The 243,793-nt window shown below is 39.1% G+C and overlaps 2 protein-coding genes and 1 pseudogene across 12 annotated transcripts; 1 reads left to right on the forward strand and 2 right to left on the reverse strand.

The window, feature by feature from the left end:
• Window positions 1-16,580: 16,580 nt before the first annotated feature.
• LOC121477926 (translation initiation factor IF-2-like) lies at window positions 16,581-25,205 on the reverse strand. Its single transcript, XM_041732494.1, has 4 exons — window positions 25,120-25,205; window positions 18,358-18,514; window positions 17,333-18,130; window positions 16,581-17,297 (listed from the first exon to the last, which is right to left on the reverse strand). Exons 1-4 carry the CDS (start codon window positions 25,203-25,205, stop codon window positions 16,800-16,802), a joined length of 1,539 nt encoding a protein of 512 aa, XP_041588428.1. The 3' UTR covers window positions 16,581-16,799.
• SCAF8 (SR-related CTD associated factor 8) lies at window positions 17,488-241,363 on the forward strand. 11 transcript variants are annotated; one of them, XR_005985682.1, is made up of 26 exons: window positions 17,900-17,995; window positions 24,053-24,115; window positions 50,454-50,537; window positions 54,535-54,579; window positions 63,438-63,599; window positions 64,648-64,801; window positions 66,257-66,387; window positions 69,239-69,415; window positions 70,552-70,631; window positions 72,344-72,461; window positions 78,167-78,298; window positions 78,563-78,675; window positions 80,113-80,306; window positions 83,584-83,684; window positions 86,198-86,311; window positions 87,728-87,884; window positions 89,752-89,885; window positions 91,485-91,629; window positions 94,237-94,305; window positions 96,915-97,133; window positions 97,863-99,330; window positions 205,081-205,172; window positions 205,396-205,436; window positions 222,466-223,157; window positions 229,368-229,613; window positions 240,982-241,363. XR_005985682.1 is itself a non-coding variant. In XM_041741299.1 (22 exons), exons 1-22 carry the CDS (start codon window positions 17,488-17,490, stop codon window positions 99,314-99,316), a joined length of 4,011 nt encoding a protein of 1,336 aa, XP_041597233.1. In that variant the 3' UTR covers window positions 99,317-101,357. The 11 variants fall into 11 exon arrangements, 5 of the variants coding, with proteins under 5 accessions (XP_041597233.1, XP_041597222.1, XP_041597190.1 ...); XR_005985684.1 differs by lacking the exon at window positions 229,368-229,613 and having other exon boundaries at window positions 240,982-241,362; XR_005985680.1 differs by lacking the exons at window positions 229,368-229,613; window positions 240,982-241,363 and having other exon boundaries at window positions 222,466-223,723.
• On the reverse strand, window positions 36,123-39,791 carry LOC121484646 (annotated as a pseudogene).
• Window positions 241,364-243,793: the final 2,430 nt, after the last annotated feature.

A 243,793-nucleotide genomic window follows, 5' to 3' on the forward strand; every position in this document is an offset into this window, starting at 1 on the left:
TATGAGCACAAATGTGATGTGATATAGATGTTAAAAATAGCAAATGGAATTTTAAGTCATCCAAATAGACACAGAATTGTGCTCTTTGTAGGTCTGGTCCTCTCTGCATCAGGCAGTCTTTATTCGTAGGTTTATTTTATTTTATTTTTTTTTAATTAATTTTTATTGGTGTTCAATTTACCAACATACAGAAAAACACCCAGTGCTCATCCCGTCAAGTGTCCACCTCAGTGCCTGTCACCCCTTCCCCTCCAACACCCGCCCTCCTCCCCTTCCACCACCCCTAGTTCGTTTCCCCGAGTTAGGAGTCTTTATGTTCTGTCTCCCTTCCTGATATTTCCCAACATTTCTTCTCCCTTCCTTTATATTCCCTTTCACCATTATTCATATTCCCCAAATGAATGAGAACATACACTGTTTGTCCCTCTCCGATTGACTTATTTCACTCAGCATAATACCCTCCAGTTCCATCCACGTTGAAGCAAATGGTGGGTATTTGTCGTTTCTAATGGCTGAGTAATATTCCATTGTATACATAAACCACATCTTCTTTATCCATTCATCTTTCGATGGACACCGAGGCTCCTTCCACAGTTTGGCTATTGTGGCCATTGCTGATAGAAACATCGGGGTGCAGGTGTCCCGACGTTTCATTGCATCTGAATCTTTGGGGTAAATCCCCAACAGTGCAATTGCTGGGTCGTAGGGCAGGTCTATTTTTAACTCTTTGAGGAACCTCCACACAGTTTTCCAGAGTGGCTGCACCAGTTCACATTCCCACCAACAGTGTAAGAGGGTTCCCTTTTCTCTGCATCCTCTCCAACATTTGTGGTTTCCTGCCTTGTTAATTTTCCCCATTCTCACTGGTGTGAGGTGGTATCTCATTGTGGTTTTGATATTCGTAGGTTTATATTCAGTTTGGGGCACCACTATTTAGGAGGAAAATTTTCCTGTGAAGCAGATCTGAAGAGAGTGGCTTAGCTGGTGAGATGATCATAGGAAGGAAAACTAAAAGAAGTGGAGAAACATATGGTTGTTTATGTTGAGAAAAAAATATGACCATTTTTTAAAAATGTTCTTTGAAAGATTATCCTGTGGAAGAGAAGTCAAACCTACACGGAGTGACTCTGGGCTACAGGACTGGGATAAGCAGGCAAAAGTAATAGAGAAACAGATTAGGGCTCATTTTGAGACGGAACTTAATGGCAAACAGCTGAAATAAATTGAATGATAAATTGCACTTTCCTGTCACTGGCACCCCAAAAAGCAGAAAACTAACTGACCCCTTGTCAATATAAGCTTTGGCATATGCTTATATTCCTTTCAACCTTGAGATTTTATGAAATATGAGTGAAGAGGAAGGAAATATGGGTTTGATGCTTTATTAAGCTATAAACGAAAAAAAGCCAACTTGTTATTACCAGAGAATTAATCAGTGCTCTGCAAATTGTGGCTTTGATTTCAGCAAGGCCTAGGATATGTCCTGTAGCATACCATTCTACTTCTTATATCCTTTGCAAGGGAAGAAAGAGAACATAAATGGTGATTAATCAGATTTGCTATTCTGGGATAACAAAAACCAAAGAGGCTTGGGCTTCTGATAGAACAATTATCTTAGCTATTAGCTAAACTTTCTCCATTTTCTGTGAATTTAAATTATTCATGCCATTCCTGTCTTTAATATCATAGATTATCAAGAATTACATGAATTCTACAAGGGTTGAACTTCTTTTATGATTGATGTTGAAATTTAATGAGAGTCTTTAACCATTGCTGCATTCATGGCATTCAGTATCCCTGATAACTTCTAGGGATATAAAAATGTTCAGGTTTGTAAGAATACTAGTAATTAGTTTTTTTAATTAATTAAAATAATTAAGTGGTTTCTTTACTGATTGATAGTTTGAGGAATAATCTCTAAAAAGCTGGTTTTATATAAATTTTACAAAATAATTTTGGTATTCGAGTTTAAAAGACCCAAGGAGACATTCCACAAGAAATGTTAAATGTGGGGCACCTGGGTAATTCAATGGTTGACTGCCTTCAGCTCAGGTCATAATCCCAGGGTCCTGGGACTGAGTCCCACATTGCTTCTCCCTCTGCCTATGTCTCTGCCTCTCTCTGTGTGTCTTTCATGAATAAATAAATAAAATCTTTTTTTAAAAAAGAAATGTTAAATGTTTATCTTTTTTGTTAAATATTAACTTTTTTGTTACTACTTTTACATTTATTTCTTTTGATATACTCAAGATAGAGACATTTCATCCTTTACAGAGTCAAGTGACTTGTGCATGTTTTATGGAAGCTGTAGGTGCAACCAGCCCTCTTCTGTCCTCATTTCTCTCCATATCCAGCTGAAATTCATAGGCACCATCGTCATCCCCAAATATATCATCCTCAACTGCCTTGTCCTTCTCTTTCTTTGTGGTTCCTGCTTGGTTAAATCACAGCACAAGTAAGTCCAGCTCTTGTTTCTACTGTGCCTCTACCCATATGGCTGAATTGGCTAGGGAAAGATGCACAATCATGTTGCTGGTTCTCACTTAGAATTCAGTGACTACCCTTGAGTAGTCCCTTAATGCTTTCTGTCCTTAATACCATAGTCCCCTTCTCCTCTTACACTGCCTTCCAAGTCCTCACTCCACACAGCTTCCTATTTCACTGAGAGAACAGGAGCCTTTCTGCACCAGCCAACCACTACATCTACCCATCAAACTGCATCCCAGCTTGGAGGCCCAGCATATTCTCCTATTGCTGTGGATGAGCTATTTGTGCTTCTAGCAAAGGTCAACACTTGAGGGCCTCTGAACTTGCCACTCCCTCTGTCTAAAGCATGACTCTTCCTTCAACCTTTTGGGGTCTCTACTAAAATATCAATGAGTCTCTCTGTTCGAAATAGCAAGCTCTACTCCCACCTTCCAGTCTCCTTTCCTGCTTTATTTAGAACTTAACATCAAATAACATATCATATGTTTAGCTTGTTTATTTTTAATATTGTCTACCTCTTCACAGAAGACTCAACTTCAAAGAGATGTCAGTTCTCCCTGATTTATCTATAAATTAGTAGGATCCCAATAAAAATACCTATATATGGTAGTAGGCAAATGAATTCTTAAGTTTCATATGGGAAAAGAATCAAGGAATGATAGGAAATCTCTGAAATAAAAGAGCAATAAAGAGGAACCAACCATACCATGTCATAAAATATATTATAAAAGGCTAAAGTATTTAAAAAGTATGAGATAGGCATATTAATGAACAAAATATAGAATAGGACAGTATATGGAAATTTCACATATGAGAAACATTCAAATCATTGGGAAAAATATGAACTTTTCAGTAAATGATTTGGGACAATTTAGTAGCCATCTGGGAAAAAATAAAGTCGAATCCAAAGCAATATGTAAATTAATAAGAATCCCTAAAAGCAATTTTGTTGATTACCACTATGTAGTACGTTTCTAAATTCCAAATAGGAAATTATATGAGTTAGAATAGTCAAGAAAGGGGGTGGCTCAGTCGGTTAAGCATCTGCCTTTGGCTCAGGTCACAATCCTGGGGTCCTGGAATCGAGTCCCACAACGGGCTCTCTAGTCAGCAGGGAGTCTGCTTCTCCCTCTCCCTCTGCCTGCTGCTCTGTCTGCTTATACTCTTTCTCTCTCTCTCTGTGGGTCATATAAGTAAATAAAATCTTATAAAAAATAAAATTGTCAAGAAATTCAGAAAAGTAAGAATATTAGCTAGAGGAACTGGCATTATCAGATATTAAAACAATATAAACTATGGTAACTAAAAACCATGGACTTGACACACGAACAGACAAGTGTATCTACATTCATGTTCATCCCTTCCAAGAAAGTAATGGATTCTCTACAGGTGTCTGTTGAAGATAAAATACAATGCTCAATTGAGTAAAGTAATACCTTTAAATTACCTCTCCCTGATAACTTAATCACCCATTACTTTATTAATGGAATTTGAATTTCCATTAATATAAATAATGCATCAATAAGCAAATTTCAAAGTAATGCCTTATCAAGCTGAAAATTGTATTGTACCTTCAACAGATGTGTGTATACATATATATATATATATACACAAACACACTACATGCATGCATTCATATAATAAAGTTTAAATATGTATGCACACACTAGATACACAAGGGTCAACATGGATGAACCTCACAAGTATTATATTAATGAAAAGTGTATTATTCCATTTCTATGAAGTTCAAAACATTGCAAGATCAAAAACAAATTGTATAGTATATATACATATTTAACAAATCTGTAGGAAAAAAGCAAGAGAATAAATACACATTTAATGTGGTGGTCACTTGGTGAATGAGGGTGAAGTGTTTGGGATGAACGGTGACTGGATTTGGGATGAGGATAAACAGGAAGTGGGTGGAGAATACACTGACAGCACATCTGAGACTGCTATCCTTAGAAAAACCTCCTTACAAGTTTAGACCTTGGCTGGTGTCTGGGAGCTTGGATTTCATTTGGAAGAGTTCCCACCATTGCCTGATAAGAGTGGCTCCCTGTGCCGAACAATGTGATGATTTATACCAAGCACCTGCTTTTCTTTCAGAAGTCTTGGAGCCTATGTGTCCAGCCTCCAGTAGAAATCCTGGGCACGGAGTATCTAATGAGCTTTCCTGATGGGCAATATTTCATGATAGGCAGCAACACATGTCACACTCTTTGCTAGAAGAATTAAACACATCTCATTGATACCCCTTGGAAAGGACTCTTAGAAGCTTCCACCTGGTTTCCTTGTGTGTAAGCTTCTTTGCTAGAAGAATTAAACACATCTCATTGATACCCCTCGGAAAGGACTCTTAGAAGCTTACACCTGGTTTCCTTGTGTCTTTTCCCTTTACTGATTTTGCTTTGTATCCTTTCATTGTAATAAATCATACTGTGAATTTTACTAGATTCTGAGTCTGTGAGTACTCCTAGCTAATATTGAACCTTGAGTTCATTGGCCTTAGGAATCCCTTCCAGAGTGGGTTATATAGGTGTTCATTTTAAAATTTTTATATCTTTCATGTATTACATATATTGTATTTACCAGTTAATCAAAAGGAAAAGGAAAGGAAAAATGAATAGAACTTACCCAAATAAAGAGGAGATGCAACTATGTAAAAGGCATTTCAGTAAAATGAAATAGCAGAGTGATGTCTAGCATCAGACCATAGAATATTGCATTCAAGGACCTGCAAGTATGGACAGGGGAATCAGAGGAAACAGTGAAACCAGAGAATTAATCAGAAGTAGCCACGGTATGATCCCCATGATCTTCATTATCCCCAATCCCATCTGCCTCCATGTACCGCTCCTCCTCCTCTTAATTTTCCTCTAGAGAGTGATGCGAAGGTTGAGGCACATGCTTATTTTTCTGTATGGATTGCCTTTTTATTACCATTTATTGAAAAGACTATGAATTACCTTGGTGCCTTTGTTGAAAATTAATAAACTATATCTGTGTGGAAATAGATATGTATGTATAATGTATGTATAGATGGATGGATGGATGAATTTGTAGATTTTCTATTCTTATTTTTTCATATATGAGTTTGTTGCTAATCCACTACCACATTGTCCTCAAGATGGAGTTTTATAACACTTTTTTAGGTTAGGCAGTGTAAATCCTCTTAATTCTGTTTAAAATTGTTTTAGGTATTCTAAATCTTTTTCATTTTCATAGAAAAATGGAACCAGTCTGTAGATTTCTAGGGAAATCTACTTTTTAAAAATTGCATTTTGAGAAGAATTGTCATCTTATCATGACATATTGAATCTTCATTCCATGAATGGTTTTATCACCCTTGTTTGGATTATAATTCAATACTACTTTATTTTCTTCTTGTGTTGCTTTGACATACAAATCAGCATGTGTGTATCTGTGTGAATGTGTAGCACTTTCCAGGTGATCAGTAAAGTTTCTCCACTTTGGCTGATGAGAATTCAAATATCCCTGGGTTCTGGGAACTGTTAGCTCTCAGCTCCTAAGTGCTTTTCTTTGCTTGGCCCTGTGTTTTACTCTGCGCATGTGCTGCTTTGTGATTAGTAAAACTTAAGGTGACCTCTCTGCCAATTTCTGGAGTCCTTTCAGCATATAGATTACTCCTCTCTGCATAGTACCCTGTTCTGCAAATTCCACCATCTTTCCAAAATCTGATCTCTGTCTCTTCAACTCAGCAAGATTTGCACATTCTTTTTTTTTTTTTTATTTTTTATTTTTTAAATTTTTTTTTTAAATTTTATTTATTTATGATAGGCACACAGTGAGAGAGAGAGAGAGGCAGAGACACAGGCAGAGGGAGAAGCAGGCTCCATGCACCGGGAGCCCAACGTGGGATTCGATCCCGGGTCTCCAGGATCGCGCCCTGGGCCAAAGGCAGGCGCCAAACCGCTGCGCCACCCAGGGATCCCAAGATTTGCACATTCTGTTTGAGAGGTACCATTGAGAACATTTTTTAAAGGTCTACTTATACATATATATATATATATATATATATATATATATATATATATATTTTATTGAAGTTAGATTTACCAACTTATAGTATAATACCCAGTGTTCATCCCATCAAGTGCCCCCTCAGTGCCCGTCACCCAGTCACCCCATCCCACCACCCACCTCCCCTTCCACTACCCCTTGTTCATTTGGTATATATATATATATATTAGTTGTACTACTACTAATGATGATGTCTTCTGTTTTACATTTAGCCATTTAAAGAACTCTCTTTAACAGAAAACAGAACACAGCTACCAAACTCAAAATTCCTACTTAATTTAAGCTGGTAAAAGTAAAACATTTACTCTGTACCTTCAGCATCTTATGATTCTCTTGGAAAATAACACTTGGTGGATGGAACTGGAGGATATTATGCTGAGTGAAGTAAGTCAATCGGAGAAGGACAATCATTATATGGTTTCACTTATATGGGGAATATAAGAAATAGTGCAAGGGAAAAGGTCTTATTTATTTTAGAGACAGAGTCCTCAAGGCAAAAGCAATTTCAGGTTCCTCTCTGGCTCTCACTTTATTTAGGTTTTGCCTTGTTTACATAGCTTTAAAGTTCTTTTAATTTTTTAAAAAAGATTTATTTATTTGTTTATTCAGAGAGAGAGAGAGAGAGGCAGAGAGAGAAACAGGCTCCATGCCGGAAGCCCGACTTGGGACTCGATCCAGGGTCTCCAGGGACTCGATCCCGGGTCTCCAGGATCACACCCGAGCTGCAGGCGGCGCTGAACCGCTGCGCCACCGGGGCTGCCCCTCTTTTAATTTTTTAATATAGTATTTGTTGTGATTTCAGTAATGGGACTGGTCTGAATAATCTAGTCCATCATATTTTTAAAAAAACTATTAAAAAATTTGCATTCTAGGGGCACCTGGATGGCTCAGCGGCTGAGCTCTGTCTTTGGCTCAGGGTGTGATCCCGGGGTCCTGGGATGGAGCCCCTATCAGGCTCCCCATAGGGAGCCTGCTACTCCCCCTGCTTATGTCTTTACCCCTCTCTCTATGTGTCTCTCATGAATAAATAAATAAAAATCTTTTTTTTATTTTTTTTTCTCTTTTTTTTTTTTTAAGTTTGTCTTCCAAATCTGTCAATTCTACCATCTGAGCTTCATGTTGGTCTGGTCCTGCTATCTTGTGTTTCTGATGGCTCCCATTCTTGGTGCTGTGTTTTCCCGTTTTTTTTGTGTTGTGTGTGTGTGTGTGTGAGTGTGAGTGTGTGTGTGTGTGTGTGTGTGTGTTGTTCAAGTATAATTTTATTTTCAACAGACCTTTATTTGTCTAACTTCTTTGTAGGTTAGGTTGAAGTTGCTTTTCTCCAGAAAGAATTTGTAGTTACTTTCTCAGTTGCCTGGGGGAATGTCAACATAGCACCAATTTAATTTGCTTGAAGGTTTGTACATCACCAGGTATGATGAATTGGACCACAAACATACATGAAGTCTGATGTATGGCTGTGAATTCTCAGGGAAAATTTTCCCTCTCTTCCCTCTGCCCCGGTGTTGATCCAGGTAAATTTCTCTGCTACTCCTTCTTTCCCCACCCATCTTTGGACAAGTTTCTGTTTGATTGTCTTTTTTCCTCCATTTACATCTTTAACCACTTCACTGATGATGTTGCTCTTGACATGTAGCATTATTCAAGCTTCTCTTATAAAACTCTGTAATGTGGTCATTTCGTGTCCTGTGTACATATCTTGTATAGCTATCAAAGTCAAAGCTTAGTAAGATCATGGACTAGCATTTTAGTGCTATGTTATTTCTTGGCATTCCTTTTTCTACTTGCTTTGGCTTCTGAGGATTGCTTATTTTATATCAATTGCTTAACTTTATACACTCTCGGCAATGCACTTGCAAAGAAAATTGAAGTATTTTAACCATCATTAGTAGTTGTTATGCAACAAAAGTATTTAGGGAATCTGGTCTGCCATTCTACCAAAATTCATCATTTTTAAAGTGCCAACTGTCTGAAGGAATTTAAGAGCTATAGGGCTCAGGGGCTAAGGCTGGAGTTTTAAACTATGCACCAAAGCATCCTGCCTCCAGGAAGCCCTCCCTGACCCCACAGTTAAGATTAAATTCCATTTAAATTTTAAAGACATGAATGTAAGACCTGAAACTGCCAAACTCCTAGAAGAAAACATGGACATTGTTCTTAGCAATATTTTTTTTTGCACCAATCTCCTCAAGCAAGGGCAACATAAGCTAAAATAAACAAATGGGATTACATCAAACTAAAAAGGTTTTAGTGAAGGAAATCATCAATAAAACAAAAAGGCAACCCACTGATTGGAAGAAGATATTTGCAGATCATTCATCTGATAAAAGGTTAATATTGAAAATATGTAAAGAACTTATGTAACTTAATATAAAAAACCACCTGAAATAATTTGATTAAAAAATGGGCATTTTTTCCAAAGAAAAATTTGGAATAGACATTTTCCCAAAGAAGACATATAGCTGGCCGACAAGTATATGAAAAGATGTTCAACATCATTAATCATAAGGGAAATGCAAATCAAAACCACAGTGAGTTATCACCGCATACTGGTCAGCCTGGGTATCCAAAAGAAAAAATTAGAAGTGTTGGTGAGGATGTGGAGAAAAAGGAAGCCTTATGATCTGTTGGTGGGAATGTAAATTTGTGCAGCTCTTGTGGAAAACAGTATAGAGTGTTCTCAAAAAAACTATGAAAGAACTGCCATATGATCTAGGATTCTACTTCTGGGTGTATGTCCAAAGGAAATAAAATCACTGTCAAGAAGAAGTATTTGTACTCCCATGTTCTTTGCAGTGTATTATTGACAGCAGCTAAAATAGGGAAATAACCCAAATGTCTGTTGACAGAAAATGGATAAAGAAGATATGGTGTGTGTGTGCGTGTGTGTGTGTGTGTGTATAATGAAATTTTATTCAGTCATGAGACAGAAGGAAATCTTGCCCTTTGTGACAACCTGGATGAACCTAGAAGACATTATGCTAAGTGAAATAAGCCAGACACAGAAAGATGAGTATGACAGGATCTCACTTACATGTGGAATCTAAAAGAAAATTGAACTCATTAGTGGAGGGTTCCTGGCTGGCTCAGTTGGAGGAGTCTGCAACTCTTGATCTCAGGATTGTGAGCTCGAGTCCCATGTGGGATATAGAGATTACTTAAATAAATAAAACTTTAATAATAAATAAATAAAAGAAAATTGAACTCATAGTAACAGAGAGAATGGTGGTTACCAGAGGTTGGGTAGCAAAGGGGTGGGTATTGATCAAAGGGCATAAACTTTCAGTTATAAGAGGAGTAAATTCTAGAGGCCTAAGTACAGCATGATGACTACAGCTAACAATAATATAAAGTATACTTGCAATTTGCTAAGAGGGCTGCCTGGCTGGCTCAGTCAGAAGAACATGTGACTCTCAGAGAGTCAGGGTTGTGAGTTTGAGTCCCATGTTGGGTGTAGATATTACTTAAACAAACAAACTTAAAAAAAAAAAAAGAAGTTTGCTAAGGGAGTAAATCTCAACTGCTCTTACCACACACACACACACACAAATGTGGTAACTTTGAGGTAATGGATATGTTAACTAGCTTGATTGTGGTAATCATTTCACAATGTATACATATATCTAAACATCACATTGTATCACTTAAATATATACAAGCTTTATTTGTCAATCAGGCCTCAATAAAGCTGGCAGGGGGAAATACCCTATCTATAAATACAGTCACATTCTGAAGTACTTGAGCATTTAGACTTCAACATATAAATTTTGGGAGACACAATTCATCCCAAGCATCACTCAAAACTGGTCAAAAAAAAAATCTACCTCAAGAACTTTCACATTCAGATTAAAATCCATACAGATTAAGATATACTGGATAAAGTTAGGTCTTCAGAAGACCATGATTCAGCAAGTCTTACTATGGGCATTAAATTCAGCTAAAAGATGTCAGCCCCAAAACAAAAGAGATACTAGAGAGATGTTTGCAGTGTTTATTCAATAGTCTAGGAAAAAGGGACACTAAAGCTTGGGTATATGTTGTGAGAAAGGACATACAAGTTTTACTTACTGAAGTTCCTTTTTACCATTTAATAAGTCAAAGCAACCTTCAGATTATTACTTTCCCAGGTATCTCAATATGAAAAACTTTGTTTTGAATAGTAGACAATTTCAGTCACTTAAAAGTGATATAGTAGGGCAGCCCGGGTGGCTCAGCAGTTTAGTGCCTCCTTCAGCCCAGGGTGTGATCCTGGAGACCCGGAATCGAGTCCCACATCGGGCTCCTGCATGGAGCCTGCTTCTCCTCTGCCTGTGTCTCTGCCTCTCTCTCTCTCTGTGTCCTTCATGAGTGGATAAATAAAACCTTAAAAAGAAAATTTTTAAAAATGTGATGTAGTAAATTAACAGACTTGCATTCTGAGGGTGTATATCAGACTCTAATGTGTTCAGTTGTCTTTCTTTATTTCTTTTCTTTCTTTCTTTCTTTTTTTTTTAAGTAGCTCAGTGTTGGGTTTGAACTCACAACCTTGAGATCAAGAGTTCCATACTCTTCTGACTGAGCCAGCCGGATGCCCATTTGGTTATTTTTAATTTGTCTACAAGGCACTGATCTACTCTGGACATATTAGCTTGCAAATCTGCCAACGTATGAAGAACACAATGCTCACAATTTATTATAACCCTGTGAGGCCTCAATTAGACGGCCACTTTGATGCCACCCATCATTGTGCCCTCTTATTACAGGTGTTTGTAGCAGAAAGTTAGACCAAGTCTAGAGATATAAGGAAATGTCTTTTGGGCAATATAACCTGTTTGATCACAATCTGAACCTTCTCTCTATATATAACAGCAAAATAATTTGGTCACTTCCTCAATGATCTGAAATGAACAAAAATTTGCATAGTCAGCAGAAACTGTCATTTCATAGCAATGGCATAAAACTTTAAGGCAAGCAAAATAGCCCCTTTCAGATAGGCAACTTGCAGTAGTGTTCATTTGGAAAGTCTAGCAGAATAAGTGAAGGTTGTATCTGTATGTTGGTCAAATAATTTGGATCAGGAGTATGTGTGTTAGAAGGAAGGAAAAATTCATAGTAGGGGAAGGCATGAATCTGCTGGTTTATTCATGGTGGGAGTGGAGGAGCAAATGTTGAGCTCAAAACAATATTCCCATTATGGAGCCTAGAAATTTGGAAGTTTTTCTTGATCTTTGACTAGTAGTACTACTACTAATGATGACATCTTCTGTTTTACCTTTAGCCATTTAAAGAACTATCTCTTTAACAGAAAACAGAACACAACTACCAAACTCAAAATTCCTACTTAATTTAAGCTAGTAAAACTAAAAAAGTAAAACATTTACTCTGTACCTTCAGCATCTTATGATTCTCTTGGGAAATAACACTTGGTTTCAGTATCAAGTTTGGTGAATTATAGTGTGCCCATTTAAAAAAACGAGTCAGGGTGCCTGGGTGGCGCAGTTGGTTAGGCAACTCATTCTCAATTTCAGTTCAGGCCATCATCTTGGGGTTATGGGTTCTGCCCTGTGTGGGGCTCTGAGTTCTGTGTGGAGTCTGCATAAGATTCTCTCTCCCCACTTCCCCTTCCCTCCCGGATGTTCACGTTCATAATAAATAATACTATGAAAGGAGGGACTTAAAATAAATAAATCTTTAAAAAAAAAAAGAGATATAGGGATCCCTGGGTGGCTCAGCGGTTTGGCGCCTGCCTTTGGCCCAGGGTGCGATCCTGGAGTCCTGGGATCGAGTCCCGCGTCAGGCTCCCAGCATGGAGCCTGCTTCTCTCTCTGCTTGTGTCTCTGCCTCTCTCTCTATCATGAATAAATAAATAAACCTTTAAAAAAAAGAGATAGAAAAATACTGAATTATTGAAGAGGGGCAAAATTGTTATTAAAAACAATCTCACAGGTGTGCCCAGCTGTTTCAGTCAGTAGAGCACGTGACTCTTCATCTCCAGGTTGTTGAGTTCAAGCCCCACATTAGGTGTAGAGATTACTTAAAAATAAAAATCTTTTTAAAAAACCCTAAGAATCCCAGCACATGAATAATATACTTTTCAAATATAATTTTTCACTTTTTGCACATATACCTTAAGATCGAAAATACGTTAAAAAATAAAAATAAATTAAAAAAAGATCTAAAATACGTTAGGTTGATCTTACTCTTCTGTGCTTAATAGTCTATCAAGTGCATTTCCCATATTTCTAAGCTTATGTCAATCATTTAAATAAATTATTGTGGTTCAATATACCTAACAAAATTTACCATTTTGACTATTTTTACATTTACGTTTCTGTAGCATTAAGAACATTCACATTGTTGTGGAACTATCATCACCATAGGACATTTTCATCCTGCCCAAATGAACTCTATACTCAATTAAATACTAACTCCCCTTTCCTGCCCTCCCCTGGCAACAGCCATCTATGACTATTCTAGGTATCTTATGTAAGTGGAATCATATTCGTATCTCTGTGTCTGGTTTATTTCACTTAGTATAATGTCTTCAAGGTCCATGCAAGTTGTGGTATGTGTCAGAATTTCCTCACACTTAAAAAAATATTTTATTTATTTATTCATGAGAGACACACACACAGAGAGAGAGAGAGAGAGAGAGAGAGAGAGAGGCAGAGACATAGACAGAGAGAGAGAAAGAAGCAGGCTCCATGCAGGGAGCCTGATGTGGGACTCAATCCTGGGACTCCAGGATCATGCCCTGGACTGAAGTCAGACACTCAACTGCTGAGCCACCCAGGAGTCCTGTCGTCACTCCTTAAAATTGAGTAGTATTCTATTATATGTGAATATACCTCATTTTGTTTATCCATTCATCAATCAGTGGATACTTGGGCTGTTACCACCTTTTAGTTATTATAAATAGTGCTGCTATGAACAGCACTGGGTCTACAAATATCTGTTCAGGTCCCTTCCTTAGTTCTTTTGGACATATACCCAGAAGTAGAATTGCTGGACCATATGGTAATTCAACATTTAATTTTTAAGGAACCACTATACCATTTCCCACAATCTAATCATTTTTATTGGATGTATAATATTCCATTTGTTTCTATACCTTAATTTCCTAAACCATCCCAGAATGTTTCCTAAAGATTCTCAAGTTCTCATTTTTTCCCCATTGGAGGGAAATTAGTTTTGGGTTAGACAATGCTCCAGGTTTTTGTCCCAGTTTTAAAAAATTCACACATACAAATATATCATTACTTTTGATAGCTAATAATCAAGTTGATTTTTGCTTAGTGTCACCTTACAACTATTTTCCCATATCTAGGAAGTGCCCTATCTATGGGAGTGAGTCTTCTTAAGCTAGACCTCTGCTTTCCTATCAGGTGTATACTAGTGTATATTCAAACTTGAGTCAACTGAGTTAAATAGAAATCAAAATTCTTTCTCTCAGTTGCAGTACCCATATTTTGAGAACATAATAGTGACCCAGAGCTAGTGCTACTGACTTGGGTGGCACAGATATAGAACATTTCCATGATCCCAGAAAGTTCTGCTCCAGACTCTGTTTTTGACGCTAACCTTTTGGCTATGGGTGAATTAGAGCTTATGAGTTATTTCTAGAAATGATTTAGTCCTAGGGGACAGGCTAATGATAACCACATTCAGAAGAGAATGTCATAAACTCTAAAATATGAGTTTCATAATTTATAATTGGGCATACCTCCTCCAGTATTCCGTAGGAATACTTTTGCATGCGATTTCCCATATCATTCTTCTTCAAAAGGCAAATTAGTGGTCTTATGTTTTTTGGTGATGGTACCTATTCCAAGCAGGGTCAAATTCCTTTTCCTTCCTTCAGCAATTTGGAAGCAGGAGGTGAAGTTTTTAGTCAAGTCTTCTAGGTATCTAGAATTATGAAACCAGGAGCACCAATCCTCTCACTAGCAAAACACAGTTGGATCAAGCAACAGAAAGAAAACTAAAACAGGTAAGCAGAGATAAGGTTGCTTTAGGCTTTCTATATTCTGGTTCCTTAGGCCCATAGGCATTCCTGACTCTGGAATCAGGACAAAACCTACCCACATCCTAATACTGAATTCTTGTATGCTTAAATTAACCTGAATTGGTTTGCTATGTTGGGAATTGGAATCCTAATACACATCCTATGGATACATATCCATAGGATATGGATACATATACACATCCTATGGATATGGGTATTGACATTTTCTTTTTTTAAGATTTTATTTATTTATTCATGAGAAACAGAGAGAGAGGGGGGTGGGGCGCAGACACAGGCAGAGGAAGAAGCAGGCTCCATGCAGAGAGCCTGATGTGGGACTCTATCCTGGGTCTCCAGGATCAGGCCCTGGGCTGAAGGCGGCGCAAAACCGCTGAGCCACCCAGGCTGCCCCGGGGTATTGACATTTTCACATTTGGTATGTGCAGTTGTGCATAAACTTTGTACTTAGGGGCTTCGAAACTCCCTACAGCCCCTCTGATCTTTCTCCACTTTTCTTCTTGCTTTGCTTCCTTCTCATCTTGAGTACTTAGGCTGTCCTCTCCTTTTTTTTTTTTTTTTTTCCTCTTTTCCTTCCTTTGATCCTGTATGCCGTCTGTTATCTCTCCAGGTGTGGAAGCTTTATAAAATCAAGTCATGCTACATATTAACTGATTTGATTCTCTAGCTTGTATTGCATTTTACTCTCTCAGGCCGAAGTAATTGGTCAACATTCATTAATCAATGACTGAATAAATAATCCCCAACAGGCCAAAGCAGTAAATGTTGAGCTTTAGAATCTGGTATGAAGAGCACCAAGTGGGGTACTCGTGCAAGTCGTTGACATGCTGCTTTAGATGGACAGATGGGAAGGCACCTCTTGCAGGAGGACGGGATGAAGAGTCAGCTATGAAAAGAACACCAGCATCAGTATCCCAGCGGCAGGGGCACCTATAAGTGATCTAGGTGGGAACATGATTTGTGTTGCCAAGGAAGAGAAAGGAGGCCAGTGTGGCCTGAAGGAAGAGAGTAAGGCAGAGGAGCGGGAGTTGTGGTAGGCAGGGACTTCAGGCCCTGGTAAGAGGCTATGACAGTATCTGAAGAGTAATGGGAAAATCCTAAAGGGATTTAAGTCAGATCTCATCTGGCTTGTGTCTTAACCAGAAGGAAAAAAAAAAAAAAAAGTCCCTCTGGCTAGTCTGGAGAATGAATTATAGGAAGGCAAGCAGAAGGCTGTAGGAGACCACAGCAATTGTTGGCAAGAGATCATAATGGGTACACCTGCGAGGATTGAAGGCCGATGGTGATGGAGAACTTTGTGACCACATTTAAGAATCTGAAGGTAGGGATCCCTGGGTGGCGCAGCGGTTTGGCACCTGCCTTTGGCCCAGGGCGTGATCCTGGAGACCCGGGATCGAATCCCACGTCGGGCTCCCGGTGCATGGAGCCTGCTTCTCCCTCTGCCTATGTCTCTGCCCCCCTCTCTCTCTCTGTGACTATCATAAATAAATAAAAAAATTAAAAAAAAAAAAAAGAATCTGAAGGTAGAGGGATCCCTGGGTGGCGCAGCGGTTTGGCACCTGCCTTTGGCCCAGGGCGCGACCCTGGAGACCCGGGATTGAACCCCACGTCGGGCTCCCTGCATGGAGCCTGCTTCTCCCTCTGCCTGTGTCTCTGCCTCTCTCTCTCTCTCTCTCTCTCTGTGTGTGTGACTATCATATAAAAAAAAAAAATCTGGAGGTAGAAAAATAAACTCTTAGTGATGAAGAAGTTATCCTTTTTACCTTTTAAGCAGTCAGCCCCTATGCTAAAGTCATTAATGAACTAGACCTGGACCCTAAGAAGTCAAGAAGGGCCTTGACTTCTCAGTTTCATAGGCTCCGGGCTCACCAGTAACCAATGCACCTTGGGTCCAACAAATCCCCCAGCACAAAATTCTGTTACTTTCGTCGCTTCCCGTGGAGCGAAGTACTTGGGAGGTGACCGCTGGGAAAAAAAAAAAAAAAAAGCAAGAGGCATTTCAAGCGAGAGGACAGCGGCGTTTGGGGTTCAAGTGGCACAGCCTAACTTTTAATCCCAACGCATGCTTTTAATTCGGTATCGGTCGTTTTCCATTGCGCAAAGTGAGAGAAGGCATCTTGCTAGCAGAAAATCTCTTGCTCCGCCACCGTCTCTAACCCCCAACAACCCAGGGCCAAACTCCTTCAGAACCACCCACCTCCCATCAGAAGCGAGTCCCCCCTCCCACGCACCCGCATCCCGCGCGTGGGGTCCCGCTTCCCGCCGCTCAGGCCGCCGCGCTCATTGTCTGCGCCCCGGGCCCCCTGGAGGTCGTGCCGCGCGCGTTTCCTGCTCGGAGCTGCGAGCTCCCGGGCGCGCTCGCCTCATCCCCCTGCCCCCACCCGGATCCCAGGCTTTTGTCCCCCACGTTCCCTCGCGACGCCGGGAAAATGCACGGACGCGTCGTGACCACATCAACGAACGAGTAGGAACTTTTCTTCCGGTCGCTGTGGACCTCTGGGCCGCCGCGCGGTGCAAGTTCTGAAAGGCAGACGGCCCCGGCTGCTCGCGTAAAGGGGCCGGCGCGCCGGGAACCCGCGGGAGCGTGGACATGGCTTCTCCGGCTTGTCACGCTACGGGGACACACTCGGGCCCGCCTCGGGGTAACGCTCCGCGGGGGCCTCCCGGGGCGGGCCCGGGCGCCCCACGCGGCCGCGGCCGCGGCGCTCGCTCCCGTGCCTGCAAGGCGCGGGCTGCCCCCCGGCCGAGCCGAGTGGAGTGGAGCAGAGTGGAGTGGAGCAGAGTGGAGCGGAGCGCGGCGGAGCGGGACCTCCCGGCGGCGACGCTCTGGCCCGCGCCCGCTCGATGGTTTCCGCGCGGCCGCTCGGGCCCGCGCGGTCCAGTCACCAGGGGGCGCGCTGGCCGGCGCCGCGGATCTCCGAGCTGCGCGGCCCGACTCGCGGCCGCCATATTGGATGCCGCAGCCGCCGCTGCCAGCGCTTCCTCCTCCGTCTTCGCCGCGCGCTGCTGGTTCCTGCGGCCCGAGCGGCGGGGAGGTGAAACAGGAGTCTGACGAGGGAAGAAGAAAGAGGGGGTGGAGAGTGCAGGAGACGGGGCTAGAGGGCGGCGGGCCGAGACCGAGCGGGGCGGAGAAGAGAAGGCGCCGCGGCCCGGCCCCTCCCCCGCCCGCGGTCGACCCGCCCCGGCAGCGCCTGTGTTCCCCAGACCGGCGCTCCGCCCGCCCCAGCGGCCATGCCGGGGCCTCGCTGCCCCTGAGGGAGCCCTTCCCCGCCCGTGCCTGCCCTTCCGCGCCTGCCCCGGGGTCGCAGCGGCCGGGGCTCCCGCCGGCGCCCCTCCTCGCGGCCGCGCCGCCGCCCCCGCCTCGCTCTCCCCACCCAGTGCAGTGGCCGCCGCCTCTTCCGCCGCCGGGCTCGGGGCCTCCGCGCCGACAACATGGAGGCTGTGAAGACCTTCAATAGCGAGGTTGGTATTGCAGTCCGCCCCCCTCCCCCCGCCCCCGGGACGGGGCCCGCGCGAGCCGGGTGGGTGCGGGCCCGCGGGGCCGCTCGGGGCCGCTCGGGGCCGCTCGGGGCCGCTCCGGGTGGGGCGAGCGGCGGCCTAGCCGTGCGGGGGGAGGGGGAGGGGTGTCGCTGCGTCCCGCGCCCCTCCCCCGAGTCCGAGGGGAGGGCAGGGGGAGGGCCGCCCCGGGGCGGGGGGAGGTTCCGGTGCCTCCAGCGCCCCGTGCACTGGCTGGGGCTTTGGAGGGAAGGCCCGCTTGGGCCCTCCCCCCGGAGGCTCCCGGTAGGTCTCTCCGGGTCAGTTCCGCCGAGGCCCGGCCCGCCCACCTCTTTCCTGGGCCTGCGGGATTTTAAGTGCACGCCGGGCCTCGCGGCGCAGGCCGCCCCGCGGCCCCCGGTGGGGCAGCGGCCGAGGGGGTGACCCCCGGTCACGTTGTACGTGCTGTTTATACTTGAGACACTGTTGGCTGGGTAACGTGCCCAGCTAGGGATTTATGCGAAGAGAATGAAATGGTGCATCAGGAGGCAAGATTTTTTTTTTTTTTTTTTTTTGCGATTTATTATACTTTTCCCCCCCCCCCCCCCCTTCCCTCATCATCAGGACGTCCATAAAGACACAAATGGTAGACAGAGATCTATGCTTGGAGAGGGGAAGATGCTGGGGAAGCATTTCCCATGGGCTCATTCATATGTAAGATCTTAACCCTAGAAAAGAAGCAGGTGTCCAGTTTTCACTACCGCAGTAGTGAAATTGAATTTACTAATCTGAAAGGAGACAGGTTTCGGTAAACTACGTGAATTTCTTTTTTGAACTCCGATTTAAGTAGGCCTCAGTGCAAACATTAAACATAATAAACATCTGTATGCCCCGGGGGAAAAAATTCTAATCTGATGTTAAAGTCGCATACATTTTATGGACTTTTGATGTGAAAGGGCTAATACTCTATTCAACAGCGTGATTGACAAAATTTTAAATATTCACCACTTAACATACCAGACCTATGGCTCTGATAATCCAAACAGAACAATCCTTTTAAAAGCTATTTCACAGCTTTGTTTCTTTTATTTTTTTCTTCCTCTTTTTTTTTTTAAGGATTGCGGCTTGGGAAGCTTAGCAAAGAGGCTAACATTCTGTTAGATAACATTCATGTGAGTTGGACTTTCCATATTAGAGTACATGGTAGTGACACAGTTATATGAAAGCAGACCCTCTTTTTGTAACTGATTTTTTTTCTTTGGTATTGGATTTTCTTTCTTTCTTTAATCACTTCTTGATGAATAGTGCAATAGATTTAGGAGTCTTTTTTCATTTTATTTATGAATTTATAGCTGATAATTATGAAATTTGGTTCTCCCAGCCAAACTTTATAGCGCTTAAATTCTGAAAAAAACATATTTAACAATACAATATGTGTTCCAATTTAATTGTTAATAGTTTCAGGAGAAATTATTTCCTGCACTAGTTTCCTGTTCAAGAATGAAAACAGCTCTATGTACCCTTTTTATTTGCTACATATAGTGGTACAGCACTGTAGAATGTTTACTTTAAAAAATTCTGCATAAGAAAATCCTTTCTCTAATTTCCACTGCAGTTATTTGATTTGCCTTCCCCTCCTTTTTTAAAGTTTATTTTTTTAGTAATCTTTGCACCTACTGTGGGCCTGGAACTCATGACCTGGAGATCAAGAGTTGTGTGCTCTTCCCACTGAGCCAGCAAGATGCTGCTACCCCACACCTTTTTGATGGGTGTCTCTCCTTTTTGTCTAGGGGTTCCCTAATGTGTATCCTCCCTCACTCTCAGCACCTCTGTTCCCCTCAAATTCTGAATAGGATTTCCCATGGTAGATAGAAGAAAGGGGTTAATACACCATGGTTGTCACAATAGAATACAGAGGAGTAGAAATGGTACATTGGTTTTTGTTTTAGCATTGCCATTAAGGATGGGGGCCTAACATTTACATGGTTAGCTAGATATTTCACCTCTTTTCTCATCTAACCTTTACAGGACTTTGAGATTGGCAGTAGTCCCATTTTCGCGTATGTAGCCCTCTTCCCTTTCTTCCTATGGATTTCAAAGAAAGGAAATCTTTTAATTTCTTTATTTACTAATGTGCTCAAACTTCATGTTTGAATGGGGAGTAGCTTAAAAATAGTAGCAGTACAGTCACAGAATACAGAAAGGAAATACATTCAGAGGAGATTCAGAAGAATATACTTTTTGTTTTAAACACAAAATACATAATTTTTTCTGATTTTGAATATAGTTTCTGTGAATGTAATGCTTGCTGATGTTAAAATGTTGCAAGTAAGCATATAATAGGGAATAATTCAGTAATGAATGTTTTCCATTAAATTGTGTATTTCAAAGTGCAAAAAATAAAGGAATTTTGAGTTACAGTATTAGGAGAAAAGGAGAGTTTAGAATGTTTATTTATAGTGAATTTGGCTTTTAAAGGCCTATTTAAAATAGGAAATGCTTAGGTTTTTATGGCTTGCTAATTCTCAGGTTTCTTAAGACCGTACCCCCTTCTAACATTGGCTTGAAAATAGGAATGTGCCAAAGATTTTAAAGCTAGTAATATGGGTTTTTTTGGGTTTTTTTTTTTTAAGATTTTATTTTTCAGTAATCTCTACACCCAGTGTGAGACTCGAACTCAAACCCCTGAGATTGAGTCGCATGCTTTAACACCTAAGAGCCGAGCACCCCAAATTAAGAATATAGAATTTTAACTTGCAAAGCACAGATGAGTTTCAGTTGAAAATCCATGACCTTATTATGTTTGATATTTGTGAGTCATGGTCCACATGTGCAGGCACCCCACTCCCATCTATCATAATCTTTCAAAGGGGTCTGTGGCCCCTCCTTCCCTATGTACAAAGACACTGTCAGAAGATCTTTTATATGGTAAATTCCTCTTAATTATTGTGAGTTCAATGAAATTGAGGCCTGAGAATTGATGTTTATGTGCCCTCTGTGCCAGTTTTGTGAGAAAGCCGTAATTTACAGTTAAGCATCATCATTGTGATGGGTTAATCCAATGAGCAGTAATGTCAGTTCTGAAATGATGAAAAAAAGTTTGTCCAGATTGGAAAATAAGACTCCCTAAGAGTCTATCCTTGACCTGAGCAGTTAACGCTAAAAGAATTATTATCGTTACAAGTATCATAGTTGTAGCTGCTCTAAGATGGTGGCATATCCTTGTTATGATAGTTTAGAGGTCTCAGGTCAGTGAAAAGGGTCTCATTGGTCTGCTTAGGACAATAATTGATTACTCCAGCGTATCAGTTTTGTTTTTTTTTTCCAGTGTATCAGTTGTATGTGAGCTGCATATCTGTACTCTGTCCTTAAGAATGCCACTGTATAGTGGTCATTAGGGTAAGGTTATTTTTGTTTTTGAAGAGAGAGAGAAGAATTAGCAATGCATGACTCTTAGAAAATTTTATCTTAATTGGAGAAGGCACTTTTGTAATCTAGGAACTCTTAATACATGCATAATAGAAGAATCTGTTATGCATTGGTTATGTTTTGGCAAAGTAACTGGAGGAGATGAATTTTACTTGTGCATTAGATTCTTTTAATTTTTAAGGACTTAAAAAATAACATCAGTACCATTACTGTACTTCAACTGTTACTATACTTCAACAAGGTAACATTTTTAGCATAATCAAGTATCAGTCAGCGATCAGGTTTTTTCCCCAAGTTCTTTGTATAGCTTATTGTATTACTGTAGTTTTTTCCATCATGATCCATTTCTCTTGCTGCTCAGAAAAGTATTGAGTGGGTAGCTGAAGGACCAGATATGTAGGTGTGAGATGTGTCAGGAAAATTATCACAATTTAAATTTTGGATTTACCTTGATTCATAAATTGTGAGATGATTATCATCTTTGGGATGCCTATATTCTCAGTGTTTTTGGTCTTTAGGACTTTTTCAGTCACACAACTTACTCTAAACTGTTCCAGGATGCAGACTTTCCAGAGTCCCGTTAACATCCAGGACCTTTTCCTCTTCCATGCCTTGTGAAATCCCATCTCTGTTTTACTCCATTTCTTTTGTTTCCAGAATGTTCATTTGTCTAACTACAGGACTTTTTATAATCTTCCCAGCAGTATCTAGTAGTAGGCATGGGATGGTGAATAGTGGGAAAACGTGGAGGGAATAATAAAAGCACGTGAAATTCATTTTTTATTTGTATGTTTTCCTTTTGTCTGTGGTTCAAGAAAGGGACTTTATGTGAGGGAGCTATTAAAATACTGCATTTTAAAATTTCATTTTCACCTATCAGGGAGTCTGTCTCCTTTTCTTTCCTTAGTCTTCACTGTTTTAACTTTCCAGTGGGTGTTTTGGTTAATTGTATCAATCAAGCTTTTTTGTTTCAACCTGTGAAGCCCTTAGAGATACAGCGTACTTACTTAATGTTATAAAAGAAGGAACCCAAAATGAGTGAAAATATCAGTGAGGGTCACAGAACATGAGAGACTCCTAACCTGGAAAGGAACAAGGGTTAGTGGAAAGGGAGGTGGGCGGGGAGATGGTATGACTGGGTGACGGGCACAGAGGGGGGGCACTTGATGGGATGAGCACTGGGTGATATGCTATATGTTGGCAAATTGAACTCCAGTAAAAAGTAAATAAATTTCATTTGTCTTTTCCATAAAATAAATAAAAGAAGGAACCCTTCACTAAGCCGTCACTGTCCCAGTGGTTTAGATGAGAGTTTCTCAACCTCAGTACTGTTGATATTTTAGGCTGGATAATATGAGGAGCTTTCCTATGCATTATATGATCTTTAACAGTAATCCTGGCCTCTTCCCACAAGGTGCCACTATTGTGACAACCAGAAATGTCTCCAGACATTATCAGATGTCCCTTGGGGAACAAAATAGACCTTGGTTAAGAATCACTGATTTAGTTCCCATTATACCGTCCTTTAAAAAAAAAAGTACTTTCCCTTCTTAGGATTACTGTAAGTAATATAGTAATAGTCTTTTCCACCAGACTTTAAGTTTCATGAGGATAGTGATCATATATTTTGATTGCTTCATATCCTCAGTACATAGCAGGGTACCTTAATACATACTATGTGTCAGTGATTTCTTGAGAATGAATGAATGAATGGATGATACACTTGGGATTAAATGACTTGGATGAAGGTAGTTAACATTTCTAGACATCTGGTTTCCTCTATGTAAGTAAATGATTTGAGATTATATTTAGGAGATTCTTTGATTAAGTATAAAATAATTTTGGGGAGGACTCAGTACCTTTAAGGATTTTTTTTGAAGGTCATTTTATGGCACTGTAGGAGTCCAGATCAGTTGGAAAATTTTAAATCAAAACTCTGATCTGTTTGTAATTTTCATTTACTAAGGAGGGAGTGTTGGGAGGAGACTATTGCATTTGAAAGTTCCAGTTAGATTAAATCCATCTTAAGCTTCATTTTGTAATTATGCTATTTTCATACCATTTTTTTGCTTCACTGCTTTTCAATTTAAAAAAACATATGGTAAAAAGGTGTGGGTTTTTTTTTCCTTACAATATTTTAAAAATTTAGAAAACAAGGATAATTGAGATTGATAATTATATTTTTGAGACTCTACTTTGAGAGTGTTATAGTCTTAATCATTCAAGATAAATATAAAAATTTTTTGGCAAGATTGAAATAGCTCTATCATTTTTATTCTAGGCTAGCATTGAGTTTGTTACAGTAATTTTGATTGACATTTAGGGGACATGTGTATTCCCCAGTTTCCTAAATAGTCATATTTTATGATCACTTGCTGCTTTTTTTAAGAAGTACAATTGGCTTGGAATTAGTGATGATATTACTACTTGCACATGGAATTTCAGATATCTCTTTCTAGGGCCAGTTTTCCTGTTATTGGACAACTTCTAACTCAAAATGGTATGAGAAAATGTAATCAACCTTGACCTTGAACACTGGCTGAGCTCCTGAACTCGAGTGAGCTCATTTTATCTGGTTTTGTTTTCTCAACATCTTTCTCTACTCCTCTCTCTCAGGATTGTGCCTCTACTCCTGCTTGTACAGACTGCTTTTCCAGCAGCATGGACACAAGAAGCATAGTAAGATGATTATAACGCACATAAGGCAGGCCCTTTGGAAAATATTAGGTTTAAATTGGTAGTGAAACGATGTCTTGATTATATGGGCAGTAATTGGGAAGCAGAATGAAGTTTGTCACTTCAAATATGTTAGTAATCTTAAAAAGGGCATGTAGGGAATAGTTGAATTTCTTCACAAAAAAATAGGCTAAGTGAAAAAGTTATTGTGAACATAATCTTAATAGTGAACATAAATCTTAAATTATTCTTGTTTCATTTACTTGCATTGTGCTCCACATAATTTTACTGTATTGTGAAAGGAATATAAGATTACATATTTAACGTGAATAAATTGTAAGCCTGAAAATTTGATGGTTGGAAATAAAATACATCTTATAGTTTGAAGAACTTATTCAAACTATAAGATGAACAGATCATTGACAGATATGCTATAGGGATGGAGAAACAAAAAAAAAGACTAAATCAAATTTTTGATTTTCTAATTATAGAGGAGCAGATTTTGGTATTGCTACATTATGAGTCGTAAATGCTGATGAGAAATGTTTCTATAGCCTATAATTTTTTATGTGAGTTAATTCTATCTCAAGTTTGATGATAAACGATGCATTTGTGCTTTGATTCTAATTTTATGCATTTATTTGGTCTTCTAATTCTGCTTTACAAGAATTTCTCATACACCATATTTTAAAATGAGAGAAGGATATGTAAATGCGTTCTGGTATCTGCTGTAGGTCAGAAAATACCTTAGTAACTGATGGTCACTACATTTAATCAGAATGAGGAATAAAAGATATTGTTTTTTAAAGATAGTTATTGACTTACGTTAATGTATGACAAGCTTGTCTTTAAAATACTTCTACAACTTAATTTATATAGGTTGATTTGAAAGATCTAAGATTTCATTCTTTCATTCATTTGTTCATTCATTTAATCAATACTGAAGGGCCTACGGTGTCCCAGGCGTTTTTCTTTCTGCCTGTAAGCAAGACAAGCAGGAAGCATACCGTATTCTTTGTTTTTCTGTCGCTTCATCAGCTTTGTGTGCAGTGAGTGTGAGCTTGCCGCAGAGCCAGTGAGGCCCTGTGGGCATCGCTGAGGGGTTGCTGAGGGGTTGCTGAGGGGTTGTGGCCTGCTGGAGACCGGGCTGCTCACTGCCCTTGTCTGGGCTGGGTTCTGCCTGCTCTCTCTCTCTCAGCCTTTGCCTTAGAACCTAGAAAGCTCACCTGCTGTTCAAGACAGAGATGGAGCAAATAGGCTCACACAAGAATGGGACTTTATGTTTTCAACAATGGCAAAGTAAGAAGTTTTATACGAAATTTTCTATCACATGTTTAAAAAAATCTCTTTGTTTTGGAATCGTAACTGTTGCTTAAAAGATAACAGCTTTAAGAATATTTCCTTTTGTCAGTGAAATATTAGTCCCCAGGTGCAAATAATTTTTAAAAAAGCTTTTCTTAAGTGGCGACCAAACCTTTATGAATTTGGAAGAATATTAGTATTTTTATTTTTAAAATGAACTCTTGCTTGATTTAAGTACATGAGAAAAATTGGTCGCTTTCGTATAAACACTTTTTCTTTAAATTTGATTGGATTCCTCAGGGCTAATTTGAGAAGCTTGTGAGTGAAAGATGAAACACTTTGGATCACGTGTCTTATATCTTAGTATGTAGAATTTGGGAAATGGTTTAAAGATCTTTTTATCCTGGGGCACAGCACCTAAAAGGTTTAGTGGTACACCTGAAATTGATACAATGTTCTATCAGTTAGCGTTTAACTAAAAAAAAAATAAGTCATCCAAGCCCTAGTTAATGGCTTTTTTAATTTGAGTAAGATTTTTACACTATAAAATTTTATGGTAAAAAATATATATAGGGGTATTTGAATTTGTTGAAATTTTTGAGGTATGTGGGTAAAAAGAATGTTGAATAAGTTAACATTTTTACAAACTGAAACATATATAGCAGATGTCTACTTTCTATAATAGAAGCTTTCTGTGATGAAAAATGTCTGGCGTATGTATTTTTGAAATATTTCTTGTTTACCAAACCCTGTTAAGAGTGAGCCACTTTATAATACGTAATGTTTTATATCCTGACCCTCTTTTCCCCAACCATCATGTTTCAGTGGAATTTTAGGATAAACTTGTGTGAAAAGTAGGATAGGTGCTTCTTTCCTTTTATTGACTAGAAAATAGGGCCACCATTGTGATTTTACCAACAGAATGCTACTTTTAAGTATTATCGCTGAGACTAGAAGGGACCCAGTTCTCAACCTCTGGTTGTTGTTTTTTTTTGGTTGTTGTTGTTGTTGTTTTACCATTCTGTGTCAAGGGGAACTGTCACTCAGTTTTTCACAATTCCTTTTTACTGGCATGGTGCTAATTATAAATTAGCTTTATTTTTTTCCCACTTTTGGACTTTACTTTAAAACTTCAGATGTAAAGAAAAGGTATAAGAATGATAGAGTTTTATGTACACCTCATCTTGATTTCTCTATATTAATTAACCATTTTTGCTCTTTTGTTTACTCTTCACATTAACATGAACACATGCAAACTTTTTTTGGCATTATGATCGAGAATGCAATTCATGATGCCTTTTACTTTTAAATGACTATTTTCTACAAACAGTGACATTCTTCTACATAGCCATAATACAGTGATCAAAATCAGAAAATTAACATTGGTATAATGCAATTGTCTGCAGATCTTATTCAGATTTTATTAATTATATCAGTAATGTCCTTTAATAATAGAAAGAATAAATCCTGCACCACATCTTGCATTCATTCATCTTGTCTCTTTAGTATCCTTTAATCTGAAGTAGTTGCTTATAACTCTTTCTTGACCTTTTATGATCTTTGATGATATTTAATGGTAATAGGCCAGTTATTTTTAGGATTCTCTCAACATGGCTTGTCTGCTGTTGCTTCATGATTAGATTCAGGTTATGCATTTTTGGCAGGAATACTCAGAAGTGATACTGTTCTCTCAGGAAGCTCATGATGTCTATTTATCCCCATTAATAGGGATGTTAACTTTTTTCTGCAAGATTTCTCCATTGTAAAGTTACTATTTTTTTCTTTTGTAACCAGTATCTTAACTGGTTTTTTGAAACTAAGCACATACCTTGTTGCTTATCAAATTTTCACGTTTAAGTATCCATTTAGTTCTTGCCCAAATCAGTACTAGGATGATTGCCAAAAAGTGATTTTCTGTGCCTATCATTTCTTCATTTATTACTGGCATTCAGTCAGAACTTTTCCCTCTCTCCATTTATGTGTGTATGTATGCATATTGGTATGAACTCATGGGTTCCTTTTATCCGTTGGGGTTTTTTGATGCAGACTCAGTTTTGACCCATCAGAGATGCTTCAAGCTGTCCCTGTGTCTTTCTGAGGTTTGATGCATATCTTTTGAGTACTCTCTTACTTTCTTATGTAGTAAGATACTGGAATCAGCCATTTCTCAAGGAGCTCTGGTTTCTTCTTGTAGATATTTATTAATGGATTGAACTAGAAAATTTATATATTTATATGAATATACATGTGTATATATATATATATATATACACATAAATTTTTTGTTTTTTAACTGTCTGCCTATATGAAAAGCCTTGAGTTCACCCTGATGTCTCCAGTTCCATTACAACAACTGTAGGGTTCATTCTGATCTCTCCCCTTTCCAATTCTGTATGTAACTCCTTTCTCTGACAGAAAACTAGTTTCTGTTATCCACAATGTATTTATATCTATTTGTTCAAACATAAACACACAAAAAGTAGTTTCAGAATTGCTAGACTGTATGTCTCTGAAAACCTATTAACTAGAATTTAATACTTGTTTATAGTTCATGTTTTGTTTAACCTGAGGGTATATAGTCAAAATGCTGTGTTCAAACATGGTTTGGTTAGTTTTTTCCCCTTAATGTAGTTTTGCTATTTATTTGAAATAGAATTAGATTCAGGGTTTTTTTTTGTTTGTTTGTTTGTATTCCATTTTGTTTTTTCCTTCATCTTTTTTTGTTATTTCTTTAGTATGGAAAACATTAAGCATAAATTAACTTTAGTATTTTTATTAGTTTCACCATTTGTAGCCACTTATGCTATAGTTAAAAATTTTTTTTCTTAACATTTTTCAAATAACCAGCCCAAATTCAGAAATTTAGTTATGGAGAAGGACTTAGGTGAAAGATACGTTTCTAATAGTGCAGATTCAATTCATCAGTGAAAGAGAGTATGCAAAACTTTTATTCTCTTGTGAATGGAATATCTATTCACAGGGGGCAATAAACTGTTTCTGTAGAGGACAGATAGTATTTTAGATTAGTCCCTTAAGGTCTCTTACACATGTTCTTACTGGTCTTTCATAGTTCTTTTATATTTTTTTAAGATTTTATTTATATATTCATGAGAGACACAGAAAGAGGCAGAGAGACACAGGCAGAGGAAGAAGCAGGCTCCATGCAGGGAGCTTGATGTGGGACTCGATCCTGGATCTCCAGGACCACGCCCTGAGCCGGAGGCAGATGCTCAACCGCTGAGCCACCCAGGCAACCCTCATAGTTCTTTTAAAATATAAAAAATGCTCTTGGCTTAAGGGCCTACGAAAATAGGCCAGTGGCCATTTTTTTGCTGGCTCCTGCTGCAAACATTGAAACCTGAGAACTTGATTGATAACATACTACTTATAAGTCAAAATTATAAATGAGTAAGAAAATATATTCCTTACAGGCTTTATGATAGGCTTATTTGAATGTCAAAAGCAGATACAATTTGAAAAGCTGCTTAAGTGAAAATAACTTACAATTTTTGAGTACTTACCACCAAGTACAAACACTATTGTAGCCTCTAGGACTTAACAGTGTACAAAACAGACCTCAAAAGAAAACAGAACCCCACCCAAAAAAACCCTCTGCCCTCATGGAGTTTACATTCAGTATTTGTATGGGTGTATACTGGAAATTCATATCTTTTTTTTTTTTAACTCATTTAGTGACATTTTATCTATTAAAAATTGTTTTCATATCAATTACAGAGCAAGCATTTTCTTAAACCTGACAAAAATGCAGCCAAAGGGGCAAATTTTAAAATGTTTGATTCATTGCTTCCCATCTCTTTTTTGTGAAGTGTGATTTTTATTTGAAAATTATCTTAATCATGATGCTTTCAGTGTATTGGTACATTAACTCACTGAAGGATGATAATTAAAACCTCAATAGTTGGGAAAAAGAACCTAGACTTAATTTAGTGGTAAATAAATACATATATGTTACAGAATCTTTAAAAAAATATTATTCAGATATGTAATAGTGATTCAGCTAGGCTTTCTTTAACGGTTTAATGAATAATATGATAGAAATATAATTATTCTTAAAATACTGTCCAAAGTTGAGGACCATGATGAAAGCAGTTGCTTACGTAGTTTTCTTGAAATAGGGAAAAAAGTCTCCTGATAGTGCCAGTATTTATTTATCTAATAAAAGCTCCTGAACTTTGTGCAGGTTTTCTATTTTGATGATTTTTATTCATTATTGTCCCTGGCTACATATTGAATAGAAATCATTAGAATGACTTTTTATTGTGTGACATGTTTGTTGCAGAGGTCTTCTTTGAGTACTTCTACAAGCATTTAATGAACCATTAGGCGCCCCCTTTTTTTTTTTTTAAGAATTTATTTGAGAGAGTGAGAGGAGTTGGGGGAGGAAAGGCAGGGAGAGAGGGAAAAGCAGACTCCTCACTGAGCAGGGAGCCCAATGTGGGGCTGGATCCCAGGACCCTGGGAGCATGACCTGAGATGAAGGCAGATGATGTTCAATCTCCTGAGCCACCAAGGTGCTCCTATAAGCGTTTTTTTAAAAACACTTGATTGAGATATGACTGACTGCTTTTGTAAGGATTAACATCTTTGAATTTTTTTACACCAAGAAAAGTGTTTTTTATTTATATAGCAATTCCTCTTATTGAGCAGAATTTTCCAAATTCTCGGACAGAATAGAAACAAGAACTCAGAACTTTTTTTAGAGGCCTATCTCTACTTTGGTGGCAATTACAAGATCAAGGATTGGAAACAACTGAAGAGTATTGACATTTTAGAGGAGTTGAACAGAGGTTAGCACATCATTCCTTGTACAAAATTTTCCAATCAGTACTTTGATTCCTTTGCAAAATCAAAGGGTTAAGATGTGTTAGGTGTCTTAGAGCTGTAATAGTTAATGATTCCAGATAATTCTGTGAGGGCTTCCTTTATTTTGCTAGTCCTTCAAGATTGTTAGTTTATTCATTCAATTTTAATTACAATTTTCAAATTGCTAGAATGTAATGATAGCCCATGAAGGTTTTCATGTAATAGCAACTAGCGATTGGAAAGAATAATTGATACTGGGATGTAGTTGCTGGTTGGTTGAGCTTTATTCTTTATTCATATTTGCCATCTATCAGGCATTATATTCTGCACAGTGGTTACCAGTGTTAATTAGATATCTGTGTTCTTTTTCTCAGCTCATATTCTAATAGGGGTGGGAATGGGAATGTTTTGCCACAAAGAGTCAAAAGATAATGTAATGAATAGTATGATACAAGAAGTGAGTGGTATAGCCTGTGTAAGCTCTTCACGAATATCATCATGTACACAGAATAAGGAAGGACATGTTATGTGAGCACAGGGTAAAGATCATTTTCAAGGAAATGGCAACTTTGAGTAGGGGATGAGGTTGGGGGGAATGATGGAGAATTGGTCAAGGATCTTCTGAAGAAAAGCCTTCTTTCACTATGTGTAAGACCTCATTTTTATTCAAAAGGGAATGGAGATCCTGAAGGGTGTTTTTGTTTGTTTTTAAGATTTTTATTTATTAGACTGAGAGAGAGGGGATCCCTGGGTGGCGCAGTGGTTTGGCGCTTGCCTTTCGCCTAGGGCACGATCCTGGAGACCCGGGATCGAATCCCACATCAGGCTCCCAGTGCATGGAGCCTGCTTCTCCCTCTGCCTGTGTCTCTGCCTCTCTCTCTCTCTCTCTCTCTCTCTCTGTGACTATCATAAATAAATAAAAATTTTAAAAAAAATTTTTAGACTGAGAGAGAGCACAAGCAGGGGGAGCAGCAGGCCGAGGGAGATGGAGAAGCAGGCTCCCCCCTGAGCAGGGAGCCTGATGTGGGACTCTGTCCCAGGACCCAGGGATCACGACCTGAGCTGAAGGCAGACGCTTAACCAACTGAGCCACTTAAGTGCCCTCTGAAGGGTTTTAGAGTTGTATTTTAGAAAAATGAGTAGTATCTTGAGAGCAGGGCAGGGCAGTGGGGGGATGAGATTGGGGGAAAGGTGTTAAATTAGTATAGAGAAGATGAGGGGCTCAACTACAGTAATAATAGGAGAGGGGATGAATGCAAAAGAAATTTAGTAATAATAGGTAGCTGGATATGAGGTCGAGGGTAGCTGGATATGAGGTCGAGGATCGTGCCAGGGCTTTGGCTACATGACACGGTAAATGGTATGGTATTAATTACTAAGGTGGACAAATCAGGAGGAGCTCAAGGCTTGAGAAAGATAATTTGGTGAGTTGGGTTGGAGTGGGATCATTTTTAATAACTTGGAATAAAATAAAGATCTTTAGTATGAAGTACCCATATCTGAACCACCCAAAGATATTTACTTTTACTGTTTTGCTAAATATAGTAGTAATTTTGTACATCTTGAAGATTTGGTGTCTGTGGGACATCAAGGTGGAGATACCTAGCTGGATATATAGGTACCTAAGCAGAATGGAGATGAGGATTTAGGAGAGGGTATAGTTGTCTAGGAAGATGACATAGAGAAAGAAGAGAAGCAGGCTTAGGGCAAAATCTTGTAGAATCTTTATGTTCTTTAGTTTTTTTACTTTTTAAGATAAGGCTTTGATCCTTTCAATTATATTGTATTCGTGAATATGAGGACATTTAAAAGCAACACTGCATGGAATATTCTTGGTTTTAAATCCTGCTTATACAATTGCTGTTCTTCTATGCACTATAATTTAAGTTGTAAATGGAATAATCTATGAGTAAAATTAAAGATTTAAATTTTGAGATTTTATTAGAATTTAGTATTAAGCCTACTCATGCCATTCAACATTTTATTAGCTCCTAGTCACATAATTCTTTACCTTAATTTTGTCTATAGTAAACAATTTATTATAAACACGGAATTGTGAACGTAAAGACTATCTCATTAGAAATAGAACCCGTATTTATTTGAGAAATTTGTTAATATGGTTTGTGGGGATTTGTTATAGAGAGGGTTTACAAATGAATTATTTTTTCTCATTTTCATTTTGGCCATTTGATTATCAATAGTACTTCTAAAGTTTTTAAAATTCACATCATTTAATTTTAATGCTTTCAAAAGACATAGGGAAGAACTGAAATTAAAGGAAGTTAGTTGGATTGTTTGGATTCCAGGGAAAAGTTAAACTAAAGTGTTATTTTTATATATGTGCATGTTTGTTTATATTTATAGGTTTTTTTTTCCCCTTGGAGAGTCATTTCTGTTCTTTTGACTTTAGATAGGGCAGCTAAAGACCATCACAGTCATGTTACACATTTGTAGCTGTAAGTGGTTCTGTGATTAGAATTCTTGTTTACTTCCATGCTTGAACTTGATTTCCAGAAATTGACAAATTTTAGACCTGCAAGACCTGTGATAGTATATCATGGAACAGACTCATTTTATGGATGAAGAATTTAGGCTTAGAGATGATGAAACTTGTTTAGTATCAAAGGCACTTAGTGCCCAAATTAAATTTATGTTCGTGTCTGAGTTTAATGTTTTTGTTTTCAGTATGTATATTTTTAGTGAGATTTTGGTAGTATTTATATGTTGGAGGTAGAGGAGGAATTGGAATAGGGGATTTTTTTTTTTTTTTTAAGATTTTATTTATTTATTCATGAGAGAGAGAGAGGTGCAGAGATACAAGCAGAGGAGAAGCAGGCTCCATGCAGGGAGCCTGATGTGGGACTCAATCCTGGGAATCCAGGATCACGCCCTGGGCTGAAAGCAGGCGCCAAACCGCTGAGCCACCCAGGGATCCCCGGAAGAGGGGATTCTTAGTTGAGTATTATTTCATGCTACACCTGGGCCAGGATAAGGAACAAACTACTGTCCTGCTGCTCTCCTGCCTGTAAGATAAGGGCCCTTGGGAAAATGCCCAGTGCTTTTGGCAAAGAAGTATTGTGCAGTAACACCCCTCTTAGCTGGCAGTTTTCTAGCAGTTCAGCACTCTGCAGAAAAGTGAGAAAAGCCATAAATTACAAAGCTCACTTATGGTGTACCTTTTTTGTGGGAGAGGAGTGCAGTTGCTCTGTTAGCCTGTATCCTTAGCATGTTTCTAATTTTCACATTTTAGTAATGGTGGCTACTTTGTAACTACTTCCTTTAGGTCATCCCTGACAGTTTGTTTACAAGGCTCCTGGTTCAAGTATTTTAAAGCATGGCCAAGCTGCAAAAGTCAGTATGTTGCTGTCAAAGTAAAATGTGAGAGATTATAGGTGACATGGAGATAGATAGTAGTTGTATCATTTATAAAATGGGATTACACCAGGTTACCTTTAGGGTCTCTTAAATATTAACCTTAGTGCACAAGTTTTCTAACTAATTTTAAAAAAGATTTTATTTACTTGTTTGAGAGTGAGCACAAGAAGGGGGAGGGGCAGAGAGAGAGGGAGAAGTAGACTCCCTGCTAAGCAGGAAGCCTGGTCCCCAGGGCTCCATCCCAGGACCCATGGGATCACGACCTGATCTGAAGGCAGATGCTTAACTGACTGAGCCACCGAGGCACCCCTCTAATTAATTTTTCTTTGCTTTAGTTTACTCATTTCAAAAATAAAAATAATGATACCTTCTTTGACTACCTCTCAGAATTTGTTTAAATATTTAAAATATTGGCTGGTTTTGGAATATTCAAAAAAGCCTGTTTAAAGAAAGTGTTCAAATATTCAAAATGTTTTTGAATATATAAAATTAGAAAATTTTGTAAAGTATTTGGAAAGCTGGAGAATACCAGTTCTTGATATTGTTTTCTAAAACCTCGTTTTAGAAAAGTTTTTTTAAGATAGTTTTCTTAGAGAAAACTGAATACTAAAGGTAGTTTAAAATTTAAAAAAGCTGCAATTGGGAACATTTAATGTTATTGTGGACATCTGTGTCTCCCTAGAAAAGTATGTTTATATTACATACCTTAATAGATAAAAGTTATGGAGATTATGCATTATGAAGAAAGTACTAATATATTCTCTGTATTTTCTAAGCTGGAGAAATTGTTGAACAAAACATTTGAACAGATGTAACAAAATTCCATGATATATTTGGTAGGTTTTGGGCCCATATAATTGCTGGTCATCATTTATAAGAATTTCAGTATTTTACAGAATCCAGCAAGAAAATAAATTTTAAAGTTACTAGGAGTATAATTTTGCACTGGAATATATATTCATTTTACATAGATACATATATGTACTTAACAATACTTAAATTTGTACATAGGTGTATAGAAAATTCTGGAGGCAGCCTCCCAGTCTAACAGTGTTTCATTCGTTCTTTCTTTCTTCTTTTCTTCCTTCCTGATTTTATTTATTTATTAGCACAAGTAGGAGGAGAAGCAAGCTCTGCTGAGCAGGGAGCCTGATAGGGAGCTCAATCCTAGGACCCTGGGATCATGACCTGAGGCGAAGGGAGATGCTTAACCAACTGAGCCACCCAAACTCCCCAGCAGTGGACATTTCTTAAGAGAGCAATAGGTGGATGGTGTGCAGTGAATGAGAGCTTTCAATATTTGGAATTTTTCATGTTTATTACCATGTTACTGTGTAGTAATTTTCCCTCAAACCCAGAATTCTGTGTTTCTTAGCTTTTGGGATAAAAAATGGATTTGGTCTATTTTTGTATTATTTTAATTCTTTAGAGAAAGTGAGCTTCCTTGTTGGAGGTTGGAAGGCTCTTAAACCTGTTAGGCGATTGCTTAAAATTTGTTCCTTAAAATTCATGTTTGTTTAAAAAAGATTTTACTTATTCATTAGAGACACAGAGAGGCAGAGACATAGGCAGAGGGAGAAACAGGCTCCATGCAGGAAGCCTGGTGTGGGACTCGATCCTGGGACTCGGAGATCATGCCCTGAGCCAAAGGCAAACGCTCAACTTCTAAGCCACCTAGGCATGCCTTAAATTCATATTTAAATGGAATTTGTTTAGCTGTTATTTGGTCGGTGGATGTATAAGTTTCATAGTCTGTTTTCTTTTGATTAAAATCTTTTTTGGTTGTTAGATTGATGCTATTAAATGGTATGTCTTCCTAGTCATCGACCATCTTATTCAGTGACTCAATTGTGTATGTTTAGTTGGTTGCTAACTGGTGAGCTTTTTTGTTTTGTTTTTGAAAACAGTGTCTGGGTAGGCAGAAGAACTGGGTTTGAGGCATGATTCTGTAGTTTATCAATTTGAATTTAGTTAGGTCACTTACCCTAAGTTTATGCATCTATAAAATGTGTACAATAAATTTTAATCACATTGGGCCATTCTAAAGTAAAAGTGATACAGCATTTGTGATAGTACTTAATAATCGACAAAGTAGATGAAAAGTAATTTTTTTTTTCTTTTTGCTTTATTGTGCTACTGCCTTTCCTGTTTTTAGTTTGTATTTGTTGCTCTTATTTCTGGATTGATTTTACCCTGAGGCTGGCAGGCTTTTGTTCTTCTTATTCTCCAATACTTAGTCTTCAGTATTTATTCTTTATCTCTTCCACTGTTAACGCTCTAAGAATGATGTGTATTTTTGCTTTTCTCTTATGGGACTCAGTCTCACAACTTTTTAGGTGTTTTGTGTCCATACGCACATGAAAGTGTAGTGTTATCAGCTAAATCTAAACTTCTCTTTCTTCCACAAACTTAGACTTCCTCTCTTTTTTTCTCATTTTATATATAAGGCTATTTTAATTCTTGTCCTTAGGAACTGTAACAACTGTACATGATTTGGAAAAAAACCCCACTAAATAATGGCTAAAGAAGAATTGTCCACTCTGTGCCTTGTCTTGGTCTAGTCACTCAGAAATACAGTATTACTAGCTATGAGTCTTGTTGCTTGTCGCCTCACATTATTTTTATCTGTGTATTCAGCATAGTCTATTTTGCCTTCCACATAAATTTGGGACCCCTTATTCACATACTGATATGCCACATCTGAGGCCTGTTCGGAACACTGATACTTGTGCCATATTGTCTTTCAACTGATGGTCACTTGTTTGGTACGATTCACCTTCATTCATTACTACAGAAAATAGTGCAGCTGGGTTTCTTCCTTCTGCCTGTCTCATGACAGGGTCCTGACCCATTCACACACAATTCAGAGATCTCTCAAGAGCCAAGCTTCTAACCGTTTCAGACTCCTGTCTCACAAACTGATGAAATCCCTGTAATCCAGGTCTTTGAAGTGCGTTGTTTGCTTTTCCTCTTGTCTACCCTGGACACTCTAGCCCGAACCTAGACTTCTTCTTTATGTCAGCAGTAAAATCATACTCCCAAACACTCAGACTTGAAAACTTGGAATTTTCCTGGGTGCCACTTTCATTTATATCTTTTCAGTCATGAAATCCAATGAGTTTTTTTTTTAATGTGCTTTGCATCCTTCCCTTCTTTTTTATTCTCTGTATTAAATAATAAAAATAAAGCATTGATACTTTAGTCCAGGTCCTCATCACTTCCCCCTTGGTTTGTTATAGTTAGTTTTGAATTGGCTTTTAATTTATATTCTCTTTTCTCTCTAGTTTATACAGTAGAACTAAGCTTTCTTTAGATTATTAGATTAATTTTTACTCTGTCTCTTCATACTGTTTTGCTTGATTCACTTTATACTTTTAAAACATTTCAGATTACCTTTGCCTTCAACTGTGCAGCTTTCCTAGCTATGGATTTAAGGCTTTTAATGCAAAACTATTTTAGAAATAAAGGAGTTACTTATATTTATTAGTAAGCATATAAAATTATTCTTACCATATGTATTGTGTATGCACAACACTCTGAAATGGGAACACTCTATATATGAAGCTATGCATTATATATTCTCACCTATGTATCTTGTTTTTTTTTGGTACTCAGTGATTTTCCAGTAGGAAAGCACAGTGATGGGTTGAGATTCTAATGCATTCCCATTAGGAAATAGCCCTCTTCTACAATCCTTCTTGAAAATTACTATTTGTAAAGAAAGATTTATTGACAAGTGTGTTACGAATGTTTAGTGTGGAAGCAGAATCACAGCTCTAACAGGAATGTTCCCTTTTTCCCAGTTAGCCCATTTCACTTCCATCTTCTTTATTAAACCTTTTCTCCATTTCATTTATTTGAATGTAGCAGTTTTTATTCTGGCACCTAAGTATGCCATGTGTTTTTGTTTTCTTGAGGCAAAATCTTCAGGTTCTTATAAGATCCCCCAAATTTTAAATACCACCTTAGTGTATTATTCCTCTGTTAAATGCAAAGGAGAGTATGAGAAAAGAGAAACATAGATCCTCCACCACTCTCATAATTAAGTAAATTATTTTTTCATACACTAGTTTTTGAGTATACATACCTCAAATTAGTGTCTCCACAAAATTACCTGTGATTACATTTTAGAGACCTTTGGGATCATTAGTGAATTGTCAAAGCTGACAGTGGTAAATCTCAGAATGCTAAGTATCTACTATATTATAATAATGATATATCACTGACCCTCCCCTTCTACCTCACTAGATTATTAGATATCTAAGGTGAAGTTCTTCAAGATTATTGTTTGTTTGTTTGTTTTCTGAAGGACTTAATACTCTGCATATCTGCTGTAGGTAGTCAGTGAATGTTGATTAGATTTAAATGATTCTTTAGCTTTGACCTATTAATCAGTTGAATTTGACTTTGTATTTTTCTCAGTTCTTTGTTTTTAGTTAATTATACCTTGATAATAAAACTTTATTAATCTAAGAATATTGTGCTTATGATTAATTAACCCTAAGAGTTAAAGGAAGCTTGAAAAGTATACAAGAATGATTATTATACAGTATTGTAAATGATATTGGGGATTATTTCAGAGTGAAGCATTCTGATGCCTTGAAATAGTTTCTTATTTTCACGAATATTTGGCACAGAATTATAGGTACAAGGCTGCAAAGATTATTAAAGGTAAAGTTCAAAGAGGAAAACAATAGAAGAAATGTGTATCATTACCTGTGGCTTTCATATTCTACCACTTATTTGAAGAAAAAAAATCTGTTGCATACAAGTAATTCAGATATGAAGAAGCCTGATAAATTTATTTTGCCAGCTTGTATTTGATACCTGATCACCTTTGGAACCCAGTAAGCTTCTTTTTAAATCAACATATTTGAAGTCCTAATACGTGCAAGGAACTGCTTTGGGTATTGTGGAGGATTTGAAAAAAAGAATACTGATATTGGTACCTATTTATTGAGGGTTTACAATATATGAGGTCAGTGTTTTCCAAACTGGATGGATGAATGGAGAGATGGTTAGCTAGGTAGGTAGGTAGATAAATAGACTAAACGGAAAACAAATTGTGACCAAATAATGTTACTTGTGATGATTGCTATGAAGGTCATAAGCAAGGTAAAACAGTTGGAGGAGGACGCATGTACATCACTAGTTGCGGAATGTGATTTCAGATGTGAAAGTTAATTCCCTTTTCCCATTTTTCTGATTACAACTAGGAAAAAAATCTGAGTTTTATACTACTATGTCTTTCACATTTCTAGATATATGTTAATCATTTAAAAAATGAACAAAGCAGAGATTGCACTTTAGACTCAGTCTTTGGCAAGAATTATCCAGAGAGAATTTAATATTTTATTTTCCTTATAATTAATTTTAATGTTCCCTTCTACTTACGACTGTGGGCTAGAGCAGTGTCTCAGAAAAACTTTACCACCCGCAATCAGAAATACAATTTGTGTCATGAGCCAGTTGTCACCTCTGTAAACATAACAGGAACAAAAGTTTCACCCAAGATTAGTCAGTGTATACTTCATTATTTTCTATTTTGTTTTAACTGGGCTAGAATGAAAAAGTTTTCATAGTGGATTAATTAGATTATGGTTTGAAAAAAAAAGTTTAAAAAATTGCATGAAATAGAAACAAATGGGTAGGACTTTTAATTGTAAGAAAATTATCTATGCCTAATAAATTACATTCAGTTTTAACATTTTTCTGAACATTTTTCTTGGTCTTATTTTTGCATTTAATTCTTATATTTATAAAGTAATTATTACAAATATATATGTCATGTGACATATTAGACACTTCCATATTTCTACATTAATAATGTTTGTATCAGATAAACTCTCTTAGTATACCTTACTAAATCTTTTCTTGAACATTTTTTAAATTGTGTGAAATGTTGATGTAAAAATTTGATGATTATGGCCTTTTGCTTCTTAAAATATATAAAGGTCACACATAAAAATTTTATAGCTCTTGTATTGAGCACCATACTACCTTTTCATTCCAGATGCTGTATTTTTCGGTTCTAAAATTTCCAGTTCTTTTTTGTAGTTTTCCTTTCTCTGATGAAAACATCTAATTTCGCATTTATTTCAAGAATTTGCTCCTTTACCTTATTGAAGATCACTATGATTTCTTTAACAGTTTGTGATAATTCCAACATCAGCATCATTTTGGGGTTGCATCTGTTGATTGTCCTTTCACTTGAGCAGTGTGGTCAGATCTTCCTGGTTGGGGTGTGTGTGTGTGTGTGTGTGTGTGTGTGTGTGTGTGTGTGTTGGTATGTCAAGTAAGTTTGGCTTGTATACTGAACATTTTCAGTATTATATTGTAGGACTTCTTTAAAATCCTCTTAAGAATGTTGGTTTGTTTTATTAGCAGGCATTCAACTTGATTAGGTTCAGGATACAAGTTCTGTCTTGCCTTTTTGTGGTGGTTCCAATGTCAGTTCAATTTTACAAGCATTTGTTTTGCCGTTTTAGGTAAAACACATTCTCAAATGTTCTCAAAGCCTTTGCTAGATTCTCATTAGTTCTCAAAGCCTTTGCTAGATTTATTTGGGTCTATGGCATATATGTAGGCACAATTCCAGAATAAGCCCAAGACTTAAGTTCATACACAGAATTAAAAGATCTTCCTCTCTGCTCTCTGTGGGATTCCCATATCTTTTGTAGATTCCAGGGCATCCTTTTTTCTTCCTGTGGCCAAAAAGTCAGGTTTCTCTCCCATTTTTAGCCTTTAGAGTTGAAGTGGTGAGAAAAAAATTGGGATTCCTCACCATACTTTGTGGATAACAAGGGCCCCTTTTCCTAGTTACTCTGTCTGGAAATTGGTACTCTTTGGGAGTTTTAAAGTGCTGGCAACAGTGGCTGCTCTCCAACTGGAAGCGAGGCCTGACAGAATTGGGAGAGGAGAAATAGGAGACCCCTCCTGTTGCCCACCAGTAGCATGAGGAGTCCTTTAGCTAGTCTTCTGACTAGACAAAAGGGGTTTCAAAACCAGGGTTTCTTCTGGTCTTTTGCTTCTAGCGTTGGCTGCATGGTATGATTCTGCACTCTCTGGGATCAAAACCTAGGGATAATAAAGGAACACAAAACACTGAAATTCACTTCAGCACCAACGCAGGATCCCAACCCCCGCCTTCACTGGTTACTTTTTTTTTTTTTTTAATTTTATTCATTTATTCATGAGAGACCCACAGAGAGAGAAGCAGAGACACAGGCAGAGGGAGAAGCAGGCTCCATGCAGGGAGCCCAACATGGGACTCAATCCCGGGACTCTAGGATCACGGCCCAGGGCCAAAGGCAGGCGCCAAACCGCTGAGCCACCCAGGGATCCCCTATCACTGGTTACTCTTCTACTCGTTTCTGTCAGCTTGTTTTACTTTTCACAGTCCACAGGTAGTTGCTTTTTTATATTTGGTCTGGCATTTTTAGTTGTAATCAGTGGCAGAGAGAGAGAGAGGCTGTAGTTGACTTACTCCATCTTGGCTCACTGTAACTCCTATATATCCACTTTATTCCAAGAATTTGGGAAGTATATATAAATTTTGTATTGAATTAAAGACCATGAAAATAACTTTTTGTGGCCTAAATTTAGTTCTTTAGTAGTTTTGGAGGGAGAGTTGATTATAGTTTTTCTTTGTTACTAACAGTGTTTGAAACTATAAAGTTAAATTCTAAAGTAAATTATTTCCTTTTCATAACAGTTTTCAAACTGTAATATTAACCTTAGACGCTGTTATGGTTAAGAAATAGAATGTTTTGCTTGATAATATAAAAAGTATAAAAAGTTAATTATTTATGTGAAAATACTTTAGCCCATAGGAAACAACAGTTACAAAGCCCATAGGAAGAATAGTTATAAATAAGCATTTCTATTTATCATAACAATTTTGTTAGCACTTTAATATATCAAATTCTGGTTTTCTTTCTTTTTTTTTTTTAAGCTAGAGGACCCTACCCACCCACTCACCCCAACAAAAGTTTAATGTGTAGGTTTGATCTTACTAGACAGATGTTTGCATACCTCAGATTTATAATTTTAAAATAGGCATAATTTTCCCTGGTAATATCTTATACTTTTTTTTTTCCTTTAAGATTTTATTTATTTGAAAGAGCACAAGCCAGGGATAGGGGTGGGAGGGAGAGGGAGAAGCAGGCTCCTTCCACTGAGCTGGGAGCCAGACACAGGGCTTGTTCCCAGGACCCTGATATCATGACCAGACCTGAAGGCAGAGATGCTTAAACCGACTGAGCCACCCAGGTGCCCACCTTTTTTTTTTTTTTTTTAAAGGGGTTCTGGATTTGAGATACTGAGAAAGCTGTACAATTTTACATACCCTTCACCAAATAATTTTACTTTCATTGTATGCTTAACTATACTCTGCAAACTGCTTATTAGAATATTGCCTGTCTCCAAAAGCATATTCAGTTCCATGAGGGTAGAGAGATTGTCTGCCTCTTCTATTGGATCCGTAGTGCCTGGTACTAATGAGTATATTTGGAATGAGTGACGAATTGTTAGACTAGATAATTTGCATTTTCTGTCATCTTTGTGCTTTTTTAATATTTTCCAGTTTTCCGTACTAAAGTATTTTATAGCCACAGAAAAAGGTTTTCAGGATTTTTTTTAAAAAGGGAAAATAATTATTAATTTTCTTTGCTGATTTTTATGTAACATTTCAGATTTTATGTGCTTTAGTATTTGCAATTACATATGATTTATTTCAAAAATGCATTTGAAACTTTGTTTTGAAGTTTTTATACTCACATTATTTAGTGTAAAATCAGGAGCTGTGCCTTTGTTAAAAGTGTGATCTGGGGGACGCCTGGGTGTCTCAGTGGTTGAGCATCTGCCATCGGCTCAGGTGGTGATTCTGGGTTCCTGGGATCCAGTCCCACATGGGGCTCCCTGCACGGAGACTGGTTCTCCCTCTGCGCCTCTCTCTCTCTCTGGTCTCTCATAAATAAAAAAAATCTGTTAAAAAAAGTGTGATCTGGGAATTCTGGCAGAATATCTGCAACATATCTTTTTGGCTTTTGTTCTTCAAAAAATTCTGGGTGATCAAGAATATTGCTACTTCAGTAGAAGTAACCCAAGCTTATATATTTAGAGTTTTAATTCAAACTTTTTTTTTAACAAAGAAATTTACTTCAGTATAAAGTCCCTATTGGTCACATTATTCTTTTAGAACATGCTTTTTCTTTTTAAAAATTTTTTTAGGGCAGCCCGGGTGGCTGAGCGGTTTAGTGCCGCCTTCAGCCCAGGGCGTGATCCTGGAGACTGGGGATCGAGTCCCATGTTGGGCTCCCTGCATGGAGCCTGCTTCACCCTCTACCTGTCTCTCTCTCTCTGTATCTCATGAGTAAATAAATAAAATATTAAAAAAAATAAAAAAAATAAAAAATTTTTAAAAGATTTTATTTATTTATTCATGAGAGACACATAGGGAGAGAGAGGCAGAGACACAGGCAAAGGGAGAAGCAGGCTCCATGCAGGGAGCCCAATATGGGCCTGGTTCCTGGGACTCCAGGATCACGCCCTGGGCCGAAGGCAGACGCTCAACTGCTGAGCCACCCAGGCGTCCCTGAGTGCTTTTTCTTAATATTGCTTTTTCTTAGTGTTGAATCTTCTACCGTTAATTCTATTATTGTTCTCTAGTCATATTTTGTTACTTCAAGTGCATCCGATTATATGTTACTTTGATACATGCTTATGGTATCTAATATTTTATATTGTATCCCAAGCCAAAAAATAATATGAAAGATCCTGCTATATAGGAAGGGAGAACTTGTATATTAGGGAGTGACAAATTTTAGATATAGAGAGTACTTAGTTTTTGACTTGTTGAAGTAAAATTTGTAATAAAGTATATTTTCAGGCATTACAGTTGAAAATAATCTTTTAAAAATTACTTTACCAGTGAAACAAATGTCTTACTTTTTATTCCTTTATGCAAAATACTGAATTTCTGTTTTTTAAGTTATTTAGGAAAATGGAAATTTTTAAGAATTTTAATTTCAACTTTGAATTATAAAAATAATTTTCACAAAAATATTTGCAAGAATTAAAAAATTTATATAGTCAAGGTAAAATGAAGAAAAGTCATTTACAAGTTTTTCTACTGTGTTAGTAACTTTCTGTTGCTTTGTAACACAGTACCACAGGCTTAGCTTATGGCTTAAAGCACCACAGATTTATTTTATAAATTCCGTGGGTCATGACCCAATCACTAGTTGGCTGCCTTTGTAGATGGGGCTCACCAGGCTGAAATCAAGATGTCAGCCAGGCTGTGTGCTTTCATTTGAGATATGGATTTCTCTTCCAAGTTCATTTAGGTTGTTGACTGAATGTTCCTTGCTGTTAGAAGGCTCACGTACCTGTTTAGTTTGCTGGCTATGGACTGGGGGTTGCTCTCAGTTCCTACCAACCACCTTAGGTCCTAGGAGCATGTGGCCCCCTAATATGGCAGTGAGAGAGCTCTAGCTCTTTGGCGTCTCTTCTACTAAGGACACTAATCCTGTTGAATCATGACTGCATTTTTACAATCTCATTTAACTTTAAATACCTCCATGAAGTCTCTATTTTCAAATATAGTCACATTAGGTATTGGGAATTCCATATATGGATTTTGGAGGGAGAGATACTGTGGAGGCCATTGTGGCAAGTAGAATTGTAGAACAAGATTGTATTAAATTATAATTATTATATTTTTCAAAATAACCTATGCATGTAATTTTTTTTTTTTTAAGTACCAAAGAGATTTTATTGGAAGCACTTCCTTCTCACACCATGCTGGATTCCCCCAAGGAGAAAAATGTTTTAGTTCTTAACACATTAGTTTTTCTGATGGTTAATTTCGTATATGTAAGCAGTATTTTTGTAACACTCTTTCTTGAATGGTCATTTTGAGATACTTGACTTATTTGCAAGAATTGATGAGGTGGTATTATTGCAGTTGTGTTGCCTTTGCTCTCTAATACCTTAATTTTGAGTGGTGGGACTCTGGAATTCGGTAGGACAAATTATTTTCCTCTGGCTGTATCCTCTGTGTTTACTGTGGCTTGTGGTTTTCTCTTTGTGCCATCAGTTACTAATCCTCTTAAGTCATATTTCTGTTTTTTGGAAATTGGTGAAATTTTGTTGTGCTGATTTACTCCCCTCCCTATTCTGCTTTCATCATGAGTTTGTTTTTTACCTTTTAAATTTTTTATTCCTTTGTTTACTTCCAGCAGGAGAAAGAGAAGAAAAATGTTTGTCAGTCAGATACTTGAATTGAAAGTATCGAGATTGTGCTTGTTCCAGTGTCTTTTGTGATTTCTGATTTTCTGATTTTGGAGATTTCGGGGATCCTGACCAGTACTTTCGAGGCAGTAGAGGACCATTGTTGGGGATAGATGGATTGGGTTGATGATGATTTTAATTATTTTAGGTGCACATGGTGGGTTAATTCCATTTATTATAGAACCACAAACTTTTGAAGGCATAACATTAACCTGTAATGAGCAAGATATTAGTAAAATTTGATTGTTCTCTGGGGTGTGTCAGAAAATGAGTTATTGGGCTCTTCCAAAGTAGTCATAGAATTCATGTAATACCTATGCTCAAAACTAACATTTTTGAAATGAGTTTGCTTAAAATAACAGCATGAAGTATAACATTTTGTTAAGTTTTGAGTAATGAGTCACTGTGTGGAAGAGGGCCGATGAGGGATGTCATGAATATACTTTTCAGAGAAGTGAGATTGCAATGTTTATCCAAAAGAGAAAAGAAGTGTACATTTTCTAGAGCTGAGAAATATTGCCCAAATTCAGAGTTGGCTTGCTTTTGTAAATAAATTCTTTTGGAACATACCCTGCCCGTTCGTGTGTGAATTGATCCTTGATTCTTGGTTGCTTTCTTGCTACAAGGATAGAGCTAAGTAGTGTGATAGAGACCATGTGGCTTCTAAAGCCTTAAAGTACTTGCCATGCTCACTGACCCTCGGCTCAGTCAATAGTTAACAACTGACAACTTTAAAAATCTTTTATTTGAAATAAGTTTGTTTTGTTGGAGTAGCTGGCAGCAACTAATTTCCTCAAACTTTGGTGAAAGTTACTAGAAACTGATTTGATAGGTTGTTTTCAGATCTAAAAAGAATATATTTGATGTGCTTGCAAGTTCCTGAGGGAAGTTGAAACATTAAGGAGTTAATTAGACTGAAGTCCAAGCTTATTGTTTAGTGCCTTTGTTTTAAATTGGTAAGTCTTGAGTAGCCATAGGAAGGGGCAGGTCAAGACTGGGACTTCATTTCAATACCTGAGGTCTGAGGGACATGAAGAATTTATATAAATACAGGGTTGTCATATGAGATTACATACATTAGAACATAACATTTGAGGGGAAGAAGCTTAGATTTGGGAAGCAGGGTTCAGACACAACACGTATCAGTAGACCTGGAAAAGTTGAAATAGTCATAACTGAGGGAATAATTTGATGGAACAGGAATCCGCAGCTACTTCAGAAAACAAGGTAGGAGGGAGCCAGGCCCAAGAAATAGACGGGTGGGATTAAAACCTATATATGAGGGGTGCCTAGGTAGCTCAGTTGGGTAAGCTTACCTGACTCTTGATTTTGACTCAAGTCATGATCTTAGGGTCATGGGATCAAGTCCCCTACCTCCCACAACTCCACCCTCAATGGGGAGTCTCCCTGGAATTCTTTTTCCCTCTGCCCCTCCCCACATGCACGTACATTCTCTCTCTCTCTCTCTCTCTCCCCCCCCCCAAATAAATAAATAAATAAATAAGTAAGTAATCTTAAAAAACAAGAAAACCCACCAAAACTATACATGAGAAAACTGGGTATGTAGATAACCCAAGCTTAGAGTGCATGCAGCCCTAATCTTCTCACTGAAGCGTAGAGATGGGAATCATCAGGCAAATAGAAAAAAAAGATTCCAGAATAAACTTCCATTCTTCTCTAACATTTTCCAGTGCAAAACCAGATCAAACTTTGAGAATACAGGGAGCATTACATTCCCAGTTTTTGGTGAGGAGTTGATACATCTGATTAGAATGAGGGTTGCAATGAAGCTTGGCACTTCCTAATGGCAGTATTACAGCAGAGTAAGTTGTCAGTTGGGTAAGACAGGTTTATTACTGTGTATCAGGCATTCTGATATCTCCTGTAGATATAAAGATTATTCTCTCTTGATACACATTGTATTACTTATAGAAATTTTTAAAAAGCTCTGAATGGTCTGGCAGTTTATTTTAGCACTGTTTTCTTTTTCTAAAATACTGAATGTTACAGTGATGGTCCTACAATTCTCAACAAATGGTCTTTGAGGGAGGTCCTGGAGGACTGAGTTTGATGTTGAGGATGACAACAGGAATGTATAGAACACTTAAATTTGGAGATAGAAATTGAATAGAAGGGAAAAAAAGGAAAAGGGCACCTGGGTTCAAAGTCTGACTTTTGATTTTGGCTCAAGTCATGATCTCAGGGTTTTGAGATCAAGTCCCGAAGTGGGCTCCACACTGGGTGTGGGGCATGCTTAGGATTCTCTCTCTTCCTCTGCCCTCCCCCCCCCAAAACAAAGAAAGAATTTGAATAAAAGGAAAAGTGGATGATGACAAGCTGTCTATAATCTTGTGCTCAGTTCACATTAGTTCATTAAATGTATAGATTTATACTTCACCTACTTAATAAAGAACTTTGAAATAGTGTATCAAAATTAGGCACTGGTGAAAATATATTTTATATTTACAATAAAACTAATCAATATAGCAGAGAAGTAGATGTTAGTAGACATTGAGATTTATGTTCAGACAAGTGAAATAAACATGAGCAAGCTTACTTAAAAGCCAAGGCACAAAAAGGGAAAAACATGTTAAATCATCTTTTTTTTTTCTTTCATAGAGAACGTAAGTATGTGGAAACTAGCTGAATCATTCTCCTGTTTCTGCGTTCAAGGAGAATATACTTTGGGAATTCTTGCATAGGGATTTTTTTTTTTTTTTTTTTTTTGGTTAAAGATAATTGTTTCTTTAACAAATGGGTAAAACAATGTTCTAGAGCAAGTCTTTCATCAATCTTTGTAAGTTGAAGACTTAATATTAAATTTTAGTTAAGGCATTCATTGAGAAGTAGATAAAAGTGATCTGTGCCTATTTTCTGATCATCAGATTTAATGAAGAAATGAGATTTTACATTATTTTTATTTTTAAGAATTTATTTACTCATGAGAGGCACAGAGAGAGGCAGAGGGAGAAGCAGGCTCCTCACAGGGAGCCCAATGTGGGGCTGGATCCCCTGACCAGAGCCAGAGGAGATGCTCAACCGCTGAGCCACACAGGTGTCCCTAAACAAGTATCTATTTTCTCCCAGACACTGAAGATAGTTTGGAGAAAAGGAAAAAATTTAAACAAAGACATGATTTCTATTCTTAGAGCTTATTCTCGTATAGGAGAGGACAAGAGTGGATCTCAGATGGGCAGCATCCAGGGCTTACTGAGAAATTGACCTTTACTTTATACATATAGAATGTGTTGATTTTATTTTGTACCTAGTATAAAAGAAAGTAGACTGGCATACAGATAGGAATTGAAGCCACACATATTAAAATTCCCTGTGAGTTTGGCAAAGATAGTTTCTTAAATGATCTGATGGGATCTTGACCCTAATGCTTATTAGCAATATTAACAGATGGGCGCTTCTGTGGGAACTTAAAGGGAAGGACATTTGTACTTCTCCCACAATTGATTTCACGTGAATATCTCTTGTACTATTAACATCTTATTAACTTAAACTGTATTAAAGGAACTTTAATCCTTTGACCTTGGGTGTCACAAAGAGTGACAGTACTTTATTTATTTGAGAGCAAGAGAACATGTGCACGAGCCTGGTGAGGGGCAGAGGGAGAAGCAGACTCCCTATTGAGCAGGGAGCCCAGTGTGGAGCTCCATCCCTCAGGACCTGAGCCAAAGACAGCCTCTTAACCAACTGAGCCACCCAGGTGCCCCTGTGTTGGTCCTTTTAATAATCAAGTAGTAGTTAAATGATCAGACAAGTAAACATGAAAGTACTATGTTGAGTGCTTCAGAGGTGAATGACAATACAGTGAGGAGCTATTGATCTGGCTGGAAAGGTAGGGAAGGCTTTCTTCATTAGGTGTTGCTCAAAACTAAGATGGATGAGTACACATTAACTAGTGAGGAGATCCTGGTGAAGAGTATTCCAAATGTAGGGAATGAGCCCAGTTTAAATTTAGGCTCTGTAGCGGAAAACTGAAAAAAGGATTATTGTGCCAGGAGCAAAGGGCTTAAGAAGGGAGCATGGAGTGAGATGAGACTGGAAAGGTTGGCAGGAGTTTGACTATTTGTTTATTCAAAGCATGGGATATCATTGACCTTTTTAAGGGAATATTAGTGATCTGATCAGATTCGTTTTTGAAAAGATAGAGATGCACATCCATTTAGAGGTGTTCTCTGGGTGAAAGATGAAGATGGAGCTGGGTTGTGGTGGTTAGAGGAGGAAGAGGAGACAAATATGGGGAAAACTTGGTAGAAATCAGTAGAATTCATTGATAGATGGATTATAAGGGGTGCTACAGCAAAAGCTCTGTAGAGGACTCCCTAAATTGCTAGTTGACTAACCAACACGTTCTGTTTTAGTTACTTTTAAAGTCTGTTCAGGTTGTTTTTGCAGTGTTGTAATGGCCAAAACTTAGTTTTTAGATTGAAGTTAGTATCTTCTAGCATTATAGTTAAAATCTTATCATCACTGAGTTATAGAGGAAGTTTTAATTTAATTTAAGCTTAGTTATTTGTTCATTGCCTGATTCTTTCTCCCCCCTTTAGCTGTTTTCTCTTTGAGCAGTTCTATTATCCTTTGCTTAAATTAGAAATTTCAAAATAAAATTATTTTTTGGTGGAGAAGATTACTGCTAAACCTTAAATCTCTTGATTTCTAAAAAGTTTTGAGATCGAGATATAATTCATACACCATATAATTAATCACTTTGAAGTGTACAGTTCAGTGGCATTTAGTATGGTTGTACAATGTTACCACAATTTAAAATTTTGTCACCCCCAAAAAGAAATGTTGTACCTGTTAGTAGTTATTCATCATTTCTTCCCAATTCCCCCAATTGTAGGCAGTCACAAATAGATTTGCCTTTTCTGAACATATTATATAAATGGAATCTTATAATATCTGGTGTGTTTAATATGACTTTTAAACTGAGTATAATGTTTTCAAGGATCATCTATTTTGTAGCATGTATCAGTATTTTTTCCTTTTTTTATGACTAATATTTTGAATGGATGTAACACTTTTTTATCCATTTTTCAGTTAATGGACATTTGGGTGGTTTCCACTTTTTAAATGACTTTTTTATGAATAATGTTGCACTGACCATTGTGTACAGGTTTTTATGTGAATATATATTTTCAAATCTTTTAGGTATATGCCTGGGAGTGGAATTGCTGGGTCAAATTACATATTACTGTGTTTCGCTTTTTGAGGAACTGCCAAGCCATTTTCCAAAGCTGCTGTACCATTTTACATTCCCACTAGCTATGCATAAGGGTTCTAGTTTCTCCACATCCTTACTTACACTTGTTATTATCTGTCTTTTTGATTATAAACAAGTAAGTGTGACATTGTAACTCATTGTGGTTTTGATTTGCATTTTCCTAAGGGCTAATGATGTTGAACTGAATTTTTAAAAGAAAGCAACACTTTGATTTTACTGAGAATATAAAAATGGAAATGTTTAGTGATTTCATGTTATTGCTTAGAGACCATTAGTTTTGCTGTATTTAAAATTTGTTCTTCTTTTTATCAGTTGTATTCCCTGAATGACTACAAACCACCCATTTCTAAAGCAAAAATGACCCAAATTACTAAGGCAGCCATCAAAGCTATTAAGGTGAGTAATACATTTTACGCTTGTGTTTTCAGGAGAAAACACCATACTACTATTTTAGAGGGAGGGTAATTATTACATTATACCGTTGACCATTGAACATCACAGATTTGATCTGCACAGGTCCACTTACTTGATCTGCACAGGTCGGCTTACATGTGAACTTTTTTTGATAAGTACAATGCAATACTCTGAATATGTTTTCCTTATGGTTTTCTTAGTAGCATATTATCTCCAGCTTACTTTGTTATAAGAATATAGCATATAATACATGTAACATAGAAAATATGTGTTAATTAACTGTTATCAGTAAGGCTTCCAGTTAGCAGTAGTTAATTTTGGGGGTTATCCAAAGTTATATGTGAATTTTTGACTCTGCAGGAGATTGGTTGTTTAAGGGTCAGCTGTATTTTCTTCCTCTTTATGGGGTTAAGACATGTAAATACATATACTTAAAAATACAAAAATGATAAACTATTATCCTATTCTCACCCGTGAACTCTTCCACCTAGAGATGAATGTGTCCGTTATTTGTCACACTGACTTTACGGAATTTTGGTAAAGGTTTCTAAATAAAAATTAATGTGTTTTTTTTCTTATTGATTCTATTATAGATTTGAAAATGAACCAATTTGAGAAATAATTAAACTTATTATATATAGGACATTTGAACTCCGTGAGAAGAAGCCACAGGCCTTTAGCCATTGCTCTTATACAGAGGTTTTGAACCAATCTATGTTGACTCATTGATACTTCAGAAAATCTCAGAGAAAGTTTGTACTTTTCTGTAGAGAAATATGCACATGTACAAACTTTTGCATAAAATGTTGGACTTTAAGGACCTTTAAGTTCAGCCATAAATACCTCTTTCTAAGAGGCACTTGTCCACAAAGCCAAGACTCCCTGCTTTAGTAGGGCTGTCAAAATAGACAATGAATGAGTGCTTATATTTAATTAAGTAGGCTTTAACTTGTGGGTGTTTGGTGATATGTTTCCCTACTGTAAATAGCCAGAGGCACCAATTATTTAAATAAATTGTCTTTGAATGACAGCATTATCTCTTAGATTTAACAAATTTTTATTTACAGAGAGAATCACCATTAGGAAAAAATTCAGATAGTTCATTTTTTCAGTGTTCTGATGGTCAAAGCTTAATTTTCACACTTGCAGTTAATTTTTTACATTATAATTAAAATCCCTGTATTTATATGCATAGTATCAAAGAGGTGATAAAGTGATAAGGACAGTGATCAGGAAGCATTTAAGCAAGAGATCTTCAAAAAAGAGTGATTTTTCAGGGTGTCTGATAGGCTTTGTATATAGAATGCTCACTCTCTTGTGCTTTCTTTGTCCTGTTTTACATTCTGATCTGATTTTTATGATTATGATTATGAGAGTATGCAAATATGTGTATTACCATTTTTAGTCTGGAAATAATTGATGCCTTTTATATAATTTGAGCAGAATAAAAATTTTTTTTCATTAAAGTATAGTTGATAACACTATGTTCTACTTTTAGGTATACAACTTAGTGATTCAACATCTTTTCATATGTGCTGTGCTCACCACAAGGGTAGCTATTCTCTGTCACCATACATTGCTATTAGAATATCATTGATTATATTCCCTATGCCACCTTTTGTCCCCATGATCTATATTCATTTCATAATTGGAAGCCTGTGTCTACCCCCTTCATCTATTTTGCCCCTCTTTCTGTCCCCGTTCTCTCTGAGCAGAATATTTTTTGATTAAAATAGTCTGTAAAGATGTTGAGGTGGCATCAACATTATTCCCACTTTTTAGATGCAGGAAGGGTCTAAGAAAAATTAAGTAATTTGCAGTAGTCAGAATAAATACAGCTAGATTTGAACCCAAGTTTCAGTCCATCTAAACATTATATACTGTACTATTTTGATTTATTGTTACTGCTTTAAATTTTTTAATTTTGAAAATTCAAACATGTTCCAAAATATTATAATGAGCAATGCATAGTCTTCCCTTAGATTTATTTGCCAGTAAACATTTTGCTACATTTGGTCTATTTCTACACACACACATTTATTGGCTGAATCATTTGAGAGTTAGTTTCAGATTTCATTCATAATAGCACTTAATCCCTAAATGCTTGAATTTGAATCTTCTTTCAAAGAAGAGACATTTCCTAAGTTAGTTACTTAGGAAAGTATTGTACACTGATCACATGTAAGAAACTACAAAATATAGTAAGACCATATATTCATTTTTTTTGTCATGTCACTCAGCCTTACCCAGCCTTTTTGTTTTGTTTTTCATGTCATTGATATTTTTGAAGACCTCAGACCAATTGCTTTGCCAGTACTGTATTATTTTAAACTCCATTTAGTACATATGTAAATTGAGATTTGAGCTGCCTTTTAAAATCAGATTTAAATGATACTGTGTTTTATATTGAGGTAAGTCATTGTGTTTTTGTTTTTTTTTTTAATCAGTGTTTAGAGACATGGTTATTTTAATGGGTGCTTGTTGGCATTGTACATTGTCAGCAAAATTTCACAGATAATCTGTTGGGGAAGAAGGCCCATGTGAATTGATGAACTTTGAATTAAAGTTTATTAGCAGTTTTACTCAGAATTATATGTAAAGTAGCTAGAAGCAAAAGCACTGTCAACATGTTTTCTAGGAGAATTATTATTTAATAAAAATAACTTAGTGTGTAATTATTATTTTGTATGTTGAAGTGTTTAGCACTTTTAAGTAGTTTTGACTTTTTTGTTAAAGTGACCTACACTGTTGAGTAAACTGTTCCTCTCTATATATGAAAATTTTAGCTAAGCTTTAACTTGTACATTTGGATTTGATGACTGTGAGTAATGACATTTTCCTTTATTTTGACTTTTGAATTTCATAAATGCAGTTCAGAGGAATGTTTTTGTGTCTCTCCTCTCCTTGTTTACCGTCTTTAAACAAATACGGTAATCATGCAGTTACCATCGAGGTATTAAAATTTATTAAGCACAAATTTTAGATACCTTTTGCTTTATGATTTCTAATGTATTCCTTTTTAGGTTTATTCATAATGTTTTTAAAACTTACATATATTTTCTTATAATTAATAATAGTCCATTACTCATTTTTAATTTGTATGTTCACTTCTGCTGATTTTTGGCTGATCCATGAGAACTTTATACATCTCTGTATCTTATTATATATACTTGTTCCATTTTCCAGGAGAAGCAGAAGGAGATAATGAAGTTGAAAAAACTCCCTTGCATACATTTATTAATGCTATTTGTTTAGTTATTTGATATTTCTAGTACTACTCTAATTTTATAATACCATAGGAAATCTTTTCCTTCCATGAAAGTAATAATACACATCTGCCAGTGTGCTTATTAAATGCACTTTGCTGTCAACATAACAATTTGTGAAAGTATGGTTTTATAAGGACTATGATCAAATTCTTTTATATCTCATAATACACTTTGTATATACAGTTGACCCTTGAATATCCTGGGGGTTAAAGTGCTCATCCACCCATGCAGTTAAGAATCTATGTATAACTTTGGACTCTCCAAAGCTTACTGATAGCCTTCTGTTGACCAGAAACCCTACTAATAAGATAAATAGTTGTATTAACATTTATTTTGTATGTTGTATGTATTATATACTGTATTCTTACAATTAAGTCAAATGTTAAGAAACATCATAAGAGAAAATATAATTATAGCACTGTACTGTTTATTGAAAAAAAAAAAAAAAAAGAATGTGTAAGTGGACCCATGCAGTTCAAACCTGTGTTCGAGGGTCAGTTGTACTGACCATGTATGTACTTCAGGAATTCTTTACTAGTTAAATATCATAGTTTAATTGCTTATAAAGGTGAGTGACATGTTTCTCAAAATTCATGATTCAAATTCATTGTTTTGATAGACCTTTGAAACAGTGTTATACCTATGCTTAACAGAAAAATTCGAATCTGTATTGAACAGGTTTTAAAACCATATCATGTTTTTTCTTTTAGTTCTATAAACATGTGGTACAGAGCGTTGAGAAATTCATTCAGAAAGTAAGTATATAAATATTTTCAAAATATACGCTAAATGTACTATAATTGTAGAATAATGCCTTGTGCTCTGTTCTTTAAATACTAAAGTTTAAATTGTTTTGATGGACTGTTCAAAAATAATTCCATTTATTTTCTTTTCTCATTAAGAAATATGGGCGCCTGGGTCACTCAGTCAGTTAAGGGTCCGACTTGATCTCAGCTTAGGTCTTTTTTTTTTTTTTTTTTTCTTTTTTATTTATTTATGATAGTCACAGAGAGAGAGAGAGAGAGAGAGAGGCAGAGACACAGGCAGAGGGAGAAGCAGAGGGAGAAGCAGGCTCCATGCACCGGGAGCCCGACGCAGGACCCGATCCTGGGTCTCCAGGATCGCGCCCTGGGCCAAAGGCAGGCGCCAAACCGCTGCGCCACCCAGGGATCCCTCAGCTTAGGTCTTGATCTCAGGGTTGTAAGTTTAAGCCCAGAACATTGCGCTCCACCAGCGTTGAACCTACTTAAAAAATAAATAAATAAAAAGATAGTGCTTTTTGGATAATTCTAAAAACAATAGTTCCATAATTCTAAAAATAATAGTTCTCATTCAGGTAGATGTTCTTGTTAACTTGTACTGCCATAGTGAGCATCTGTCACTTGAAAAAAAATGGTGTATGTATGATTGATTTTAAATAAAATTATAAATGTGTTGCTTTTAATAGCCTTTAAAGAAATTCTCGCTTGTCATTTCAAGCAGAATACCTAGGAACAGCTCTAGATAAGATGTGATTAAGACATTGCCTACCAGCTACTTCTCTTGATTCATATTGTCTCATCCATTAGGATTTTATACATCTCAACATCTTATTTTATAGACCTGAAGTTCCATTTTCTAGAGTAAGCAAAGGGTGATGAAGTTGACAAAAGCTGTCTTATACACATTTAATAATACTTTTTTTTTTTTTTAAGATTTTATTTATTCATGAGAGACACAGGGACAGAGAAAGGCAGAGACACAGACAGAGGGAGAAGCAGGCTCCATGCAGGGAGCCCAATGTGGGACTGGATCCTGGGTCTCCAGGATCACACCCTGGGCCGAAGACGGTGCTAAACCGCTGAGCCACCCAGGCTACCCTAGTAATACTTTTTATAAGCAGAGTCCAAGGTGACTAGATTATAGTTTTTTTGCCCTTTTAGTGATCAGTGCCCTATTCATTCCGCAGTTTTTGACAGGAATACATAGGGCTTAAAACTTATGAAATGATACTATGTTTGTACTTTACTGTAATTGAATTTAGATTTGATATTCTGCCCATGTTCATGTGCCTAGACGTAACCAGAACAAGTAAGTTTGAGAATAAGTGGTATATGGCATTAAGGATTCAGCAAGGTTGCAGTGTTTCTTAAAAATAGTTGCCATAGTTGCCTAGGAGAAGGGTATATAAATCAAAGTGAGGTGACTATGTCATGTAGGTAAGCTTGAGTAAATCATTTAACCTTTATATGATTCAACTTTTTTTTTTTTTAAAGATTTTATTTATTCATTCATGAGAGACAGAGAGAGAGAGAGAGAGAGAGAGAGGCAGAGACACAGGCAGAGACACAGGCAGAGGGAGAAGCAGGCTCCACGCAGGGAGCCCGATGTGGGAGTCAATCCATGGACTGCAGGATCACGCCCTGGGCCGAAGGTGGCGCCAAACTGCCGAGCCATCCAGGAATCCCCTCAACTTTTTTTCTAAAGTCTTGCTTTCTCAGTACTTGTAAAGCATATTTTGAGATTAATTGAGGCTGAGACACAAAGTAAAATTCAGTATGCTGTGTGTTTTAGGTAATCACAGTATAAAATAGAAATTATCTCAAAAATATCTCTATTGTGAAATAACTGTAGAATCAGTCTGGAAAAGCGAGTCAGTATTGGAGAAGGAGCTGAAGTAAAGAAAAGGGTAGAATGTCTTTATTGTAGGACATTGCAAGGTATAAAATTCCACATAGCAATAAGAAACCTGTTGAGAGGAAAAGCTTCATACAGTATGTATGGTTTGGAGCTGTTCAAGTATAATGCCATTGTAAAAAGTGCTCCAGTAGCCACAAAAGAATTCTTAGTAGAGAAACAGTATGACAAACTTAGACCAAACATAGTACAAACAACTTCATGCCCCAGCTGTGCAGTCTAAGTGTTACAAGTCCCAGGGGTGCTATCTTCCTTTTAGAATGTATAACCTTCAGAGGAAATTCTGGCACAATATTTTGATCTTCCTCTTACGAGAAATGCTTCTCAGTCAAGATTAGTGAAGTTTTGTATGCAGACTCATTTTTATAGAGCTTCAGTTTTGCTCTCCACATTTTTCAGTCATTATACTGAGTTTTGCCTAGTTTTCAAGCAGCCTGAAAGATATTTGAAATGGCATCCAGAATAATTTTGCTATCTTTCATAGTTAAGAGGTTGGTTCATCAGCCATTCTGTTATGTCATAGTGAGGTATACAGTATGTTTGACTCTTCCATCACAGCCCATACAGCTTACTTTTGTATCTTGAAATCTGCCTTAGAGGGATTACTGGCTGGCTCAGAGAGTATGAGACTTAGAACACCAAAGAGGAATGATATTGCCAGTCAGTGTCTGGGCAGAAATGTAAATGGTTTACCCCTGCCCCTATTTAAAGGAGAAATTTGGCAGTGGGTTAGTGTAATGGTAAGTTGAGTTGTGTGTGTACATTTTTAAACTATTTTGTGATAATTGTATATTCGTGCATCATTAAATCAATAATAAATTATAATGATACTTGTAATAGATTAAAGAGAGATCCCACATATTTTTCACCCAGTTTCCCCCAATAGTAATGTTTTGATAACATAAATATTACAACCAGGATATTCATATAGTCCACCAAGCTTACTCAGATTTTACCAGTTTTACATGCACTCATTTGTGTATGTGTATATTTAGTTCTGTGCAATTTAGTCACATGTATTGGTTCATAAAACCACCACTGAAGTCAAGATCCAAAGTAATTCCATCACCCCAAGGATCCATCGTGTTTCTTTTCCTTTTTATAGAGCCACACTTTACTCTCCTCCTCCCACCACTCTAACTCTCACCCCTAACTCCTGAGGGGCATTAATGTGTTCTCTATCTGTAATTTTGTCATTTCAAGAATATTATGTACATGTAGCTTTTTGAAATTGGCTTGTTTTGCTCAGTATAATTTTATTTAGATCCATCTAAATTGTACATGTGTCTAATAGCTTCTTCAATTTTGAGTAACATTCCATAGTATGGATATACCACAGTTTATCTAACCATTCACCCACTGAAGGTCATCTGAATCCTTTCCATTTTGGGGGAGCTGTTAATAAAGCTGCTAGAACATTTGTGGATTTTTGTGTGAATGAAAGTTTTCATTTCTCTAGGAAAGTTAGTGCATGTTTTGTTTTATAAGAAACTGCCACTGTTTTCTAGAATGGCTGTACCATTTTACATTCCCATGAACAATGTATGACTAATTCAATTTCCACATTCTTGCCATTATTTGGTGTACCACTATTTTTGGTTTTAGCCATTCTGATAGATGTATAGCAGTATCTCATTGTGGTTTAAATTGCATTCACCTAATAGCTGATGTTGATTTTCACAGGCTTATTTGGCGTTTTCAGTGAAATATCTCTTCGTGTTTTCACCCATTTTCTAATGGCATGGTTTTCTACTATCAGGTTTTCAGAGTTCTGAATAATATTCTAGATGTAAGTCCTTTATCAGTTATATGGTTTGTAAATATTTTTTTCTTAGTTGGTAGCTTGTTTTTTCATTCTCTTAACACAAGGTCCAAGGTCTTTTGTAGAACAAAGATTTTTTTTTTTTAGTTTTGATAAGGTTCCAGATTAATATAACTTCTTAATACCTCTTTCCTGTTCTTACTGGAACTTAAAATGGGGCAGAGAGGAGACAGATAAAACATAAGTAAAAATGTTGCAGTAGTAGTCATAGTAGGGAACCAGAAGCCCACTCCACCTGTTTTGTTGTCTGTGCCATAGCCATTGCCGCCCTTGCCTAGATGCTTGGTTTCTGTGGAGCCTAATTTATAAAACTATTGAATTGGAGTGTTGTTTATAGTAGGAAATACTGTTTTAACAAATTTACGAAAAAGTCCATTTGTCATGCACATTATATATGGTCAAATGAGAGATCTAAGAAAAATGTGAAGTATTATTTAATGATGTTGACTTGTAATTTTGGGTGTTTTCCAGCTCCAGAACACCACATATTAATTTGTCTTTACTTTTCCTGTATTTCTGTGGAGTGGAATTGCTGGGTAATGCATTTCTCCAACTTGGCTAGATAATACCAAATTAATTAAATTCACAGTGGTTGCAATTCGTACTCCCACTCTCATTCAGTGTGTGAGTTTGTGTTGCTCCCATCTTTACCCACACTTAGTATTGTTAAACTTAAATACATCTAATGAGTCTTAAAGGTTATTTTTAAAAGATACACCCTTATTTCACCTTTACCTAAGGGATTAAATTCTAATCAGCATTAAATCTTGTTTGTCAAAATGTTTTTTAGATTCTTAAGGACTCATCAAATTGAATGAATTTCTGTAGTCAAAGAGCAAAATGTCCTTTTATCAAACCAAAAAATTTTAGATAATTATTAGTTATAAACTATTACCACTTTTCCTCAGATTCAGTATTATCACATCTAGGTTAATCTGAAATATTTTACTAAGATGTATATTAAACTTGGATTTGTTTAGGTTTGTTTCATCAGGAACTTGGATAATACTTTTCTTTCTTCTTGTCATCTCCCTTCTATAGTTTTGCAGTGATACTTTATGTCCATGAAGAACAAAACCCTTGTCCGTCTCTGGCTTCTTTGCTTGGGTGACTGCAGCCCTCTAAGTGTAAAGAGGAAAGGAATTAGTGATCTCTGTTATTCCTTCCAGCTTAGGTGTCATGGAAATCAAATTGCTATTGTGAAATTTCTGAGATTCCACACTTTTGGGAAAACTTGAATTATCAGAAGTCTCAAAAATGACACAAAAGTAATGTGTTTGCCATCTAAAAGAAAATAACCACTTATTCTTGCTACTATTGTATCTGTAATTTAAGTTCTATAGTTAAATATTATTTCCTTAGATAACATGTAGATTGGTTCAGAGTTAGGAGGGAAGATCTCATAGGCTTATTGAAGAGTATTATATATCTTTAGTTCTTGTTGAACCCTCCTTCCCAGTCTGTATCCCTTTTATTTCCTTTTCTTGTCTTGTTGCATTAATTAGAACTTGTAGGATGATGCTGAAAAGCAGTGGTGAGAGGGGGCATCCATTCCTTGTGTCATCCATACTTGGTCTTATTGGGAAAACTTTTCAGTTTGTCAGTAAGTGTGATGTTAGTTTGTAGGTTTTTGTTATTGTTGTTGTTGTTGTTTTAAATAGAGCCTGTTACTTCTGGACCATGGACTTAACACATGCTTCTCAGTTTTTCTTAATCCTTATTAAGTCAGGACAGGATGGCTATAGTAGGTTGGAATTGGGTATTGTCCTTACCCCAGGTCAGTGAGGCTCTGGTTAAATGCTAGCAGATTAGGCTCTGGATAAATAGTTTCTCCTAAGGGCATACATTGTCACAAACAGAATGCTACTGGCTATCTCTATCTTGTCCCAGAAACAAGATTTTTCTCCAGTATTCACTTTGAGAACTCATGTAGTATCAGGTATGACTGTGTCTTGGGAACAACCCTTACTTATATGCTATTGTTAGCATCATTCAGTGCTTTGCAAATATAGCCACATGCTTCTGTGTTTACTATTCTAGCTTTGCTTTCTTCAGTGGTAACTTATTTTTTGAGTGGGGGTAGGGTACACATGCATGGGAAGCAAGGAGAGGGTCAGAAGGAGAGGGAGAGGGAATCTTATGCAGCTCCATGCCCAGCACCGATCCCCGTGGGGCTTGATCTCACAACCTTGAGATCATGACCTGAGCTGAAATCAAGAGTTGGATGCCCAACAAACCAAGCCACCCAGGTGCCCCTAACTTGACTTTTAGAGCTTGAAAGTGGCAGCATAAATTCTTAAATCATTATATAAAGTGTGTTTATATATTGCAAAGTATGTGGTCTAAGTCACCTAGAGAGTTTTTTTTGTTTTTTTTGTTTTTTTGTTTTTTTTTTGCCAAAAAACTGGCTTCTAATGGTATTCACATAATATCTTGGATAACATTAGAATGAAAATCACATAATGTATTTAAAGGTGCATTTTCCCTATGTTTTACTGCCTTGCTGTTCCCAAACGGGCTGTTTCTGCAGCAGCAGAAATTGGAAATTACTAGACTGTATAGTTTGAAGAAGATATAACTGAAAGCTTTTATGACATAACTTTATTATTATTTAAAGAGTAAAAATTCCTCATACCAGTGAAAAGTCTTAGGAATTCTTGTGTTTTCATTACTGGTAGAACTCAAAGAGGAAATTATAAAAGTATTTCAGTTGGTGGCTTAGCTAAGTTTACCAATTATTGAGTTATTTTAAAACATTAAGCCATACTTAAGAATTAATTAATTAATTAATTAATTATTGCCATTTTATGTGGCAGAAATGCCTAATCTACAAGTGGGGGAAAATCTGTTCTACAACATCTTAATACATAGTATATCTAAAGATCCTGTAGATGAAGAAATGTTTTTTCCTTAAGGCTTATAGCTTACCACTAAAATGCTAATATATTTTTGAAGCTTTGGAATCTTCACAATAGGCCCCTAAAGGTCCATTTATTGTGCACTCACTATTCTTCTGTGTTGTGACTTTGTAATCTTGAGTTTTTGTTATAAGTCACCAAAAAGGGGATCCCTGGGTGGCGCAGCGGTTTGGCGCCTGCCTTTGGCCCAGGGCGCGATCCTGGAGACCCGGGATCGAATCCCACATCAGGCTCCCGGTGCATGGAGCCTGCTTCTCCCTCCGCCTGTGTCTCTGCCTCTCTCTCTCTCTCTGTGACTATCATAAATAAATAAAAAAAAAAAAAATTAAGTCACCAAAAAGATGTATTTTTTAAAAGATTTAGTACAGTCATTACTTAGATTCAGTATTAATTTTTTAAAAAGATCTATTTATTAGAGAGAGAAAGAAGGAGCATGAGTGGGAGGAGGCGCAGAGGGAAGGAGAGAGAGACTCTCAAGCAGAATCCTCATTGGGTGCAGAGCCCAACTCAGGGTTTGATGTCAGGACCCAGAGATCACACAATCTGAGCTGAAATCAAGAGACAGTTAATGACTGTGCCATCCAGGCACCCCTCAGTATTAATTTCTAAAGCTCTTAAAAGCAACTTATAAATTCTATTGAATCTTACTCTCAAGATAATCATTTATATGAAATAAGGTATGTGAGATTATTTTGTCTCTAGCGAAATTAAGATGTCAATGAATCAAGTTAATAAATAATTATTCATCACTTATCTTTGTGGCATTAGGGAATAGATACATTTTAGCAAAATGTATGTCCTGCTTTTCATTAAATTTTAAGTTTTCTTTATTGAGATACATTATTTGCTCAACTAGGTTGGTATTTCTTTGGATGTATGGTAGTCAAAGGGATGTAGCCTTGGGCAGATATAAGAACTGAAGGATGAGTGTGTGAGATGATTTGGCAACAGGAGGGAAAGTATTTCAGGCTTTCAAAAACCATAATTTTCAACAGAGCAGATATTTTTAACCTTTAAGTAGGCTAAACTTAAAACTTCAGTATCCAAATACCAACATCATTGCCTTCCTATGAAATATTTCAAGTCCTTAACTGAATGTTACAGTAAACACTTGTGAATTGATGCTAAAGGTTTCTTCATTTTCTTAACTAAATATGACTCTAAGGATAAGGTTCTTAAAAAGTATTTGAAGTAACAGATGAAGCATCATAGTTGAAGCGTCATCTTAACTTTTTGCATAATGAAATCACTCATTGTCTCTGCTGAGAATGCCATTAGAAACATGTATGTGTATGTTAGGGTTGGATTAAGGATCCTTTTCTCACTGGTACTGGGGTTTCCAAGGATTTTTCAAAAATATAATTGTGCTTTAGTGCCATATGTGATTTCCAGGAAATTACTTTGGGTGAGATATTTACCTAATTATATCCAAAAATTAAATCTGCTTTTTGTAGCCATAATTCTGTGTGAATTAACATAAGCTTGGGAAGCAGGTTTTCTTATGCTTCTGTATATGGTGACAAAGCAGGAACAGTAACCTTGATATTAAAAGGATTCTTCATCGTGCTCACCTAACCAGATAGGCTAGAAAAGCTAGTGGCAAGAAAGTAGACATATAGCCCTCAATTTGGGTGGTGGATGAGAAGGCTGAGAAACATTTGTCAGTGAAGTAGGTAAAAAATGTTTTCATAGGACAGACTCCTGGAATAGTAATGTCTTATCTTTCTTATAGGTGTGGTATTTGAGAAAACTTTGAAACTTTGGGCGTGGTGGATTTACAATGTTCCAGTGTTCCTTCATTAGTACAGAAACACTTTTGTTATGAATTTCAGATGAAGTCTAATGCATGTTGGTAATGCTTTTTCTAGAGCTCGTTCCTGAATTTGCTACTTCCTTCCATATGGCTTTTCAAAATCATTAAATTTTTTTTTGTTATAACAGTAGCTTATTTATCCTTTTGGTTTTTGTCATTCAAGCCAGTAATGCAATACTATTTTGGAACTTAGTTGACTGGCAGTTGAACTGGGTGAATGGAGTAGCCAAAGTAGATTAAAATGCCATTCCAGAGACAGACTGTAGAATAGTCAATGTCTGAATATTCATTATGTCTACATAAGCCTTGTTTTTGTTATTTGTATAGGGTTTATAATGAAATCGACCTTTTCTTTCCTTCCCTTCCTATTCCTTTTTCTGTTAGTGTAAACCAGAATACAAGGTACCTGGACTTTATGTTATTGACTCCATTGTACGACAATCTCGACATCAGTTTGGTCAAGAAAAGGATGTGTTTGCACCCAGATTTAGTAATAACATCATTAGCACTTTCCAGAATTTATATCGTTGCCCTGGGGATGACAAGGTATGCTGCTTTTTTTTTTTTTTTAAGTCAATAATGTTACCCTTTGGTCTTAATGAGACAAGATTATCTTAATTATGATTTTATGTTACCCTTTACTCCTTGTAATTCCGAATTTGGATATTTAGTTATTAGACTGTCCACATTCCAAGATTATTAGAATCCTCTTAAACAGAAGTGGAGAGATGTAGTTGACTTGGCTACTTTTTAATTTATTGAAGCAATTGGTGCTATAGTAAGCTTTGGAATAACACTAAAAGCTTATTTATTCTCACACACAACTAATTTGCTGTTTTGATTATTTGACCTGAACTGATATTTACCTATTTAGTGTCTATGAAAATGGATTTGCTACACAGCTAATAAAAAATAACCAGATTTTTAAAATTCTTTTGTTGTGGTAGAGTTTTATTAGTGCTGGAAACCACACTACTAAGTCTGCTAGATCTGAATGAATAAATATTCTGTACTACATAAAAAGAAGGCTTTGGATCCTGAGAGAGAATAAAAAAGGATTCTTTATGTGTGCTCAAAGGTATTAGAAGTTTACATATTTTAGATGTCATTTGGAGATTTAGTTTACTCTTCTGATAGGGTTGATTGTAATATTAAATGTTTTAAAAGTTACTTAAGGTAAGGACTTGTCTTGAAGTTTGTTATTTGCTTAAAACATAAAGTTAAAATCACCTGTAAATACAGCTTTGGTGCTAAGACGAATCCTGATCACCTCAGCAACCTTAATACAGTCTCCAGGCAACCATAACCATCGATCTCATTAGGCTTTCACATAGAAGCTGAAACCTAGTTGCTATTCCTATTTTCTGCTAACTGTAGCTTTCATTTACCTTGTACATGTATCAAAATGAACATTTTTTTCAAATATGTTAAGATTAGCAAATCAGAATTCCAGATACATGATTTCAGGGGTGGAAAGTACTGTAGAAATATTTTAATCCATCGTTCCCATTCACTCTTTGAATAGTCTCTGTGAAATAACTGCTAAATTTTGAAAGCAAAAAAATCAAAATGTCATTTTTCTTTTTTCCTCTAGAGTAAAATAGTGAGAGTATTAAATCTATGGCAGAAGAATAATGTGTTTAAGAGTGAGATTATTCAGCCTCTTTTGGATATGGCAGCCGGGATACCTCCCCCAGTTGTTACACCTGTTTTGGCCAGTACTACTGCAGCTATGAGCAACACCCCAGGTATGTACTTTGATAGAGATTTGTTTTTTAAATATTCTACTTAAGTCTTTCAGGTGATTATTCATATATAAAGTAATAGTTTGACAGTGTGGGAGAATTATCGAGCATTAGGTAATTGAAAAGAAATGTAATTTGAAGGAACAATAAATTCAATTTATATTTGTGTGGAATGCTTTCCTAAAAATTGAAAAGCTGAAGTTTTAAATCCCTAGAAACCTAAATATAATGAACTTAGGGAAACTGATATGTTACATAGGTTTTTTCCTGGTTTAGGCTGTCTATAAACTTGCATGTAAAACAACTTTTTTTTTTTTTTTTAAAGATTTTATTTATTTATTCATGAGAGACACACAGAGAGAGAGAGGGAGAGGCAGAGGGAGAAGCAGGCACCATGCAGGGAGCCCGATGTGGGACTCGATCCTAGGACTCCAGATCACGCCCTGGGCCAAAGGCAGGCGCTCAACTGCTGAGCCACCCAGGCGTCCCGCATGTAAAGCAACTCGTAGTATGGTAGGGGAACAATATTTATAAGGAACCCTGAAAAAATTATTTAATGGAACCAAGAATGCTTCAGTAATAATTTCAAAATCTTGTTTTTTAAAGTATATTTAAATGACATTTTAACCTATTATCATAGTTCAGGGATCAACATCTGGTATATATTTAGTTTTTGTTGTGTGTATCTGTGTCAATACACATATATATCCCTCTTAAACAAAAATAGTTTTTTTGTTTTTTTTTTTAAGATTTTCTCTTTTTAAAGATTTTATTTATTCTTGAGAGACACAGAGAGAGAAAGAGGCAGAGTCATAGGCAGAGGGAGAAGCAGCCTCCATGCAGGGAGCCCGACGTGGGACTCGATCCTGGGACTCAAGGATCAAGCCCTGGGCTGAAGGCAGCGCTAAACTGCTGAGCCACCCAGGGATTCCCCAAAACAAAAATAGTTTTATATTATACCTACTCTTTTGTAATTTTTTGATTATATTTTGAATATTTCTTCATATCATTGAATTTTCTTCTGTAGTAAGATTTTTTTTTGAAGACTTTATTAGAGAGAAAGTACAAGCAGGGTCAGCAGCAGAGGGAGATGGAGAAGCGGGGTTCCTGCTAAGCAGGGAGCCTGATTTGGGGCTTGATCCCAGGACTCTTGAGATCATGACCTGAGATGACGGCAGACACTTAATAGACTTAGCTACCCAGGCGCCCCTGTAGTAAGATTTTTAGTGACTTCTAAGCATTGTAGGCACCTTTAAAATAGCAGCTTAGTTAATGAGAACAAGTATAGACAGATCCTTCTGTTATTTTTTTTCAACTTACCTAATTCTGTAATTAATAAAATATAAACATTTATTAAGTTTGTATATATTTTTTAAAAGTGACAAAGCAAATCTATCTTTCCAAGTCTTATTTTACTTAAATATTTGTTTGGGTGGGTGTGATGTCTTTTTTTAAAAGGAACTCCTGTTACACCTGTTACTCCAGCCAATGTGGTCCAGGGTTTACCGGATCCATGGGTATCTCAGATAACAAACACAGATACACTTGCAGCAGTAGCTCAAATCCTACAAAGTCCTCAAGGCCAACAGGTGAGCATTTATTTTGTTAAATAATAATGATTTAGAACTCATTATTTTCTTTATGTTTTATTTCATAATGTACCACCTAAAGAGTATGTGTTATTTCTGTAAAAATGAGATCACACTATAAGTAGTATTCTGTAACTTGCTTTTAATTTAGTAAGGCATCATTTTATGCACTGTTTTGTAAAAACTTCATTTAATGCCAAAATACTGACTTAGCACATAGTTTGTGCCAAACATCATTAGATGCTATTGTTATTCCAGTAACAAGACAGGTAATTCTCTCTTAGGAAAGATGTCTTTCTGTGTTGAGACAAATAATAAAAAAGTCTAAAACTTTATTTAGGTAGTGATACATGACTTAAAACAGGGTAAATTTTTAGAATGATTGGATTTGGGAGGAGGTGTCAGAATTAGAGAGGGTAGCCAAGAGAAGGTATTTTTGAGGAAGTGGCATTTGAAATGAGACTTGAAGTGGAACTAGTTGTGGAAGAGTTTGAAGATAGGCCATTCTTCGCATTTCCTTTTTTTACCTGTCCTTTAAAAACCAAATTAATTGTGATCTGTGCAGTAAGGCCACCCAGACTCTTCTTCCAAATAATCATGAGGTTTCATGATTAAGTTTTTGTTTAAATATCACCTCAGTGAGGCCTTCAAAAAACTATTTAAAACTGTACATTCTTTCATCCCCTCTACTCCCTATATCACCTTTCTATTATATTATATAATTTTTTTTCTCTGTCTCTTCGCACCAGAATGTGTGCTCTACAAGGATAAGAATTTTTTTCGTCTATTTTGTTCACTTCTGTGTCTCCAGTGTTAGGTTGTAGCAGATGTTTGGTACATTTTGTAGAATGAGTGAATAGTGTACAGAGTTGTAACAGTGTTGGGTATACAAAGATTTTTTAGAGTTGAGATGTCTGGGGGATCAGATTGGCCTGTGCGTGTAAGTTAATGATGACAAAGTTAACATGGTAGACCCAAGTGGATTTGGGTTTCAGAAGACAGAAATGGTAGGCTGAAAAACAAAGGGTTCATATGCATATGCTAAGCAGTGGGGAATTGCCAGAGATTTTTATGTTGAAGTGACTGATATGAACAGTACTTTAGTGGATGGGAGAGGAGGGACACCTAGAGATAGGAAGTATCTTTGTTTTGATAACAATGATAAAAGAAGAGAAGTAATGAATATGTGATAAATAGTAGGGTTGCAGACTCTAAATAGAATGACCATCTCAAAAATAAAAGGGACCATTTTAGAGTCTTAAACATGGAAAAACCAATTCAGTTATAGTTCTAGATTTGATCCAGTTTCTCCATTTTGGGGGCAGTTGGGAAACTGAATTGGGTACTAGATAAAATTATCAAATTATTAATTTCATTTTGTGATAATATTTTAAAAATAATTCATAAAGCACATGGTCTCATTTAAAATAAACTTATTAAAATAAATACTTTTGGCAGGAAAAGTGATTTTTCCAGAACAGATGGTAAAAGAAAGTTAAGAACACGTAGTAATTGATAGAATGTTAAGTCAGAGTAGAAGGAAAAGTAGGATGCTGCAGTGATTTGAACCTGACTGAAACAGTAACAGTGCTGTCTGGAAAAATGGAGATGTCAAAAGCAGCAGTTAAAGTGTGTAGAGAAGAAAATACAGTATTAACTCTTTACCCCCTTTTTTCCTCCCCCCCTTGTTCTCCCTCCTTTTTTTTCTCCTTTCCCTCCTCCCACTCCCTCTCTCCCTGTCTGTTCTGGAACCTCCTCAGTGTAGTAACTAAGCTATTAGATATTTTGGCATTACTTTCTTTGCTATCACATTAGTAGTTTGTAGCCATTGTTTATTTGGTTGCCAAATGACTCTAGTTTGTTTCTTAATGTAGCTATTTTAGATAGGCATGAAATTACTTACTTTCATCTTGGATGGCTTTTGTACCTTCTCTCACTATAAATTGATCTTTATTTAAAACAGTTCACATGTCTTGTTTCTATTCTAAATTGATAATTTTCAGATTTATACTCAGGTTTGGGTCTTGATTTAGGAAAGTATTAATTATTTCTAAGATGTACATAGGGTTTACTTAACTATGAAATATCTTCAGGATCTTAGTGTTTGTTGTTTCTGCTTTTTTGAGGATAGACGAATAGAGGGAACAGGGATTTATTTCAACTCCTGTTGACACTATTCACCTTTAATTTCCTTAGTTTCAGACTACTCCAAGAGACCCAATTTCTTACTTGTTTTTCTGCTTTCAGGAATTGTGTTGTCCAATGGTCAATCTGAAAGATAGCAACAGCAGTTGTCAGTGCTTGTTCTTTTACAGAGATTAAGGAGTTAATTGAGGAAGGAATGAAAAGCTTAGTGAAGGGGCACCTGAGTGGCTCAGTCAGTTGAGCCTCCAACTCTTGATTTTGGCCTAGGGTCATGGGATCAAACCCCATGTGGAACCCTGCTTTGGGAGCTCTGCTTCAGGTTCCTTGCTTTGGGTTCCATGCTCAGCATGCAGTCTTTTTGGGGCTCTGAGAGGGGGCTCTCCCCCACCCCACCCCACCCACCCCCACTCACACCCGGACTCTAAATAAAAGAGCTATATGTGATGAGTTCTTTATCTGTCATGGTATGACCACTTTATTTGGCTTAAGTTCTCTGGCTTTCTAGAAGCAAGACAAACTTATTAAGGATTATTGTATATGGGACACATGAAAAATATTTTATTAAAAAATTAACTTGTTTTGAGTTAGTATCTACTTTTTCTTGATCTCCAAAGACTGTACAACAATGAATATTATTGAAAAGATGGGCATTCTTACAGATAAATTCTGCATCTGTTTGTAATAATTTTCCTTTTTTCTCCTTTAGCTTCAGCAGTTGATACAGACTTTACAACTACAACAACAAAAGCCTCAGCCTTCTATTCTGCAGGCCCTGGATGCTGGTCTTGTTGTGCAGTTGCAGGCTCTCACAGCACAGCTTACTGCTGCAGCTGCAGCGGCCAACACCCTGAACCCCTTAGAACAGGGAGTGGCTTTCAACAAGGTAGACATTAAGTTATCAGATCAGTTCTGTATGAAGTATTAAACTCTGTATGCTATCATGTGGATTCTAATTCTGTAAATAGCATTTTATTATAGAACTATTCTAGTATACGCTGTACTGTATAATTCATTATGAATTTTACAAAAGGTTTACAGATTTCTGATGGATATGGTAACATTGAGGCAAATGATAATTTTCTGAATTTTCTAATTTCTTTTATGGATGTTACAAATATACTAATTTTGATCTTCTATATTCTAAAATTTTAACCTGCTAAAATTATAATTGTTGAAAATGTGAAAATTCACAGGAAAACTTCTCTACACTGTAATATGATAAATTGAGGCCTATCTATAAAGGATAGTGGCTTTAAAGTTGAAATTTTTTTCATGTATAATTTATTGTATAATAGCCTGAATATTCTTGTTAATTATAAGACAATTAAAATACTTGGAAGTATTATCCATATTTTTGTTTCTGCTACTTTTTTTTTTTTTTAGGAAAATACTGATTTATTATGTTATTACTTACACTTTTTTAGCTGTCAGCCTAATTTAGTCTGAAAATTTAATAGCTACACCACATAGGGGGCACCTAGGTGACTCAGTTAAGCCTCGAACTCTTCATCTCAGCTTAGGTCTTGATCTCAGGGTCATGAGTTGAAGCCCCGCATTGGGCTCCATGCTGGGCATGGAGCCTACTTAAAAAGCTAAACCGCATAAGAAAAAACTTCAAATTGATCATTTAGAAGACAGTAGAGCATCCTAAGAAGAGAAATGTACTAGGAATAGATCCGTTGATTATAGTCCTAGGTGTTTTTAATCAAGCTTTATTACTATTGGCAAGGCACTTAATTATTTTAATCCCAGTCTTCTCTTCTACGAGCATTAATATTTATCCTGTGTTGTGATTTGTTATATAAGACAGTGTATGTCAAAGTACTTTAAAAATAAAGATTCATTCAAATTAAATGCTTTATTATAGCACGACAAAATTATATAAAACATTTATGTATCATGTGATAGAGGTAAATTAATGGGATGTCACTGACATTCAGAATAGCACTTATACCTTATTTTTGTGTAAAGCACTTTTAATCTTTTTCTCCTTTTTTTTTCCCCCCCTTTCTCACTTAGAAGTTGATGGATAGGTTTGATTTTGGGGAAGATTCTGAGCATAGCGAAGAACCTAAAAAGGAAATTTCAGCTTCTCAACTGTAAGAATTGTTGTTTTTCTTTATAACCATAAGTTTTTCCCATTATTATTATAAACATTGGATGGGACATTGTTTTCTGAACTACCAAGTATACTTTGAATAAATTGAGATATAATTTCAGGCTATTGAGCTCTAACATTACAGAAAGATGGTAGATTTGCTGTCTTATTGCCTCCGTATTTATTTTGACTAATTTCTCAGATCTTTGCAGTTAATTTGGGATATATCAAAATCCTTTATAGAAGAATTGTATATACAGTTGTGATATTTTCTATATCTGTATTAGGCTTTAAGTTATTTAATTGTAAGAATATTTGAAATAATGGGAAAGAAGCTTGCTTCTAGTGTCAGTGACCAGTTCTAGGAATTCTATCAAATTCTGGGAGTGTATCTGACTCCCAGGATTGGGATTATAGGGGATTTTATTTTTAAAGATATGTATTACATATTTTTATTTAGATTAGTGATTTTCTTTTCTTGTGGGTTTGAGAAAGGGCAAGTGGGGAAGAGGATGTTGGAGAGTGGGGGCGTGGAAGGTGGGAGGATGGAGGAAGGATGATGATGATGCCTCTGGGAATGCTATTTCAAGCAGAGGTTATTAATTTTATGTACTGGGATAATATCTTTTAAAATATATTTATGTAATACATAAAAATACATATATATATTCTTTTGGTAAAGAGATTTTACTTAAAAAAAGATTTTACTTGAAAAATTAAAACTTGTATTTTAGATTACGAATTATAAAATTAGAAGAGAAACATTTGAGATCATGTAGATCAGTGTCCTGAACAATTTAAGAATCTTCTTTTAATTGTTCTGATTGGGTATTTTTACAATGTTATAATGCCTTCTATGATGAGAAGTTAAATAATCTTTTATTACTGAATCCTGTTTGATTTACTTGATACTCATTTATCCATTTTGCATTCTGAAGCAAGGAAACAAATTTGATCCATTATCTTTTGAGACATAGCCTTTCAATATTTGAAGTTAGGTATCATTCTTCCCCTTAGGTTTATTTGCTCCAGATGAAGTACACTTTTTTTCAACTGTTTCAAGACTTCTCACCATCCTGATTGCCCCTTTTGGGATGCCCTCTTTTTTGTTCATGTCTTACCTTGTGGCACCCAGAATTCCAGGTGTATTCCAGGTGTGAATTTCCCAGAGTTTAGTTAAATTATTATTTCCTCTTATCTAAGTACTGTTTCTGTTAACATACCTAATAATGTGAATGCTTTTCTAAAGAAAGCGGATTAGTTTTATAAAGTTTATGGTCAATTACAATTGTAGATTTCACATGTATTGATTGATAGACCATTTCTCCCACTATCGTGTAGTTAGAGAAGGAGTTAAAGTGACAATGTTTAAATGCTTTTAACTGTTTTTATATATTTAATTGAGATTTTCGTAAAGTGTGCTAATGTAAAAGATACTAATTTATATGTATTTAATAGTGTGAGACCATAATAACAGATCTTCCATCAGAGTATCTTTAACATGTTATCCATCTATTGAAAGACTGTTGAAGAGTATCTTTCTATTTTAACATATTAATGTTCTGAGGTATTCCATTTTCTGTTAATATTTAAAAAGTAAACATTGTAGTAGAGTATGTTTCATTTAATTGGCATGGGGGGTTGAAAAATCAGTTATTTTTATATTACCTTCACTGGGTTTTAAAACATATTTCTACTTGTTTTTCCTTCTAGTTCTCATGTTTCAGAATCTGTGAACAATTCCATTTTTCATCAGATAGCAGAACAACTACAACAGCAAAACCTTGAACATCTCAGACAGCAACTCCTAGAACAGCAACAGCCTCAAAAGGTTTATAACTCCATCTTGTGGTCTTTAGAATTATTGCTATCTGCATTCTATAAAATGTTGTTTCTCAAACAGTGATTTTTCTTCAATTTTATTACTAGGAAGATCAGCCTTTTCAGAATGTTTATAGTCTTTTCTGTTATCAGAATGTGTTCTAGGTCTATAGAACCCAGAACACATACACCAGCAGTGGAAAACAGAGATTGTGTTTCAGTATTACAACTTAAAACTTCATGTGCTTTTCTCTCCACTCAATTCCCTGTCAAGCAAGATCATGATGATTTTGCTTTTGTTGATGGTGATGAGGGCAAAATAGATTGCCTTTAATTAGGCTGTTACTGTGTGGCAGGAAGTTTACGAGTCATGATTACATTTAATGCTATGAGATATCATTGACTTCTACTGTGTCTTAGTGGAATTAAATATCCATTGCAAAACCATAAAGCTAATATATCATTAGTCTTAAGACATACTGTTATTTTATGTGTAGCTAAGAATTTTTAATCACTTCAAAAGTACAATATCTCATAGAGTTAAAAAAATCTCATAAATTACAGAGATGATGATATGTAAAGAATCATACCTCAGAATTGATAAAACATGTCAAGTTGCAAAGGCAGGGTTAATCCATTATGAAGCCTATTTTTACTCCACATGAGAAATACTTATAGGTGTAAACTGTTTAGAATATCAGTGTTTTCAAATGCCCCACAATCATACTTATTCCTAATATCCAAAATTTTTTGGCACTAAAATAATGCTACAAATGTTTTTAAAGTATGAGCAATGTATTGTTAGACAAAGGATATATACAGAGATGAACAAAAAAGCATCTGGCCCTCAAGTAACGTTTTCTCTAATAGAGCACGTATATTTGTATGGACACAGGGCAGAATTTTAGTTTCAATTATAGAGGTACAAATGAACGATAGTGGAAATAAGAGAGAAGAGTTACTTTAGATTTAAGGAATAGAAAACCTTAGATACTGCTGGGATCTGAACTTTTCCTTTTAAATCAAATAGTAATCATAAAGTGGACATTAATGGTATTTGCTAGGTTGGAACTTATACCTGGAATTAGGAGAATGGAATTCTATATCTTCTTATAAAGAAACATTCTGATAGAAGTGGTTAGAGTAGATGTAGTATTTTATGTTGTGCAGGTATATCTGCCTGAGAATTCAGGAGCTTTAAAGAAAGAGCATGATGTAGAGTATTTGGATGTTGTTTAAAGAAAAACACAAGTTGTAAATCAGTGAAAAGAAACTGGTTGTCAGTGATGTTATAAAAAATTAGAGAGTTGTTATAGAGGCAAGGGGTAGTCATGATGGAAGAGTCTATCCAAACAAGATTTGTCCAGCTGTAAAGTTGGCAGTTTTGATTGTCCTTGTTCCAGTTTCCTTTCAGAAGGTTTAGCAGGAGCAGTAAAGTCACAGTGTAGTACTCTTAAAATTAGCACCAAATTATTGAAGTGAAAATTCTTGGAAACTTGAGAGAAGATTATTCTTTTTTCTTTTCTTTTTATTTAAATTCAATTAGCCAACATATAGTGCATCATTAGTTTCAGGTATAGAGTTCAGTAATTCCTCAGTTGCATATAACACCCAGTGCTTAGCACAGCATGCACCCTTCTTAATGTCCCGTCATCTAGTTACCCCATTCCCCCGCCCACTATCCCTCCAGCAACCTTGTTTCTTTCCCATAGTTAAAGAGTCTTTCATGTTTTGCCTCCCTCTCTGATTTCTTCCCTGTTTTCCAGGTTTATTCTGTCTTAAGAATCTCACCAACCAAAGAAAAATAGAGCTCTGAGCTTAGTTAATACATTATCTCCAAAATTTTAAAGGATACAGTAATTAGATCCTTTTGAAATAATTAGATGTTCTTAAAAGCTTTTGTTCAAACCTGAGTGTTGAAGAAAGAGAATGATGAAAACTTTTCTAATACATCAAGTAGATAGTGTTCAAAACCTATGACAAATTTCAAATTGGAAACTGTATCAGCAGAGTAACCATTAAATTTAATAAGTTGTATAATTGGCTTTTCCAACCCAGTTGCCTTAGTCTTAATAAGACAGGGTGAGATATGCAGAAAAATGAAGCATTTTTGTTTATCAGTGAACTCATTATGGCTGCCTAAAAGTCCTTAACAGTGTCTTAGAGAAAGGAATCTGATTGCTGGTGCCACCCTACTCATTGCAGCCCTAACCTGCATGTCAGTTGATATCTAGTATCCCTAACAATAGAAAACCTCTGTAAACAGAGCACTTCTGAGGAGCATTTCTCACGATCTGTCATATGTAACTTACTTTGATTCGGTTTTCTTTATGTCAGAGAATATAATGGAAAGAGTAGAATTGAGCATGTTAAAACCTAAGATGGGTGGGTGTTAAGAGCCCTTGAGTTGCTTTAAGTAATTTGATATCTAGGCTCATATAAATTGCGTTTCATGGTACTGAACTTGTAAGATTATAGCATAGCATGTGTGGATTTTAATAAAGCTTTTGACAAAGTGTTTCTTGTCACTTATACAGAAAAAAGGGAGGAACATGGATCTATAACTGATAAAAATATGACACTTAATGAGTGTTAATCCAACTTTGAAAGAAGTTTCTGCTAGCTACTGTTATCTTTGTCTTTTATTTTTTCAGTATTGATGGTTGACATGAGGACATCTTTGAAGAAATTAGAGGTGTATACCAGGACATGTACTAAGGATGTATACCAGTGTATCAGAAAAATAGTCATTTGCCACCTGGGTCCAATGGATCCTTTTAAAATATATTTGAAATTTAAAAAAAAATGTATTTGAATTCATCTCACAGATTGTTTATACAAGTGAGACTAAAAGGAGTAGGGGAAAAAAACTTTATGAATTATTTTAATATACATAATTGAAATGTAGCAAACCTTTTTGTGTCAATGAAATTCAAATGACACATGTTCTTCTAGCAAAATAGAATAGTCCAGGTTCTTGTTACAAAATACTGCAAGATAAAGTCCTTCCTATTAAGTGACTGAGTGGATGGAAAGACCCTGTTTTTGTCCTTAAAGACACATTTTTCTGCCATCAGTTTGGGAGTTTGAGAAGTACATTTAGGGTATGGTCATCTGAAAACTCATAGTCTGATATTTCATTTAGATATTAAATTTCACCATCATCATTAGAGTCTAAATGCTGCTCTTTGTATTCATGTTCTATTTTGTCTAATAATTATGAAATATGTTCTTCTGTCAGCTTTCTTCTCTTTGCCATTATGTACAGAAATGGAGAAATCTAAATATTCAACTACATATCAGGGAAAGCTTGAAAGTATACCACAAAGATAGTGTCTCCAATCTCATTTTAATCTTGAAATACACAGTATTTTTTGTAATGCAGTAAAACTGGATGATGATTCTATTTCACTATTCAGTCACCCTTCTTGACAATTACATTGCTTTTTCTTTTTTGTATTATTTTAGTCTTTCTTGAAATAATTGGGAATAATTGATGGATAATAACAGAATAATTCTTAGGATGATAAAATAGCAAAATGTTTCAACATATAGGATAGTAAGATCTCTAAGATCCTGTAACATATCTTAGATACAGGGAAGGGTCCAGTGGACCTATCGCTAATTGCAAGATAATAGGATAAGTTTTAGTTGAATTTTTATTTTCAGTTTTTAAATATTTTCAGTTTTTAAATATTTATTTGAGAGAGAGTATATGTGCCTGATTGCACAGGGTTGCACGGAGGAGCAGAGGGAGAGGGAGAGAAAGTCCTAAGCAGACTCTGCTTGCATGGAGCCCAACATGGGGCTCATCTCACAACCCTGAGATGACCTGCACAGAAACGCATGAGTCAGATGCATAACCAACTGCACCACCCCTGCACCCCTTAGTTGAAATTTTAAAGTAAATTTTCTCTTACTTCTTCTTAAGACCTCTAAGAAAGAATAAAGGTCATGAAATTACAGTCTTTTCAAATGGGTAAAACTCCAACAAAAAACTCAAAAACTAAAATTACAGTGAATCCTGGTGGTTATACCAAGAGTTAACCATTAAATAGAAAAATAAGGTTCAAAAACAGGGGTGAAAGGAATACGAAGCTTAAGATAAATGGAGAAGTAGGAAAAATATTATGTGAAGCATATATGCATACTGAATTAGGACCAAATAGACTCAGGATGGAGCTGAAAATTCCCTTTCTGTGTTAAGAATTCTATTGTTAATCTGTTTTAAAGGCATAAGCCACAAAGGACTATGCTTAAAATGTGTTTGATTTGTTTGGGTAAAACATGCTTGCTTACTGATGTTTTGGCCAGTACCGTGGTGTGTAGTGGGTGTCTCAAAGAGGTCTTTTCTACTTTAGCTCTAATTCATTTCTAAACCTTGAAAATGTTACTCGTTCTTAGAGAACCTGTTCCTTCATAAAGTAAGAGACTTGGAACAGTTCTTTAAATGCCCTTTTTGGCTCTTAATTTTTATGCCTTTTCTTTCAGATTCGATGTCATTAGAGTAAGGATTTTTTTTTTTTTAAATGTTGCTGAAGTATAATTAATATAATAGTAAGTTTAAAGTGTACAAAATCATGATTTGATACATTTATGTATTGCAGTAATCTAACACTTTGATCATGGCATAAAACTATTATTTTTTTGTGGTGGGAATAGTTAAGATCTAGTCTCTTAGCAACTTTGATCTTTATAATAAATTGTTACCTGTAGTCGTGATGCTGGTATCCCTTTTATAGATAGGGAGACCAAATTTCACAATTCAGTAATTTTTCCACAATCACAAAATTTGTAGCAGAAATAGTATTTTTGAGTTACTCTTCTCTGTTAATTATTACAGTAGCTCCCAGCTTTTATACTAACAGGAACTATTTTTATTAATCTTTAACATCTACAAAGATGTTTTAGGAAAGTTTGTATAGGGAGACTTTTTCATAATTAATTTTCTTATTTTTATTTATCATAATATTTGCAGTTAAATCAGGTTCATACTAATAAGTATCACGTAAGTAGTGTCACTATATCAAGTTACTGTAAATCTAATCCCAGCAAAAAAAGAGGAGGGGAGATTCAAATTTCAAACAGTGCTTCAGTTAGTCTTCATTACCTAACTTTTATCAGTTTTTGAAATGTATTACATACCCCAGAGTAACTTCCTAATATTTGCAGATGCCTAGAGGTGGAGGTTGAGGAAGCCCAAATTGAGAATTGTTTTGCTAGATCATTTAATTTGATAGTGGTATTTGAGCTTTGTTTTGCCTCTATACATGTAATGTATGACTTTAATATAAAACATTTTTATATTGAAAATATTATAGCATTTAATTTATAGCATTTGATAAAAAATACTACTTGCTATTGAAATTCTAGATTCATTTAACTGAGTGCCATTACGTATCATTTATGACGCAGTCCTTTATTTTTAAAGGTACAGTGTTTATATTTTCCAAATTAGAAATTTGAAGACCTTCTTGATCTTACCGTTCTAAGATAGTCTTCTCTCCCTTTTATGTAGATATTCCATGCTCTTAAGTATAAAACTTGGATTTGTACAAAAATATTTTAGGTGATTACATAAACAATTTAACGTGGGATTTCCATATGTGTTTGACTTCTTTTTAAAACTTTGTGATGTTTACATGTTTAAATTCTGTTGTAATAATATGCATGGTTTCTTAATAATGTTTGTGTGTTTATATACATTCTCAATAGGCAACCCCTCAGGATAGTCAAGAGGGAACATTTGGATCAGAGCATTCCGCATCACCATCACAAGGGAGCAGTCAACAGCATTTCCTTGAACCTGAAGCAAATTTGGATGATTCTATAGATATTCAACAACAGGTAAAAAGTAAATGTTTTTCTGGGTCATAAATTTCTAAAATTAAAGAAAAATATATAATCCTTTTATTTTATGTAAAGTATGTTATTTTTATGTAAAGTAATGGTAATTTCCTGTATATTTTTTCTTCACGCTTAAGCTCTATACCAATAACCATTTTACTGTTAGGCATTAATGCTACTATAGTGAATATTTTGTAAGGCAGAATTGCCAGTATATACTGAATCTCAATCAGGCATTTTGTTTGCTGTTCTTTGGCTTTCAAGGATATGGATATAGATGAAGGACAAGATGGAGTAGAAGAGGAGATCTTTGAGCAGGAAGCAAAGAAAGTGGCTGTTCGCTCAAGATCAAGAACACATTCACGATCTCGTTCAAGGTTCTACAATAATATTTAAGAGTAGCTGTGTGTGAACTTTTAAAAGTTGGTTCTGTTTCTTTGTATCAGGATGAAAGGAAATGTTTTTCTTAGAATGACATCTTACCTTCTCCAGAGAGAAGAAATTCAGAATCTCAAAAATAGAAAAATGCCTTGTTCTCTTTTGAATTGGATATATCTGTGGCCATTTATTTGAATAATACACATTAATTGCAGTCATATCCTATAATCCCATGAATTTGGGATTATACATGATTTTAGTTAATATGATTACACTCAGGATATTATTGCCTCTGAAAACTGCTAAATCAAGCTATAGAGAAACAGTGTTAGAAATTCCATTAATGAAAAAAGAAATTCCATTAATTTCTTAGTTTGGTTTCATCTTAATACCAAAAATGATCATAAAAATAAAATTATAAGAATTGTTACAGACATTAAGCATAGTATCAAATTATTATAAAGTGTATTCTCTGGTTTTCTTTGTGGGCTTTTCAGCATGGCTGAATCTCATAATATACTTATTCAAATTTGAGTTGAAGTTTCCTTAACCTGGTAATTCTTATGTACTTTATATACATTGTTCTTGCTACAAATTGTGTTAAAACTCGAAGTCCTTAGTCTTTAATATTAATATGCCCTATTTTCTGCACATGAATACCCCTAAATATCAGAGCAGTGTATGCCAGAAGAGGGGCAGTATCTTTGATGACCTTTCAGTCATTACTTGTTTCAAGAAGTTCTTTGTATTTACCTCTTGTAAACAAGAGCTTGTGAGTTCAGCTCTCTAACCCATCTCATGTCAATGAGTAATCTTGCTAAAGCAATTACATACAGTATTAGAGCTGAAATCTTAGCAGCTTCTTTGTCTTAACACTTTATAAAGCATTTTGAAGCAGTGCAGTAGCATATGGTTGACAGAAAAAGCAATGTTTCAGTATCATCTTATATTTAAAGATGAGGCACTTTGAAAATTTTAAAAGCACCTTGAAATTTTAGAAGTTGAAAACTTATGAGAATTCTTCAGTAGCTTAATGGCTCTGTTGGAAACATTCTCTATTTCCAAATTTTAAGATTATAGTATCTTTATCATCTAAGGATCTTTTTATTTTCCTTAGTCTTTCATTCCTATTCTTGACTATTGTTGGAAAATGAGTTGCAAGACACTAAAGAAAGCAAGCAAGGCCTTTACTGGATAGAATCTCATTCTCCTTGGTCTTAGTAAGAATCATTGTGGGCCTGAGCAGTACAGAGATTTGACAAAATGCATGTTTGATACTTCATTCTACTTAAACATTTTTTAAGAGGTAGCTAAATATAAGACAACCTTGTGTGTGTGTGTGTGTGTGTGTGTGTGTGTTTTCCCTCACCTAGAAGTGAGAAATTTGAACAGAAGAATAATATTGTTGTTAGAAGTAAAATAAGATTTTTTTGTAGATCACCAAGAAAACGAAGGTCTCGGTCACGATCTGGTTCTCGAAAGCGTAAACACAGAAAGCGATCACGCTCACGCTCAAGAGAAAGAAAGAGGAAATCATCACGTTCGTACTCAAGTGAAAGGAGAGCAAGAGAAAGGGAGAAAGAACGACAGAAGAAGGGATTACCTCCAATTAGATCTAAAACATTAAGTGGTAAGTGACATATTTTTACAGAGCTTTGGTTTCAACAGATAGTAAGAAAATCATTAATTGCTAAAGTCAACTGTATTTTTAGATTAAGAAATTGGAAAGTAATTTGGTAAGTGAGTAATTTTATCCTTGATTTTTGTAAAGTGAGAGAAAAGGAAAGGGAAGAGCAGGTTTTATTAAAACACTAAGATCACTGAGAGTTGTTTCTTTTTAATGCAAATTAGAAAATACAGAACTTGACCAATAATTTATAAAGTGGGCTAGACCTAATGTCTTCTTAATGAACTGTGATTTCTAGTCATAGTGTTACAACCAACCAAGTCTGACCACCAGGTCTGGGGAGTAATTATTAAAAGAAGCATGTAGTACAGCCCTGGTGGCTCAGTGGTTTAGCGCCACCTTCAGCCCAATGCCTGATCCTGGAGACCCAGGATCGAGTCCCACATCTGGCTCCCTGCATGGAGCCTGCTTCTCCCTCTGCTTCTCTCTCTCTCTCTCTCTCTCTCTCTCTTTCTTTCTCTCTGTCTCTCTCTCTCTGTGTCTCTCATGAATAAAAACATAAAATCTTAAAAAAAAAAAAAAGCCTGTAAATTTTAAAGCTAATTATAAACTTACTGGATCAGCACCAAGGGAGAGATTCCCATTGTACAAACTTTCCCTCCTTTATATGTTAATATGTAATGTATAATTAGAACAAATTTGGTAGTAGTGAGAGTTTGAGGAGAATTCACTTGGTAGAAATGTGAGTTTTAATTAGTGCCAGATTCTTCCTGAAGGATCCTACTGCATTAGAATTTTTAAAATGAACAGGCTGCAGATGGGTAAAGTACATAAAATGGAGCAATTTTCATTCTTTGCCAAGAGCTGAACACCAATCAGGTTGTCTGATTTCTGAAGGTCTCCAAATAAATTCTTTCTGCCATGGAGATAGATAAATAATTGGTATAACTTATACTGCTGAGTCATCCTGGAAATCCAGGCTTATATTTAAAGGCAACATCCAACTTATTACTAAGTTCTGGCAATTTCAGCAATCTGTTGTAGCTATCTTGCCAGAATCTTACCTGATTATGAGAGCCAGTGTTAATTCAGTAATGTTGATACTCCTAACTCTGAAAATTTCTGTTTATACTCTCAGGGTGAAAGACCAAATTCAAACATTTTAGTGCTATTTGATAAATAACATCAAAGGTCTGACCATAAATTATCTGCTGTGCATCCCCTCCCATGATTATTGTTAGGACATTCAGAATCACCGGTTTTAGCATAGAGCTTTTATGGAGTCTTTTCCATTAGTTCCTCACTTTACTTGTCATATTATAGCTGCCACCATTTATGTAGTTACTGACCATGGAATGTATTTCTTATTGCTATGGTTTTTTTCATGAGTAAAAGCGTAAAAAAGAAAATTCAGAAAGCACATAAGAAAATAGAGTGAAAAGTGTATCTCTCATTTTTTACCTCAAAACTTTCTTACTCCAAAACAGTATCACTTTCATGTGGCCCCAACACATTTTAAACACATACAGTAGTATGTCCCTAACATTGGTCCTTTGAACACAAGAGTATTCATGAATAGTTCAGTGGATATGAAACATCAACAAGCAGTAATATTCTAGGAATCAGTGTCATCTCCTTATGTGATGGGGGAGAGTCATTATTGTTTTCTAGGTTTAAAAAAGTCTGTGGGAAAAATTTGTAGAGTGACTACCTTGAAAAACAATAGAGGAAACATGGGATGTATTTCAGGAAGATTAAAGCAGCTGTGGTGTAGTAGAGTAATGAAGCGATGGGAACTATTCTGTGAAAGAGGTCTAGAAATTTGCTGAGGGTTTGTGATAGGTTGAATAATAGTCCTTCAAAGATGTTCATAGCCAAATTATTGGAACTTGTATCTGTGTTACCTCACGTGGTATGATCGATCAGGGGTGGGAAGATTTAACTTGAGTTATCTAGAAGGGCTCCGTGTAATCCACGGGTCCTTATAAGAGGAAAACAAGAAGGTCAGAGAGAAAAGGTGATGTGTGGATGGAAGGAGAAAGACTCCACCTGGCTTTGAAGATGGAAGTCGGGATCATGAGTCAAGGAATGCAGACAGTTTGTCAAGGAAACAAATTCTCCCCTAGGGTGTCCAGAAAGAATGTAGGCTTTTGTTGACCCATTTTAGACCTTCACAACTTTAAGAGAATACATTTTTGTATTTGAAGCTATTCATTGGAGGTATTTTGTTACAGCGAGGGCGTAAAACGAATATATTGCTTCTTGAGACTTTAGTTGAATATTAAATTATGTGTATGTAGGGTGAGACTCTGTGAGGCAAAGAACAAATAGGTTAAGAACATTACCAGAGAATCTGTTAGCTGAATGATTCCTAAAAGCTAGCACAGGTCTGGAAGACCTTAGAGTTCAAACCAGGTAGAATAGAGACCTGGTTGAAAACCTTCGTTTAGTAGAGATCTTGTAATAGTTGCTAGTGTTGGGCTAAATTAGCTCTAGAGTAAAACCTGCTTTAGGTTTACCCCATAATAGATAAAAGATCATCCATCTAAAGACTGGAAACTTTGTCTTTAAAAATGACAGTAATGTAAATCTAAATATTAAAACTCCTCAAATATATCAGCTGTTGTAAATCTTTCACAAGTGTTTTCAGGAAAAGGAAATTTTCATGGAAGCATGAATGGTACAGCTTAAAGTAGGCAAAATGTCTTATGTGTAGCTCTGTTTCTTAAAAAGAAGTGCTTCCCACAGTTTAAATATCTTTTAAGTTTTTCATAACAAGTTAATTCAGCCTTTTCCCCATTTGTATCTCTATACAAATTATTTCCTTAAGGATAAGGTGCTGTTTTTAGATTTAACAGTTGGTAGGAAGAAACATTGACTTAATCATTCCAGTACAGAAAGATTAAAGGTGAAAGGTAGGATTGCAGTGAAGTGTTTTTGTGACCTTGTTGCATATTAGAATTAACTACAGAATTTTAAAACTCCCAAGTCTCAGTCTATCATACCCCATAACCCTTAAGGGGTAACCCTCATCTTTTAGAGTAAGACCCAGGTATCCATGGATGATTAAAATGTTCATCCAGGCTTGAAAACACATAATAGATGTGGATGGATACCTGGAATTTTAGTTCATTTTAAGCATAACAGATAAAAATGGCATTAAGTTTTTTAAATATCTGTCTTAAATTTTATTATTGTTAATAGTGCTTTTTCTTCAGGTGCTTGAAAGAAGTAGCTGTGTCTGTGTGATTTAGGTCATTTGTCTTTTATGTCTTGACAGTATGTAGTACTACTTTGTGGGTTGGTCAGGTGGATAAGAAGGCAACTCAGCAAGATTTAACCAATCTGTTTGAAGAGTTTGGACAAATTGAATCCATTAATGTAAGTATCCCTTCTTATATAAGAGTTTAAGGTTAACAATAATATGTAGAGGATTTTCACTTATACAAAAGAATCACTTTGGTTCCTAATTAGCCCCACAGTATCTGCCTTTAATAACTCACATCTTTATAAGGATTATTTGATTTTAATAATTTCTGTGTTTACTTCTGCTGCTATTTATCTCCCTAATTAATTTTTCTTTTTTAATGGAATTCTAACAAAATGTTCTTAAGGCTTTTGTTGCAGTGTAGTTGGCCCTTGGTTCCTTAAGTCATGAAATGTTTGGGTTAGTAGGAACCCTATCTGTGACTTAATTTAATTCCTTCCCCTCCCTTTTTTTTTTTATAATGAAAATGAGGAAACTGAGTCCCACAGAATTATAGTCACTTCCATGGAGCACTTAGGTGGTTTTGGAGACCCTATTGGACTTGGGATCCCAGTCTTTTACAAGCACCCTCCCTCGTCTCCCCATCTCTCCCTCTCAAACCTGAGGCAGGAAAACCTATGTGGGCACAGCACCCCAGTAATGTGAAACAACTGGCACTCCTCAACTTGATTTTTTTTCAGTACTTTTTGCTCCACCCAGTCTCTTTCTTTGAATATTTTCTTCTTCCCAAAGATCTGCCGTTTTTCCTTGGGGCTAATACTAAGTTAAGAATGTTTTATAGCAATTTATTTGTTTGAGGAGCCTTCTAATTCGTTAGCTCTCTGATTTTATTCACTGTTACTACACTTCTATGTTTGTTAGACCTTTTATCATTATTTACAGGGAAATTGGCTGATTTTCCTTTCTAGTCTTAGATCCTAACATTCCTTAAATTAAATGACTAAACTTGGCTTTTCCTTATGAAAGCACTCTTCATATGAAATGTTTAAGCATTTCGTATACTACTTTCAACTATATATGATCTCATTGGAACCTCACAAGAAGCTGGTTAAGTAATTCCCATTGTTTATTTTATCAGTGAGGAGACTAAGTGATTTGCCTGAGTTGCACAGACAGTAAATAGATGATTGGTTGAGGGTTTCAACTTAGAGTCCTGTTTCTTTTTCTACACTGTGAATGTTTTAGGCTTTTCTTATTACTCTTTTCTTTTTAAATTTCACCTATCAAAACATAACTATCTGCTGGAGTCCTTAATCATATAACCTCTATTTTTTTTTTTAAACATTTTATTTGTTTGAGAGAGCAGGGGGCGGGGGGAAGGGAAGGGGTAGAAGGAGAGAGAGCAGACTCCTGCTGAGCAGGGATCCCTATGCAGGGTTTGTTCCTGGGACTCCAGGGTCATGATGTCAGCCAAAGGTAGAAGCTTAACTTACTGAGGCACCTACAAGCCCCTAACCTCTGGATTTTTTTTTTTTTTTTAGTTTTCTTGTAGCTGAGGTGTCAGAAATGTGTTGACATTTGAAAGAATAGGGATGCCCAATACCCCTAGATTCTTATCAGAATGCCACAATTTATAAGGTGATTCTAATGCAAAGTCAGGAATCATTGCTCAGAATGGATCCTGAATCCAAGTAGCATTTGGATTGTCATTACTTGTGACATTTGTAGTCTTGCTTGTTCCATAATCATTTGGGCATTAGTTTGCCTTATCTTCTTCCCTCTTGTGTATTAACATTTAGGAGTGTCGTACTTATGAATTATAGGCACTGAGTAATTTTGTGAACTGAAGTGTATTGAATGGCTAGTGATAAAATATAGGATTTGAAAATTTGATGGAAAATTTATAAACTTTTCACTTAGTCTTGGGGGAGTTTGAGGACTGAGTAAAAAAAAGTCTGTTCGATTTAGCACTTAGTAGGTCATTAATGAGCTTGAAGAAAAATTTTCAGTGCATTGATAGAGTGTTAGGCCTATCTTGCAAAAGAGGAAGAAGTTTGTAAGGGGTTTAGATAGATTTCTTTTTTGAGAAGTTTGGTATTAAGTTTAGAAAATAGCTCGAAGTGAACTCAGTGAAAGTAAAAACACTAAGTCTGTTTTCTTTTTCTTGTGTTAAAACTTTTGTCCAGAAGCACTTGGGCAAAATTAAGTTTTATACAACTGACAAGTTTTACCATTTGTTTTAAATTGCAGATCTTATATTAAGGATAAGATACTTCTCCCAAACAAAAAAAAATCTTTCTCAGTATGCCACTTGGAAATATTGAAACACTTTCAATTTTTGAATATTGTATGCTTTCAAATATGTTGGCCATACAATACTGTTTTCTTTTTATCTGGTGGTATCATTTACATGTCTTTTTACTTTTTTTTTGTTTTAGGAATACTTTGACATCTGATACTCAAGATTTTGTTCATGTTATGATTTAGAGTGAGACCCAACTAGGTTTTTTTAATTCTTTTAAAACTAAGTAGTTATTTGTACATGGATTATACCAATAAGCAGCCAAAGGAAGAGAAGGGAAAAACTATTCAGTCTTAGTAGTCATTGATCTGTTTCATTAAACCATAAATGTCAGAATGAATACCTTATTTTTACCCTTTCTAAAGAAAAAAATTTTTTTAATAGATGATTCCTCCCAGGGGCTGTGCTTACGTCTGCATGGTTCATCGACAAGATGCTTTTCGGGCTCTTCAGAAACTTAGTTCCGGATCATATAAAATTGGGTCCAAGGTCATTAAGGTGAGAATGGAGGGGAGGAATCCATGCTCTTGTTTTATTGGATTATTAAAATGTTCCTATAATTGATTCATCATCTTTTTTAATGTTATGGAAAAACTTCTAGAAAAGTTTATTATTTCAGTATTGTTGAGTTTTCTTTCTTTTTTTTTTTTTGATGAGTTTTTATTTTTAAGTAATCACTCAACGTGGGGCTCAAACCTATAACCCTGAGATCAAAAGTCACATGATTCACCAACTGAGCCAACCAGACACCCCAGCAATTTTATCTTTCATTCACTTCTAACTCCCAATGCTTCCTATTCATACCTCTTAATTATATAATTATTATTTTCTCCTTTTTAACATCTTGTATTATACAACCAAGGCCACTGTGAAGGTTTATTAATAAGTATATTTTGTTTTCCTCTTAAACTGAGTGTTTATTGTGTATTTTTTCATTTTTACTCCATGTGACTAAATTTACATTTTATTTCTGCTACTTGAAGAAATTTATTCCATCAGTTTCTGCAACTGAGTTAAAAACTTAAAAATTGGGCAGCCCTGGTGGCTCAGCAGTTTAGTGCCACCTTCAGCCCGGGCATGATCCTGGAAACCCAGGATCTGAGTCCCACGTTGGGCTCCCTGCGTGGAGTCTGCTCCTCCCTCGGCCTGTGTCTCTGCCTCTCTCTCTCTCTCTCTGTGTCTCTCATGAATAAATAAATAAATAAAATCTTAAAAAAATAAAAATAAAAAACTTAAAAATTACTTTCAAGGTTAATATGTATGTGCTTTGTCATCTCATGGCAGAAAGCTTCCTCTGTATAAAATGTCTTCTGGACTACCAAGGATTTGTTTAAATTATGATAACTGTTCTAATTATTGCTAATGTAATTATTATTATCTAATTATTGTTATCACATTTTTATGGTGAAAAGTAGATTTGGATTGTTTCTGGAAATGTGCTTGGGGTTTTTTTGTTTGTTTGTTTGTTTTAGTAAGAACTGGAAATAAATCCTGTGGTATAAATGCCATTGCTGTCTAATGCAGGCTTTATTTTAAAAACAAAACAAAAAGAAGGAAATACATGGAAAAACTTCTTGGCTGCTATTATTTTTCTTTTTCTTTTCTTTTTTTTTTTTTTTTTTTTAAGATTTTATACAGAGAGAGAGAGAGGCAAAGACATAGGCAGAGGGAGCAGCAGGCTCCATGCAGGGAGTCCAATGTGGGACTCAATTCTGGGACTCCAGGATCATGCCTGAGCCAAAGGCAGGTGCTCAACTGCTGGGCCACCTAGGCGTCCCTACTATTTTTCTAGCATTCAGTTGCTTGTCCAGCTTCTTTTCTTTATGTGTTTACATTGTTTACAATATAATTTTGAGCGTTTTCCTTGTTTTCACAGTATAGCTGAGCTTTCTTTTCCCTCTTCATTCCTGATAGATTGCTTGGGCTTTAAACAAAGGTGTAAAAACAGAATATAAACAATTCTGGGATGTGGATCTTGGAGTTACATATATACCGTGGGAAAAAGTTAAAGTGGATGATTTGGAAGGTTTTGCAGAAGGAGGCATGATTGACCAGGAAACTGTAAATACTGGTAAGAACACTAAGGGTAGTTTTGTTTAAAAAAGTATGCTTAAAAGATTGTAATTGATAAGAGTTGTGCATGATAAGGTGAGTTGTACTTATTTTATTTCCTGGATTCCACCCCCCAAAAAGAGAAAAAAACTGAAACACTGCTATTTCCAGATTATATGCTTAATGTGTCTTATTTCCTAAGTGTCACAATATATAGTGTTTAGAAGTCTGTTAATGTAGCATTTTTCCTGTTATTTATTTATTTATTTATTTATCTATTTAGATTTTATTTATTTATTTATTTATTTATTTATTTATTTATTTATTTATCTATCTATCTATCTATCTATGAGACAGAGAGAGAGGGGCAAAGACACAGGCAGAGGGAGAAGCAGGCTCCATGCAGGGAGCCTGACGTGGGACTTGATCCCAGGTCTTCAGGATCACGCCCTGGGCTGAAGGTGGTGCTAAACTGCTGAGCCACCCGGGGTGCCCCCTGTATGTTTTTTAAAACAAGTTTTACTCCTTTAGAAAAAGTTGTGTATGTGGAGGTTCAGTTACTTGAATTTAAATAATAACTAGGGACTAAGTTTCTTTGAAGAACTTCCTTGATTATTTTGATTAGTATCCATGTTGAGAATGGCAGGAATAGAATCTTAGAGAGCTATAGTTCCTATTCACGCAATTCTAGAATGCTTATAACCAAATGATCTTAGGTTGATAAATTATAAGAAGAGAAAGCAGGGAAAAGGGAGAGAGATCGGCAGTATGGGTGTGGAGCTATTGCAGTTTTACATGAAAAAAATCTAATGGAGAGAATAATATTTTAAAGGAGTGAGAAGTACAGCTATCTGGAGAAAGAGCATTCTATGCAGAGGAATAGTATGTGCCAAGTCCATTCAAAAATTGTGAGACCAGTGTGGTTTGAGCAAAGTTAGTGAGGAATGAGTTGTTGAAGATAAAAGTCAGAGATATGTACAGAGTCATATAAAGTCTTGTTTAGTCATTATAATGACTTTGATCTTCACTCTGAGAGAGATGGAAAACCATTGGAGGAACCTTGAGAGCTTCTTTTATTTTTGCATAGCTGTGTTTTCAGAAAGATATTTCTTTATTGAGTTAATAACCTTCCTTGTTAGGGATCCCTGGTCCCTCTGCCTGTGTCTCTGCCTCTCTCTCTCTCTCTCTCTCTGTGACTATCATAAATAAAAAAAAAATTAAAAAAAAAAAATAACCTTCCTTGTTGGTCTCCCTTTGTACTTTGGGACATAATATAGAATAAGATTGGATCTTCTTATATCAGATAGCTTTTGAGATGTATATCTATTCTATCCTCCTAATTGTTTCCTCTAAATATTTTAGTATCTTTCATTTTTGTCTCGCTTCATGCTTCTTTGGACTCCTTGGTTTCTCATCAGACTTAACTGGGCAAAGCCTAGGTTGGCATCTATAGTTGTGGACACATCTTTTTTTTTTTTTTTTTTTAAATAACTTTTATTGGTGTTTAATTTACCAACATACAGAAAAACACCCAGTGCTCATCCCGTCAAGTGTCCACCTCAGTGCCCGTCACCCATTCCCCTCCAACACCCGCCCTCCTCCCCTTCCACCAGCCCTAGTTCGTTTCCCCGAGTTAGGAGTCTTTGTGTTCTGTCTCCCTTCCTGATATTTCCCAACATTTCTTTTCCCTTCCTTTATATTCCCTTTCACTATTATTCATATTCCCCAAATGAATGAGAACATACACTGTTTGAGTTGTGGACACATCTTAAAGATGTGCCAAGGTAGATGAATAGATGAAGGATGTAGAGATGAAGTAAACATATACATAGAAATAAAACTTTTGCAGCCATCCAGAGGAAATCAATTTCAAATATTTTGTTTAGAGTGGGAAACTGTGAAAAGCTCGGAACCTGTTAAAGAGACAGTCCAGACAACTCAGAGCCCAACTCCGGTTGAAAAGGAGACAGTGGTCACAACCCAGGCAGAGGTTTTTCCTCCACCTGTTGCCATGTTACAGGTTAGTAGTGGATGTTTTGTTATTGTTAACATGTCTTACATTTCTGTTTTCACTCATGTATTTGCTGCATAAAGCTTGGAGGAAAAATTATTGAAAATAGAATAAATACAAGTTTAGTCAAATAATTTTGGAGAAAAAACTATTTTTTAAGAAATGGTGTCATTTATATTTAAATGTTTTTATGTATTGCACAAATATTTATCGATGGTCTGCTTCTATGACATTCACTGTTCTAGGCACCTGGGATAAGGATACATCAGTGGAAAGAAAACCACACAAACTTTTGCATCTTTTGTTTTCAATAGGGGAGATAGGAAGTGCAAAATAAGTAAGTTCGTAAGATACTATGGAAAGAAAAGGGAGTATGAGGGTTTTCAGGAGTGCTTGGATGAGTGCTTATGATTGTAAATAAAATGGTCAGAGCAGACAGTAGAATATGACATTTGAGCAACAACTTAAAAGTTGCTGAGGGAATTAACCATGTGGCTACCTGGGGAAGAATGCTCTAGGCAGAGGGTGCAGCCAGTGCAAAAGTCCTAGGCCAGGCAAGTATTTGATGTGTTCCAGGAATAACAAGTGGGCTAGAAGTGAAGGGAATGAGAGGCAGCTTAGTAGAAGGGAGAGTTTTAGAAGGACTTTGATTTTCACTCTGAGATGGGACACAGAGGATTTTGAAGAAAGGAGTGATTTGATCTGGCTTTAATGGTTTTAAAAGATCAGGCTTTAAAGGATTGCACGACTACTATTTTAAGAATAGACTACTGGGCGTTAATTCAGGGAAACTAGTGAAGAGATAGTTGCAGCAGTCCAGATGAGAGCTAATGGTGGCTCAGCCTAGACTGATGGCAGTGGAGAAAAGAGGAAGTGGTTAGATAATGAGGGGTACTCTGATTGTGTGTCCAGTGAGATATTGTGGCAGGGTGAGACTTGAGTTGTGAGAAAGCGAAGAGCCAAGATTTTTGGTGTGAGAAATTGGAAAGATGAAGCTATCCTTATTTGAGAATGGGAAAGACATTTGGGAGTTCTGTTTGGCACATATGAAGTTTGGAGCGCCTTTCAGACAATGAAATTGAGGCGTTTAATAGATTATTGATAATATGTGAAATTTAGGAAAGAGATACACCCATAGTACAAGTGAATACTTGGGAATTATTCCTAGGATGGTAAAAAATATCGATGTTTAGAGTAGAAAATAAACTTAGAAGAAACTGAAGTCATTTTGAAACTGTTACTGACATGCTTCACAGTGATTAGTTTACATACCATAGCTGGGTATTATAAACTTAGTGGGAGGTGGCAGTTTAAAATTGATCATGATAATAACTATTCAAGTAGGTGCCCATTAGTTTGTATCACTTAAATATAAGATAGATTTTAGTCTCCATGTATACTGTCTGTTGAATAGTACTTCCTTGCTTTTACTAAACCCAAGTTAGAGTAATTACAAGTATGCAAGAAGGAAAATAACAAAACAATATAGTGGTATTTTTTGTCTTCCTTAGAAAGAAATGGAAATTATTTACCTTTAGTTGTTCTGAGATTTAATCATTGCTGATGGATAAAGTGATTTATGGACTTTTTATTTTTTATCCACAAAAGATTCCAGTAGCGCCAGCTGTGCCTGCAGTTAGTTTAGTCCCACCAGCATTTCCTGTCTCCATGCCAGTTCCTCCTCCTGGATTCAGTCCAATCCCTCCACCTCCTTTTCTGAGAGCAAGTTTTAACCCTTCACAACCACCTCCTGGTAAGGAATCTTCTTCTTTTTTTTTTAAGATTTTATTTATTTATTTATTTATTTATTTATTTATTTATTTATTTATTATGAATGATAGAGCATGAGGGGTGGGGAGCTGCAGAGGGAGAGGCAGACTCCCTACTGAGCAGGGAGCCTGACGAGGTGGGGCTCTATCCCAGGACCCCCAAGATCATGACCTGAGCTAAAGGCAGACACTTAACTGACTGAGCCACCCAGGTGCCCCAGTAATTTTCATATTACTATGTATACTCTACTTAGAATATCAGTCATTCATTCATTCATTTAGAAAACATTTTTTTTTTTTTTTTTAATATACTTTCCTTAAGTAAGCCCTATACCCAGCATGGGGCTTGAACTCATGACTGCAAGATCAGGTCACATACTCTACCTACTTAGCCAGCCAGGTGCCTTACAATATCATTTAAATGGTTATTTTTCCAGGTTAAAATGCTGTAGAGCATTAATTCTCAAACCTTGGCATGTGTAGGGATCACTTGGAGGACATGTTAAAGCAAAGCGTGCTGGGTCTGGCCTCCTTTTGTTTTACTAAGACTGAGGTGGGGTAAGACAAGTATATTTCTAACAAGTTCCCAGTTGATGCAGATGGTTGAAGGATCAGCACAGAGAAAAAAAAAATGGAATTCTTTTAAAGCATTGAAATACTGTCAAAATAATTTAAAATTTATGTTGAATTTTTCATATCAGAATTATCTGTAGTTACCACCCATTCATCAGAAGTATGCATTAAGTTATATAGATTGTTTCTCCTAAAAAATCATGGTTTTCATTTTGATTTTAGAAATTATAATTTAAAATGCAAATTGAATTTGTAATATTTTTTTTTTACCGTACAAATTTTTGATAAAAGTTCCTGGAGTCAGCATTTCTAATTTAGAAACTGTAGATTACTTAACACACAAATATAAATAATAGCTTATATAGCTTAGAGATAGAGCTTTTAATATTAGACCTTGGAGTAGAAGAATGAGGAAGAGGCACAAGGGATCAAATGATATACATGTTTTTCAAAGATATTTTTATCTTTCTTTGAACTTCATGAACTCCTTGCATAATTTGAAATTGATTTTTTCTTTGTTAAGGATTAGAAAATTATTCTTGTTGAATATTTTCTGTATTTGGAATCTGAGTTAAAATTATTTTTCCCAGAAGGTAATTTTTTTTTAGATTTATTTATTTTAGAGAGGGGCAGAGGCAAAGGAAGAAGGAGAAGAAGAGGAAGAGAGAGTCTCAGGACTCTCCGCATGGAGCACTGAGTTGGATTGGATGTAGGGCTTAATCGCACAACCCTGAGATCATGACCTGAGCCAAAACCAAGGGTTTGTTGCTTAACCAACCATGCTACCCAGCAGCCTTTCAGAAGATTATTTTATTTTATTTTATTATTTTTTTTCAGAAGGTAATTTTAAAGGATTATTTTAAAAACATACCACATAGAATTTCTAAAGTCATTGTCTAGCATTCATTTGTTGGAAATCAGGAAATCACATATCTTTATTTTTAGCTATTTGTTTTTGGGTTTTTGTTTTTGTTTTTAAGATTTTATTTGGGGTTGGGGAAAAGGCAGAGGGAGAGAATCTTCAAGCAGACTCTGCCTAGTATGGAGTCCGATGTGAGGCTCAGTCTCATAACCCATGAGAACATGACCTGAGCCAAAACCAAAAGTCATGTGCTTAACTGACTGAGCCACCCAGGTGCCCCTTTAGCCACTGTTTTTCTAATTGAATTGAATGGTAGCTTTATATCTTAAAAATGTAAGGAAACAGGTTTATATTTTGATCATTTGATATTTAAAAATATTAAACAGTCAGTATTAAATGAAAAGTTTATTTTACTGTTCAAAACATAATGTAGCAACTAACATCCAAGGTTAATTAAAATATTTTAATCTAGTAGATAAACAGCATATATATCAAAGAAATACAATAGCACATTTTGCAGATGACATTATTGCATATAGTGTTATCAGCAGTTTGAAATACAATATTTAACTCCCCATGCAGTCATTGTGCTAACATGAAACAGGTTGCCTAGCTTGTATTAATCTTTGATTTTAGAGCATCATAGAGAGTGCCGCAGGACTTAGACAAATGAGCAACAAATGAGCAAATAAATGATCATGATAAGGATTTCTTTGCTTCACTTAGCTTACTAAGCTAAGGATCAAATACAAGGTAGTGTTTGTAAAAGTGATTTTTAAAAATGTTTGTTTGTTTGTTTGTTTGTTTATTTAGAGAGAGGGAGAAGTGAGAAGTGTGCCAGTGAGTCAGGGAGGAACAGAGGAAGAGAAAATCTTAAGCAGACTCCCTGCTGAGTCTGGAGCCAGACCCAAGGCTTGATCCCACCACCCTAATAAGATCATGAGACTTATTATGAAGTCAGAAACAGCCAGCCACCCAACCAGCTGAACCACCCAGGCGCCCTAAAAGTGATTTTTTTTTTTAATAGAAAATGTATTCACAAATATGAGGCTGTAGTAATGGAAGACTTTTAAGAATGTAGAGTTTCATTTATAGCTATTGAAATCTTTGAATTTAACTCTTATGCTATTTTACTTTTGGTCTCCCCCCCCCGTAGGTTTCATGCCACCTCCAGTTCCACCACCTGTTGTACCACCACCTACTATTCCACCAGTAGTACCAACATGTGAGTTTTCTACTTTGGGAGTTTTCTTTTTCTTTTTTCTTTTTTTTAATTAACCTGTTGATTCTCATTCTTATGAATTTTTAATTTTTTAATTTTTAATTTTTTAAGTTTTAGGCAAATACTTATTTTGTTAAGTGATTTCTAAAAAAATAACATAATTATATGATAGTCATTCTATATTCATATTTGTTCTGTTGTCTCAAAATGTTATTTACAATTGGTTTTAGTCAAAATTCAAAGAAGAGTCTCTGGGTCATCTGTGAGGTTGGTTTGTTTGTGTATTAAATGTCTTAATAAAGAGCAGGCCTGCTCAGACTGCCCTTTATTTCTTAATCCTTTATGTCGAAGAAACCGTTCCTTTCTGTATGCAAGATTCCAAACAATGGATTTGGCTTTTGCTTCTTTGTGGTATCAAATTTGTTCCTCTGTCTTCTGATTTTTCTGTATGTAGGAAGTTTTTTAGCATAAAAGGTTTGTTTAGAATGTGCTTCAGCATTTTTAGTAACCGTATTTAACTGGTTGGGTGCTACAGACTTGATACATCACATCAGGACCATGGAATTTCTTCTTCTCTTACTTTCAGTGGTGGTAAGATGGATCAGACATTCAGGTAATGGAACCTGGCCATTAAAAAAGTTTCCCTTCGAATTTTCATCTGATGATTTCATCCATTGATCATTATTGCTTTAAAATCCTTTCTTCCTTTGAATTTTATAATTTTTCCACATTTCTTACTTAGAATTTTTCTATTAAAAAAACCTTCCTCTTACTAGCTAGTAGTAGTTAGTTGAGGTTCATTTTTATAGAACCATGGTAGATGCTTAATTCTTGTCTCTTAAGTGCTGTTTTTCAGCATAATGAGTTTAGTTCTATGGGTATTTCCAGTGATATCTGGTGACTGAGTGAGAAGAAGCTTTTTCTTATTTCTCCTTCTTTCTTTTCCTTTCCTATTCATCTCTGTCTCCGTTTTTAGTGTTTATGGAATAATAGAGTTTTACTTTAGAGGAGTTGCATTCACTTTTCTTTTTGAAGTTCAGTTTGTTTTATCTTTAGACAGTAAGACCTTTCATAGTTGCTTCTCTGTCCTTTTGAGATGACTACATCAGTTCTTGGAGAACTTCGTAGGTTTCTGTCCCAATACTGGTTCAACAGACTTTATCATAAAGACATTATATGTGACAGAATTTACCTATAGATAGTCCATTTTCCTTTTATTTATGAACTCTTCTCTATTTTAGTGTTTAGACAGGATTAGGATTCATCTTTGTTGTTGGTTAATTAGGAAGAATTCTTTATTCTTCCTAAAAATTAGAAAATTAAAAGCCATTTCTGAATTCAGCATTCAGAAATATTCATCCTAGAGCTTACCTCCTAATTATTTCTTTATAGTTTATTCATTTTAGAAAATTTGGGATCATTTGAATGGAGAAAGAGAAATAACAGCCATGTGTCCGTACTCTGCCAGTTGCTTACACTATCTTGTTTAATTCTCATAATTCCCATGCGTGATTGCAGGTCGTTTTTTTTCCTATTCTATAGCTCCGTTGTATGCTAACTGTATGTCCAGGTAAGCTGGAGTTAAATCGGAGGATAAAACAGTTCTTAAAATTCCTAAGTAAATGATATAACTGTATTGTGACATAAATTGGACTAAAAATTCTGATGGTTGAATTCTGATTTTATATTCCTCTCGTTCTTTTTTTTTAACATACAAATGACATATACACTTTTTTTTTTTTGAAGAGTAGATAAAGTGCATTTATTTTCTTTTATATGTGTTTTCCGTTTTTTTTTTTTTTAAAAAAAAAAGGAGAAGGAAAAAAAAAGCCTCCTCCTTTCCAGCACCCAGTGTCCAATGGGTTTGGAGATGTGGAGCCAGGGCCAGGCCCTAGGAGAAGGTGTGGGAATAGAAGGCAACGGCCTTTAAAACGGATGCTTTAAAATGGAATGTTTATTCTTTCTTTAAAATTAATTCTTCAAAATGGGAGTGTTTATACTTTTTATTTGCAGTCCACTTTACCTCTTCTTATATAATCGGTTTCTAACCTCATTTGACAAGAAGTAGTGAATGAAAGGACTAGTACATTATAATTTCAAGGTGATTGAACCGATTTGTATCATTGTATGTATTTGTCAATCTACGTGAATCATTTCTGTATATTTAGAAATCCATGACATTCTTGGAAATTAGGATTTTTTTTTTTTGTATTACTGGAATTTTCATCTTCAGTACTGGTCCTTATTTTATTAAACATTTTCTATGAAAACATTTCCAAAAATTATTGTGTCCCTGAATAAAAAAATAAAAAAAAAAGCTTTCTAATGTAATTTAGCCTCTTCTTGATGACTTGTCATTTTGAGCATCAGTTGTGATAGGTAATAGATGCCAATAAATGAAACAGTCAAACTGTAAGTAGTTAGTTTTCATAATAAATAGAGGAGCCAGAAGAGAATCATTTATGTCAGGGCATCTTACCAAACATTGGAAAAGAGGACAGAAAGCCATTTAAAACTTGAGCAAGGCCAGTGTTGGTCATGGTTAATATTAACTTAGCACATGAATTGCTTGCCTAATTAAATCTGAAATATATTTCTCATTCTTTAAACAGCTTTAGTGCAGCCACCATTATCCATGACTCCAGAAACTGTGAAAGATGTTGGATTTGGTAGTCTTGTTTTACCGGGTGGTTCTGTTGCCAGCAATCTTGCTACTCCCACTCTGCCAGCTGGAAATGTTTTTAATCCTCCAACTAAACAAGCAGAGCCTGAAGAAAAAGTACCTCATCTTATAGAGCACCAGATTTCATCTGGTGAAAACACAAGATCAGGTAAAACAAATTCCCCAGAAATACATAGTTAATTCATAAGCACTACTTAATTCTGAGATGTCATGTATTTGTAACCAGTTCAGAGCACCAATATTAAAAAGTTGCAGTATTTAAAAAGAGATCACTGTCTCCTAGAATTTCTCATAGAAAAAAGTTGGCATTCTGTTCAGGATAGAATAGATTTTGGCACCTTTCTTTTAAGACCTCTCCCACTCCTTTTTTTGGCCTATTGGGACTACATAAAGTGTTAGTGTCAAAATACAGTTTCACAAAATGTGTATACTTACAGAAAGATAAGAATGAGTAAGTATTAGATTTGAATAACTTCTACCCAGTATTCTCCAGCTAGATCTAAAAGATAAATATGATATTTGGAAGTAGCAGGTCCTTTTTTATATAGCACCATTGTTAGTATACTAAGACTCATTTCTGCTTTAGAAATATTTTTGTTAAAGGTGGAGAATGACTATAATGCCTGACGGTTTTCTTTAAATGTCCTATGTAAAGATTTTATGTAACATCCATTTATCTTTTAATATTTAAATTTCACCATGCATGGTATTAATTTTAATTTTTGTTTAGTATCTAGTGTATCTTGATTCTTCTGGGATACACGTAGTCAATTAATACTAGGCCAACTAATTATAGCATTAGTAATTACAAATATAGTTTACTTTTATAGAAGAGTGATTTTTTTTGTCTGTGTTATTTTTCTTCTTTCTGTTTTAGTGATTCCAAATGATATTCCAAGTAGCTCCGCAATTTTAGGAGGACAGCCGCCAAATGTGACAAGCAATTCTGGAATTCTGGGAGTCCAAAGACCAAATGTATCGAGTAATTCTGAAATTATTGGAGTCCGGCCATCTAATGTTTCCAATAGTTCTGGGATTATTGGACCCCAGCCACCAAATATTCTGAATAACTCTGGAATTTTGGGACTACAGCCACCAACTGTGTCAAGTAGTTCTGGACTTTTGGGAGTGCTACCCCCAAATATCCCTAATAATTCCGGACTTATAGGAGTACAGCCACCGAATGTTCCAAACGCTGCTGGACTTTTGGGAACACAACCACCAGCTGGGCCTCAAAACTTACCCCCTTTAAATCTCTCTAGTCAAAGGATGCCCGCAATGCCAATGTTAGACATTCGTCCAGGACTAATACCACAGACACCTGGACCAAGATTCCCTTTAATGCAGCCTGGAATTCCACCCCAACGGGGAATCCCTCCCCCATCAGTACTTGATTCAGCTCTTCATCCACCACCCCGTGGTCCTTTTCCTCCAGGAGATATTTTTAGTCAGCCAGAAAGACCTTTTCTAGTCCCTGGAAGACAAAGTGTAGACAATGTTCCTAATCCAGAGAAAAGGATACCACTTGGAAATGATAACATTCAACAGGAAGGAGATAGAGATTACCGGTTTCCTCCCATTGAAGCCAGGGAAAGCATTAGTAGACCTCCCCCGGTGGATGTTAGGGATGTGGTTGGACGGCCTATAGATCCAAGAGAAGGTCCTGGAAGGCCTCCATTAGATGGTAGGGATCATTTTGGAAGACCTCCTGTCGATATTAGAGAGAATCTTGTGAGGCCAGGCATAGATCATCTTGGTCGAAGAGACCATTTTGGCTTTAATCCAGAGAAGCCCTGGGGGCATAGAGATTTTGATGAGAGAGAACATCGGGTTCTACCTGTCTATGGTGGTCCAAAAGGCTTACATGAAGAAAGAGGTAGATTTCGATCTGGAAACTATCGATTTGATCCTAGAAGTGGTCCTTGGAACAGAGGATTTGGACAAGAAGTTCACAGAGATTTTGATGACCGCAGAAGACCCTGGGAGCGGCAAAGGGATAGGGATGACAGAGATTTTGATTTCTGCAGAGAAATTAATGGAAACCGTCTTGGACGAGATAGAATTCAAAACACCTGGGTCCCCCCTCCTCATGCTCGGGTTTTTGATTTTTTTGAAGGGGCCACTTCTCAACGAAAAGGTGATAACGTGCCTCAGGTTAATGGTGAAAATACTGAAAGACATGCCCAACCACCACCTTTACCAGTGCAGAATGATCCTGAACTTTATGAAAAACTGACATCTTCAAGTGAAATAAACAAGGAGAAGAGTGACACAGTTGCTGATATAGAAAGTGAACCAGTGGTAGAAAGCACAGAAACTGAGGGGACATAATCATCACTCAGTAGGTAAAAGATACCTTTTGTAAAGTTGTCATCTCTCTGTAATAGATTAATGGCTGACTGGACCATAGTTGTTCACTTTTGTCTGCCAGAATTAAGTTAATCTGATGTTCATGTTCACCTTTCTCTTAAAATAATTGTACAACTGACTTGTATAGACATTGTTCTTAATATGAACATGGTAGGTAAACATTTTTTTATTTTTCTGATAAAATATAAATGTTGCCCCCAGATTCTTTTAACTTCAAGGAAATGAATAACAGCTTGTCAGAGACTTCCTATGGAAGAAAGAATTTTTTAGATACTACCATTAGGTTGGATATGGTAATAGATATATTTCAAAATAGCAAGTGGTGGTATATCTTATCCATATCTTTAGGCTGCTGCAGAATTTTAAGGTAATAGACAAAGCTGTGATATTTTATGCAAAGACTGGCTCTAGATATTTGAGGAGCACAATACAGAGATTTTAAAAAGTGATTTTGTAAAATCTACACTATGGTCTCTGTTTCTCCAAAGTAAGTGTTTGTGATTTGTTCCTCATACTGCAGTGAGTAAAAAAGAAAAAAGAAAAAAAAAAACAACATAAATATTAAAGTACGTTTCAATGTTGGGTGAATTTTGTTTTTAGATGCCAATAAAACTTACTTGTTTGATAACAGTGTTCTAGGAATTGTATTTTTTTAATCTACAAATTCTTAAAACCCTGGATCGTTAGCAGCATGTGCTTAGTTGCAGAAGTTTTTTTATTATTCTTAATAACAACAATGAAGAACTGTATGGTAGAAAAACATGTACTTTGATATAAAAATCATGCAGTCTCATTAGTATGTATGTAATATCTGTATATATTTATTGTGTAAATCATATGTAGATTTTTCTGTTTCTCTGTATGTCTTCATGTACATACAGAGAAAAATAGTAATAGTTTAGATAATAAAATATTCTTTAAAATCAGAAAATTAGAGAAATTTGACTAGTTGATAATGCTCATAGTCAAAACTCTTCTTAGCTTTTATGAAGGTAAAATAAGAAATATTGTAAAGAAATGCATTGGCGGTTTGGCAATTCTATTTTAATGTAGTTAGGCATGAAGCCAGAGTTAGCATGGAGCCAAAATTCATGTGAATGCTTGCATTGTTTTGTTTCACATTATATTTGCTATTCTGCATAGATAGTGCTAGTACTAAAGTACTTACTGGTCACTTGCCTGAAGTGAATTTCTTAATTGCACAGAATGTATAGAGATGTTGGTGGATTTAAAAACACTATATATATCAGAAACAAAGCATCCACCATGTGTTTTGTAGGCTGTGGGTAACACTGTTCAGATTAGCCTCCACGGTAAACTGAGTAGCAGAAAAATTGGGGATTGGTTTTCTATTTATTTATTTATTTTTGCTTTTAATTTTCATTTATTTGCTGTTTGTTATTCCTTTGGGTTTTACATATATATACATATAAAACCATTGTGTTTTTTTTATTCCTAATGAAGGCTTATATTTGCTCCTATGAATAGTCATTTTTGTTCCCTGTGCATTCCCAACTATTCATCATTGCTCTATTTCTCTAAAATTCGTAAGCTACAGTTGTCAAACGTGCCCAAAGTAACAATAGAAACACACTAGCCATTTAAAATTGGATTGTTTTTGCTTACCTCTTGATGATAAGCTTGTAAGAGCTATTTTACAGTTGGTTCCTGGCCAAAAATCAAGTCATTTCTTTTTATAGGTTCTGAACAGAAACAGTACAATGTTTTGTTATGTGAACAAGTGGGTAAGAGTGGAAATTGGCTGTTTATTTCTATAGTAATTCAGTCCAGTGATTTGAATTGGTTTCAGTCTTTTCCTTAGGATAACAGGAAAAACTGTGACTTTGGTACAAAGTATTAATGTTCAGGAATGATTAGCCTTGTCCTTACGGACATTGTATTGACTGGGATTTCAAACTACTTTAGTTGCATTTACCATTATTAAAATTAAGTGACATTCACTTGAATTGAGTAGCAATAAAAATGTAAGACTCTTCAGTGACCTTTGATCCCAAGTTTTTTTTTATCACTTTTGGGCCTTCATGTGCAAACTTGAAAACAAAATACTTTCAGGTATTGCACTGGTTTGAAGATTTTGTGGTGAAAGTCAATCTAATCAGTTGTCAGTACTGTATCTAGAAACCCATTTTGGGAGTGTGTGACACTCTTAAAATAGTTGAATTATGTGTACTTGTTCTCACTTTGTTCTTACTTTGTAGTATAGTATTTAAATGAAAGGGTGTTATTATTCATCCTTATAATGATTTTCCAAACTTGATATTTACATACACCATTTTCTTAAATAATGGAGAGAAACTTTGACACAGGACCCATCACATTTTTGTGCTTTTGATCCCAGTATTGTCACTAGAATGCTAGCCATTAGAAATGTGCAAGGAATGACCCTAACCACTTTAATAAAATTGTTCAAAGTGCTGCAGGCAGTATCTACATTAGCCACCAAATCAATAGTGTTTTGATTTGTGATATGTTAGAGAATGATAAGACTTTCTGAGGTGTATTCATAGACTGCAGTTTGAGTAGATACTATTTTTTAAATTTTGGTTTTTTTTTTTTTGGTCTTTAAACATTTCATTAAACATTGGCTTCTGTTCATAGCGTAAATACATAAAATGCACTTTAATTTACATTGAAATTAGAAATTTATTTTACAGCAAAGCAGTCTTTATCTGCAGCATCTTGTAGGTGAAATGCTAAATTTATTGCAGTGTGTAGGGTGTACAAATGCTTAGCATTGGGAGATGGAATAGTATAAAATTATATGCTTAGAACTCTGAAAATGACTTTATATAGTATTTAATTGACAAAATTATTCATTATTTAAGCTCTTATATTCTTACTAGAATTTCTTTTGCCCTCATAATTTAGTTGCTTCATTAAGTTTATTGGCCATTTCACTTATAAAAGATTATAGTTTATGGAGCTATACATTTAAGGTTGTTTTGGGTGGATCAGTTTTGTAACATTTAAAAAGAAAAAGTTACCTCTTTTAATTTGAAGAAGTTTTTTTTTTTTTTTAAATAAACACTGTAGTTCATTAGACCTAAGGTGCCGTTGATTGTCAGAAGCACCATACAGGAATAAAAAATGTTTCCAAGATGACATGCCAGTGATAATAAGACCCATCCTAATTCAGAAATGTCAAAATGTAAAGTGTTTTAGAATCAAAGAAATGTGGTATTCATTATGAATTTTATATATCTATATAATCCCTTATTCATTAAGTGATTTAAAGAACATTTTGATGTTTTTTGTCATTGTATATATTTTAGATGGGCACAACTTTAAAGAAAAATTTTAATATTCAATTAAAAATAATTTTGTTATACCTTATGTGCCTTTATTATCATTACTTTATTGGGTGCTATATTAAAAAATGTCTTAAGGGCTTTTAACTGTTTCAGAGAAAGAAAACATTAACATTTTTCTCTTTAAATATTTTACATAATGTAGAAGAGAAGCAAGTATCTTTATATTCGTTTTTAAGATAGGCAAAATTAAAAACTAAATATTTGTAAATAGTCATAAATACTACAGTGTGGCAGAGAATTATAAATGTTTCCTTAATTGAGGATGCTGTGGTTTTATATAAAACATCTTTTAAACTGTAACTTAAAAAAATAAACTATAGCTTAAGTTTTAGGCACTAAAAGTTTTCTTTTCCACTTCTGAAGAGAAAAAGATGACTGCTTTTTAATGAGAGATTTAAAAACAAGATACCTTGGTTTAACAAAACTGTCTGAAACTAGAATTCAAAATTAATGGCCCAGATTGGTGGTATACTTTAGAGGCATCCATATTGAAAGCAATTTGAAATACACTGTCTCTGTGGTTCTCTCCCAAGAAATGTGTAACAGAATCACCTGTTGGAGCTATTTGAAAATACCAGGAGGTTTTGGGGGAGGTCACCATAGACTTATTAATATAGAATCCCCTGTGGAGGTAAATACTTTATATACACCTGTACGCACACACCCCTCCCTGGGTGTATGTATACTTTTTAGCCCCCCACATACCACAACTTCAGATATATTAAAACATGTATATACCTAATATACCATGTACTTCAGATTCTTTAAAAATTTTTTTAAATACTTTGGTGATCTAAAAATTATTTTTAATATTTCAGTAAAGTATATACTTAATTTGTGGCAGTTGGTTTTGGAATATGAATAGAAAATAGGGAAGTCATTATCACAGATGTTTTAAACTCATTAAAGCGCATTAAGCATTAATCTAAAAATGAATTCAAGAAAAGGATGGAAAGAGGCGTATGAGATGGTTTTAGGAAGTATTTTTGACTCAAGTGAAACTTTGTTATAGGATACTTCAAAGAAAAATTTACTCGATAGCATGGAATTAAATGATTTGATTGATTACAGGCCCCTTTGGGATAAAATTGCAAGCATTAAATTTATTAAGGACTAGTAATGTTACTAGTAGGACTACTTACATGTGGGTTGCACATTCAAAACTAATGCAAATCAGAGGTTTATTTTGCATGAGCTTTGCTCAGACATTTTTCTTGCCCTCTATTTAATTCTCCCCTTTCTCCCCTCTTTCAGGGTGGTCTTTTCATTCTTTATGTACACTTAGAATTACTTGGCCTTGTTTTGGTCATGATACAAAATGAATATTCCAAGTAATTTGTAAACTGTACATAGTAGATCAAGGGGTAGAATTGTGCTAACTTTATATTGTGGAGGTGGTTGGGATAATAGGATGATCTATAGTGACGGAAGCAGAGGGAGCACTTAATGCACAGTGCTCACTAGATGGTAGACCGTAAACTTGGAACTTGTGACTTTGAGCCCAAAGTCACAATGAGAAATAGATGAGTTTAATGAGCCCATTCCACTTGTGTGTTAGTGGCAGATACGAAGCACTTGGTTGACTTGTGTTGTTTGTCCCTCTCCAACCTCCATGGGCAGCTATTAGATTTTGTCTTATTTTTCCGCCTTTCTCAGAATTCTCAAATCCTTCTCATCATTAGCACTCCAGCCTCCTTTTGGACCCTTCATTTCAGACAAGGACTATCAATTGAATGGAACTGTGTTGAAAGCAGGTTGCTGCCCTTAGGCTTAGTGATTTCTAAGGTCATTTCTAGAATTTAAACACCTTGAGTCTATGAAATAAATTTTCTCTTCTGTAAAAGTTGAGGAAGCAGGAGGAACAGAGGGAGTCACTAAAACAACATTGGAACTTTAAAAAGACCACAGATTTCATTGCCATTAGGTTTTCAAAACTATATTTAACATTTGCTAGATACATGTCTTAAAACAAGTTACTGTATTTCCAAGCACTATTTCTTAATAACTGATCTGCAGGGTTATACCTCTTAAATTATTATTGATCATAATATTAGCTAATACTTAATGACATGTATTATGTGACAAGAACTAGAATAATTTTATTACTTGTATAAGTCTCATGACAGTCTTTTAGTATTATTATTTTAATATTTATTTTACTAACGTGAAACCTGTCACAGATTTAAGCTATTTCCCAAGGTTATACAACTTGTAAATATTTGAGCAAAGATTGAAACCCAGGTCTATCACTTTCAAAAATTAATTGTGTACCATCTACTGTAGTGCCAGACATACTTGGCAGAGGCTCACCAACTATTAATTCCTCTTCTATTTAAAAGGCAAATAAATTTGTGCAGAAAAACAAACTTGAACAGTCGGTCTAAACACCAAACTGAATTTGTGTTTTCATTGTTACAAGTATGTGTGGGGCTATCTTCTTTTCCTATAGCCAAACAATCACTTCAGCTTCATTTTTCTTAGATTCTATTTTCAGGATTTAGGTTTTTCTTAAGGTTAAACCATGATATAATAATGTTAACTCTTAACAATTTTAAATTTTAGAGGCAAGTTTATGTTGCATTGATACTGAATAAGATTTCTTTTTGATTACAGCTTTCCCACAAATAAAATATCAAAACTTACTTATTTTTAAAAATGTTTTAAAACATGTAAAGCAGAGCCAGTGATTGCTTGCAAATTATATTTTAGATTGTGGCTTTGGCAGCTCCTATCTAAAATTCAGCATTTATACACTGTATGTATAGCCCAAACTTAGTACTCTGTGTTCTTGTGTGTAAAACTCCTATATTAGGAATATTCCATGCTTTGAATGAAGTTAAATATGTAAAATTGTCTTTACACATAGTAAGCATTCAGTGTTAGTCTTTATTCACCACTTGAATATAAGTAGTTTTAGAGTCTAGCTCTGTTGTCTTTGGTGGCAGTGGATAAATTGCAGTGATTTTACTTTACTCAGATATACAATCTGATTCTAGATTTTTCTCTTCAAGTCTTCTGTTCATATCACTAAACTTAGATTCCACAGCATGTCATGGTGCTGGCCTCTGATCACCTTTTCCAGAGTCTTTGGAAAGATGACTCCTAAACATTGTGGCCATATTACTGGCTAATTCACATGTCAGGGGAATATGCTTATAATATTTGTGAGTTATACTTCTACTTCTACTAATCTTGTCAAAGGTAATTATTATTTTGCTTATGTTATGATTATTACATGAAATAAAAAGTTCCTGCATTTGAACAATGACTTTTCAATAACAAGACTCTTGTGTTTATTACTGAACTCGGGTCAGTTTGCATATTAATAAGAATATTAGTAAAACAGAAGACTTGTGTTGAATAAAATTAACTTTTGAAAGTTTTGAAAGTAGAAAGGATAAACTACTATTTAAGAATTGATCTTTCTGTGGTAATTGAAATTACTTTGAACCTTTTAAATAGGAGAGGGTAACATTTACCTAATGTATCAGGAACTTCTGAAAAGCATCACATCTTAGGTATGGTGCTCATACCCAGGATAAGGATTTAAGTAGTTAAACCATCAGGACTTAATTTAAGACGGTATTTTTTTTTTAAATGTACTTAATGATATTTTAATTCTAGCCCTCTTTTTATCATATTATTTTCTGAATTGTTAGCCAAATGACCACAGGTTAAAATGCATTCTCATTACAGGGAAAGAAGGGAGTTGGGGTAGAGAGACTTAACTTTGTTGTCTTTGTTGTCGATATTGGACATAATGTATATTCAGAAATACACTGGTAGGATCCGTTATCTCTTTTTTACAAATGAAGCAAATTCAAGGCCGTGGTTACATTTTATTTGCACAGGTGTCTGACCTCCAGTTTTGCTGACTCTGAAGTATGCTTTGCTTTAAAAGATGCTGTTTTGGAAAGGTAGATTTAATTTATGATCTGTGCAGTTAGTTTCCTGCTGTAACAACATTACCAAAAATTGGGCGGCTTAGAACAGCAGAAACTTACTCTCTCACAGTTCCAGAGGCTAGAAGCCTGCATCAAGGTGTTGGCCGGGCCGCGCTGTTTCTCTGAAGGCTTTAGAGGAGAATCCTCCATTCCTCTTCCAAATTTCTGGCAGTTCTCTGTAATCCTTCGTGTTCTTGACTTGTAGATGCATCACTTCAATCTCAGCCTCTATTGTCAAATGGGTGGTTTTCCATCATGTGTTTTCATATCATCTGCCTGTGTATGTCTGTTTTCAGTTTTCCTCTTATAAGGACATCAGTTATACTGGATTAAGAATCCCCACTCTATTGTAGTGTGATGTCATCTTAACTATTACATCTGCAGTGACCCTGTTTCCAGATAAGGTCACATTCTGAGTTGCTGGGAGATAGCACTTCAATATATATTTTTGGAGGACACGATTCATAACAACCTCTTACTGAATTCTATAACTATTTAAGATCTAAGTAAACAGACCTTGAAAATTTCAGAATACAGTGGGAAGAAAGGTACGTTTCAGAATGATAAGACATATCTTTATAGAATTCTATTTTTAAATTACTTTGGTTGTTAATAACAATCCTATTCAAATCCATAATACAAGTATTGCAAGCCATCAAACACAGTAGCACTGCCTAGCTTTTTAGATGAATTTGTAATGCCTATAATATAATATAATGCCTGTAATTTCTTTAGTAATAATTGAACTAAAAGAATTTGCAAAGAAAATCCAATACTATTAGTATGATATAGCAAAGAATCTATTTACTGCAAATTCTTGCATTAAAGAAGTAGACTTTTAACAGTGGAGGGTTTTTTTTTTTTTAACTTTAAAATTTAGCTACTCTGAAAATTGCCGTGTGTCTTTCCATTTCATTTGGACTATTTGTATTTTTTAAACAGTATAACATTTTCTGTTTTGTCGACTCATTAAAATTTTCCCTTAAGTGATATGACTATCACTTTGCCATTTCAGTGGGTTTGTAGAATTAGTTTTTTATTTGCCAAAGTAAAGACTAATTTGTTCACTGTTTTAACTTAGCGTTACAACCTTAATACATTTCTCTTATTTTTTTCATAGGATTAGCCAGTACAATTTGTATATTCGATCAAGTAAAAAACACAACTTTGTATTACTAAAATCCAAGTTATATGAATATAGGTCTTTACTAAATAGGTATCTTAATAAAGGCTCCTTGTAACTGTAGAGAAATTTGGACATTTCTTTTTGTTTTTATATGAAAAACACCAAAGCACTTAAAGCACTGCCTGGCATGTCATATAACATAGGTGCTCACTATTGTAATTGTCAATAATGACCAATAGAGACTTTGGGACATGCAAATCAGTTTTGTGTTAGTTGCAAATAATTAAGAGTCTGTACCGATTTGAATATTCAGAATGGGAGAGGAGAGGAGAGGACAGAGAATGGAGTTTTGTGTGGTTCTTGGAGCTTTATAGGTCTTCCAAGGCTTTTTTTACGCCCAAAGCTTCAACTTTTCAATTTGTCTGAAATGATGTCAATTTTCTAGGCTAGTGTCAAGCATCCTGCTGGCCCAAGTGGCTTACCTTTCATGGAGAGCTGTCTGTGATCGAATTTCAGGAAGAACAATTAGAAAGCTTCCAGGTAGTAATAATTCAGTGGTTAAAAGTATTATTCCTGATTTTTTTTTTTCAATAAAGTGGGAATTCAAGTTTTAAAAGTAGATATTTTTTTTCATGGGACTTGAGAAAGGCTGACTCATTTGAAATAAAAAAGATCTATACTTATCCCATGAATATATTCAAGCTAAAAGATGTTGTTAATTACTGAAAATAAACTAAATACTTACTTAAATTGTGTCTGACTCAATCCATTGTATGGGAAACTACATTTAGGAAAATGATTTTCAGATTTGTTATTAGATTTACCTATATGACACTGAGAATTTGAAAAACACTTTATCTAAAATAAGTCTGTAAAATATAATTTGAGATCCAGGAGATTTATCTATTTCAGGAGAGAGGTAAACTTACTTCATTGTTGCCAATTCTGGAATCTCTATTGTAGCCAGTTTAAGAAGATAAGAGTAAGGATCTTGGTTCCATTGGGAACCACAAAATGCGACAGTAACTGTAGTTATCTGTACTTCCAAATGTGAAGCAGTAATTTTTTTCACTAGGGCTTTACAAAAATAACGGCTAGACTCTTTAAGGGCGAATGTAAAATTTAATTGTTACCTTGATACAGAAAGCTAATTATGGAATGGGGCAGTCCCTTAAAATGTTACAACTCTAATCTTTGTCACCTTGGTTATTGTATTTGTTGAACCAAAGCTATAGATGTAGGACTTTACATGGAAGGATCTAAATATGTAATATACCTGCCCCCAAATTCATAATTCAAGGCTTTTGTTTTATTTAAGCCGTGTATTTCAGGTTCTTCTAGTATGACTTTCATACTCTGGACAACTGAGAAACCAGTAGTTCACATTTTAATCAGGGTACACTAAAGTTGATTTCTAAATTAGTATTGGTTTTCAAGGGGTGAAAAATGACTTCCCTCACTCCACAAGCAATTCTGTTTAACTGATAGTAAAAGTAAGGAATATGGAAATGTTATCGCATGAAGGAAAATTTTTGATGGAGGGTTCACCTGAGAAACTCTGGAGATAAAGGCACTAGTCTTTAGCTCTTCATGAGCCTCTAGCTATGGGTTATAGACAAGTGTATGGCCTTGATTCTTTCTAAACCACTAAACATCAGATGGAAAGATTTTAAGAGTATAGGAATAGTGTAACCAGGTCCTGAATACAATCATGATATCTAGGTTCAGAGAATTACATGAGGCTGACACTTTGTGATTAGTCAAATCTTTTGAGGTATAAATCTTTTGAGGTATAATTTTCTCAGTTTTTCCAAAGCAATACTTTACTACTTTTCCCTTCATTCTTGGCAGTTTAGATTCTCGTTTCTTTTTGTAGCTCTAAGTGTCTGTGTGGTGGAAAAAGAAAGTGATTATTGAGCACTGCCTATTGTTTTGTCATCAAATATCTACTCAGGTACCTTAAACAGAGCACTTATTCTGGCAGGATGTGGTTGAGCCAGGTTGATTTTTCTTGGTAAATATTTTTGTTGTTCAGTAAGTAGTCTGACTTTACTTTTGTTTCTCACTTGGCTGTTTACATTTTTAACTTCGCGTTTCAGATACTTTCTAAAACCAGTATCTTTTCTTTCTCTGAGTTTCACATCTGCTTACCAAACTTGTATTTCTGTAGGAATTAGATCTTTAAAGCTTGATATTTTCTTTTCAGGACCTACTCAGTCTTCATTAAACATATGACTCCTGTAAATGCTCCAATAACCAGAAATTAATACTAAGTGTATACTCAGTACTAAATATATTCTCAGAGAATGAGAGCAACCAACAGAGTCACCTACCTATATATAGGGTTTCTGTTTGTTTTAGGTTTTATTTATTTATTCATGAGAGACACACACACAAAGAGAGATTGAGGCAGAGACACACAGGCAGAGTGAGATGCAAGCTCCATGCAGGGAGTCTGACCTGGTACTTGGATCCTGGGTCTTCAGGATCACATCCTGGGCTGAAGGCAGCGCTAAACTGCTGAGCCACCGACCAGGGCTGCCGTATATGGTTTTTAAAGAGTAATATGGGGACACCTGGCGGCTCAGTCATCAGAAGAGTATGTATATGCTCTTGATCTTGAGGATTTCAGTTTGAGTCCCATATTGAATGTAGAGATTACTTAAATTTTAAAAAAAAAAATAGTATTTCTGACAACTGACTAAAAAAGTACTAGCACTAAATCATTTTTTATTCATCTTCTGATTTATTACAGCCTAACAATACTCATTTATTATTCAGTGCTCTTAATGTCATCAGCACTACTGTTCATCTGAATTTGCTTCAGCGTCTCTCATGGACCAGCTGAGTCCAAAGCTGCCAAAAGTCAATTGAGACTGAACAGGGCTTGAGAGAGGAGCCAGAGGTGTGCAGCAGTGAGAGTGATTGCAGTGGGACAGGCATGCGGCCCCCTTGGCCTTTGACCAGATGCTTTATATTTAAGTACAAACAGAGACCTTTCTTCTTCTGTTTTCCCTTTTTCCTTTGTGAGCGTACTATACTCTTGGTGATTATAATTTATGAACCACTATTCTAAACTCCTTTTTATCAAACTGATAAATTTAAAATGAGGTATTTTATTTCATTGAGCCAATGTCGCTAGGATTGCTTCACGGGAATAAAGATGGAATGTTTGGCTTATCATGGATTAAGAGTACATATTTGAAATACCAAGTGGTAGATCTCTTGGGATGATGATTAAAAAAACAAACAAAACCCCAGACATTTATCTAGTTTTGGAATTTAGCCCAGGAAAGAAAACCCCTCGGGTCCTTCTGCTGAGACAGCCTGATGTACACCCTTGAACCCTCTAGTAAATGAGAATTAGTAGCATTCCCAATGTCTTTGTGCCACCATAATTATTCCTAAAGCCTTCTGATTGCTAAGCATAGCATAATCTGGAATTCACTTCTGTAACAGAACTGCTAAAAGCCCTAGCACCCTTGCTTCTTGCTCTCATATCTTTCTAATCTTACAGCTTTCATCTGTAAGCTATAGGAGGTGCACTCATGTTTTTTTTGGGATGCCTTTTTAACTATTACTTGAACAATAGAACTCTGAGCCTAAGGAAAGTTAACATTGTAATACCCATCAGTAATGGAATTTATCATCTTGTGCTACTGCGCTCTATTTTATTTTTATCTAGAGCAAGGTTAAGAAATGTAGGTGTGTACCAACATATATATATCCCTCCCCGATAGATATACTTTTACCACCACAACTATGATGATGGATACCGTTAATTGAGCTATCCCAGACTCTTTTTTGCTAAGTCCCACATTTCTCCAGGCAGCCGCCACGAGTCAGTTGTTACTATGAGACCTGAAACCTCTTCATCCTGGTCCTGAAGGATTTGGCCATTTAAAATTGTGTCTTTCTCAAGAACCAGTTCCTGTGTCCTCTCACTTGACAGTATACAGTTTTTCACTTTTTAAGGTAGTGTTCTGTGATGTTACTTTTACATTAACACTGTAAGGACATTATCCTCTCCTTGCCTTCACTGGCTTTGAGATAGTCTCATTGTGTGTAAGTTAATGAATTAAATGTTTCATTCTGAATTCTTTGAAGTATTTTTAAAATGAACGACTACAGGTAAAATTATTAGCTTTTAATATTTTATAGGCATTTTTTCATAACACCGTAATTATATTTTGGCCCTATCAACTCTTTATAGGGAAAAGAATCCTCAATGAAGATGTTAAATGGAATAATTCTATTTTTTGCCATTGGTTTTAGGTTCACTTTAACCTTGTCAATAAAACTTGATTTATTATTAGAAACATGATAAGGCATGACCTTTGAACCAGTTAATCGTTACGGATATTAAAATTTTATCTCAAAAAATATTAAGGGGACAGTTATTTTTATTGAATTACATTAGAGGAGGACATTTATTTAAAAGGAAACAATTGGAAATAACTCAGAGAATGGAATTAGGAGTAGTATATTTGGATTATTTCCCAGAGAAAGTAAAACTAGTAAGAGGCCAATACAAAGATTGTTTAAGAAAGGAGCGAGAATTATTTAGCACCTAAATAACCTAGATTTTTTTCTGAAATGAAAAGATGAAGTTTTACATAGAGCTTTCATGTAAAAAGCTTGTTTCATGTTTATGTAACCCAAGTATGTTAGAATAAAATACTTTAAGATTATGAGTGATCATGGAAATCAATGCATATGGCCTTGATGACTTCTTAATACCAAGCACCCTTAAAAAAACAAATCCATTTTGTTTATATCAAGAAAAATAAAGGCAGTTTCAGAAATTTGTCTGCTTTGGAACTTGACTGAACTCTGTATTCTGAATTGATTGGAATGTCTAGTAAAATCTGATTTGCCTAATGTTTGGCTTTGAAGTAATTTGATTTAGTAACATGCAACCATACATAAAGAGTTGTGGGTTGTTTTTTAAGATTTTATTTATTTATTTAAGAGAGGTAGCAGGAGCAGAGGAAGAGGCAGACTTCCCACTGAGCAGGGAGCTCAATGTGTTACTTGATCCCAGGACTCTGAGATCATGACCTGAGCAAAAGGCAGACACTTAACTGACTGAGCCACCCAGGCACCCCAAGAGTTTTTCTATGAGTAGCTTAAGACTTGAGCCAGATACTGAAATCCTTAGATTTGCTACATTAACTAAGATTTGCAATTATTAACTATAATTGAATTATATGATGTCTAGACTGCTCTTTAACTATACTTATATTCTCTTTCTTAATTCTTATGCTTCTTAGCATGTTTCTAAAGCACATGCAATTTCCATTTCTTTTGGGAGGAATAGACATAACCTAATAGCCTTAGGAATAACCCTGATTTCTGTATGAACAAGTTTGCCTTAAGTAAATTCTTTTACTTGCTTGGTTGTAATTCTAGATATCATTTTGTAACTAGCTTTTGGGAAAAGTGCATGGGATTTTTCAAAATCCCCACTCTTGGAGATCATCGTATTACAGGCCTCAAATGTACAGATCAGACTGTAATTAGAGATAGACTTGAATGATGTTCACATTGGCCTTTAGAATACGGAATTCCAGCTTAATTTTTCATCCTTATGTCAGTCTATATAGCAGATCCGAAAGTGAATCCAACTGGAATTTTCTTTCTTTGAAAGAGAATAGGGAACAGACCCAAAACACTTACTCAATATCAATTTCAGATGGTTGCAAAGCCTAAAGGAGTTCTGTTTAGCTAGATAATCATAGCAAGATTATAACCAGCACTGTGGTTTCTCTCTAGTGGTTTCTCTCATACTCTCAAACATGTGCTTATGTTGAAAATTATTTAGTAAAGACATGAATCTTTGCCTACTATATTTGGGATTATTGTGTTAGCATATTTTAGTGTGAGCTATTTGTATTGAGATGCATTTGGTCTCTTGAGGAAGATCTTGCTTAATGCAAATCCAGTGCTGTTAGCTGTACATGAAGGTGCTTTAATAAGTTTATGGATTCAGGAAAAAGAAAAGAGAAATTTCTGGGACAAGTTCCCTATTTTTTTTAAAGGATATTTTTAGACCGGGAGGGGGAGAGAGAATCTTAAGCAGGCTCCAGCCCAGCGCAGAGCCCATTGCAGGTCCCAATCTCATGACCTGAGCCAAAATCAGGAGTCGGACCCTTAACCAAGGGAACCACCCAGGCATCCCATTAGGAGATTTTTAAATGAGATAAATTTCTTTATAGATCACTTCCCTTGGTAATGTTGACAAACACTGGGGGTATTATTGCACATGTAGTCTCTTCCTTGATATGAGGCCAGCTGCTTAAATTGTGAACAAGTACACTTGAAATGTACACATTTCCAGGAAATGACAAGGTTATTAAAATGTAGACCAGGTTTTCAAGTTGTGAAGACTATATTTAGAAAACAAAATTTAACTGAGATGGCTAGTTACAATGTCTTCCGGCCAGTCACTTCTGACAATATGCAACAATGAAGCTTTCGGAACCCAGATACAAATGTTTTTTTCTCTACCCTGAGCATAATTGTAATGTGTACTAATATCCAGAAGCATGTTAAGTTAATATGACACGTTTTCAAATGTGATGACAAACTTAAAGTAGCAGATTATATTACTTTTGTGTCTTACAACAAAAATGTGTTGATTTTAATGGGTAAGGTTTGGGACAAATAAAACATAGAAACTTTTCTTTTAAAAAATTTACAAAATTATGATAAAATTGCATATTCAGGGAACCCCTGGCTGGTGTAGTCAGTGGAGCAAGCTCCACCTTGGGTATAGAGATTTCTTAAAATATGTTTTTAAAAATTGCATATTCGGGGGAAAAATAAATTTTTACCCCTAAAATTTTGTTCTGGCAAACAAGGAGGTGGTTCTTTAAAGAGTCAGAACATCTTTCAAGATGATCCAATCCCTTAAATTGTTAAGGTATTTTAATAAAGCATAATCCTGATGCGCAGGTTCCTTTCTTGTAATGTCTTCTGGAGAACTCATAAAGGGAAATACACTGCTTTTCAAGCCTGGGAGAAGAGAAAATATTTCTTTCACTCAACAGTTTGCTCTCCCTAGTTGCATGCCTTTTCCATTCTCCACAGAATCATCCCAAAACTTTTCCACCCTCCATAAAGCATGTTCATTTCCCCTCAGCAGAGTACGTTCCTCTTTTCTAGTGACAGGAGCTGCTTTGTTTCAGGCAGCCTTCTCTAAGCTTACTTTAAATCATCTGGTCTCTGCTTCTAGACCACTCGTTCTCAATGAGGCAGAGATTTTGCCCCCCTCTTTTCCCCAGGAGACATTTATGGTTGTAACTGGGATGGGGTTGGGAGTACTCCTGGTATCCATTGAATATCAGGAGTAGGGGCACTGTTAAAACATCCTACAATGCATAGGGCCCCCCCTGCCCCATGACAGAATTCTTTCTCCAAATGTCAAAAGTGCCGGGGCTGAGAAATTTTTCTGTAGTCTTAGGAGCAGATGTCACTCCCTAGCTCTTTTCTGTATTCTTAACCTTCTTCCCTCTTCACTTACCCCAAGTTTTCTCATTAATGTGTTTCCAGTCTCTCACACTTAGAAAAAGTAAGTGTACCCTTGACCTTTTGTTACTTGCTCATGGAGGAGCAGAGGAAGAGGAGAGAGAAAATATCAGGCAGACTCCACACTGAGCATGGAGCCTGACACTGAGCTTGATCTCATGACCTGAGCTGAAACCAAGAGTTGGATGCTCAACTGACTGAGCCGCTCAGGTTGCCCCATTGGTCTCAATCTCCTCTTCCTCTTATTCCTTACTGCACTGTAGTGCTTTTGACCTCACCAATCAACTAAAGTTGTTCTTTCTAAAGTCCTCATGACATGCTAGACTCTCTGAACTGTTTACCTTTTCCTGGTGTCCTATCTGATCTCTGCCATAAACGTCGTATTTCAGCAATTTGATATAATCTGCAGCTCCTGCAGAGTGCTTCACTTCTTGTCTTGCTGTTTCTTCTGCCTCAAGTGGGCTCTTTCTCTTCTCCACTGTGCAGACTCCTATTTGTCTTCAAGACTCAGGGCAAGAGCTGTATCTTTTCTGTTCTCCCCTGAGTAGCCATCCTCTTCTCACTACGTATCTTTCTTATAGTACTTTGTGGCTTTGTGGTTATAATGCAATTATTTGTTGACTTGTTTGTTCTTCAGAGGCCAAGATCAGATCTTATTTCTGCTCCTGGTGAACTGCCTGAGTCAACACACATTTAGTAAAAATTTGTTGAAAGAATTTTTAAAATTTGTTTTAAAGGTTTATTTGAGAGACAGTACTTGCATGCACACCTGTGGGGCGGGGGGAGGAGCAGAGGGAGAGAATTCCAAGCAGACCCCATGCTAAGCATGGAACACAACATGGGGCTCAGTCTCATGACTCTGAGATAATGACCTGAGTTGAAAACAGATTCGGTCACCCAACCAACTGCACCACCCAGGCACACCAAAATTTAATAATAATAATTATTATTTTTTTGAGAGAGAGTGTACATGCGTAGGCAGGGCAGGGGGAGGGTCAGAGGGAGAGAGAAAATCTTCAGCAGGCTCCATGCTGGGCATAACCCTGAGATCAAGACCTGGGCTGAAACGAAGAGTCAGATGCTTAATTGAGCCCCAAGAATTTCTTTTAATTTTAAAGAATGAACATTAAAAAGAAATCAGAAGAGCCCAGAAAGATAACTGAGATCTGGAAAAAATCTGTTCTTAACAACAGAAGGCCTTAGACTACAAAAAAGTTCAGCATCATACTTGGAAGCCTGTTAGAAATTGAGTCTCAGGCTCCATTTCAGACCTACTGAATCAGGATCTGCATTTTTAAAAGCTCCTCCGGGGGATCCCTGGGTGGTCAGCAGTTTAGCGCCTGCCTTTGGCCCAGGGCGCGATCCTGGAGACCCGGGATCGAATCCCATGTCGGGCTCCTGGTGCATGGAGCCTGCTTCTCCCTTTGCCTGTGTCTCTGCCTCTCTCTCTCTGTGTGTGACTATCATAAAGAAATAAAAATTTTAAAAAAATTATATATAAAAGCTCCTCTGGTAATTCATAGGGATGATAAAATTTGAGAAACAAAGTTCCAATTCATTTTTCTTTCTCCCAACAGATGTGGTTTTCCATATGTCCAAATGGAATACATAGAATATTTTGATATTTGTAAAGATTAGAATAAGTACCTTTGATGAATGTATTTCTCTTAAGACAGCAGTTAGCAGAAGCCCAATGGAATACTTATTTTTAACAAGGAAGGGGAGGTCATTTTTTAAACTAGAAGTGCTTTTTGGTGTATTTTAAGAGTTTCATTTGATACACCTCTGATAATGTATGTAAAAAGAACTTTACATTTCTCATGTGAATATTGTTTTGTCTTAGGTTAAATTAAATCTCGTTATAGGTGCTATGAATTTGTATTAAGGAGATAAATGCGTAGACTTTAGTCCTTTCTGATCTGGAGGCAGAAGTCCTACTTTACCAAGAGATACTGACATTGTGCCTGTGTGGAGTGAATACAGTTTAATAAAGTGTGAAAGGCTTTAAAAAATGTCATTGAAAAATGAGATGTAAAAATTGGAAACTATCAAGCCTTTGTTATTTAAAAGTTACTGTAAGCAGTAAAACACAGCTGTGCTTTTAAGATGAACATATAATGGTGAATGCTGTTATATGGCACAACATTGGTGTATTAAATAGAGGGTTTCAATTGTACTATTAAATTTCTATAGCGTAATTTCTAAAGATACAGAAAATCTGATTTTCTTGGTTAATGGGTCTGAAAAAAATGACCCAGTGACCCAAAATGAAGTGTTTTGATCAGACATTTAATGTTCCAAGTTTCTTAGCAAATTTTTTGAGGTGGAGCCCAACATGGGGCCTGAACTCATGACCCTGAGATCAAGACCTGAGCTGAGAGCAAGAGTCTAATGCTTAACCACCTGAGCCAGTCAGGTACCCCTAAATTTGTTAGTTTTTTAAGTTATCTCTACACCCAACATGGGACTCAAACTCATGACCCCAAGATCAGTCACATGCTTTACTGACTGGGTCAGCCAGGTGCCCCAAAGAAGTTTATTTTAAATGCTAAATTTTAAACTTAATTCTAAAACTCAAATATAAATGCTTGAGGGGTAAGAGTTGGAGAAAGCATGTTACTCCATGGGATTATCATTGGGAATGGAAAAACAAATTCACAGTAAATTCAAATACTTATTGAAGAGTATGTACATTTAGTACTTTGATAAGTAAAAGTTGGTGATTTGGGAAAGATAGTAGAGGACTGACGGGACACAGTCCTTGACATCAAGGAGTTTACCTTCCAAATGGGAATCAAACTGTTTCAGTTTAATGTGTGAATTGCTTCAGCAGAAGGATATACAGGATGCGCTAGTAGTAATAGAAATCATAGTAGTAGATTTCACTACTAGTAGTAGATTTCAGTTAGAAGTTGCTGCCTTTTTCTTTCTTTCTTTTCTTTTCTTTCTTTCTTTCTTTCTTTCTTTCTTTCTTTCTTTCTTTCTTTCTTTCTTTCTTTCTTTCTTTCTTTCTTTCTTTCTTTCTTTCTTTCTTTCTTTCTTTCTTTCTTTTTTTTATGAGAGGATAGGGGAAGGTCAGGAGAGAGAGGATCTCAGGCTCCATGCCCAGCACTGAGCCCAACTCGGGACTTGATCCCACAACCCTGAGATAGTGACCTGAGCTGAAATCAAGAGCCAGATGTTTAACTGACCGAGGCACCCCGGTGCCCCAGAAGTTACATTTTTATTTCAGCAAATTCCCTAAATCTCAATATCCTTATCTATAAAACCAAGATAAATATGTCTATATGGAAGGCTTGTTTTGAGGATTAAATGAAACTACGTGTACAGTGCTTTGTACAGTACCCAAACAGACTGCTTGATAAATGTTAGCCACTGCTCCTACTCTGTGGCCATTACTGTGTAACTGAAGAGAATCCTTCCTTCTAGCATAGTGCTTTCTGCCTCCCTTCCTTCTTTCTGTATTCATAGCCCTACTACATGGATTTGAAGGAAGTGCTCAAATCTTGGAGGTCAGATCTAGATCTCTTTGTAAGTTTATTTTCTCTTATTTCTCCACTTTCACTATGAATAACTCTTTCATTTTTTGAAAGATTCCAAGACTTCGGTGTTGTGGCCCTTTTACAGGATGTTGCCTCTCATCATTCAACACCTGCATCATCCTGTATGGACCTCCTTAGTCACATGTGGCTATTTAACTTTATTAAAAATTAAAACTTCAGGGGATCCCTGGGTGGCTCAGTGGTTTAGTGCCTGCCTTTGGCTCAGGGCGCGATCCTGGAGACCTGGGATCGAGTCCCATGTCGGGCTCCCAGCATGGAGCCTGCTTCTCCTCTGCCTGTGTCTCTGCATCTCTCTCTCTCTCTCTCTCTCTCTCTCTCATGAATAAATAAATAAATAATCTTTTTTAAAAAAATTAAAACTTCAGGGGGCACCTGACTGCTCCATTGGAAGAGCATGTGACTCAGGGTCATGAGGTGGAGTCCCACGTGGGGTGTAAAGATGACTTAAATTAAACTTAAAAAGAAATTAAAAATTCAGTTCCTCAAGGCTCCTGGCTGGCTCAGTTGGGAGAGCAGTCACTTGATTTCAGAGTTGTGAGCTCAAGCCCCACATTGGGCATAGAGTTTACATTAAAAAAAAAAAAGCAATTCAGTTTCTCAGTCATACAGCCTACACTTAAATTCTCAGTAGCCACATGTGGCTTGTGGCCACCAAATTGGATGGTGTAGGTGGGGAACATTTCCACAAAGTTCTATTTTCTAGCACTATTGGAAAACAGCTATTGCTGTTAGTGTAAGACCCAGGAAGTGCGCTGTTTACCTTGTTAGCAGTTTTACAATTCAAAATCCTCTCTCCCTCACCAAATTAAAAAAAAAAAAAATTTTTTTTAAAGCCTATCACCCTTGGTTATTTTTCCATTAAAGAGTTAAAATGCAGATGCCTGGCTGGCTCAGTCAGAGAACAAGGGACTCTTGATCTTGGGGTCATAAGTTGAAGCCTTATATTGGGCATAGATAGAGCTGACTTAAAAGAGTTAAAATGCTTGAACGATTTTGGTTCTTATTTTTATAATTATAAAGTTTGGATTGAAAATTATCTGAAGAGTTTTATTAAAATATCTTGAGTTCTCAAAATTCAGTGAAGTTGTGAAACAATTTTAGACATCTTTAAAATGTTATTTATGATTAAAGATAACATTTGATGAGATTAAACATATTCAACAGACTGCTTCAATCCCTCTCTTCTTCAGTCTTTCATATCTTATATTTGCCATTTGTTTTTTCTGAGCAATGCAGCCTGTGTTTTCCAAATACAAACTGTTCATTTAGGGAGCTCCATACTGCAGCTGCCATTTACATCTACATTATTACTTGTGGCAGAAAAACAAACATGCTGACAGATAATTTTGAATGAATCAGCAAAAGTAAAAAGACCAAAAAGTTTCTGCACAGACTGCTGCTGGCAAATTTACAGTGAGTGGAAGTGTTGTTCAGTTATACAAACATTCCAGAGGAGTTTGCCAAGAACCTATCTGTAATTCATTCCTGAAGTGTCCTCATAAGTGCATATATCAAGATCTTTCCAAAGAGACCTTTTATTATTATTTTTTAATTCTGTGGCCCTAAAAATGATGTCCTTTATTTTCTGGCTTGTTGCAATAAAAAATTCACACTTACAGATATGTAAGTCAATACTAAATTTATTTTCATAATACGAAATAGATTCTTACCATGACGCCCTATTCAATTTACTGCATACTTTATAACTTGAAGCCATATATTCTCTATAATATATAGAAATATTATAGGCAGGTAATTAATCCTGAAGATTGGGAATCAGATCAGAGTTGAATAAAAAGGGAGTAATCCTCTCGTGTTTTTAAAAACAACTTGTATTTAGAGCTTGAAAACACCATAGAGATCATTGGCTGTATTTTTACAGAAGACAAAGCTTAGATTATGAATCCATGGTGATGGACCTAGGTAGCAGTTTTTTGTTTTTAAATATATTCTTTGCTTCATATAGTAAGTGTATATAATTAAATAGTATTTATAGCTTATACATCTCCACAGAAATTCAATGAATGGGGCCACCTGGGTGGCTCATTTGGTTAAACATCTGATGTCTGACTTGGCTCAGGTCATGATCTCAGGGTCCTGGGACTGAGCCCCATGTTATTGTCAGGCTCCCTACTTAGCAAGGATCTGCTTATCTCTCTCGCTCTCCCTCTGCCCCTCCCCCCTGCTCATGCTCTCTTTCTCAAAATCTTTTTTAAAAATGTAAACTCAGCAAATTTGAATTTAAGGAGATTCAGAGAGGACAAGTTATTTCATTTCTCAATCTGTTGTTTTTATTTTAAGGTCAAACATCTATTACATCTAGCTCAAGTGTTTGAGGTCCTGAAAAAGTAACACAAGATATTCAGACGTGTCACAGTACAGTTGAACCTGGAAAGTATTATGCTAAAGGAAAGACACCAATCACAAAAGACCACATATTGTATGCCTTACTTATATGAAATGTTCAGAATAGGCAAACCAATAGATGTAGAAAGTAGATGAGTGGTTGCCAGGGGCTGAGGGGAGGAGGTGATGGAGGGTGGCTGCTGATGGGGACAGTTTTTTTTTGGGCAATGAAAACATTCGATAACGGTGATTGTGCAACTTTGTGGAACTGCTTAAAACTACCGAATTGTACACCTGGAAAAGGTGAATGTTATGGTTATGTGAATTAATCCTCAAAGAGAAAACAAAAATCAGTAATACATATCAACCCCTTAGCAATTACCTACCACATAATTAGCTCTCTGTAAAAGATTAGTTGCTATTGCTATTAGGGTCCATTTGTGAATTTTAAGAAAATAATGCCTAACATGTAGGAAGTGTAATATTTAGTATTTTATTTCACTGCCTGAAATACTTACAAGTGGTTTAGCCACTGATAGCTTATTTTAATTATTTTTGTTATCTGTGGCAGTGTTTATGATGTAAAAAAGAGATTTACCAACACTAGTTTCCCAAATTCAAATGTTAACTGTAGCAATCTTTTTGCAGGAAAAAATCCCACATTCTAGTTAGTATTGTAATATCGTTTCAACAGTTTTCTTAATGTAAAAATACATGCCATTAAAATGGTAAATTTTATGTCTTGGTGTGTTTTACCACAATTTAAAAGATAATAATTTAAACACTAAGTCTAAAGAAAGTTGTTCATCCTGAGGTAGTCTTTATTTGCCATGTTAGTCTTTTTCTTTTATTAATTGAGATAATCACAGATAAAAATCTTTAATGATGGCAGATTATATATTCAGTTTGGAGCTTTTAAATCATTAACAGCTAACATTTCATGTTCATATATAACAGGTGCTGAATAGGGCACACAGGAAATAAGTTCCATACCTCAAATTTATCTCAAAATGTAAAGATTCAGTGATTTTGGTCTTGAGGGGAAATGATGCATCAGCTTTTCATTTCAGCTATAGTATCAGTGTCAGTAACTTACACAAGAGAAATCTCTAAGCTTCAGAATCTATAATAAAGAGGTACTATAAAGCTTCATGTAATGCTAGTAGCAGAGAAAAGTATCGATTTCAAGGACTCAAGACATGAAAATAGTTGAGGACAAAGACAGTTTACTAAGTATAGTAAATGCCTAGTAATAGCACTTGATGTATAATGTAAAATGTTTACTCAAGATATTTGTTCAGTACATTAATTTATAGCTATTTGTGGGGATATAGTTTGTTAATAAAATAAATCGTGATAGCTATCATCAAGCCACTTCAATATGACTAGCATTTGGTTTGAGTGTGAGTCTAGGTGTGGATGGAGATACCAAGAAATTCTCTAAACGTTATTGCCTTCAAAGAACTTGGAGAGGGATCCCTTGATGGCGCAGCGGTTTAGCGCCTGCCCTTTGGCCCAGGGCGCGATCCTGAAGACCCGGGATCGAATCCCACGTCAGGCTTCCGGTGCATGGAGCCTGCTTCTCCCTCTGCCTATGTCTCTGCCTCTCTCTCTCTCTCTCTCTCTCTCTGTGACTATCATAAATAAATTTTTTTTTAAAATTAAAAAAAAAACTTGGAGAGTCATGGGGGGAAGGGAGAAGAGTGTGAAATACCAACACCATGACGAATGGTATAATAAAACATAAGGTGGAATATAGTCCAGTGCTTCAGTATTTGGTGAAGATAGGAATGAAATGCTACAGATAATCAGAAAGTGGAGACAACAGTTAAGGTGGAAATGATATTTAGGGCAGGCCTTGAAGAACTGCCATAAGATAAAGAAAGGGTGAAAGGTATTCCAGGCAGGAATATTGACCCAGTTGGGACAAAGGTATAAGTCTAAGGGTCAACCGTTCAGATGCTGATGGGGGATCTAAGACCCATCTGGCGGGAGTTGACAAGGTCCCTTTAGGAGTAAAGTGACGTGTGGTTGGGTTGGTTAGATTGAGACTGAATTGCATAGAACCTTGAGAGCATCGGGAGCTGAGAAGTTCACATTTTATCAGTTAGTGGGAGAGCCAGTGATTTGATGGATTGGTGTTTCTGGAGAGATTAATGTGGTAGTTCTATGTAGGATAGGAGAGTGCCAGTGCAGAGACCAGTGGGTTTGTTCATAGTGCCCTTGTGGGTAGCATATGCTTTCTGTGACATAAGACTGGTCTTGGGCAGAGTTATTCTAAGTAAGCTGTTACCTTCCTTTTCCTTTTTTTTTTTTTTCTCCACTTTTACGTCTCCTATTTCTCTTCATTACCTCATCATAGATGCTAGACAATTACCTCTTATTCACTGAGTTGGTGATTTTAGATATCTATTTTTTAAAAAAACAAACTTTAAGAAGTGATTTTTTATAAACAGAGCTTTTTCTCGTTGGCTTTTTATTAGAGGTTAATGGTGAAATGGCAGGAAATTTGAACTTTTGGACAGGGCACACTGCCCAGTGGGATCATGCTGTGAGCAGAACCACCTACAAGGGTATCTCCCTTTGTAGAATTAAGTGTCTCTCAAAGTGTGGGCCATGGGTAACCTGAATTAGACTACCCAAAAGGTTTGTTCAAAATGCAGACTGAGCCCTTCTCAAGACAGTGATGCTAAAGCTCTGAGAGTAGATGAGGAAACCTGCAGTTTTAACTAGCTATCAGGTCACTTACATACTGAATTTAGAGAACCATTGATTAAGGCATTGCCATTTTTTATAGAATTATTCTAGCAAGTGGTCTTAGATTCCATTTCCCATTAGGGAAATTCCATTAGATTCCATTTCCCATTAGGTCTTTTCCTAGTGGGATATTTCCCAGTAGACTATATTAGAGGTAGCATCTTATTCTCAGGTGGAAGCCAAATGAACACTACATGACCTACCAATTTTATTTGGCCAGGTATTGCCCTTTTTAACTTTTTTTTTTTTTTTTTTTTTTTTTTTTACTTAGAGCACAAGTAGGGTGGAAAGAGGGGCAGAGGGAGAGGGAGAAGCAGACTACCTGCTGAGCAGGGAGCCTTGATGCAGGACTTGATTCCAGGACCCCAGGATCATGACCTGAGCTGAAGAAAGATACTTAATCTACTGAGCCACCCAAGCTCAGTACAATTGACTTCTTGTTGTATAGTAAAACCAACAGTTCCCTCCTTAAAGTGTTGATTACTGTCAGCATAAGTAGCCCATCTGTGTTATGTTTAATCTGTCAAATCTAATTAAATTCCTTTTTTGTAAAAATGTCCATGTTACCAATATCTAGAGTTGCATGGCTCCTGTTACGCTGTTGGACTTCTTATTTCAAACTCCCCGTAATTATTAGACTTGTCCTTAAAGTGTGTTATAATGATCAGTGAACCTGTATTTTGAGATTCTAGTAAGTAGGCTTTAAAAGAAAAAAGTTAAAACAGGAATTCTAGACCAGTCAGAAGCTAGACAAGTGAAAGTAGCCTGTTATGGGGGGGGGGGGGGGGTTAAAGGGGAAATTATTTTTTTTTAATTTATTTTTTATCGGTGTTCAATTTGCCAACATATAGAATAACACCCTGTGCTCATCCCGTCAAGCGTCCCCCTCAGTGCCCGTCACCCAGTCACCCCCACCCCCCGCCCACCTCCCTTTCTACCACCCCTAGTTTGTTTCCCAGAGTTAGGAGTCTCTCATGTTCTGTCTCCCTTTCTGATATTTCCCACTCATTTTTTCTCCTTTCCCCTTTATTCCCTTAAGGGGGAAATTATTATGTATAGTTTACTTCTTGTTGAGTGAAAACACTTGACCTTGTAGTTTTACTGCACTTGGCTCCCCTTTAGCTTTACTGACCTTTGGTTAATATTACCATTTTAGTACTCACTTGACTGATAAGCATATTAAATACTTGACAGATAAGGAATTTCTTTATGTTCATGTCAGATGGAGTTAGGAATGGAACTCAGAAATATTTATTCCCCATGACTGTAGCATATAGCATGCTACTTTTCATTCTAGTTTCCTGGTTAACACTGAAATTGAAATATTCCTTTTTCTTCTTTCTTTTTTAGAAATAGAAGGGGAGCATAGAGAGGGAGAGAGAATCGCAAACAGGCTCCACAACTAGCTCGGGCCTTGATCCAGCAACCACCCTGAGATCATGACCTGAGTCAAAATCAAGAGTCAAATGTTCAACTGACTGAGCCACCCAGGCGCCCCTGAAATATTCCTTTCTAATGTGCCCCTGCTGATAATCATACTAAAGCTAGAACCCCTTATTTGTAATATTAGAACAACAATAGGGAGGTAGCAGTTTATCCATATTCTAATTAACCTGTAAAACCCGAGTTGTATTTGTTTAAGAAGATATGTATAAGCAGCAATAATGCACTTTGCTTTTTAGGTGGATTAGTTCTGCACCTGAGATGCAAATGTGCATTCAAGCATTAAAAAGGCAAATTTGTTTCTGACTTCTACCTTTTTTTTCTATAAATGTAGTTTTTAATTTAGATTATTTTCTATTGACCTAAAAACATATGTTTTTCTAAAAGGAAAAGAATTTTGTAGTGAATGGTGTTTCAAGACTCCATCATAAAGCAGACTCATTATTCAACAAACCATACAGTATAGTTAGTTTGATGTGGACCATATAGAGTTTTAGTGTGCAATTTAATGGTATATTTAAATGAGGAATTAAGTGGCTAAACAGATCCCATCAAGGTGGGCTTAGAGCCTCTCTGTAAAGACCTAATCGCTAAGTTTCCATGTAGAAAGTAAGATTTTGACATTTTAATTTTCAAAAATAAAATGTTCATGATACAGCATTACTACAAAGTCAAGTCAGGATAGCAAAAAAGTAATACTCTGTTTTTCCAGTTATCAGTTTTCCAAAGATCATTTCAAATCTGTAAGGTTGTACTGTGCTTTTAGTTATTAAAATAGAAGATCTGCAGTCTTTGCTCTGAAGCTCAGAAAAGATGATGTCACCATTCAAATCTGGACTTGGTAGTATGAAAGCTTTTAGCTGAATATAAAACGTTTTAAACTCTTTTAAAGGATAATCCTTCTGTCTTCAGTATTGTCAATTCATTTTCCTACTTTATAGGGTGCTAGATACATCCTTTTTGGAGTATACTATAATTTTTCATTTAAAGTTTTTCAAAAAATTTAATTTTAAAGGACTTGGTTTGGAGAGTTCTTAACATTCACTTGGTGAATTCCAACAGGATTTTGCCATTGCTAGGTGATTTCACTGGTGCAGGATTTTGACTCTGATGAAGTCATGAAGGGTAAATTCTTTACTAATTGTCTGATGAAGATGGAAGAATGTTACTGTTTCACTTTCCTAAAATGATAAATCTTTAAAAATGGACAAATGGAGTCCATCATAATTATACCCACAAAAACAACATCTGCATTGTAAAATTATCCTCGCTGCCCATTAAATATTTTTTAAGTCTAGACAGGACTCCCTGAAAGGTTTATTTTTGCTTGCTTTACGTGTATAGATTTTTATATAATTTGCAAGGTATAGACACACACACACACACACACACATGCATATACCCTGGTATATGCATATACACAGGTACCCTGGAAACTCAATCTGAATCTGAAAATACATTGTCAGCCCACGTGATAGTGTAAAATAAGTGTTTGCCTTTCCCTAGCTTTCTTCTCTGCCTTTATTTAAAAATTCATCTACCCCTGGCACCTTTCAGGGATTAAAAGTTAACCCCCCCAAAAAAAAAAATAAAAATAAAAATAAAAAAAAAAAAAAAAAAAAAAAAGTTAACCCCCCGTGCACTATCACTCTCTAGCACACACATTTTTATATAGAACAAAATCTACCCATAACTGAAATGCATGACTAAAAAATGATCAGTTCATAAGTCCAAATTGAATTCCTGATCTTCTGTCTCAGACCTTCAAACAAGTGAGCATTAAGTAGTTTTCAGCCACAACTCCACCTTGGTTTTGTTCCCCCCACACCCTGCCACCTCCGCTCTGTTCCAGTTAATTTCTACCTATACTAGATATTAAATTGAAATTATATATTGCAGAATTTCATATTTCATATTAGATCGTATAGGTACTTGGTTTTTTTTCTATAATACTTCAAAAAGTGAAAAAAAAAAAAAGAAAAGAAAAGCTGGGGAGCCTGACTGGCTCAGTTAGTAGAGCATACGAATCTTGATCTCAGGCTCGTGAGTTTGAGCCCCACATTGGGTGTAGAGATTACTTTAAAAAAAAATCTGTCATTTATAGCATTGTGGAGCCTTACGATTTTTTTTAAAAAGACTTTTAATTTATTTATTCATGAGAGACACAGGCAGAGAAAAGCAGAGGGATAAGCAGGTTCCCTGCAAGGAGCCCGATGTGGGACTCAGTCCCTGGACCGGGATCAACCCCTGAGCCACCCAGGTGCCCCTGGAACGGTACAATTTGAAGCGGTGTTTCTGAACTGAGGTTGTTTTCAAAATTATTTTTACCGCATTCTTAGTCTCCATGGAGAATTCTGTCCTAAGCACAGAATTTGTCATCTGAGGGTCTTGAGGAGTGGTATAGATCGTTCATCCTGTGCTGTCACATTGTTTATGCAACAGAAGATTCCACAGGTGAAGGAGAACAGAGTGTTGCTCAGAAATAATTCTTGGAGTGTTAACATTTGGAGCAAAGCACTGAATAAAGCAAACAAACAGTAAATTTGTAGGGATAACTGTGGAGATAGAAAATATCTTCTAAAATGTTGTAACACTCCCACAGTGAATAACTCTCATGGAAAGGTTTATTTCCTTTTAGGAATACCGTCACTTAACCCAGTTCAGTCACTGTTTATTTTTTTAAATTTATTTAGTTTATTTTGACACATGAACTATCCAAAATATCCATTTGCCAAAAAAAAAAGAAAGAAAGAAAAAGAAAAAAAAAGATACTCTATCCTGCTTATTTTTTTGGTGTGAAAAACTCTCACACTGACCTAGCAATACTCTTATTTTCTTTCTATTCTCCACAGAGCAGCTGGTTTTTTTGTTTTTGTTTTTTTTGTTTTTTTGTCATTCAAAATAGTATTTATTTTGGGACATCTGGGTGGCTCAGTCAGTCAAGCATCCAACTCTTGATTTCGGCTCAGGTCATGATCTCAGGGTCCTGGGATTAAGCTGCACACTGAGCTCCGTGCCCAGCAGGGAGTCTGCCTCAGATTCTCCCTCTCCCTCTGCCCCTCCCAACTGCTTGCACTCATGCATGTGCTCTCTCTTAAATAAATAATTCTTAAAAATAGTATTTATTTTATCATTATTTTATGTTTTAATCTTTTTTTTTCAAGATCGTATTTATTTGTTTGAGAAAGAGTGAGTGAGAAGGAGAGCTGGGACAGGCAGAGGGAGAGAAGTAGGCTCCCCACTGAGCATGAGCAGGGAGCCCGACATGGGGCTCGATTCCAGAACCCTGAGATCATGACCTGAGCCCAAGGCAGATGCTTAACCGCCTGAGCCATCCAGACGTCCCTCTGTTTTATTTTTTAAATAGTACTTGTTCATCATGAAAAATTCAACAAGCACCAAAGGTTTTTACCAAAGTAAAAAATTCAAAATTAACCAGCCAGCCAGTTCTTCTACTGCAGGGGCAACCACTAATATGTCCCCATGTACCCTTCTAGAGACTTCCAGAGCTTATAAACCTATCACTCTTTTTCATGCTTGCATAATATTCCAATGTTTATTAAACGACAATTTAGTTAATCTTCTACTAAGGAATACTTCAGTTGTTTCCTGTTTCTCTTTTAAGCAGTCATGGCAGTGTTTTAAGTGATGTTCTTGCCTTTTTGGACATATTGAAGTACTGTCAAGGCTTCAGTATTTACACAGAATTTCTTGACTTTATCTTTTTAAAAGCTATTGGGCAGCCCGGATGGCTCAGCAGTTAGCGCCTCCTTTGGCCCAGGGCATGATCCTGGAGACCCGGGATCGATTCCCACTCAGGGTCCTTGCATGGAGCCTGCTTCTCCCTCTGCCTGTGTCTCTGCTCCCCCCCCACCCTCTCAATCTCTCTTTCTCTCTCTCTCTCTGTCTCTCATGAATAAATAAGTGAAATTTTAAAAAATAAAAGCTATTAATTCTGGGACACCTGGGCGGCTCAGTGGGTTGAGCGTCAGCCTCCAGCTCAGGGTGTGATCTCAGGGTACAGGATCGAGTCCTCCATCAGGCTCCCTGCCCGGAGCCTGTTTTCTCCCTCTGCCTGTGTCTCTGCCTCTCTCTCTGTGTCTCTCATGAGTACATAAAGTCTTTTTCAAAAAATAAAATTCTCTTTCAGAGAATTAGAGTTAATTTTTAGAGAATTGGTTTTGTTGCATCATGTTTTCCTGACGTGAGTAAAGCCTTATCCCATAGGCCAGAAGAGAGAGCCTGAAACATCCAGGCAAGGCTGTGGAGGACTTGGTGGGTTTTCACTTTTTATTTAGTCTTTCCTTTTTAAAAGCTGTGTGTCCATCCAGTATGTGATTCCAGGGCCTATTCTGTGAGTACTATTGGATAGGAGGAGAGCTCTGTGATGGTAATTGCTTTAACAACTGTTAATATGGTTAGTCCTTGAGCCAGAAGAGTCACTTCCCCAACCACAGCGCCCTCCTCCAGAAAAAGAGCGGGGAGAGAGGAAATGTACAGGTCTGCAGACACTGTTGTAAGGGGTGAGAGTAGGGAGGTAGCTTTTTAGTGAAAAGTCTGCATATTAAAATCAAGCTATTTAAAATATGTCTTTATAATTATTTGTATAGCAAATCATCTGGGTTTTTTTGTTTTCTTGGTTTGTTTGTTTGTTTGTTTGCTTGTTTTTTCTGTACCAGCTTTTTAATTCCTCCGGAGCAAGGACAATGCTTTATTCTAAACCCTTTTATACCTGGTGCTGCCTACAGGTAGTGCAACATATATTGACGGATAAATTAATAAACGAAAATAAAAGGAAGTGTAGAAACTTTGAAATCCTAGTTGTCAAAGTTAAGTCGAAATGTCTTCATTCCCTAATCCATTACTCTTTTTTTTTTTAAGAGAAGGAGTGGGGGGAGAGGCAGGGGGAGCGAGAATCTCAAGCAGGTTGCGCACCCAGTGCAGAGCCTGACACAGGGGTCAATCTCACCACCCTCAAGTATCATGACCTGAGCTGAAATGAGTGGCTTAACCGACTGAGCCACCCAGGTGTCTCCCCCCCACCAATCTATTACTCTAAAATATTTCTCCGACTCTGCCTTTAATCTATGTATATATTCTGTGCAAACCAAACTAATTCATTAATTCTCAACTATTTTCTTTTTTTGTGCTTGTTTAAAAATGAAGAATAGGAACAAGATGAGAGAGGCTGTGTTTCCCCACAGTTGAAATCAAATTTGGGCTATCATTGGGAGTTTTCATATATCGTTTTCTGCAGTGGAAAGTTATGAAAATGAAATTTCAAAGAGATTATTTCAGCTTCCAAGAATCAAAAATATTCCTGTTGGTTTTTTAAAACTCATGCTTTCCGTTGAACTCATGAACAGTGTTCCAGCCATACTCGCATGTGCCTGTTACATAATGAAGCACGTGAGGGCTGTCTTTGATGTTTCTTCACATGTAGGCAAAATTCATCCACCAAAAGTTTTAATACACATGATAAACCTGCTTACAGATAATTCTATTTCTGATTGTTTTTGAGACTTGAAAAACACCCAAAGCTTTAAATATTATTTTGAAAACAAGAAAACAAAATATTCATGAAAAAAATGGATCATGTGATATGTGACAACTGAAATCTTCAGAGTATTTGAGAATTTTCAATATATAATTACTGTTCTATAATTGGTATCTTTGGTCACTTTTCGGGCATATTAGGGGTATTTCCAAAAAGTTTTTTTTTAATAGCTTTAATGCCATGATACTATATTCTTGCTATCACCAACAGGATTAATTTTTTTAAATTAAAGTACTGTTTAGTTCTTCCCTTTCTATAATATTATATATGTGGACCCTTTTAATTGTAATATTCAATACTAGTAGAGGAAGGAATTTTTTCAATTAAAGATTTTTTTTTAAAGGTTCCAAAAGAGTAGATATTCCTAAACTGTGCCTCTGAAAATTCACTTAATGGAGAAAATTGCGTTTTGGGATTCTCCAATGATACCAGTAGAGGTCGCTGTGCACCTATGAAAGGAAACCTAGTGTTCCTGTTGATGAGCTGGTTATCTTAGAACTAGTATTCATCGTTGGTATTTCGGGGAATTGAACCACATTCCTTCCCCCACCTTAACAAAGTTGCCGGCCTATCTTCATCTAAGAGATAGTCACTTGCTGTTTTTTTCCACTAATGGGAGCCTGATGCTTCATGGTGTCATGACACACCTTCCCATAGTATACTTAGGTGCATTAGCTGAAGCACCAGAAATTTTGTTTTTACAAAAAACAAAAACAAAAACATAGACTCTCAGTGTTTGAAGGAACTTTAACATTCGTTAGATGCAGCATCAATAATTTTAATATTTAATTTACTAATCCAAAATAGTCCCAAAGGAATTCTCTCCAGTACAGTTGTCTGCTGTTAACATAATGGAATTTAACTTGTTAAAACTGCTCATGCCCTTATACCACAACGTCCATATTTCAGGGTGTTTCATCCTCTGAACATATCAACAAAATATTTCATAGGCGAATATTGTTTTATGAGGTTACTGCTGTAGATTTGTCTGCTAATAACAGAAGGGTAAACAAGAACTAAGCAAATGCATGTTTGTCTTAAAACTGTCCTGGTGCCCTGAGCAGAGTCCGAGCAGATCTGTAAACGTTCAACTAGCCTTGTACGATGATGCCAGTTACTTTTAAGGTGGTTGTAAAAGGAATGAGGTGATAAGGAATGTTGTGAATGGAGCAAGCAGTTGGGAATGAAGGAACTCTTCTATAGCACAGCATGCCTGGGCCTCAGTTTGTAGAATGAGAAAATTGCACTAGAAGTTTTTACAGATTCCCTCAGTGCCAGCATTCTTAGTCTTTAGCACTCAGTGTGGACTACAGTGTAACAACATGGATCCTGCAGGGAGAGGGCCTGGATTTGAGTCCTGGTTCTGCCACTTGCTAATTCTGGGGTTATCTTACAGTTACCCCTTCTGTACTTCATTTCTTCTGTAGAACGGGGTTGAGAATAGCACCTGCAGTATGCAGTAAATTAGTGGATATAAAGTACTTAGAATAGTACCTAGAACATAGTATATACTCAGGCTGCCATTATTACACACACTCATTTTTCTAGAACCCATGCTGGGATAAGGTAGCTAAATTCTTAGGCTTTAATCTGTTCTTGACTGTTCTCTGAGAATCACCATTGTGTTTTCTCTAACCCTCAATTAATGACATCTATATGAAGAAACGAGATGTGTATATCATTTTTAATGATCTAAGCTTTCTTCATTTTTTTCTTTAAAATTGGTCTCATATTAATTCAGTGAGTTTCCTTCTTTTGATGTAATACTTTGCTCTGGAATTTTTCCTCTGGAGTATATAATCACATTTCAGTTGCTGTTCTTAATGACTCATCGACACTTTTTTTTTTTTTTTTGCATTTAAATGCCCTAGTTTCAGTGAAAATCACGAGACACAAGGTTTTTTTAAAAAACAAATTCTCTATAACATTCAAATTTATTACAGCATTTCATATCAAAAATCTCTTAGGTCATTCATAAGGCATTTGAATTCAACCCAGTTAAAAAATTTAAAACAATCACCTGGCCATTTATATAAAAGATCTCTCTATTAACTTTCAAATTCCCCACAATAAAAATTTATTGCCCACATACCAATTCTAAGTGAGAGAAACAATATCTGTTACATAAATATATAGACACATTTTTATAGGTATGGATTTGGTCTTGAAAAGTAAAACCAGTATTTATATTTTAAAATTTTATTTTCACTATACACTTTTAAATTCTATGCCCCTAAGCAATTATTCACATAATTATTGCCTCTTAGTAGGTGGGATAAATCAATTATAATAAGACATTTTGGCTCCCGCTTGCCACAATGTATTACAGATATATGAACTTGGAGGGGTGGGGATTATTATTCCATGTGTTGTCTAATAAACATCTGGTATTTCTTTAGGGTAGGGGCTGGAGAGATTCCCTAGAAAAGATAAAAGGCCATAAACTAGAATGCCTTCTCCATTAACTTAACTTAAAAAATACATTAACATGTATTTTTTGGCAAAGGATGTTAAATGCAATGTTTATGAAGATATCCCCTGAAAGTACACACCTTATTAATACCCAGATATCTGCACTCACAGTTTTCAATTAGTCCTGTCTGCAAATACCCCTTCCCTACACACACAAACACACCATCCTACTATGGAACATCACATTGTACAGCATGATGCTGAATATTTCTCCCATGTAACTATTTTAACTGTTCAGTGAGCCAGCCACGGAGAAGGAGGCAGGCCTTTGTCCTGTATGTTTCTCTCAGTTATATTAGCATCTGAGTGGTGAATTCAGAATGTTGAATTAAATCAATTTGTCCACATGGCCCAATGGCTAGGAGACAAAGGAAACTCTTGCTTGATTATGTTACCATCTATTTTGTAAATCTAAGTTACAAGGTTTTGTTTTTGTGTAATAAAATTTTCATGACTTTTCAATGTATTCTATGCTTTTTATAAGTTTAATAAATAAGAAACATTAGTTTCCTAATTTATTTTAGTTTTCCAGAATGACACTGTATTCTGTTATAGATGCTCAGGAAATGGCTGAGAATACTAGTTAGATCACTTTTCAGCATTTCTTTTTTCATTGTATCTTCTCCCTTCTGCCCAGATGTATATATTTCACATAAAACTTTAACTAAAGAGGTTTTTTTTTTTTTTTTTTTTTAGATTTTTAAAATTAATTTATTCACAAGAGACACAGAGAGAGAAGCAGAGACATAGGCAGAGGGAGGAGAAGTAGGCTCCATGCAGGGAGCTCAATACGGGACTTGATCCTGGGACTCCATGCCATGAGCCAAAGGCAGATGCTCAACCGCTGAACTACCCAGGCTTCCCTAAAGAGTTTTATTTTAAATTAAGGCATTAGAATAACGTGTAAGCGAAGAGCATAACTTTGGAACCAGGCCCATCTATGACATTGGACAAGTTCCTCTCTTGCTCTGTTTCTTCTTCTGACATTGGGCAAATCCCTAGCTGTGTGACATTAAGCATGTCACTCTTACTGTTTCTTCATCCGTTTAAGAGGATTTATATCAGCACTTGATAGTGCGACATGACATTTAGAATCAGACTAGCACATGATAGCTATTATTATTTTCATTATTATCTTGATTCTAGAGGAAAAGATGTTAGGACCACAGACATTAGGAGAACCAGGGCCTACTTGTTAATATTCATTCTTCAGAAAAAGTGTCCTAAAAATACTGAGAGAAATGGAATGGGGAGATATCTTTAGATGTAAAGTCTCTCTTTTTAGCAGTACTTGACTTTCAGAAAAGCATACATTTTACAAGTTATATATATGATAATGTGCTGGATATGAGTTAAAGCCAAGAAAAGCTACAGCCTCTGCAATCTTGTTTATTTATTTAACTTGAGTATAGCTTGACACACAATGTTACATTAGTCTCAGGTATGTAACTTAGGGATTTGGCATGTTATACTATGTTATCCACAAGTGTAGCTACCATCTGCCCCACTACATGGCTGTTACAATATCATTGTATTCCTTATGCTCTGCTTTTTATTCCTATGGCTTACTTATTCTATAACTGGAGGCTGGTGTCTCTCTTTCCTCTGCACTCATTTTGCCCAGCCCCCCTTTCTGCCATCTTATTTCTTACTGTATATAAACGTGTAGGAAAGTATAGAGCAAAAGGGCAGCCATTCAAGATATAATGAAGCAACAAGGACTGGATGGGCCTGGCAGTAAGAATATTCTTTGAGAATATTTCAGCTCATGGTTCATGCATTCTCAGTCTGTCTGAAAAGGCAGACGTAGAGACAAGTCTCTGGAGGAAAGGGAGGGTGCTTTGTGCAGAGGGAAGCCAAAATGACCTTCAAAGAACTAGCCCTGGTGAAGTGGGTGACCAGGGAGTCAATGAGCTGAGCCAGCTCTCCACCATCTCTAGGTAACCTGGAGTCTGATGCAGAACGCACTGCAGTATTACAGGGCACAGGCAACATGGTTGTTGGGACACCTCTGACTAGCTGCATGGGACACCACATCCTTGTGTTTGGTAGTTTGTCTTGTATGATGAGGTGTGAGGACGAGCAGGCTGTGAGGCTGAATTTGGAGAAACAGATTCTGTTTGAGATTCTTAAAAATATTGGCCTTGGGACTCAGCAACTTTTATGGGTCATCAATCAAAGAAAATTAGAGCTGGAAGGCACGTGACAGATTAGTCCATGAATAAGAACTCCACTGTGTCAAATTGGGGAGAAGGGAATTTGAAAAGCATATTTAATGCTCTTTGTTCCATAATGCACAATGAAACTTTTTCTTATTGAAGTATAATTGACATAGAATTATTGACGTATAATTGACATGAAACCTGTTAGTTTCAGGTGTACATCATGGCGATTCTATATTTTCATAATTATGAAATGATCCCCACAGGAAGTCTAGTTACTGTCTGTTACTGTCTGTCACCCTACAGTTATAATGTTATTGACTGTATTCCTCATGCTGTCCATTACATCCCATGACTCACTTATTTTATAACTGGAAATTTGTACCTCTTAATCCCCTGCAACCGGTTTTGCCCACCCCGCTCCTCCCCTGCCCCCTCTGATAACCAACAATTTATTTCCTGTACCTTTGTGTTTCTATTTTGCTTTGTTTGTTGTTTAGATTCCACATCCAAATGAAATCATAGGTATTTGTCTTTCTCTGGCTGATTTCACTTAGGATCATACCTGCTAGGTCCATCCACATTGTGGCAAATTGTAAGGTTTCTTTATATTCCCATGGCTGAGTTAATATCCTATCATATGTATATACCACATCTTCTTTATCCATTCACTTATTGAGGCACTCTTAGGTTGGCAAATTAAAACTTTTTCATAACATGCTCTGGACAGAGGGAAATATGTGGAATCTGATTATGTGCAAAGACTATAGTAGGTTTAGGTTAGCAGCAGTTGCCAGGTAATGACTGCCCACTTCTGCCTTGGTTTCTTCGTCTATAAAGTGGGAGTGCAGATCCCAGCTGCTTAGAATAAGCATCAGGTGACATCATGGTAAAAATTCCTTGGAAGTTTGGGGAAACTTTAAAAACCTTTCTAAAAGAATGGTGCTGTTTGTCTCACTTCTAGAAACCCCATTCTCAGTCTCTGGGAATTGAAAACAAAATAGAATTTACTCTGGCCCCCTGTAAGTGAATTAAGTGAAGAGAAATGAGGCAGTAGAAATGGAGTTGCCAGGTTTTGCAAATAAAAATACAAGGCACCTGGTTGAATTTGAATTTCAGATAACCATGAATGATTTTTTTTTAATGTATGTCTGAAGTTCAAACTTACCTGGGCATCCTGTGTTTTATCTCGCATCCCTAATGGATTACAAACCTAGAATCACGGTAGACCCAAGACATTAGTTGATGGCTTGATGTCCTAGAATGTGTAGGGATTTCACCAGTGGTTTTGGTCTCCTTAGACTATTCTAGATAACCTGTAATTGTTGTCCTACTTTTCTTTCTCCTTCCTTCTCATTCTCAGAATTGTGGAACATTGGCATTATTGAGCATTGTGTCATGTTATTGTAATTGTGGGATAATGGTGATGGTTATTCTCTACTGAATACCTGATACACTTGACCCTTTACATCAATTATTTATCCTATTATTTATTTCCCTTCACAGACAAAACATGTGCGTTAGCTCAAGTTATACAGTTAATTTGAGTAAAAGAGGAGTCCTAACTCGAGGGTGTCTAATGATAAATCCTGTGTTCTTTAACAGCCATGTCCCGTGTTCTGGATGTAGATGACTTGTAGCCAACGCCATGCCAGGAAGTTACTGAGAGCTTGTCTTCTCTTCCTTCCTTCACTATCCGTGATGGGACTTTCTATTCAGATCCCTGCACTGTGTGTTCAGATTCCACACTCTGTCACTTTTCTTTTCAGATTTAGCCTTTGTTCACTTTGCCTAAAATAATATTTTATCTTGCTAATTAAAATAGTGCACTTTGATCCCTTCGGAAATGCTTAGGTCCCCTCCTTGCATCTGTAGCTCTCAGCAGGAGATAAATGAGCTCAAGCCGCCTTATGCACGTGACAACTTAGAGAAAGAATTAGAGGGGGCCCCAGAAGTTGGTCTGGGCTCAGCAAACATCTATTCACGACAGACAGTTTTAAAATGAGCAACATCAATAAAGAATGGAATCCATTGTTGAAAAATATTTTATCAACCAAATTATGTTTGAAGTTATTTTTATTTTCTTTCAGCTCTGTCACACACAACCATCTTTTCCATCTGATTTCACTTCTGCTGTGTTCTTAGCTGCAAAGATTTTAGAAAGATGACAGTTGGTCGACTATGAAATATAGGATCTATTTTTATTCAAGATCATTGATTTAAGTTTGTCAAACTAAAGGAATGTCATGTTCTGTTCATTTATGGGATTAATACCTACCCAACGAGTTCTTCTAGTCTAGAAAATGTTCCAGTTCTCTGGCAATTAAAGATTAAGTTTTGACCTAATTTGTAGGGAAATTTTAGTTACAGGAATTTAAAATAATGTGAACCCTGACCAGCTTCCTCTGTGTGCCCACTTCTCCCCAGATAATTTTGTCCTTTCAATCCAGCTAAAAGCTTCTGAGAGCTTATGTGTGTGCTGAGTCCTGCAAAGCCTTGTCTTTGTCATCTTTCTCATTTTTTTAAGCTGCATTTGACAGCTGCATGTGACATTTGGGAAATTGCTTTCAAAATTGTATTTGGCTGACGTTTAGTAGCCAATTTAAATATATAAGAAAACCACATCTTTTTAAAATTTTAAGCTGAAGGCATTTGCATTCAGTATCTCTTAACTAAGGAATGAAGTGAATGAACAACAACAAAACAGTCCCAGGTTTAAGTTATCTCTTGAACATTTTGTACTAAGGGGCATAGGAAATACTCAGCTGCAGTTCAGTATAGTATTCCAATATAAACTGATACAACAACCATGTATAGCTGTACATTTGAATTCGCTGAAGTTTGAAATCTACTTAAGATATATACTGGATACCATTTTTTGCAGAACTCCTGTGTCTGTGGGTTCTTAAGTAGAATTAATAATCACAAGACAGAAATGATTGGGAGAGGGATTTTGCACATTAATGATAGTAGGGCAAGTGTGGGAATTGTACCACTTGCATATGTCAATAATGATAGTGCATATAGTTGTTGATATCCATGAGCTAATTTTTAGATATTGCTGGTATGCAACTTTTTATCTCTGGTGCTTAGCAAAGCACCAGGCCATGCCTAGTTCTCAGTAAATATTTGTTGAATTGAAATGAAGTGTTCTGGTTGGAGGGTTTATATTTATCTTTAACAGAGAAATGAAAAGTCTTTTCTCCATTTCACTCTGCACACCCCCCTGATTGTCAAGGAATGTAGGAATAGAACAGTTGAGGTTCTAAAATATTTCAATGAACAACCGAGACAGATAACAGTTTAGAAATATTAATATTTCAAAAAAAAGAAATATTAATATTTCATAAGAGGCTTTTTCTCAAAAAACATGTAAATATACTTACCTTTTCATACATAGGTACCTATAAAAATGAGAAAACAATGCAAGAGACAATGATAAAATAGACATATGAATATATCTTATATTGTGCTTTTTTTTTATTCATAAAAATATATTTTTTTATCAGCCTATTTTACATCATCCACTATTTTTTTTCCCCATATTCTAATCTTTGCTCTGGTTTTCCAAAACAAGTAAGATAGAATTCTCTAGGTAATTTTATATGATATAATGACAAATGTTCTTCTCAGAAGTCAGAACTTCTATCATTAAAAATTTGCCCTTAGGGCAGCCCAGGTGGCTCAGCAGTTTAGCGCCGCCTTCAACCCAGGGCCTGATCCTGGAGACCCAGGATTGAGTCCCACGTCAGGCTCCCTGCATGGAGCCTGCTTCTCCCTCTACCTGGGTCTCTGCCTCTCTCTCTCTCTTTCTCTCTGTGTTTCTCATAAATAAATAAAATCTTTTAAAAAAATTTGCCCTTAAAAGTAGGAGTTATATAAAAAAAAAAAAAAAGTAGGAGTTATAGATTAGCATTGACTTTGTATTCAAACCTCCATTCAGGCATTATTATTGAATGCAATAACAGTAAATATCTCTATTCTGGGCACGTATATAAGTTACATGCTATGCCCTGTGACATAACAATAAAACTTTGTTCATCTAAATAGATAATAGATAAAAATCATCCAGCAAAGTTATCCACTATATTTCACTTGTTCCACCAGGAGAACCATATTTTTCCAGTAGGAGAAATCCCACCTTTATCATTGGAATCAGTGAAAAATAAATAAATAAAAATGTGAGATGTAGGGACATCTGAGTGGCTCAGAGATTGAGCATCTGCCTTTGTCTCAGGGTGTGATCCCAGGGTCCTAGAATCGAGTCCCGCACTGGGTTCCCTGCATGGAGCCTGCTTTTCCTTCTGCCTGTGTCTCTGCCTCTCTCTCTGTGTTCTCATGAGTAAATTAAAAAAAAAATCTTTAAAAAAAAATTTGTTGAGGTGTAATGGGTTTTGCTAGAATTTATTCCCTTAAGTGGGAGTCCTGCCCATACAGTGATGCGACTAAAAGATAGACCTACCGAGTATAAATAGAAAAGCATTTTGGCAAATGTGTTTCTACTCCAAAGCTTTATATAGTAACTAATAATGTTGAGTCCAGTTCTCCAGACTTTTTAATCTTCCTGTTAATTCAGCTACAATTAGGGTACTGTACAGGGAATTTTGTGGCTGCAGGAATCCTGCCTGGTTACATAGAGAAGTATAAAGTTATATATTAGGGGAACAGGAGACCTTGTAACTTAATCCTCTAAAAACTATTTTATACTTCCAATCAATGCAAACTGTTTTATTTTTTCAATAATCTTGTAGTAGTGCCCTTAGAATCTGCCAGTCTTGCTACCTTTAGCATTTGTGCCTCTGGTGGTGTAACCGAAATAGAACAGGGCACTGCTGGGCCCTTGTCACGTTTAACTTATCCTCAAAATTGCTCCTATCGTTTTAGGATATGTAGTTGGAATTCACTTTGGCTAAGCTGAGCTCCTTTATTGCTCTACTTACAGTGAGCATGATCCTACGTCCCCGTTTGCCCCCAGAGAGCCCCAGTTTATGCCTGTTGCTTCTTTTCCATCTTGAAATGTTCTTCCATGGACAATAAGTTGTATAGTCCTCGTGCCTTTAACTGTGAAATCAGATGAATACAAAGTCACATGTCATACAAGAACACATGAAATTTGAATGACTTAGGAAGGAGAATGGAAGTTGTCAGAGCTCGGCAAGTTCATCTACCACCTGTGAGGGGGAAAGGCGAAATAGCAACTTGCTGTTGTATTTGAGGAGGACCAATGGCACATGGCTGATGCCCCAGAAGGGCCTCTAACCTCCAGTTAGACATTTATCTCAACACATTTCTGGAGTGCCTATGTAGGCCCGGTGCCATGGGCAGCGATGGTGATACAGCAGCGAAGGCGAGAGAGCCGGCCCTATACCCTCAAGGAGCTGACAGGAGTTGTCCAGTCTGGCTCCGTCCAACCTGCACAAACAGGTCACAGTAAAACTGTACTTTGTAAACCAAAGACATAGGCTAGGTGTTCATTGTTTGCACACTAAGTTATGTTCTCTCCAACCTCATAGCCTTAGTGTGCTACTTTATTAGATCATAAACTCAGTGAGGAAACATCTGGAAGACCTGAGCCTTGAGAAATCAGCGGTGTGTCTGGGGTGCCCGGTACCGGCTGTGCCAGCACCACAGCAATCCCTGCCAAGGGACTGTCGGAATGTCCATTGCCATAAACACCCGAGAACAAAAACAAACTAATGATTTCCATCCCAAACCATTTGCATGGTCATATACCTCTACGAAATCCTGACTGATTTACAGGTTATGTAGGAAAAGGCGGGAGGGGACAGCATTCCCTTTTACCCAGGAGTCAAGCCTATGGAAATATTTGCATACATGCAAGTAAATGCGTCTCTATATATATTTTTAGCATTTTATGTGTAAAACCTGAATACAAATGATCTATCCAGCCACTAAACATGAGTTAGGTCTGTGTACGCTGAACCTAAAGCTGTTCATCATAGACCACGGGGTGAAAAAAAAAAGCAAATTACAGAACAGTATTATCCCTTATGGAGATTTTTGGAAAACCAACAGAGAGGGTATGTTTGTATGTATATATAAGAAAGTCTCAGAAGATAAATGGCAGGAGGGAACAGAGGGACTTTCACTCTCTCATGGTAGTATTTGCACAATCATAACATATTACTTGTATAATTTTAAAAAGGTTTTCTTTTAAAAAGTTTTTTTTAAAGATTTTATTTATTCATTCATGAAAGACAGAGAGAGACAGAAAGAGAAAGAGGCAGAGACACAGGCAGAGACACAGGCAGAGGGAGAAGCAGGCTCTTTGCAGGGAGCCCAATTGCAGGGAGCCCAATTGCAGGGAGCCCAATTGCAGGGAGCCCAATGCGGGACTCAATCCCGGGTCTCCAGGTTCACGCCCTAGGCCAAAGGCAGATGCCTAACCACTGAGCCACCCAGGCGTCCCTAAAAAGTTTTTAATAAAAAAAAAAAAAGAATGAAAGAAATCCTGACTGATTTAAAGGTATCTGTGCAGGATCCCCGACTGTTCTGAAACACAGCCAGTGAAAACCAGGAAGCGAGTTCCAGAGTCTGCTGAACAGCCAAAGCAGTTGTAACAAGGTCTGTTTTGGAGGAGCACAGGGGCCTGGGGGGACTAGGCCAAGTAGGACAGGTTTGGGCAGGCCAGGAGGTCACGGCCAGGACCATTGGTCAAGGTGGATGTGGTCAAGCAAGCAGGTCCAGTGTCTTGTTAGGAGGCATCAGACCATCTGGGAGCTGGTGTAGAGTATGTGTGTGTTTCAAGGCAGATTGAAGGGCAAGGCCTACAGGTGCAGCTTACTCCTGGTCTGTGTGAATGCAGACAGGTCTCTTAGGAAGCCCACATATGCATCATAGAAGGAATGCAGACACTGCTCTGAGATTCTTGGTCATTCTAGTCCACAGTCGTTCAGTACAGAGATGAAACTGATAAGCTGTCCTGGTGGAGCAGGAAATTTCCACTCTCTAGTCCAACAACTAGGCGAGCATCTAGTGTGTGCAGGTGACAGCAGGAAGTAGTAACAGCTGGTAGCTTTACGTTGTGAGGTAAGATAGAAATCTCTGCATGAAGAGCAAAAAGCAGCCAAAGGCATTGCATTGTACTGTGTCCAAATACCCGACTGTAGGCTGAGCTACATTTATGTTCCATGTGCAAATTTGTAGTAATGAAAAATTACCTTATGTGGAATATCCCATTTCTCAACATTGTAGATAACTGAGACTTAATGTTTATTGTAGACAAGAAGTCATCAGTTTACTTTTCCAAGTTAGTTCACACAACCAAAAATTCATATTTAACTTTGAAACCTGTTTTTCTTTTCCTTTTTTTTTTTTTCTGGTTGATTTTCAAGAGACTAACTTTTTAATATTAGGCATAAGAGGGATGTGGGCTATGACCTTGGCTTTTTCTTTCATGTACAGAACACTGAGTGCCATTATTTTTCCTCTCAACACCAAATGGCTTTCTTGATCGTGCACTGCTTAATTGTCTTTTTCATTTGAAAACACTTTGAAGGTCTTCCAGTGTAATTAAGAGAGTTTATTTTTGTTGAATTAAAACAGTAGCAAGTCTATTTTCCTTGAAACTAAGTGTAAAGATTGTTTCTTATAAAACAGGAGGTATCCAGTCCTGTTGAAAGCATGACCGTTTGGGGTGGATATTATTCAAATCCAGTGTCTCCTATGGAACAGTGTTGAGGGTGGCAGGGAGAACACTTGAACTGTCTGTGTGCAGATTTCCTAGTGTGAACCAGGAAGTCTGGGGATAGGGCGTCCTGCAGAGGGCCATTCAGGGATTGCGTGAAGGTCAAGTGTGTTGAGCCTTAGCACAGCACCTTGTTTGCACTTGAGGACTCAGGACTATTATTTTATTCCGATTGTTTCTCCAAAGGCTTCTCCAGGCTATAGACTCCAATCTCTGTAAGTAGCATCTAAGGAGCCCCCCTGCCCCCTTCTCTGCCCCCACTGCCACCCCAGGGTGCCTGCCCAAATCCACCCTCTCACCACAAACTGGCCCGAACTGGAGGGAGGACAGGAGGAAGGGAGTCACTGTGATGCCCTCCAGCGTGAGGGATCGGGCCCATAAGGAAAAGCCATGGAACATTCGGGAGAGGTCAATGGCCGACAGGGACCATGGATATTTGACATTACCTATTAAAGGGAAGGAGCTTGGTTTTCACTTTGGAAGATGAAAAACACCATAGCAAACTTGAGTTTTCCCTTAAAAGATCACTTCTGACCTTCAATGATCCTGTCTGGAAGCCATCGCTCCCCCCCCCCTTTAGGTCTTATATTGCTCTAGACAACAATTATTTAGGTGGATATTTCATTTTTCATTTTATGGCAGCCTTCTGGTTCATGTGTTTATGTTTATATATTGCTATCCGAAGAGCAAACAGGAGGCACCCTGTATCCATCAGATTTGATGGCTCTTCCAGAATCTACATGGGAAGTGGATGGCACTCTTAAGTGGGTCCCCAAGGACCTGCAGGCGATCAGTGATCTCCCTGACTCTCCAGCATAGCCGGCAGCATTCTCTTCATCGGGAAAACACTTGGCAGCAAGCAGTTTATGAAAGACACTTTTTTGGAAAGCCCTAAGCATTCCTGATACTCCCTAAGGAAATTCTATTTAAAATTACCACTCTTTATTAGACTTAGCTAAAAATATTCATCACATACCATCCTAAGTGCTCAATTAGGTTGAATATTTATATATACATTAAGGCTTAGCCGTGGCTGTATTTATGAAGTGTAAGCGAGCACTGAGTAAATGTACTCCTCCCTTCCCAGGAAGAACCACTCACTGTAAAAACAGTGCTAGGATTGTGCATGTTTGTGTTTGCTGGCAGGGGTGGGGGGATTTTTCTCCTTTTTTTTTTTTAAAAAAATGCTAGTTCGCCTTCCTTGTGGAATGCAAAACTGGGTCCAGAGGGGCAAAGAGTGAAGGAAGGAGCCAGACAGAGGGCAGGTGATGGTGGGCGAGGTCAGGAAGACTCTGCCAGGAGACAGGTTTAGTAACTCCCAGGCCCCCCTCCCAGGGGACAGGTAAGGGGCACGGGGGGTGCTGGCCAAGAGCACAGGTGTGGACCGGGTGGTCATGGGGGGAGCACTCACTGGTAGAGCGGAAGCACACGGTATGATAAAGCCCTGATGATGGGGCTTGGAGAATGAGCAGGGCGCAGGCTCTGCATTTGTTTCATGTCGCCTGGCAGATGTGTATGTGGCAGTCTTCTCTTTGTATTCTTCTAGAAGGAAACAGCCACTCAGGCGAGGGAAGGGGGTGGTGACTCATCTATGGGAATTATTCTCTCTACCTGCTTCCCAAATAATAATATTGTAGCTATAATCTCTCTAGTTTGGGGCAAGGAGGTAGTGTATAATTTTTGTTAATAGTTTCCTAACAACCAAAGGTGGGAAGTGACATTCTTCTGCATACCCAGGACCTGGACTTTTGCAGGTAGCTGGGGTAAAGTGGGAAGAGCATTGGAAGATTGGGGTGCACGACCCGGATCTGACACCTGCCTTACACCATGACCACACCTGAGCCTGTTTCTGATTCACGAGGCTCCCTTAATACCTGTCTTGCCAAAATGCGAGGATAAGAAAATGAGCGGAGACTTTGTTCTAGAGACAGTCCTAGCATATGCTCTATAAAATGTTCCATCAGCGATGTCACCCATGATGAGACCATCATCACCAAGGCTTTAGAGTGTAGCCAGCATGTCAGCATCAAACGTGTATTTTATATAATCAGTGTTAACAAGGACAGAGCATCTTTGGCAGCAGAATATAGGAATACTTCCATCGTGGCAACCTGAAGTAGTCCCAGAGTATTCTGAACGTTAAGGGCTTAGTAAGAAAGGATTCATTCACCCAACAGGTAGTGCGAACCTGCCAGATACTTCAGGCACTCCAGGAGATGCTCCTTCTCCTGCAATGGTAAAAATACTCATCCTAACCTTGAGTTCAGAAAAATGGAAATTAACCTAATGCTCTTTCTGAACCAGTGTGGATGGTGTTACACAACTTTTATAACAGTAAAATTGGTAAAAATGATTATAGTTTTTAGCTACATATATGTATGTATACACACACACACATACACATGCACACATACATATTTGGCTTCACACAGGAGAAGTTTAGCACTCTCAGAGCTAGAGAAGGTCTGAGTGTTGGCTGTTCTGGAGCCCAAATGACCAGTTACCTGCAATGCCTTCCCACCCAGTTCTCCCTAAAGCTACTGTGCTGTTCCTCGTGGTCTGTATGGGGGCCTGCCTGGATCAACATGTAAAAAGTCTTCCTGTTTTTTTTCATTTTGAGAGGTTAATGTACATACTATGCATCTCATTTCCTCTTTATTTCACTCCTTATACTTGTGCTAATTCTAGTCATGAAAGTCTTTTGCATATACACATATTCTCTTAAACTATCTGCTTCTCATTCTCTCTTTACTTTCCAAGGAAAGGAAGAATGTCCTGTCCTGCCCCCTAGGCATTTCCTCTGAATAACTATTGGGTGCCTGTGCCTGACAATACCCTGGTTTTATAGTTGGTAGGAGACCGGGTAAGACATTAGTCCTATATCCATAAAGTTCATATGCTCATAGAGCTAAGAATTTATAAACCAAAAACTATAGGACAAAGTAGAAAGTAAGTGCCAAAGCATGAGACTTTTTCAGTTGAAAACTGAAAAAAAAAAAAGTGCATTAGTATAGATTTTCAGATGTTCTATATTATTATTTGAAATAGTACAAGAAGTGGTGCTCGGGTGGCTCAATTGGTTAAGCATCCAACTCTTGGTTTTGTCTCAGGTCATGATCTCAGGGTCCTGAGATGGAGTCCCACTTTGGGTTCCATTCTCTGTAGCGAGTCTGCTTTTCTCCCTCACCCTCTGCTCCTCCCCCACTCTCTCTCTCTCTCAATAAAATAAATAAATAAATAAAATCTTAAAAAAAAGAAATAGTACAGGAAAAGAAAAAGTTGTAAGTATAAAGAATGAGCACATATTGGTCATCAGTTTGGCTTTAGGTTTTGTTTTATTTGTTCACCCAACAGATAATTGAGTGGCCAGGCACTGTGTTGGGTGCTAGAGAAATTAAATGCCGTCATCCATTTAGAAGCTCCGAGCATAATAGTAACAGAAGGCAGGAAAGTATGGAAACGAAATATGTACCCAGTGTGTTGCATGTGACTCCATGGGATCCAGGTCTGGCGGCTCAGAGGAGGTCCTCTGAAAGGCTTCATAAGGAAGGTTAGTCCCATGATTTTTGAAGACCATAGGGGGTGTGATTTCATAGAAAGAAGGTTGTGGGGGAAGCAAGCCTCAGAAAAATCAATGAGCTTCCTTGGGAGGGTGAACATTTGTAAAGTCTGATTCCAAGTTTGCTAAGAGAGAGAGAAAAAAGACACAAGGGAAATTGCATAATTTTGAGAAAGGAATGATGTAAATATAAGATGATGGTCATTCTAAGTGCTTTTTTACTTTATCCATTAGGTTAGGAACAATTAAAGGCAGGTTACCTATTAAAGCGTCTCGATTAAGCTTTCCTAGGAAGTCAAAACATTTTTCAAGACATACTGCTTATTAACCCTAGATATGAAAGATTTATTAAAGGCAAAAACTACAATGATGCTTCATATAACTGAATCCCAGAAAATCTTGGCTCTGGTCCTGAAAATCTTGAAATAAAATGTTTTCTGGAACATTAATTGGAAGACAGCTTGCTATCACCAAATTGTTAGTCTGTGGTAGAAACTCAAAACTGCTAACAGATGCCTCCTACAGATTTTTAAAATATGGAATTATTTCAGCCAGCTACCAAACCATTGATCTATGTAACTTTTTAAAACTATGAAATATGCATATAAATCTACATAACCATTCGACTGAGAAAAAAAAGCGTTTCTCTTTGTACTATCTACCGTAAACATCTGATTGCCAAACTGAGACTGGCTTTGACTAGAATTTAGCTATTTAAATTAACTCCAGAGTTTATCTAAAACCAATTCACATTAAGTTTTTAAAAAATAGCATTTAAATTTTAATCCTTGACTTCTTTAGTCCTTAACTAACTATGTGACCTTGGGTAGGTTCTTTAGCATGCCTAAGGAATGCCCAGGTTCCTCTAAGACCCTGCTTCCAGGGTCGCCTGGGTGGCTCAGTTGGTTGGGCACCTACCTTCAGCTCAGGTCATGATCTTGGGGTCCTGGGATTGAGCCCCACATTGGGCTCCCCGCTCAGCAGGGAGTCTGTTTCTCACCTCTCCATTGGCCCCTCCCCCTTGCTCATTCTCTCTCTCTCTCTCCCAAATAAATAAATAAAATCTAAAAAAAAAAAAAAAGACCCTGCTTCCAGTTTGAGCATTTGAGATTTGCACAAGCACATATAATCTATATATGTTGTTAAATATTTAGAATATTAGAATATGGGATGCCTGGGTGGCTCAGCAGTTGAGCATCTGCCTTCATCAGGGCATGATCCTGGAGTCCCAGGATTATGTCCTGCATCAGGCTCCCTATATGGAGCCTGCTTCTTCCTCTGCCTATGTCTCTGCCTCTCTCTCTCTCTGTCTGTCTCATGAATAAATCTTTTTAAAAAATTAGAACATTTTAGAATATTTAGAATAAAACTCCCCAATTATTTACATCAGTTAGTTAGTTAATGAGTTTACTAAGGTATATGGGGCCAGGCCCACTCTATGCCCATTTATATTAATTATATTTACTCCTATGTAGAGTTAAATAGAGTAAGGAAGGTAAAGAGAAATCCTTTAGGAGTTAGACTCCACTTCCAGACAGAGCTGCCAGTCAACTCAAAATGGGAGCACAAAGGGAGGGCATTTACTCCCTGTACTGGTGATCCTAGTGGGGAGGGGAGACCTCAGTTAATACACACCCGCCACACCCTGCACCCAATCCAGTTCACAGGTGCCTCTTTAAAACAAACAAATGTATCTTTCTCCTATTTTTATAATAAAATTCTAATCATGAAGCCTCTTAATTTTCAAAATGCCCCTTTTGTATTTTTTTTAACTTTTGCTAAATACTAAAGAGTATCTGTCCAATTGTGTAGATAACATAGATAAAACTGGGTCTCAGAATATGCAGATTCTATTATTATTTCTATTTCAAAAATCATACGAGTAATGCATATGGTAGAAAAAAGTAGATGATGGAGGTAAGTATGAAAGAAATAAAATCACCTGTAGTTCTAAATCTGGGCATTTTTTTTTTATTCCTTAAAATATAGCAGATTTTTGTTTGCCATATAGAATACATGATAGTGTAGAATAAAACACTGCAAAATTAAAAAGATTTTCATCAGAAACTAATATAATGTTATGTCAACTATACCTCAAAAAATATATGGAGAGAGGGAGAAAGACCAAAATAAAAAAAATGTAATTAGGAAAAGGATGAAATAATATGTGTAATACTCTTAAAAAAAAAAAAAAAACCAACAGGGGCATCTAGGTGGCTCAGCCAGTTAAGCATCTACCTTTGGCTCAGGTCATAATCCCAAAGGTCCAGGGATTGAGCCCTGGGTCTGGCTTCCTGCTTAGTGGGGGGCCTGCTTCTCCCTCTCCCTTTACCCTCGGCTCCTGCTGCCTCTCTCTCCCTCTATCTCAAATAAATAAATAAAATCTTTAATAAAAAAAAAAGGAGAGAGGCTCCCAGGGGGCACAAATAGTTAGGCATTAGATTCTTGGTTTCCACTTGGGTCATGATCTCTGGAATGTGACTCCAGGCTCAGCACAGAGTCTGGTTGGAATTCTCTCTTAAAATAAATAAATAAATCTTTTTTAAAAAATAGTAAAATAAATGTTAAAAGTTTTAAAAAGGAAGGAAAAACGTTTTAGAGAGCTTAAGACAGCATAGAGTAGAGGAAGCATGTGAGTTCTGGTGTCACTCAGAGCTATGCTTTTGATGACTTTACCCCTCACTCATGGGTTGCTTGGGGCCACAGGCTTCATATCTCCGAGTTGCTCTGCAAAAATGGGGATAATGACGCCTGTCTGGGGTATTGATGGCAGTTTCTGGTGGAGGCACCATGGAAAGTAACCAGGTACCTGTTACCATCCCTAAGTGGATGGGCATGTGTAGTTGTGGCACCTTGCACACGTGCTTGTACCGTGACAGTGTTTAGAAGAAGCTTTCAGAGGGTTCAGAGATAAACTCAGTGGATAGAGTCTCAAAAAGGGAATTGGACTCAAGAGGAATAATAAAGTCAACAACGTAACCCTGCTAATATATGCAAAGTGACCCTAATCCCGATGGAAAAGAAATGAGGTCTTTGTACAAAGGACACTTCAGAGGAGATGCACAGCCCGAGATTGACCATGAAAGAGTAGTCCAGCACTCTAGAAAGCCAGCAAGGAGGCTGCAGGTCGGTTTGAGATTGGGGCTTATGTAAAATACTGCAGACAGCAACAGTTGTCTTTTCAGTGCTGCTCAGAATGAAAACCGTGAGGAAGGGAGATGCGACTCCTCGGGGCAGGTGACATTATCTTAGTAGACCTAGAACAAACCCTGCAGAAGAGGGAAAAGTCTAAGGAAGGTAGATGGACAATGAAAAACCCTGGCCTTGAAAAATGGCATCCCTGGGAACAAGAAGAATGGATAGGTTGACCTCAAAATTGCTGCAAGATCCAGAAATGGTGAGGCGAGCAGGAAAGGATTCCTGTGCTTGGAACTGGGCAAATGTTTTTGATTTTCAAGCAAAGTTCTTGTTTCCTAGAACTACAGGCCAGTGAACTTGTCACCATTCTGAGCATGATGCTGAAAAAAAAATAATTAAAAGGTTTGTCAGTTGTTAAAATAAGGGGGAGGGTGTGGATTCTGTGCCCCAGAGGAACTAGTATAGGTTCTGGCGATTCCTGCCAGAAATAAGATTGCAGCTTTTAAAGAGGGTCATTTGACTGGCGGATGAAAAATGTTACAGATGCTCTGTGTCAGGATGTGAGTGAGGTAGCTGAGAAAGTTGTTAAAGATTCATTTGTGGAAGGAGTGGAGACATAGGACCTGGGTGGTAGTGCAGCCTGACTGGCTCACACCACTCTACTCAGAGACCTGGTCAGTGGACCAGCGTCAACCCTAGAGGTGGGACTGCTTGAGGGTGGCCCCCAATCTCACGGTAGAACACAGGGTGAGGGGGTGCCTGCTGATCTGGACAGTGTGGAGCAGGATCAGAAGCCACAGCCTGGTCAGAGGGAGAAAGCAAAGCCAAATGGATGCAAAAGAAGGTCCAGGACACAAATGAGGGGAGCGAGGGACAAGGACACCTGGAACAGGGAGGGGTTGGACTGCCCTATGAGCCAGTGCAGACGAGTCTGGGCCGGGGTGTCATTGCGGTGGCACCGGTGTCCTCATGCTCCCTGCAGGGAGCCCGATGTGGGACTCGATCCCCAGACCAGGATCACGCTCTGGGCCGAAGGCAGGTGCTCAACCACTGAGCCTCCCAGACGTCCCACAGTTTCCGTACCTTAAAGGACAAGTTTCAAATGTGTCCATAGGAGAATGATCCAGATTTGGGGGAGTCTGTCTAAATCAGATAAGGATTAATATGCTCACCCTGGAGAACATTTGAAGGGTTTTCTGGCCACTGGTTTACAAAAAGTGAAGTGCAGTAGAAAGATTGGACTTATCTTTGGTGACACCAGAGGGCATAGATTTCAGGCTTCCAAATCCTTGAGGGAAGCCCCCAAAAGAAATGGAAGCCTCAGGAGAGAGACCCAGCCCCTGGAGAGGCGGCCTGGACAAAAGGCACTTTCAGGGATGAGAGAGAAGTCGGGGATCCAAGGAAGCACCCGTCTGACAACTTGAAATCCGGTGGTTCTAAGTCTGTCACCTGTCTTCTGTTCTTCTGTATAGTTGTGGTTACTAAAGGCATCGTGTGCAAATTCTGAATTGTTGCTGTAAAAGATGTGCTATTCGAGACTGTTCCCTTCTTTTTGAGCTGTATGATTCAAAACTAAAAGGTTTGGGTGATCTTGTCAGAAAAAGGCATCTGTTTCAACCCGGATCATTCCATAACATTCGTTATTATCCTTCAGGGAGGAACTGGATTGAAATGAAAGGTAGAGGTAGGACCTAAATTGCATATCTACCCTTCTGGGTGCCAGGGAGCCGTGCACATTCTTGCACGTCAAAGCAAGCCGGGGCTTTTTTCTTAATTTTTTTTTAAAAAGAAAAGAATGATAACCAACCACTTTTTTTTTTTTTTTTCAGATAGGCAGATTGTTAAGGATGGACATTTTAATATAGTTTACATTTTTAAAAATTTGTCTTATTTATTGTTGTAAAGATAAAAGGAAGTCCCTCCTGAGAGCTTTGGGGGCCAGCCAAAGGCACGATGTCATCAACTATAACTGATAATTGATGGCAAGTTTCCCGGTTCTGGTCAGTGCTACCGTGACCACGCCCGGAGATCAAATACTTGCCCTTGTCCTTTAGCACAGGAGAAGGGATTCAGGAGCCATGGGAACTTTATTTCCACTGTGTTCCCACGCGAGGGGGCTGCAGTGGGTGGTCAGGCTCCGCTCCTGACTCCTGATGGGCGCGCGGTCGGGGCACGAGGGAGCTGTTTGGCTGGTCACAGGTGTGCCTTCTACACACAACGTGTAAACAGTGTTAACTGTGGGCTTCCCCAGAGTATGCCGCAGCTGGTCAGAGTTGTTCAACGAGGCGCTGTCCTCATTACCGAGGATGCTGGTCTCCTGTGACGCCGGGTTGGCCCAAAGGCCTGTTGTTGTTGACACTAAGTGGCTCCCAGGTGCTTTGCTCTGAAAGTATCAGGTGATCAGTCCTCTGCTCTTCCTTTTCTCTTCCTTTCTCTCCTCTCTCCCTCAGTCTCTCTCTCTCTCTGTCACATACACACATACCCTCTCACTCTTCCACACTCCCACGCATTCTCTCTGTCTTCATTTAGAGAAAGCTCTGGAGAGCTCCTCAAAGCAGTGCCCAGCCCCAGCCTCTCTGAGCATCTCTCACTCCAATTTGTGCTTTTGTAGCACACTTCTGTCCACTTGCTTTAATTCTCTCTCTCCGGGCATGTAAGCTGGCCAAGGACAGAGGTGGTACCTTATTCACCTCTTTGTCTCCAGCTCCCAGAACATCCCAGGCATGTGGTAAGCTCACGAGAATTCTCTGGAGGAGAAAAAAAAAGAAGGTAACTTGTAAAAGGAGCATTCTTATAGTCAAGAATAAGTAGTAAAGGATACACATCCTTGAAATACATCTTTGGTTCTAGATTAACCATGTTACTGCGGAAGTGAACACAACCTATTATGTTAGCTCAGAGTCCCTGAGGTACCCACACATCTAACTCCCCAGTAGGGTGCTAAATAAAATACAGGATGGCCAATTAAATTTCAGATACATAACAAGTAACTTTTAGTATAAGCATGTCCCATACAATTTTGGGACACACTTACACCAAAAATTATTTCTTATGTATTTTCATTTGCTATATTTGGCAAACCTATGTCAAGTTCCCTGATATATATATTGATTTGCCACATTGTAGAATGTTTCAGTGTTCTTTACAGTTTTCCCAAGAAGAAATCAGCTCTGGTATCAGCCTTGCCCCCCAGATTTGGCACCACTGATTAGAGCCATGGTTCATTCAGAACCTTTCTTGAACTGAAATACATATGACAAATGACGTTTATGTCTGAATCCCTCTTAACTCCTCCTTCATTTTCTCCCACTCAAGAAAGCATTGACTATAAATGATAGTGACTGTTACAGGAATAACTTTGAATCCTTTAGATTTATTGTTTACAAGAAATAGTTTTCAGATTTGTACTTTATTATTGTCACTAAACCTAGAAATGACTTGTCACCTCTTGCAGCTAATTAGAGATTGACTTTGAGATTGAGGGTGAGTGGCTAGAATTTAGTGGTAAAAAAATGAAGATTATGGATTTTATTTCACTTCTGAGATGTATTGCTTTCTTTGCAAGAGAAAAATTATCTTGGACTCAAGAAGACAGAAGACCTTTCTCTAGAGAGAGAGAGAGAGAGAGAGAGAGAGAGAGATAGAAGAGTAAAAAGCTTACCTCATTACCAGAAACATACCCCAAGCATGGATATCATTAATAGTCAGTTGACAGTTTCCTTTTTACATGTAACAAAACAAAATTGGAATCCATCAAACCCCACTGACAGGGTCATTTAAATAGTCGTAGTAAAAGCTTTTTATACAAAAAGCTATATTACTGAGAAATGAGTACAGGCATATCTCAGAGCTATTGTGAGTTTAGCTCTAGACCACCACAATAAAGTGAGTATCACAATAAAATGAATCAGATTAAGATTTTTGTCTCCCAGTGCATACAAAAGTCATGTTTACACTATTGCAGTGTATGAAGTATGCAAAATAGCATTATATTTTCAAAAATAGTATATGCTTAATTTAAAAATACTTTTTTGCTAAAACAACGCTGGCCATTATCTGAGCTTTCAGCAAGTCATAATCACTGATCACAGGTCACAAGAACAAATATAATAATAATGAAAAAATTTGAAACATTGCAACAATTACCAAAATATGCAAAAACAGAAAGTGAGCAAATGCTGTTGGAAAATTTGCGCCAATAGACTGGCTTGGTGCAGGGTTGCCACAAATCTCAATTTGGACAGAACAAAGTATCTTCAAAGAGCAATAAGGTGAGGTATGCCAGAGTATCTTTTTTGATTTTATATCCACCACCAAATGTTTAGTTCCTTAACGGTAAAAATTGCCTTGGCAGTATAAGAAATATCGCAGATATGCCAGTGGACTAAAGCACAATTGGAATAAACCAAAAATAAAGAATATACCATATTTCCACTGAGATAATTTTTTCCACTGAGATAACATATTTTAAAATTTTATTTATTTATTCATGAGAGAGAGAAACAGAGACACAGGCAGAGGGAGAAGCAGGCTCCATGCAGGGAGCCCGACGTGGGACTCGATCCCGGGTCTCCAGGATCATACCCCGGGCTGAAGACGGCGCTAAACCGCTGAGCCACCCGGGCTGCTAAGATAACATATATTTTTTAAATTTTTTAAAATTTTATTCATTTATTCATGACAGAGAGAGAGAGAGAGAGGCAGAGACACAGGCAGAGGGAGAAGCAGGCTCCACGCAGGGAGCCCGACATGGGACTCGATCCCGGGTCTCCAGGATCACATCCCGGGCCAGCACTAAACCACTGGGCCATATCTCTACACACCCAACGAGGGGTTCAAACTCATGACCTCAAGAACAAGAGCTGCATGCTCTGCCAACTGAGCCAGCCAGGGGCCACTCTACTGAGATAATTTTTAATTATTATTTTGAAATATAATTGAATTTTTTAAGAGGAGGGGGGCGGAGAGAGAATCCCACGTAGGCTCCACGTTCAGCACAGAGCCCAACATGGTGCTCCATTTCATGACCTGAGCCAAAATCAAGAGTCAGTCACTCAACCGACGGGGCCACCCCGGGGCCCCTATATAAATTCTTTTTTTTCCCTTTTTTAAAAGACAAACCCTAACATAGTACCACACCTAAATTATAGCTTGAGTTTACATTTCTTTTTCCTAAGAAACAAATGAAGAGACATACCAGTTATTCAGCCCCTTTGGTTGTTGGCAAGTATCGATTGTCAATGCTTGTGACATCCCAGAAGCATGGTTAGGAGCTGAGCATAATGCAAATGAAAGAGTGATATATGAATACCCATCTTACGGCCACCTGGGACCACCTAGTTGAATTTATTAAAACTACTAGAAGTGGGTGGCCTTCTTCCCTATGTCATGACTCCATGCCCCATGCCCTTGTTGCTTCGTGGTATATTGGTCCATGTCCAGCTACTACTATGTAAACCTGGGACCGCTTCTCCAGAGTGGCACTCTATTAAGCATCCCAGGAGATGTTCCAAAGAGGGAGCTATAGAATGCGAAAGGATGTGCAACTTGTCATAATTCCAAAGAGAAAGAAAGCCAGAGATTTTGACAACATTTTTGGCAGCTAGATTCTCCGGAGATGATTTGCTCACATGCGCTTGGCTGGCAGCTTAAACCCAACAGTGGGTTCTTGACGCAGAGGAGCACTTTGTCAGACTGGTTTATTGTACCGCCTCGCAGACATTTCCTTTCACACGGCCTGCACCAAGCTGGAGGCCTTCATTGGGGGATGAAATGTTTCCTGTGTTGAGGACCAAAAATGAGGACAGACTTTGGGTGCAAATGTAAGCCCTATGTTGTAGGAGCAGCATGAGCTGAGAGGGTGACATAGCTTCCAGGAGCTGGTGTGCTCATCTGTGAAAAGAGGTTAAGGATAGCTGCTTGAGGCTCAGGAACAGGAGTTGGGTCCTCATTTCTCTCCCTCCACACCACAGTGATAAGCCTGCAACCCCACTGTAGGCCCCTTGCCAGGATTTACAAAGGCTTGTTAAACTCACGCAGTCACTTAAGGAAGAGGGTAAACAGTTACAGGCCAAGTTGTCTGGAGAGGTAGAAGTATTTTCTTTGAAATTGCCAGAAAGGACACAGGCTTTTGACTGTGTTGAGTGGCAGGTGGTTGGAACAGTAAGTAGCAGTTTCATTTGAAGATATATAAAGACAACGGAGGGGTGCCTGGCTGGCCTTGTAGAACATGCGACTCTTGATGTTGGGGTCATGAGTTCAAGCACCACCGTTGGGCATAGAGGTTACTTAAAAATTTTTTTTTCCAAAAAGGCAACTCAGTGGCAAACTTTTAATAAATTGTCCATATCTCATGATGGCTGTATTTTTCTTGTTGTGTAATTCTCTGTCATAAATAGTTTACAGGCAGGGCTGTGCTCGTGTTGTCCTGGGACCTGTTGGAATTCTGTTTCCTTAGCTCCCCTGTCTCCTGGCCAAACAACTTATGCCAAGAACACCTAACCCTGTCCTTGCCTTTAATCCAGTTCTACCATGCTGCCTGGCCAAGGGTGTAGACTCTGCTCGTCCATCCTTCTGCTGGACCCAAGGAGATTACTTTAACAGCTAACCTATCAAACTTATACAAATGATAAATGTACTAAAAACCGAGAGGGGTTTTGGGGTCCTATTTCTCAGTGTGTATATGACTGGGGGAGGAAAGAGGGAGAGACTTAAACAAATTATTTAGAATCGACTTGTGTTCCTGACATTTTTAGAACACCTAACACCGAAAGGAAGGGGTGATTTTGTCTTGAATTATTATTTGTAAAGTGGATCAGGCTTTCCTTTAGTATGCATTATAATTTCAGAGAGGGATTCAATTTTCCAAAATATGCTAAATGAAGAGCATTAGGTATCTAATCAAGAAAAATAGTCCCTGAGTTCATAAGCGGAGAGTTTCATTTTAGGGAATCCCCCAAGAGTGGATCCCTAGAGTGGATCCAAGGGGAGGCTGCATTTGTCATGGCCTTAATTTGACTTGATTCATTGATACATCTTAAAATCATTGTAGGACAAGTCTTTCCAATAAAAGTTGTGTATATGTTAGATCAGTGGCCTTCGAACTTATGCCAGAATCTGTGAGGTCAGAGTGTGCAGGATCCTATAAGGGCCTGGGAAAACTGGCTTCTACCCAAGCTGCTTGGCACTCATGCGTCTGACACACTGGACTCTCACAGCTTGGAACTAGGAAGCTAATTATAAACTAATGCTCAAGTCCCTTAGCATTCCTGGCTCTAACATGTATGGTTTCAACTATTCTAGGCTGACTCGTGGCATGTAATAATCTACAATTTTGCCAAGGCACAGATGTGAGTTAACCTTCATTGCAAGCCAAGTAGGCAGCAGTGTATCACTTTGTGGGTGAGCGGGCCCACCTGGCCTTTTTCTACTCATCATTGCATACCTGTTTGAGGGGGAAATTAATACTACAATGGGATTTGTAATTTGGGGGTCTGGTAACATCTGAGAAGTATCCTTCCTCTGATGTTTAAGGTCTTCTGGGGAAAGACAAAGGACTCTGGACAGCTGGATGGAATGCAGGTGCCATAGCCCAGGGGGTTATGAGATAAGTCCTGGGATGTTCTGTGTCGTATCACCTCAAGAGCAATAGAGGGATTTCTATGTGGGGAACAGATGTACATCAGCTTTCAAACAGTGCAGATGAAGAGATTTTCTTATCCCAAATCCTGGTCAAGTCTTCTGAGAAATATGATTATAAAAGCAATCTCAATTCATTTTTATTTTATTTTATTTTATTTTATTTTATTTTATTTTATTTTATTTTATTTTAATTTTATTTATTCATGATAGTCACACACAAAGAGAGAGAGAGAGAGAGAGAGAGAGGTAGAGGGAGAAGCAGGCTCCATGCAGGGAGCCTGACGTGGGATTCGATCCCGGGTCCCCAGGATCGCGCCCTGGGCCAAAGGCAGGCACTAAACCGCTGCGCCACCCAGGGATCCCAATTCATATTTTTTTTAAAGTCATATCCCATTCTATTCTGTGTTATCACATATGCTCAAGATAGGTGTCCTGAAACTGTGCTGTTTGTAGGAGAAAGAGTATGTACTAGTGGTTAGTGGTTCATTAACTTGGGTCATGTTTGGAGTCCTCTGTGAGCTTGTTAAATAGAACACTGTGCTTTCCAGATAGCTATCATTCTGTTTAAAAAATAAATAAAAAGACATGCAATTCAGATATAGCGTTTGTCCCTGACATCAGAGTTACTACTCTGTGTGCTTGAGGGGGCCTCGGTTACAGCCCGGTCAGGCAGATGGTTGTTTGCCGTGGGGTAGCTGGTCCAAGTCCTCTCCGCACTACAGTTTAGGTATAAAGATGACCCTGCTTGTTGCACTTGCTACTACTGCATTGTGTTCATTGTGGGGATGTGGAGCCCCACTGCCTTAGTTATTTGGGTTTTTTTTTTTTTTTAAGATTTTATTCATTTATTTAGAGAGAGAGAGAGAGCCACGCATGCACAAGCAGGGAGGCGCAGAGGGGGAGGGAGAAAGAATCTGAAGCCAACTCCACACTGAGCACAGAGCCCGGTACTGGGCTTGATCCCACGACGGAAAGATCATGACCTGAGCTGAAACGAAGAGTCAAGTGCCTAACTGACTGAGCCACCCAGGCGCCCCAGTGCCTGTCTTAGTTATTTTATGTGCGCACGAGGAAAGACTGTGGTACAAAGACAAATACCTGCAACTCAGATAACTTACCAAACAGGCATGAACACATTTCTTGGTTGCATCCTTCCACACACATGAAGAGTAGTAGTCTCTCTCCCTTTTTATTTTCTTTTAATTTCACTCACTTAACCTTCTGGTGGTTCTTTTAAACAGCAAATTTCTGATTAAGTGTTTATTCTAGATAAGGAGATAAAGCATATACGTAGAAAGGAAAGATCTGATGTAGGCATAGCTGAGTCCACAGTGGGGGGCAGCCTGTGTCTGAGCTGGGCTGGTTCCTGGAAATGCTTTTCCTGCCACCTGTCCCTCCAGCCTGGGGCCTCGCTCCTTCAGGGCTTGCTGTCCACAGGGCTGGGGGTGGACGTTCCTGTCCTGAGAAACTCCAGTGGTCACCTTCCCTGGGGTTGCATTTTCTGGCGTCCAAGAAAAGCGAGTAGCTTGTCATCTCCTTGACTAATTTTTGTCAATTCTTTGCCACTGATTCAGTTTGCAAATTAGTTTCTGCATCTATTAAAAAAAAAAAGAAAAAAAGAAAAGCATCTGCTCAACTGGGTGGCCATATAGTCTCTCCAATTCAGTTGTGATGACAGCTGAGGACACCAGATTGAATTTGCCTTAAGCAAACTGGATATATGAAAAATTGAACTTCTTTTTAAAAAATGATGATTGTTCACTTTTCAAAAGGTTCCTTTGCCTTATGAAAAAAGATTACAGTAGGATTTCTTTAAACACCAACTTTTGCAATACTCTAAAAAAAAAAATGAAATTTAATCACTGACCCGTGTTTCCAGAGTATATTTTATGTGTGATGGGAGAATACCTATAAAAAATATTAAGCCTTTTAAAGTTAGCCTTTAAAATTATGAAAAATATGTTATCTGATGGGTTCAAGTTTACCCAATAAATATTAATAGGTTTTGCTCCAGCCTGGGAGGGAGGAAGAATAATACATCCTACTACTGACCGTTTGAATGTGCTAAATTAAAACCAAGGCCGTGCATCATGTAACCTGTCCCTCATGAATCTTAGAGTGTCTGTTCTTCGAAACCCAAAATCAAACCTTTTAACCTTTAAGCTGGAAGGAGAGCTACCTAAAGCAAGCTCCTGTGTAAAATTCATTTGCATTGAGCATCAGTCCAGAGCCTACCGCCTCCATGCATGCAATTGAGATGATTCTACTGCCAAGGAAGCAAGTGTCACTGGGCTGTTTCTTACTCCAGAAAGTCTAGGTGATTGGAGGTGTAACAAGTGGATTATTCAACTTCCAAGATGGCACTCAGTTTATTTCACTTTCATTCCTTCTGCCCTTTGCTGAGTAGCTGTTGGGACACCTGTGCCAAGGAGTGGGGCTCTGACAACAGCAAAGACAGACCTTGCCTTGCTCGCATGGAGCCTGCAGTCTGGCTTCCCATCCGTTAAGCATGGTGGTCTGCCCCAAGGTGATAGAGTGCTGCCCTTGACAATTCGCTCTTTTCTTCTTTCTCTTTCTGCTTCTGGTCTTCTTCCCCTGCCCCCACCCAAGTTCAAGATTTCAGGGTGTCAAAGCGCAGACTTACCAGATCATATGTGAATTTTTAACAGGGATCCTTTGTTTTCCTTTTATCTCAACAAGGGCATACACTTTGAATTTTTAAAAAATATAGATGTACTCAGGATCGGGAGTTCAAGCCCTGGGTTGGGCTCCATGCTGGGGGTGGAGCCTATTTTAAATAAATAAATAAATACATACACACACACTGATTCTTAGTTACTTGTGGTGATTCTCTCCTGCAAACAGGAATGGCCCAGAGAGAGAATGCTGAGAAGTAAAGAGAAAGGAGGAGGGTAGTCTGGTTGTTGGGGCGGAGTGGAGAAGAGAAGGATCCTGACTCCATAATGGCCAGAGTGTGTGGCCAGTAGGATCGCTGACACCCGGATTCATCAGGAAGGTGAGGGGCTCTGGGCTTTTCATTGACTTTTTTGGTGTGTCACAGAGTAGCTCAGAGTCATGATAGGAGGGAGAAGATGATGGGAGCAGAGCTCCCATGGACCAAGGGAGGCTGGTGACAGACCCTAGCCACTTGAGAAGGCCTCACAGAGGAGGCGGCCATCAAGTAGAGTGTCTTCAATAGCTGACTAAGTATCCAAGGTAGAGAAGGAGGGGACCAGCATACCAGGCAGAGGGAATGCAAACCTTTAGCTTCGCTCCTGTAACCTAAGAATGGGTGAGCATCTGTGCTCTGCCCTCCGTCGCCCGGGCTACCTGAGAACATGGGTGGCAGATGGAAGAATCCATATCCTTCCTGTCTCCTCTGTGATAGATATTTGGCACACAGCACCTCACTTAATCCCTATAGCTAGCCTCAGTGGTGGGTATTGATCCCCATTTTACAGTTGTGGAAACTTGTGGGAGCCCAAGATTTGCCTACCCAATAAAAAGTAGAATCAGAGATGCAAGCCTGATGAGTCCGTTCTGGAGAGCACCTTTTGGCCAGGAGGCTGAACTGCTTCTCCTGTGAGTTTGCTGGAAGGGTTCTGATACATCTCGTGACCCCTTCCACTGGTTCACATGAGACTGGACTTCACCACCTGTGGAAACAGCTCAGTCTGTGATGGTCCAGAAGTCTCTTATAGTTGGGCCATTCAGAGATCTATATTATATTTGGATGATTTGTGTCAAATGGCGTAATTTTCCAGGATATAATATCCGATACATTTATATTAATGAGAAAGGGACATTATAGGACATAGAGTGTTTTGTAGGACAAGAGATCAGAATGTCATCAAGATTCCCAATCTTTGTGTGCCCTTGGGCAAATGGGAGCCCTTTGAGCTTCAGTTTTTTAATGTTTAGAATGAGAATGTTGTGCCCTGCAATCCCTAAGGTCTGTTTTTGCACGAATATGTTTGTTCTGTTATGTTGGGATTAAGTATGCACACAGATTATACGCACAATACGTATGTGGATATGACGCAAGAAAGAAAATGTGATCTCAGTTTAGTAAAGGAGCCATGGGTATCTGTCATCATAGAGAGAAACTTCCCTAATAGGGAATAATTGCTTTTATTTTATTTTAATTATTCTTACACTTAGTACTTGGAAAGACCCAACTTCATACTGTTCTAATCTAATGGGACGTCGTTCCACACATTTTAAGTAGGTTTTTAACTACAGAACAATGAAACATTAGCAAATGATGTTAGAACATGTCTGCACACACTGATACTTTCAGATCTGTGCCAGCCATCCTGCTCCCATATGGGCTGACCAGACGGATCAGCTGGACGAGGCAGATTGGGGTCTGGCATCCATGAATAACTCTGGCACTTCCTTTTCGACGTGGCAGGGCAGGCTGGCTGAGGCTTGGATCTGAAAGTCTGTTTGCAAGGACCTAGTTTTCTTGGTGTTTCTCCATCATCTCCTTAGCCCAGTGGTGATGAATCCCATGCCTTAGTGCTGGAATAGATCTCACTCTGGGTAGGTTTTTCTGCGGCTGGCTTCGTAATCTCACGCCTTCTCCCTTTGGAGAGAACAGGAGAGATGAAGGCAGTGAATTCTGGTTGGTCAGCTTTGCTGATTGCTGGCAGCTCTGATGAGAGGTTTTTTTTTTTTTTTTTTTTTTTTTTTTTTTGCTGAGGAAGAAATGAAGATTAATGCAAAGGGGGTCAGAGCCTCTCTATAGATTCTCTTTCTCAACTGTAATTTAGAAATGATTCTTTAAAAAAAAAAAAAAAAGAAATGATTCTTTAGGCTTTACGCAGTTTCCAGCCTGCTCTAATGGATCATTTAGAAATCAGAACAAGTGTACTTTAACGGGGTAAAATGTGAACTAGGCCACAGAGCCTTTACATTGTTAATTTCTGTTCCTCCATGCAGCTGGCCTGCCTGGGGTGGGTTCTTTACAGTGAGTAAACACTGCCCGGTCTTTACTCCTTCATGCTTCTGTCACCCCAATAATTGACCCGGAGACCAGACCACTGTTTCTAGAACGGGGTTTCGGCAAGTAAGAAAGGATATGGCTGTCCTGGAAGCAGGTGGGCCTCGCCTGCTGTCCTGGCCACCGCTGGCCTCTCATCAGCAGTCCTGCACTTAGGTCACAGTATGGGGTGGCCATTCACACATCTGGTAGCCTGGATATCTGGGGTGAAGCAGCCTGTTAGAGGAAGGGCATAAAATACTTGGCATCAGGCATATTTGGCTTGAAGTCTGTCTCTGACACCTTGTACCATCTTGGCGAGGTCACTTAAGCTCTTTGAACCTCAGTTTTCTGGCTTGTAATGTGGGAATAACGAAACTCGCAGCATTGCAGGGCTGTTTGCCTCGATGAAGTGAGGCATGTATGTGAATTACCAGGAACCAGCAGACCCGCCACTCACCAGTGAGTTACAGCTATAGAAGGACACCTCCATGTCCATTTGCCTTCATTATGCCCATTTTATAAAAGAATAACTGCATTTCAAAATTAAGTTGCAGCGAATGCATCATTCATGGCAACATGAGCTGCAGAAGACCAGTTCTAGAACTTTTACGATTGCTTCCAACTATTCCTCCCCTCCAGGTACTGTGTCCCAGTTTATTTAAAAAAAAAAAAAAAAGTCATCTTTTGTGCCATGTTCTCACTGATAAGTGGGGGTTTTGGCCTCCTCTTTACAATGAAATAATACCCATTATTCTGGAGGAGAGTGAAGCTCTTTGGTAACTGGGAACAGAGCTCGCTTGCTCTTTAAGGAGCTTGGAGAAGCCACCTGTGCGGAGTGGGTGCTCAGGTGTCTTCTGTGATGAGGCTTGAGACAGAGCAGCTTATGGTGGGCTCTACACCTAAAGACGGAGCTCCATAGCATGCATAGAACTTGGGGCCCAAGGGTGCAGAACACACAGCGACAGCACACACGGTGAACAGAAAGAGCCAGAGCTGGGGACTTGGAGCCAACGTGGCTTTCGGTTCCCGCTCTGCCCTTTGCCATCTGACCCTGGGCAAGATGCTGGTCAAACCTCAGTTTCGTTGCGGGGACAGTTAGATCTGTTTGAGAGGTAGGCTTCACAAGGGCCTTAATGGGGGGGAGGGGTAATAGCAACAACAAAACTATGCAGAAGAGATGAATATTAATAATAAATAATGAATTTGTTGATATCAGTGTCAGTAGCCAGAGCCACGGCATAGAGAAGAACGCACACTGGCCAGGGAAGTGGGACCTAAAGAATCATCTCATTCCCCTTGGGTGGCCCGGCCACTGGCATTCCCAGGTGACGCTGGGCAAGTCACCCAAGCCCTCACAATCTCGGCTGCTCCACATGTAGGCTGGGCGCCAGGGCCCCGTTACGAGAGCCAGAGAGTTCATAAATGTGAAGACCGCTTTGAGCACTAAAGAGGTCTCCAAATACATAAGCTCTGTGACCATTTTCTCCACCTCTGATTGTTACTTGCACAAGTACCTGACGTGTTTACTTGTGAATGTCCACCTTTCGGGTGATGGATCATTTACACGTTGTGACAGCGGTTCCCAGGGTACTTTGGATGCATACACCTCCCCGACATGCACGGCGTAGAAATACTTGCCAGAATCCCATAAAAAATGTACTTACTATTGGCTTATTTCAAGTTGATCAAGACAGAAATCTTGACTTCTCTAACTTGGCAGCACAAGACACATTCGGTCTGTGTCGGTAGGTACATGCGTGTGTTCGTAGATCATTCCTGTATGTCCCCCTAACAATTTGAGTGAATCTGTCTTTTTCATTTTGTTTCCCAGTATGGCCTTGGTGCCTTTAACCATGCAGATGCTGATTTGCTCCGGACAATAACCCTATCCTCTTCACACCCTGGCCAGTCTTAATCCAGACTTCAGGAAATGACTGTGACTTGAGAAGCTATAGCTATGATAGTCAAGATGAGCTGATTTTCATTGTCGTTTCCTCTTGAGTAGCTTTTAAAATGGCATTTGAAGGATCAATGCATTAGCGAAATGCTTAGGATAATCCGAAGTAACAGATGATATTTTGGTGCCCATTTTGTTTCGTGTGGATCATTAACGCATTTCAGAGTGGTGTGTCCTCCCCTTATGCCAAACACACAGCGGAAACATGAAAAACCTATTCAGCATTTTTCTTATCCCACATCACAACTGGGATGCCCTCAAAAATAATTACAATAATATGATATAATACAAATAAATTGTTGTACTGGCATCATCTAAGTTTTACCAGCCACAGAGGCATAAAGATCAAATTAGAATTACTAAATAGAGTTTTTCGATTGCTGAAGCTTATGATTTTGTTCCTAATGGAAACTAATTGCCCTAAATGTCCAAATATTTAACTTAACTCCTGGTTGTACCTATGGCATCTATGAAAGTCCCATTAAACTTTTCAGCCCCAATTCATTATCATTTTCACAGGTTATGGTGAGGTCATTTTGTATTGTGGTTGAAAGCATCAGTTTTAAGGTCAGACTTCCTGTGTCTAGACCTCACTTTGGCAATGCGTGCTTTGGTAATATTACTAGTTATAACTACTTAAATGAGCTCAACTAGTTGTATTTTATGACTATGTAGTAGGTTCTTACAGAATGCTTCTGTACTTTTTAAATGTGTTTTTCAGCTTTTATGGAATTATTTTTTAAGAAAACCAGCAGGTACGCCACCACCACCACCACCAAAGGCACTTCTTAGATCTTAAGACAGCAAAAGATGTGGAAATGGGTATTTTCAGAAGTTTATACCCATATAGCTTAGTGACATCATCACATAAGATTGTAATCGACTTCATGCACTATCAGATATTTTGTGACATCTCTGAAAGATCAGCTGATTCAAAACTCCAAGCAGAACTAGGACCAGAGCACCACAGGTTTAGGTATCTTGTAAGTCTAACCACTGCTACAGACTGAAGTGGTTACACCTGGTTGTGCTCTGAATGGAGCTATGGAGGCAGGACCTCATGGACCCATTAATGTCATTGGATTGGCCTTCTCTTTAGAACTCATCCATTGGGGTCTTCCTAGTATATACATGAAGGAATGACTAGCCCAGCCCAGCAAGGTCAGGTGACACTGTTAGCTATTGGTGGAACCTCATCTGGAGTCTGGGCATGCTGACTTCCAGGACAGGGGTCTCTCCTGAATAATTCCAGCATGAGGAGAGAGATGAACATGGCATACTCTGGTTCTTCCTGCTGTCCTGGAAGAAGACATGGCTTTGTAGAGCACAGAAATTCATCAAATATTGAAACATTTGCTGTTGTGTTGACACCATCTCTTCTTTAGGAATTATCTTGGAAAAAAAAAAAAACTAGGGAAAGTTATATTCCATTGACCAGTGATGACCAGCTATTGTTCCTTTTGTCAACAGGCAAGATGATGAATGAAGTTCTGGCAGCTTCCTGTGTCCCAGGCCTTGTAGAAATAAATGAGACGTGCTTCAAAGTTCTAATGTGCATCACATCGGATCTTGTTTAAGGAAGCATTAAAAGGAACCCGCCGTTACCTATTGAGAAGGCTCTGTGCTCTCAGGCATTGTTTCTGATTGAATCCAGAGGTTGCAAGCATGCCTCCCTGTATTACCTGTTGGAGCAGGTTTAATTTTATAAATTTTAAAACAAACTCTATGAGTTTCCAGTTCATAATTGTTCTTTTTGAGGATGCACTCAGATGAACAGTATCGCATCTGTAAGAGATACGCTCTTCCACAGACCCGAATTGATTGGAATATAAATGGCAACAACCTCCATCTGTAGCATCATCCAGTACCCGTGATGGAAAGGGCAGATTGCGAGGAAACCCTTCGGAGGGGGAAAAAGTCACATTGTGTTGGAACTACAGATTAATAGAACCATAGCGTTAGTCAACCACGGCTTTTTTCTTGAACACAACATGCATAGACTGTAGTTCTTGACTGGTGACTTTAATCCATTATGAATCATCTCCTTGGACCTCTCAAAAATTGAAAGTCTTGAGCTTCCATTGAAAAAGCAATGCAGTTTTGAGAAGATCCAGGGTTCAATGTAGTCTTCGGGTTCATTCCAGCCTTCAGTGTCCAGTTATTACAAACAGCAGGTACCCAGGTGGTAGATGAGAACCTAGTGGGAGAGGAAGGAAAGAAACGACAATGAACGGGCATATTACATTGTATTATACACATACTTTATAAGTACATTTCTTATGAGCTTCTTATTCAGGCAGAGATTATAAAAGTTTGCTGCAAGTATCTAGACCAGGATTTGTGTTTTGGAAATTATCAGTGTTCACAATACCTGCAGGGAAAACCAAAAACAATGACAAAAACTCAAATGAGAGCACTCTTTACATCTAAAAGAATATTTTTTATCATTCTTTTGTTTTGGCTCTGTCACAAATTAAAGTGCTTGGCATGTGGTAGTCTGTGGTCTCTTGAAATTGAATCAATGAGAACCTGACACTTTCACAGGATGCTGTCACTTTGGACATTCATAATAAAAATTGAAACTGAGTTTGGTTGGTAGTCATTTACTTTGTCTTGGAGCTCTGCGCATCTTCCGTGCTGCACCTTTGCTCTCGGCCAACCCATTTCTCTGGCCCTGTGTCTACAGAGAGAACTGCACACGTGGTTTGGGTCGTTCCGTCTCTTGCCCTGAATTATTGTTGATTTTTAGATTTGAACAACCATCCTTTGTTATTTGTTGAAAGGCAGAGCTATTTATGAGTGCCCGGGTCGTTTTGATTATGCATTCTACAACATGAATTAAAGATAATTCCTCTTCAGATATAGTATACCTTTGCTTTCTTTGTTTTCTGCCTAGATTTCTGTTAAATTGATTATAATATTATTATAATATATTTTGATATTTTTTAGTAAATAAGTCAAAAATTGGAGAAGGTGGTGGGTAACTTGGCCGCAGCTATAGGCTTTTTTGTTTGACTCTCTGCCCAGTGTTCTAGAGTATATTTTTGCATATTCCACAATATTCAGGCAAGAAACTTTAAAACTCGAAAAAAATCCAAACCTGTGGGCCTATTCAGATAACTTAGACCTTGCTTGGCACTAAATTTGATAGGAAGGTAAGAAAAGATACCTTTCCTTCTATTCTTTTGTAACTAAAGCTGCGCCTGGCAGATAGATATGCCACTCATCTAGGTCTATGCTCGGCCACCCCACCTACACCCCTACCAAAAAGGAACAGCCCGGATTTGGGGATTCATATGGACATTCTTAGGCATCTATAAGCAAATGATTTTGGAATTCTTACATTAGAGAAAAAAGACAAATAGAAGATTCTGGGGTTCTTTAGATGGGGCAGAAGGAGAAAAAGTAGAAGAGCGAACAAACTTAAAAATGGGATCCTATTTTGGGAACTGAGTCCATGTGGGGTCCTAGCACTTAGCTGGAGGTGTCTGACCGAGGCAAGCTTTCTAAACCCCAAGAGACACCATGGTAAGGGCAGAGGTTGATGCTTTTTGTTCCCTGGATGAGTTCCCTTTTCCAAAGCCTCTATCACCCTCTGCCTGAACATCTGGGCAAGTCTTTGTGAATCAGCGTGAATATTTATGGGCAACCCCCTTCCCCCTTCCTTCTGTCTGCAGCAAAGGCAAGCTTTCAAAAAAAAATCTTGAGCTAGACTTTAAAATAATATTAGGTGACTTTGACAAACTGAAGCTCTTTGGTGTTTACACAATTAGTAAGAATCATTGATGTGGGTTGTTTTGGTTTATAAGTAAACGCTGGCCTCTCCCTTGAATTCTAATACCAAGATCTCATTCAAATGAGATTGTCTCAAGCAGTTCCTTTGAGGTTAATAAATTCTTCAGAGAGGAAAAAGCCTGAAACATCTGCTTCAGAATGGTCTCTGCTTGGGAATTGCACATAGATGATTACTTTTATCTAAAGTGATTTGTGTTTTAAATGATTTAAGAATACAAGCAGTTAAGAAAGTGATTGAGTTTGATGCTTTAGAAGATAGCTTCTTTCCATTCATTATTAGTAATTTTCCTAAATCTACTATTTCTTGATCCAATTTTTTAAATTGGGGAATATTCCACACGATTGTGGCTGGCATCAAATTACATCATTTTTACAGCTGGGCTTTTTCAGAGGGCTGCTTAAGGATTACCAGGAGAGGAGCTTACTGCAGTGTTTGGACTGGGTCATAGTTATTGTTTTATAGATACTTACTGAACTTTTAGTAACTGTGAGAAACTTTGTTTACTTCTCTTATTTCTGTTCTGAGATATGTATCTCTTTGAAAGCATTTTTGAAAAAGATTTATTTATTTGAGAGCGATAGAGAGAGAGACAGAAAGAGAGTTTGGGGAAGGGCCAGAGAGAGAGTCTGAAGCAGACTCTGTGCTGAGTGCAGAGCCCGGGCCAGGGCTCCATCTCACTACCCCAAGATCACGACCTGAGCTGAAACCAAGAGTTGGATGCTTAGCTGACTGCACCACTCAGGCACCTCTCAAAGCATTTTTTTAAGTCTCATAGAAAAAGACTTTACCTGTTGGCAATAAGGAAATAAAATAAAGCTCATTTTCACACATTCTTGTGTGATTGCAAAAATAAATTATTTTTTAATCCAAAAATATACAAGCATCAAATGACTCTTAATATAGGCAGCTTAGGAAAGAAGATTATAAACCAGAAGAAAATATATATACATTTTATTATCTAAGCTTGTTTTATATACAAGCTCAAACATCGTGCTCAAATATACTTTCTACGAAGACATTATATATAAATTTTAAAATCCACCAAAGGATCCACATTTCTAGAAATAAATGTGGCTTTCAGATGGCTTAGACTGTCAGTTATGCACAGTTGGGAAGGAGCTTGAATGCACCTTTTATAGATTTTGCCTGGGTGATCGTGGGTGACAGCAAAACTGTTAGTGAGTGAAAGTAATTGCTATTCAGAAGATTTTCTTTAAAATTTCTTATGAAGACTGAGCCACATTCTTGTTTTACATGATTTTAAAAGTCCCTTCATGAAGAGTTGCATTAATATTTAAGAGTCCGTCCCCTCCCAGGTCGAGCACGTTGAGTAAAGAAGCCATGGCTAACAGATATCCATTGGCACTTCTCTCACTCTTATTACAACGTTCCCATTCTTTTATTACTGACAAAGAAAGGAAAAAAGCTGATGAAGAAAAGGAAGTCATTTTTGCCAGAAATTAGAAGAGTTCTGTGTTGCCTGTGTGGACGTGAGCACACGGACACGCACACACTTCGTGGGACTGGAGGCCGTAGCAGGGTGACCAGAATCCACTCAGGTCACAAAGAAGTGTAACTTCCAAAGCTGTGGCCTGCTGGGGAGACCACGGGGAAGGGGAGGCCAGCCCCGGCTGCTGCGACAAGAACTGGGGGAACACCAGCCCCAGATCAGGGCTCTCATCTCTGTGTGAGAGGGCTGGCCATGGCCGAGGCCCCATCTCTTTAATGCCCTCTGACTCTATCCTGCGAGTCTGGCTTTTTATGAGAATGCTGTACTTTTGTCTTCAAATACCAATATTCCTTTGTACATCCAACAAACACATATTTGGTATTTACTAAATGCCCGGTGCTGTGAGCAGGGGTGGTGCCAGGAGTTAAATAATGCCTGGGCGTATCATCAGGATCTGCCTGTTGAAAAGGAAGACAGATGTGTGTCATATATTAAACAGAAGATGAATGCAGAGGAGCTCACATAGGCAGATAGAAACCACATGTTTCCCTAAAAATGACTATTTTATGAGCTCAACTTTCCACTGTAGAAAAAAAGAACAAAACAGTCTGTTTCTCTTTTTTGCTATTTTCTAGCCAGTAACAAGTTTATCGTTTATTTGGTTTTCAGAATCGTAGGATTATATTTACTTATATTAGTGAACCACTCCTATGCAAAAGTATAGTATTTCCAAGGACCTACCCAATTTTCAGTGGCCTAGCAGCAATGTTACTTGGGGTAAGATTACAGAAATATGTTCTCAGTGGACATTCCTCACAGCAGATTCTAAACAGGACCCTCTCATTTTCTAAATCCATAAACATTAGTGAGGAAGCAAAGTACCACCATCCACAAATGCTGCAGTGAATTCAACATGAGAAGTGACAAGCTTCAAATGTAAGTGGATGGAATGAAAAACTCAAACTAATCTCAAGCACAATGACTTTGGCTTTACAGTCTTTGGAAAATTATAAATAGAACACCTGAGACACCATCTCTACTATCAAACCACTAGATCAGAGTTTCTTGAGAGATCTCTCTTATTTAAGAAAAAAAAAAAAATGGAACAGAGACTGTATGGAGACAGTGGGAATCAATACAGAGAAAGTTTTTCTTGGCCCACATTTTTTCTGAAGTGAGTTTGAATTTCCTGGGGCTATCTTAACAGTTCACAAACAACAAGGTAGGTTCCCCTAGATCCCTGTAACAGTGAACTGGATGAACCCCAGAAGTAGAGTTGACACAAGTGTTTTTGGTCTAGTTATATTGTATTTAGATATATTACCATTAAATCCAAAAGAAGAAAACAAAACCAGTAGAAAACCAGTGAATCATGGATTTCATTCATTGTTGGCTTATACCTTTATCTGAGGAAGAAAGATCCATCAAATCTAAGTTTGGGAATTTTACCTAACTGAAATATAAGACTTGTGATACATAGATTTGATGTGGAAATTCAAATGTTTCCAAATGATGATGAACATGAGGCCCATGTGGACAATATGTATTACTTCAAATAAAGCGAAGTATTAACTAGGGTAGGTGTTGAACCATCACTAAATCATTTGTTAATTATCCTTTCTTGGACTTCAGCCAAGACATAGCAGTAATATTCCATTCAGCCAAAATTCTACCTACAATCCAATAAAAACAGTAATTCCTCAGTATACTTGACCATCAAAATTTTCAAATTAAGTTTCCACAAGATAACATCACAATAAACTATTCCTAGCATAGTGGAGGGTTGAGGCTTCTTAACAAGCTTCCAGTTTTTAAGTAATTTAAATGTATTTCTTAAAGGTATGAAAACAAGTGTTCTACTGCATATATCCCCAGCAGTCTTTGCTGTTGCAAAAGGTCCTCAGAAGCCTCCCCTTGCTGGTGTGGACGCGGTGGGCAGCACCTGCCACAGAGCCTGGTGCATCAAGAACCAGCTTCTAACTATGATAGACATGAACGAAACAGCCACTCTCTCCCCAAGGGCAGGGCAGAGAGGAATTCTACTTAATAGAAGCATGACACTCAGTGTATTTCAGTTCATCCCTTAAACACTGAGGCGCTAAAAACCGGCCCCCCATTTGAGTCATCTACACCTGCATCAGGGAAGCTTCTTCTCATCAGATTTCTTCCATTGCCCATAGAGAAATGAGATTCTTTGATTCATGTGCATCTCTTCAGCTACTCTTAGCTTGCTCTTCAATTTGCTGGTTTTTCATTCCTTTCTCTTGGGTTATTTGTAAGTGCTTGCAGCTGAAGATGCTTCCAAGGCTTTCATAGTGGTTCCCAAATCTGCACACTAGAATCACCTGAGCAGCTTTAAAAATACGTAAATATAGATAGATAGATAGATGATAGATAGATAGATAGATAGATAGATAGATAGATAGATAGATAGATAGATGATAGATGCCTATGTCCCTTCCCTACAGGTTGTGATTTCTGGGTGTGTGCTGGGTGGGCATTGGGAATTTTAAAAGATTCCTGGGGGGATCCTAAGGTTTGGATGAGTTTGGGAACAGCTGAGCTACAGGAAGGAAAGGAAAGGCTTGGTACGCCTAGTCCTGCATCGTAGCTCGGCCTCCTGCCGGTTGTGTGGCCAGTCATTTAACCTTGTTGAGCCCTGGTTTCCTCATCTGTGGCGTGGCAACAATCATGCTGGCAGTTTTCTCCTCTGCATAGGGAAAAATGCCATTTATGTTAACTGATTAGTGACAGCGCATGTAATGCACTTGTCGCAGGAAGTGGTGGTTGGCATTATTTATCCCCAGAGTACAATCGAACTTAATGCATTCCCAAGACTTGGAAGCACGCTGCAGATGAGTAAGTGATGTCAGCTTAATGAAAGTGAAAACGAGTAGGATGACAGCCAGGCTCCCTGCCCCATGGGAGGTTCCCCGCCTGCCGCCCCCCCCCCCCCAGCCCCCGATAACTGAGTTGTTCATCTATGGCTAGCCTGTTGGAAAGAATGATATAGCGTTACACTCAGAGATAGGGCTATTGTGTCCATCTGTTTTCCCAGGATGGGGTGAGTCTACCCAGGGCTTTGGGAACAGGATCTGCCTGGCAGAGCAATCAGAGAAAAATCTGGGAAGTGGACACTTTTGAAAGGCCAGCATGGTCCATGAGTTGGTGGCACATTTGCTGATGGCTCCTCACCACAGCCCAAGGCACATCCATAAGGTTAGATGTGAAGGGAAGTAGGGGTGGGGCTGCCATGCGTGCCCCACTCCCCACCCTACCCTAGGCCCTCGCCCATTACAGTCTGATTGTATTTTTCATCTCTTCTCTCCTCCAACCATTCTTATTTATTGCTTTATATTCATCTGAAATAAGCAAAAAGTAACTTCATTCATTTTATTTTTTTAGACATTTTATTTATTTGAGAGAGAGAGAGCATGAGGGAGGCTCGGAGGGAGACGGAGAAGTAGACTCCCCGCTGAGCAGGGAGCCCAATGGGTGGCTTGATCCCAGCACCCTGATTTCATGACCCGAGCAGAAGGCAGATGCCTGCCTAACTGACCAAGCCACCCAGGCGCCCAGGAAAAATTAACTCCTTTTAAAAAAAGAACCACAAACATGATGCCTGTTGGGATGAAGGTGGTTCCTGCACACAGACTTTGTGGAGGGACAGAAAGCCCATCGCATCTTGCCTAGTGTGACCCTGGGGAAGTATCGTTTGTGGCAGAGGAGAAGGGAGGTCAGTGGTGTGCGTTCCCTCCTGATAGAACCCTAGAAAGGCGGAGTGTCAGAGCTGAGAGGCACCCGAACGAACAGCCATCTGAACCCCAGGGGTTCCTAACAATGAACTCGCTGAAATTATATGCAAGATCATAGATGTACTGAAATGTTTCTTTCATGAGGGCCATGGCTTTGCATCAGATTTGCAAAGAGCTTGGTTAACCTCTAATACTCAGGGACCGAATTTATTAATAAGGAAGCTTGAGAGCCACATTGGCAGCTAGGAGCAGCGTTAGGGGACAGAGTCAAGGCGACCACACCGTGCTGCGCCCCCCGGCCCCAGCTCCAAGCGGGGCTGAAGCAGCCACGGCCTAAACCACAGGTTCAGCCCAGGTCCGGCTGCGCTGATGGGGCGCGGAAGGCAGGGCCCATCTCCCCTTAACTGAGGACATCACGTCCCTTGAAGGCACTTGGGAAGAAGGTGGAACCCCCGTAGCTGCGGCAAATTCTCATTATTTTAACCTGCCAGGAGGCATCATGGGGTCAGAATCCCAGCAGGGATCTGGGCGGGTCTGAAAGAGTTGGGGCCACCTGCTGTGGAGGGTCGGGGTCTCCCTCCGGCTGCAGTAACAGAACACCATCCACCGGGGGCCTTATAAGGCACACGTGGACTTCCGTCAGTCCTGGGGTCTGGGCAATCCCAGATCGGGGCGCAGGCACATCTGGGGGCAGGTAAGGGCCAGCTTCTCCTGCCCCGCGCCTGGGGGGAGGGACCGGCAGGTGGCTCTGGGCCTCTCCGTGCACGAAGGCTCTGCCCTCCGGCGAAGCACTTCCCAGAGGCCTCAGACTCCATCATGTTGGGGATCAGGTTTTCAATTTATGAATCTGGTGGCAGGAGGGGGCCACAAACATTGTCTAGAGCATTAGGCAGAGGCCGAGAGGAAGAAGGATGGTTCGGTTTTTCTTCTCCTTTCTTCTAGGTGATTTGGTTTTCGTGTGGGCTCGTTGGCCAAAAAGAGGCCTGGCAGGATGAAAGAATCTGACGACCGACTCTCTTAAACCCTGCCACCAGCAGGACCCCCTTAACAATGACAGAGAAAACATAGCCACGCGGGGCTGGCTTGCTGTGGTTGAGCTGCAGGTGGGGGAGTGTGTGGGATCCCCTGGGAACACTTATGAGAGAGGCTTGGAGGGCCCCCCCCCCGGGAGAGGGTACGATCTAGTGGATCTAGTGCCAACAGCCCAGCTCCCGATCAGCGTGCCTGCTCCAGCGCGTGCTAGCATCTAACCTTCACCTCCTCGAGCCTTCGTTCCCCCGCTGTAAAGTGGGGACAGCTGTGCCTCCCTAGCGGGATTGTTTGAGGACAAAATGAGAAAATGATTGAAAGTAGTTTCTGCGTCTAACGGATCTGACCTGTGCTGTTGTTGAACACACTGTGCAGTGTGGAATCATGTCGCTTTAAATTACACTTGGTGTCATTAGGAAGGAGGGAATCGGGCCCCATCATTCAAGTCCTGAGGCTCGGATGAAAATAAAAGATCTTGAATGATCGCCTTTTGTTTCCCTTTCATGTCGCTCTCATGTGGCTGACCCCCAACCTTTGATCTGTTTTTTAATTACCCAAGTAAGGAGAATACATTCTTGTTATGAATGATCATAATGAGCACAGAAGTTTGTAGAGTAAAAGGTGACTGACTAGTCCATGTTTTTCTAAGCCAATTCGTGATAAACTTTCTAAGTAAAGCCTAGAAAATGTCTGTGATATGCATCTGGGCTTTTTTACGTGTCAATAGACCTTGCCTAATATCAGGGTTTTCTCGTGACAAGGGTTTGAGGAATTCTGCGGTCAACTTTGCACAGGAAATAGTATTTCCGCAGAGGGTGTTTCCACCTCTGGAAAGCTGGAGTGTCCCAGCAGCTCTGGCAGTGTCTGACTTTGGCAGAAGACATGGGAGGAAGGAGAGGGGAGATATAGACTGTTCTGGGGGACGGTGTTTCATCATGAAGGCAGAGAATTTGGTGCTACTGTTGCTGGAGCTCAATAGGAAACCATTAGGGGTGTGGTACTGGGGACCAAGGCCAGGCTGACCCCAGAGAGGGCTGGGCTGCTGCTGGCACAGCCTATGCCTTTCTGCAAATTACAGAAGGGGGCCCCTTGGTTCCTACGGTTCACAGCGTGGCAAGAGGAGCAGCACGGCTGCGTTTCAGCTCCTGCTTACCCCCTCACAGGTGCACTTGTGCAGTGCACAACTTATACAACCGTGCTCAGCAGCCCCAGGACAGACCCAGGAGTTCAGCCATTCTACCCCAGCCAGGAAAAACAAAGATAATACCAAAAAGCCAGGATCCTGGTCACTTACACCCAGGTTTTGGACACATGGTGAGATGGAGGAGAAGGTACTGGGAAGATGGAGAGGTTAAGGACATTCCTTTTCAGATCATGGAATGTATCCCCTTCAAGTATCCGAGGCTTTGTGGGTGTTCTCAACTTCTCCAATCCTTCTCCCCTCCCTACTGCTGTTCTCTCAGATTCTTCCATAAGACAAGATCTGCTCACTTCCTCATTCAAAGGCCTTGCCCTACCTACCCTAACCCTAGAAGCATGACTTTGCTTCCAAGGGCCCCAGAGTGACCTCTTCATGGGTGTGGTTGGAGGAGGCTCATCTAGAGCCTGGCACAGGGGAACACCAAATCTCAGGTCATGGGTACCTGGCTTCATGTTGGGCGGCCTCTAGTATGTGAGGAATAAGTGCAGATTTGGGTGCCTCTGAGAGCACCCCTCTCTGTGTCTTGCTCTGTATGTGCCATGTGTTAGTTTCCCTCTGTCCCCACAAGCTACCTCTCTTCTCTTTACATCTTTTCCCCTTCTGTCCCTTATAAGGACACTCATCATCAGATTTAGAGCCCACCCAGATAATCCAGGATGATCCTATCTAGAAGCCATAAAACACATCTGCAAAGACCCTTTTTCCAAATAAGGGCACATTCACAGGTCTCAGAAGTTAGCACACAAACATACCTTTTGGGGCCACCATGCAATCCACAACACACCATGATCCCAAGCCTGAATTATGTCCGAATGTAATTATCCCCTTTCCCTCGGGTGGCTGCCAGTGCCTTCATACCAGCCCTGAGTAGAATATGAAGTGTTCTGGAATGTCACTTGAACAATGCTAGAACACCACTGACTACAAAACAGAATTCCATCTAAGGGTCCAAGCTTGTGTCCTTAGGAAAGACCCAAAGATCCTTCGATCTGTGCTTTCCTCCTTACTTTCACCATGTTTCCTAATCCAAACGACCATCCTCCCTTCTCTGAATTATTACAACATCTTCCTCACAGGCCTCCTGCATTTTCCTTTCCATACCGCAAAGGAATTATTCCTGAATGTAAATCTCATTGTGCAAATACACAACACACACAGAGACATCCCCACACCTGTTCCCGTTGCTCTTGAGAATGAAGCCCAGATTCCTAAGGAGACCCACACGGGGTCACTGTGGTGATCTGGCTCTGTCCACCTGTCCAACCTTCCGTTCCATACAAGCCCCAGCTCTCAGACCTCGAGCCACACTGCTGTGCTCTGGGTCTGGGGGAGAGGCCCTGCTCTAAGGGCTTTGGAAGCCCATAGTTTTATTTCAAAGGCTCTTAGCTCCTATCATATCAAACATGTTAGGATGCACTCATCTGCTTCATTAAGTATTTTTTGGTGCAAAGATATTTTAAAAGCTTTCATATTTCAGCTTTTGAAATTATGTGACTACGAGTGACTCCTTTAAGAGGACAACCTCTGGGTGCTTGAGAAGTCTCACAAAGGGAAGGCATCCACACTTGCACTGATTTAAAAAAAATACAGTAAAATATTTATGACCACTAATTTCTAATTCAAAATGGTGACAGTGTTTTTTGTTTGTTTGTTTGCATTTTATTAAACAGCCACTTCAACTTTGTAGGGTTCTTTTTTTTTTTTTCATATCTTGAGGATAGTACATTGTTTTCAGATCTCATAGCTGTCAGGCAGTTAGTACTGAGATCATGGGAATATTGGGTTAGTCAGAGAATGTCTGATACTTAGTCCCAAGGACACTCATTACTCATGTCACTTGGTACCTCAGGGTCTGTGTTGCTCAAATAAGCACTAGGAGCCTCAGAATGCCTGTTCAGCTTTTGATTGGTAATCTGGACTCTAGCCCCATAAAAAAATAATGTTCAATCATAGACCAAATTGATCATTTTGACTGTTTCTAGAAAAAAGACAAGACTTAAAAGTGATTTGGCTAGGTAATCGTCTTATCAAACTTTGAATGTCCCACTAATAGCATTCTGCTCATTCCTCTAAGCTTGGTCAGCTGGTCCTCCCCTGTGGAAGCTGGTATCATGTGTCCTCTGCATCTTGTTCAATGAATCTTGTTCATTCTAGAAACATTTGTTAAGTTCCTACAAAGCAAAGACTCTGTGCTTGCTATGGAAGAAAATAAAAAGCTGAATGAGGCACAGGGACTTGTCCTGGGGATAGCTGGAAGGACCAATGTAATGCTTCTACAAGGGAAGATGCAATCAGTGGTTTACTAGAGGAACAAGTGCTATGCCGTGGAGAGAAGAGTCAGTGTTTTGAAGGCAGAGGACAGGGATGGAGATGGATTCGTGGAAAGGCTGTCATTTCAAGCTGAGCTTTGACAATGGATAGAGGTAGAATGGGCTTCCAAGGTAAGGAAACACCAGAGCAAAAGCAGGGAGAGGGGGACATGCATAGCAGGGAGCAGTAGGGAGCTCTTGGTGAGAAGACAGGGTCCGCGTGTGGAGTAACAGGACTCGTGATCTGAGCACTCGTGATCTATACCTTCTGTCTTCTCTGCCCACCTGGGGGGCAGCGTGTTGTTCATTTGTTTAAGATTTCAACAAAGGTATCAATTCATTTAAAAAATCATTTATCTAGGGGCGCCTGGGTGACTCAAGTGGTTAAGCGTCCCACTCTTGACTTTGGCTCAGGTCATGATCTCAGGGTCATGAGATCAAGCTCTGCACTGGGCTCCATGCTCAGTATGGAGTCTGCTTGAGGTTCTCTCTTTCCTTCTGCACCTAACCTTGCTTGCACTCACACGTGCTCTCTCTCTCTCAAATAAATAAGCAAATATTTTTTAAAAGATCATAGCTAATATAGGGCAGGCACTGTCTTGTACCAGAAATGCAACAATGCTCAGAACAAAGTTCCTGATTTCATAGAGCTTTAAATCTAATTGTAAGAGACACATTGATATGATCTCCTAGGTGGTTATAGGTGCTACAAAGAGAACAGTCTAGGGTGGGGAAGGGATGGAAAGGCAGGGGGAGGCCATGGCTCATACTTCCTGTGTAGTGGTCAGGGAGGACGTCACTGATGAGGTGACACTGGTTTGACTAGAGATCAGGACGATGTAGGAAATAAGCCAGAGTTGACAGACTGAAAAAGTTAAAGGAGGGGGCGCCTGGCTGGCTCAGTCAGTTGGAGAATGCAACGCTTGATCTTGGAGTTGTGGGTTCGAGTCCCATGTTGGGTGTAGAGATGACTTAAAAATAAAATCCTAAAAAAAGAAAAGAAAAAGTTAGAGGAGAATAAGTGAAGTTTGCTGTTTGACACCATTGTGTCTGTTTCTGTGGCTGACAGCGTGTGGGTCTCCTTTTCTTAAATACATCGTTCAGAGTTCAGCTTGGCCAGGAGGCTGTGCTGAGCAGGCCAGAGCGGCCTCGTCATGACACGGGCATTTCTGGGAAGGCTGTTGCCCTCCCGAGTGTGCATCTGCGAGTAACTCTGTAGGAGGCCTGACTTCAGAGTCATCCTCATGTGGTCTCAGCTCCATCTCCACCACCGACTAGCTCTGGGCCAGCAGACCTGTGGCTGAACCTCACTGAGCCTATTTTCCCGTCGCCAAAGTGGAGGTCAATAAGGTGAATAGGTATGAAGCCCTCAGCGCAGTGCCTCCTGCAAACAACGTTTGCAGCGGACGTGGCCAGTGCTTGCAGTGAGAGGGCAGTGAGAGCAGTGCCCAGAGGATGTGTGGTCCTGGTTCTTCTATGGCCCCGGTGCTCGTCCCCCACCCCAACTCCCCAGTGGTCTAGGGCCTCTTTCCTGGAACAGCCTGTGGTATTCCCAAGGCCAAAATAGGACCCTGATCCTTGTATTCCATCCACGGTAAGGATGAAATAAGTATTCAGTGGAGAAGCAAATCATGGACTGTGCTTCAGCTGGAAAGGGCTGTGGAGCAAGTTTTCCAGTAGAGAAAATTATCTTATCAAAGTCTCAGGAAATGAATTTCTTTTTCTCAAATCTGTTTTGACAAATTCTTCGTCATTGCCTTCAAATTCCATTTTTATAATAATTAGAGGAGCATTGCAGAGATCAAGGATAATCAATTTTTTTGTTTTTTGTTTTTTTAAGAGTAGCTCTGGGTTTCAGCAGTAAAATGTGCCTAGCTTGTAGGGTCTCACATATTTGACCGAAATACACAATGTGGCAGGAGTGGGGACGCAAGTGACAAGAGGCAATTGCCTCTTTCCAATTGTCAACTTCTAGTTTCTTGCCCTGCCACTGGCCTTGGGAATCTTTAAGATCAGGCTCCCCTTTGAGGGTTTTACCATTTCCCCTACATACAAGGAACTCTGAGATGAAGGGTGGCACGGGAACTCAAGGTACCCTATCATTATGATTTTAACCTCTCCACCACTGAGCCCAACTCAGGGGCAGTGGCCATCAGGGGACAGATGCTGCCTCACCATATGGGGACCCCGGCTTGAAACAGAGGATCTGATCGCATAGACAGACCAGGCATCACGACTGCCTCTCAAGGACAGCCTTTAGGGAATCAGAGGGGCCATTTTCCAGCCAGTGTCTGAGTATCTTAGGATCTCATCATCCAAGAGGCCATGATGATCTTTTCGTTCAAGCCCGAATGATCACAGTCATATGTTAACCAAAACTCTGACAAGGCTCTGACTTATGGTGAGAGAGCTGTTGCTCATTTCTGGACCAGTCATCGGAATGTTTACACAAGATGTTGAGCAAAGGCAGCGTTCTCTAGTTTGCCATCCTGTGTGCAGCGTGCTTCCGTTGTGCATGCATCACTTAGGATGTGGATGTGTGCAGGGAATGGACTGGCGGAGTGACTCCTCATCCTCAGAAAGGCCAAGCTCCTCGCCCCCCCCTTTCCCTGAACAAAGCCTGCTAGTATGTTAGGGACTGAGCAAGAACCCGGGGATTTATAATCCTCCGAGAAGGCTGAAAACCTGGCTTTTAGTCAAAATCAAGAAAAAAATGCTGATTGAATTTCACATTTTCCTTTTGTATTGAGTCATCCTGGTTTGCAGAGATGTTGGGAAATCAGGAAGTGGGAGGAGAGGAGACATAAGGGGGCCTCAGTCGTGGCTGTTGGAATAATCAGTCAGCCACGGACACAGCAGCCTGAATACAGTGTTTTCATGCATTAGCCTTCTGACAACTTTGTTTTTTTTTTTTTTTCCTCTGACAACTTTGATTAAGAAGTTCCATCATCTTGGGGTGTCTGGGTGGCTCCATTGGGTAAGCATCTGACTCTTGATTTCAACTCAGATCATGATCTCAGGGTCGTGAGATTGAGCCCCATGTAGGGCTCCCTGCCTAGTGCAGAATCTGCTTGTCCCTCACCCTCTGCTCCTCCTGTACCCCCATCAAAGGAATAAATAACTTTTTCTTTAAAAAAAAAAAAAGGGATCCCTGGGTGGCGCAGTGGTTTGGCGCCTGCCTTTGGCCCGGGGCGCGATCCTGGAGATCCGGGATCGAATCCCACATCAGGCTCCCGGTGCATAGAGCCTGCTTCTCCCTCCGCCTGTGTCTCTGCCTCTCTCTCTCTCTCTGTGACTATCATAAATAAATAAAAAAAAAAAAAAAAAGGAGGTTCCACCATCAAGAGAGAACCAGCCTACTGGCTGGTGTGGTTTCCAGAGCACAAATACACACACCAATTTAATGCTATTATTCTTGCGGAGCCAAACTGTCCAGAGAGGTCACCCTAGTCAAACCCGCCTTTATCCATGTCTTTTTTCACATCTTTACCAGCAACCTCTGGAGAGGGCAAGTGAGGTGTGCTCCTCCAGGTCACAGGCTCAGTGAGACCACTGATCCTCAGTACTCAAGACCTCGGTAAAAATCTAAATGGCCTCAACAAGTTTATAAAACATTGCCACAGATCCAGAATGAAATTCCTTGGGCCAAATGCCAGGCGGTCAGTGGCTTTGAAACAGTCCCCCTGCTACCATCCCAAGGGAGAGAACAGAGCACATAGGCAGCTAGAAGAGGGTGTGGGACCACCTAGGGTAAGTGGCCTCAGTAGAGACCAGCCCCTTGCAGAAGTAGATTCAAGGGTGGAGGTCACCAGTACTGGGGCTTTCCTCTGAAAGGATGTACCCCTCTCCCCCTCCAGCCCTCACCCACACCCAACTAGGGACACACACACAAGGAATAGACCTTCTTTGTGGAGGTACTTTCGGTATGGCAGGCACCACAGAAGGTGATTTCTATACATTTTCTCACTTAATCCTCACAACAGATCTACCAAGTGTTCTCTCTCATCTGTGCGATAGAATTTTTTTTTTTTTTAATTTATGATAGTCACACAGAGGGAGAGAGAGGCAGAGACACAGGCAGAGGGAGAAGCAAGCTCCATGCACCGGGATCCTGACGTGGGATTCGATCCCGGGTCTCCAGGATCGTGCCCTGGGCCAAAGGCAGGCGCCAAACCGCTGCACCACCCAGGGATCCCTGTGCGATAGAGTTTAGAAAGATAGGGCAGCTTGCCCAATGTTATGGTTAGTTTAAGTGGTAGGGCTGGACCTGGAGCTGAGCCCCACATCTGTCTACCTACCTATCTACCCACCTACCAGCATCACCCAGACAGAGACTGAGAGAAGGACAGATAAACACATGAAGGTTTCAGGTTCCCTGGTCAGAGCCAGGGCAGGTCAGGAGCTGGGTAAGGCTTTCATGTGCTTGGGCAAGTTCCCAGCCAGGATTAACTCCCCTTTTTCCCTGAGATGCCATATATTTTGGCAGTCTGGTAAAGGAAATGATGAATATGCTGTTGGTTTAAAAAAAGAAAGAAAGGTCAAATCCAATGAATCATTGGAAGCCCTTTATCACTCTGGGGTTTCCAGCTTCAGGATTGCTGATAACTTGTCCTGCATCTTGAAGCTGACTTTGGCTAGACAGAAATGCAGCCCAAGAACTCCATATCAGGCTTTAGATGCTGCAGTTTTTGAGGGAGGTGCTCTGGGAGGAGCCAGGAACTAAAGTCTCCAATGGGATGTCTGATCTCATTCCTCTGGTAGGCAGGCCATTGTGGGGATTATGCCCCTAAAACCAAGAGTGCTCAAAAGTTGAGAGCTGACTGAGGTAGGTAGGGGTGGAATGAAGGGGCAGGAAAAATTCCTAGTACCAGACGGGTCATTTATTCAACCTTCAACAAATAATTATTGCAGCACTGAGTACAAGCACCTGCCCACATAGGATGCATGCTCAGCGACATGCATGATCTATATGCTCTAAGACAGAAAGCCGCAAGGAAATGGCCAACATCATTTCAGTTGTAATAAATGTAATGATGAGAGCGAGAGTCTGAAGGAGAGAATTTGGGGGCGACAAGAGAGAAAGGAATGTATTGCCAGGGAAAAGCTCACCCTAAGGAGGTGACATTCCGGCTGAGACTGAAGGCGGTGTGCATTGCAGGTGCAGCCCCTGAGGAGTGGGAGCAGAAGGCTGTCATTCTATCACCACGGCTGGCGCCACCCGGAGGGGAGACCAAAGGAGACCATGTGCGGGAGCAGGGAGTCCAGCTCAGAGGCTCTCCCTCCTAGGGCAGGGGAGCTCTGCAAAGATGACACAACTGGACATGAGAGAGGGGGTATATGTTTTTGGAGGGAGCCTTAGCAGGACTTTGTTGGGTGGCCTGGGTATGAGGAGGTGGGGAGGGAGGAGTCAAGGACCACTCAGGGATTTCTGACTGGACAGACATTTCCTAGATGGGGAACGTAGTTGTCAAAGCAAAGGGGCCCTTGGGTGCCTGTATAGGGTCCTAAAGAGCCAGGGGAAGAGAGAGCAGGGAACACTGGCAGGTGCACTGGTCACGGGTGATATGGGGAAAAGCAGAGATGGGAGTTCTTGTAAGGATTAATCCAATGAGGATGTGAGATAAAGCCGTTGGCACAGTGCTGGGAGCATCGTAATGACTCATGAACGGGAGCTGTTATTTCATTAGGAATGGGCCAGATCCCTAATAAGAGCCAGGATAAAACAGAACAGGAAAGGACATGAGGCTGGCAGGGCAAGGCTGGGGGGCCCTATAAATGCTGTATGTCCTCTTAGGGTCACCAAGGGAAAACTAAGGAGCAGTGTAAGGAGGGAGTGGATTTCCATCCCTGAAAACCCGTAAGGCGGGACATAGACAGTGGTTGATCTGTCCTCGGGGGTTCATGTATCCTCCAGGCTCAAGGCATGGGCTGGAAGCTTCTAGATCTCTGACTCTTGACTGCAGCAGCATTTGAACACGGTGCCTAGCTTGGCTCCGAGGTCCTCAGGCACCTGACCACTGGCATCGGCAAGCAGTTGCCCTCGCACCACCTCGTGTCTGCTCTCTGTCCCCTGCAGAAGGGGCGCCCTGCCGTGCCCTGGTGGCACTGGCCGTTCTCCATCCCGCCTGGTCCCCCCAAGCCCTCTGCCTCGCCCAGTTCAGCCGGGCCACACACACAGTGTGGTGAGGACACAACAATGAGACAATAAGCAAATGAGAGCTGGGGGCCGGATGTTTCTCTGTGACCCCAAATTCCTTCTGTTCCCAAACACTCAGTTTTAAACATTTGCTTTTTAAAACTTCTAAATTCAAAGTGGCACTTGAGCTGAAATCTTTGCTCTCAAAGTATCTTTCCACTGACGTGAAACGGGCATCTGACCTGAGTAAGCGCAGTGCAGCCAGACGTCATCACGGAGGGCTAATGGTCGTCCTTGGTAGCACTTGTCTCCCTACCAGAAAATAGGGATTATCACGTTTATCCATTTCAGAGGATGTGTGCTGTAATCACTGAAAGCTAATTTTTTTTTTTTTAAATGAACTTGAGTTTTCCCTACGGGTGCTTTTTATTTTTTTTTTTTAATTTAAATTTTAGTTAACACACAGTGCAATAGTGACTTCAGCTAATTCAATGAATCCATTGAATTCCGTAGGATTCAGTGATTCACCACTTACTACAATGCCCAGTGTGGATCCAGTCCCAGGCCTTGCTTCCTGCCCATCCCCCACTTCCCCCTCCCCCCAGCCCCAGCGACCCTCAGTTTGTTCTCTTTTGTGAAGAGTCTCTTACGGTTTGTTTCCCTCTCTCCTTTTCTCCCCCTCCCCCTATGTTCATCGGTTTCGTTTCTTAGATTCTACATATGAGTGAGATCATATGGTATTTGTCTTTCTCTGACTTATTTTGCTAAGCATAATATATTCTCGTTCCATCCATGTTGTCGCAAATGGCAAGATTTCATCCTTTTGATGGCTGAGTGACATTTCATAATATATATACCTCATCTTCTTTATCCATTCATCAAATCCATTCATCTTCTTTATCCATTCATCAAATGAGGGACATTTGGGCTCTCTCCATAGTCTACTGTTGTTGCTAATGCTGCTATAAACACTGGGGTGCGTGTGACCCTTCAAATCAGTATTTTTGTATCCTTCGGGTAAATACCTAGTAGTGCAGTGGCTGGATCATGGGGTAGCTCTATTTTTAACTTTTTGAGGAATCTCCATAGTGTTCTCCAGAGTGGCTGCCCCTGTGTGCATTTTTTTTTTTTTTAAGATTCTATTTATTTATTCACGAGAGACACAGAGGCAGAGACACAGGCAGAGAGAAGCAGGCTCCATGCAGGGAGCACGGCATAGGACTCGATCCCAGGTCTCCAGGGTCAGGCCCTGGGCCGAAGTTGGCGCTAAACCGCTGAGCCACCCGGGCTGCCCCCTGTGTGCATTTCTATAGGTGCTTATTAACTACAGACTATTTACTCCCTCTAACACATGCACAGACACTCATGTGCACATGCACACTGTCCTCCCTTCTCATGAGACCGCAAATACTTCCACGAGGTTCCCTAGCAATCCTAACAAAAAGGGCTCACGATGGCCGGGATTTCACAAAGGCCGATGTTGCAAGCTTTAAGTAATGCGTTCCTGACTTTCAAAGCTTCCCACTTATCACTTTCCCTTTCAAGTTTTCCATCTCTGGCATATCAAGATCTGAAGAGATGTCTCGGAGAAGCCACTGGCAAATATGATGCATGGCTTCTGTTTTCACATTTGGGACCTTCCCAGGCCCCAAGAGGAAGGTGGGGTTGCCCTGCCTTCTGGCCCATCCTTACCAGCAAAGAAAGCCCAGCCTGCATGGAGGTCCGGGGCCCACCCTACCCTGCTGCCCTGCCCTGCTTTGCCCTGGATTCCTCCACCTTCAAAGCCTGGGGAGCCAGGCCAGGCAGGAGGGTTTGTGGCCTGCTCCACACAAGGGATGTTAGAGGAGTGAGGGGGAGAACAAGAGCCTTCCTGAAGGTTCTGCGCACCCTTCAAGCACACCCATTGCCCAAAGACTTGTGTGTCAGAGGCACACTCTCAATGGCCACAGAGAGAGCCTGAGAGAGGCTTCACAAAATCATACCTGCGGTGGGCGGGGGGTGCATTTCCCCAATGCTCTGAGGGCAGCTCGTCTCATTTGTTCCCACCCAAGTGTCCTCGATGGCAAGAAGAAAAGCAAATTGCCATCCCCCTCAGGCTGGGGGCACAGCAGTGGCCAGTCACAAGCACCGAAATATCTTCTGGGTATGTTTGTTTTTTAAGATTTTATTTATTTATTTATGAAAGACACAGAAAGAGGCAGAGACACAGGCAGAGGGAGAAGCAGGGTCCCTGCAGGGAGCCCTGTGTGGGACTCCAGCCCAGGACTCCCGGATCAGGCCCTGAGCCCAAGGCAGACACTCAACCACTGAGCCACCCAGGTGCCCATGAAAGATCTTGTCTTATCACAAAACTGTGATGATGAGAACGTGTGCAGACTTTGCACTCTAGTCCAACATACCGGTGTGTTTCAATCCACTAGCTGTGGCTGGCGCTTTGTCAAACCACTGGGCTCTCGACTGCAGCTCCTCCTCTGAGGCTCCGGGAGAATGTTGGGTGTGTCGGAGGCGCGTGGACCGCATGGCCGGGTTGCACGTGGGGGGATCCCGAGCCCTCTCGGGCTGCGGGGCCTCCGGGCAGCTTGGGCAGTGTTTGCACCCTGGGCCCCTGGGCCTTCCAGCTCCTCGCTCGCCATCTGCCCGTCGGTCTTCCCCAACCTCACCATCCTGCCATCATCTCCACTCGCCCCCTGGGTGTTTCCCCAGCTCCCACTGTCGAATCTGTGGGAAAGTGAGACAGATCATTATCTCTCCGCTGCCTTTTCCGTCTTGCTTCTCCCGAGACTGCTCAGCCCGTGCCACTTTCCTGCCAGTTTCCCAGCTTCGTGCGCTGTTTGCGCGGGCAGAGGCGGGGCCCTAACCAGACAAGCCGACAAGCAAACACACACAGGGCACTTGGAGCTGCTCCTGAGGTTCCCAGCGGCATCCCTCCCGCTGCTGGCCACGTGTGTAAGAGTAGGTGTCGGGCAGCCCCCGTGGCTCAGCGGTTTAGCACCTGCCTTCGGCCCAGGGCCTGATCCTGGGGACCCGGGATCGAGTCCCGCATCGGGCTCCCTGCATGGAGCCTGCTTCTCCCTCTGCCTGTGTCTCCGCCTCTCTCTCTCTCTCTCTCTTGAATAAATAAATAAAATCTTAAAAAAAAAAAGAGAGAGAGAGAAAGAGATGTCACCTCCAACCCGAGGGCCGGTAGGGGGCAGTTAGAGGGAATTGGGAATAGCCACAGGAACCCACCTGGAAACCGCCCCTTCCTCCTCTCCAGCATCCTGTGGGGAAGGCAGGCTCCCCACGCTCATGGAGGGGACCCAGCCTGCACCCCGTGATTTGATGGACTCTTCCAAAACTGATTTGGTTCAAGCCTCTTATGCACAGCATGCTAACGTTGCGATTTAGCAGGTGATGTCTCCAGTGATGGTGAAAAATGTAGGGATAAGGTTCTTCTTAGCTAAAGTAGAAAATGTGCAGGAATCTGGGATGCCAGAAGCATCCTGGTGTTTTTTGCCTCATCTAAGAGTCTTACAAATGTGGATAGTAGTGACAGTACTAAGCACTACAAGTACTTCCCATGCGCTTCTCCCCTTGCTAAGAGGCTGCCTGCAACCCACTACCTGGTACTCTTCACACCCTCTGAAGTAAATTCTTATGACCCCATTTTGCAGATGGCTTAACAGGGCTTATGAAATTCCCCAAAGTCACTTGGCTTCAAAGCAGCAGAGCCAATATCCAAATCCTGGTCCCTCAGACTCAGAAGCTCTGCTGTGTTACACACACAAACCTACACTCACTTCCTTCTCTGCAGAAAACTTGCTTTTCTTCGTGATAAGGAACAATATCTAAAACCAACAAAGACCCCACCAGAATTCTGAAATCACATTTATCTTTGTGGTCAGTAGTGTATTTCCAGTGTTTTATTATTTTATATTTGGGGAATGTATTTGGTGAGGCCCTGTGTTCATTTTTTTCTGCTGGAGGTTATCTTGCCTCTTAGCAGTTAGAATTATTTCTTATAAGGAGATATTTACATCTATAATTTAGCCACTATATCCTCTGGATTAATTTTATTAGTTCCCGAAAGCTGCAGTGACATAACCAAGTCAAATGAAGGCCGTTGTCAACATCTTTATGAAGGACTACCTCAAGAGGGAGCTCCTTGCAAGCCTTAGGTTTATTTGGTTCTTCAGGCCTGAAACTTGGTTTTAAACATATTTTCAGATTTAAATCCAGAGAAGAGTGGTGTTTGCCAGAAGGATTGAGAGGGCCCAAAATGGGTGAAGAGTATCAAGAAGTGCAAGCTCCCAGTTATAAAATAAATAAACCATGGGGATGTAATGTACGGCATGGGCAGTGCAGTCAGTGATACTGTATTCACGTTGTATGGTGACAGATGGTAACTAGACTATTGTGGTGATCAGCCTCCAATGTATATAAATACTGATTCCTTATGTTATACACATGAAACAGAAAAGTGAGTGTTAATTATACGTCAATTAAAAAAAATGTTTTTTTCCAGAGAATGGATTGCGATCCTATAGGAAGTTCATGGAAGAGGTATGAGGAAACAAAATAGAAGTGCAGGGATTTGAATTCTTAGAACGGAGGCCATGAAGATCCAGGGATCTACAGATCTACAATCTAAAGAAATTACTAGAAAGGAAACTTGATGAAAAAACTTCTATAATTCTCTTAGTATGTAGAATCACAGTTCTAAGGTAGGCAGGGTGAATTGCCTTTACTGTAAAATACTTTGGGGAGGAGGCAGTAGAGAGGTGGGAGGCAGGATTCTCAGTTCTCCTCAATAGCCATCCATATACGTGGTTTGATGTACTGATTTGGTATCCCAAGGCAGAGAGTGTGAGGGCATTTGTTTTTGTTCTTTATAAAAATCATATTAGCTCTCCTGAAGAAAATGTAGAGGCACAGCTAAAAAGGCAGGAGAGAAATGAGAATGGAATTCTAAAAAGAAACAATTATTCCAGAAAAAGTATGAAAGGTGGAGCAGAGGAATTAAAAAAAAACAACAGTTGGAACAAATAGAAAACAAATCAGAGTAGCAGATTTAAATTCAATCATGTGCATAATGAATATTAAGTGTAATTGGACTAAATATTCCAATTTAAAGGCAGAGATTGTTAGACTGGAAAAAAGAAAGACTCAAAGATACTCTGCCTTTAAATATAAATATGGGTAGGTTGAAGATAAAAAGATGAAACATATTCTACAAACAGTATGCTTTAGAAAACTGGAGTGGCCATGCTAATGCAAGATAATAGACTTCAGAATGATAAATATCACCAGGGATAAGAGGGACAATTTTCCAGGAACACATCACAATCATACCTAGTATGTGATACCTAGTAATAGAGCTTAGAATACATGAAGAAAATATTGACAGAATTTAAGAGAGTAATAACCCTACAATTGTAATTGGGGATTTTAACATTTTTCTGTCAGTAATTCATAGAATAACCTGACAAAAAAAGCATTTCCATTCATCTCGATGGGCCATCCACTGGGGGATGGAGCTGGAGTCAGCCAGTGGATGCTCTACTCACAAGAGGTTTCTATTTAATTTTCTTGACTAATGAAGAAGCAGCTGTGTCAGTGTCCTTTGTTACATGAAGGATGCCTTGAGATTGATTATAATTGCTGTGAGAGTGAACCTGAGGTCTTTACCTTGGCAAGTGAGCTGTGGAAGATCTCCTCTCCATCCTCACACTTGAGATCAACCCCGCAGTCTAGACAGGGTGCATTTCTAGCGAACAGAGTAAATTGCTTCTGCCCAAATAAGGCAAGGCCCCTTTCTCCAAGGAGCATTCTGTAACTACTAAAACCCAGGCTGTCAGGGAAGTGGACTCCTTGGAGGACCCTCCATGCTGAATGTTTGATTATGCTGATGAGCCCTTGAGTGTCGAACTGGAGTTTTACCTACACAGTTAAGTGACACTTAAAATCACAGACCCATTATCTTACAGCCACTCACTTCAAGATCCAGACTGTTGCTGGAGGAGCTGCTTAATAAGATTATGGCACACGAGGAGCAGCCTCATGCTCCTGGCTTCAGGCAGATGCCGCCACCCCCGCCCCGGTCACTTGCCCATTCTCGGGTTAGCCATCTCCTGAGAAGGGACATTTTCCATTTCCTAGAGTAATCAGCTGAACAGTTTTCCCAGAAATTATGGGTTCAAATACTGTGGATACTGTATCAGGAAAATACAGAGTAGTTATTTAGGTTAAAGCATCGTATGCTTCTGTATCAGTTAAGACACGTGTGGCTGTGGAGACCGGACCCTCTGGTCTGGTCTGGAAATAATCCTTATTTCTGAGTTAATGTTTTCTTAGTTCAATTTAAAGCTTATTCCTTTATATTCTAACTTAAAAGGAGCTGGAAAATAGAAGATCTCCTGTTATTCAACTCTATGGAATAGGTGGGAATAAGGGCACACAAGCTTAAGCTGAACTAAGAAACCAATTGAAGAAATTGTGCATATTTGGTGATTTGGGAGGAAATATCCAAGATCAAAATATTATGCTTTGATAGGCAAGGGAAGAAGATCTAAAATGTATTGAATAAACAAGGAGCTGATTTGCAATGAGCTTTCATCTCATCTAACCAGTAATACACATTACGTATGATTCTACCCAGAGCAGGAGAAAGTCAGAAAAACATCAGGGACTAATCCATGGAAAACAGATAAGACTAAGTACTCAGGCCAATCTATGGCATCATTCAACCTACCCTGCCCTGAGACACTCAGGTGCCCAAGTCAATTCTTTTATTTTTAGAATTGAGATTGTGATAAATGCAATATTTGTTTCTTTTGTACAGTACACTTGGCATCTACTGTTCTTTCCATCTGGTTTCCTCAGATAGGTCCGTAACTCTACCTGATGCCAAAGAAAGCCTTTGTGTTTCCCTTAAATCCTTACTGGTCCCAGTGGTGGGTCCCCAGATGGAATATGGCATTTTCCCATTTTGCCTTTCATGAAAAAAATAGAACCTGAAAGAAAGTCTTTTCACTCTAGCCTCCTGAAAGGCTCTACCATTTCCCCCAAACTTTTAGTATTACCTAGATAATGAATGGGGGATGAGGGGGGAACTGATGGTATCATTTCAGAAATAATCTGATCAATCACCTAAATTAGTTACTCCTCTTCTAATGATTTAATTACATTTTCTAAAGAGGAGAAGGACATTGGGAGCCCACTTATTTTTCTATAATAGATGTAAGAAATGAGAAAATGGCAAAAAAAAAATTTTTTTTTTTTTTTTACCTCTTCCCTTCCAAGTGTTTAATGTGTCAAGAATCATGGCACTTGGAGCCTGGGTGGCTCATTCTGTTAGGTGACTGACTCTTGGTTTCAGTTCAGGTCATGATCTCAGAGTCCTGAGATAGAGCCCTAATTTGGGCTCCGCACTCAGTCTGTTTGAGATTCTTTCTCTTCCTCTCCCTTTGCCCCCCCACCTCACACTCGTGCACACATGTGCCACTCACTCTCTTTTTCAAAGAGAAAAAAAAAAATATGGCACTTTACTCGAAAAAGAGCACAGGACTCAAGTCAAAGAGGTCACTTACTAATTTTGTGACTTTGTTTCTCTTCTGAGCCTCAGTTTCCTGGCCTGTAGACTGAGAGGTTCAGACCTTTCCTCTCTGTGTCTTGAAGGTGCAGGAGGAGGCCCTGCTACAGGTGAGAGGCCCATGCAGGTGATGGGCTTGGGGGACAGTGGAGCTGTCAGACAGTCCTATTTACTAGTCTTCATTATAATCTGGAGCTCTTCTTTCCAGCTATTTAGACCTTCTTGTTACCCATTTTTCCTTTCCCTGAGTTCAGGCCATAATTCCCACTATAACATCTTCCTACTTTTCTTCTTTCTATTTGTTCTTTCACTCGACTGGTCAACTACCATGTTTTTCATTATTTACCATATGCCCAGCGACAAATGTGACGATTTTATCTCCAAAATGATCTTTAAACACTTCACAGTACCTTCCTATTTTAAGGAATGAATTCTTTCTCTTTTTAAGATTTTATTTATTCATTTGAGAGAGAGACACAGAGCATGAGTGGGAGGCAGAGGGAGAGGGAGAAGCAGACTCCCGACTGAGCAAGGAGCCCGATGTGGGACTTGATCCCAGGACCCTGTGATCATGACCTGAGTAGAAGGCAGATGCTTAACTGACTGAGTCCCCCAGGAGTCCCAAGGCATGAATTCTTCAGGTTCACGTTTCTAATCTTAAGGGTCTATACCTTCGTATTGGGTGCTGAGCACCAGGATTTGAGTTCTGGTTTGGGAACTTGATCTGATGGAAGAATTGAGGAGATTTCTTTCTCCAAGTCCCTTTCTGGGGATGCTGCATACCTCTGCCTTCGCCTGCCTCTTTGAACAGTTTAGCAGGACTCCTGCCTCCAGCAACAAACTGTTTTCCAAAGCTCCATTCTCTTTCTTTTCTTTTCTTTTCTTTTCTTTTCTTTTCTTTTCTTTTCTTTTCTTTCTTTCTTTCTTTCTTTCTTTTCTTTCTTTTCTTTCTTTCTTTTCCTTTTCCCTCCAGATAAAAATTCCTTGTTAAGGAATTTTAACAACTGATTTATTGCAAGACATTCATTTTGAAAGAAGTTTTATCCTACCTTGTTTCTGTTGTTGTTGTTGTTTTGTTTTTAGTTCGAAGACTTTGTTAAATGATTCACCAATCAGGCAGCATTGCATCTAGCAAGTAGAGGAGAACCCTGAGGAGTAGTACAAAATGGAAAGTTTTATAGGAAGGGGAATGGAACAAGGAAGTTATTAGTAAAAAACAAGATTGTTTCAAGCAAAATCACCTTCCATTAGGGGGAAGAGCAGTGGGTCTTACTGTGCAGGTGATCACATCTTCCTTTGAGGGATGGAGAGGACCCTTGCAACAAATTACTGTGCTGGTGCTGATCAGAAAGTTCCTGACTGGCCAGTCAATTCTCCATCTCTGGGGGAGGCTGAAACTGCAATTAGTATGAAGCCCCAGTTTGGTGACATGGCCTAAGTGACCCCATTTTAGCCTGTGGTTTTCTTTTTAACACTTACAAATCACAATATTACAGTCCACCCCCTGGTCTTCAAACATGCATCTCTTAGAGTGGAACACTCAATAAAAGTCAAAAGTTCCCGACACATGACTAGAATCTCATCTAGTCATCAATCACTATCCAGTCATCATTGTATCTTATGAAAATGTGTCCCAGAGTGAGGCCAGTCAGGTTTGCACACTGCAGAGTGTGCCTTTAGGATTTGCAGGCTTCTTCTGATCTGGTCACGTTCCCAAAACAGGAGTGGTCTCCGGAATAGAGGCTTCACTCTTGCAGGTATGAGGCCCCAGCCAGAGAAAGAGATGCACAAGGTGAGGTGTGGGGAGAGGGTGCCAAGCTTCTTTTTAAAAAAAAAAAAAAAAAAAGATTTTATTTATTTATTCATGAGAGACCCACACACACACACACACACACAGAGAGAGAGAGAGAGAGAGAGAGAGAGGCAGAGACACAGGCAGAGGGAGAAGCAGGCTCCATGCAAGGAGATTGACATGGGACTCGATCCCAGGTCTCCTGGGCCAGGTCCTGGGCTGAAGGCGGTGCTAAACCGCTGAGCCACCCAGGCTGCCCCAGTGCCAAGCTTCCATGCCACGCTATCTCCCTGCATCTCCACGTGGTGGTCACCAGCCTGGGAGCTCCTCTTCTAGATTATTCTTATACTCTCATATTTGAAGATTGGTGACCCAATTCTTCTTATGAGGATATGTCTCATTGATGTAATTCTAAAACAATTTTAAATCCACAGATTAAGAACATGTGTCTCTTAATGTCACATGTTAAAAGAGACTTCAACTCATTCTGAAATCTATATTGAATAATGTCTTAAAGCAAAGTTGCAACCGTAGAGCTATATTAACTATAAATTATTCAGGTCTGAGGAGAGTGACCTAAAAAGTCAGATTGGAGGCCCATCCAACCTAGCATTCTTTCTCTGACAAAGGCATCCAGGCTGTTTTGTTGGGCAAGGAAGGTAGGTGGAGGGGGGAGTGTGATCAGTTTGGAAAGATATGTTTTTCCCTCCCTCATGTCAGTCTCAGAATGTCAGGAATGTTTCTCAAAGGTGGATCTGTCAGCATGACCTTTGCTGCCTCCTTCAATTCCTTTTATATCGTATCTGCTACCTCTTGGGACATAAGTTTCATATTTTTTATTATCTGCAGTAGTACAGTACTTCCTCTTTTTGTCCTAAAATTACTTCTTTCAAGATTCCAGGAGTGTGCCTTTAGGATTTGGAAGCAATGATTTCATCTGCAGTTTCTCTATTCAGTTCCACTCGATCCCAGAGGCTTTGATGGTATCTGCTTGGCCTTTGTCAAGATTGAGAAAGCAAATTTTGCTTTTGAAAATGGAAAATTTTCAAAGGAGCCTTCCTCCATAAGGCAAAGAGTTTCAAAGCTAAGGGGGCAGTGATCCTCATTGTGGAGAAGCAGGAACACAACGTGGGGACTGTCGACAAAGGGTTAATCGTCATGGACAGCATTAGTAGAAGTGAAAAACAGAGCTGATCCAAAACATATAACATATACTCCAAAATAAGCCAGGCTCGCCCCTCTTAATGGGATCACGGAGACATGCCAAATTCTACAGCTAGTCAATTGTATACATATGGTAAAACTTTTCATACCATTCAACGTTTGCTGCCATATGATTTTAATTACGTACAGATTGTGTAGCTGGAAGAAAGCACTGGAATTAAATAGAATAAAGTTAAACACAAGCCCTTTTATAAGTGGCCCTGGTTTAGGTTAGGATGTATGCAAATGCCTGTGGAGGACTGGAGAGGAATGTGTGGTTTGAGGGGACTCTGGGGATGGGCATGACTCATCTTCAATCTGGGGACCCAGTTGTTTATCTGGAAGGGCAGCGTTTACAGGGGTTATTCTCCTTTTGAAGTTGGAATTTATGCTGATGCTTGCACCTTGTTACTCACATTCTTCCTGCCCCACCACAGTGTTGTTTTTTTGTTTTGTTTTGTTTTATTCTGCAAGATGAAATTGCTCTCTGGGCAAACATTGCCTTTAATTTTTTGAAAGGCTGTGGGTTTTCAATATGGCAGATTGGTAGATTTATTTATTTTTTTAATTATTTACTTTTTTAAGATTTTATTTATTTATTCATGAGAGACACAGAGAGAGAGACAGAGAGAGAGGCAGAGACACAGGCAGAGGGAGAAGCAGGCTCCATGCAGGGAGCCCGATGTGGGGCTTGGTCCCGGGTCCCCAGGATCAGACCCTGGACTGAAGGCAGGTGCTAAACCACTGAGCCACCCGGGCTGCCCAGCTTGGTAGATTTAAAACTGTTTTCCCCCAGCCAGACTTTATTAGTCTGTGCTCCTTGCTTCTCTGGAGCTAATTCTACATAACGAATTTAAATGTGAGGCTGTTTACTTCATTCAAGAAAAGAAACGGAAAGCAAATTTTGCTTCAGATGGGCCTTGGCTGGGCGGAGGGGAAGCCACTGCTCCTGAATGTGCTCATCTCAAACTTGAATAGCGTTTCTTTGGTTTTCTCCATAATTTACCATGGCGTTTACTTACCGAACATCTTTTGGGTAAACCACTCAGAATCCCAGCTTTCTCTTTTGTGACATGAAGATCCTGACTTACTGAGCTCACTTACTGAGGTTTCCCGGGATTCTTAGGCCTCAGAACCTGACCCATCACAGGCCCCGCAAACAGAGGCTGCTGTGACACCCCCTCCCCACCCCTCGGAGGAGCAGCGATGGAGCTGGTGTAATAAGGAGTCAAATGACGCCCGGTCTCAGAAGCCTGTCTTATGAGCACATCAGATTGTTTCAAGGAAGGGGCAAGCTCATAGCTATGCCTTTGCTGGTGAAATGGGGATGCCAGGAAGTAAACTGCGAAAGCAGCAGGTAGAGAGGGCTGGATCAGGCATGTAAGGTTCTTCACCCCCCACCCCTTTCCATGGAAAGGAAGCAGAGCAAGTCGAGAACTTTCACATCATGGGGTGATGAGATGAGGGAATCCCAGCTGTTGGGCCAGAAAGCATATTCCCCACTGCCGCCACCTCTGGGTGGGCCAAGCACTGGGGATGTCCACCTCTGCCCACTCCCTGCCCCCCACCCCCACGCTGATCTGAATGGCAACGTCTCCATCCACATTCGCCCACGTCTCTTTGTGAGTATTCATGAATATTTACACACAAACGCTGTTCTGCAGACAAACCCACTCCGGTCTATCTTTCTATTGTTGGGGCTTTGGCCCAGTAATTTTTCTTGGGAAAGGCACCAATTTTAACCTAGAGGGAGTTGTGTTTCCCCCAGAATAAATGTCTATGGATTGAAATGTCTCAGTTTGGGGGAAATAGCAGAACTATCAATGAGCTGAATGTCGCTACTAGATTATGAATTTCTTAAGGGCAGCTTCCATATCTTGACCTCTTTTGTGGGATAAATGAAGACTAAATGAATGACAAATTAACTTCAGTTAGTTGAAATGGATTTTGTAAATGGACTGTTTAATAATATATTCAGGTATGTAAAAATAACACCTACTAGTCACGCAAGTTAGGTTCTCCATGTTTAAGAAGGAAGGAAGGAAGGACGGAGGGAGGGAAGGAAGGAAGAAGGAAGGAGGAAAGGAAGGAAAGAAGGAGGAAGGAAGGAATTTGTATTTAATTTCAGGTATGATTCCTCATTTCTTCTTCATATTTATTCCAGTTGCCTTAATATATTGGCCTCAGGCAAAGGTAACCACTTCCAGAAACCACATCCATGGAAACACATCCATGGAACCCAGAATCTTAAGTTACCGAACTGAAGAAACAAGAGATACTGGAGTTATCTGCAGGGGACCCTTTGCTGTGCAGGACAGCCCAGTAAATTAACTTTGTTATGAGTTTGGCAGTCCTTCCCTGTGCTCCTCCTACCTCTTCCTCAGTGGGACTGCAGCCCTCTGGGGCCAGGGCTGGGCTCAGCCACCCAGAGAACATCTTTCCTCACACTGGGGAGGAAACAGTCTTCCAGGAATGAAACAGGGGCTGAGGCAGGACCAAAGGAGTGACTGCTTTGGATGGGAAGTGGCTCCAGTCCCTTGCCCCAGGGGCCTGGTTTTCCTTTGCTGGACTTAGTGTGCCAAGTGGTAGGAGAGTTGCTGGAGAAGTCACAGCTCCTTAAAATATAGGGGCTGTCCTCGGTGTAGCAGAGCGGAGAGACACTTAAATGATTGCAGCACAATAGAAGAACTTGCTATGGTAGGGGTATAAATCAAGAATAGGCAGCCCTAAAAAAAGAAGGAAATATTTGTGCCTAGGAGCATCAGGGAAGCTTTACAGAGGTGGGGATATTGGGCAGAGTCTTGAAAAGTGAATAGAGATTTGCTGGGCAGAGACTACGGGAGACTGTTCCAAGTAAAGAAGTGTAAATGGTAAAGAAATTAAGACATGTAGGTATCAAAGAACCTGGCATGTTTTTGGATAGCGAAAAATTCAGCATGGTTAGAATACAGGAAAAATGAATGAGGGGGAGTTCACGGGATATGAGATTGGCACAGCAGATTGCAGCCAAATTGCACTCACCGTAGTCGATTATAATTGCTTATTTACATGTTGATATCTCCTGCCAAAGTATTTACACCCCAAGGTCTGGGAAGGGCTCTTACTACTTTTCTTCAGGTCTTCTGAATCCTACTGTGTGTTTACGTTTTTAAGACATCTTTATTGGTAACTTTATTTTTTCCCAGCTTTATTGAGGTATAATTGATACATAACATTGTGTAAATTTAGAATGTATTGCTTTGATACCTTCATATATTGCAAAATGATCACCAACATAACGTTAAATAATACCTCCATCCCACTGTATTTTTAAGAGGATCCAATGGATTTTCATTGAATGAATGCATGAGTGGATGTTGGTTGGTATTGGAACATTTGAACCCAAACTGATGAGCTGATTGGACTACAGACTGGTCACATAACTACAGAGACTTGTCTGGACTTCATCTCTTGGGGGAATATAGAGCCACTGCATGTTCTAAAACAGAGGAGTGACTTAAACCTGTGTTTGAGGAAGAAATTCTTGCTACAATGTGAGAGATTTTGGGACCCCTGGGTGGCTCAGTAATTGAGCGTCTGCCTTTGTGATCCCAGAGTCCTGAGATCGAGTCCCACATCGGGCTCCCTGCAGGGAGCCTGCTTCTCCCTCTGCCTATGTCTCTGCCTGTCTCATGAATAAATAAATAAAATCTTAAAAAATATATAATGTGACAGATTGAGATGTGAGACACCGGAAGTTGGAAGGCCAGTTGAAAAACTACTGTAATGGTCTGGAGGAGATATTAGAAGGCTTGAGAGGGTAGAGACTTGAGAGAGATTTATAAAGTAGAATTAGAATCCAGCACCAGGGGATCCCTGGGTGGCGCAGCGGTTTGGCGCCTGCCTTTGGCCCGGGGCACGATCCTGGAGACCCGGGATCGAATCCCACATCAGGCTTCCGGTGCATGGAGCCTGCTTCTCCCTCTGCCTGTGTCTCTGCCTCTCTCTCTCTCTCTCTCTCTCTCTCTCTATGTGACTATTATAAATAAATTAAAAAAAAAAAAAGAATCCAGCACCAGTTTGGGTGGCCAATGGAATGAGGAGGGAAAATCAATTACTTAGTTGAACAGGCGAAACTAAGTCTGACTTTCAGGTAGATTTATACCCAAAAATTTAAATGAAGAAGAACCTGACACTTAGGCACTAAACATAATTAGCTTATTCATGTTGGTTTAGAATAACAAATCTTAGTGAATAAGAGTTGATGAACCAATAGGATTTCCATGGGTATGTAATAAACGAACAGATTTATACAGTGTATGTAATATCAATATTACCTTTATAGTATGCATAATATGCAAATGTATAAGTAAAAAATATATTCTGATGCTGTAAGTGTAATCAGGGCTGCCATATGCAGTTTCACAGGTTGTGCACTGCGCAACCCTAGAGGGCACCAGTAATAATAGCAACAGATCACCCTGTAAAGCTATTATATATATCCCTCTTATGCTTCAGCACAACATATCCATAGACTGTTGCTTTGAACAAAAATAAATAAGCTAAGATGGGAATTTGATAGACTTGCAAGGTTTAATCATCAGATGGGAGCCCTTCTATGGCCAGATCATTGGTGTTCAATGTGTGGTGGGTGAGTTCAGAGTTCAGTGTGTGGTGGGTTAGGGTATCTTTTCATATTGAAAATGAGAGAAGCTTTTCTCCTTTCACGGGATGTGAGAGGTTATGCTCTTATACTCCGGTCTGACAGCAATGGGAGAACTCACCTTCTTGTTGGCGGTTGTTTTAAGGCTTCACAGTGTGTAACGTGTCCTGTGCGTGGTGCTCAGTGTTCCTGCCTGCTGTTCAAAGTGAGTCATGCAGAATGACACGTGGACTTAGCCCTTCAAAGGGATGAATCCATAGAAGCAGATGAAGAAAATATAATCCCTTATATCCTTTCTCAACAATTATGTTACTTAAAATTTGTGTGGATTTTGCTCACATGCTTCAGGGGAAATAGTTTCAAAATGTGACTACCAACCAGAACCGAGGTTTGGCTTGCACCCAGCTGTGGCCTGTTGGGGCTGGGGTGTCTGACCATGCCAGCCTTTCTCCGGGCTCCCTTAGAAGATGCAGGAGGCTTTGCAGAATGTGTCAGAGAGGAGTATCTTCCCCGAGGTCGAGCGCCAAGGGCCCATGGAAGAGTCGGGAGCCCCTTGAGTTTCCCAGCAGCCCAGGAGACTCGGCATTCGTAGCCCGGCTCCGCGGACTGGGGCCCTTGGGAGCCTGGCACAGCAGGTAGTGCGCACAGAGCCCCGCGCTTCTCCACACTTACTCATCCAGTGCAAGCATGTCAGGCTGCCCCCTCCAGGGCCGAGCATTTATTTTAAAGAATGTTAGAAAGGAAGTATATCACTTGCCATTTCCCTCCCTCTTTGGGCGTGTTTATTGTGATTGGAAATCATTCTAGTCCACATGGTGGTGGCTCCCCCCCCCCCGCCCCCCGCCCTCTGCGCCCCTATGTTAAACAGCCCTCTGTGCAAATAAACAGAAGGGGGCGAAGCATTTTATTCAGCTGCAGAAACAGGAGCGCAGGGAGAGTCTGGAGAACCAGAATCGCAGAGCCGTGGCTTGTGTCCTCTGCAGTGAGCTTTCTTTCCTCGTCCATGGAGCCAGGCCAGGAGGCATGGCAGAGGCCCTTGCCGGGCTGGCTGGGAGCCCAGACCCAGGTACTCTGCTGTAAATGGGACTGCTGGCCCTGGTCTGTTGCTTAGCAGAATTTGCCTGGGGTTTATCTTGACCAAGCCTATTGGGAGAGGAAATGCTGAGCTGCTCTGAACTTGATTAAAACCTAAAGGGAGCATGGGCTTTCATTCTCATTCTCTTTGTCCTACCAGACCTGAAAATAACAAGTAAGTAATTGATCATTGTATTGTTAGTTACAGTTTTAAACAAATGATTTATTTACGTAAATCCCTTTAGTCTAAAAGGAAAAAAAAAAATCCTGCAGATACAGAAAGCCCCACAAATCAAGTGCATGGGTTTATGAATTACTGTAAGCGGACACCACCCCAGTCAAGGAATAGAAGTTTGCTGCTACCCCAAAAGCCTCTTCTGTGTGTCCCACCCCAATCACAGACCACCCCCCCTACCTCTCCCACAAGTAACCAGTCTTCAGCTGAACTTCTGTGCTAATCCCTTCCTTGCATTTGTTTAACTTTTAATAGTTTTACCACCCAAATGTGCATCTCTAGATTAGAAAGTTTAATCTTCCCCATTTAAAACTATTGAGTATATCTTTTACTGCTTTTAGAAACTGTATAGACTTCCTCCATCCCTGTATAATTACCCGTTGAACAACCTTTAAGTAGAACTTATACTATTTAAGTTAAATTCTACCAACAACACACCCACTTTAGTTATCTTTCTTGTGTGAAATATTATTTTGAGACTTTTTTCCCCTAAAAAACGTGGTAACACCTCGTTTTAATTGAAACATAGCAAAACAAAAAAAAAATTTTTTTTTAAAGCTAAGGAGTCAAAAATCTTTTGAATCTAAACCTAGCGATAGAAAAGGTGAAGTTGTCTTGCTAATGTTCAGGGAGAGCTTTTCATTCTACGATACTGTTGATTTTGTGACATGTGTGATTATGATATATAATCATTATATTACATATGATCATCTATATTCTTGGACAAAGAATAGAAAACAGTTCATGGCTCTATGCAGAAAGCAAACCAACAACCAAGATCATGAGGTTAGAAATTAAAATGCAAGGGCTCTGGTGTCACAGGGGTCTGACTTTCTGTTCTGGTTCTGCCAATGTGTGATACCAGACAAATCACTCTGCTTCTCTCTGCACAATGATGATAATTTTTACCAAAGTCAATCTCTCCTTCTCTTACGAAGAACAATTATTTATTAAACTTTTTGCCTTATTGTTAACCCTTGAGAATGTTAGTGAAACCTGAGTCTTTGGTTTAAAACTAAAGATGTGTGAAAAACATAATCAGGAAGCACCAAATACAATCGTATTTTCTTGTGAGCATTGATTTTTTTTTTAACTTTGTACTTGGTAATAGCTTATTAGCATTGATAATAACTAAAAAATGGTCAATACTTACAGAATGCCATGTAGTTCACGAAGCACTTCTACATGAACTGTTTAATTTGTTCTTAATAGAATACTCACACCCTAATTATTTCTCCTTTCAACATACGCTCATTATTATTTCTTTAGCCATAACCTATAGTAAAGGGGAGCTTATGAAAGACTTTGTTTTTCTGTATAGTTCTGTCACACGTGATGGGTGAGGAACAAACATCTAGTTGTTATTTTTCTATATATTTTGGGGGGCTATTTATTTTGTGTAGTACCCAGTTCTTGTCATAAGTCTGGGGGCACTTGGTTGGCTTAGATGGTAGAGCATGCGACTCTTGATCTCAGGGTTGTAAGTTCTAGCCCCTGTTGGGTGGAGAGATTACTTAAAATAAAAAAAAAAAAAAACCCTCTACTTTATGATCATAAGTCTGTACAAAGGAAAATGTGGATTAAATAACACACATGATAATCTTGACATCATCACATGTCATTGCTTGTTAAATGATAAGTATGCTATACCCAAATCACCAAAATAACATAATTAATTTGATGACCCCCACCCCACCGCGCTGAGCTACTTCGTGTTGTAGTCACTTAATTCCCATCTCACAGAACCTCACAACCTGAGTGACTCATCTTATTCTATAGGAAGGTCTAATTTCTGTTGTTCTGAATCCTCACTCAAAAACTGGAGAAAAGGGGACCCCTGGGTGGCTTAGCGGTTCAGCGCCTGCCTTTGGCCCAGGGCGGGAGTCCCGGGATCCAGTCCCACATCGGGCTCCTGGCATGGAGCCTGCTTCTCCCTCTGCCTGTGTCTCTGCCTCTCTCTCTCTCTTTCTCTCTCTCTCTCTCTCTCTCTCATGAATAAATAAATAAAATCTTAAAAAAAAAACCTGGAGAAAATACCTCCACATGGCAGTCTGGTGGATTGCCCCCAACCCTCAAATGATAAACATGGTACCTAGAATATGTCTGAAGGAAGCTTTAGTAAAAGAAGAGAATATTTCATAATGATTCTATCCAGATAAGGGAGACTGCAGTAACCTGCCATCCCAAAGGGGTGCTGTTCTTGAGGTGAAGAGCACATGGAGGGCCCCACCTCTGGCTTCCCAGCCCCTGGTCTTCCAGACCCCAGAGGCTCCCTCCTGCCCTCTCTCAGCAGTGGGACTGTGGGAATTCATTCCAGACCTAGCTGGTGCTGGTGGGCCTTCCAGCAGTTTCCACACACCTCACAATCAGGGCTAGATCTGGGTTCCATCTTTTGAGGTTTCATTCCCACTCCTCAACCCTGCTTCATTGTATAAACACGGGACTAGTATTGTTCCTTCTCTTGGCTTCAGAGTTTCCTATCCTCTTCCCAACATTTCAGGAGAAGGAACCCCTACCTTGTTTCAATTTCCAGTCCCTGAAACGTCATACCAGTACTTGTCAAGCTTGTCCTAACACTGAGCATGATTAGGTTTGGGCATCCCATCCTTAAGGGAACTTCTCCTTGGTGAGAATTGTTCCCAGCTCCCTCCTGGGCCAGATGCTAACTGATCTCCAGGCAGACACTCACTCCTCTTTGCCCTCACCATTTTGTGTGAACTTCTAATAGGCACTTGTCACTTGGCTCTAAAACTGGAGAGCTTTCACACATTTTTTTCACCACGATGTACAAAAAGAAATATATTTTACACTGCAAACCAGTATATACAGACATATACACTGTTGATATAGATAAACAGACATAAATCCAAGTAAATTTCCTCATCTGTACCTCATGCATGCTGATATTTTCTATTCTGTGTTGTTCTGTTCTACTTTATTTGTTCATTCATTTATTTTTAATGCTGATCAAGACCCACTAAATTAATTTCATGATCGTCCAACAAGTCACAAGCTTCTGTTTGAAAGCTAGTTAATGCACCTGACTCCCCCTGGCCCATCCCTTGTAGACTGTGACCTCACTGCAGGTAGGAAAGGAAGTATGTCTTATTTCTCTGTATATTTGGTGCCTGGCATGCAGCGGATGCTCGGGTAAATATTTGTTGAAGGGAAGAACTCAGCCTGAGTCTTTATTCCCATGTGTATCTATCTACCTTGCCTGGCAATTTTAAAAATTGAGTGAGATCATGTATTTAGTGGAGAGAACACAGGGCTTAGCACCAACAGATGCTCAATTAACATATGTTTCCTTAGGGTTTTCTAGACTAGCCCTCTCTTTAATTCACCATCTGATCGCACTGCAGCTTGTTGGTTTTTTGTTCTCCATTTGTTTTTTGTTTTTTGTTTTTGTTTTTGTTTTTTTTTAAGTGTAATGAGGGTTTGAACTCCATTAGCCTAAGGCCTCAGCCAGCTTAAGTACTTTACAACTAAAAAAAAAAAAAAGAGTACTTTACAACTTTCTGAGTTGCCATGGAGCCAGGGACAAATTACCCTTCAGGAGAGCCTGAAAATATGGGAAGGTCATGAGGGAGAGTCTTTTTTGTCCTACCCTGGCCTGGGACTCATTTCACCATGAAAAGTAAAGACTTGAGCTTATTAGAATTTCTAAAATGAAAATTACTTCCACATTTTACAAGATTATAAAGCAAATTTAAGCTTGCCATGAAATACGGAGTGTTTTGTGAATCGTAAGTCTTCATGGGAGCTCTCACTTCTGAGGCACAACATCTAAGTTAAGTCAGTTGTAGCAGAAAGAGCCCTGGTTGGTGACCCTCTGATTCCATCAGGACTAACTGGTGGCGGGGCAGCCTCTGCAGATACCATTTCTTCATCTATGAAGAGAATCTCACCTGTCCTCAAAATTCTGCGATCCCAAACACAAACTCTGGAGTCCCTCATTTCATATCCACTGGAATGTGTTGACCATCGAGGAGATAATATTCCAATTAAATTAAATCTCAGTTGCAGAGTCTGAATCAAGCACGATGCCTAAAACCTTTTCTCTAACAAGTTTCTTGCTAGTGTCCCATAGAAGCTTTAACTGGTGTTTTACAACCTGAGAGCTGAAGAGTCAGGTTATCTGTTATCTGTATATATTAAGCCTCAGAAATCAGGCTTTTGCATGAATCGTCACAGTAATTTGTTTTGAATTATACTTCATCCTGCCCATGAGATGTGAGCTTTTAATCTAATGTGGTGTGAATTGATAATTCACATGCAGGCGATTTAACAAACCAACCTGTTTTCTTCTAGGACAGAATGGCTCAGAGGATATAATGGAGCTTCTACTTCTAGCAAAATATGAAGTCCGCTCCTCTTCAGCTGTCTGGATTAAATTTAAGAAGGTCAGTGGTGAATTCCATTGCTCCCAGCTGGTACCTGCACATGTTCACAGGTTCTTAATGAGCAGGCCGTCCTGAAGTTAGCAGGGTGATTGGGAACGTCTGACCTGCATGGGACCCCCTATAACTGCCTTGGTTTGAAATTTGCAATTTTTTCAGATGTCTAGAAAAAATAAAATACTTGGTGTGGAGAGGTTATCAGAAGCTTCTCATGTGCTTTCTCTAGGCCTTGCTCCCTATGGAGATTCTGATGAAGAAGAAATTCAGGTAATAAGTGGGTTCAACTTAAAAGCTAAGCTCTTCCCCAAAAATGTCAGGAAGGACTCCCTTACCTTTATTGTCTTCAAAATGAACATGTATTCAGCTTCCATACAATGGGGGGGGGGGGGCTGTGACACGGGGGCTCATATAGAGACTAAAGCCAAAAAGAAGCAAGAGTCTTCTCTTAGCTTGTTTCTCCCATGCTCATCTCACTGTGCATGACCCTTCCATCAGTCTCGATGACCTACCCTACCTTCCCCAAAAAACAAGATGCTTGTCCCACTGTGTCCCTCTCCCGAGAATGTCCCTGAATGGCTCCCATCTCCCACAGGAGTCAACCCAGCCTCCCAATCTGGCTTTCAAGGGCTCTATGATGCAATCTCCACCCCGCCTCATCTCTCACATCCCTTCCTCACCCTTGTTCCCATCATGTGTTGGGTCCCTCCATGTCTTTGCTCTTGTTTTTCTTTACCTGATGTGACCTCCAGCCTCTTCTTTCCCTCCTTCCCTTGCTCTGATGTGACCTCCAGCCTCTTTCCCTCCCTACCTTGCAAGACTCCCTCATCTGATGGCACCTCTGGGCAGCCTTTCTGGGACCCACTGTACCAGGTTGCAGCCTTCTCCATGGCCCCAAGCATACACCTCCATCCTGCACTCACCACATCATGTTCATATTATACTTTTACTTTTCTCTCCCTCCTGCTAGTCAACAACTCCCTCACTCTTTTTTTTTTTAAGACTTTATTTATTTATTCATGAGAGACACAGAGAGAGAGAGGCAGAGACATAGGCAGAGGGAGGAGTAGGCTCCATGCAGGGAGCCTGATGTGGGACTTGATCCTGGGACTCCAGGATCACACCCTGCGCCAAAAGCCGATGCTCAACCGCTGAGCCACCCAGGTATCCCTCCCTCACTCTTTTTAAAAAATATTTATTTATTTATTAATGAGAGAGGCAGAGACATAGGCAGAGGGAGAGCAGGCTCCCTGTGGGGAGCCCAATGTGGGACTCAATCCCAGGACCCCAGGATCACTACCTGAACCAAAGGCAGATACTCAACCACTGAGCCACCCAGGCGTGTCAAAGATTCCCTCACTCTTGAGGCAATATAGCATAGTGGTCAAGGGCGCAGTCCCTAGAGACTCACTCCCCAGTTTCTAGTCACAGTTCTATCACTCTCTGACTATGTTAGACTCCATCTCCTGTCTTACTTCCCTGAAATATTCCAGGGTTTGTGTGGGTCAAGTGCAATAATGCATAGGAAGTACTAGAGACAGTGCCAGGTACGTGGTAAGAGCTATACATACGTTTTGTCTATCACCATTGTTTACTAAAGACTAAGCTCAATGAAACTGTGTGTTTTCCCTTGAAGATTAGTGCAATGCAATTTGCAACAATGATTTGTTGGTAACGGATCTTTTCTGGAAATTTTAGAACATTTGGCTGAAGGAAGCTGAATGGAAATAGAATATTTCATAAAATATCAGAGTTTCTTCAGTTATTCTTCATTAAACAGTAAAATTGCCAGGCTAGGAAGGTATCACCACTGCTTTGATTCCAGATGCTTCTAAGCACAGAGGCCTTTTAGAGATCTCTGAAGCCCTCTTTAGTTTCCTTTAAAGCCTGTCTTAGTTTGAGCTGCTGTAGCAAAAATGCATAAACTCAATGACTTATACAACACACTTTTATTTCTCACAATTCTAGAGGCCGAGAAGTCCAAGGTCATGGCACCACAGATCTGTGTTTGGCAAGTGCCTGCTTCCTCACAATGTCGCCTTCTCAGTGCTCCCCATACTGTCCAAGGAACAAACTAGCTCTCCCAGGTCTCTTTTGTAAGGACACTAATCCTAATCAGGAGGGCTCCACCCTCATGACCCAATAACCTCCCAAGGGCTTCTCCTCTTAATACCTTGAGGTTAGGATTTCAATAAAAGAACTTGGAGGCATTCAGACCAAAGCACCCCCAACCCCTGCACTTTACAATTCCGTGCCATGTGAAGATGTTTGCTCCCACCATTCTGCTGGTGTTTAACTGGCCATGAATGACCTCCTTAAAAAAAAAAAAAAGCAAAACCTGCCATGTCTTTCCTCACATTTCATTCTCTTTTTCCTTTCTTTCAAGGCTGTCACTGTTGATATCCTGCTGCTCTGTCCCCTCCCCCTCCACTTTGTCAGGAAGATCTCCCTCTACTCACCTGAGGAGACTTACCTGGTTTCCTTAGCTCCTGGAAGGCAGATTTCTCTCTCCCCACCCACTAGGTGGATTGAGGGCATGCACAGGAACTCACTACTTTTCTTCCAGTGATATCTTTCTCCTCAGAGAAGTCATGGCAAGTGTGACTTCTAGATTCAAATCTCTAGCCCTGACTCCTTTTCTGAGTTAAAATTGTTGTCTGACCATTTAGCTTGGCGGGAGGATCTTTCCAGTTTCAATGTGACCAACCAACCTTATATCCCCAACGTCTGCATCCCAATGTCTGTTAGGAGAGATCTCTGAGCCATCTGATCTCATAACTACAGCCAATATGGACATATTCATGTCCTCCATCCCCTTGAAAATGTCACCAAGTTCTTCTCTTTCAGAATATTTTAGATTTGCCTGTATTCTCTATGTTTATTGCCTCCGGCAACATCTTCCACTCTAGATTCCCACGCTGGTGCCCCAATGCAGGACTGAAGTACAATTTTCATATCACCCTCTGCTCAAAAATTGTAAGCAGCTCTTTCTGGCCAGTGATGGATCAAGTCCAAGTTCTTCTGTCTAGACCCCAAAGTGCCATGTAATCGGATCCCAACCTACCACATCTAACGTATTTCCCACACCCTCTCCAGACATTTATGGAATACCTGCTTTCTTCAAGGAATTCACCTGGTTTCTAGAGGAATCAAAGGATGAAGAGGGTAGGCCCTCTGCTCTGAGCCCTTCACAGTGAGGTAGAAGACTGGAGGTAGAGAGTTTGCCAGGCACAAAAATTCTAATTATAATATCGGTACATTGTCCAAGTATAGTAAGTAATATGGGGACTTAGGGAAGAGAATCATCGGTGTAGACATATCCTATGCTGAGCTTTGATAGTCTCTTAAGGCATATCAATGTTTCTGAGCAATAGATCTAAACAATTCTTGGGAACCGAGATTATTCAATAATTTTTTAATAGAAAAAATATAAGTACTTTCCCCCCAAACAAGTTGATTTTTGAGGTCATTTGAGAAGGATGTGCCTTCTTGTCGCTATTTGGGAGGGGCTACACTTTGCCTGAATTTCCATTTTTGAACGAGCTCTTTTAAAATGTATTGGTTTTGAATTTTATATAAATATCAAAGTCAAATACTGGGGTAAAATGAAAATAGTCTCCTTGGAGATTAGTTCTTTTCTGTCAAATGCATAAAAAATGACTGATTTCAGGTAAGGTGAGATTGGTTGTCAATTTTGCGTGCTTTCCATGAAGTGCTCTAGTTTTAAGAGCACCCCTGAGCTGCTTCCTGTGTGATCCTCACAGATAAATTTGAGGTGAAAACTTCTCTGAACTAAAGCTCTGGTAAGAAGAATGCACATCAAGAGAATTCCATTTCTGTGGAATTTCCCAGCCTGTGCTCATGGTCTGACATTCATGAGATTCTGTTGTGTTTGGATGAGAAGAAGAATTCTCTGTGACCTTGAAACTTTTGTTTTGGATGGCTCTTCCTTCTAGTACTTTCTCCTTGCTTCAATGGCTGTCCATGGACCCAAGATAAACCATTTCCCCGTGCCTGCTGAGAGAACATAGCTTAAACATTTTATGTTCCCTGTTGCCACACTGTTAGGACTAGCTTCCTAACTTGTGCTGGAAAATTCCAGAAGGTAAATAGTTGGGTATATGTTTTCATGTGTGTCTAACTCACACTGGGTACATACACTTTTTGTTACCTCTTTGAACTCTAAGAGAGATTTCAAGACTGCACATAGGGGTAGATCCCTGGCTTCACACTGAGTCCATTCCTCATTCCAGCCTCACCTGTATGTTTCCCCTCACCTGAAATCTGAGCCAGTAGAGAATAAACAGACAAGTGCCACCCACCCTACCCTATGGGCAGCCCTAGCTTATAAACATGCACATACACACAGGCACTCATACAAGCACACATGTACACACTTGCCTGCAACCATCTGCCCCAAGCATGCACACACATACTTGAGGGTTTATAAAAGGCTCTCTTCAAACATCCACTGGATGTCTGCCTGGAGAGTCCAAGTATGGAAAGAGACTGTCTGGAGGCACATCTTGAGTAATCTCTGAGTGTTTCTCTCTTTTATTTCTGCACTTCACCCTTCCCCCCTTACCTTAGCCAAGACGTATTTCCATGCGTCCTTATTTCTCACGGCTCCTGTCTTTCCTCCTGTCACTGTCTTCTCTTCCTGGTAGAAGTCCAGCTTGAGGTATCCCTCATGCAGATGCTACTGTGATCTGTTTTTCCAGCAATTATTCTGAGCCATCCACACTCTGCCTCTCCCTCTTATAACCAGAGACATTGGCAAGTCCATCGGACCATCAAGGCAAGAGAAGCTAAGCTCAGGACAGGGAGCCAGCCCTGAGCCCCATCATTAGCTTGTTCTAACCTGTCATGCTCTGATACTAGTAGTTCATGAATGGCCTAAGCCAGGAACCTATATTGTAGCATCAGAGCTCACGGATCTAAAGAGGACCTCATTACCTAACACTCAGTGACCAGTTGTACAACTCTCTGAGGGTATATACAAGGCACATGACCCTACAGCCATGTCACGTTTTATTTGCCAAATTCAGGCAAGTCACCATGCACAAAAACCATTGGGTAGGTTGCACACACATTTCCATTAATAGTTTTCAATCATTATTGCAGAAAATCTGGGGCCTTGCTAGTAGGATTCAATTTTAAAATGATGCACGAAAATACAGAAAGAGAAGAGTAAGTAAGCAGAGATGAACATGACAAGAGATTTAGGACAGCAGAAACCTAAAATGAGCCTTGGCCTCCAAAAATACAAAGGATGGTTAAAAGGACTTCTATACTATCTTTAGATGGAAGAAAGTAGGATTGGGGATCACCGAGCAGATTAAATGAGCAAAGGGGTGGCTGGACTAGGAGATCCCTCTAGCCCTGGGAATCAATGTTTCTACCAGATAGATGTAAATGTTCTGTAAGAGGTCAGAAATGTCCAAGGATGTGGAACTAGGAAGATAATTCTAGAGATAGAATTGGCTAGTGATGCATTATCAGTTGTTATTGCTTTTTCACCTAAAATGCTTAATGCTGTTTCCAAAATTACTGAATTTATTCCCAGGACACGATTTATTTTCTGGGAGAATCTGGTTTGTTCAGGGTGCACCACCATTAGCTGATAATACTCTATTTAAATAGCACCTTCCATCTGTGGATTTCAAAGAATTTTATAGGCATCAGTTAGTTCACACGTGTGACTTTGAATTCATCTGGACACCTGGGAAATGGATGGTAAACACTTCCACCCAGGCAAAGCCAGAATACTGAAATGGATGGTCTCCTGGGTGTCCAAGTGCTGGTGCGTGAGACCCTAAAACTGATGGCCAAATGAACTCCAACTTCTTCCCACCATTTCATCCCACCATTCATGTTAGATCTTCTGACATTTAACTATCCAATAAAATGTGAAATTTGGAAGAAATTTCCAGACTGCTAATCTGCGTGTAGATGAAGGGAAAAGCTTGCACATTATAGCCTCCCACTCTGCCCAGTTCTGACTCTGATACTGACATTTTCATGGTTGAAGTCCAAACACTACATACTGCCTTAATTTCCTCTCGATTTGTCCTTTCTCAACCCCCTACCATCCATTGCACACCCTCTTCCCTCCATGAATTCACTTTCTAAAAGTTTTCAGTGACCTCCTGCAATTCCAAACAGTATTTCTCAGGTCATTGCCTTTGACCTCCCTGATGCTGTGGCCCAAACTATCCTCCTCCTTGAAAATCTCTCTTCCTTTGACTTCTGTGGCCCTGAAATTCCCATTTTCCTTTCACCGCTCTGGTGATATTTCTCTTTGTCATTCTGTGGGCATTCCACAAGGAATTCCACCAGTCGTTGTGGTCTGTGAGCTTCTCTGATCCTCCTGTGGGATCAAGGCTTACCATCCCTTCTCTGCCAGGGATACAGAGAGCCCCCCCCTAGTTCCTAGACTGAAAATCTCAGAGATTATATCCATACTTCTTTTTCTTTCCTTTCCTACATCCAGTGGCTGACTGAGTTTCTATCTTCCCTCTGAAGCAGCTCTTGACACCCACTGTCATCTCAACTCAGGCCCCTAGCACCTAGAGCATTCCCCTCCAAACTCTTTGGATCATGCACATTAATAAAATAGGTTCATATATGGACCTCAAATTTTAAAAGATTTTTTTATTTGAGATATAATTCACTCTTCCAGTTTTCAATTGTTTATATGTTATCTCTCATATTAGTCTATTGGTGTTGCCACAGACTGGGTGGCCTCAAGAACAGAAACTTATTTTTGCACAATTCCAGAGGCCAGAAATCTAAGATCAAAGTGCCATCATGGTTGGTTTCTGGTGAGAGCTCTCTTCCTGGCTTATAGACAGCTACCTTCTCACTGTGTCTTCACATGGGCTCTTCTCTGTGTGTGTGCAGGGGTGGGGAGGGGAGGGGCTAGGGGTGCAGAAGGAGAGAGGAGAAAGAGAGAGAGATGGTGTCTCTTCTCTTTTTATTCGGACACCAGTCCTATCAAAATATGGCTCCACCCTTATGAGCTTGTTTAGCCTTTATTACCTCCTATCTTCAAATACAATCACATTAAAGATTAGAGCTTTGGGGCACCTGGGTGGCTTAGTCAGTTAAACATCTGTCTTTTGCTCAGGTCCTGATCCTGCTGAAGGGGGAGCCTGCTCCTCCCTCTCCCTCTGCCTGCTACTCATCCGCTTGTGCTCTCCCCTCACCCCAACAAATAACTAAAATAAAATCTTAAAAAAAAAATGAGGTTAGAGCTTCAGCACATGAACTTGGCAAGGACACCTGTCAGTTGGTGACATAAGCAGTTTCTATTAAACTTTAAAATACATAAATATGTGCTAAAAATACGTGAATTTAAAAAATAAATGTAAATAAGAATTCTCATATTTTCTTCCCACTGTCTTAGTGGATCACCTTGAGCACATGGGGGAGGACACACCTGTCATTCGAATCCATGGGCCTAGCTGATAACTACAATGTCCTAATGGCTCTGTCTGCCACCAGGCTTCTGCTTTGCCTTCCAATATAACACAGCCTCTGTATCAATCTTTATAAAACTTTGGTTTCTTCTTCCCCCTTCTTTAGAAAGCTTTGGTGCTCTGAGTTGCCCAGAGTACAGACCAATTGCCAGCTTGAACTTTGGGGCACTCCATGTCCCACCATGACCTCTACTTCAAGTCATTGTCCTTCCTGATGACTCTCATGGGCCCCTTCCTCCTCATCTGCAGCTCTTGGGCCTCTAGCTTGACTCAGCACCACCTTGCCTAACCTTCCAACATGATCTCCCTCCCTACTCGAAGTTCTGTCCCATATTTTGGTACACGGTCACCTGCTGCTCTACAGTGTTGCTCATCTTCTCATGGGCGCCATCTTTTTCAGCTGGATTATGAGCTTCAACATTTCATGGTCCAGGAATTTCTTCTTCATTTCGTAGCCTGCTCTGAGCACACACTCTGAACTGTCCTCTGTCACAGTAGTGCTTCTCGGTCCTCCTCCCAGAATGGCACAATCTGCAGGGCAGCCTGAGCCATCTCAGTGGTTGCAGTTGGGCAGAGACAACCAGGGAGGCCTTGTAGGCCATGACTTGCTGATCACACATGTATCCATGGTCTGATCACGTTTGGGATAGGCAGCTTTACACTGCTAATTCCTCAACCTGCTCCAGCTCCAGCTTCTTGGAAATGGTACTTCCCAGAAGTTGGTAATATATTCTCCTAAAGATTTAATAGAAGCAAAGTTAGCGGCTTATTGAAAAGAATGCTCCTAACTGCCAACTCAGAGTGCCTTAAATTAATGTTGACAAATGTGAGATTTATTAGTGAAGATCCATCTCTTTAGTGCCTGATGGGGCTCAAGGCGTGCATGTAAATCATTCAGATGACAGTTTTCTGGGCTGAGCACTTGGCATTTACCTGCTACCATTCAGTGCACCTGTTCACAGATGGCAGCACAGGGACACTGAGGATGATTTGAGATAATGGCCACTCAGGAGCAAAATGACTTCGAAACATGGAAATGCAGGCCTAGAGCTGTCTCCAAATCTTGAATTCCCATTTAAAACTCATCAGCAAATGCTGACCTGGACTACAATGAAGATATCAGCTTACCTCCTGGACTTTAACTCTGTGGCCCTCAGGCTGCACTGTCACCATCCAGGTTCCGGTGTGTCCCTAGGGACTATCAGTCCTGGGATGGCTGCTAGCTGAGACCTGCCCTTCTTTGTGAAATGAACGTGTGCAGACTGAAAATTAGTTTCTGGGCCCATTTTAGGAGGTAATTGTCCAAAAACCTGAAGTGTTTTAAATTTAAACTACCTATTTCTTCCCCCTATTTACCTGATAAACTTGGCAGAGTTGGTGAATGTCATAATTGAGTTCAGAGTCCACAAATCATTTTGCAGTATGTATTTCAGGTATAATATGGTTCAATGTCCTGAACCAGGATTATCTTGCCAACCCCTGTGGGTGTTACATGGTGCCAAGGATGCTACCTGGTACTGGCGTGTCGTGTGCATGATCTGAACGGACCCTATAGGTTCCCATCAGGTGATGTTTTGCAAATGAGTGTATACGTGCTGCTATCCTGTAAGGGCTAGTGGGTGAATTTTCTCTGTGTTTCTTCGTACTTTTTCATAGGAGCACCTGTGTCTCCCACATCGACGCAAAGGGCCAAGCTGGTCAGAGTGACAGATGTGGGGAATGGCCAACGCTGTTCACAGAAATCTCTGACAGTGGAATATTTCTTTGAAATTTTTGATCCTTTCATTTTCACAAGACACCCACAGAGAAAGAAAGGAAGGAAAAGAAGGAGGGGCGGAGAGAGGGAGGGATCGAGGGAAAAATAAAAGAAAGAATTAAAGGAAGGAAGAAAGGAAGGAAGGATGGAAGGCAGGAGAAAAAAGAAAGAAAGAGTGGAAGAAAGAAAGAAAGAAAGAAAGAAAGAAAGAAAGAAGAAAGAAAACTGGAGGAGGAAGAAAAGAAAGAAAAAAATAGAGAAAGAAACAAAGAAGGAAGGAAACAAAGAAACAAAGAAGGAAAGAAGGAAGAGAAGGAAGGAAGGAAGAAAAAGAGAAGAAAAAAGAAAGAAGAAAAAAAGAAAGAGAAAAAGAGACCATCTCGCAGTCAAGCCCACCCACTTTTAAAAGGCCGCCTCTCTGAGAAGAGTTTAGCTCAGGCCACACTTTCCCTTCCAGCCTCCACCTTCCACTGGGGCTATTGGCACAGGTCACCGGGACCATTAGAGGCGGCAGCAGGGGACGCTGGCTCTGCTGGCCTTGTTTCCCCTGGCCTGTGCTGAGGCCGGAGTGGGGAATGCCCACGTCAGCTGCCAAATGAAGCATTTTCATAGCCTGAGTCACACAGACAGACTATCGCCTGTGAACACAAAACAGGCAAGTAGAGAACACAATGCCGATTCTGGAACACAGGGGAAGGATTATTGCTAAGAGCCATTACACACACTCAGGGTCATTCTTAACCCCGTCATTCTGTGATTCTGTTTTGTGTGAGGGTGATGCAAGCTCCCCATGAGTGTGCAAGTGTTATCCCCTTCTCACTGTTTTCTCTCAACCCTGCTTTGAAGCACAGTGGTACAAACCAGCACGAAGCTTGGCAAATCTGTGTTCATCACTGGGGTTTAATTAAAATACACTGAGCCTTGCAGAAACTTGTGGTTTGGAGTAATGGAAAGTTTAGGGAATCAGAAACATAGACTGATCCCAGGGAAAAAGGTCCAATTTCCCCTCTAGCACTGGATTTCTTTGCCTTCCATTTCCTCCCAGACTTATAGTTCCTTCCCTCTCAAACGTATCAATTATTTTTCTAAGAAAGGATTCATCAATTTTATAATTGCAACTATTTGGCATTTACATATGCAGAGGCATTACCCAAGTGTCCACGCTGTTTCATATCCCTTTGTATTGGGTTAATTTGTAAGAATCTATTTTCCATGCACCTACTAAGTGTGCAGCACATGTGGGGTGCTGGGATGCGGTCGTGAGCAGAACTAACCCGCTTGGCTCCTTTCCTCAAGGATCTTCTGAAGTGTTTGTGTTGCATCTCGGTCTCTCTGTCATGTTAAGAGCACAGCATTCAGCTTGGTCTTGGGAAGTGAACTCAACTTTCACGAAGTGTCAGACAGTTAAGCAAAATAAATGGTGTTGGATACAGCACTTGCCAGCAGCATCTAATTACATATAATTGAATATATCTCTCTAATAGTGATGATACAGCTGTATTCTTCAAAGCATGATATACACATGTTGCTTCCATGTGTCATGCGTCATTTGAACAGCTTCATAAATCAGTCAGTGGACTTCCCACAAGTGTTGCATTAGTTGTTGGCTGAGCTAAGGCACTTTCTTTAAGACTGTGTCCCAACGTAGTTTCTACGTCCAAATCAGCTGCGTGTGTTTGTAAAAATTCCCACTTTTTAGCTTCAATTCAGGTCCCCAGAATTAGAATCTCAGGAGTTGGGATCAGACATATGCATTTCTGGCAAGGACTCCCCCAGTCATTTAGTTCGGAGTAAAATTTAGTCTGTTATTCTTGAGGGGCCCCTGGGTGGCTCCATCAGTTAAGTGTTCCACCCCTGATTTTGCCTCAGATCACGATCTCAGGGTCGTGAGATCAAGCCTCACATTAGGCTCTGCACCAGGTATGGAGCCTGCTTGGAATTCTCTCTCTCTTTCCCTCTGCCCCTCCCACCTGCTTGTGCATGCACATGCACACACCCAGACACACACTCTAAAAAAAGAAATATTCTTTTTGAGCTTTTCTCATTAAACCAATGCAAAAGGAATCAATCAATTGGTCAAACTAACCAAATCCAATCCAGCATTTGGGGTAGGCAGCTGATATCAGATAGATCTATGAAGTTTCCTTTGGCATCACATAGCCCTTCCCCTCCCAAGCAATTAAATAATGATATGATATCGCTTATGTTCAGCTCTGGTTGGGCCAAGGACCTTTGTCGGGTCATTTGGTTTCTTACTTTCTTCACCTGCAGTGTGAGGGCTTAGACTTAATGATCTTCATGCACCTTTTTTGTCAATGTGAACACACTGAGCAGATACCTGCAGTGGTGGCCAGTACTTTTACCCCTGCCTATCTACACCACCTTCCTCGGCCACCAGGAGATTAAGACACAGAGATAGAAGAAATAGGACGAACACAGCAGAAACATGTCTTAAGTACATTATGCCTCCAGACTGTAATTTTAATTATTTTGTCTTATCTTCTTTCTAGTAAATAATAGTCTTTGTTCTGTTAGTGACTGAGTTTATCACTTTAAGTGATTCATTCATGTATTGATTCATTGAACATGCAGAAGTGTCCAGTATATCCCAGGACAAGGCCATGTGTTAAGGATATAGAAATGCACAAATAGTTTGACCTCAGACAGTCTTCTCTTGCCTAAAATAGGTGTACTTTAGCCACAGTCCATTGACACCCTTTTCAATTCTAGATTCCTCCTCCTGAAAGAGTGATGTAGAAAATATTTTTAAAACATAAAGACAAAAAAATAAATAAATAAACCCAAACGACAAGTGGAGGATGGGCAGAGGTAGAGAGAGAGAGAGAGAGAGAACCTCAAGCAGACTCTATGCTTGGCACAGAGCCCAACACGGCTCAATCTCATGACAATGAGATCATTACCTGAGCCGAAACCAAAAGTCGGACATGTAACCGACTGAGCCACTCAGGCATCCTAAGACTAGTTCCTTTTGGATCCTTATCTAATTGTTTAAATTTCAAACCTAAAATTTTGAAAGACAAATCCTACCCAGTCACATATCACCCTTGTCCACATGAGTGAACAAATAAAACCCATAGCCATATCATATGTGTTAGCCTTTCCCATCATCCATAATAATATTCCCTGGGAACAAAGTTAGGCAGGTGGAACTTTTTTAAGTTTTTCAATCTCTAGCAATAGAGATGCTTCTGCTCATTTTATAACACCTACTATCTTCCAAATAGTAAGTCTATATGGATTCATTTCCTATTTTTGTAAATAGCTTTCAGAGGATGGCAATAAATCTTCAGAGGATAACAGGTAAAGAAATTTCCTTCTTTATTATTTTGTTATTTTTTTAATTGAAGCATAATTGCCGTACAATATTATATTAGCTTCAGGTATACAACAGTACAGTACTGCATCACTGTAATAATCCAACAGTTCAACTGTCTTCCTACCCTTATTACAATATTACTGACTATATTTCTCCTATGCTGAATTTTCATCCCTGTTACTTTATTTCATCCCCATTATTTTATATTTAATCCCATTTACCTATTTTGCCTATAAGAACCCTCCTTTATTCATGTATGTATGTGTGTATTTATTTATTTTTATGGAGGCTCCACTCCCAGTGTGGCACCCAACTTGGGCCTTGAACTTGTGACCCTGAGATAAGACCTGAACTGAAATCAAGAGTTGGATGCTTAACCAACTGAGCAACCCAGGCACCTCTAAGAATCTTCCCTTAAAAATATTTCAGGGCCCCGGGGAGCTTAGTCAATTAAGTGCCTGACTCTTGATTTTGGCTCAGGTCATGATCTCAGGGTGGTAAGACTGAGCCCTACTTCAAGCTCCATGCTGGGCATGGAGTCTGCTTAAGATTCTCTTTCTCTTTTTCTATCTCTCTCTGCCCTTCCCCAAGTATGCTCTTGCATGCTCACTCTAAAAAATGTTTTTTAAGCTTATTTCCCCTAATTGCATTGGAATGTTTTTCATGACAAAACTCATGAAAGGGTTACTGTATTTCAAAAATTCCTCTTGCTCAGTTGATAGGACTTAAATGTTTTAAACTAAGGAGTTACTTGGACCTATGAGTTTCTATGTATATCTTGGATTTAAGGGGAAAAAAGGTATTTGCATGTATCCTCTTGATCAATGTTATATTCAGGAGAGAACTCTACCATGAAGCCGTTTTACTCAGCCATTGATCACTTCACACAATTTCAACAGATTTTTAATTAAGGTTGACAGGCAAGCCACCATATAATTGATGCAAACTCCTTTTCCCCCACAGAAAGACATCAACAGACTGTACCCTTGTTTTGCATGAAGAGCAATGGGTGAGCAGTAGGAGGCTCCCTCCCCATCCTCAGATGTGAGACACACATTCTGTGCTGTTCCTCTTCCTTGGTTTAGAAGATTCTTCTGCACTGCCATGTGCATTTCCCCATCACAGAGAACCTCATCTGTCATGATTACTGAGTTAAAACAAGTAAAAAAAAAGGTTTTGACTTCATTGTGTAAAGCCATACCCAGAGTTCTGTGCAGTCCAAGGTCAGTAGGGAGCTAACCCTCACAGGTGACCGTGAGAGGGAGGAAAGTGTCCTGTCCTGGGGCAGCTGGAAGCATTTTCCCAAGAAGGATGGCAGAGATGTGAACTCATTCTTACTTCATCAGCCAAACTGTCGTGTCCGTGAGGAAGAAATGCCACTACGGGACTCAGAAGTGACTCTGGGCAGGTGGCACCAGAGCCTGCCTTGGGCCCTCCTGGGCATTCGTTGTCACATGCAGTCCCTGTTCCTGATTTCAGACCTTTCTGGACATTTCTCGTGAAATAGAAATCCTGAATGCTCTTTTCTGGTGCCTTCTTACTACGTGGTGAATGACTAATTTTGTCTAATTGAGGAAGCTTTTTTCTAAAGACTAAACCTAGACTCATACTGCTGGAGAAAGTACAAAAATGGGTGCTGTGTGGGAGGCAGAGCGGTATTTGAGACGCAGTTGCTTTTTAGAAAATTGCTTTTTACTAATGCTTCACACTTCCTCAGAGAAATGCAGCAACTCCAACATACAGCACTGTGGAGTGCAATTTTTAAAAACTAGTACAGGCCAGCTTTAAAATTTTTTTTTATTAGAGAAGGAGAGCCTGAGCAGGGGTGGGAGGGGCAGAGAGAGAATCTTAAAAAGGCTCCATGCCCAGCTCTGAGCCATTGCGGGGCTTGATCTCATGACCCCAAGATCATGACCTGAGCCAAAATCAAGAGCCTGATATTTAACCAATTGAACCACTCAGGAGCCCAGCTTTTAGAATATTTTTTATTAAAAATCATCTCCTTCAAAACCTTTGAGAATTCTCAAAATTATATATATATATATATATATATATATATATATATATATATAGCAAATTACATATAACACAAGTTATAATTTTGGACATTTTGACATTTAAATACTAGTGATGTTCACATATTAAAATATACACATATACCTGTCACTGGCAGGACAAAGCACTAAACACAGCAGGTATAACTCTTCGCAACAACCCAGTGAGGTAGGACTGTCCCCACTTTACACATGGAGAAACTGAGGAAGCCAGAGGAAAATGAGGAATTTATCTGAAGTCAAACAGCTAAAAACTAATTGGAAGCAGGATTAGAGCCCGTGTTTTATTTTGACTAGCACTTTTATGCCACTAGATCTAATGCTCCTTCATTTCTTTAGTAAGAACATGAGCTGCTTGCTTATCCTCTTATTATCTGGAATATTTTCTACTCTTTATGTCTAATTTTGTCACCATTTTTCACAGCCACTGAATCAATAGCCACGTTTGTCCCTTACATTTTAATGTGTAGGGGTTCCTGTGTGGCTCAGTCTGTTGAATGTCTGTCTCTTAATTTTGGCTCAGGTCATGATCCCAGGGTTTTGAGATTGAGCCTAGAGTCAGGCTCCACACTCAGTGGGAAGTCTGCTTGAGAGTCTCCCTCTCCCTCTACCCCGCCCTTCCTGGCACATGTGCTCTCTCTCTCACGTGCTCTCTCAAATAAATAAATCTTTTTTAAAAAGTCTGTATGTTTTTGGGAGTAATCAGAAAACAAAACTAGGGGTACCTGAGTGGCTCAGTAGTTGAACGTCTGCCTTTGGTTCAGGTCATGATCCTGGGGTCCTGGGATCAAGTCCTGCATCAGGGTCCCCAGAGGGAGCCTGCTTCTTCCTCTGCCTATGTCTTTGGCACTCTCTCTTCCATGAATAAATAAATAAAATCTTAAAAAAAAAACTGAATGAACAAAACACAAAGACCACATTACTTGGAGATTGTGTTGTAGAATTAAGCTTTGGTTGATTCAGGCTCTGATGTAAGAGTTCACTATTTTACTAAGTATCCACGTGTCCAGTCTAATGGCAACTCAAACAGGCCTTCAGATAGAACTGTGCCACCTGGGCATCAAGCTAAGGCTTTAGCTGTCTGAAAGTCACCAGGCTAATGATGGACAGATGACTCCCATTCCCCAGGCTGGGCTTTTGGGCTTATTGGCATCCGTCTTGTTTGATGGCATGCTAAGTATTAGGTTTAGCTGCCCCCACTTCCTTAGCCCCCAAAATGTCCGAGAGTGTGATAAGCCTTACTCATCATGCTCTGGAATTTCCTCTAAACTGGGAGCCATGTCCTTATATTTTCAGGGCCTTGTGCTGTGCCTGGCACAGAGTATATGCTTAGTTGATGAGTGGGAATAAATAAATAAATGTGTACTATTTGAGCAAATGGGAGATGCAATGGGTTCTGCTTCTTGATATCACACTATTTTTGTGAAAATGTTACAGTAGAAAAATGCTTCAGCTCACAAATTGGGAACCCATGGGCCAGACTTTCAAGTAAGGTATCAATAAGAGAAATTTAGAAGTTTTCTAAGAAAAAGTGGTCTGCACACATAAATTGTAAATATTGCTTGAATAGGAGTTTTCCTCATGTCTTCCCCATTGCCAAATTTTGGTACTTTAAGCTGGCCCTAAATCTGTAGCCCTTGCTCTAAAATTTGAAGCCCTAATTTGGTGTGTGCTAAATTAAGTAAACCACAGTACCCAAAAATAAATATTAAATGGCTGAATATAAATATTGAAGTCTTGGGGGGCAACTTAGAGCAACTTCCACAAATGGTATATTATCATAAACATATGGTAATGGCAGTGAAGTCATTTCTTTGTTTAGAAAGAAAATTACTATTTTCTATAGATAATAATACACCCCAGCAATCATTTATGAAAGCAGTCTTTCCCATTTTGCTTTTCTTTCGAACAGATAAGTGGTTGCTCATTCTGCCATAAAAATTCATGACCATACCGTGGCCCGAGAGGCACTTGGCGAGCACGCACAGTACTGCCCCAGCACTCCCAGAGGCCCCCACGGTCTTTGTAGGCTCTTGGACGTGGTGCCAGGAGAGACCCAGCAGAGGAGTGGCCAGGAGGGGACATCCCAGAGACAGCTCTTGCTTCTGAAAGTGTCTGCTCAGCTCAGGCCCACCCTGTGACATTAGAGAAAAAAGCCCAATTTGAAAATCCAGTCTTTCATAACGTGTAAGGTAGAGATAAATGTCCCCTCTCACCTTAGTATTCCTGATGGACTCCCCCACAGCTAAAAAATGATCGTTACACTTGTTTGTCCTCTTCCTGTGGCACTTATCAGCCTGTCTGGGAAGAGAGTTGTGTGCACATCTTATCACATCCTTATTGGCTGCTCTCTCTAGTTACTAGTTCTGTATGCTCGTGTTTCCCCTAGTCCTTGCCTAGGAGGACAGGAGACTTGGAGTTGGCTTTACTACTTCTGGCTTTACTACTTCTTTACTACTTCTACCAGCCATGAAAACTTGGACAAGTTACTTCTCCAGTCTTGGCTTTAGTTGTCTCATCTGCAAAATGTTTCTAACCCTTTGGGTTGATTTGAAGATGAACTGAGATAGCATGATGCCTGGCATGCTATAGCCGCCGATGTCAACCTCTGTCATCAGTAATGATGCTCTTGAGTAGAACCAAGTTCTGACCCTGGCTCTTTCCTCATCAGGGAGGAGCTCTGAGCGTCTGCTCCCAGCCCAGCTGTGCCGGTGCTGCTGAAGCCTGAGACCCTTCTCCTGGCACCCCATCTGCTTCTGGACTGCAGCCCTGCCGCAGCCTCACCCCTCTCTGCCACTTCTCCTCCCTCTGTGACCCACACACGGGTTTGTACAATGAAGCCTGAGTCATGTGAGTGGGGCAGGTTCTCGTCTCAAAAGGATTCAACTCAGCTCAGCGTGTTCCTATTCTTCTTTACTCAACCTCACCCCTGAGGAGGCCAGGATGGAAAAAAGTGTCGTTATCCATCCACAGCTTCTGAGCTGCAGCTTTGCTCAGATACCATGCCAAGGCCCCGGCATTTAAAAAGAAGTGTGAGGTCCAGTCCTGCCTTTGAGGACCTACGGTCCCTGTCGCCAAGACAGGGTGCAGTATCAGAAGGTGGCTGACAACACTGGGGAAGTTTTATGTGGCAAAGGAAAATAAAGAAAGACCAAGGTGGCTGCGAGGTCAGGTCTGGGAGTGGTGGTTCTTGGTCTCCAGGACTCCTCTTTACAGGAGCTTGCTGTCTTTCTGTTCCCCGTGCTGGAGAAAAGAACACTGAGAGCAAGTTTGCTTTTCAGGGGAGAATGACTCCTTGGCTTGATGGACTGTAGCAGGAATTGAGGACGATTCATAGCAAATTAAAACAAGCAAAATCTGGAGGTGAGCTCATGAAGGTGGTGTGACCTATGAATTCCACCTCAAGAACTTTGGTTTGATGGTGAGCAACATGAGCAGACCTTACGAACAGGCAAATATGAGCAGGTCTAATGATTAGATCCAAAAAGGAATTCCAGTCCTAATGATGTTTATGTCCTATTTTACACAAGGACCAAATGCATTAAAAGCTATAGCTCTGACTTTTGATGTCAAGAGTCTGTGTGATAAATGATGGTTTTACTAACATTTCTATTAAAATTACATAAATACAGAAAAATGCACAGATTATAAGATATACCTTTGTGGATTTACCCAAATGAACACATCTGTGTAACCACAGTTCAGTCCAACAAATAAACACTACCAGAACACCTCCCTTCCTGATCCCTTCACGGTCACCAGAGGTAACCACCATCCCGACGCCTATACCAAAGATTGGTTTCACCTGTTTTTAACTTTCTAGAAATGGAACTGTCTAGTACCAATTAATTTATGTCTGGCTTCTTTCCCTCAACATTACGTTTGTAAGACTCATATAAGAGTTGATTTTTTTACTTATTTTTTAATTTTTTTAAAAATGAGAGAGAGGCAGAGACACGGGCAGAGGGAAAAGCAGGCTCCATGCAGGGAGCCTGATGTGGGACTCGATCCCAAGTCTCCAGGATGACACTCTGGGCTGCAGGTGGCGCTAAACTGCTGTGCCATTGGGGCTGCCCAAGGGTTGATTTTTTTTTTACTATGCTGTATAGTATTCCATAATTTGAATCTATCACACCCGATCCATTCCACTGTTGCAGGACACTTGGGTTGTGCCTTGTTTGGATTGTCGCACACAAGTAATGATGCTATAAACATTCTTGTTCCTACACTGAGCACATTTAAGTGCATTTCTGTTGGGGATATGCATGGGAGTAGGATTGCAGGGTCATAGATTCAGCAACTATTTAATTTTTGTAGTCACTGTCATAAAGTTTTTCCAAAGTGATTGCATGAGTTCATACTCCCACCAGCAATTTATGAGACTTAGACACATCTTTGCTGACACTTGAGATTATCATCTTTTTAGTTTTAGTTATTTGGAGGGTATGCTGTAGGGTATCTTTGTTGTCTTAGTTTTTTAGTTCCCTGGTGACTGAGATAGAACATCTTTTCGCATGTCTATGAGCTATTTGGTTATCTTTTTTTGTATAGTAACTGTTCCAGTCTTTTGCCCATATTTTAATTGCAATGACTGACTTTTTTAAGTTAGTTGATTTGTCTAAGTTTATAGATTATCTGGATGCTAGACTTTTAGGGGGCCCAGTTCATGCAGATACCTTCTCTCTGGCTATCTTGGCAGCTTAGTGATTGGAAAACACCTCTAGGAGAAAAGGAAGCTGAATATTGGGCTCCTTTCTCCAAAATTCACTTTTCTCAGAGATTTTGGTCCTAGACTTCAGTGTCTGGGCAGCTCTTTAATAACTCCAAACAGGGGATCCCTGGGTGGCGCAGCGGTTTGGCGCCTGCCTTTGGCCCAGGGCGCGATCCTGGAGACCCGGGATCGAGTCCCACATCGGGCTCCCGGTGCATGTGCCTATATATTTGGCTTTAGTGCTAGTTTTTTGCTTCAGAAGGGTTGGTCTAATATAAGCTCCTCTTCTGTTTCTAGAAGCATGAAATTAAGAACCATTTGGTTCATTTTGGGCATTTCAAAGGAAAACTGTAGAATAGAGAAGCTTATGTGATATCCTAAGGGCAGCACCTCCCTGTGCACAAATGTACTTTGAGGCTGGAGATAAACACCTGTCCTGGGCTAAGGCACAGGGCCAGGGTGAGGGGGCCTTGGGTACATAGAGGATCAGAGAGTTTAGCTGGTTGCTATGCTGGGCTGTGCCCTTGTCCCTGAGGATAGGGATAAAATAACCTAGAGAAGATTTGAAGATCCCAAAGCAGTGTCCCTGGGGGGTCAGCCTCCAGAGAATTAGGGCCTCTTGAGAAGCTCCCATCCAGTGGAGCAGTGAACTGGGGGAAAAAAAAAAGTCTCAACTTTAGACTGAGAGCCAGAGGACAGCTTTCAGGTCCTGTGTATCCCAAGGGCCCCAAGTGCTGTGGAAGGTGGACTTCCCAAATCTGTCTGTTCCCCAGAGTAAGGCACAGAGCTGGACCAAAGATGGCCCAGCAGGCTGGAAGAGGTCTCTGGGTCGAGGCAAGGAGAACACTATGGAGTTCTACTGGTGGGGGGCTGGTGCAGCTGTAAGGCCAAGTATGATGCCCAGGTCCAGGCTGGATGGACTCAGAGCACTAAGGCATTTGTGCCAATCACATGTCCCTCATACTGGGCCAGCTCTGCCCTCGTTCTTCAGAACCCCTCACCTGCCCCCACCCAGCCTCCTCCTAGACCTTACTTTATATCCAGAGAGAAGAAAAGGAGCAGGGAACTGGGGAGAATCTCGCATTAACTAAATAAGTGTCTGACAGAGACCAGAGTTCTAAGTTGGAAGGGACTGGATCTTTTTGGTGCTGAGGTTTAGTGTCCTGCTACTGTTGTGGGTTGAATTGTGTCTCCTCAAAAGATAGGTTGATGTCCTAACTCTTGGTATCTGTGGATGTGACCTCATCTGGAAATAAGGTCTTACTGAGGTAGCAAGTGAAGTTTTGAGGTCGTTAGACAGGGCCCCAATTCAACATGACTAGTGTCCCTATAAGAGGAGCAGAACACCACGGGGTGGCAGAGGCAGAGATCGGAGTGATGTGTTCACAAGCCAACGAACGCCAAGGATTGCAGGCAACTACCAGAAAAGCATGGGGCAGATTCTCTCCTCGAGCCTTGACAAAGATCCAGGCCCTGCTGACACCTTGATCTCAGATTTCCAGTCTCCAGAATACTTTTTTTCTTTTTAAATTGAAGGTACTTTTTTAAATTTCATTTTTTTATTCATGAGAGACACACACACAGAGGAAGAGAGACAGACAGACAGACAGACAGGCAGAGGGAGAAGCAAGCTCCATGCAGGGAGCCTGATGTGGGATTCGATCCCAGGTCTCCAGGACCACAACCTGGGCTGAAGGCAGCGGTAAACCACTGAGCCACCCCGGGCTGCCCTGTCTCCAGAATCTTTAGAGAATAAATTTCTGTTATTTAAACCACCAGCATGTGGTCATTTGTTACAGCAGCCTAGCAAACTAACACAACTACTAACTAGAAACAGGGGCTAGTGTACTGAGTAGAGTTCAATAATGGAAAAGGAAAGATAATTAGATCTCTGGACCTGTTCCCACATTTCATATTCAACTCAGGATCTGAACCTATATTTTCCTTGCAAGGGGGATTCAGGCGACCCTGTGTCCTCGTGTAGAGATCTGCCTCTCTCCCTGTAGGAGTTCTCAGGTTTATATCTACCCCGGTATCAATTGCCTCAAGTGTCAGGGGGCTTTGGCTTTCTGGTTCTTACTTCATTACTAGCCTAAACTGGTTTGAGTCAGAATTGACACCAATTGAGGAAATAGACACAGTTTACAACCATGTGTACTTTGTAACAAAGGATAGCTCAGGCCAAGGTCTCACCAGGAAGGGAATTACAGAAATTACTCAGTGCAGTCACAATATTATCTCATATGAATGTGTACCATCAGGGTCGATCTGTCGGAGTGATTGACGGGCTGTGGGGAGGTCTCCTCAATTAAATCACCCTCGTTGCTTATATGAATGTCTGAGATTCCATGGCGTCTCATCATTCTTTTCATTCTCAAAGGCATTGTCAGTTTTTCAATTAAAGTACAAATATCCCCTAAGAAAGTTCATGGCTTAAGCTCCTAGCAACAGCCAGTGGTTGTTTATTGTGTGATGTCTACCCTGGGACCTAGAGGAGATATTGGGGAAGGGGCACAGAAGGCCATGCCCAGCTTCCCAATTTGGTCTAGGGCTTGGTCATTATAATCAACAGCCAATATTTAATAAACATCCATGTGGTAACCATGATAATTAACTCGGAGCTCTGGAACTATATTTTCAAAATGGAAAGGAGTTCATTAGTAAAATGAAGAGTCCTGTCTTTACCATACAGTTGGTCATCAGACCCATCCAGCCGAGGTCGGCTGATAAGCAGCTCTCTGACCACAGGCAGGTGGCTCATCCTCCTTACAACCCAGGTAACTCCTCATCTGTGAAATGGGATGATAATGTTACCTATCTTATTAGGTAGTTACAAGATGCAAATGAAATAAATGATCTGAATCACTGAGTTTAGTGCACGGCACCGAGTAAATGTTTAGTAAATGTTAGTGTATCATCAGTCTGTGAATTTCTTCTCCCTAGGCAAGTATACAGTTGAATTTCTTTACGCAATGCTGGTTTTGTGCTAAAGTCATCTGTGTTGTTCCACAGAGTAAGCCAGGGCTGTGTTGTTGATATGAATTTGGATATCAATCCATCAAAGAGCAATAAAGACCACCTACATCGGACACAGCCCACACTGTGCCACATATTATTTATTTTTTGTGTTTGAAAATATGTTGAAAAGAAAGCATTAGGATAAAGGAATTCTGTAGTTGTTTTTAGCTTGTTATAACATGTGGTGCTTACTGTGTGCTTTACAGATATGAACTCATTTAATCCCCATCCGATTCCATCTGGTATACTCTATTGTCCCCATTTATACATGAGGAAACAGGCTTGAAGGGCTAAGTCATTTCCTAAGGTCACAAAACTCATGTAAGACATGGAGCCAGGATTTAAACCAGACATTCTGACTCCAGCAGGGGCTGCGGGCTGTTATACTATGCTGTGGGTGTGCACGAACACACTTGCGGGTGCATGCATACACACGTTTGCACAGACACACAGAGGTTTCTCCTTCCAGGTATATTGACGTTCACTTTCTTTGAAAATGTTTGATGGTCAGTGCTTTACAGAAATTTCCTAGTGTAATCACATCTGGGATGACACAATACAATATGGCCAGAAAAGGAAGGGCATTGGATTTTTATTAAAGAGGAGCCCCCGCTAACCATGTAGCTTCTCCTGGGAAGCAGAGAGGGTGAGGTGAGAGTTGTCATCTCTATAGAGTTCCGACAACATTCCTCATCCACCTTCTGATGAAGATGAACTTGAGCCTGCAAGGAAAAGTTATCCACCAGCAGCTCCCAGATGAAAGCAGAAAAGGGGAGAAGGAGATTTTTCAGAACCCAGTTATCCTAACTAATAGAAGAAGCTGGTGTGATAGAGGGGAAAGAAATTAGAGACTCCTGCCCGTGGGGACAAAGCATCCAGTTTCCACAGGGCTTTGCAAAACGTGTGTGCCCAGTGAGAGATGGACACAGCTCCACAGAGGAAACAGCACACTCGTGAGACGAGCACCCCTGAGTTACCTATGATGTTCTGCGTCCTGATTCAGGAAGAGTGGCCGCCACCCTCACTGTGTACTAACCTGGGGAGAGGAGATCCACAGCCTGATGACATGTTCACATTTACTGAGCGCTTACTCTGCCAAGCGCTGAACTCAGTGATTCAGACCATTTATATCATTTACATCTTGTAACCACCTCATCAGACGAGTAACATTATTGTCATTTCACTTATGACATGAAATAAAATAACATCAAGTAACATCCCATTTCACAGATGAGTATACCCCCGCCCTAGGGTCCACTGTCTAGTTAGGGAGGGGAAGCAATAGTCCTAATGCAGTGGAAGCACAGAGCTCGTTCCACCCAGACAGGCCCTGGAAGGTGTTCACAGACGGACGTCACTTTGCCAGGTCCCGAAGTGCCAGAGGGTTACCAGGAACTTGTGGTGACTGGGCTTCTGGTGGGAATGGTGGGGAGGAGGAGAGGTTTGGACACTCCTTAGGAGGTGACAAGGAGAAGGCTGGAGACCAAGTGGTTGTGGGAGTGAAGGTCAGGAGGGGTCAGAGGCAGCTGAGCGGTGTGGGAGGCATGGAGGCCGCTGTCTAAGGTAGGGAGGAAGACAGGATGAGGGAGTCCAGAGGTGGCAGTGAGAGTGGACAGGGCCGGCCCCCGAGGGGTGGGGTGGGAGTTAGGTAACAAGGAATCATTCTCTTGAACTTTGTTTTTTGTCTTCCTCCACTAGTAAGCATTTGTACTACTAACATTGTGCTGGATTGGGAATAAAATAGGAGCAAAGTATAACTTTCCAGGAGCAGGTGGTGGTCTCTCAGGGTGTGGATGGCCCGGGGGGACCCTCTGATGGGCTGCTTGTTCATGTACTCTTCACAGGAGCTGGGAGCATTTGGGGTAATGGTCTGTACCACTGTGGTCTGTCACCCGGCTGCTCAGCTTGCTCTTGGGACAGTGCTGATGAGACAGGAGAGGGCTCCTCACATGTTTCTCATTACCTCATTGCAATGACAAAAGGCAGATTTCCCAGCCACTTCCCTCGCCAGGAGGTACACCTGGACCGCCTCAGGTTTCCGTGTGAGCAGGTAACAACAGGAGCGCTGCTGGCTCATAATAATAATCGAGGTGGGTGCATTTCCCAGTTAAATTTCGAGTTGAGTTAGGACTCCACACAAGTTATCAATATGCTCTTGTTATAGAAAATGGTGCTTTAACAAAGAAATTTTCTTTCTTTTTTTTTTTTTAAGATTTTATTTATTTATTCATGAAAGACAAACACAGAGAGAGAGGGGCAGAGACACAGGCAGAGGGAGAAGCAGGCCCCATGAGGGAGCCTGACATGGGACTAGATCCCAGGTCTCCAGGATCAGGCCCTGGGCTGAAAGCAGCACTAAACCGCTGAGCTACCCAGGGATTCCCACAAAGAAATTTTCTTAAACAGGTGACAAATTGGGTCTATCCCATTAAAAGGAACCAAAACTGTTCTATAGATTCTCTTGTGGCGTTGCTGAGCAAGGAGTACATATTTGCATATAATTGAGAAAGCCAGGACAGCAGCCCCCTGCATTGAGCTTCTGTGTAGCCTCCTGCATTCAGGGCTGCTTGTTTAAAACAGGGACTCTCATTCCAATGACATGGAATAATAAAATACACAAATGTGGTTCTTTGTACCTTCTTGGGAGAGGGGGATGAAGGGTGGGGGTAAAGAAGGAAGCAAACTGTTCCAGAAGCATAAAGAGGACAACCACTATATTCTCTTTCTTTCTTTTCTCTTTGGAAAAATGGTAAGATAGCAGTATTTTTAGAATTCTCCACCATAGTGGAGAAAAATTGAGGGCAGAGAGATTTTGTCAATCCTTTACCTTTGGAAGATCACTGCAGATGCTGAGAGACATACAGAGAGAGGCAGAGACATAGGAAGAGGGAGAAGCAGGCTCCCTGTGGGGAGCCTGTTGTGGGACTCGATCCTAGGACCCCAGGATCATGCCCTGAGCCAAAGGCAGACACTCAACCACTAGGCCACCCAGGTGTCCCTAAAAGACAAAATTTTAATGTAATTTTTTTCTTTTTTAATGGAAACCTATTTCTTATAGTGTAATGATACAAATCTAATCTCTTATGGAAAGGTTATAAATAGTCCTATTGAAAACTCAGTCTAATTTAAAAGCCTGAAATTTGGATTTTAAAGCTTGTGGCTTATTTAAACTTTGTGGTTAGAAAGTTTGGATTAAGAAAAGAATGAATAGCTATAAGTTCAAGGTATTATTGCTCTAACTTAAGATAATAAAAGCTTATTCATTCTGTATCTGTTAATTCAATAAGTATTTGTTATATGCTAGACACAAAGTTTAAAAAGCAATTTTTTTTCTACATGACATTATTTCTCCATTCTATCACTAAAGTTTGTAAATTCCTTTTTTAAAATGCAATAGGATAAGGCTGTTAAGAGAATCAGGTAAATCTATATGTACCAACATGGCAATATGTATATTCCTTATATGCATAAATAGGTGACATATATGACATATTTGATGAATGTTCACTATAATAGTTATCGGACACCCTGAGACTCTTTCTTTAAAAAAAATGGACAACCATATAAATCTGAGCTCCAGGTCATGTTTTAGCTCATTTAATACCCTAGTTTTGAAACCCAAGCCCTAAAATTGTATATCATCACCAAATTGTAACTTTTTGAGCAGCTCTTTTTGTGCCTATTCAACTATACACCAGTATACCTGAACTGATTTCATAGCTCTGCTTACGAGGAGAAAGCTGCTAGTCTAATATCTTTGCCAAATCCATTCTCTAGGTAAATTTCAAAAGTTCACTTCCCTTCTAAAGATCCTGTCCATATGTCAGATGACTCCACACCAACAACCTTCTGCTTCAAATGTGGCGTAAGCTATCCTTGTCAGCAAGCAGAAGTGTATCTGTTTCTCCTTTTCTTCTGGCCCACTTAGAACTGTTGCATCCAAAACCCACATATGTGCCAGTGCTTTTGGTAAGAAGCAGTAGCAGCAGCATGTATCTAACAGGAGGTTAGGAAGACAATGCTATTGACAGGAGAGTGGAAAAGTCTTACTATAATGAATGGGGTTGGGAAGAAGTAAAAGGAATTCAGGAAGAGTCCAACCAGAAAAGCTGTAATGAAGTCCAAGGGCAAGTTTCACGGGGATGAGGAAATTGAGAAAGTGGAACTCAGAGCCCTTAAGAGAAACTTGAGAGAAAAGCCATGCTCATGTTCTGTAAGTCTTACATTTCACAGAAATTTTATGTGTTCAGCAAACACATTTCCTATGCTGAAGGCTCCAGTGAAAATAAACATTGTCTATATAATCATCTGGTAAGCAAGAATTGACTGGACATCTTTAAGGTGTATAGCATTATAATAGATACTTTATTTGATTCAGAAATAATTAACTCAAAGAGACACTACAGCAAACAGCCCTGTGGAGATACAGCAAAGAAACAGCAGTTTGAAAAACACTGCCTGAAGTATACAAGAAGATTTGTTTACTAATCTCAGAGCATGTGCTGCATGGGCAGGGATTATTGGGAGTCTTCTCCAGGAACAGGGGACCTTGCTGGCACCACAAGCCCAGCTGCTGTGCTCTCCTGTGGACCCACCCCCTCCAATACACACTTGGCTGGAGCCCATCCAAAGCGTGCCACAGACCTGGCAGTGTGCATGCAGCCCTGACAGGGGCCGGCACTGCTGTAAAGTGACTCCTACCCTGAGAAGAGGGAAACATGTCCATATACATCAGTCCTGCTGAGGTCTGAGCCGCAGCTTGGGAGCAGACATTGAGTCTGATTGCAGGGCCTGCCCACCCACAAAATCTTCTTGAGACAACACAAAGAAAGCACCCGGCAGTTCGGTGCTAACACATCTCTGGCAAATGTCTGGTCTGACTCAGCTCAAATCCAAGACAACCCCAGACTGGCCCATTAACATCCACAGGGACCAAGTCCTGCCCAGTTATTGCAGACAGCTGGTCTGAAGGCAAAAGCTGCTTAGGCACAACAGTAGAGCACACACAATGCACATGGGAGACACCCCTGAGGTGCCAGGTTCTGGTGAACAGGGGACACTGCACCACAGGGCACTACAGAACCTCTTCTTCATAAACCCACTAGTTTCAAGAACAGGAGACATAGCTGACTTTTCTAACACATTGAAACAGGCCCAGAGAGTTATATAAAATGAGACCAAGGAATTTGTCCCAAATGAAAGAACAGGAGAAAATCATAACAAGAGACCTAAATAAAATGGAGATAAGTAATGTGCCTGATAGAGAATATAAAGTAATGGTCACAAAGATACTCAATGGGACTTGAGAAAACAGTGAAGGACCTTGGTGAGACCCTTAACAAAGAGATAGGAAACATAAAAAAGAAGAAATTAGAGATGAAGAACTCAATAACTGGGATTAAAAATACACCGGATGGAATAAATGGTAGACTTGAAGAAGTAGAAGAATAAATCAATGACCTGGAGAATATAGTAATGGAAAGTAATCAAGATGAACAAGAGAGAAGGAAAGACAAGAAACAATGAAAAGAGGCTTAGGGAACTCAGTGACACTATCAAGCATAATAACATTTGCATTACAGAGATCCTAGAAAGAGAAGTAAGAGAAAAGGGGGAAGAATATTTATTTGAAGTAATTAACAGCTAAAAGCTTCCCAAATCTGGGGAAGGAAACAAAAATCCAGATGCAGGAGATACAGAGAACTCCCAAAAAAATCACCCAAAGGAGGTCCACACCAAGACATATAGTAATTAAAATCACAAAAAGTAGTGATAAGGAGAGACTTTTAAAAGCAGCAAGAGAAAAGAAAACAGTCATATACAAAGGAAAGGCGATTAGTTGATTTTTCAGCAGAAACTTTGCAGATCAGAAGACAGTAGCATGATATATTCAAAGTGCTGGGAAAAAAAAACCTTCAGCCAAGACTACTCTATTCATCAAGGCTATCATTCAGAATAGAAAGAGATAAATAGTTTCCCAGACAAATTTAAAGGAATTTTAACCAGCCCTACGAGAAATGTTAAAGGGGACTCCTGAAATAGTAAAGGAAATACCATAAGTGGAGTAAGAAAAGTAGGAAACACAAAACCAATAAAAATAAGTATATCTATAAAGATCACAGGCACTTGGGTGGGTCAGTCAGTGAAGCATCTGTCTTTGGCTCAAGTCATGATCTCGGGGTCCTGGGATCAAGCCCCATCTCGGGCACCCTGCTCAGCAGGGAGTCCGCTTCTCCGTCTCCCACTGCGTCTCCCCCTGCTGGCACAGTTTCTCTCTGTCAAATAAATAAATAAAATCTTTTAAAAAAAATTAAAAATGCAAATCAGTTAAGGAAGTCACAAAATAAAAGGATGTAAAGTATGACACCATATACTTAAAACATGGTGGGAGAGGACCAAAGAATGGCTTCAAACTTAAGCAACTATCAACTATTATATGCATAAGACATTAAATACAAACCTAATGGTAGCCACAAATCAAAAATCAGTGATAGATATATGTAAAAAATAAAGAGAAAATAATCCAACTCTATCACTCTAGAAAGCCAGGGATGGGGTGCCTGGATGGCTCAGTCAGTTGAGCATCTGACTCTTGGTTTCACCTTGGGTCATGATCTCAGGGTTGTGAGATTGAGCCCTGTATTGTTGGGCTCCAAGCTGATCAGGGATTTTGCTTGAGATCTCCTCTCCGTCCCCATTTTTTTTCTCTCTCTCTCAAAATAAATAAATCTTGAAAGAAAGAAAAGAAAGAAAGAAAGAAAGAAGAAAGAAAGAAAGAAAGAAAGAAGAAAGAAAGAAAGAAAGAAAGAAAGAAAGAAAGAAAGAAAGAAAGAAAGAAAGAAAGAAAGAAGAAAGAAAGAAAGAAAGAAAGAAAGAAAGAAAAAGAAAGAAAGAAAGAAAAAGAAAGAAAGAAAGAAAGAAAGAAAGAAAGAAAAGAAAGAAAGAAAGAAGAAAGAAAGAGAAAGAAGAAAGAAAGAAAGAAGAAAGAAAGAAAGAAAGAAAGAAAGAAAGAAAGAAAGAAAGAAAGAGAGCTGCTTGAGTGGCTTAGTTGGTTGAGGGTCCGACTCTTAATTTTGGCTCAGGTCATGATCTCAGGGTTGTGAGATTATGCCCCACATTGGACTCCACGCTCAGCAGGGAGTCTGCTTCTCTCCCTTTCACTCTCACCCCCTGAACTCTCCCTTCTCACTCTTTCTCTCTCTCTCTTAAATAAATAAATAAATAAATAAATAAATAAATAAATAAATCTTTACATAAAAGAGAGAGAGAAAGAAGAAAAGAAGGAAAGAAAGAAAGAATGCCAGTGAACCTTGAGAGAAGAGAGTAAGAGAAGAAAGGGACAGAGAAGAACTGCAAAAACTATCATAAAACAAGTAACAAAATGTCAACAAGTACATACCTGTCAATAACTACTTTGGAGTGTAAACGGACTAAATGCTCTAATCAAAAGACACAGGGTGACAGAATGGATAAAAAAGGAAGGCCCATCTATATGCTGCCTACAAGAGACTCATTTTAGAGCGAAAGACAGATGCAAATTGAATGTGAAGGATAGAAGAGCATTTTTCATGCAAATGGCAGTGGAAAAAAAAGCCGGAGTAGCAATACTTATATCAGACAAAATGGACTTTAAAACAGATTATAATAAGAGAGAAAGAAGGACACTATAGGGATGCCTGGGTGGCTCAGCAGTTGAGCATCTGCCTTAGGCTCATGGTGTGATCTTGGAGTCCCACATCGGGCTTCCTGCAGGGAGCCTTGGTGGATTGAGTCCCACATCAGGCTTCCTGCAGGGAGCCCTCTGCCTGCCTTTTCCCTCTGCCTATGTCTCTGCCTCTCCCTGTGTGTCTTTCATGAATAAATAAATAAAATCTAAAAAAATAGAAAGAAAAGGACACTATATAATCATAAAGGGAATAATCCAGCAAGAAGATATAGATATAACAATTGTAAATATTTATGCACCCAACACGTGAGCACCCAAATCCAAAAAGCAGCTAATAACAAACATACAGGAACTAATCAATAGTAATACAATAATAGTAGGGGACACTAACACCCCATTTATGTCCATACAGAGGTCATCCAAACAGAAAATCAAGGAAATGGTGGCTCTGAATGATACATTGGACCAGATGGATTTAACAGATAGATTTAGAACATTCCATCCTAAAACAGGAGGATACACATCATTTTCAAGTGCAGAGAATGGAACATTCTCTGGAATAGATCACATATTAGGCTACAAAACATACCTCAGCAAATTAAAAAAAAAAAAAAAAACAACTGGAGTCATACCATGTATCTCTTTGGACCACAGCACTATGAAACTAGAAATCAATCAGAAGAAAAAAATTTGGAAAGAACACAAATACATGGAGGTTACATAACATGCTACTAAACAGTGAATGTGTCAACTAAGAAATCAAAGATGAAATAAAAAATACTTAGAGACAAATGAAAATGAAAACACAATGGCTCAAAAATCTTTGGGATGCAGCAAAAGTTGTTCTAAGAAGGAAGTTTATAGCAAAACAGGCCTACCTCAAGAAACAAGAAACATCTCAACCAACTTAACCTACCCCCAAAGGAGCTAGGAAAAAAAAAAGAATAAACCCTATAATCTAATACCAGTAGAAGGAAATTTTAAAGACTAGAGGAGAAATAAATGAAATAGAAACAAAGAAACCCAGTAGAACAGAACAATGAAACCACCAGCTGGTTCTTTCAAAAGATCAACAAAATTGATAAACCTTTAGCTAGACTCACCAGAGAGAGAAATGACAGAGGAGAAATAAAAACCAACACCACAGAAATACAAAGGATTGTAAGAGAATATTAGCAAAAAATTTATATGGAAAAGTTATATCCCAACAATTTGGACAACCTAGAAAAAATGGATAAATTCATAGAAACATAAAATCTTCCAAAACTGAATCAGGAAGAAATATAAAATTTGAACAGACCAATTACCAGCAAAGAAATTGAATCAGTAAAAAAAAAAAAAAAAAAAACCCTCCCAACAAACAGTGCCAGATGGCTTCACAGGTGAATTCTACCAAACATTTGAAGAAAATTTAATACCTATTATTCTCAAACTAGTCCAAAAAATAGAAGAGGAAGAAAAGCTTCTAAATTTATTCTACGAGGCCAGTATTGCCCTGATACCAAAACCAAGTATATAAATATACTATCAAAAAAGAGAACTGTAGGCCAATATCTCTGATGAACATAGATGTAAAAATTCTCAACAAACTCAACAAAACACTAGCAAACTGAATCTAACAATATATTTAAAAATGCATTCATCATGATCAAGTGGAATTTATTCCTGAGATGTATGGATGGTTCAATATTTGCAAATCAGTCAGTGTGACACCTCATATCAACAAGAGAAAGGATAAAAACCATATGATGACTTTCATAGAGGCAGAAGAAGCATTTGACAAAGTTCAACACCCATTCATGACAAAAACTCTCAACAAAGTAGGTTTAGGGGGAACATACTTCAATATAATAAAGGTCATTTAAGAAGAACTCACAGCTAACATCATCCTTAATGGTGAAAAATAGCTTTTCCATAAGGTCAGGCACAAGACAAGGATGTTTACTCTCACCACTTTCATTCAAAATAGTACTAGAAGTCTTAGCTATCGCAGTCAGACAAGTAAAAGAAATAAAAGCCACCCATATTGGTAAGAAGTAAGTTTCACTATTTGCAGATGACAGGGTACTGTATATAGAAAACCCTAAATATTCCACAAAAAAATTACTAGAACTGATAAATGTATTCAATAAGTTTGCAGTATACAAAAATCAATGTACTTGCATCTCATTTCTATATACTACTTATGAAATGGCAGAAAGGGAAATTAAGAAAAACAGTCCCATTTATGATTACACCAAAAATAATAAAATACCTAGGAATAAACCTAATCAAAGAGGTGAAAGACCTCTGATAATTATAAAACACTGATGAAAGAAAGTAAAAATTCCCTGTTCATAGATTAAAAGGATGAATATTGTTAAAATGTCCATAGTACCCATAGCAATCTTTAGGAGTCCCCATCAAAATACCAACAGCATTGTCACAGAGCTAGCACTAACAATCCTAAAATTTGCGTGGAATCACAAAAGACCCAGAATAACCAAAACAATTTTGAAAAAGAAAAAACTGGAAGTATAACAATCCCAATTTCAAGATATAATACAAAGCTGTAGTAATCAAAATAGTATGGAACTGGCACAACAAGAGACACATAGATCAGTGGAACAGAATAGGAAACTCAGAAATAAACTCACAATTATATGGTCAATTAATCTTTGACAAAGCAGGGAAGAATATCCAATGGAAATATCCAATAAATGGTGTTGGGGAAACTGGACCACTTTCTTACACCATAAACAAAAATAGATTCAAAATGGATGAAAGACCTAAATGTGAGACCTGAAACCATAAAAATCCTAAAAGAGAGCACAGTTAGTAGTAATGTCTCTGGCATCAACCATAGCAACTTTTTTCTATGTATGTTTCCTGAGGCAAGGAAAACAAAAGCAAAAATAAACTACTGGGATTACATAAAAATAAAAAGTTTCAAAAAAAAAGTTTCTGCACATCAAAGGAAACAATCAACAAAATTGAAAGGCACCCACAACTATATGGTCAACTAATCCTCAACAAAGCAGGAAAGAATATCCAGTAAAAAAAAGATAGACTCTTTGGGGTGCCTGGGTGGTTCAGTTGGTTAAATATGTGCCTTTGGCTCTGGTCATGATCCCTGTGTCTTGAGATCGAGCCCCACGTCGGGCTCCCTGCTCAGTGTCTCCCTCTCCCTCTGCTCCTCCCCCTGCTCCTGCTCTCTCTCTCTCTCTCTCTCTCTTTCTCTCTCATAAATAAATAAATAAATAAATAAATAAATAAATAAATAAAATCTTTTTTTTTTTTTTTTTTTTTTTTTTTTTTCTTTTTAAAAAAGTCTCTTTAACAAAAGATGTTGGGAAAACTGGTCAGCAACATGCAGAAAAATGAAACTGGATCACTTTCTTACACCATACACAAAAATAAATTCAAAATGGATAAAAGACTTTAGTATGAGATAGGAAACCATCAAAATCCTAGAGAACACAAGCAGAAACCTCTTTGACCTTTGGCTGTAACAACTTCTTACTAGACATGTCACCATAGGCGAGGGAAACAAAAGGAAAAATGAATTACTGAGACTTCATAAAAAAAAAAAGCTTCTGCACTGTGAAGGAAACAATCAATAAACTAAACTATGAGATACTACCTCACATCTGTCAGAATGGCTAAAATTAACACAAGAAACAATGGGGGTTGGCAAGGATGCAGAGAAAGGGAAACTCTTTTGTACTACTGTTGGTGGGAATGCAAACTGGTGCAGCCACTCTGGAGAACAATATGGGGATTCCTCAAAAAGATAAAAATAGAACTACCCTATGATCCAGCAATTGTACTACTAAGTATTTACCCAAAGGATACAAAAATACGGATTGGAAGGTGTACATGCACCCCGATGTTTACAGCAGCATTATCAACAATAGCCAAACTATGGAGAGAGCCCCAGTGTCCATCCAAATGTCATGGATAGATGAATAGATAAAGAAGATGTGGGATACACACACACACACACACGCACACACACACACACCCACACTTGAATATTACTTGGCCATCAAAAAGAATGAAATCTTGCCATTTACAATGACATGGAAGGAGCTAGAGTGTATTATGCTAAGTGAAATAAGTCAGAGAAAGACAAATACCATATGATTTCACTCATATGTGGAATGTAAGAAAGAAAATAGATGAACATATGGGAAGGGGAAAAATTAAAAAAGGAGAGAAATAAGCCATATGACACTTTTAGCAATAGAGAACAAATGAGAGTTAGTTGATGGAGGAGGGGGTAGGGGATGAGCTAGATGGGTCATAAGGATTAAGGGGGGCACTTATGATGAGCACCAGGGTGTTGTATGTAAGTGATGAATCACTGAATTCTACTCCAGAAACCAATACTGCACTGTATATTAACTGTCTAAAATTTATATAAATTTTTAAAAAAGAAAAAAAAACAATAGAAAGGCTGTTCAATTTGGCTCAGTATGATATTTAGGGTTTTTTTTTTTTTTTTGGTAACCTTTTCTTGTTTACAAAAGTAATTCATGTTCATTGTAGACATTTTGGAAAATAAATTCCAAAAGAAAAAAAGAAAAACTAAACTAAAAGGCAACTTACTGAATGGGAGAAGATATTTGCAAATGACATATCTAATGAAAGGTTAATATCCAAAATATATAAAGAACTTATACAACTCAACACCCAAGAAACAAATAATCCAATTAAAAAATGGGCAGAAAACATGAACAGAATTTCTCTGAAGAAGACATACAGATGGCTAATAGATACATGAAAAGATGTTCTACATCACTCATCATCAGGGAAATGCAAATCAAAACCATAATGAGATAGTACCTCCCACTTGTCAGAACGGGTAAAATAAAAAACACAGGAAACAGCAGGTATTGCCTAAGATGTGAGAAAAAGAACCCTTGTGCATTGTTCACGGGAATGCAAACTGGTGCAACCACTCTGGAAAACAGTATGGGGGTTCCTCAAACATCACAAATAGAATTACCATATGATCCAGTAATTCCACTACTGGGTATGTGCCCAAAGAAAACAAAAACATTAATTCAAAAAGATATATGTACCCCTATGTTTATTGCAGCATTATTTACAACGGCCAAGATATAAAAGCAGCCCAAGTGTCCACCGATAGGTGAATGGATGAAGATGTGGTATACATACAATGGACTATTATTCAGCCATAAAAAAGATGAGATCTTGCCATTTGCAACTGCATCGATGGAGCTATAGGGTATAAGGCTCAGTGAAATAGGTTAGAGAAAAACAAATACCATATGATTTCACTCATATGCAGAATTTAAGAAAAAAAACAAAGAAAAAAAAGAAACACAAGAAACCAGATTCTTAACTACAGAGAACTGGTAGTTACCAGAGGGGAGTTGGGTGGCGGGATGGGTGAAACAGGTGAAGGGGATAATACACTCACCATGATAAGCACTCAGTAATGTACTGAATTGTTGAATCCCTATATGGTATACCTGAAACTAATATAACGCTATGTTAAGTACACTGGATTAAAATTTAAAACAAAGAAAGAAAAGAAAAGATTTTTAAAAAAGTTAGGCCCTATGAACTTGGCAGTGTGAAGGAAAACTGATTCCAGGAGAAAGAAGATCCATCACTCATGTGTGCAGGTGAGCACACATACTGCATGACTCTACTTCTCAACTACACACCATACACACATGCAAATGATTTTAAGGCAATGGATCTAGAAGGTGGATCTAGAGTTTGGGGTTAAACACAACTATTTGGAATTATAATCACCCCTACTGCTTTCTTTCTTTCAGGAGTTGAAAAATGCAGTGAAGTAAATCGTGCAAGTTTTTGAGCAGCCAGAGGAAAGACCCATTTATAAGTGACCAAGTTAATCTTCAGAAAGGAGAAATGTGGCCTTCCTTGAAAAGGCTAACTTCTAGAAATCTCAACTTGTCCAGAATTAGCCTGACACATTGGCAGAGTGGCCTGCAGATGCTGGAGAGACAGCTGGACTGGAGCCATTGTGGTCTTTGCTTCTCTACTAGATCCTGGGGTTGCTGGGATGGACAGTGCCAGTAGCCCATTAATGTTAAGGGCATGAAGTAATAGAAGGACACTTAGTGGAAGTAACTTCTGCTGGAATCCTCATTTTTGCCCACGAACAGGATGTAATACTGCTTTTGAGCTCTGTGGAGATATGTATTAAACACAGTCATTCTTGAGGGGTGTTGTGTGTGTGCCTGGTATTGTTTTTGTAGCCAGTGGGTTCTAGGCTGCAGCAGAGACTTTACATGGCAGGAAGACATCTTTCCTCAGGTGCTGGGAAAGAAAGAAAAAGGAGCAAAAAGCCACAACTTAGAAAAAATAATCTTCCCAAAGTGAGAAAGGTGTTTTATTTTATTTTTTTAAATTTTATTTATTTATTCATGAGAGACACAGAGAAAGAGACAGAGAGAGGCAGAGACACAGGCAGAGGGAGAAGCAGGCGCCATGAGTGAGCCCGATGTGGGACTCGATCCTGGGACCTCAGGGTCACACCCTGGGCTGAAGGCAGCGCTAAACCGCTGAGTCACCTAGGCCACCCAAGAAAGGTGTTTTAAGAAAACTTTTGTTGACATAGAACTTGGCAGGGATGATTTGCTGGTTGATGTCATTAGCTCAGTGTCCCTCTTTTTTATTTTATTTATTTTATTTTATTTATTTATTTATTTATTTATTTTATTTTATTTATTTATTTATTTATTTATTTATTTGAAAGAGAGAGAGAGCACAAGCAGGGGCCAGAGGGAGAGGGAGAAGCAGATTCCCCCATAAGCTGGGAGCTGGATGCAGGGCTCCATCCCAGGACCCTGGGATCATTACCTGAGCCAAAGGCAGACACTTAACCACCTGAGCCACCCAGGTGCCCTGCTCAGTGTCCTTCTATCAGAAATACTGCATAGCCCTGGAAAGAGTTTAGAGATGAAACTCATTTCTGTAAACACAGCCGGGGACCTTCTATGTGCCAAAAGATGTGGAAAAAAGGTGAATTGGGGATGACCTTTTACTTCAAGTTTAGATTTGGGTAATTTAAGTAAAGATTCCACCAGAGACAATAATGACATGGGTATTTCTAGGAAGTGGGATTATAGCTAATATTATTTTCAACTTTTTAGAAAAGGATAGGAAACTCTGGCTGATTAGTTTTGATGGCTATAAAGTGAGTGGATGGTGAGGAGAGTGCAGCTGCCTTTTTAAAAACTTCATGTTGTTCTTGTCTTTGCCACGCCTGGAAATTTGAATTTATCTTTGGGAATAGATTTGCTTTGATCAGGCCTTTGGTTCTTCTACAGGGAAGCCAGTCTTGCCAGATAATGAAGATAGTCCAAAGTAACTTCCTGATTGCCATGCACCCCCCTGGATCTTCTTTCTCTTTGCTCACTCAACCCCACCTTGAGAGAGTTTTGTCTCTTCTGTCCACAATCTTTACCTGGGGCACTTCAGCCACACCCAGTGCTATGCTTTATTTCTACAGGCCAGTTACTTTTCAGTCTCTGTTTCTAGGCCCAACCTTTGCTCTGAACCCTAGTCTCTCATATTCTCCCCATGCCCTTCCCAGATGTACTCTCCAGTCTTTTCTCCACCCCCAGCTAGACGGGTGCTTAAAATCCTCCAGTGGGTTCTCATTGTTGGAAGGATAAAATCCAAAATTCTTAACATGCCTACATGAGCATGCGTGACTGCCTTTTATTTGCCTCTTTGGCCTCATCTCCTGTGGCTCTGTCCTTAAAGCCTTTCTTCAGATGGGCCCAGCTCTTTCCCACCTCAGAACCTCAAATTCACCATTTCCCTTTTCTAGAATATTCCAACTCAGTCATCCTTCAGAGCTCAGCTAAATGTTGCTTTCTCCAGGGCTTCCTCTCTAATTCCTTTTGGCTATGTTAACTCTCATTATTATATTCTCTGCATCTTTAGCAAAGATATAAAAAAGAACTATATGTAAAATGGTTTGTTTACTATCTATCTCCCTCAGATTGCAATGATCTACAGTGCCAGGTGCTGAGTGGCACTCCACTCCAGAAGTGGATTAATAAATGAGTTTAGTTATTGGGGGACAAAGTTTCTCGTCCTAACATAACATGTAAGTTTGTCTTTATTGCAGACAGAGCTGCTTCTCTGCAGATTATTCTGTATTTAATGGAGCAGGACTCGGTGAAGGTGAAGAGAAACTTGTCTCTTTCTTGCTAGGCCCTTGTGGCATTGGTGGGGGGGCCTAAGACTCTGGTGGGGGGCACATGCTGGTTGTCTGCATGGGACTCCAGCTAAGGAGAGAGACACCCTTTAAGGGAGTTCTGTGAATGGTTTCACATTTTGGGGACCATTATTAGGTCTTAACTTTTTTTCTTTTCCTTTCTGTACTCCCCATTTCCCTGAGCCTTCTATTAGATTTGGTTGAGCCTGACAACTTGGCCATAGCTGTGCTCTGAGGAACAAGGGGAGAAGGTGTCCCTGCCTCCATGTGGGGCAATGCTGTAGAGAGGAAATGCTGAGACAGCTTAACAGGAGAGGGCATGGTAGTCAGGAACAAAAAGGCCAGCTGAGGGGACAAGATCTGTAAACATGACAGTGTTCATCTGGAACATG

This window comes from Vulpes lagopus, chromosome 2, assembly GCF_018345385.1.
Source record: "Vulpes lagopus strain Blue_001 chromosome 2, ASM1834538v1, whole genome shotgun sequence".
NCBI lineage: Eukaryota > Metazoa > Chordata > Mammalia > Carnivora > Canidae > Vulpes > Vulpes lagopus.

Bases quoted from the DNA above. Each gene is read 5' to 3' on its own strand.
- SCAF8 (XM_041741288.1), top strand. From the start codon at position 17,488: ATGCCGCAGCCGCCGCTGCCAGCGCTTCCTCCTCCGTCTTCGCCGCGC. The intron at 50,538-54,534 runs GTGAGTAATACA...TTTTTCTTTTAG, and splicing joins CAGCCATCAAAGCTATTAAG to TTCTATAAACATGTGGTACA. The intron at 80,307-83,583 runs GTAAGTGACATA...ATGTCTTGACAG, and splicing joins TAGATCTAAAACATTAAGTG to TATGTAGTACTACTTTGTGG.
- LOC121477926 (XM_041732494.1), bottom strand. From the start codon at position 25,205: ATGCCCACAGGGCCTCACTGGCTCTGCGGCAAGCTCACACTCACTGCA. The intron at 18,515-25,119 runs GTATGCTTCCTG...ATAAATCCCTAG, and splicing joins ACAGAAAAACAAAGAATACG to CTGGGCACGTTACCCAGCCA. The intron at 18,131-18,357 runs GTGGGCGGGCCG...CCGCACGGCTAG, and splicing joins CCCGCAGGCCCAGGAAAGAG to GCCGCCGCTCGCCCCACCCG.